The following is a 288,358-nucleotide window of genomic DNA, read 5'->3' on the forward strand; positions in this document are numbered from 1 at the left end:
GTGTGTATATATATTTGTTTTTATATATATATATATATATATATATATATCATTAACAACATTAGATTTTAAATATTTAAATAAAAAATATACTTTTTATATACATTAAATGTAATGTGTGTGTAATGTAAATATTAAGAATTTAAATATATCTTAATAAATATAATAAAATATTTGAATGTAGAAGTAAAATATAAATATTAAATCATTGATAATATTATTGTGGATAATATTGATGTATAAGGTATTTTGTTGAGATGATGAAATTACTCGTATGCAAAATTAAATGACAATAAAGTTATATTAAAAAAACAAAAAAGTGTCATTTACCAGCCTTAATGGCGGAAGGTGTGAAAGTTTATTCAGATATGCCAACCTTAACAAAAGATATCCAAAGCTTTCTTTTTAAAAGTTGACAAGCTAATTTGTTTTTCTATCTGAACTATGCTTTGCTGCTTTTTATTATTAGCGTTTAGCATTGTTTGTTCCCTGCAGTCCCTGTCCTTATTAGATCAGACCCCTAAGAATCCATTTACAAACCCATATCGGTCCAACCCTAAGCATATTGAATTGTAAAAACATGAATTTGATGAAATTTATATAAAATAAGCATTTACATGTAATGGAAAATCGTATTCTGATAGCCTTCTGGAAGCACAGTTTATCGCTGTTCTCTTGGACATAGAGTAAAATTAAAAGTACATTTTTCGAGGATCCCAGAACTCCTCTCGAAAACAAAAAAAGGTGCAGTGAGATGCTGTGGCCGCCTCATTTTATACCAGATTCATCTTCTCACTCTCCACCCTGATGTTTCAATGTGATGATCAGAATGAAATCCTATCTGTGAGTGTGAGAGAGAGAGAGAGAGACAGCAAGAACAGATCAGGCAACACCATCCCCATATGAATGCGGTCATTTATAGTAAGAAAAGACGAGACACTTTTGTGCGGGTTCAATTTTGAGGCTCATTGAAGAAGGAAGAGGAGAGGGCCGGAGGGTCAGGTGCACGAGTGCCTGTGAACTATTGTCACCCATCTTCCTAGAGATGATTGAAATGTTCAGGCTTGTCTGTCAGCAAATTGCCTCTGCTCAACATGTAATCTGTCGACCGGCCGCTCGCAGAGAGCGTTTTACATCTAAGTGTGAGTGCGTGTTTAAATGGAAGGGTAGGGGGTATTCATTTTGAAGCGGATGGAAAAAGGAGACGGGGTCTGACAGAAACATGAACACAGAGGGGAGCAGCGAGATGAAGTACGTTCCCGCTTCCCGTTTAGTCATCTTTGATATCCCTGATCACGACAAATCACAGCATAGTGGAAAAACCTTGTGATGTAGACTCTGATTAAAACAATACAGAATATGTGCATACATATGAGCTCTGCTCCAAAACTCGGTGAACTTTCTACTGCACCCTTAAAAGGGAGCATCCATAACCATCACTGAACTTTATAATTGAGCAATTTGAAATGCTCTACGTAAGAATGCTTCAAGTAAATAGCTCTCTGCATGAGGGATTTAACTCAATTTTACATTTTTATGTGTGTGTGTGTGTGTGTGTGTGTGTATGTATATATATATATATATATATATATATATATATATATATATATATATATATATATATATATATATATACACACACACACAAACATGCATGCATGCATATACACATATTTAATATGTAGATATTTTACAATAATGTTTTAATTAATAAAAATCTTATTCAAATGTATTAAATAATTATTAAAACTCTAATATTACAGTAAATGATATAGATAATCGATAATTTATAATTATATAAATGCTGTATATACTATGTTTTTATTGCTATTTAGGCACATTCAAGTTTCTGTCCTTTTTTATACATAACTAAAGTAACTCTAGCATCATTTATTTGGTTGATATTGGCGAGTATTGATTTTCATCAATATTTTAGCTAATGGAGGAAAATTAATTTCAGTGCTAAACTCATGTATTCATTTCTGTTGAAAAGTTTGGGATCAGTATGATTTTTATTTATTTATTTATTTATTTATTAATACTCCGCAAGGATGCATTAAGTTCATTAAAGTGACAAATGATCAAAGTAAAGGCATTTATTATGTTTTAAGATAAATGATGTCCATTTTAACATTTTATTCACCAAAGAAGTCTGAAAAAATTAGTCACAGTTTCCACATTTGCCATCATAGGAATTAATGCCATTTTAACATATTAAATGTTATTTTAAATTGCAATAATTAAATGCATTAAGCACAATAGACTTAAAAAAAAATCTTTCTAACAGTAATATATATTTTAGTATTGCTCTGGAAACATGTGATTATGACTAATGGGGCCAAATATCAGTGTGCTGTGATTCTTTGTGTGAGTTTGTTGATGACATGCATGTGCTACAAACATCAAGCATTGTTTGTCAGGTCATCTGTGGGCAGGTGGTGTAGTTCACGTGTGTATGAGAGAAACAGATGAAAGTGGAGAGTTCCCGCTGGTGATGTAGTTGTGTCGAATAAAGAGCAGCCGAGTGCATTTTCCACTCCATTACTTTCACTGTACAAAAGCCTGTAGCTGCTGCCGAGAGAACAGCCCCAAACCAGCGTACACACACACACACACACACACACACACACTTACACAGACATGCAGCATCCTTATAACACGTGCACATGCATGCATATAATGAGATGATGTCAAACATATGACAAATGTAAAATAAAAGTACTTTTAAAAGCCACATCAAGGGTCACTCAAAAGTACCTTTTAAAATGCTCACAAAATGCAATGGTAGTCATAATAGTCTTTTCAAAAAGCCACTGAGAGCTGGCCGACATGCTTCATAGTTCACTCTCCCTCTCACCTGGCCTGTGGTCAGTAGTTTACTTAAGAGCGCTCATGGAACGGGTCGAAAAGCAGGAGAGGAAAAGAGTTCACACAAAAGTGAGAGGTCACAGTCACCGAATCCTGCAGAAGCACTGGAGAGATGTGATTAAAAGTGGGCCTTAGCTGTTGTATTGATACAATTCTACAATATTTTAGCTTTTAAAGGAAAATGAAAGTTTGCTGAAAAAATGTTATCACCCTCAGGTCATCCAAGAGTTTTTTCTTCATCGGAACGGATTTGGAGAAATATAGCATTACATCACAAGAGAAAACTGTCTAAAAGATTTCCAATCAAATATGTAGGTTTGTTTTATTTTGAGAGGAGAACGGGGGGTGGACGTTTATGGATTATGGACAACTTTGGCCAGAAGTGATGGGCTAAAGTTAAAACACCTTAATGAAGGATTTGTTTTTCACAAACATCCAGCTTTTCACTTACTTGTGGATTATTGTAATGTCTTTCTCAGCTGTTTGGACATTCTGACATTGGTGAGCAAATACCGAATGTCTTTAAACCTGTTTTGATGAAGAAACAAACAAATCTTGGATTTTCTTTTTATCGTTGAGTAAAATATAAAGTTAATATTCTTGTTAACGAGTTATATAAATAAATAATGGTTTAAAATTACCATGTTAACAACTGGGAGAAAACTTTACTAACAATTCAATTTCAGTAAGACCACAAAGATATATTAATGAAGTGATTTTTGATTTCATGTTGAATTCAAATGGTCAAATCACTTACTGTAAGTAACTACTGTATATATTTGGTTTCAGCAGTTTTATCATTTTCTACATTAACAGTCTTTGCCTTTCAGCGTCTGATTAATGTTATCTATGCATTCACTCAGTTTGGTGGAAAAGCTCCAATAAATTAAGTCGATGTGTGCTGGTGGAGTTGGGAAATTATTTCTAAATCCGCTTTGCATTGGTGAGGTTGCTGGCAGCAGTGTAATCCTCTCTGACAGACCCAGGTGCGGTCGAGCCAAAGCTGCTGAGGCCACAAACCTACAGATATTAACATATATATGTATATGTACTGTATATGAAATTATCTGTGAGCATGTAATGTACACAAAAACAATCCTCATCCTATTGCTAGTCTACACTTTCCCAGACAAACGGACACATTTATTGATTTTGTAACTTAGGCATTAACTAAAATAGCCTTTATGCATTTGGGAAACACTTTTATCCAAAGAAAATGTGATTACATTTTTGACATGATATACATTTTATCAGTATGTATTCTTTGGGAAACTAAACCTATACCCTTGGTGTTGCTAGTGCCATACTTTACAGTTTGAGCTACAGAATGTGTTATATTAGTATATGTTGTATATGTTATCTTGGAGGGCATGGAGATGGGAATAAAATGTATATGGGAGAAAAGATGTATTTTTCAATGCTTTTCTGTTACCCTAAAAAACTTTGCGTTCCCACAAGAATCTCTGTGATCTGTTTGCAAAGAAAATTCTCGTTCACACATAAAATATTTGTGTTCCCTGAGAAACTTTACAATCACTTACAACACTTTTGCATTGCCCCAAAAAACTTAAATCATAAGTGAAAATGAGTAAATTAATACATAGGATTAAAATATACTGTACATTATTGGTAGTAAAATATTGATAAAATTTTTAATAAGTAAAAGAAGCAATATGTACAATCGGCATGCAACAATAAACGTAAAAAAAACAAAAAAAAAACGTAAAAGATCTTCATTGAATTATAGTGCAAGAACAATAATTTTACAGAAAAAGGTTTTACAGAAAAAAAGTGTTATTTTACTGTTTTATCCTTGTTTCAATCTTCAATTAAGACATGTCATTTGTTTTTTCAATTAAGATATTTTACTTTCATTTTATGATTTTTGTTTGGCAGCCGATGCTTCACTTTACTACTAGGATTGCTAGATTTATTCATAAATGCCCTGAGAAATCAATCACCTGTGGATATAAAGTCAAACAATTTGTTGATATGCTATTCTAACTTAACATCCATAAACTGAACCGTTGGTCTGTTGTTCTCATTTCAAGAAGCAGCCATCAAAAACAAAGAAAAGCATCATATTTCTAAAAATGACATGCTACTTGAAGCATGTGCCAGCCCAGTGGATGTCATAGCTCAGTGACTTTGGAGCCTGTTCACAACATCATCTGTAGCGTTTGAATGTTTTATCCTCATGCGTTGAGATTTCCTTTGTTTGCCGGCCAGCAGGGGTGTTACTAGCAGTGGTGGACAGTAAAGGAGTAGCTTTACTTCGTTACTGTACTTAAGTACATTTTTCAAGCCAGGTCATCTGGCGCAGCACCCCATCACTCTCCTTCTTGGTCAAATAGCCCTTGATGCCTTCAGTGCGACTCTACAATTTTCATAGTCATGAACATAAAGAAAACTTTTTGAATGAGAAGCTGTGTCCAAACTTTTGTACTGTGTATATATATATACACACACAGTCTGTTTCTCGAAATTGATTCTGAATAATTCAGATTGCTTTCATTTATTTATTTCAAAATGTTTTGTGTTATGTTGTCCATTGTTGATAGTTTTCATACTTAAGCTGTGAAAGGAAAATTTTTAAGGGCTCAACACAACAGCTTTTATGATGCAGAAGCCACTTTAGTTTTGATTCTGAATATATTATTCAGGTGTTTTGTTATTTATTTCAGAAATTCTTGTGATATACAATATTCAGTTTCAGTCCTGGTCTGACTTAAACAAAATAATGTTTAAAAATTACTTTCTGTTTTACTTTGTGTTTGTATAGACCATAACGCATAAAAGCGCATTAATGGGAACATTAAGGAAAGTTCTATAAAAAAGTTACTTTTAACAGTAATGCATATTTCTTAGTAACTAGCACAACACTGGTGTTGTCATAACGTTCATCTTGGAGATTGAAAATGTTTATTTTTTGAGACCCCAGGAGCCCAAATTCAGACCCAGAACAATAAAACCCACAGAAGAGATGGGTGTTCAAAGAAGGAATCTTTATTTTACCAGACTGCAGGGAGGAAGAGTAGATATAAGTCATGATCTGCAAGATTAACCACAATCTGATGTGATCCGACCACCTCAGAGAAAACCAGTGTTGAGCTGCTGCAAGAGCTTTTGAAGCACAGCAGCTGTGGTCAAAGAGTTCTTTTGAATCAGTTCGGGAGTTCGGAGCGGGTTCGCGAATCATTTGAGTCAGTTTGGGGATCGCGAATCATTTGAATCAGTTCAGGAGTTCGGAGCGGGTTCGCGAATCATTTGAGTCAGTTTTGGAGTTCAAAGCGGGTGTGCGAATCATTTGAGTCAGTTCGGGAGTTCGTAGCGGGTTCGCGAATCATTTCAGTTAGTTTGAAAGTTTGGAGCAGGTTAGCGAATCATTTTAGTCAGTTCGGGAGTTCGTAGCAGGTTCGCGAATCATTTGAGTCAGTTCGGGAGTTCGGAGCGGGTGCGAATCATTTGAGTCAGTTCGGGAGTTCGGAGCGGGTGCGAATCATTTTAGTCAGTTCGGGAGTTTGTAGCGGGTTCGCGATTCATTTGAGTCAGTTCGGGAGTTCGGAGCGGGTGCGAATCATTTGAGTCAGTCCGGGAGTTCGGAGCGGGTGCGAATCATTTGAGTCAGTTCTGGAGTTCAAAGTGGGTTCGCGAATCATTTGAGTCAGTTCGGGAGTTCGGAGTTTGAATCATTTTTATCAGTTCGGGAGCTCGGAGCGGGTTCACGAATCATTTGAATCAGTTTGGGAGTTTAAAGCGGGATCGCGAATCATTTGAGTCAGTTCGGGATTTCGGAGCGGGTTCGCGAATCATTTTAATCAGTTCGGGAGTTCGGTGCGGATTCGCGAATCATTTGAATCAGTTCGGGAGTTTAAAGCGGGTTCGAATCATTTGAGTCAGTTTGGGAGTTCGGAGGGTGAATCATATGAGTCAGTTCGGGAGTTCGTAGCTGGTTCGCGAATCATTTGAGTCAGTTTGGGAGTAACTTACTATTTCTTAGTAACTAGCACAACACTGCTCGTGGGTGACATTTCATACTGAGCTTCTGTTTAAACTTTAACTTCGACTTTACTTTTATTTTAAGGGTTTCATCAAAATTCTCAGTGAAAGTTTCTCTAGAGAAAGCTAATCTAATATTTTAGCTATAAACAGTGCTTTAAAGTAAAAAAGGTGGATTGTGATGTAAGAGCTGTTTGGACTATCATTCTGATGGCACTCATTCACTGTAAAGGATGCATTGATGAGTGAAAAATACAATGCTGAATTTTTCCAAATCTGCTGATGAAGAAACAAATTCATCTACATCTTGGATGGCCTGAGGGTGAGTCGATTTTCAGCTATTTCTTTTTTATTTCCAGTTAACTAGTAGAGAGAAAGCTGTTTTTTCCACATTATAAATAGCCTTGAAAGGGAACCATGGCCGCTTTTTAATAATTTCTGTGATAATGCTAACATTTACTGTCAGTTAGAGGAATATACTAGTTTGGAGCAGATGATGGAGTTCTTGAAATCTACTGGTTTCAGGTTGGGAAATATCTACTGCTTCAGTGGCTCATAAAGATTCACACTTGAGGGCCAAAAAGCCCCAAGAGTGAGAGGTCTGCTGCTGAACCCGAGCCTGTTGTTAAAAAACAGCATTTCTGGACACCAGCATATGCTGTGTTTTGGATGCTGGTGTGCTGGCATTCTTAACCGAATTCAGTCAGGCAACCAGCTCCAACAGAAGCATGGTTGACTAACCTCACCAGCTTTTTTTTTCTGGTTGAACAACATAACAGTCCACATCCCATAACTAAACCAGCTTTGTAATTCCTGATGCAGATCTTCAATAAGGACTTTGGGGTTTTGGGGGTTCATTACTGTGATCTGCTTCATCATTCATGAGTCACCTTGACCCAGAAACACAGCTTGGGTTTTATGCAGTAAAAACATTTCAGCTTTTTTCATCATTATGTTTTTATTATTATGTTTATGTCATTTAGTTACCATTTGTAGTACATTTAAACCTATCTTTCATACAATAATGGGTTCAAGTGTACTACAAATGGTAACTAAATGACAGATACAGTGGTAAGTAAAGATAGTATGTTAAAAGCATATTTTAGTTCATATTCATGGTGTCCCAAAATAGCAAAATAGCACAGTTGAGTACACTTTGGGGTTCTTAGAGAAAATCTTAAGAAGTACTAAACAATATTTTTTTGTATATTGAGTACAAAATTAGTGCGTGAAAATAGAGCACTTTACTGAAGTAGACTTTTTTTATTAATTTTTTTTGCCTGGGTCTGCACCTTTACAATTTACTCTAGTCTTGTGGTATATGATATGTAATACTCTCCATGCGACGTCCCTGCTCAGTAGTCTGCTGCAGTGCAACTCAATACTGTCAGAATTAATGAATACGCCTGGTGTCTTCACCCAGTGCTTCCACTATAACAAACCCAGCAGAACCAATGCCAATATTTCTGAACTGGAAAAATAATACCTAATTCTATTTACAACCCTTTCTCTCTAAAAACCAGTTCATTGCCGGATGAATCTTCTCTCAAGTGTCTATCACTCTCCTCCAGGTGCATTACATTACATGTTTTAATTGGTCTAAAAATACTAGGGTTTGAGTGTTTGGTGGTGCTGAGGTTTGGTAAGGTCTTTCCTGTGAAGGTCTCATGTAGATCAGTGCAGTGCTGACATGCTTGTTGTTCAGAGTAAATTGGCTGAAGCTGAGAGAAATCGACTGATTCACGATAAACTGTCAAGTAAATTAAGCTCAGAGCAAGAGAGCAGGAAAAACATCTCAGGCATGCATGTGTGTTTGCAGGTGAAATAGCACTGGAAGAGGACATTCTGTACAACAGACGGTAACAAATGTATAGATATATAGTTAATATGGAATGCTATTTAAATTTTAGATGTTCCTGTAACTCAATTAGGAACGCCCAAGCTCATTGACTTGGTTCCCAGGGAATGCATGAGCTGCATTTAATAAATACCTTGGATGCATTGCAAGTTGCTATGGATGAATACATAAATGTAAATGTAAAAGATATTAGGAATATCTGTAAAATACTTTTTTATACAGGGGCATATGTTGCCTTCCTGAAACCACAAAATTCTGATACCACAAGATTCAGTAGAAGTGCTGGGAATAAATCTAAGGAAAGCTAGCTATTTATCAAGTTCTTCTTCTTCTTCTTATTATTATTATTATTTTTTTTCAGCTGTAGATTATTAGACAAGTTAATTAACATCCAATAAGCTTTTGAGTATCGTGTTGCACTTTTGATATTTAGCATTTTATGTGGTTTACCCAATCAGACGGCTTTACAAATAAACAAGGAGGATTTTTATGTCTAGTCTGAACCGGAAAAGTCTCTCTACCAAAAATGGCCACCTGTACAGACCCTTCAGATGATCTTCATTATCCCATTGAGAATCCAAGCCGTATTCAGACTTGTTCTCATAGACATGCAGGAAACACTGTTTACTGAATATTCATGACAACCTGCCGCTTACTGGATGTGTGTCCAACATCTGACAGCCAAAACGAAAACGTTTCCCCAGCCTGCGAGGACTCGGGTGTGTCTGGAGGGTTCAGATATTCCTCTGGGTGTTGTTGCATCCAAAAATGTCTCTGGCACATTTGGCTTGTGGAGTGAAGCTTATTTTTGTTCAGACGAGGCAGCTTAATGGCTATTACCTGGATTAGACGGCAATCTGTGACGGGAGAGCTCTATGGAGGAGGGACACTTTAGGACACACACACACACACACACACACACTCACTCACAGACACACACACACACACACACACACACTCACTCACTCACAGACACACACACACACTCACAGACACACACACACACACACACACACACACACAAATGAATAGAGCATCTGAGAATTCACGTTTATTAGCTTAGCGAGGAGAAAATGTAATCTAAAAACTCTAAAGAATAATCTCATCCTAAGTGCATTTTTTTAAGTTTTAAAGAACTGTTATATAATTTAATGTAGTACAAAAAATACATTCTGATTGTTTATTTATTGTAGAACAAAGCCAGAATGCATGACTTACAATAACTATTAGAAGCCAGGGTTTGCATTAAAGGAAGAAAAAAAAAAATGTTTTCAAGCCATTACTGTTTTCAAGGTCACTTGATTCTTCAGAAATCATTCCAATATACTGATTTTGTGCTCAGTTATGATAATTTATTACTGGTGGACAATTGTTATTGGTGGATGTTTCTGATGGAGCTCTGCACTTGACATGCACAAAAAAAGTAAATTGTATTAATTTGTTTCCTCTGTTTACTAAATCGTGCACATAATTTACTTGGCACATCATGTGCAGGGCTTTGTACCTGAACTGCTGAAAATTCAGGTTTGCCATTACAGGAATAAATTACATTTTCAAACATGCTAAGATACTGTAGGTCTAACAATGCTTTTGAACTGTAATAATATTTTGCGATATTATTGTTTTACTGTATATTTCATCAAATAAATCCAGCTTTAAGAGACTTCGTTCAAAAACAGTTTTACATTGCCATGCCTAGTTTTGTGGAGCGTACCCGTCTGCCACACACACATGCTGATGGTGTAATAATGATCGGTAAAACGGGTACCATCTGCCTGCGGGCGCGTGGCACCCAGGCCATTACACCAGATGGCATCAACTGTGCCAGCTGATGTGGTAATGTTAATAAACAGAAGTTTATTAACACTCCTCTTCCTCTCTCAGTCGCTCTCCTGCTCTCTTCTCGTTGTTCTCGCCATCGTATTCCATCGCCGACCCTCTGCTATCTTACTATCTCTCTCTCTTTTACTCCTTCCACTCTTCTTTCTCTATGATGAGCAAAGCATCTGGGAGATGACACCTCGTTAGCTCTCCTCTCCAGTTCGTTGAGACTCCAGTAAATGGCTCAGTGACAGAAACTTGTGACTTGTTGAGTGCAAACCCCTCATCAGCTTTAATTAAAGAGTTTAGGATTCTGCTCCCCAGCCAGTCCTACCTGATGCCTCTCTTCTCTGGTGTGTAAGGGGACCGACTCTTTGTGAGGCCAATCAAGATTCTATGAGGCGAGCAAGTATATTATAAAGCTACATTCAAGCTGCAAATATTTAAAATTATTGAAAGTGAAAGTAACACTAAAACACATTGGCATTAGTTCACAGAGCCATATATATATTAGTGCTGTCAAACGATTAATTGCCAAACTCGATTTAAAATACTGATCCACAACCCACACATCTGATTTGTTCAGAAACAACGATTCATTCAGGAACTAAACACCCTAGGCTACTGTGTGTTTGCTCGGACGTGCAATAATCGACTCTGGGTTGGATTTGTTTGGAAGTGACTTCGTTAGTTGGGCAAAATGAACAAGATAACTGGCAATGTGTTAAAAATATAAGTTGCTCAATTTTGACCTGTTATTTATTTATAAAGGTGCCATCGAATGCAATTCTAATTACTATTTTGCACCTTGTGTTCAAGGTGTAGAACACAGTTTTGTTGCCGCAGTATGTGAAAGCAACCAACCTATAATGGTAAAAAACCAGTTAATCTTTTTTTTTTTTTTATAATTCAAAAAAATCATAAACAGTCTCTCTTCACAAGCAGTTCCAGACTATGATGTCATAGTCAGAGAAAGCCCCTCCCATTTGTGACACTCTCTGCTCTATTAGCATATACACAGCCCTGATTGAGAAGCTGCGGTCCACCATTACTGTTCTCTTGCTGTAGTTGCTGGAGGTTCAATGTCAGCGCCAAAGAGCCATTAAAAGAGTTGTGTGTTGGGAGGCACCAACGAACATTGGAGTCTCCGTAAACCACTGAAGACATGGTGGTTACATTTCATTTTTGAAGGAAACATCCCAGGAATTTTTTTTAAAAGTCTATACTTTGTGCTAACCTTTCTGAAAGAGGGATAGATACCAATGCTTCATGCGCAGACTCCAGACAAATTAAGCATCACACATCATATTTTGTTTTCCAAAAAACCTTCTTGGGTCTCTGTAAATCTGATGTTGCTAAAGCTACCATTATCTCTGTCTGTTTTCACTAATGCTGCATTGGCGTGCTACCAGAATGATTGTGAACAGGAATGTGGTAGTTAAAAACTGCATTTGGAAGCAATGTGTGAGGTCAATAACATGGTCTTAACCAGTTAAACCGTAACACCGGTCTGCCTGCAAACATGAAGCTCAGAAGGGAGCACGGTTGCCAGGTTTTAAAGTAGCGCAATTGGCAACACTGGAAGGAAGGCGGGAGCAGCAGCTCATTTTCATTTAAACGGCACATACACATAAACAGAGCGTTTTGGCTCATACCCTAAAAGTGACAATTTCAAGAAGCTATAAAAAATTATCTGTGTTGTATTTTGAGATAACACTTTGCAAACACTCTGGGGACATCAGAATACAATATTATATTAAATATTATATCAATGCATTCTATGGCACCTTTAATTGTTGTTGTAAAAAAAATCTGTCACGCTCGCAATTGTGCTTTTGGTCTGAATATTACCTCGCTAAGGCCTCATGTCAACAAGAACAGCACTCATCCATATACAGTATTTGGAGATTTATTCCCCACAAAGACCATATAAATAGGCTAGAGGAGAAATAAAAGCTCATTCTTTTCACTGAATAAGACAATTCATTTTTAACTTGGGCAATATTTATTATGATATCATCATCAACGATATGGATTTGTAAAAACAAAATGTTTAATTCTGAAAACAACCCAACCTTAATCAGGATAATAGGTTATTCAATTTTCTAGCCAGCTTAAATAATCCACCAAAGAAGCTGTTGAAGATCCCTGATATATATATATAATTTTATTCTGATCATTTTATTGCAGGTGAGTTTACACTACCATTCAAAGGTTTGGGGTCAGAAAGATGAATTTGTTTGAAATAAATGTATACGATGGTGCTTTGTTGAGCAAGGGTGCATAAAAATCAGTGAATTCATTTCTGATTTCAAATAAATGCTATTCTTTTGAACTTTCTTGTCATCAAATAATCCTGAACAAATTTATTGTTTCAGCATTGTAATAATAACAAGATGTGTTTCTTGAGCATCAGATGATTTCTGAAGGATTTCGTAACACTGAAATCTGATATAATGTTTGCTATGGTATTTTAAATATATATCAAAATAGAACACCGTTATATTAAATTTGCAGTATCACCTTTTTTCCTGTATTTTTTATCAAATAAATGTTGCCTCGGTGAGAATAAGAGACTTCTTTCAAAATCTTGCCAGTCACACTATTGACAAAAAAAGTGAACTACTGATTTGTCACCTGGCAGCCATGCTCTGCATGCATTAGATTTCCCTGGCCATGTAACATCCCATCAAATATTATTCTGTCATACACTAGAGGCAGTTAAACCTGATTTCTTTTTGACTTCATGCATTGGTCAAAAATTGAACACTGTGCCTCTGAGCGGCAAAAGACATATTAAAGGGTACCTGTCTGACTCTGGAGTGCTGTTTCACCTTAATCCAAAATCAAACAGCTTCCATGCATGCTGAACAGACAAAGACCCCCATATCTCAGATGTTTTAAAGTATTTTCTGACAGTTTCAGTGACGTTTGTTACTCTCTGATGACAGATGGGTAATGTTTGCATGCAAATGCACAAGTTCCCATATAAACGAGCTGCAGCTTTTGCATCCCGAGGCCTAGTTTGAGTATGATTACGTGTATGCATGTCCACTTATATACAATCATCTGTATGTAAATTCTGTCTGAACCTGTTCAGATACAGCGATATTTAGCTTTCATGAGCACACAGAGTCAGTCCCTCATTCTCTAATTGCAGTTCGTCGTAGCCATCTGCCACACACTCGTCTGCTTCTCATCCCTCCTTTCTGTTCATTAGCACAATTATTCTCCCTTCGTTTGTGAGCACAACTCCTTCTGGTCATCCAACAGTCATAGAACATTCCTGGCACCCACTAATGGATCTTTGTGTGCTGCGAATAAATGTGTGAAGGCTGTTTCTGGATTAGGCCTCAATGTGTTTTGTTCTTCACTCTTGAGTTTCATTATTACCGAGTGTTAAAATCGGCTCATTAGCTAAACAGCACCATCGGCCAAAGTCCTCGTGTCGAGAAGTTGTTTTCATGGGATTCGGGTGGCAGAAGCTTGAGATGTTTTGCAATCCGAGAGCCATTGATTTTACTGTGTATGTGTGTGAGGTGATTGAAGGGTTGTCTGAATGCATGAAAGCTCCATGTGCCATTGAGGAATAGTCCTGTGCGCTTTGTGCGAGCACGTACAACGACTGAGGAAAGCAAATGTTTATATTCCGAAGTAAACGAACAAACAGATATAGATCTGCGCGACGCTCCTGAATTGATTTACACATCCACATAAACAAGCCGGCGGGTGAATAAGAGGCATGTAAATAACTAAAACAGTGAATTGCAGGCTTGATGGCCCAGTCAGATTGGATGTATTATAAATTACTCTATTTACATCATTCAGTCTCACTTTAAAGAGCTCTGCTAATCAGCACGTGTCACGCTGGAACTGCCAAGGGACAGAAGGTGAATGGGCCGGTCTCCATTGAAATTCATAGGTGTGTACTGAGCATGCTCAGTCGGACTCCTCCCCGCATGCCTCATCACACTGCAAGGTTTTAGCCAGACTGATGAGTGACGCTCGTCCCCACAACGACCAAAACATCGTCTCGCTCTGTGAGTCATGCCTTGCGGGCCATCCCACGGGACGCAATTATATGCAAATGAGGGTAATTAAGTCCTTGCGCACTGTGAGACGAGATCAAAATGAATATTTACACTCCTCCTAATAAATCCGTCTATCTCCTTACCCTCTCTCTCTCTCTCTGTTTCTGCAGGTGGGATGCTTTCTCTGGGGTAATCTACTGGCAAGTGAGATGTTTGCTCGAATCACGCTTCACTGACACTCCCCACTAACAGCAGATTCATGGGAAGTGTGTCATTATTGTTATTATTTCTTGTTTATTATTCGCATTATCATTATTTCAGTGATTGGCACTCGGCTCGGGGGTCTTGTTTGTTGATCGGCTTACTTTTTTGGCAGAATTAGACCTAAAAGCCTAACAGAATGTTTTATTCAGATTGTGACACAGAGGGGAAAAACTCTGAAGTGGAACTGGATGGGATAGTGTTTGCAGGGAAAGTGTATAATAAAAAGTGTATAATAATTCTTATTACTAATAGATTGGTGAAAAGGAAGCAAGATTATTATACTAACCAGGGCATTTGGTTGCTTGCTTGGTTTTACTTTAATGGCATAATGCTGGATAGTCCCAACAACATTGAAATCTCATTGGTTTAAATGAATGACAAGTTTAAGTGCGTTCCATTCATTTTGGTCAGAATAAAATGCACTTGTTAGAAATTTTTTTGTTTTTGACCTTTTCGCTTTACTTAAATATAATGAAGAATAAAATATTCATAATAGGTGCACATTAAATGATATGCACGTGTCTTTTTTCATTCTGCCCCAGAGCAGAGGTTTCCAAACCTTTTGTCATCTAAACCCTGTAGACATGAAATATTAATTCAGGGGGTACTTCAAGTAAACGTTTCAATTATTTAACAACACATTTGTAGTTTAACTTCAGAGTGGATTCAAACCTCTTTTTAGTTGTGATCTCAGTCCACACTACATTCACACTGGTGATTTTAGAATCATAATAATATTAGTTTTAATTCAAATTACAAAAATGGACAAAAACTTATTATTGTCTTACATTGGAATTGTAAAGTAAAATAAATAAAAATGAATATTTGAAAAACATAATGCATTTTATAGTACTAATATTTATGCCTTAAATAATTCACGGTCAAACCCTCAAGCTTTTAACATTTAAAATCATCAAGCTTTATTGTTTATTTATTTAAACTATGTAAATAAAGTGATCCGAGTGCACATGGCTTTCCCAAATGCACAGTAAACTCAGTACATGCAGAGATGGAGTTCGCTGCAGTTACTGTGAACAGAGCCGCTCTGAGACACTGAAAACACTGGATCATGAGCTGCTTGTGTGTGAATAAACACAGTTTGCAAACATATGTTTGGAAATCTCTGCTCCAGAGAATTTGTGGGAATATAGTTTGGTTAATCTGTCTTCTCATAAACCAGCGGAATCATTAGTGTATTCTGGCAAGCTCAATCGCTATTCTTAAATAAAAAAAACAAAACACAGAATGCATGAATTGTAATGTTAAGATTACCAATTACAACTAATTGTGATCAATAACAATTTGCTTTGTTAAATCTTTAACTGACATGACTCATTTCTAGCTTTCTAGTTGGCCTTCTCATCTGCTCAACTCTTAAATACAATCATTGTGTTCCAGAGTTTTTTGTATGCATCATAATGATGTTGGAATCACTAGGCCATGCAGTTTTTTTCTTTGTTTTCAGTGGTGTCTCTGTTGGCTACAAAAAATGGTAAGCTGCCAGACTAGGTGTTCTCATTCCATCTCCCATAAATAGCCCACGTTACAGCATTATGGCACCAGTTTCCATTTTTTTAGAGGCAACATTTCCTCATTTTTCATTTCCCATTGTTGTGACCTCCTCTCAATCTTTCCTGCTTCACTTTAACCTTAGATCTTTTACCTCTGCACTCTACATTAATCCTCCATCCTGTGATTCATGCGTCAAATAGGATGCAATGCATCACGGCCAGACGAGGACTCTCAAAATTTCTGAATGCTTACAAAAGACCTGCAATCTGCTCCAAATTCTAGTGAGTTTAAAAAATCCTCTCTTTGAGTTACAGATAATAGACGCGTGCCAGTTTATCGGTCATGTCCTGCTTCCTTTCTCCACTCTCTGTTTTATCATTATGGATCTCAGAGGAGCCAGTAACAGATTGGTGCTGAATACGGGAAAGGATTTGGCTGCGTTTTCTAGATTCTTTCAGACGAGCGTTCCCTCGTGAGATGCTGGAGTACTCAACATTTCACTGAATACGAGATGCAGTTCAAACAAACGTTCACATCTCTGATCGTGTGCAGATTGATGACTCGTGACACCCGTTTTTCATCTAAATATGCTAGTAAACAAACGATTCCGGACAGGCGCAGCATGGAAATGTGCTTTGGATGTCTAAGAGACCTGGAAGTTATGACTGCACACGCTTTGTGGCTCCGTTCCGGGTAATATACTCCCAACACATTCAGTCATTATAAACGGACCACGGTCAGGGCCAAATTGACATCAAATGAGGGCTTTGAATTAGGCCTTCTCGTCGGCATTGATTTATGCTGAGTGTTAAATTGCATCTCCTGAGGAGACGCGCGTTTAAACAACAGCTTTTCAAGAGCGTAATTGATCTGGTTGTAAGAGATCCTGAAAGGGCTGGAGGCCCTCGGTCAGAAAAACATTCATTTCTCTGCAGAGAAAGAAAAGCATTCGTTTTAAAGACCGATTGCACTTTGTCTGTTTCAAAGGCCAAGATAACGTGTTTTAACCATCATTGCTTACGTGATGGACCACGGCTAATTAGCATAGCACGATCTTATGAGTGTGTTTTGTAATATTCATTTTGATTCCTTCGTTATGTGACACAGGAGAGCCAAAAGTGCTGCACTGCAAACACAATCGGTTTGATGGCCTACATGATGGCATTCATTTGCATCAGTTAATTATTTAATTGTGTGTGGCTTCCCTTCTTAATTGGGATATAGGCTTTGTAATCAGGATGCTGGTGTGGTTTGAGTTTACGATGGCTGGTTTCACTAACTAATGAACGGTGTGAGAGCCTGTGGTGTGTAACACAATGTTGCTGGTCTGTCCGCCCCAGCGATGTGCCTGCTAGCATGCCCTCTGAGCCCTGCAATTCACCCACTGTTAATGAGATTCTAATATATACGGTACGGTTCAACAAGCACGGAGCTGCCTTTCTGCGCAGGGCTCATGTTCGCTGTGTGCATCTGTGACAATAGTGTTTGTGTGTGTGTGTTTATTCTAATGAGGATCATTGCAGTTTCTGCTGATTGCGGTTGTGTCTAAAGCCAGGTGAGCTTCCTCTAGCGACAGCCGCCTTCATTATTTGAGGAATTCGTTGTAGTCATCACAAACGGCTCTTAATAAAAGCAGTTTTTGTTAACTCAGTCATTAAGTGGTCTCCCAAGATAATGAATGGCATCCCAAAAGTGCTTTGAAAGATCAGTTTGTGGTGTGGAGTTTTTTTTATTTTTTTATTCTACACCGAGCAAAGCCCCTCAAATTTGTATATGTTCTCTTGAACTCTGACACTTGGAAATTGATGACAACAATAGATTTGATGGGACAAACTTGCGTATTAACTGCCACAGCTTGCTAGTGATGGGGAAAATTCAAAAATTTTAACATAGTTTAAGAAAATTTGATACTCTTTATCCAAGTGTATTAGGGGTTAAACTTGCTCAGTGAATGGTACAAAAATTATTAGGACCTTCTTCAGGTATTTTCTGAGATTTTTCATTATTATTGACTCATTGATATATATGAATATACAAAATATATAGTATAATTGATATAATTGTATATATTTTCATATGAATTTATATTATATGCATATATTATAATTATGATTTGAGTATTCAAATGGTCAAATAGTTAAATTTCTCGACTTCATGGCTATATCCTTACTGTTTGAAATTAGTTGAATGCTGAATTGTTGTGAATTATTGGTTAAATTTTGCTAAATGCAGCTTTGCAATTTTGCAATGTATCTCCAAACTATACAGAATGCAAATATCATTGCAGGGGTCTCTTAGAGTTGATGATGTCTGTGTGCCTGTGTGCATATAATACAGGAAACGAGGGTAAGACTGCAAGAAAAGGAGACGGGGATACAAGAGAGCCAGTGGTATTTGTTCTAAATGCACAATGCAGTGCATTCAGAAATCTGGGCCAAAAAACATCGATCCCAAATGCTGGGCCTGGCGATTAGATTCGGGAAGAAACAGAATGCATCGGATTCACTTGCTGTATTCATCATTCATGCACTCAATAGCTGGAAATATTTCGTCTGCCAAAGAAAAAAATTAAAGCATGGTTGAAAATACAGCTCCTGTTATCAACAAAAAGATAGATAATGAGTTAATAGGCCTCAGTTTAAAATAATTAGGTTTGCCTTTAAACAAAAAGAGCATGAAAAAAAAAGACCATGTATGCAGATGCATTTGTTTTGGATGATGTCAAAGTTTTACAAGACAACATTAACTAATGTTTTGATATATGATCTTTTCTACATGGTAGATTAACAAGTAAAAACATCAAATGCATGTAAAAGAGGAAGGTGGGTATACGTTTCAGATCTTGCATTGCCTGTGGCATTGGACCACACACAGAGACAGGTTATTCACTAATTCCTCACTAGGGGTCCCTGTTGTTCCTCTATTTGATCAGACACTCACTCTTACTCATGCTAAGGGTTCCCACTCAACAGACTGTTTCTCATACTTAAAATATATCCTGTACTTTATTTGTATGAAGCCAATGTCATAGGTTGGATTCCCAGGGAATGCATTTACTGCTGAGATGTAGAAATAGAAGACAGCTTAAACCAATCTTAAGTAGGTTTACTGGCCTTTACTTTGCTTTGTTTGCTGGTTTGTGAGGATTTTTTTGCATTTTAAAGCTCAAACCAGTTAAGATCAGCAAAACAATTTTGGTCAAATCATGTTTTTTTTTTGTTTGTGTGTCAGTAGGTAAACTATACATTTATTTAAAGTCTGGCAGCATGTTAATTTTGAAACAAACTCATATCTGTATAGCCAAATATCCCACTGTCCAGTCTTGGATGGCTTATGTTGTGCGTTTACCTAACTAAAAAAAAACTAAAAAAACAGTACAACAGTGCGTGTAAATTGCGTTTTGTACAATGAAAATGTTTTAGTTCATCCCCATGCCTCATTTGGTTGCAGGGATGAGGGGTTTTCCTTGCTTGTGATTGGCTGTTTTTTTTAGTGCACCTGTTCTGTGGGCTAACCCCATTGGCTAGCCAAGATGTCACTCTTTTTCGCCTCTTCTTCACGCGCTTCTCGCTCTTAGAGCTGGAGTACCAGCTTGACTGTTGGCCTTTCTGTCTCTGGAGAACTACGCGAGTAAGTTCTTTGGGAAAGCGAATATAAAAATCAGACATGTTAACGCAAAAGCAGCGTGACAGGATCGATGGGAACATTTCAGAGAGAGTCAACGGAGACCACCGGTGGTTTTTCGCTCTCGTGCGCCAAGAGATGGATTCATAGGACGCGCGGAGAACATCACCAACTTCTGCTGCGCGTAACTTCATAACCCCGCTGGTCCGGACCTCGACACTTGCTTTAAACTTTATATACTGAAGGAATAATAGCACCAGAGGAACAATGACAGTGACTTTCCCTGGCTTCTAATAGCGCTGTATCACTTTAGCGAAGCGCGTGGTTCTCGTTTCTCACGGAATTTTGGTGATAGTTAAAGGACGCGGAATTTTGGGGCCAATCTGCCGTCGAGCCAGTTACAATATCACATGACTTTCCAAAGGATTATGTTATTTATTCAACAACTTCTCAAACTAGACTATCCATAATGTCGTGTTTGAACAATACACTAGAAGCCAGAAAGCCAAAGATGATCGCTGCACGGATGGCGTTGCTGCAAGCGCTTCTCGCCGCATCTCTCCACGGAGGTAAAGACACATTTACGCACATCCAAAACTTGTTGAGAGATGGCATATCGTGCAGAATAAATTTAGTGAGCATGCTAAAAACGACAAGCATCATTCATGTATTCAAACAAATGTTTGTTGTGAAGCCCAGTGTAAGTGTGCTTTCACGTCTGTAGCGCAAATGCAAAAAAAAGTTGGTGCAGGCTGCTCGCTATTCCACTTGACCCATTTTAACATCTTAATTTACGTTTGAAATATTTATAGAGGAATGCACACACTTCTGTGATTAGTGGTTCGTGCGGTTTGGTCGTTGGAAGAGACTGGCGCGCGGCGACAGCAGCGGTGTGGTTTTGTTGTGCCAAGCTTATAAATAATAGAAATGTTGGTTTCTCACCTTGTTGTTTTGCAGTCTTATAATGAATTATGCATGCATGTAGTTAGCTGGCAAGACAGAGATGTAGAAACGGGACGTTTGAAGCGTACCGCACGAAATATCGCGTGGAAACGACAGTTTTATGATAGTGGCACGAGCACGTTTATTCTCGGACATTTATGAAGAGAGCGTAATGTGCAATGTTGTAGCAGTGTATAATTGAATTATTTTTAAATTTTTACATAAGAGTATTATCCGTAAGGTCTTCAGTTTCGTTAAAAAAATAAATAAATAAACATCTTGCTGTGCAAATGCAAGTAAGCTTAATTTCTTCACGCAGGAGAATCTTCTCTTTCTGTCATTAATTTATAATAGCTTGTTAAATGAACTGATGTGCTGGGTAACAGATGCATTCAATTTTTTTAGCCTTTATATTTGAGAATTGAATACATAGAAAGATATTTTCTGTGCTGAAGGTGAGCCACCCTATTTTCACTGTCCACAGAAGCAAGAGACAGTGATGAAATGAGCAGACTTGTGTCCCAGCAGCGTGCTGTTTTTATTCATCCTCTCCAGCTGAGGACCCACAGTGGCCTTCACATCTATTTTTACTTACACAATCCCAGCAAGTCTGAAACTGGACATGTCATACAAACAAACAATTACGCTGTGGGTGTGAGATAGAGATGGACAGAAAGTGTGAGGGATTGCAAAATTAGAAAGTATGTGTTGAAGAACGTGAGGGATGACAAGTTTGTCCGAGCGTGTGAGGGCTTGGACGGTATCAGAGATGTTGACTCTTGAGACAGCACTTGCTGATCAAGCATTGAAACTGTCATCATCATCATTACTGTTGTTTCCCCCCAGCCTCCTTCCCTGCAAATGTTGCCTCATACTGCTGTGTGTAATGGACTGCATGCAAAGAGTACATCACTTTCAAGTTCAGACAGCATGTGGTTTGAATGCATGGAATTGTGTCCGGTGAACTGTGCAATATCCACAGGAATAGTTGCAGATTTGTGTTTGTAGAGAACCGCGCAGTGCTTGCAGGTTAGCGTCTGTCAGTAAGATTACGAAAGTGCCAGTTGTTTGATTTATTTATGCTTTTTCTTTTAGACTACAGAACTGCTGACATACAGTAGGATAGACTTTTCGAATTGCGCAGCATATGAGGAATGGAAGCAAGAAGCAGAAAACAGCTTATAATGTGCATGTGTCTGTGTGATGTGCCAGTGTTTGATGACTGAGGAGACAGATCTGTGAGTGAGTTACAGCAAATTTGCAATTTGTCTGCAATTGAAGGGCTGAAAACGCACCTGTTCTCAATGACGACATCGATAAATCAGTGTGATGAAAGGTTTTTGTTGCTTCAGGGAGTTTTAGGAGCTTAATTGACAAAAGCAGATGGATGTTTACCGAAGGACCGTCTTCCAAGTAGGGCTTAGAGCTCATTTTCCTAGCTGTGCGAAAACTGACTGTGAAATATCTCTCATCTTCAGCTTCCCCTGCCTTCGGCGTCTGAGGGCAGATATCTGTGTGTTTCGGGGCTCAACCGCAGGTCTGAACAGTTGTAACAAAACTAGAGGTGTTATTAAAACTGTCAGACTATCAGGCTGTCAAACACCGTTGCCTTGCCATGCCACACACACACACACACACACACACTGGCCGTGTCTGCAAGCCAGGCCGAGCAAGGGGCCCATATGTTTGAGGGTTGGCTGACACCAGGGAGATGATTTGCTCTAGGGAGACTGTGAAGCCTAAATCTCTTTCGCTCGTTTTTCCTCGTTCATACAAACACACACACACAGCCGTGCAGGCATTCAAGCATGCTTATGTGCACAGACACACCCCCTTGGTGGGTTTTCGTGCTGACAAACTATCTAGCAAAGCAATAAATAGTGCATTTTTGCTTTGTTTCTTCAATTCATCAGATTAAATTCAAGATACACAGCTAGAAGTGAGAGCTGCGAGTGTGTGCTTTTAATAATCCATAGCCAAAGAGGGGTAATCAAGAAGATATTTCCCCTCAGATTGGCATCCAGAGAGAAAAGAGGGATAGTGGACGGGAGGGGGGCAGTAATGACTGTGATCATTATCTTCTGTGTTTTTAATTGAGATAATGACCCTGAGGAAGACAGTGAAACTCCCATAGGAAGGATTTCTTTCTTTCTTTCTGCCCCCCTTTTTCTTTCATTTCCCCGTCTATTTTTCTCCTTTCGATTTCCTTGAAGTGACTGCATGAAATTCATCAGTTTTGATAGCCCCGCTTCCAAGATGCCTCCATTTATTTTTATTCATTTATTTGTTTATTCTCAATTTGTTTATGCGCTATAACCTCGAACAAAGAAGGGTTGTTATCCGGGAGTCTAAAGGTAAATGTTTCCTTTGAAATCCTCTGTTGTGTTCCCTTTACGAAATACTTAAATGCGATTCTGTCACTTCTAGCTCCTCAGAGGCGGAGAGAAAGAAGTTTGCTGAGACCGAAATGATTTTCCATTACAACTGCAGAAGGACCAGTTAGCGAGTTCCCATTTTGCAAACGTAATAAAATTGAAAACTTTCATCTCAGCAAATTGATTTCGGTCGGATTCAGAAAGGAAGAATGAAGAGGAGTGGGGGGGGGGGGGGGATCATTAGATCACTGGAGCATGACTGTACCGTGGGACTTTAGGATTTTGCGTATAGCGGTGAGAAAACACACAGAGGCTCCCGCTTCACTTTTATTAATTCATTCACTCATCCTGTGACTTTGTGAAGAAGATTTTTGCATTAGGGAATGGCAAGTGGGTAAATACAAAGTCATAATGAAGAAGAAAGACCGACTCTGATAAAAACTGGCAGCAAAAGCAAGACTGTACTGATAAAGAAGGCATGAATAAATTGATTTATGACTCAAGAATTTATGCACATCTATATTTTATTCTTTTGTTTTCTGGAAAACTTGTTTTCGCCTCCATTTCACTATCTATTTGCAGATTGCCGGAAGGTATTTATCTGTCATTAAGGAATCTCAGCCAGCAGTTCATTTAACACATACATGCCCTTAGAGCTCCTGAGAAATGATTGCCATTATCGCCAGCTAGACTCCACATACTCTCTTTTGGATGTATTGTAGCCATATAGTATTGGCTCTGGAAATTAGAGTTGCACTTTTGTGTTGCTAGTTGGCTATCACTCTCTTTTTCTTTCTCTGTATCGATTGGACTTGGTTCTTTCTCCTCTGATGATGTGAGAAAGGGAGCGCGAAGGAGGGGGTAAAAGAGGATACTGGAGGTGTTAGAGGTGGCTCTTGTTTGTGTAGATGGAATAATTAACGCTCATTAAGAGGGTGATGAGAGGCTTAGGGGTGATGCTACTTGTTAGGATAATTAGAGTCAAATAGGCCTCATTATGCAAATTGGGAGGAAGTGTGATTCTGTCAGTGTTTACCTGAACTCTGTCGTACTGATGACCTCAAATAGAGACGACAGTGTCGAGTGAAGCAGAGCATCTAAAGAAACGCATAATGAGCTGTTATAGGGTGAGAGGAAATAGAAATAAAATAAGCAATGATCTATTTAAGAGATGCGAAGGAGAAAAACGAGTAATGAGGTGACAGAAACGAGGGAGGATGGATGAAATCTGTAATCTGTAATCAGATATAAACTCGCAGGGCAATAAAGAAGCAGCTCCATTTTCAGGGAAATGAAATGTTTCTCAAATTATTTTTCCGTAGAGAGATCGCTGGATAAGCCTTTCAGGCCAACTCTGTCGCAGAAAGAAAAACAAATCTCTGTATAATAGGATTGGTAAAAATAATATAACAAAATACGATGCCCTTCCAAGCAGCAGTGTCAAAGCGAACACCTTGAAGACCGCTCCGTAAGTCGGTGTTTCTTGTTCCTCTAGAGCCCCCTTCCTCAAATCTTACCCTGGAGGTCCAATGCACTGCAGAGTTTAGCTCTAACCCTGATCAAAGTCACCTGCCTGTCATTTTCTAATGATCCCAAAGACATTGATTGGGATTGATTAGCATGCTCAGGTGTGTTTAATTAAGGTTAGATCTAAACTCTGCTGGAAAGTGGATCTCGAGGTCCAGATTTGGAGGATCCCTGCTCTAGAGAGCACTTGCGTGGACGCCTGCAAAGCTTTTTAAAGCATTGGACGCTGAGACTGTGAAATGTTAAGTTGTTTGCCAACCGCCAATTTAAAAAAGAAGAAGAAGAAGAAGAAGACTGTGAAATGTCGCAGGTATGGGATTTTATATATTTATGAGGCTTGTGTGTGTCTATGGTTGTCTGTAAGGCATCGACCTCTACTGTGGCTGTACTAAGGTGTGTGTGTTTGGTGTATGTGTGATGGATCGAGGCTCTCGTTAACCGCAAGCCTCAGTTGGTGATTACTTCTCAACATGTTGCCTGTCCTGCTGAGTTTTGGCACCATGATACACACACACACACACACATGGTTAAGACCTAAATGACTTTGCTCAGAGTTGGGTGGAGCGCTCCCAGCGCTGTGTGTGTGTATATGTGTACAGCTCTTCTTGGCACTAGATCACTCCATCACTTTGCCTGGCATACGTTCTGTCAGATGGTCTGTCTGCTTGGCGTGACCTCACTGCTCTCTGTACGCCTGCGATGCAGTAATAGATAAATAATGCTTCTGTTCACAACATAAAAGCTTCCTTGGTGAACAACTTAAAATAGAAAGAAACAAATTAACATTCTGCATGGTGCAAGAGTATGTTCTGAATGATTTACGCCCTCTCATTGGCAATTTCCGTTTCTCTCTGTTGTTGGCCAGATGATGGACCCACTCTGTGTTGTTCTAAGAAACAGTTTTGATTGAAAACAAACCGTTTCATTTAGCCAATTAGAATACAAGCAGATGAAGTCATGTCAGCTTATTTATGAAAACCATATAGAATGTAATTGCATGTAGTTCAGGTTTAGCATTTTTTTTTTTTGAGCCATGATGTTGCAAAAACTAAGAAAATGATCAATATACCACATGTAAGAGTATATTGTGAGTTCCCCAAAATGACCTTTTGATGTTGTGAACGCTGAAATTAAAACTGAGACCGTGTGTCATGATGATCCTAAATACCATGAAGATTGCAATGCGTGATTTGTGTCATCCATGGAAATTACTGATAAACTCTTGGCATTTCTACTAACTGTACCAGTGTGTGTGTGTGTGTGTGTGTATAATAATGCACCTCTACTAACACCTACGTTCTTGCGTCACATGGAAACACACACAGGCTCACAATGATATTGATGCACATCTGACATTTTGAGGCTCCATTCGTCTTGAGAGGTAGGATTGAGGGGGTGTGGGGTGGGACCGGTGACATTTCATGCAGTCATAATGTTATTCGTTATGGCAGAGGGGCACTGGAGAGGGTACAGCGGGCGCTGCCTGTGTGTGCCACAACCCATCTGTCTCATTGCCCCCCTCTTTCTCTCTCTCTCACTTTCTGTGGGTGAAATGGCAGCAGCATTTTTCCCTTCACCCCGAGGCCTCAGAGATATCCCTGCCTGCTTTCCCCTGATAAGACAAACCTACAGCACTTACCTTTCCCTCGCTCCTCCGCTCTCTCTTCTCCAGCCTCTGCTTTAGGAGACAGAAAGGGGTGTAATCTTTGGGGAACTTTACGTAAGTGCAGTAGAAGAGACCTGTGATATTTGCTTTCACTCAGAGTTCTTCTGTTGGTAGCTCTTTAAAGTACCAGTGCTTTGAGTGGGTCTGCTAACATGTTAGCAGTGATGGTACGATGCCAGGTAGTTACGTAGCCAAGTAAACAGACTGCAACTGTTCAAAAGTACAAAGCAGCAATTAATATACACCTTATGAAATGATTGATGAATGTTTGAGTGGTGTTGTATAATCAGGTTTGTTTAGCTTGGTGTGCATCGGTAAGAGGACTGAATGAAGGCTCAAGTGGTAATTCTGCTGTATTTACCTGCTTTTTCTACAAGTCAGTTACATCACCTTATTAATATTCATGAGGCAAGTTGATAGTCTCACACTTTTTTGAACAAACGTATTATTATTAATATTATTATTATTACTTCTCGTAACTAGCTTGCTTTAGGTAGTATATTAATATATTTTTAAATATTCAATTCAAATGTTTGGGGTCAGTAAGACTTTCATTAAGATAAATTGTTTTTTAGAGTTTTCTGTTTGCAAAGAATCTTAAAGTTGTTTTCACCATTGATAATACTATAATTATTTTGAGCACCAAAACTGCTTACTAAGATCATTTCTAAAAAGATCATGTGACTCTGAAAATGTAATTAATGGCTGATGAAAGTTTTTTTCTTCTACTTTGTCATCACAGGAATAAATTATATTATTTTATGATCTAATTTTGAGATATATGTATATGTATATGTGTGTGTGTGTGTATATGTGTGTGACCCTGGTGTAAATTTGTCAAAATTGGGATTTATACATCATCTGAAAGCTGAATAAATAAGCTTACCAGTAATGTTTTGTTTTTTGTTAGGATCGGACAATATTTGGCTGAGATAAAACTATTTGAAAATCTGGAATCCTAGGGTGCAAAAAAAATCAAAATCCTTTAAAGTTGTCCAAATGAATTCTTAGCAATGCATATTACTAATCGAAGATTATGTTTTTATATATTTACGGTAGGAAATTTACAAAATATTTTCATGGAGCATGGCCTTTACTTAATATCCTAATGATTTAAAAAAAAAAAAATTCATAGTTTTTACAATGTATTTTGTGCCCCAGGGTCACATATAATATATTGGCCTCTACACAGATCAGTCAGTCTGGCTAATTAACTAACTAATTGCCATTTTGTATATAATTACGTTTATATTGTGTAATTTCAGCAATCTGTATGAGTGTCATATTTTCTAGTATTAAATTGCATGCAGTAATTGCATTATTTACTTCAACATTTCCATCCATCTTCCACCATTCTCCTTGGATATAAACAAGGGCTTTGACCATAGCAAAACCTATTTGGCTCCTATTAAAAGCAAGCTTTTTATTGTCATGCTGATGTTTTGTTTTTGGCCATTTGTGTCTCTTTAATGTCACCATACGCTTACGGACTCCTCTGTCCACGTGCTGTTAGATTGCTCCGAGTTCTTCCTGCTCTCCATATCTCTCTCTGTTTCTCCCAGCTGACTGTTTAACTGCTGTTTACTCGTTTGCCATTCCTCTGAGAGGTAATTAAGGATGGTACAAAGAGAGAAAGAGTGAAAAAGCAGGAAAGGAGAGTTGGTTTTATTACCACTGAGTTCCACTTGCAGTCATATGCTATGTGTGTCTTTCCTCTTCTGCTTGCTTCTCATTTTCCGCCTGCCTCCGTTTTTGCATTCCTCCTTCTCCCTCTCTATCTGTCTTTGTGCTGTCATACAGTTCTTCGGCATGCACTCTCTCTAAATTTCGCTCACTGTCTTCTTTCTGTCTCTGATCTTCCCTCTGTTAAACCTGTTCTCTCTTGTTAGAGCAGAAAGGACGTCCAGAACTGTGTGGTAGAGTGAAGTTTAGCCCAGGGCTTAACCTGTAAGTATCACTGCAAGCAGACGGCAAGATTGAAGATCAGCCTGTATGGGCCTCTCTCAAGAGGGAGGGAAAAGAGAGTGAGGGAAATTGAGAAAGAGAGAAAATCATTGTTCAGGACTTGCTCACATCTCTATAGATCAGAGTCAAAATCTTTTAGTTTTGAGCTGCCGATCTCCTCCCTGAAGCCTTCACAAGAAGAGGAGAATCATCCTCTCTGGTTCTCAATCATCTCTCATCATTGGTAAAATAGTTCTCGCATTCTGTGCTTAGCAGGTTTAAAGTAAGCCTTTGGAAGTTTCTTTCCAAACTGTTCTGAAAGAACTCCATGCATGCATACACAACGGTTCTCATACTAGATTGTATCTAACAGTATGGGTTTGTGTTTGTGTTTTTTTAGGTGTGTGGGAAGGTTTGAGGCTGTGTGTAGAAGAAAGAAGGATTTTCTGAAATGTATATTTTGCCATCCACATGGATTTCTGTTTGTAGAGCATTGGAAGATGTCTAAATGATGTGGGCTTTCCCTGTTGAAAGTGACTGTAAGTGTGTGTGTGTATGAAAGTGAGGTTTTCTGTGTTGGTGTGTCTGAGGGAGACAGAGAGCACTTGTACTACTTTAAATATTCAGTGAGTGTGTAATTGTCTAAAGTAGCTTTGCGTCCCCAAACTCTCAACCATATAATCACAGAAGAACAATGCACTGAACATTAAGAGTGTGAGAGAGGTAACTTAAGACAAGTCAGATGACTCTCGTCACCTCATCCATTCCCTATTCTTCTGTCCAATATCCTTCTCCTTGTACCTGAATTCTGTTGTGACGCGTGTGTTTGTGAGTAATTTGCCTTGATGCTAATCTGATACTGGAGAGAGTGCTTCCTCAGCCTCCTAACCTCTCTTTCAACCCAAACCTCATCTAATTTAATCATTCATTGTCTTTTTATCTGTTGACGTCATTAAAAAGTACAAAAGGTCAGTGCTGTGGTTCTCATGTGTGCGACGCAAGTTCAAGTCCAGTTGTCATTTATATCTGTTCTGCACTGTTTCTTGTCCTATCTCTCAGCGCCAAAGGCCTAAAATAGAACTCTCTTTTTTTTTTTTTTTTTTTTTTTTTTTTTTTTTTTTTAGTACAGAATGTTAGTGCTGTCTTCCAGTTCTGAAATTGGCGGCATGATGCTAGTGTGTTCTGGGTGGTTGGCAGAGCATTGCTGTACGGTTGCTAGGTGGTTGCTTGCTGGCACAAGTCAAAAGAGCCCACTTGCAAGTCTCTGATATTCTGGAGATATCCCTAGATATAGCTCGAGTCCCTCCTTCAGTGCAAGTCTAAGGATTTTTTTTTTTATCACACGTTTTATCATCTTCCAGGTTGAAATCATAGGTCTGACTTAGAATAGCACACTTCTCAGTGAGCTGCACTATTTTCGAGGTATCATTCATATCAGCAGCACGAACAGTGTAGTTTAATACAATAGGCGTTTTGAACAGGAAACCTAAATATATGCAATAGTAATAGTGATTCCTGCCTTAGCAGGCAGCCCTAATAAACACATGCCTCATGTTTTTTGCATTGTGTGCAAGTTTTGTTTCCTTCTAGGTCATTGAGCCGAACCCAGTTGCTTAAATTTCAAGATATGCAATATATTCTGGTTCTCTTTCTAAAAACAGCATTGTCTGGAACCCGGCAGGGCTCAGGGACTGAGAGTTTTTCTGTATTTCCTCCCTCATCTGCCTACACATGCATCTCACTTTACAGAACCAGTAGACTGTAAGAGCACAGACTCTCAAAGCAGTTCATGTTTATTTGTATAGCGCTTTTCATTGCAAAGCAGCTTCACAGAGAATTTGGTAGTTTTGTATGTTGGTTTAGGGTCGGCATTGAAGCTTGTGCAATTTTAGTTACCTTGGGCTTCAGTAAGATCAATTCCATGCGATATAATTAAATTACATTTTATATATTTTATATATGTGTAAAAATGTACGAAACAAGTGTGTATTTTAAATTCAGCCTATTTGTGTAATTTATTTGCTGTAATTTATTTATATTATTTGTTTCAGACATCAACCATCCTGCTCTGGAATGTCCATAATGTCATCCGCCATAAAAATAAAAAACACACATTAGTTTGCCACTAGTGCTGATTGGTCCCAGTGTTAAGAAAGTTCCTTGTATCCTGTGAGTGTGTGCATGTGTGTGCAAGAGACAGATACATCAACCTAGCTCGGGCACTCAGGCACAGCTTAGGGAAGGTCCCTGGGATAAAAATGAAATTACATTCGATATCAGAGGTTAGAAATCCTCACCACTCCATTTGGATTAGATCAGATTGGTGTGAGTTTGTGTGTGCATGTGTGTTTGTACATTTGCCAAAGGGTATAACCAGGCCGGACAGGCTAAGTGTTGTCTGTGTGAAAGAGAGAGAGAGAGTACTATGAGTCAGAGAGAGAATCAGTGGGCTAAGATTACGTGTCTGTAGTACTCCTTTAAATTTGAGTTTTTATTAAAACGGTCAATAAACAGACAAAAGCACTTCATTTTTACGAAGACCAACATGGCTCCTCTGAGAGCTGTTACCAGGCAGGGGAATAAATAGCATGAATATCAGCATAATGGCTTTGGAGGCGACAGAGAGAGAGAGTCGAACGCTTCCCCGGAAAAAGAAAACACAAGTCAATCCCAAATTCAATCTCTCCCGCTCTCCCAAAGCCTAGCCATGCTGTGATGAGGAAGCCCAGAGCTAATGTGCCTGTTATTCTGTTCACAGAATTCTTTTCATGTTCTTTCCCCTTTTATATTTTTGTTCTTGCGTAATTTGGTGCCTCAGATATTTGGAGCAGTCAAATTAAAAACACATCAGAGAATTGTGGGAAGTGCAGTTTAGCCTGGGTGAGTAAGCACCTTTTTTTTTTTTTTTTTTTGAGATTTGGAGCTTAACTTGCAAGAGCCCTGATGACCGCTTATATTCCTTTTGCATTTTAACATTCACATTCATATTCATTTTCAGCATCTGTGTGTCTTTTTATGCATATACTACCACAGGAATCAGTGCAGAGAAACGGTTCTTAAAGGAATAGTTTATCTGAAAATGAAAATTCAGTTATCATTAACATAAACTCATGTGACGTCCATAGAACACAAAAGGAGAAATTTTACATGTATTGGGTGATCTTTTGTAAACAGGGACATGAGATTGTTTTTTTTGTTTAGTTTGTTTAACTATTTTTATTTTTTCAGACATTAAGATTTAATAATGCCAAAGTTAACTACTAGCAAACGACACCTTGAAAGGGATAGTTCACCCCAAAATCAATTTTTTGTTATTTACTCACACTCATGTTCAAAACCTATATGACTGACTGACTTCTTCAGTTAAATACATTTTGTAAAATGCTGGCAGTGAAACGGTTTAATTACCATTCACATCCATTATATGAAAAAAAAACAAAAAAACATTAGCAGTTTCTCAAAATATCTTATGTTCAACAGAAGAAAGAAAGTCTGTAGGTTTGTAGCCTCAAGGCCTTTTCACACTCAACGCCAAAATATGGTGTGAATGTTCGGCGCCATGAGGCTTTTGAATTGAAACGGTAGATCCCTATGGGGCTATTCACACTAGGTGCAATCATTTGCAGCACGAAAAAAAGCAATGGTTTTATTTTCTGTCCTATGTGTTGACTCTATTTCTTTTTTTTACCCCATGTTTTTGGCGAAATGGTCCATCCAATTAGATTTTAGCTAAGATCACATGCTCGGAGCAGCTGCTGTTGCACGAAAGCGTGAGAGTGGTGGCGCTGTTTCCACAAACGGTGTCTAAAAAAGCAAATAGACATGATTTATATTTCCAGTGTTTTATGCAGCTCATTATATTTTTATGACAATAAAGAATGTTTATGACAAATAAGAAGCAGCTGGCATACAATCCATTTTAAAACATACATAGAGTGCATGTCTGTCTTAGGGCTGTCAAAATGGCTGAAAAACTACATTCAAAATTTGTACTTGAATATTAACACAATTCAAATTATATTCAAATTAAATTTAAAATGCATAATCTCAGTTAGGGTGAAAAAAAGCTTTTGGCTTCTCTCCTGAGGCCACAGGAGGGATCATCGAGCAAACTATTAATAATGTACGTTTATTCAAAGCATAAGAAAACATGACTGTTTGTGAAAAAAAAGTGATATGTTTAAAATAATGTTCATGAACATTATTATTAAGTTGCTTAAACCGCTATAAACAAAACCGCATCGTGTATGTATGCATAGATTATCACAAAGGGCGGAAAGCCAATCACAAAGAGTAGAGTTGGGTCCGAGTCCACCTTTGTCGAGTACGAGTCAAGTCCAAGTCCAAGTCTGAGTCCAAAAGGAGCCGAGTTGGACTCAAGTCCGAGTTAGATCTATCTATCTATCTATCTATCTATTTTTTTTTTTGCATGTTTCTAATCTGTATATGTATAGGCCAAAGGGGTTTTCAGGGAAGTTGGACAATAATTAAGACTCTAAAGACTCTATGTTTAATAGGAATAAGGGATGATATATGAAATATCTGTACTGTATTTAAAGTTAATGATGACACATTCACAAATTGAGTTTGTAGTAAACAGAAAATTAACACGAGTAGAGCAGCTGATGAAACTGAACTGCAGCACGTGCCGGTTAGAACGATTTCTCGTTCTCGAGTCAAGAACCGGTTGCATCGGTTTTCAGATCATCAGTACACTGAACCGAAAACCGTTTCTTTTGGACGTGTCCGATGCGAGAACCGAGCAGCTGACTATGGGAGCTGATGATACTGCACATGCGTGATTCAGCATGAAGCCGACAGACTCACAGAGCATCTGAATCGAACTGATTGATTCTTTTGGTGATTGATTCTGAACTGATTCTGTGCTGATGTTATAAGCGCGGGTAAACCGAGAGCTTAATGAAGGGCAATCTGGTGAAACGTAAGTTAATTTAATAACAAATACATCGCAATGGATAATGTTTAGTAAGTGGTTCATGGTTTCTGCACTGATGACACCTAATTTGTTTACTTTATATCTTCAAGGCTTAAATCCTCGTATGCACATTATTGCTGTTACTGTATTTGGGTGCGTTGTTGCAAAACTTAATTGTAAACTTTTCATGATTATGATGTTTTTAACTGACTGAAGTCATGATTACTGACTTTATATATTTGAATGTTTGATAGACTTGACGCCATTACGTCATCACCAATGACGAGCGCAAACGAACCGGTGAACCGTTTTTTTTGTTTTTTTTTTCAACCGGTTTATTAAATCGAATCGAATTTCTCATCAATTTTATGCTGGTTTTATTGTTAAACATGACGCGAACTCGACTGTACTCGAAATATTTTCCGAGTCCAAAATGTTCAAGTCCGAGTACAAATTCACCCGAGTGTGTGACAAGTCCAAGTTCATTCAAAATTGGACTCGAGTCCGGACTCAAGTCCGGGTCGAAGTTCGAGTACCCCAACTCCAACAAAGAGTATATTTTTGAAAACATAAGATGCTACGGGATGGGGATAAAACCCACCATAAAGCCTCGAGATATGTTTTTAATAAGTTACATTAATTTTACATGGCTTTCTAAAAATGCATCTCTCTTGTGCGAGATGCGAGTTCAACGGTGATCGATATCCCTCTAGAAAATGTGTGAAATAATATATTCTGTGTAAACGGGTTGGTTTTGATGTAAACAAGATCTTCTTCCCATTGTTCTGTTTTTCTGCAATATTTCGGGAAGGTGCGCTCGCAGTCAGCGTAGGCTCACAAAGTGGAGCCAGGCAAAAGTATAACTCACGCTTTCAGTGAGCACATTAAATCGTTGACACATTTCTTGTCAACATCCTTAATTTATCGCGGTCTCGTTTGTATTTGGCCAGTTTGGAGAAAGCCTCAACAAACCTGACCAGTCATGCGTTTACAATCACGGGAACTTGAAGACACTTGTATAAACGCGGATAGGTGACATGAATGGAGAAGGCTCCAGATCAGCAATGTATTTTTTGGTTTCCCAACATTGCCATCGCCCAACACAAAATCACTTTGCAGAAAGTATTCAATCAGTTGGCGCTTGGTGTGAAAGCACCGCTCGTCAGCAATATATATTAGTCAGATATATGGGTTTGGAGGGACATGAATGTGAGTAAACGACAGATTTTTCATCTTTGAGTAAACTTTTCCTTCACTGCTAAAATCAGGCCATGCTTTACCCAATGGTTTGCTCAGATCAAGACTTGCTGGTGCCACCTTGTTCATGAAAGCAGGTCTAAAAGCAAAATAATGTTTTTTAAAGCAGTCATTTGAAAAACAGCATTCGTCTGGATTTGTGTGCCATTAAAGGCTTTATGAACAATAGTGAAGACCGTCCTCATTTGACATCGGTTTCCAAGTTCAGATGCAGCAAAGCATAAGTAGCAAAGTAGACCTGATCAGACCTCGAACTCGCAGTGTTCAGTGATCCATGCAAACATTATCATCTGCTCATTTACCTGGATATACTTTTACTCATCTACAGGGAGACCAAAGTCTGTCGGCTTATGTGTTCTCACACCTTTTGACCTTTTTCTGTCTGTGGAAGCCATCACAGCTGAGAGGTCACAGCATCACTCTCTCAACTCTTGTGTTTCGGAAGAGTTGAATGCTGAACTTCCCGTATGACAACTCACCGCCTGAGGTATTTCTGTAAAGCTGTGTATCAGGGGTTAAAAGCATTCTCACAAAAAGTCTAAGGAATCTTTCACTGTGAAAATCTGCTCAGTCTTTGGAACCCGCTTTGGTCTGTTACACACAGCCGCGAATCTGGTGCGCCTCAAATCCCTACCTGCGAGTCCTGATGTATTCTCTCACATCCCAGGTGAGAGACGGCGTCCTCATTTGAGTCTTAGCTTTTCTGAGAGGAGATCCAAGAGTTGAATGCAGACGAACGTTAACCTTGATTGAATTTGACTCTGTGAAATCCCAGCAGAGACACAGAGAAGGACAGAAAGGAAAGAAAGAGTTTAACAGGAGGGGACACGCACACACATGAGAATGACAGGAAGAGAAAGACAAACAGGGAGGGAGGGGTAGGCTGTGAACCATGTTCATTTTAATTAATCTCTTCTGTTAGTCGGAGCTGTATTTTTAGTAGTATTGTGAGTGAACTACATCTGGTCTCTAGGCCCCAAGGGGAAGCAGGCCGGTCTACGTACTGAACGTGTGTGTGTGTGTGTGTGTGTGTGTGATGATATTGTTAATGTGCTTCTGTGTATGAGTCTGTGTGTTTTGATTCATTCACTTTTGTAGTATTTTACCCCCCCCACCCCAACATCCATATATAATGTTATAAATATATGTTAAATATAACGAATTTCCCCAAAACGGTGGTGATTTTTGTCTCTAACAGTTAAAATGAATAGGCTTTTTTACTACTAGATATTCAAGCTCTGTACACTCTCAGAAATAAAGGTACAAAAGCTGTCACCGGGGCAGTCCCTTACGAAAGGAAAATATATTTACCAATATATTTCTTAAAATATATTGTGATATATTGTAATATAATATTTTCCCTTTTTATTTCTAATATGTTATATATTTGAATACATTTAATAATATATTGATGACACATATATTATATAATATATTGCAAAATATACAAATGATTGCCGCTTTCAATATATTGCAATATATTGGAAAAAATTAATATATATAAGAATATATGCCTAATATATTACATGATATTTTCCAATATACTGCAATATATTTTTGTTTCATAAGGGGTACTTTTTTAAAAAGTGCATGTTTGTACCTGAAGTGCCAATTTTGGTACCTTAAAGTTACGTATTAGTACTTAAAGCGTATATTATAACCTAACAGGTACAAACGTGTACCTTTTGAAAAGGTACTTCCCCAGTGACAGCTCTTCTACCTATATTTCAGTGTTGGCAAATCTCTTTCAATAGTTTTTATTTTAATATAACAAAGTAATAAACTAAAATCAACCAAACTATAACAAACGCTGATAGTACAGCAGACTTTCAGAAGATGAAGACAATACAGCTATATTCATATGAAAATGTTTGTTTGCATCTTTAACTCACACGACTGACTTTATTATGCTTAAATTTCAGCATGCATTTTAAACAACTCACTTTTGACCACTGACGTGTGAAGTAAACATCCAAAATGTGTTTGTGTGAGTATTTTTGAGCATGCATGTGTGAAAGTGGTAATAATGTAATATTCTTGTCAGCAGTTGTAGGATGTCCTGGTCTCACCTTGCTAGCACACAGCATGAAATCAGAGCAGAGTGAATACACATACATAGGCATAAGCCAGAGGGGGGAAAATCGTTAAACTTTAGTAAAATTTCAGGACTGTACTTTCTGAATTTTTTTTGCTATGAAATTAGAGCTGTGCTGACATATGTAATATGTCTATAGGTGTAGATCAAGATTCATAACATACTATATAACCAGCAGCCAATGTCTTGAAAAGTTCCAGTGCGATAGATTCCTGACAGCTGATTGATTCTTTGAAAGCATTATTACTTAGCTAGGGTCTTTCTGCTCCGAATGAGCAAGGAGCGAGCCTATCATGGTGCGGGGGTGTTAATAAGTAAAGAGAAGCTCTATTGCTGCGCTCCTTGGCAGTAAATAACCTCCTGATCGGTTTATCCTACGCAAAAGTCTGACCCAACGTACATTTAAATTGCTCCATAAGCACTGTTCACAAAGACATTTTCTCCAGCAGGCAATTGTTGTATCATGCCCTGTGAGTAATGCCATCTCTCTCGTCGTCTTGGTACATGTTGTGCAGAATGGACCGTTTGGCAGGCGTGCGCGGTTGGCCGACCAGAGCGGCTCTCAGATGGTGTTTTTTGGACAAGTCTCTTGAGAGCAAAAGGCAGGACGCAAAAAATGGCCATTGTCCAGTGGTGTTTTGGACCCATGAGCCTCTCCTGGGTCTCCGTCAGTCTGTGCAATCACTTGCTGCCTGCTTCATGCCTCCTGAAGTGCTGGCCAATGAGATGTCTTTTGAGGACTGAGCTGGACCCTCGCGCTTCTACTGACACCTGCCGAGTCAACATACAGATAGAGTTTAAATAGTTGTTGGAAGTCGGATTAGATGTGTCCTCATCCTCATCTTTAGCCTCTTTTCACGCTCATCCATTTGTTCTTTTTCAACTTGTTTTCTCTCCTTGATACCTTTTAACCATTGTTCCTTACATTCTCCAACCCATTTGTTTTCTGTTTTCTTCACCCAAGTCGCCCATATTCTTCCTTTTTTAATTCTTTCCTTCTTTCCCCCTCTTCCGTTCGCCTCTTTGCATGTGTAGGCGTATTCTCGGCACAGCCTAGCGAGTGTGTGAGTGCGCTACAAATCTCTCTTCTCGCTGCTCCATCCAGCGGAGAATAAAAGAGTCTTTTCATTTTTCAAAAATAAACTCCTTTGGACCGGAGAGGGAAGACGCACACCAAACAGGCTGTTAGATCGATCTGCCACCCCAGGGATGCTTTGATTTGGGAGGCTTAATCAATCCGTTTGTAAATGCATACATCATAAACCTTGACTTTTGCAAAGTTGCATGTTGTGAAAACTTGGAACACACGTACGCACACGCTTGTGCCTCGCTTTCTCTTGATCTTATGTTTCTGTCAGTTAAACAGGTGCCAAGGGTTGCTGAAAAACTTGTATTTTTGGTCATGAAATATAGATTTGAAAATAATGCAGGGGATGGCATTGGAGAAACTCTCAGAAAAAAAAACTGTACAAAGGTTGTTACTAGTACAGTACTCTTTCAAAAGGTACTAATGTGTACCATTTAAGTTACTAAAATGCACCCTTGAGGTATATAAGGTACAAAGTGTTTTGAAAGGGTACTGCCCTAGTGACAGCCTTTGTACCTTTCTTTTTCTCATGTACACAAATGATGATGATGATGGAATAATAAATGGATACTGTTGTTGAATCTTCACTTTAAATCCGAAACCTAATCTGAAACCATCTATTTGTCTTCAAATAAACCTCTGTTGATTGTGGATGAATGCAGATCCATAATCTATGTCCTTCAAACGTTGTATTTTTGTACCTAACAAAAATGTTGTGTGTGTCATTGCGCTTTGACTTGAATAGGAACATGCTAATGAGTTGTTTTACAAATCTACTCTGTACGTTGCTTTTTGCTTTCTGTTAGCCCTAGTTTTTGTTAAAAGCTTCTCATTATGACCAATCGGAAAAGACCGAATTCAGTGTCCTTTTTAATTTAGTCCGGAAGAGCTGAACAGTATAATATGAGGAGTCCTCCCAACCCTTTATTCTGGGTTATTAAGTTAGTTGTGCAGTAGAGGTGCTAACAGGAAACCAGGGTGTATGCAGTCAGAATTGTTGACTGGCACGGGTTTCAAACCCATTGTGTACACCATGGTGCATGAAAGCTGAGCATCTGTGCATTATTGTGTACTGCTCATCAGTACAATTGTCTGGAGTAGTAACAGTTTGTTAGTGAGTCACATGCATGCTGCTTGTCTAGGCTTTGTGATCTCTTTTTTTTATACAACCACAAGTGTACTTATTTTATCTTATTTTTTGTTAATTATTGGCTATGGGAAAAGAAGATAATAAAATATTGCAGAATGAAATGGTACAGAACCTAAAACAAAGACCACTGGAGAAGTGTTTATCACTCTCAGTGCACCTAGTTAAAATATTCTTCCATTCTGTGTGGTGTAACGAAACGCGTGACAGTAATGCTGAGCTCAGCGAGTCTGTCTTTGAAAAGCGAGAGTTCTCTGTAAGGTTGGGGGACAGAGCGAGGGGGCAGGCGCGTGAACAAAACAGTCAGCAAGGACAAGACGATGTGTGAAAACTTTAGCACACAGACATAGGACACAGAAATTGGACAAGTAGTTGTCAGGAGTTTTTCAAGCTTATTTTTCTGTGCCAATGCTGTAATTTTACAGTGAACCCCCCCTCCCCCCAAATTGCAAACTATTTTTTTTTATTCTGCATTATATTATATTATATTATATTATATTATATTATATTATAAGTGGTCTGCAGGTCCACATACGTTACCAAAAAAAAAAAAAAATGCACTGGCAAAAATAAGTTCTGACAGCGCATTCATGTACCGACATGCTTGACAGCTGTTAATGCACAATTACCATTTTAGATCAACAAACTGTACTGTATTAAATTAAATCGGAATGCATAAATCAAGGCTATTCCATGCCATTTTCGAAGCACAATGTCAAGTCAAGTCACCTTTATTTATATCGCTTTAAACAAAAACAAATTCCTTCAAAGCACTGAACAACATTCATTTGGAAAACAGTGTCTCAATGCAAAATGACAGTTAAAGGCAGCTCATCATTGAATTCAGTGATGTCATCTTTGTTCAGTTTAAATGGTGTCTGTGCATTAATTTGCAATCAAGTCAATGATATCGCAGTAGATGAAGTGAACCCAACTAAGCAAGCCAGAGGCGACAGTGGCAAGGAACAAAAACTCCATCGGTGACAGAATGGAGAAGAAGCAACCAACCAAAATTAAAAGCCTGCTGATTTTAAGTTTGAAAACTCATTTATTTAATCCTCTTTTTTTTCTTTTTTTTTTTTTTTTTTTGACGCTTTTATACAAAGTGACTTACAAATGGGCAATACATAGCGATTCTTCGTAAAGAGGCAAACAAAGAAAGTAGTAGTAGTAGTAAATATTAGCACTTTATTTTTAAGTTTACTATAAAATAATTGTATTTGTATTTAATACAAGGCTTACCTTTTTAATTTTAAATGGTATTACCATGCAATATTTAGTTTATTACTTTATAAAAAAAGAACTAAAAGTGCAATAATATTATAACTTTTTTTTTTTTTTTGTGTTTTAAGACTCATTCCCGTGCATTCTGTATAACATGTCTGGTTTTCAGTTTTACACATTTTTGTCACTACTTTAACATGCCTGTGATCAAATTGTCACTGAGGGAGATTTATGAGTGCAATACTCTCTTCTTACTGACTCCAGATCTCATGCATTAGTGCATGAATCTGATGATTAGTGAGTTAGTTCCCCCAGTTGATCCATCTAATGAAACAGTCATTCAGTCTTAATGGCAGATCACTGTCCAAAGAGACTGCTCTATTCCCTCAATGGGCCCTATTTTTAGCATGAGTGCCCTTTTATGCCAGCGCAAGCTGCTAATGGAACTTCACCTCCATTTAGGGTGAGAAAACCCTTTGGTTGTTCGCTGTGACCTTCTCCAGTTGCCCTTTCAACTTTTCCGGTGCACCTTTAAGAGCTCTTTCACAGTTCTTACAGAGCAGGTGTGAAATATATAAAGGCAGTCAATGAGGAATATAGATAACCGTGTGCAAAGTACGTTATAGCACAGACTACTGCCAAGTTAGTCCCTGAGGAACTTGTGATCATTCTGACACTGTAAAGGCATTTTCCCTAACCAATCACTTGAAATCTATTTATGCGTCTTTCTGCGGCAAATTCACTCCAAAGGTAGGTTCTAGGAGAGAAGTTAATAAATTTTCTTGTGGAACGTGAACTTATGAATAACACATGCATATCTCATTCTGATTTATTGGCTTCTGAGGCTCAGGCTGGTGAAAAGGAGAGGTGTACAAGAACAGATTACATGTATTTGGGTGGTCGTAAATTATGTTAGATTTGCATCTCTTTGAAACTTTAGTAGCTCTTTATTTTGCAGAATTTCTGCTTTGAGATGTTACGGTGTCCAGACTGTGCAATGTGTAATCAATCAAAACTTCATCGGTCATAAGGAATATATTGGACAGTGCGCCAAGGAATCCAGTTGTCTTGAATTGTGTCAGCGGTTGTTTTTGCATGCCGTCTAGAGCTCTGCTCGCAAAAACGCCCAGCATGCTTTTTAGCAGTGAGTCAGACGAGTAAATGAATGGTCCAGTGGATTCCAGTCAAAGTTCTTGGAAGTGAGTGACCTGCACAAAGGAGGAGGTACATGATTGAAAACATATATAATCTCAAAAGGTGTGTGCTCGCTGTCATCATCGAAACTAAAAAACACTGGCTTATGAAGCAGTACATAACAAGAACAAATACAGTATGATTCCAGTTAAAAAAGTTTTTAAAGTTTGTTGTTGTAAGGCAAACCTTTTAAATTCCCAACTCAAATTCATGACCAATGAAACTTGATTTGACTCATTCTTTATATAAGATTTTAGACTTTTGTCTCCCTATTTTATCAATGTATAATGTGATTTGGTGTCCAGATTTTACTTTGTTCTAGATTTATGTTTTTATTTACATCGATGGACCTAGTGATTACTTACAGCATTTAATTTGATGCAATTTTTTTTATTGTGTGTCTCTGTGTGGTGTTGAACCCATTTCATAATCATGCCATACTTTTAAAGAGGATGTTCTTACATACAGTATATAAGCACTTAGTGTTGCTCAGTATGACCAAAAATTTATATCACAGTATTTTTCAAAAATTATACCAGTTTCACTGTATATGACGGTATTTATAAAAAAAAAAATTCCATGCATGACCGGATGTAAACCACATTTTCTACTGATTGAGAGAGGAAATAGATAGATTTGAGTCAATAGATTGACTTACAATGCCCTATTTTATTGTCATGATGAGTGAATATTGTAGAAAAATTCCACTCTAAATATTGACGAAACACCACCCATTAAGACATGTTAACCAGGAGTCACTCTCATTTACAATCTTCACGTCATCTGATAAAATCAAGATGTATGCACACTAGATGCATGTTGAGCAGGATATGCGGTGGTTTTGGCTCTATTGCTTTTCTGTCTCTCATCCAGTGCACTGCCTGCGTCTGAGTAACAAACAAACAAAAAAGTGCATAGTATTACCAGATGAACTATGCTCTTTTATATTTCCAAACAATCAGTAAGCAACAGGTTTTTGGAAACGCTGTTTTGAACTCATTTATTGACTAGTTGGCTATTGTACGGCCATCTGAAAGCAATACTTCTCTGCCGCTCACAGCACAGAACAGACACCGAGAGTTAGTAGTTAATAGTTAGTGCGGTAGTGTTAGGTTTAGGTATTGGTTAAGATTAGGGATGTAGAATAAGGTCAAGTAGAATAAGGCATTAATATGTTCTTAATTAGCACTAATACATGGCTAATATTCTAGTAATATGAATGCTAATAAGCAACTAATAGGTGTTACCTATTCTAAAGTGTTACCGGAATATATAATACAAGCAGCAGGTTTGATTTGTCGGTGTGTAATGAACACATACGTTTAATTGTGTACTAGTTACAATATGCATCTCTTATTCTGGTCATCTCTAATGATTAGATCAAGGTCTCAATGTAAAGTCTTGGTTAGACATAAAAGCTCTGAATGCTACTGTGCGAGCACATGCACAAAGTAATTTGCTCAGAGCGGCGATAGACCGCTTCCCATCAGATTAGGCAGAGATTAGCATCATAGTGCGATTGAATTTGCAGATTAGTGGCATGGCAATGGTAGATGCCGTTTTAATCCGGGCAGAATAGTCTGATAACATTAATACCCTGTCAGAAAGCAGCTTATGTTGTAATAGCTGATATAAACATTACATTTCATTGGTCTGATCCATTAACAAAAGCACAGTGCCGCAGATGAATGCAGAGAACAGAACAGTACAGATTTTTCCACCTTTTGTTTTTTATAATGCTAGTGCGATGCATATTGTCCCTTGGGCAAAACTAAAGTAAATCTATTTATCTGTTGATCTATCAATGATGTACTTGGTGCTTTGGGGGTTTTAATAATTGTTTTATTTTGTTGGCAACTTAGCACATTTTCTTCAGTCTAGATATCTGCTATCTGATCGTCTAATTACCTCCTATGTAGAGTTGCCGCAGAGCCAGACTTATGCACTGTACTCCAAGTCTTCTGAAGCCTTATGATAGCTTTGTGTGATGAAAACACACATTTCAGTTGGTTTTTACTGGAAATCTTGTTCCTTATGAGAGAAGTAGCAACATCCGCTTTGCGAATGTAGTCAGGGCTTTCGAAGAATTTATTAATAAAATTTTACTCAAACAGTTTGGATGATTCATTCATGAATTAGTCCGGTCTGGTACTTTTGTTCAACTCACTGAATCAATGAGCTGGGTGTCACAGAGGTTAACTGCTCACTGAGAGGGAAAAGTTCTTGGTGAATTAGTTCTCTGTTTTGTTCTGCTCCTCATCCAATAGTCTCCATTTGATTTGGTTATTGCTAAATTAAACTTGAGGAGTCCTAGTGCTTCAGTATACAGTGGTTCAAAGTTTCAACCTTTCTATCATTAACCACTCGATTACACCCTTGAGTGTAACACTCAAGCTGTTTTTAATTATGTAATGCTGAGAAAGATATTTTTTTTTGCCTCATCATGGTGATTTGGTGACCCTGCACTTGTATGACATATGGTTGTGACTGTTTCTTTGAGATCTGTGTATTTGCATGAGTGAAGAGGATGAGAAGAGATGAGCTCAAGAGCCCTAACCTCTCGCAGTCTGCCTCGGGGGAACATCAGTCTGTTTCACAGAGTGTACTACAGAGGCAGTTTTCAGTATTTGTGTATAAGTGAGAGATTGAGTTATGTTTTTTTTTTTTATGGCTGGGCAAGTTATTGCATCACGTTAACACTCTTATTGATTAATGGAGACGATTATTTGAACAATACTCAACCAATGAGAGCATCTGGGGTGGGCCTGCAGCAGTGCTCACATGAATATGAAGTTTCTGAAAGCACAGGATGACCGCAGAAAAGCTCTCTCACTAAGCACAGTGTAGTGCATCGTTTTGTAAACTTTGTGGTTTATTATTTTGAGTCATTTGGGACGCAGTAACACACTGCCCTCTCTCAATTTATTGCTTTACAGATCTATCTCTCTTGCCGCTCAGAAATGTTCACGCAATTATGCTCTACGTATCAGAAGTTCTGCGCTCACACTTGCTGATCTATATATAGGAATCTGAAATTTTGATTTAATTTGATTACATTAATGTTATCGTTAACTGCTATGTAAAAGGAATGCTTCTGTAAAAAAAAAAAAAGGACCTTATTTGTTTGTTTGCAAACCAATATTTCTATTTTATTTCTAGTGGTGGGCCGTTATCTGCGTTAACGTACTGCGTTAACGTGAGACTCTTATCGGGCGTTTAAAAAAAAAAATATCGCCGTTAATCTATTCTCAAAGTTGGGTTGGGAGCTGGGTCTATACTAGGCGAGCTATGATGACTTTCATCTTGATATTTTAGCGCGGATGTATACCTAGCCGAATCTGTAGTTGGCGAGTACGAGTCTCTAAAGCTGTGTGTATTCCTACTGTGAAATTACCACATCAAACGTGACGTGCTAACATGAATGCTGCTAAGATGCCGCCGGGTTTGCTTCAGAGAATTTTTATTTTTTTTTAAAGAAGCTTCCCAATGGAAAACTCGACAAGACGCATGCCTGTTTCACACATACTCCGTCTGCAGTGCGTATGCAGTTTCGTATGTGGTGATTAAGCAGCACGGACTCATACGCCTGTTTCACACATACTCCATCTGCAGAGCGTATGCGTTGCGCATTTTTTTACGCACCCATGTTAATGGATTCCAGTGTTCACTCTGCACACGGTTGCGGTCCGTCAGTGCGTTCCAGGAGAGGTGCGTCTGCAGCAGTGCAGCGATCATTTACGTACTGAGTCTATTTTTGCTGTGCTGCACGCGCTGAATTAAAGTGACACATGGATTGACACTGAAATGCAGTCATTTAACAATAAATGTATACTGATTAAAGCCTGCTGTGTTTCACAATCAACACATGGGTTTTTGGCTAGGTTTAAAACAAGAAAAACAGATAAACAAGGCAACATAATATATGCACTTCTATGGAAGCAGAAAAAAGTTCATTAAGACCCGTGGGATTGCTTGTAATTGTAAAAAGATTTAAATGCAAAAGGCATGAGTCGACTGTTTCTGTCAGTGGTGTTTTAATTTTAAATATTAGCAATATCCTAACAAGAAAAGTAGGCTACAATGTTACGTTAAAATGTTTTGCAGCCTGCTTGAGCAGCTTATTATACGAACCAAGAAGTCAAGTGCATGAATAATACGTTGTTTATATTTGGGTTTAAACTGATGTCTATGATTATGAAATATTGTTATGGTTCTGTGATAAAACACTCACAATGCCGAAAAAAAAAATTGTGTGTGTGTGTGTGTATATATATATATATATATATATATATATATATATATATATATATATATATATATATATATATATATATATATATATATATATATATATATATATATATATATATATATATAAAATATATATATATTTTTTTTTTTTAATGATTTGAAATCAAAATAATGAACAAATGTTGTGTTTTTGGACTAAACCGCCACGGATCAGTAGCAGACTGCAAACGCGTCCTGTATGAAAGCACAATGACTCCGTGCTGTTTTTGCACCACATACGTAATGCACACGGACTGCATACGCACTGCAGACGGAGTATGTGTGAAACAGGAGATACTCATTGTGCTTTCACACAGGACGCGTTTGCAGTTGTTTGCATCTTGTGCAATGTGGAATTCGTTTACAGCTTTCTCAAGCAGTTTGTGATACATTTTGGAAACAGGAGATGAGCCCCTGGTCTAATGCACCAACTGTCTTGAGAAACCCGTTCTCAAAGACTTAACAATACTTTTAGTCATTTATTTTATTTGGGTAGCACACAGATTCTGAATGCCTTTGGCAGAACTCAAATGAGCCAGATTAATCTAGATTAATTCCAAGATTACAGTGAGATTAATCTAGATTTGAAAAATGTATCTATGCCCACAACTAGTTGTTTCATTTTTGTTCATATAGCAGTACTTTTAACTGAAAACGTGTACAATCCACTGCTTTTGAATGCAATATTGAATAATCATGATTAATCGCAGAAAAGCATGTTATTAAAATTATTTTATTTTTTTATTCTATCCGTTTTCTTTTTATTTATTATATTAGTTAAAATCCCATGCTACGTGTACTGTGTTAACGTAACTGAGACTTGTTATAGCACTTATATATCATTGCTCTTTTTGTTGTTTTTGATTGCTTCCACTGTCTTCATCTGTAAGTTGCTTTGGATAAAAGCGTCTGCTAAATGCATAAATGTAATGTAAATGTAAAAGTTTTAATGGCTGCCCAGCATGAGTTTTTTTTTTTTTTTTTTATATGCCTTTACAACAAAGGATCTCTTTAGTAAAGCTGCATTCTAAGCAGAAAACGGACGATCTTATGATCTTCAGTTGGCTAAACAGTCTCACAGGCCACGTCAAAACAAGCCAACACATACACAAAACCACTACTGTCTACAATCACATCTCTTTCCCCACACACTTACTAACAAGTTTCACTGGTTTCTTGTGTTTTCACACATTGTAATGATACAACATTATGGTTCTGTAATTTGAGGAAGCTGTTTTTTTTCAGGCCAGTGGTTTTAAAATCTTTTTGGAGTCTACAATTCACACATTTACCTGCAAGTCATGTTGAACATAACTCGATGCAATCTGAAACCGTAAAGTTATATATACAGAGACCCCAGGAAGGCATCTCAGCATGACCAGTGAACAGTTCCTCGGTCTGAGATGTATGTATAACAATACCACTGACCATTGCAAACTCCTATAAAAAAGTCTAATGAGGAACAAACTCGTCTACATCTTGGATGGCTTAAGTTTGAGTAGATTTTCAGCAAATTTTACATTTTGGGTGAACTATTCCCTTAATATGCACAGAATGACATTCCACTGACCATCAGAGTGTCATTTTCAAAAATGCATTTGGTCAAGTTGCAAACCATGTTGGAGTTCCATTTTCAAGTGTCTAGTTCCTTTTTCTAAAAATGTTTACAGCAAACACGTGAATCAAAATCAGATTTCAAACTGGAGCTGTTTCTAAAGTCTGACTAAGTGATTGAAAGCTGTCCAACGATTTCCCAGACACACAGCTACAGCCAGCTGGACATCAGAGGACAGTCAAACAGAGGGATTGTTGATATTCAGATGAGGGGATGACATCATGATAGAGTCAGTCTTCTTCGGCCCATTTATTTGATGATCCAGTAAGTACAGGACCTAAGGTCATGTTATGTATAGGCTATAAAAGCAACATTTAGGAATGGTATTAATGAACCGCAGGTTATCTTTGGCCTCGTTCCATGTATTAAGTGCTTTATAGGTCAGATTAAATAAGGCAGCAGACCGCATATGGTGTCTGACATGAGCATCCTAATTTGTTGGCACATAGTTTTTAAATGATATCGAGAAAGGACAGTCTAAAGTCTTTAAAGGAAATGCTATCTACCCAATAACTGAAGAATGGGTGTTTTTTTTTATTGCATTCTATATTTAGCTTGAGTACAGACACATTTTTGATTATCTTTTTGTTGAAATGGTGAGAGAGAACAGGGTTGGGGTACAAAATTCAAGCCTGATTTAAACCAGTCTCTCCCATGTGAGCACCATAGCATGTGTTATGTGCATACTGTTAAGCAATGACTCCAACAGGGTCATTTTTACCATCAACAGCCTCTTCTTACAGCAGTTTAGTCCAATGTATGTATCCCAGCTGAAATGTACACCTGCCCTTTATAGGTCTCTGTGGATCCACAATGGCACGATTATGTAGAAAATAGGATGTTCATCTTTTTATCAGCTGTCAAATTATCAAAAGATCAGTAACACAGCAGGTCAAGGACAGGTTTGTGTAAGAGGATAAAATAGTGAAGCAGTTTGATAATGTTGCTTGCTAAGTAGCCGGGGGTCAGGTAATGTTGATCCACAACTACTTTTTCTTGATGTCACCTGATGAGTTGGCTCATTTGTGTTGTCTTAAGTGGCAAACACACTAGTTCAGAAACAGCAATGAAGCACAACAGAAAGAAACAGTACTGGGCTCTCTAGGAGCCTTTTTATAGTTTCAGTTGCTGCTGTAAACACTTGATACACCTGTACATCTATCTATCACATTATCTATCGTTCTATCATTCTACTATTGTTCTATCCATTGTTCTATCATTTTATCTACCGTTCATTCGGTCTCTCTTCAAAGATTTGTTTCAAGGCTTTTTTGAGTTTGAGTTTGCCTTGTCTTGTCAAAGTTTGTCTTGGACGTTTTTCAAAGTATTTAAATTTCAGTTCATTTGCATTTTAAATGTTTAAAAATGTTTTTTTTTTTTTTTTTTTTCAATACCAATCTACTAAAACAAAAAGGTATTTACAAGGCATTCGGAGTTCATGTCTGAATAATTCACATTTGTAATGGTGCCATTTATTGCATTTCTTTACGACATTGATTCTCCTTGAAGTCAGACTTCAGTAAGCTGTCAGTCTTGGCTTCAATGTCAGTCAGGAATCTCTTTCCCTCTCTGTCTCCCCCTCTGTCATTCCATTTGCCATGCTGTGGACCTTTGATGTTGGGAATGACCTCCAGTATGCCGCTCCCCAGCGTGTGGGAAGTGCCACTGTTGGAATTGGCATTGAAGTAGCCCAGTGAAGGGCCTCCATAGTGTGTTTCAGACTCCAAATGCATCCACATACACACACATAATGTGACCGTGGTGGTCTGAGGCATCCAGCCCTGCTGTTTGGATTAGCGTAGAGGACGGCCAAGAGGAAAACAGGGGGTAGGGGGCAGGGGTTGATCATCAGAGTATGAGTGGAGTCTGGTTCATTAACACTCATAGACAAGGGCTTGGCTTGGCCGTGGCCGGATGTAGCTCTCATTCTGTTCATTCTCTTAATGTGTTCATAGACTGTGATGTCTTAAGTGGCCTGGGGCGCTCCTTTGTCTTTCTTGTTTTCTTTTCATTGACTTCCTTGTAACTTTGGGTCTGTCTCACCACTGCAGCGAGGATTCTGGAATCCATACAGAGATGGCGGGATTCTTTCACCATGGAAACCCAGCCAGGCGGTTTTTGAGATGCCTGGCTATAGTCCTAGTAGCGCTCTCTCTCTCCTTCTTGCTTTCTTATTCTATTTTTTGTGTGTGTTAATTAAAGCTGAAATGCTCTTGCACTTGGATTGTGCTTCAATGGTTTAGGAGGAGATGTGCTAGAAAAGTCTGGCACGGGCCCAGCATACATCCATGTCCTATCACCAATTTACTGCTCCCCTTTTACCCCTCACAATCACTCTACTGTGTGTGAGGGGCCGCAGAGGGGGCGGAGCGGGATGGAGGAAATGAAAGGAGTACGGGAAGGACAAGCAGGGATGGAAAGTGCATGACAGAGGAGGAGACAGGCCCAGGATTTTGCATGTTATCTTTATAAAGTGTTCCTCAGTGGAGTTTTTTGGTAGTTGAAATAGGATTTTGCTGTTTTATTGTTTACTTGAAATAATTTTGAAAAGTATGTTTCTACTACAAGATAGGGCATCACAAATGTTTTCAACATTGATAACAAGAAATGTTTCTTGACCACAAAATCAGTATATTTGATTGATTACTGAATGGTCATGTGACACTGAAGTCTGGAGTAATGCTGCTGAAAATTTCGCTATATATATGTGTATGTGTATGTGTATGTGTATGTGTATGTGTATGTGTATGTGTATATGTATGTTCTGTGTTATTGAAAAAACACAATGGACTAACACCAGCAGATGACATTGCAACCCAAATCACCACAGACTGTGGAAACTTATCACTGGACTTGAAGCATCTTGGGCTATGAGCTTCTCCACCCTTCCTCCAGACTCTAAGACCTTGGTTTTAAAATGAAATACAAAATTTGCTCTCATCTGAAAAGAGGCCTTTGGACCACTGGGCAACAGTCCAGTTCTTCTTCCCCTTAAGCCCAGGTAAGACGTCTCTGACGTTGTCTGTGGTTCAGTAAATCTCTCGCCTCGTCTGTGTGTAGTGGCTCTTGATGCCTTGACTCCAGCCTCAGTCCATTCCTTGAAGTTCACTCAAATTCTTTAATCTATTTTGCTTGACAATCCTCATAAGGCCATGGTTCTCTGGTGGTTGTGCTTCTTTTTATTCCACACTTTTTTCTTCTACTCAACTTTCTGTTAACTTGCTTGGATACAGCACTCTGTGAACAGCCAGCTTCTTTGGCAATGAATGTTTGTGGCTTACCCTCCTTGTGAAGGGTGTAAGTGATTGTCTTCTGTACAACTGTCAGATCAGCAGTAGGGTTGGGTACTGAAACCCATACCATACCTCTTAAATGCCCGAGCGATCGATTGTCATAAATACAGAAAGCAATTGGTTTCCCATCTACTGTAAAGATTACTATAAAATACTTACTTTATACATACACTACGGTGCAAAAGTCTTAGGCACGTTAGTATTTTCACCCCAAAGAATGGTGTTCGGCCAGTTATTTATATCTTTTGCTGTAGTATCAGTAGAAAATATCGGTTTACATTTCCAAACAATAATTTTGCCATTAATTGTAATGATAATCTAGTGATATTTTGAATGCACCATCAGTCTTAAAACAGCTGATGCTCAACATGAAAACCTGGTCTCACCATCATCGAATCTGTCTGTGATTCTAAGAAATCTTGGACTAAATCCAGAAGAACTGTGGTCGTATCACCAAGACGCTTGAAGAAACCTTCCTGAAAAGCTACCTGAAAAAAATTAACAAGTATAATGACTTTTGCATAGTACTGTACTTAACAAACAACATTATTGCTACTTTGTAAAGAATGAACATACAGTCATTCACAGAACTGTTTAAAGGCAATGACAGACAGCACTCATCTTAACTAAATATCAGAGTGAGTGACAGAGATACAGTAGAAACATTATGTGTGGTTTTGTATCAAACAATGAACCAGATCACATACATTAGCCTTAGAGTAAGGGAAGCACAACTTGGGAAATGAGAGCATCCAAAGAGCATGTGAAAGCAATGGATTTATTGTAAATATTTTTAATGTTCTTTTAATGTTATCCATAGTTTTTTGTGTCTCTTTTTCGGTTCAGGCACTGTTTTAAAGGTAGTGTAAAAAACCTAATGCAGCAGCAGTCTTCCCCATGATTGTGTAACCTAGTGAACCAAACTGAGAGACCATTTTGAAGGCTCAGGAAACCTTTGCAGTTGTTTTGAGTTGATTAGCTGATTGGCATGTCACCATATTCTTAATTTGTCCAGAATTTGTGGGTTTTTGTTAAATGTGAGCCAAAATATTCACAATTAAAAGAACCAAAGACTTAAACTACTTCAGTCCGTATGCACTGAATTTACGTAATACACACGTTTCACAATTTGAGTTGAATAACTGAAATAAGTAAACTTTTTCACAACATTCTAATTTGAGATGCACCTTTACTGTGCTTATGTTATATCGTAGATGACAATTGTGTTCTGTAATGGATAATAGAGTGATAGTTGGAAATCATATTTTGCGTACTTCTGCACAGGCAAGCGTTTCAGGCTAACAGCTACAAATAAACACTTGGAGCTGCCATGTGAACACTTCGGCTGCAAATAAATTCAGGGTTTTATTTTAGAATCCTCGTCCTCTCCTGGACAACATCAGTGGGTGTTTTCTAGGGGTTGGCGATATCTCCATTTAAAATAAATTGAGATTTTTTTTAAACACGGTATGGATATTGACATATCGTGTGTATATATATATCGATATATTGTTTTTATTTAATTCTGATTCCATTTTAGCTTCTGTCGTCTCACTAAATAAAGACGTAAACACATGAGGAACATCTCCAGAACTGTTCTGAGAGTCACTTCATGAGCATTTGACCATTTGATTTGAGTAAAACTAGCGTCATATCGCATCATAGCCTGTAGTATCACATACACAGAAATGTAAAGGTACGGTCCCCCGTCAAAATAAAAGTCCAGTTTAATTTAATGACAAGTATTTGCCAGAAATCTATTACTATTGTTCAGCAGAATGTACATGGCCTATAAGGAAGGGGTGGTCCAGACTAGAGTTTGCAAATTTGTCCATGCTTTGTTTTGCAGCATTTCTTTCTCTATATTTTAACTGTGTGCACTCTTCTACTGCCTGAAGCATTCTGGGATGAGTGTAGGTACATGGAGTGCAAGCCCTCTTCTTGTTCTGATAAAGATTATTTTCCGACCTGTGAAAGATTACTAGCTAGATTAGCAAAAGTAGATGTGATAAAATCAGATTTGTTAGCCAACACCGATAAGATGCATTCTGTCTGAACTGAATTTGCACGTCTCACCGTGACCTGATCTGGCCTGCTGTGCTCAGCTGCAGCTTTGGCATAAATCCTTCCTGTCCTCTTCTGTTTCGCTCTTTTCTTCTGCGTAGCCTGACACTATTGAAACGCCATGCAGGATCGACTGCGGTTATCATAGTCTTGAAATCTACACGTGATCCACTGCATTCAAACCGTTGTGAATCTGGTCCTATGAAACCGGATCTGATCACTGACGGTGTTAATTAACCAGCCCAGAGTTTGTAGATAGCTGGAGCTGAGAAGCTGATTGGAAGGTTTTGTGTCTATAGACTCAGAAAATCCAACACTCAGTGAACTTAATTAAACTGAGGAAAACTTTTTAATTTAACTCTTTTCAGGAAAAATAATTTGTTGTGGTATTAATTCATTTAGATAATTTAGCCAATTAATTTTGGTTTCTACATGCAGTAAAAATGAGAAGGACTGAGTGCCTTGCTTCTGCTCTAATTCACAGTATTAAAATTAGTTTGTTGTAAAATTAGTACTATATATATATATATATATATATATATATATATATATATATATATATATATATATATATATATATATATATATATATATATATATACATATTTTTTATTTTTTATTTACATTTTTAAATTTGTTTTTAAATTTAAAGATCTTTACATTTTTGTATTTTTTAATCTGTCTTTTATCATCTAGGTAATTATCATCCCATTCTGGTAAATGGTTTATCACTCTATATATTTCTTACTGTGTGCCATGTAACTATTCACTTCACCAAGAGGGAAAAAGACGGGGCACAACTACTTCAAAACTACTTTTTTTTTTTTTTTTTTTTATATAAAACTTTTTCATAAATTATTAACTTTAATTAGAGGTTAATTAACTAGTTGCATTCAGTGCATACATGAAAGTAGCCATTTATAGAGATTTATTTGTAAACCTCTTGACTGGTAAATCTTCAGAAATGTTTGTGTGTTTGTGTGAAGTGCGTACACAAGCATTTGAGAACTTTTTCAGTAATTGCTTTATTACTGATGCAATTGACAGTCTTGAGTGTCCTTTCAATTTCTGTCAGGAAAAACCGTGATCTTTGCTAGCTCACACTATCTCCCACGTTCTCATTTTTCTTCTTTATCTGCTTTGCTCTCATACTCTCTGGGTTATATGTAACACTCATTAGAGAGTATATGAGTGGTATGAACTGGTCCCTTTAAAAGAGTCAGTGACTCTAAAGCTCTGAGGAATTTCTTAATGGATGTTTGGCCCACAAAAGTCTTAAAATTCTCATTCAGAAAAGGCCCATTGAAAGATTCATTAATCATACACATACACACACATGTGAAAAGCAATGTAGTCTCCCTTATTAACCAGAATTTTTATGGGATTTAACGCTGACATTCTATTTTAAGTCTTTGACATTTTGGTGTAAAGTGTGTGCAACAAACCTTTTTCTACTGTCTTGTTTCTATGTCAAAGTGATGGGAAAATTAATAAAAGATAAATGTTAATTTAATGTTGTTGTTTTTTTTTGCCTGTTGTTATGACAAGAGGGTCAAACCTGCATCCTTCAGAGATCACTACAGCTCAAGAGCATGTGCATTAATGCTGCACAACATAATTCATGTCAGCAGTCTCCAGTGCACTGAACTCTATGGAGTGATGTCAAGCTACAGCGTTACAGCAGTACCGCACACAGGTTAAGTGTTGTGTTGTGACACTCAGGTTTAGACAATGTCAACTTTGACCCCGTTTTCCATTGACATTTTGAGGCACACACAATTATTATAGGAAAACATATTGAGTTGGTGAAGCTTGCTTAAAAGCTTAATGATGTATAGTTTTGTTTTAGGACTGCTGTGACACTGTGAGGTGGATTTAGTAATAGTTGTGTGACTTTCTAAACCTCTTATTCACTAACCGCCTACAATTCAGTAAATTAGGCTTATTATCGATTGCGCCTTGTTAACAAAGCTCTATTTGCCTTGTTCAATTAATGTTGTGCTGTGCCCACAGAAAGCAGGTGGCAGACAGTGTTTTATTGACGAGAGATGCTTGTGTACATTTTTGAGTGGTCATGACGGCAGTAATTCATCAAAGCAATAGTTCAGCCAAAAATGTACAATTTACTGAGAATTTACTCGCCCTCAGGCCATCCAAGATGTAGATGAGTTGCTTACTAGTGAATCCTCTTCAATCAATGGGTGCCGTCAGAATGAGAGTCCACACAGCTGATGAAAATGTCACAATAATCCACAAGTAATCAGCACTTCAGTTGGTCATCAAAATCCACCAACTTTTTTGTTTAAAACTGTTTTGGACCATTGTACCTTTTAAAAATTGCTTGAATGTGCATTTTTTTTCTGATTTTCCTGATTTTCATTGGAAAAGCAATATTGTGAATGGAGGACTAATATTTAAAGTTATATAATGGATAGAGGACTTTTATGCTTTGAAGTTAAAAATGTCTTGATGGATTTATTTATTACAGAATTGCAGCTTTTCATTTCACAATACTTTTTTGATGAACTGGAGCTGTGTGGATTACTTGTAGATTATTGTGATGCTTTTATCAGCTGTTTGGACTCTCTTTCTGACGGCATCCATTCATTGCATAGAATCCATAAGCTAGCAAGTGATGCTAAACTTCTGCAGATCTGTTCTAATGAAGAAACAAACTCATCTATGTGTTAGATGCCCTGAGATTAAAGTAAATATTCAGCAAATTTTCATTTTGGGTAAACTATTCTTTTAATAAATGGTCAAATGATTTATTTGCACATTGTAGATGAGCATGCTTTATGAACTTTAGGTTCCTGGCATGCTGAAGCAATAATGTGTAGTCCTAGTCAAGTATGCCGGAACGTGATATTCACCTACATCCTTCAAAACGTGTAGCCATCAGTCAGAACCGACCTATGATGGAAATTTGCACTGTGAAAATTGCATTCGCTCTGAGAGAGCGAGGCCGAGAAACAAAGTGGTTGTAGATGTTTGTCAGACATGTACCTGTGATTTGTATATTTCTAGGGTTAAAAGACAGATGGAGGAGAAAGAGGCCGAATATGTGTGCAGTTCTCATATTTCATATTTCACAGTGTTGAAGAATGGACATTAATCACATCCAATGTCATCTATCAGGGAGAGTGAGACAGACATTAAATCAATACACACACTCTCGCTCGCACACATGCCAGATGTCTGTCAGATGGTGCTAGGGCACAGATGCTGAACAGAGGTAGAGTCGTGTCATTTATTCCCCGGCCGCATCGCTTCTTCTCTCCATTTCTGGTCTCCTCCCATCTGTAGCTCAGCCCAGAGATGAGCTTACATGACGAGACGAGTGACCTCAGAATACCCTCCAGCAGCTCAACAAACAGATCCAAAGAAACAGCATGCATATTAAATAGTGATCAACTGATTTTCATGGCCATTTAAAAACTATCGGCCAGTAATTCCAATAATTTTGTCAAAATTTTGTTAATTGATAATATACTTTTGTTTCTATTTTTAGCAAATATGGTCCAAAATAATAGTGTAATTTCCATAGTTTTCTTTTGTGATCTTTACCTGTTATCTTTTTTTAATTTTAAATTTTTCTTATGTATCGACTTTAAATTGGCCACATCATTAATTATATTAAATATGCACTTATAATGGATATATTCAATGTAAATATATAGTTTTTGTTTATATAAAAAGTATATTTATTAATAAATCTATAGATTTAAAATATATAATTTGTGTAATATTAACAAATATATAATGCTCAATTTATATAATATTATACCACTTAAACTAGGCAGTTTAACAAATGCCACCATAGTTACCAGATTTGCATTAAGCCGCAGATTTCCCCTCACAGTCATTTCAGAAAATACAGTGCAGAAGTGCAGATTCTGTTATTATGCATTATAACACATTGTTAAAAACATTTTTTAGCTGAAAATATAACGAATTCGCCGAAATGTGCAAAAGGCAGAGAGCATGTAGAACATAGTGATTGATGGATGGTTAATTTGACAAAGATTTAATCCTATGGCTGTTGACCCCAAACCACATAAAACATGCTGTTTATCTGAGCATATCTGGTTAAACCTCGGTGGGCATCACTTCAGTTTCTGTCGGTGGAAGATGAAGTCTGTCTCCCAAAGTTGCAAGGGGTGTGTGTTTGTGTGTTTCTCTTAGGGCTGTCCCAAACAGACAAACGGGAAGTGACAGCATGGGCCGCAGCAGGTGACAACACTAGCAGGTCGAGGTGCAAGGTGACAAGAGTTAGGAGTGATTCTGTGACTCTCTGAGTTTGTGTTTGCCTGTGCTTGCTTATGACAGAAATGGAGAGAATAAGAAATACAGAAAGCAAGCTGAGTGAGTTCTGATTGGTTTCCCATGACAACAGTTGGAGTACTAGTGCTTAATTATATCATATGATAGGTACGCTATGCTACTGCATTTAGAACTATCACAAGTAGAGCATTTAATTTTTCTTGGCAGTGTAGCCTATCATTACCTCAAATTTAATTCAGAAAACCCACATTTTAGTTGTCCTTTTTGGTTGTGTGGTTGATATCAAGTTATTGAAATTATTATTATTATTGATAAAAAATATCATCAGGAAGTAGGCTTCCATTTGAAAACATGATCTATTTTTTCATTATGAGACTGGGATTATGTCTTTTTAGTGACATACATGGACAAAAGCCAGGATAATAGAAAATATTTATTAAAATTTGTCTCCCCATACCCCGTTTTTCTGTAAATATTCGAACAATGTCAGTCTTATCCTGACTGGTTTTAAAGAGTTTTTCAACTCATCAGACTGGGGAACCAGCTAGCCATCCAGCTAAAACTAGGAGACCTGGTAGACCAGGGCCCGTATTTATCAAACTTCTCAAAGTGCCATTGTAGACTTAAGTGCTGATAATTCAGTAAATTTACTCTTACTTTCAAACTTAAGTATAAACATGTTATCAAATTTCTTAAAGCTAAGAATCATTCTTACACTCCCAGTTATTTAAGACCGCTCAAGAGGTTTATCAAGTGGTTAGGAGTTGCCAGTAGGGGCTTGTGATGGCGCTCTGATAGACGTGTGCGCATCTTTCAGGAGAGGAGTTAATAAAAGTTAAATTTCCTCAGGTATTTAAACAGAAAGAGAGCAAAGAATGTTTACATTACCAAAGAACATCATAACCAACATCAGTCCAGAGCGACTATTATATGCTCTTCCGTTATAATCATTAAAGCTATACTGTATCATGAATAAATCTCTTATTTGGTTTTCATCCAAAATATCTTAAACTGTGTTCCGAGTTTGGAATGACATGGTGGTAAATGATTAATGACAAAATTTTCATTTTAGGGTGGAGTATGCCTTTAACAATTCAATGTGAATTTATCTGAGAATCTTCTTAAGGAAATTTATGCAGTAATTGGTCCATGCATATTTCTTCATCCAAAACCTTTTTGTGGCACAGCAAAGTGTCGTGAATCAACTAGAAGACTAACACTTAAGATTTAATTCTACACTTTGCTTAAATTATGATTGAGATGCTTTTTAACTAACATTTAAGCACAGCTTTGAGCCAATAACTTTTTTACGCTTAAGTAAGATCTGAGCAGCGTTCTTGAGAGTAATCCTCAGAGGTTTGATAAATATGGGCCCAAGTGAACAAGAAGTTGACCAGGCTGAGAGACCAGTTTAAACCAGATAAGTCCAGCAGACCTACATTTTTGTTTTACTTCGTTTTCCATTTGTGTTAACCACTGCTACAAATCTTGAGTACTGTCTTAACCTCAGGCTACCTTGAAGGTATTCAGAACTTAATTAAAACATTCATTGAAGTGTTAGGGTTAGTTCACCCAAAAATGAAAGCACAAAAGAAGAGATTTTGAAGAATGTTGGGAACCAGACATTTTTGGTTACTACTGACTGCCATTATATGGACAAAAAAGAAACATTGAGACCTTTCTCAATGTATTTTGTTTGCATAAAAAAAATTAATGCAGATTTGGATTCTATGAGGGGGAGTGTAAATGTAGCTTTAATGTAGCTGTATGTAACTGTAATGTAACTGTAGCTTTCTCTATTTCTGTTTTATCATGTCATGTGAAAGAAAGTCTAAGGCCTTCTCAAGCTGTATGACTGGCCCAAAATTAATGCCATCAAGTTAGCATTTTTAAACATCTGCTCACTAAAAAATAAATAATTTTTGATCAATGACTTGATCACAAACAACTTGGATTTAATGTTTTTAATTGAAACATGGCTAAAAGACTGCTGCAGTGCAACAGGCCTCAATGAAACAGCCCCTCCTAACTTTACTTTTATAAGTGTCTGCAGGACTGTTAAGAGTAGGATTTGGAACCGACAACCGTTCTGTTTTTAAAAAGGTTTCTAAGTTTCGGTTCCAAAAAGGGTTCTGGTGCAACGCGTGACCAAGCACTGTGAGCAGCCTTGGGGCCGGTGTTCTGACAATTCTCCATTTCCCGTAAAGGATGTCACAAACAGAGTAACAAAAACGCCGCCCTGCCTCTTTATCAAAAGGCGCGTGTGTGCTCCGTAATTAATGTAAATATTTGATAAATCGTCTTTGATAAACCCTGCATGTTCAGACTCTGATTTTCTACTTGATTATTCTCAAAGCTCAAAAGTTAAGAATGTCATTGACAAAAAGCACTCTGGAGAAAATCAACAGCAGTACAGAGTATGAAAAGACAATGCAGAAAATCTGAACGGATGTGGCGGAAGACAAAACATAAAAATTCACCATAATCTATAAATACATCCTTCGTGCATTCAATGTGGAGTTAGGAAATGCTAGACGGATATTCTTCTAAAACCTTATAAATAGTAACATAAACAACACTTGCACTCTTTTTGCTACTATTGAGAGACTAACAACGCCCCCCCGCCCAAGTCAGATACCCAGTGAAATGCTCTCCAACAGCAAATGCAATGAGTTTGCTTCCGTCTGTTCTGAGAAAATCAGTAATATTAGAAAGATGATTAGCACATCCTCCAGCTATGTAGAGGTCAGAAGAATTCAACAACAACTTCAACAAGCAGCTGAAGAACAGACTATCTGTTTTTGAAGCACTTGATAACAGAATTTTGGAAAAAATAGTACAGCAGCTCAAAACGTCAACCTGCGACCTTGAAACACTTCCCACATCTTTTTTCAAAAGTGTGTTAAACTGTTTAGAAGCAGATCTTCTTTAGAAGCAGAATGCCTCACTACTTTCTGTAGGGGCTTAACTGCAGTTGTTAAGCCCCTCCTGAAAAAGCGCAATCTTGATAGCATCATATCGAGTAACTACATACCAATATCAAATCTTACTTTTTTAGGCAAGATTATAAAAACAAATTTTTTTTGGATAATTTTCAGTCTGGTTCCGACCACATCACAGCACAGAGACAATGCTCATTAATATGATATGATTAAAATGTGATTAAAATGATAAAGATGGTACTGGATCTCAGTGCTGCATTTGACACTGTCGGTTATAACATACTTCTAGAGAGACTGGACAACTGGGTTGGGCTTTCTGGGATGGTAATCAATTGGTTAAGGTCATACTTAGAAGGGAGAGGCTATTATGTGAGTATATGAGAGAGCATAAGTCTAAGTGGAAGTCCTTGACATGCGGAGTCCCACAAGGCTCAGTTCTTGCACCGCTCTTGTTTAGCCTGTATATGCTCCCAATTAGTCCTATAATTAGAAAGAACCTAATTGCCTATCACAGCTATGCTGATGATACCCAGATTTACCTAGCCTTATCTCCAAATGACTACAACAGCCCCAGTTGACTCCCACTGCCAATGCACTGATGAAATTAACAGTTGGATGTGCCAGAATTTTTTTCTGTAAAACAATTAGAAACAAATGTTCTCAAGATAAATGCATACCTTGACTTTAGGGGTCAAACACCTAAAAATCATGTCAGGATTCTTGGTGTGATTCTGGAGACAGAACTTCGTTTAAGTAGTCATGTCAAAGCAGTAACTAAATCAGCATATTATAATCTCAAAAACATTGCAAGTATTACATGTTTTGTTTTCAGTCAAAACTTGAAGAAACTTATTCATGCCTCTATCACCAGCGGGGTGTACTATTGTAATGGGCTCCTCACCGGCCTTCCCAAGAAGACCGTTAGACAGCTGCCAGGATTCTGACTAGAACCACAAATTCTGAGCACATTACACCAGTCCTCAGGTCCTTACACTGGCTTCCAGTTACATTTGGGATTGATTTTAAAGTGTTTTTTTACTAATTTACAAATCACTCAATGGCCTAGGACCTACATACATTACAAATATGCTCACTAAATTACATATGATCACTCCGATCATTAGGATCAAGTTAGTTAGAAATACCAAGGGTTCACACAAAACAAGGGGACTCTGCTTTTAGCTATTATGCCGCCCGCAGTTGGAACAAGCTTCCAGAAGAGATCATATGTGCCAAAACATTAGCCACATTTCCAGACTCAAAACTCATCTGTTTAGCTACATCCGAACTGATTGCACTGTATTTTCTGTACAATCTTTTTCTATTCTTAACCATTTTAATTCATTTTAAAGCTGCTGTAGGGGACTTTTGTAAAAATATATTTTGTACATATTTGTTAAACCTGTCATTATGTCCTGACAGTAGAATATGAGACAGATAATCTGTGGAAAAATCAAGCTCCTCTGGCTCCTCCCAGTGTCCTATTGCCATTTGCAGTTACGGACCGCTCCCGGTAAGAAACAACCAATCAGAGCTGCGGTCTGTAACTTTGTTTGTGTTCAAAATGTAGAAAAATGTATATAATAAGCGAGTACACCATGAATCCATTTTCCTAACTGTGTTTTTAGCTTGTCCTGAATCACTAGGGTGCACCTATAATAAGTGTTTATATTCGGACTATTTTAGATTGCTTCGGGGGTACCGCGGCGGAGTAACCCATTACCTTTGTGATTCTTCATAGACATAAACAGAGAGAAGTAGTTCCGGCTACGATGTTCTTCCGCAAGACGCAAGCAGTTCTGTTTATTAACCGCTAGAGCGTCAAAAGTTACCTACCGCAGCTTTAAATCAGTTTTACATTATTTAAAAACCCTTTAATTTTTTTATTTATTATTTTAATTCCTTTTATTTAAAGCACTTCGAATTTTCATTGTGTATGATATGTGCTATATAAATAAACCTGCCTTGCATAATGTTTTTCTGATATGATTGATAAAATAACTCAGGGCATGTCAGGAGGTGTGGAGCCAAGCCTTAATTTGACCATCCGGTTTATTAAAATATGGGAGGTGAGTGTCTAATGAGATAATGGACCAGTATCTTGGCAGCATCTGTAAAATAAGCATTTAATTAAGGATGTGCATTCTATTGTTCATTTCCAGAATAAACCATTTAAGACTGTAGTGTGTTTTCCATGCATATTGTTTATTAAAGGTATCCAAATCAAATATAGTTTAAGTCAGACCATTCTGTAAAATCCTATATCAATCAAACTCTGGTGCTGTTCCAGAGGCCATTAATTTAATGGACCCGGAAATCTCTTCTGCACTGAATTGGACCATTTATCATCACCTGATCATGTTTCCGCAGGTAGATTGTAGATACAGAAATTTTGATCACATTCTGTTACCCACATAGTGAGCAACTAGTTAAAAATAAACTTAAAAGTATTGTTAATTATCATGCTGGGACATAATAACATTTATGACAGCTTAATTTGTGTTATAGTTTATCAGATAAATATGGTTTGTATGTAAATATACAGGCTAGATGTATTGGTTCTATAGGGTTAACTGTAATGGCAGAATAACTTCAGAAAAATTACTGGCAAGGCAAGAAGTTCTTCCCCCCCTCATTTACTTTCTTGCTGAAAGTTCAGTGAGTTTTATTCAGGAAAACCTGGAAATATAAAGTATTTAAAAAAGTGGTTATTTCAAGACTCGGCAGTCATTAAATATGAAAACTTTTTTTTTCTTTTTAAATCATCAACTAAATTTTTATCAAAACCTTGATTAAGTTGCAATTAAATTTAAATGTTTTTTTTTTTACTTATTGGAGACTTCATTCTAATTTTTGTTCTCTAATTTTTGTTCTCAAAAATATTATTTAAATTGAATAATTTTAAGGATTGGTACCAGACACACAAATGTAAATCTGCCACTACAATCACTGTACAAGTATTACTTGTCTAGTGATAACTGGAAAAGACAGCTATGATTCATTGCTCAAAAAAATCAGGACATATTTAATAATAAAAAAAAAAGATTGAAAGAAAGAGGATGTTAGGAAGTTTTTCAGTGTTTTGTTGGCTGAGTGATCAGGAGACAGGTGTTCAAAGGAACAACAAACGTTATATCATAGCCTCATTTCAGTTTAAATTAAATGAAATATGACATACTAACTGAAGTGTGTGTTGATGGACGTTGTCTGCTGTCCTTCTTGTGGGAGGGAAAACTAGATAAGGAAGTTGCTAAACAACTCTCACAACAGTTAAGCAGCTGCCCACTCTTCTCTTTCTGTCACTTCACCAGGACATGTGTGCACAAACACAGATCCAGAGGTGTCTGTGGCATGACAGCCTAACTGGTGTGTTGGTAGACCAAAAGGCCAAAGAGAGGGACCGTTTCAGCTCTGGTTCTGCTCGAAAAGTTCTCCCTTATGAATTACAGCTCCTTAAGATTTTTATTACAGAATTATGATACAATCTGTTTGATTCTTGGTGAATTCTGAACCTTTTTTTTTGTTTACTTTGAGTAACAGAACACTTGTCCCCTATGGGATATATGGAAAGACAAGTTTGGAATCAGTGAGGTTTTTTTTATTTTTTATTATCAAGACTGGATTTATTTGACTAAAATAGAGTAAAAACAGTAATACTGTGGAGTATTATTTCAAATTCAAATTATTATAATAGATTTTAAAATGCAACCTTTCCTTGTCAAGGCAATGCAGAATTTTCAGCATCATTACTCCAGTCTTCAGTGTCACATGATCCTTAAGAAATCATCTTAATATGCTGATTTAAATGGGTCATACGATGTTGCTAAAAAGAACATTTATTTTGTGTATTTGGTATAATGCAATGTGTTTATGGTTTAAGGTTTAAAAAAAAAACATTTTCCACATACTGTACATTATTGTTGCTCCTCTATGCGCCACCTGGAAGGCAAGATGTGTGCTGATTGGCCAGCTATTCAGTGCATTGTGATGGGCCGAATACCTGACGGAAATGTAACACCCCTTACCACACTGTGATGCTGTGTGCCCCGGCGTGGCAAGACGAAACCAATAAAAACCCATTACAAACTAGGCATTTTTCATCCAGTGGGGACATCATTACTGATTGTAATAACTTATATTGTCTTTTTACGTGTTGCGCTGTGTAAACACAAAACCCATGGCTTCATTTGTGTTTGGAGAAACGACAAACGAGCGCTACTCAGAACTCGTGTTTGAATCATCAGTGGCAAATTCTTTTAAAATGAAAACATACAAACAGGCTGTGAGTCAGAAGTGCCAGACTGTTCTTGCAAAGTTGGAACTGCCCCACTTTATAGAAACAGTCTTTGTGTGTAGATGGCATTGCAGGCTGCTTTCTCAGGTTCAGGAAACAGTCCTCCGTAAAATGCGCTTCACATATCTGAATATCTGAAATTATTAAATTAAGCTAAAACGAATTTGGCCAGCAAAAAATGGCAGCATAGTTTAGTAACTTCTGGAGCCGCACCTGGCTTTGATACCCTAAAATGCAGCCTCCTGAGGCAGCACACTAGGTTTTTGGAACAGAACAATTGTCCCCACTGGATTTGCGAAAAGCAAAGGAACCGCTAATTTGAGATGCATTTGAGATGAATCATACCTCTGGAGTGTCTGACCTCGCTTTCACCTGCTTTTTGGCAGTATGTGACTGTATAACTGTGTTTAGTTTTTGAAGCAACAGACCACAGTTATAAAGAGAACCCACTTTTTGTTTGTGTCAGCTGCTTTCATTATCTATAATGAGTCAGGAAAACTGTGGTGAGAACACTAAGAGGTGTCCCTCTAAATCAAGTGTTATAAGGGATTATTAGACATGCTTGTGCATTTTTTGCAGCCTGGCGGACATTAATGGCCTTCATTGGCTCAACAATGACAGCCCAGTGTTGGCAGTCTGCACTGAGCTTATACAGCACTGTACGTTCTAATCATATTCATTATACCAAGATTATACCATTTTGTGTAATTACTGTAAAGATTATAACAACACTACATATACTGGCAGCATATCATTCTCTCTCATTGTCTCTCTCACTTCACTGATCCGCTAAAGGACAAAGAAAGCCCAAAGCTGCTTGATTTAGATGCCTGTTATGATCACTTATGAATCAACTGCCTCAGGCTCTCTGACTGGGACGCCAGCTATCACACTGACACACACCCGGTGCACTTTTGTTTTGATGCAAAGAGAGTAAATTTGATACTTTGCATCACTGTATAGAATTAGAATCGTTTGTCACTTTGGTTCACATGTAACTTCAAAGAGGCAAAGCACTGCTTGTCCATTAGTGGGATCTGTTCTGATGTAGTGTGTAAACAGTATGAAACACAATTATACAGTGCAGCTAACAACACTACTGTTTAAAAGTTTAAATCAGTATTTTTATTTATTTATTTATAATTTTTTTTTAGAAATTAATACTTTAATTTAGCAAGTACGCATTCAAATGATCAAAAGGGACAGTAAAGACAAAACATTGGAAATTTTTATACATCAAAAACGCTGAAATAAAAATATCACAAATATTTGTTTTTCAAAATTGATAACAATAAAAAAATGTTTCTTGTCCACCAATTCACCAGGATAAATTTTGGAGGATCCTGTGACAAAGGATACAGGAGTAATGGCTGCTGAAAATTCAGCTTTGTCATCATCGGGATAATTGCATTTTTAAATCTCTTAAATTAGAAAAAAGTTAATAATATTTCAAAGTTTTAATGTATTTTTGATCAAATAAATGAAGCATTTCTAGATGCTGCTGCTGAAGTCAAAGTAAATTTGTCTAAGAGATAGGAATGCAACGATTCACTCAAGGCACAATTCGATTTGATTCACAATTTGTTTCACGATTTATTTTTTTCTTTATTTTTTTTTAATTGCTTGGGCAAAATGCTATTTTTTTTTTGTTTAATTGAAATGTAACGCTATAATAAGATACAGGTATAGCACATGCATAGTATTGCTCTTTTGTTGGTTTTGATTGCTTTTATTTTCCTCATTTGTAAGTCGCTTTGGATAAAAGTGTCTGCTAAATAGCTAAATTTAAATATAATAATTTTAATAACAAAATAAATTTTTAAAACTAGCCCCAAATCAAATAAGTAACACAAATAAAATAAATCTCTTCATATAAACAAAATAAGGCTTTGTCTGTGCTCTTTCCATTTAAAATCAGGGGCAACCACTGCATTTTAATCACGATCCAAACGGAGATGGTGCATAGATGCAACATGAACAGTTTTTAATCTAAATTAATTATATAATTTCAAAACTTGAAGCAAAAACAAAACTTCAGTTTTGTGAAACTATACATAAAAAAAAAATCTGCATGAAACTGAAACAGCAGACGAGCTGAATGAGATGCAGATTCACTCTCTGCCAGCAGGTGGAGCTTAAAGCGTTTCCTTGGTTTCTGCTGTAAACAAAGCAGCACTGCACTTATGAACTTTAATATGTATTATACGGAGCTAAAATGAAAAGAAAAAAATATCATCTGAACGTTTCTAAAGACTGTAAGTTTCCCTCAGAAATCCATTCATATAAACTCTTACCCCTAATTAAATCGCGATTTTGTTTAGCAGCTCAACCGATTTGAATGGTCACATTTGGATCGATTTTCAACCAGCTCGAAGTTCATCATTACATCCCTAATAAGAGACTTCCTTGACCCCTAACTTTTCAATGGTAGTGTATTTGTCCATTGAAGAGAAGCACTTTCCAGTGCTTTGACGTCAAAGGAAGTGTGTCTAACTCTGGTATTTTGATGTGAATTCCTCTGTCACTTGAAAGGAGCAATACAAATATTACTATTATTAGGGCCCGAGCACTGCAGTGCGAGGACCCTTTTGGAATTGCTCCGTTTTTGTTTTTTAGTTTTGCATTGAAACAAATTTTTTTTGCTTTTTTTTTTTTTTTTTATAATGATGTTTGTTTTAAAATCAGTTCTTTACTTTTGTTAACTGCACCACATACAATATTGATATTCATCCAATGTTTGTCCAGAGGCACACAGGAGTTTTATGTGACGGATAAAGTGATTGTAAGTGTTTTGGTGCAGTTGAGAGAAATGTCTGAAAGGTTTTTCACATGTTAATGTGTTGTTCAGTAGAACTAGGGAATTTTGTTGGCACACAAGGCAGCAGGTGGCATAATGCTCAGTGCTGTCTGGTGGGTTTCTCTCGTCTGCATCACCCCCGGCTGTGTGTTTTGGTTAAGCGCCACCCTGGTGGTACCATCCCATATCAGTGGGCAGCGGCCATTTTAAATTGCTTTTTCACACCTTTGGTGGGAGTGGGGTTTCAGACTTACATGCGCACAGTCTGACAGACCCGAGAGAGAGCAGTGTTATAGATCTTCAAGCAAATTGCTCACACTTTTCTTACACTTTCTCTCGCTTTCGCTGTAGGAGGTCTTCTCAATTCCTGTATCCTGAGAGTTAGGAAAGTTAGATGAGATTTTTAACTGTTAGCCCTGGAATGTATATGTATATTAAACACTAAAAATTTGTATTTTACCATGATAATACAAATATATTTTTGATGTCTGTTGTTTGTTTAGAATATGTGGCACAGGCATGCATTTGTAGCTGAAAGGCTGTAATAGACTTTTTGGGATGCGACACTGTGAAATCTATCATTATTATTATTATTATTATTATTATTATTATTACTAGTAGTATTAATAGTAGTAAATAATAATAATAATAATAATAATAATAATAATAATAAATAATAATAATGATACATTGGTTCTAAAAATTTATAATTCTTTAAATTATAAAATGTAAAGCTTTTTTTATTTTTTTTATAAATTATTACTTTTTTTAGATTAGTTGATATTTGCACATCTGCATTTTGAGTTTAGGGACCAAAAGGTGCTCATTCTAAATATCCCATACTAAAACTATTGCAATGTATAGTCTCTACAATGAATGGGCTTTTAATAAAAACTAATAAAAATGCAAGTTTTAATATCGGTCCACAAATTTTCGAACAAGTGGGCGAAATGTGTGGCCTCCCAGTTCTGACACTGTTGCCTGATGGATGAATCCTACATAAATTTATTTCTTCATCGGGTTGTTTTATTTATGATAGCGAGTCAAATTTGCTCACTCTCGTTCTCTGTCATTCTCTAAAAGCCCTAACAATATGGATGGCAGCGGCGTGCCAGTGTTGGCTCCAGCTCCAGTCACTGAGTGTAAATTTCTGCTTGAGCCAGCTCAGAATCTGATGGATCTCTCCTAGTGTGTTTGCACAGCACATTTTAATCGATTCTTAAAATGTTCAATTAGGGCCAGATCAATTTGCGCAAGGTGGTGACGATCAAAGTCAGCATACGCTTCACACACACCTCTGCCTCTCTTAGCTATGCACACAAAATTCAACATGCCATTCAGTGCGATAATGATATTTTCTTCCCTCTTTGTTTCCTACCTTTTCCTCCCTTTTGTCTTTAATTGGATCTGCGCTCATTGTTCTCATAGGTGTCATTTACATACGGTCGGTTTGGACACCAGAAGGGAGTGTGCCAGTTTGTCATGTCTGACTATAGTGTCCTCTCGTTTTGTGTATTTTATGCTCCCCATGGCTGCATCATTTATATATTTTCTCAATCTATTTTATTTTTTAAATGGTAAAGTATTTTTTTTTTTTGCTCAAATCACAATAGCACATATACACCAGGTCGTGAAAATGGTTGGAATAAGGAAAGGCAGGATGGATAGATAGAAAAATGCTCAGAGACAGGATTGGAGAGAAGCATGGTGATGGATCACTGTGGCATTTTAGCTTTTGTGGCAAAGGTCAAAGGTTATTGGGGCATCCATGTGGCGAATAGTTTTAGGGCTTAGTGGGAGGCCGGAAGCCGATTAACCTGAAGAGCTTCCAGCAGGGTTGTGCATTTCAGTGTGTGTGTGTGTGTGTGTGTGTGTGTGTGTTTGAAGGAGTGTATTCCAAATGATGTCTTGAACTGGGCTATAAATCATTCATTTTTTTGCACTCCTGAGTTACTCTGTGAATGTGGGTGTGACTGAGTTTAATACAGAGTGAGATCGACATGAAGTGTGTGTGTGTGTGTGTGTGTGTGTGTGTGAGTGAGATAGCAAGGGTCAGAAAGTTTGTGAGTGTGCACTTGCTACAAGGTCACGGTTTTTGGAAGCAGAACGAAGCAGCTGCTCTTGCCATGAGGGGCCAGAGGACAAATGCCAAAGGAGAATTCTTTTATCCAGGCGTAAAATACCATATGATCCGTCAACTCCATTACTGCTCGAATAATATCCACTCACACGTACTTGGGTTCTTCAGCCTCTTTATTTGGATGCCTTGAGGCTCCTGAGTGCTTACTGAAGTCCTTGTGCCATCTCTGGTCTCATCCAGGATCTTTGGAATGGTGTTTAGTTTTAGGAGTCATCCTCGGGCCAATGAAGTGGCTAGGAGACAAAAGTGGACAGAGTGATGCCTAACAACTGTCATCTCTTAGAAGGCTTTGTTTGTTTCTGGGTTTGATTTAAATTCATTATTTGATAAAAAAAAAACACAGTCCGTCAAAATCATTCTAATATGCGGATTTAGTGCTCAAACAAGACCTCTTATTATTATCAGTGTGGAAAATAGTTGTGCTGCTGATTTTTTTTTTTTTTTTTTTTTAACAAAACCGTGATAGAATGTTTTTTTTTTTTTTTTAGGATTCTATGGTGAATATAAATTTCTAAAGAAAATAATACTTCTCTTTTCATCAGTTTGTTTCAGCCTTGATTAATGCAAATTTCGGTGACCCTTTAGAATAATGGTCCATTAATGTTAGTTAAGTACTTTAGTAAACATGATCTAAGCAATAATAATCCTTCTACAGCATTTATTAATCTTAGTTGATGTTAATTTCAACATTTACTAATGCATTATTCAAATCAAAAGCTGTGCTTGTTAACATTAGTTAATGCACTGTGAATTAGCATGAACTAACAATGTATAACTGTATTTTCATTAACACAGTTGAATAAATACAGTAATAAATGTGGTGTTCATTGTTTGTTCATGTTAATGAATGCATTAAATAACATTAACTAATGGACCATTATTCTAAAGTGTTACCCAAATTTTTTCAAATAAAAATTCAAATCTTAATCATTGACTTACTGACTTTTAAATACATAAAATTAGCAAGTTTCAGTGTTAGTCAGTTTATCTAGATTTCGGGGGGTTATTTTATTTTACTATGATATAAAGGTTTGGTCGTCATCTTGGATTTTTTTTTTTATAGTATTTGTGATCTGACAAGATACAAGTGATTTAATTTGAGATTGAAATATTAACTTGATTTGTGAAGGTTTTCCATGATTCAAGTTTTGTTGGACAAAATTAACGAGAGACTTAACTTCTATATTCTGTTTTGTTTTAAGCTATACTATGAAAATCAAAATACTTTCCTATCCTATCAAATAAATTATGAACTTTTTGTAAAACATTGTATATTTCTTTCTTTTACACTGGTATATTATTTTGGTTTCAGTTAAACCTGCTCCTAAACGACAAACAAAACAAACTTTGGTTGGAAACTTGAATGTCAGTCGGGTCTCTCCCATTCATTTTGGCGTCACTTTGACAGCGAATAACTTTACATCTGAGGCGTTTAAAGACTCAGTTTTTCCATTAATTATTTCTAAAGAAACACGAAAATTTATAAAAGGCTCCATTACCTTGTATCTTACGTTATGGCCCTGTAGAAGCAGTTTTTGTAAAAATAGGCTAACGATTGCATCATAACCAGCGACTCTGTCGTACAGTAGAGAAACTACCGTATAGACAGGAGGAGAAGCTCGCAGACAATCTTTTACTCTCTATGAGGAAATCGGTGGTTCGATTAAAACTAAATACTATGCAAAATGAGAAAATAATTAATATTAATTTGCTCCTGTTCACGCTAGTTGCTCTCGTGAGATCTACGTCATCAAGTTCAGTTTGAGTCTGCGCAGTACGCTCGACCCCCAGGAAGTGCATGCTTCTAATTGACTTCACTTGACTCCGTTGAATCCAATGGGGTCGCTGTGTCCATTTCTTTTACGGTCTATGGTCTCTTCCTGTCTAAGTAGAATACTCTTGGCCAGAACAAACTCCATAGTCTGACTAAGCAATGTAAAGTATACCACATTTCATGGTTGCTGATGATTGGGATAAAACCTCAAGAGACCGGATTTATTGCATGTTGCTTTATCTGGCCATAATTAAATTGATGGGAGGTTAAATTGGTGCAAATAAATTGGCAGAAATACAATCCCAAGAACCCAGGGGAAAGATTATGAACTCTTCACGCTGTGTATATATATATGAGTTGAAGCTTTGGGTGATGCGGTCTGAGCCACCGCGATGAAATCCTCAGCTTTGTGAGAAGTGGTTGACATTTGAAAAGTGGCCTGAGAAAGAGGGAGTGAAAGTGAAAGGTTAGAAATGTGTGGGGTGTCGTCAGCCTTGGGACCAGCGGCTGAAACAAATCAGAGTGGAGGTGTTTGGGCTCAGAATTATGGTCCTCTATGTAGCCCTGAGAGCGCCATAAAGAACGGACTTGTGACACAGCGAAGTGCTGTTTTCAGGACGATGCTGCTTCCATCTGCTGAAGCTACGTGCTTTATAGCGTGCAACCTCCGTATCGCAGCCTCCCAGGGCCACCACAAAACATTGCACTTTTCAAATTATTTTTTTTTTCTTTTCTTTTCTCCCCAGCCCTATGAGGCATCGTGATTATGGCATGTGAAGTGACAGGACTTTATTCATCTATAATTTACTGATAAGAGAATCATGATTTGTATATAAGCATTTAAGCGTTGTTTTTAATATAATGTTGATTACCACGGAAAATAACTTGGACTTGTCCCTCAGTTTCTTTTAAAAAGCTCAAATTATTGTATGAGTACAGGTATAGATAACATTATTGACTTATTATTTTGTGCATTTTTTCCCTTATTTCTCTTTTTTATGTTATTTTATTAGCACATTTATTTTATTTATAAATGTATTCTCTTCTACATTTAATAATAAATAAATAAATCATGTTTTGAAATTATTGAATGATGCCTGCCTGGCTCTCAATATAGCAGGTACCTTTCTATCTCTGCAGTTTGTTTATTAATGAAGGCATGAGTTGAATTGGTTTTCTTTATTAGCTTTTGAACCAAGAAAATATCCTTTGTTTGTTGTTTCATTCATTCATTCTCTTTCTCTTCACCAGTCTCTCTTCTTCCTCAAGACACGGGGTCCACAAGGCCTCACGTGTGTTTTGTCTCTGTGTTGATTTTGAAATGAATCACTGAAGGTGTATCTCTCTCTGAAGGGATTATTATGTGTTTAAACTCTTGTTGTGAGACGCAGCACCATACCAATTCTTCATTATATTTTCACACCTTTACTATGCTTCACTCCCGCTACCTGAGGAGAGAGAGCGAGAGAGATAAAGCAACACAATAAACCTCTGGTTCTATTCCAGACAGCTGCTTGAGCTTCTGTTGCTCTCCATTCTGTCACTGTTTCAAAACATGCAAATGAGACTCTCTGAATCAGCACGAAATCTGTTGTATCACTATAAGAAAGAAGAGACAAAACAAACGAGAAATACAAAAATATGCAAGATTGGAAAATTGGGATTGAGTGTTGCATTATCTTATATTGGCTTATAATGAGCTGAGGTCGAAACTCTTGCTGTGTAAAATGTGTGATATTGCTCCTGTTCTCTGATTTATCAGATTTTTTTTGGAGCTAAAGAAACAAATGTGGGAAGAAATTTATAAGCCAGCACTCTGTTGATTTTTTCTACCTTTTCTTCATTTTCTCCACAATTGAACTGTGATTCAATTCAAATCACTTAAAACAGACCAGTTTTTAGTTCGGATTTGTAAGAATGTTTCACTGTTAGGGTTGTCGTTGTTGTATTTGCATTGCAATTGGTCTGCTTTTTTTGCATTTATTTGCATACTAAATTGTGCTTGGTCTTCTATTTACTTAATCAGCTTTAGCTGCCTTTGTTGCAAATGCGTCACATGGCATGTGCGTGCTTGTCATAATTTTGCCTCTATCAGTACAGATCTAAAATTATAACAGGAAAGAACTGTAAATTTAGGGTCTGATTCATTGAAGCATTTGGCTCACTCAGTCTGTTTGGCAGACTGTCTTGCGTTTGATTGGCAGAGTGATCTGATAAGCTACATCACAGACTTAACTGAAAATACGAACATGTGCTGAGCGCTTTTACAATGATAGAGGTATCCTTAGAGGAAGGTGACGGATTGACTTTATGCTTCAGTTAACCATGAGTGAGTACAGATGCAGTAGAGCATCCAAATGTAGCATAAATATACTTTTATAAAAATAAAAAAAAGTATTTTGCTTTAATCAGATTAGATGACTGCAATGCAAATTGTGGGATTTATGGCACACAGGTTTCAGTTAGCAACAAAATCGTGTTTAAAAGGATTCAGGTTCATATTGTGAGAACAATATAGTGCTGCCATACAAAGTTTTTTTATGTATTTGAGATGCTAGGCTAATTAATTGTGTACTAGAGTAGTACAAACTTTCTGACCTTTCAGACTTTACACTGCAGATCAGAGGTTTGCCTATTATGACTGCGTCACTTTAGTCAAGCATAGTATAGTGGTAGTGGAGTAAAGTTGTGGTCTTTGCAGCAGAAGTTTAGTGTCTGATCCAGTAGTTTTCCTGGGATGGTATTTTACTGAGGTCACAGTCCCGCTGTAGTGCCATTCTGCCCTTGAACAAGGCATTTAGCCCTGAGTTGCTCCTGTGGGACCTTGTGTATTGGATAAAAATGTCTGCTAAATGATAGATTTCAATTTCAGTGATGACTTGTTGACTTTTTGGGTCATGTTTTGAGAGAGGTTCACTTAAGTCGTCCCTGAGCACAAAAAAAGAGGCCTTTCCACCATCGATATTACACCCTGACACTCACAAAGAAACATGTACTCACAAAGCCACCACAGTGTCATATCCTGTCCAGAGGAAGTGGAAGCAGTTGTGTGAATGTGAGCCTGAGGGCTACAAATGATTCCTGGTAGAGCATGGTGTTAGCAGTGCCAAGGTCATGGGTTCAACATAATGATAAAATGAAGACAGTGGAAGTCACTTTGGATAAAACTGGTGTTGTGATTATACACTCGTGACATACAGCCAAGTATGGTGACCCATAGTCAGAATTCGTGCTCTGCGTGTGTGCACTTTGGATGGGTTAAATGCAGAGCAGTGAACTCACACACACACACACAGTTGGAGGTTCGGTGCATTGCTCAAGGGCACCTCAGTCGTGGTCGAGCGGCAACCTCCCGCTCTCTCTAGTGAAGCCAATAAGGAAGTGACTAAAACTGTAATTCATCGACTAGCCGCTTGAGGCTGGCTGCAAAAGGGAGTCAATCCCATAGACTCCCCATGTTAAAATAACTAACTTTACAGCAGAAAAAAACATGTTTACAGACTGGTGCAAAAATAGATTTTGGTCTTTACAGCTAGTTGTGCCATTCATGACAACTGTGAGGGGGTTGAATTTTTTTATAACTCATCCGTTTAAATTATATTAAGCTTTAAAGTTATGCGTAATTAAGGGCGTGGCCCTTGATTGACAGGTGGATTAGCGCTGCTGTCACCACTGTCGCGCTAGGTGGGTGTGGCTTCAGCAACCAGCTCCCGCCTTTTTGCCCATTTTCAATTGTCCGGAATTGTCTAGATAATGTGTTTTTCAAGTAAGTTTTCTATTCTGAATCCTGAAAAAGTATTAAGATTTATTTTCCACGAAAATATTAGGGAACACCAATTTCCAACATCGATAACAGTAAGCATCACAAATTGGAAAACAGTTCATTTAAATTATATTAATATTTCACAACATTCCTGTTTTTCCTGTATTTTTGATCAAACAAATGCCGCCTTTGTGAGAGAATTCATGGCAAAAACTATTTTCAATTATTTCAATAGTGTACATATAACATTTTCTCTTTAAAACATTTTTTTTTCTTGCTTTATTTTACTCTATTCACTCAGAACATTTGACTTACTCTCTACACATGCTCATACAATTATCTTTCCAAAGACCCTTGGCCTTAATTTAATTTGTTTCTCTGTAAATAAATGCTCTTGTTAAATGAAATAAAACAAAAGCCAGGGGACACTTTAAATAATAACTGAAAGCAATTCTCCTTTTAATAACATCTGTAGTGTCTCTGAAATGAAATAAACATTCAGATAAATCTCTTTCTCTTTGTCTGTCTGCAGTGTGCGAGAGCAGGGGTGGAGGCAGCGATCTCGTTCCCAGGTTCTCCTCATCTTTGCCCACTTACCTCCCTGTGTCCTGCCAACTGCAGGGTGCAGAGTCATCCTTCTTTCTCCGGGAGGCCACACAGGAAGTGATGCGTAACGGGAGCTTGCAGACACGCAGTGAGCCTCTCTTTCTCCACTTGCCCGAATCTGGCCCTGCTCCCCTCTTGTCGGTCAACTGTAGCTATGGAAATCTCACCGCAGAGGCACCAGTACCACCAGAGCTCCTCCAGGGTGCGCTGCCACGTTCTTTCCACACCTCTACACACCTGACGCTGGGCTGGAAGGTGAGAGCACACCTGGTGAGCAGAAGGATAGGAGTCGATCGGCCTCAAATCCAGGTGTTGTTTTATCTGGCAGGCCGCAGGTGGGAGGATGTGGATCCTCCAGCAGAACTGTTGCCTTGTATCCGTGTCGTTGGCATCCGCGATCCGGGGGAAGGTTCTGTATCGAGCGCCTGCCGACTGGAGGGAAACCTGGGGATCTGTGTAGCCCAGCTCGGCATTCCTATAACCTGGTTCAATGCTCCTCCATCACGTAGGCGCATACAGGAGCCCATTCCTGTCAAGGTGGAGTTGCACTACTCCATTCTCTCTCCAGAGGCCCTGGGAAAGGAGTGTGTGGCTGGTAGGGTGCAAGGAAAGACTGCAGGGCAGGAAGGTGATATGCAGAGGATTGGGACGGTGACTCTCACCACTGGGGACAACAAAGTGCCCAGAAACCGACTTAGACTGGATGGAGACGTTGAGATACTGGCGCCCCCCAGCCCAGTTAAACAGGGACAGACGGTGGGATTTCAAGTACTAATGAATTCGGCTGCCGCCACTGAGCAGTTCACACTGAGGTAGGCTGAACAACATGCACACACCTGCATAGAGGTTGAAAATCTTTTTCTCATAAATGCATTAATAAATCGATCAGACAATAATCTGTTTTTAATTTCTGTTGAATCCACCAAATCTACTGTGGTGTATGGCTTGTCCGCTCCTTTTTACTTGTCTTGTACTTGTCTTCCAGAAAAGTAATCAAATAGTAGCCAACCTTATGTAAATGAATAAATATTTAGGCTCATATTTGTGGCCGTTTTTTGAATTTCAGTAAAAAAAACAATTTGTCATTGTAAAGGTACGCAATTTGACCAAAATCTTATTTCACTATGCAAGTCATTTTATTTCATGAGAACACTAGGCAGGGCTTTAGACTAACCTTTTGCACTGGTTGCACTAGTGCGCCTACCTTTTTAACTTAGGTGCAACAGCACAAAAGTTAGGTGCACCCAAATTTTTGACCGCATCGCATTTAACACCACAGTTTTATAGGTTAACTTTTTTTTTTTTATCGCTGTCCATATAGGCAATATTGACAATATTGTATCCTAAATGATTAACAAACAGTCTGGTTAATGTAATGTTATTTATTTGAAGCACAATTCTACTAGAAAGGTAACTTACTGAAAAGTAGTGTTGGTGCTTAAGTGTTTCAAGGGCTTCAAACTGAACATCTCATGGCTCAATGTCTTATAGACTATCCTTGTTTGCAGTCACATGTCCCTCCAATGGCCATCTCCTGTAGTTTGAACTTCTTGATCTCTAGCCTTGGCTAAACCAGCTGGCCACATTCTCTCTAGCGGCAATATCTTCCAGATTTGGCCCCTCTACACTGATTCTTATCATCTTATCAGATCTTCCACTGTGTCTGAATGAAGGGATGCTCTATTATTTGAACAGCTAAACATTCCCTAAACAGCTTATACTACTGTTTCACCTATTAAAAAAGTTCAAGTGATTTTTCGTTTTGTTTTTTTAATAAGTTAATTTAGAGAAAACGTTTGGAGCATTTCTTGTTCGTTAAATATAAGTTTTAGTTTGTTTTTTTGTTAAGTAATGATCAAGCTGCCAGCTGCAGACAGTGAGCCTATGTTTGATCAGTTTAGCCTTTTCAAATCATCAGGACTTGCCTTAATTAAAATCTATAGATATAAAACAGTTCAAGCATATAACAATGTTTAAACGTAAATCAGGCTAAATCCAATGGTTTGTGTGGAGACGCTTCAGGATATGGAGATGCCAGTGTAATCACTTGCATTTTTTTCAGTGGATACGCAGATTTTTGCTCATAAAGGTAAGAGTAATAAATCATTTGTAACTGCAAAGGGTCTACTTTTATTTGTGTGCACTCACAATATCAACCAAATGTTGTGCTTTCTGCCATGAACCGAAACTCAGTGAAAACATGCCTCACAGACATGATAAATGTATCTATAGAAACCTTTAAATGACTACTAAACAAAATAAACAATTGAAAATAAAAACTCTTTCATTATAATTCTAATCTGTAAAGATGCACTACTCTCTAAAGGCGTCTCTAATGAGATGGCGAGCCAGGATCGGCAACTTCATCCTTGCAATACAGCACTCAGTTTATTAGTAAATAATTAAAATATCTCCTTACTATTTCCCCTTGTCACATTTATGGTAATTGCCAGTGTTTTGCGTGTAAGCTTAATCCTATTGTGTGTATTTGTTGCATGTAACTGTTGTTCAGCTGCACTTTTAGTCGCACCATTGAGAAATTAGGTTGCACGTGCGACCAAATTAGTTGCACTCTAGAGCCCTGCTAGGCTATATTTTACAATATAAAGCAAAGAGCAAATATGCACATAACAACCAATAAGACTAATACAATAAAATAAAGTTAAGAATAAAATACAGAAAATGATTAATCAAATGTAAAAAAAAAAAAAAAAAGTTTAAATCTACTGGCCAGTATCAACAATCCAGTAATTATTTTCATGTAATGGCAATATTACAATTATTTAATGTTTTTAGCTCAATTAAAAAATAATCTAATAAAACATTAGAAAATTAAAATCGCACGCACAGAAGAGATCTGAACAGCACACGTTAAAATTTATTGAAACTAAACTCATTTAAGCTTTATCAGTTTAAACATTTAAGAGCCAAAGGATGTGAGCGCGGGTGCGCAGTGAGAAGAATTGTGCATGCGTTCACCTGAAGCGCACAAACCTGTGCCTCAAAACACGCGCAAATATTAAGGTCTCTCTGAAGTAGTGTTTAAATGGACAAAAAATTAATTACACAAAAAATTACACAAAAAAAATGTCAAAATGCCCATCTTGGTAAGTGTCCTACGGCTTTTTGTGAGAATTGTGGCTTTGTATGTCAACACTCTAAATCAGGGGTGTCCATTCCTGCTCCTGTAGGACCAGCTTTCTGCTGAGTTTAGCTCCAACAACCATGCCTGGAAGTTTCTAGTAATTCTGAAGATTTTGATTAGCTGGTTCAGGTGTTTAATTAGAACTGGAGCTGAACGCTGCAGGATGGTGGTCCTTCAGGAACAGGACTGGACTCCTTTGCTCTAAATGAACTCTGACAATTTTAGCGTACTTGCAGCGTGTTAATGAACACAAATGCTGAGTCTGAAAGCTCAGGCAGCTGACTTGTTGTAACTAAATTACAGATGCATGTCTAGAGTACATCTCTGGTTCAAAGAGCGTTAACACCTCTGTTATCTTCACAGACGTTAGCAAGGACAGTTGTCTGCTTTCTCTTTGAGCTTCAAAGATATTTCGGGGGGGGGGACAATTCCTCCATCCCCATGAGGAGCCGCTAACTGTGGCCCAGACATACTCAAAAGCCACAGTTAATGTTTTAAATAGGAAAGGTCATTGGCTCCATTTAAGCACAAACTTACAAAGTGTATATAGTGTATTCCTGTGTTGTATACATGTTACCTGGTAATAATAGCTTAGTTATAACTCTGTAGTACTGTAGTGAAGCTCCAATTACTTGGATCTAGACATATGGATGTATTACTACCTTAATGTTTCCCAATTCCTGGCATGCCAGTTATCAAAATGACAGTTTTCTGATTTCTGGATTAATTATGTACATTTTGTCACCATAACTTAAACCATGCTCTTTTTATCATACTTTGACTTAATATTGGAGAAATCCTCCAGACCATCATAAAGCATGCTAATAAGGTGTAAGGGAAATGGTACAATTTGGTTCAAAGGGAATTATTTGAGATTTTAAAGGGATTTTTTTTTTTTTTTTTTTACAATTGCTGATCACTGAGATGGCCAGCGATTCACTGAACAACCCATAAAATATAAACTCTGCGGTGAATAGTAATATCCAATGTATAGTGAAAACACTATTAATTAGCACAGTAACAATATCGACAGTTTAAAACATTAACTTGTAATCACAAAACAAGATACTACTTCTCAAATATAAATTAGGCTTTATTGGATAAATCTAAGACCTATAAACTAATCTAATACATGAACACATGCATTCATACATTCATACAAGTTGCAGGGAGAAATTGAGGAAAGAATGAGTTTGAGAATGAAAATGTGAAATCCCAAGTTCACAGCAATCTGTGCAATTGCATAGACCTGAACAACTTCATTAACCATCAAATTGAGTTCCTCACTGAGATTAACATTTATATTAAATGCACCAGTTCAGCTAGAATCTGGTTCCTGCGTTGCTTGTTTAGAAGGTTCGCTTTGTTGTCGTCCATTCTTAAAAAGTTTCCAGAGGTTGCTGATTGGCTGGAAGTTCAGTAGTCATTCGTAGTGAAGTCTTGTAAGGCTAGTCGTTGGACATTGGCTGAAGATGTGGAGTTGTGGGCTGGTTGAAGTTTTAGACGGGCACTCGAGGTCAGACTTGGAGACACGGCATTAGGCAAAACATAAAGGTACGATATACTTCAAATTAAATCGAAGAACGAACTGATATGACACCATTTCGAACAAAATCAGGCCAAAACGAAGTTTCTTTTCAGTTGGTTTTGGCAGTTCGAAACAGCTGACCAAAGCGAACTTTCAGTCAATAGCAACATGAATACACTGGAGTGTCGAATAGCTGAGATTCAGAGAAAGCATTAATTCATAGAAACAAATAGAAACAGAGCTCTGTGTTGACGACCCGGAGTTATGCAAAAAGTGACACAGAGAAACATCCGAGACAAGTTTTCCAAAGCAATGAAAAGAATGAAAGAAAAGAGTAAAGATATAAATTTTAGGTAGCAAGTACCAAATACATGTTTCAAGAAAGTGTTACACCATACTGCTGCTGCTGCTGTTCTTTCAATAAGTGAATTTTAAGGGTATATAATAAATGAAATGTCAAACGAACATACAATAATAAACCTTTTTTTTTATCAAAAGTAATTCATGAAACTACAAAATATAAAAAGGTGTAACAATTTTAGTTTAATATAATAATTATAATAATCATAATGAAAACGAATAAATAAAGTAAACTGACTCCAATATTTTTTTTCACATCATGCTAAAGTTTTACAGACTATGAGACATTCACACTTCAAACATGTTTTTGATTGAATCTAAAATTGTCTGATTCGAGGTCTGATACCCTACAAAGGTATTTCATGAGACAAAGGAACCTTCCCTGCTCAATTCACAAATTCACACATCTACATTGGCCAATCTGCCAAAGATGGGTGTGACTGGTAAACCCTTAAATGTCCCTACCCAAACCAATCATTGCTGAAACCCTTTGAGACACTCTCCAAGACTCATTACCCTGGAGTCTGACTTTACTGCAGTTTTTCATCTTCAAGTAACTTTTTTTGATTCGCTGTTGAACCTCCGATCTTCAGAAATCTTGATGAAAGCCTCCAGCTTACTCCTACCAAACTGATTAAGAACCTCCATTGTCTACCACATCTGGACTCCTGATCAGTAACAAAGCCAGTGCAAGTAACTGTTTCCAACTAGTTAGATGCACGTCTAAGTTTGGGCCCCTTTGTCAAGATGATTTAGATTTTCTGATGATTCTCATTAGGTTATGGTTAATTGATGATAAATACAGCCATTTTTTGGTCTCTTTTTTCCTTCACTCTGTATATGTGGTTTGCTTAGTCTAGTTGTATGTTAGCTTCAGTTCCTTTTCAGTTGGTCAAGCTTGACATCACGTTGGTAATGTTAATTGGTAACAAATTGGTATTGGGATCTCGCTTAGAGAGAACAATCCACTTTGAGTGTTAACTATACAAGCCAATACACATTGACATGCAATGATTGCATCCGGCCGCCACTGATCGCAGCGTGAGTGTAACTATGCAGCAGGTGCAACGTATACTCATGCAGAGGCAGTGTTTGTGGACAAGTCATGCTATCTTTGTGGGAAAATCTGGCAGTAGCTGGACTGGTTTTATGTTGACTGTGAGGAATTGCACCTCCAAGGAACAAACCTCCTGAGGGCTCCTGTGGGGTACAACTTGTATCCTTCGGCCCTCCCTCCAATGATCAGAAGTCAATTGCTGAATCGAAGAGTGAGCCAGACCTTTCTGGAGATGATGATCTGGCAGTATATGAAAATGGTGGCTATGTTTGCCTGGGCAGCTGAGAGAGTTGAGCTTGAGTGGAAGCCTCCACAGTGTCCCACAACCTCAAGGCTGGATTATTGGTTTCTCTGGGTGGTTCGTGCTGGTTCTCAGGGCCCCACCCCAGTGTCTTTCTTCCTGGAAATGCATGATGGGATTACAGGGTTGTGAATGGCACCTTTCACTGCCAGAAACCGCCCTGAGGCTCATCCTCCCTCACCACCCTCGACGGTGGGGCAGCACAGAGTATACAGAAGTCCCTCCAGTGGAATTATCAGTTGCAATGCAATTATGTCCAACAACTGCCACCTGGCAGGGCAAGCTGTCGCTTCCCTCCTGGGCCTGTATGTACATGTTGGCATTGACCGGAAGTGCTTATGTGGCCTGCAGAGAAGCTGCCTCCGCCCTACATGTGATGAGTTGTTACAGGTTCATCAGGCCAATGCACTGAAGGACCTGCATGAAGGTGCTTTTAAAGTTCTTATAGAGCTCTGCTCTGCTACTGACCTCGTGCTATGGGTTACGAAGGTCACTGCGCTGTCTCTGGACCATGCAATGTCCATTATGGTGGTCCAGGAATGCCATCTCTTGCTGTGTCTGGCTGACATGAGGGAGACCGCCAAAAAGGGGGCACAGGAGGCTCGCATAGTACACTGGAAGGGGCAGCATGCATGGTGTTTTAGTAGGGATCCAAAATTCAGCTGTCATTAACGACGTGATGTCAGAAGTGACCGACTGCAAGGGAACATATGTAATCCTTGTTCCCTGAAGGAGGGAATGGAGACGTCACATTCTGTCGCCACAGCTGCTGTACCACCGCTGAGTGGCCAGGTCACTGGCTCGTCTCCTCAGCGAAAACCTGAGTATGCATTGCACCTGCTGCCTAGTTATACTCACTGCAGCTGGATGCAATAATCAAATGCCAATGTGGGTTAAAGCAAAATGTTAACAAACATTCTAAAAACAGTTACTAGTTTCTCTCCAAAGCAAATCCTATAAAGTTTAGGCTATAAAAATGTAAATCCAAAAACAAATTAATTAAGGTGAAGCTGATGTCTACCTCTGTCATTTGTTAAATTGCAATACTAATATTAGTGGTTGTTTTTTGCTTTCAAACGTTAAGTGACAGAGCTTTTATTTTGGTGGGAAAATGCAGAGAAATATATATTTTTTTTTGCCTTTGAAATGCTTTTTATTTGTTGTCAACAGATGTGTGACTGATTCTCATTACATGTTTGGGAAGATGTTTTGCGCAAGTTACATTTTCAAATGCATATGCCACTCAAGCTCACAGGACTTGCAGAGATGAAGTTTGTGTGGAGCAGCATTCACTGAAAATGCTACAAAACACTGTTATTATGAGCTGGTTGCATATTTATATAATAACAATATTGTATGCAGTGCAACAATACAATTGTTAGAATTAATAATAAAAAATAAAAAAAACGAAACCGCTTCCGGGCAACTTAAATATACTTGCCAACTACAACTTTATTTTTCCTTACTTCCATTGGGTGCTTGGCAAGTGCTAATGTTATACCGTTTACACCCATAGAAATCCTAAACCCATAATTCAGTGCTAACAATACACATGCATGCAGTTTAGTGATCCTTATAGTTGCAGTTCACACATGAACACACCGCTGCTTGCGTACTCGCTGGCAGCTTTTCAGTCTGGAGGCCTTGGGGCTTTCCCAGACATATGATAGATTAGACTTATTCATCAGTGCACGGATAAAGCAGAGCTCCAGACTAGCGCCACACACGTCCTGCCAGCTCCGCTCTCCTCGATCACTGCTGTTGAGTTTTATAATGGCCAATAATTAGTCTCCGCCATCAGCATGTAAGGATCATTAAAATGGATGAAGGAGCACTACGTTTAGGTTGTTTCAGGGGGTATAACAACTGAGTCTGACAAAATCTTAGGTGGAAATTTGCATCTGGACACAGTCATTATTACTGATTTAGGAAGGCAAAAGGCACTATTTACTACTTAAGCTAAGAGTCATATTTTTGTTTGGTGTGGTGGCCTCGAAGTGTGTTTAGGTCTGCGATCGAGATTGTCTGCAGGAGAGTCACTATGGAAAACGTCTCTCCTATCTCAATTAACTTCCGTCAGCAGAGAGACAGATGCATGCTGGCAGAGGAAGATGCTATTGTTTCTGCTAGTTGAACGATGCTGCGACATCAAAGCCACTCCTGCTGGTGTCGTTTGGGTCTATAAAAGATGTGTGATGTCTTTCATTTCACCACCTGCTATCTGTTTAGATGGAGGAAATCAAAATGTTTTCCTCCTACCGATGATGGGAAAAGTCTGCCAGCCGTTGTTTGTTTGTTTGTATAGAAAATCACAAATTTCTGCCCTCATTGTTGTCAAGGAGGAGATTGAAATAGCTAAGAAAAGCTTCATTTTTTCCCTCCTCTAAAATCAAAACGGAGTTTGTGTAGTTGGTATTTTTCCTTGTTTGTGTGTCATACTAATGGAAAGACATAGGTCTTTGAAAGTGCACATCTACAGATGTTTGAATCGACCTAACAAAGCCAAAACATTTATATATTCTAGGGGTGCTAACCAACCTACATTGGACTCACGGTTTGGTTCGGTTATGATTATGTCATCGATTCAATTCAATATCACGATGCATCACAATGCATTGATGATGCATTGCTTCCACAATTTTCAATTTTACTTCACATATATACAATTTTGTCAATAAATACAAGCAATTACATCTATGAACTCTACCTGACGTGGTTTCTTAAGTTAGTGGTATTACCCCTTGCTAGTGATGTGACATTTGAACCGAGGCATCAGAGCTTGTGTCGAGAATAAATGGGCATGCCAGATGAAGCCTCAATTCAAAGCGTGTGTTGTTAACATAGAAATAACAATGACAAACAAAGCTTCACTTTCTGTCCAGTCACATGCGAGATTCACTCTGCGTGTCAAAATGTTTGATCCCCTAGATCTTACTTTACGAGCAAGTTTTAATTCTGACTTATTCAGTTACATTTTAGACTCCCAGTATTACAAGTAATATGAAGAATACAAATATTTCTGAAAAATTCAATACTTGTCATATGCAATTCATATGTGTACATTATTCTTCTATTATATCATATTGATATTCAACTGGTATTAAATCGCACAGTTTAATGGGTAAATGAATTTATCAGAGACCGAACAACCACAAACACACACACTGTTAGGCTTTTATTTGTGCGCGTACTTTGAATTGAACTGTGGAATATGTGGTAGACATCTCGTTCTACAGAAAGTCTTTCACATGCTTTTGGCTGATTTATTTTTTATTAATCACCGAATGGCACTGTTTCAAGATACTCAAAGCTTTGAATCTTTTCTCAGATAGTCAGAGTATAGCCTCAGTGCTTCATGAGGCTTAATTTGCCCATGCCCCCTACATATTTCATGTGCATGACATGATTTACACACAGCGTGTCTTCTCCAGGTCGTGCTTACCAGGTTGTACATAAAAGCCGAAATGTGTCCAGATGTTGGGCTTTCAAAGTAGTTGAAGCATTTTTAATTACTTGCACTTACATCTCGCCTCCCTCTGCCATTAGGTGTGTTCCATTTGAAGAATTGTGCACAGGATGACTGTATGACATTAACCGCGAAAGCATAGGATCCGCCTGCTCTCTTATGGCTCTTTCGGTACTTGATGTCATACACTGATCATTCTGCATAGCGGCGCTTCAAGAGATTGTGCCTAATGTATGCTACTGCGAAAAAGCACATATGCGACAAATGACGTCAGAAAAGCGTCAGTACGTTATAATCAGTTATGGTCCATTACTGAAACGATACAGAATTGTCCTTGTCTGCATCGCGAGGCATCGAAGAAATTATGAATTGTGACTCCCCTAATATATTATCTGTCTTCTGTCAAAGTCTGGACGCAGTTTAAAGATTTTAGATTGGTGGATTGAAGTTTTTGCTTGTGTATACAGTCAAACCAAAATGTATTCAGACATCTTCAACATTATTCACATGATCAGAGTTTATTCGCTATAGTTTAGAAAATAGTAATAAAATATGACAGGAGCTCGGAGTTCATTTGTGTCAGAACAAATTCATCTTAAAAATGTCAAATTACTTTGATAGAAAGTAATTCTCTGTACTATACATGTGGAAATTGACAAAGCAGACTTGACTTGACTAGATGTAATGGATTGCAATCAGCCAAAAATTATTCAGCTGTTAAATTTAAGTACACAATTAGATAATACAAATGTATCTAGACTGAACGCAGCTGTGGGTACCGTGGGTTACTCGGGAGTCGGTAACTTACTACCGGTACTAAAGAGACGCTGGTATCATCACATTTTTACATTTTCAGCACCGACTTGGTAGTGAAGTGCCAGTACTTGTGGGTGAGGGAGCACCCCTAATTTCGTTGTACCTGTATGTGCAATGACAATAAAAGGCTATTCTATTCTATCCCTAGTCGCCGTTTTACTGTCTGGTTGGTCCAGTCTGAAATACTGCTAACCAATGATCTATAATATAGAAGCAGCTTCACTGTCTGTTGGCAGTTAAGAAAGCGATGAGCGATCTAGTCATATATAGATCAGTGCTGCTAACGCGTTTTCATTTCTTCTTCGCTGCTCTAAACAGGGGTTGCTTGTGGCAACACGGCACAACTTCCTGTGTTTTCAATGCATTCTGAGCAGCGAAGAAGAACCGTGCAGCGGTTAGGCAAAGCTAGCGGTCATAACTAGGTCTTGTTTAAGAAATGTACTCGCCGATGCCAGAATTAGTTGTGGTATCGGTGATATTTCCGATACTAGTATTGGAATCGGAACAACTCTACTCCTTATATTACAACAGCTTTTGACAAACTGCATTTTGTTTTGTGCATCTAGTGTGAAGTTATATCTCATTTGATCACAGTTTTGGAAATAATTCTTCTGTCTGTCCTGGCCCATCATGTGTGTCTCACAGCTATCAAACAGTGTTTCAAGAGGAAACATTTACACTGTGTAATGTGATGCTTGGCGAACAAAACAGCAGATTTCTCAGATGATTTACCACATTTTCCAATTGTATTTGTTCTCAAATAAGCAGAGTGTCTAAACTGTTTTGCATATCTTGCTTTTTAACAGAATTGTACTCTTTTCACTTAATTTGCAAGGCTAGGTACATTTATTTTAAGAACTATAATTGAAGAATAGAAAGATCAAGAAACCAAACAAAAATCTCAAAAAATAGTTTTTGAAAAAGGATGGTTAAATTGATCAAAATTGACAGTTTACGATTTACAATAGTGCTTTATTATTCTCCGTATTGTGGATAAAAATAGGCAGCCGTAGTGGATTTAATCTGCTTATAGACTTTGTCCATGGTTAGCAAATCAAAATTTAATAAGAAAACTAAATTTGAGAAGAATATTCCAGAATTTGTCAAGAGTTTTGTAAATCCGCAATATGCAATTGCATTCAGCTGAAATACATGTTTCTGTGATTGTCCTCAGAAGATTGGTGTGAGGCAAAAGTAAACATACATGTAAACAAACTTAAGTATAATTTCCATCACATTGTTTTTGCGGAGATCTGTGCAATCAGTGTCACTAACTGATGTGCCTGAAGTGAGAGTGTGTCAGCAGTTAAAGGATTAGTTCAGCCCAAAATGTACATTTTATCTTCATTTACTCACTCTGTATTTCCAAACTATATGATTTTCTTCTTCAGTGGAACACAAAACAATATATTTTTATATTGCCAAACCCCCCCCAGCCCCCCAAAAAAGACATAAGAAATAGTTACTCTTTTTTTTGTATCCTGATTGCACTGTGTTATTGAGAGTAACATCTTCAAATTCATCTCTGCTAGGATTCTGTAGGTCAGTACATCAGAAATGCGCATTTCAATGACCGAGGTTGATCAATGACAGACTTTACTTGAGTTTTAGGTGCCAAAGATAATTTTAGTCCTGGTATTGCAAAGATAATTTCACAAATCTTCAAATCATATGCACCCTCACAGAGCTGTGCTTTAGACAAAACAAAAGCCACTATAGCACGCACATGCACTCGCTTTCACACAGACCTCAGAAGCTATGCTAATGAGGTCTAACATAATGATATTTATTATATACAAGCCCTGAACCTCACACAAACCTGATAACATTATTACAATTGTAAAACATGATTTGGTGAATGAGCATGTCAGTTACTCAAATGTCCTCCGGAGTCAATTTTTGACTTTATTATATTTGTTTATTAAAAATTAAGCTTTTAATAACTAAAAACGATTTGTGAAGTAAACTAAAACAATTTAAATTTTTTATTCTTTTTTTTATTAATTTCTAATTTTAAAAACATTTTCATTACTTAGTGTCTTTTTTTCAGTTACAAGAACATTTTACTTTATAAAACAAAGTCTTTCTACTTAAATATTTAATGTTTAGTTTAATGTGAATTTGTGTATTCATTTATATTTTTATTTCATGATGTATTATATATTATTAATTGTGAAATTTAATAGCAATTCCTGAGTGAAATTGTTTCTTTTCTGTGTGTCTTATATATATATATATATATATATATATATATATATATATATATATATATATATATATATATGTATGTATGTATGTATATATATATATATATTTTTTGTAATGTTTAATATGGAGTAAAATATATAAATCTGAAATTAGTATATATTTGTGTGTCTGTGTCAGTATGTATTTAATAGATTTTTTTCAATATATTTATTCAAATTTTAAAATTAAAAATTACATTTAATTCTTTATTTATGAATAATTTTTCCTGAGGTCGTCCACGGTGCGTTTAATCAGATTTAGATAATTTTTGGAAATTCCGTCCCCAGTATATTGTTAAATATGTGCACGCACGTGCACACACACACACACACACGTTTGTTTTTGTGAAAAATGGGGACATCTCATAGGCGTAATGGTTCTTATACTGTACAAACTTTATATTCTATGGCCCTTCACCAACCCTACACCTAACCCTAACCCTCACAGGTAACCTTTTTCTTTTTCTTTCTCAAAAAAAACTCATTCTGTATGATTTATAAGCGTTTTGAAAAATGGGGACATGGGTTATGTCCTCATAAGTCACCCTGTCCTTGTAATACCCGTGTCATACCCATGTCATTATACAGAGTTGTGTCCTGATATGTCACAAAAACCAGAGCACACACACACACACACACTCACTCACATTTAATAAGGGATGAGTGTCGTTCTCGGGGTCTGCATCCAGCCATTGTTAATGTCTGTCGTCTGGTGTCCCACAGTGCATCAGTGCTGCGGCTGCCTACTAGTGTGGCCCTAATGTTCAAGCGCCCACCACTTTACCTCCATAAATCTCTCTTTCTCTATCTCTCTCTCTTTTTCTCTCCAATAGTGCGCTTTTTCTCTCATCCTCATTAGCCAACTCTAAAATATTCATTTGAACAGGCACTGAGCATCATTAGTCCCTGTTAGAAGACATGATGTATAAGAAAAGGAAAAAGACTCAGACCTACAGGATCTCAAGGGAATTGGTCTTAATGAAAATGAAATCCTTCTCAGTTTTTTTCTTCTTCTTTTATTCTGCTCAGCCATACACAGACAATTGTGTGGATGGCTCATCTATATATATGCAGTATATATATATATATATATATATATGTGTGTGTGTGTGCGGTTGGGGTGACCTGTTCATCCGTTTAGTACTACAGAAAGCGCTTGGCTCCCTCTCTGTCTCCGGTAATGTGCGTGACTGTGTAGTTAAGCTGGCCTGTAGACGTGATAAGTACAGGACTGCTGGGTAATTACGTTCAACAGGAGAGGTGATAGGAAGCTAAACGTGTGTGTATGTGCATGATTACATTAAACTGCGAAGTAGATGGAGGGTCATGAGCACTTGTGGCTCCCCACCTGTGCTGGAGCTTGTCTTATTACCCGTCTGGTCTCATTTCGTCTCGTTCTAATCTCAAAAGCACTTAGCGTGGTGCTTTTGAACACAGAGGGCAAGCCCTGTAGAGAGAGAGAGAATGTCTGCAACAGTCTCTCTTGCAACTCTATTCTTTTTTTCCCCCACTCTTACCTGTCAAACACAAACACACACACATCGAACTCCCTGAAGAGACTAGGGGCTTATTTCTTGATCTAGCTGACTTCTTATAGCAGCATTGAGTGGGTTCAGTACAAATGTATGGAAAGGTAAGCGGTCTCTGAGGGCTCGTGTATCATTCATCCAGAGGTAAAACCCCGTTATCTTATTCCCTGAAGTCCTACAGTATCTAAATCTTGCGTGCGCAGGGAATGGGTCATGATTATGTGGATGCCTTTTTCAAAAGCTCTGTAACAGCAATTTAATTCTGATGGCAGTAATGTAAGGATTAGTTCATCCAAAAGCCCTGGTCATTCTGAAGCCCAGGTAAACTGAATCCTGGATTATCTTGATTCACATTGCTTATTCTTTACCCAGGAGCTGCACATTCATGAGCTGCACACTTTACATTACTAAACCCTGGCTTAATGTTCTTTTTGCATGTGTCGTTGTCATTGGTCAAACGCAGCATGTGCATTTAATCTAAATGAATTAATGTATGCATTGAATGCAATATACTTTGCTTCGGATAAACCGAATGCCAAATGCATAAATGTAAATTAATTAAATATTGTCGAAGTTAATTGCTTTTTTGGTAGCAATTTAATTTACTTAATAACCATTGTAATTTAATTCGGTGATTTAATGCTTCACACTTCATCATGAGCTGAGCTTCATGTTGCTATTTAAATATGCGTTTTATTCTTGAGATTTTATTTTCAGATGGACAGGAAAAATAATGCATCTGGAAGAACTGTGCAGAGTGACATAAATAGGATGTCTTCATGAGCAGAATGTGTGCCAGATTGTGCATTTCCACTAGACATTATAATGGAAACAATCTAGTTTTGTGCCTTCCTAGTCCATCTTGCCAGACTGAGTTGCTGTTGTTGAAAACTTTATGTTGAAGACATTGGACACTGACCTTAATAGTTTCTGGTTTAATGGGCTGGTTAACTTTTTGAGTTTTTTTGGCTTTGGCACCAGCTCTCTGTGGGTAGCAAAAAGAGTAATAGGTCCAGATTGTGCAGGTTGAAAACCATCTCTCCAGTCCAGTTAAAATCAAGACAGGACTTGATTTTTGTTGCAATTGTTTTGAGCAAACATAACAGGAGGTTCAATTTGCAGTGAGGGTCTCCTACTCAAATTGATTGAAAAACATACATCATCAAATCAATATAGGCTAAGAACAAGTCTGCAGGTAAAGCTGGCAGGAAACTCACAGATTTCGTCCCTGGAGATGAAAGCAGGTCAGTCGGGAATCCCAAACTTTTCGATATACACATGAATGAAGGAGCACAGGCACACTGGAACAATCTCAAGTTAAAAGTATCCTGTCTGCACATGGTTTCTCCCTTCAGAGGGAGATCTTGACCCCTTGAACAATTTTGGGCAGACATGGGTCCTGGCAGTTAACCTCAAAAAGACAAAAATAATGATGTTCCATAAAGCCTGGTCTCCAAGACCTCAGATGAAACACAGACAGGGCTGGCTGCCAAAAGAAAACGCATAAAAAGAGATAGAAACAACTTGTAGCCAAACCTACACAACACAAATTAGAGAGACCTTTTCCTTCCAGAACAGGAATTTAAGTTGAAATCAGATAACCTTCAGAAAGTACAGTTGCACTGCTATTTTCACAAATAATTAAGCCTAAAAAGAAATGACCTGTAACATACTGAATTCAATTTGAAATGTTGAAATAGACTGAAAGAGTGTTGTCTTGTAAAACATACTCCAGTAATATGTTTGAATGCATTTGTCGGGGGTTTACTTGTTTTAGTTCTAATTAAATGCCTCTTAACGCCTATTCACACTACGAGTTGCAAAATATGTCCAAACGATTTCCCCCACAAAATAATTTGTAAAACAAATTTTTGTTGAGCTGAGCAAAAATGTTGCATAGTTAAAAGAAAAGAAATTGTGCTCCGGTCATTCATGTGCTTTAATGCAATGTTCAGCCAAACCGACAATACAGATGACATATGCTTTAATGCACAATATAACTCATCTGACATATGCTTTAATGCACAATATAACTCATCTGACATGACAGATTTTTTTGCAAAAATTCGTGTTTCATTTGATGTAATGCAAAATGCATGTTAACATGTCACTCTCATGCATGGGTACAATGGATGCAAAATAGAATGATAACATTGTTTTAGAGTATATTATAGGCTATAGACTGATAACCATGTTGCTCTGAGAGGCTCAAGTGTTTGTACCTGTAGGTGTTGAGCTGGTGTGTGTATGTGCGTGTTGTTTAAGGCTGGTGAATGAAGGATTTTAGCAGGACTCTTTGCAGCACACAGACAGTACAGAAGTGTCTCGGTGTGTGTATGTGTATCTGTGTAGTTGGAGGAGGTCAAGATAACGCAGATGTTTTAAGAGCTCTGCAGCCACTATCTGATCCTGACTAAACCCCTGTGATCCCCAGTTTCTCTCTCTCTCTGTCCATCTCTTGCTGTTTTCTTCTGTCACTGACCCACTGTGGTCCTCTCTACTTTTCCTTCTCTCTCGCATGCTAATATACAGAGTCACAAAGAGGATTTTTAGGGTTGTACCCTGCAGTATATATATGCAGTAGGCCTACATATTTTTGCTTTGTAGTGAAATTATTTGTACAAGATCATATTAAATAAGATTTTTTTTATTAAATGCAAATTGTGTTTTTAGCAGTGTCCCTAAACATTCTTATGTAAAGAAAATAAATGCATTAAAAATTTAAATATATATTTAAATAAAATGTAATATATTTTTATGTATACTTGTAAACCTACCTATATCTTGTTACTTTTATGCTTAAATGAGAAATATACTGAGATTAAGATGTATTCTCAGAAAGTAAGTCTTTGTATGTTATAAAGCTATACATTTTTTTTTTTTTTTGTGAGCACTTTTTAACTGTAATATAAGACAAACGCTGATGCACTGCAGCACGGAGGTGTTAAACTCATTTTAAGACATCTTACTTATTTCCTTATGGATGATAATGTTATTTAATATAGTATTTATTTAATTTTATTTGTTAAACATTGAATTTAATTACTGCTATTTTTTAAATAATCAAGCAATAATAAACCATGTGAAACCAAATATGAACAAAGTTAGGACAAAAAAAGACAACATACATCTTATTTCAGTTACAGGCTTGCTTTTCAGTCTACTAAACTGAATCTGTCTGCCCAGATTTCTGTCCGTCTCTGTCTTCCTGTCTATCAATCTGACTGTTTTGCATGTCATACTGGTAAGCAGGTTTAAATCCATTAAATATATTGCACGTGGCAGGACTATTCATAGAAAGAGAGACAGCCATCACATCCATCAGTGTGACGATCAGAGCCTGGAAGAGTAGTCGAGCTCCTGACGGTCCCCTTGTTTATCCGACAGCGTGATGACAGCGGAGATTCTGTGGCTTGACTAAACCTCTTCCTGACAGGAGATCCTAAACTAATCACAACTCAAAAGAAACTCCATTTGGAGGCTGCCAGTACTTTCCTGCTCTGGACTATGTGGGACAGCCTCAGTTCACCTCTCTTTTTAACCTCAGGTTCGCTTCAACTTTAGCAAGTCAAAGTCCAGCCAAGTCTGCTTTAACCTTAAGTGTAATAAAAAAAGAAAAACCTAGCTAACTTGCTCTTCCTGCTCTAACCCCTTGACTGTGTAACCCGTTGTACCATCTCCTGAGCTTTACGAAGGTGTGTGTGTGTGTGGAAAGTGAAAGAATCCGTTCCGGTCATCCCTTTCTTCTCCAGCCACGCTCTGTCACACCCCTCTCCTAAGTAAGAGAGCGCAGCAAGCTGATCCCAGTGTGTGTGAGAATCTGCTTGCTGTGAGGCTCAGGTAAGGTTACGCTGGGCTGCAGTGTTTGAGCCGAGTTACGTGATTTGGCCTGTAGTGAGGAGCCATTTTTGTATTTCTGATAATCTAATATTACTCTGATATTGCTCATTGATCTCAACCATTAGACATGTGAACACATGGGCTTTCAGTTTGGGGTCACCGAGGGGCTGCAACGTTGTGCTGGAAAATCTGAGAAATTATTTTTTGAAAATTTTTGCAAAATGTATTTTTAAAGCATGACATGTTTATATTTATTTAAAAAGTGGAAATACATTTATTGTGAAAAGTGATTGACACAAATCTGGACTGAAATAAAAAATAAATCTTAGTTTGTACATGTAATATTAGTTCTAAAAAAGTAATATGGTTCATATTTTCCAGATTGTTGTATGTGTATAAAAATATATGATGGAAAAGCTGAATTTTCATCAGCCTTGTTCCAGTCTTTAATGCCTCAGCTGTGATTTTTTTTTTTTTTTTTCAGGATTCTTTGATCAATAGAAAAAAATGTAAAAACAAAAATGGATATATATATATATATAATTTTTTTTTTTTTCATTTTATTATTGTCTTTACTGTCACTTTTAATCAATTAAATGCATTGTTGCTGACTAAAAGTATTAAAAGTACCAAATTGACCTCAAACTTTGAACGGTTAAGTGTAAATCTTGATTGAATTTAACATTTCTTTCTTTAAAGTGAAAAAGTAATATGCAGGTAATATTCTCAGATAATTGAATATATTTTTTTAGCTTGGAGTGAAAAATGAAACCCGAAGACCCATGAACACATATGAAACATGTTGTTTTTAAATTTCCCAAGCTGTATAAATGGGTCTGTTGGCAGTTATGCCCTTCCTCTTTCGTCTGACGACTTGCTGGTGACGTCCTCCTCTAAGGACTGTCATCAAACCTGCTCTGCCCTTGAGAAAAGCATAGCAGCTGAAACTGAGGATTTGATAGAGTCTGAGTGTGATACATATTTTTTTCTGTGAAGTCTGCATTTGCATTTGTTTGACAGGGGACAATGTGAGAGGAAGAGGGGGTGATATTTAAACGGTGCTGTTTTGCTGTCAGAGTCTAAGTAAATCTTCCAGCACAAGAGCCCAAATTAACTTCCTCTCAGGTGGATGGAGACAGTGGCGAGAATGAACTAGTTCTTTTTGTAGGCAACTTAAAGTGGCGCATTTAAGGAGTTGAATGGATTCATTTACGGCAACATGTCGGTAGTTATTGTGCAATTTCTTTTAATTGTAAATTGATGGAGTAGAAATGTATAAATGTCCAACTAATAGGACCTGGATTGGATATCATACAGATATTTAAAAAAGTAATAAACGGTGCTTTGATGGGTTAAGGGTGCTAATCGTGAAAGGGAAAACAATCGAAGTGTTATGAGGGGAATTAACCCTGGGTTGCTCCAGCAGAACCGAGCGTGTGGTTGGTGTACTTTAAGTTGCTTTGGATAAATCATCTCTTCTAAACGAGATGTAGCCACAGGTAACGTCCAATAAAAACCTGTATTGATGTAGGAGGCTTCAGAAAAAGACAGAGAGAGTTGCTTGGGGGAGTTTTTTGGCAGATATGAATGAATAAGATCACAAAAAGAACCTCTAGAGGGAAACTTCAATAAGGAGAAACAAACAAAATCAAAGTGCCTGTGTAATTACAGTCAGGAAGCTTTTAGAAGATCCCTGAACATCAATATACATGTCAACTTTTATCACTGCCTCATGCAAGATTAGAGGCAGAGAGATTATTCTCTGCTTCTATGCACTGTTTTCACTGTTTAATACCACAATTCGCATAACACCTCATATCTTTCCCTCCTGGTGTGTGTTTGTCTGTGTATGTTTGGTTGTGCATACATTGTGGGATTAAATAATCCTACAGTGATGGTAAAACTCACAGTTGCCCTAATGTGGGAAATGGCCTAATAAACAAATAAACAAATAATCTTTTAGTTAACATTTTTAATTTCTGAAATATATTGTTTCAGTTTGAAGGTAGGTTTAAAGGATATGTCATTCAAGGAAAAGTTTAATTATTAATAAATTAAATATGAACATTTGTTGAATGTTTGCTAACCCTCAGGACAAAATATAGATTTGTTTTTTACCACATAGGAACAGATTTGGAGAAATGTAGCATAACATCACTTGCTCACCAATGGATGCTCTGCAGTGAATGGGTGCCGTCAGAATGAGAGTCCAAACAGCTGATAAAAACATCACAATAATCCACTAGTAATGTACACAACTCCAGCCCATCAATTAACATCTTGCGTAGTGAAAAAAAAAGCATTTTTGTAATAAAAAATCTACTTTTTTTAAATATTAATTTCTTTTGAACTTCAAACCATTGTTTCCAGCAAAAAATGAATTTGTTGGTTTAGATGAAGAAACAAACTCATCTAAATCATTGATGGTCTAAGGGTGAGCAAATTCTCAGCAAGCCTTTCAGTTTAGTGTGACCTATTCCTTTAAACCAAAAGTCAATTCAGAGTCCTCAACAAAACCCTAAAATCCATGTGAGATTTACAACAGCCCTTCCTTTTTCTTTCCTCAGCGGTGAATCCCAATGATAATATTTACAAACATTAGTCATTCTGAAAGATTTCTCTTGGCTGTTATTAATCAGTCATGTGTGACTACTGCTCTATATGTACGTGTGTGTGTGTGTGTGTGTTTAGCATGCATCCTTTCCAGGAACAGTGAATGTCTGTTAGAATGACTTCTCTAATCAAAATGCAATGCTGATGGTGTCCTTACGGTTGTATGTCTGAACTACAGAAGTTCTAAGTGGAGATCACAAGAAAATTAAGTCATGATAACGAGAAAACAACTCTTATGTTGAGCACAGCCACTTAAAACTTCCGTACTGAACAGCTGTATTGTGTAGTATTTTCCAGAAAAGGAAAGGGGACGTATAATCGTACCACCGTGCCCTTTATTTTAAACGTTGCTTAATTTCAAGAATTGCAGGATTGCTTGATAATTGTCACTTCTCCACTTCCTCTATATTCGGTCTATTAATTAGAGTTTTAAAAGTGAAAACTGGATTAATTTCTGTATTCTTTAGTTCTTTTTAGTGAATCTGACTAAAATAAAACCATGAAATCTGTTTTTCAAGAACCCATATGTGGTTTGAAATCACAATGTACAAACCCACAGGCACAAGGTGAACGTTGAGGCAGAATGAGTAAAGTAGATGGAGGTCTTCTGACTTCTCTGAACTAGAAAATGTCCTTCATCTTAGCACAGAATAGCTTTAGTCAATGACTCCTGTTCCTGTTGTACAGTTCTACTCAGGTGTGACTTTCCCATTTTCGGCTTTATGGACTGGTCTGTAAAGCAGGGTTTTGGCTTTTGTATTATACTTTATGAATATGTTAATATTTTTTGATGGTTTGAAATGAAAGCATTTCCGTGAATAGAATGAAACACACATACATGCACAAGCAAATTGTTTCTAAATTGACTAGTTTAATCAGGTGCACACTGTAATTAATCTTTAATTGAACGTTTTTGATTGTTAAGAAAAGTCTTTCTCATTAAATGGTTCATGCTAGAACAAAAGTTTGAGCACTCCGTTCATCTCAGTAAATTGAAACAGATGTTTTTTTGGAATGCCTTCTCTTTTCATACCTTCAATATTTACTGGTGCTTGATATGTACACTGCTTAAAAGGTTCTTGTTACTCAGGGTCTCTCTCTTTCTCTCTGTCATTCAGATTTTCTTAGTATTTTATATCTCAGGCCCTTTTTCATTCCCCCCCAATCGTGCTTCTCTCTGCGGAACCATCAGATACAGATACGCTTTCATTTCCTGCTTGTTTATTTTTCATGAGAATGGTTCCTTTGTCACTATGGCTGTTTGACCGATGAGTTCACTCTGAACTGAATGAGACCTTAACTGGCCACTGTACGCATTGCTCTATGCTTTCTCTTCAAAGACATTCATCGAAAGATCTCTTAAAGTTCTCTGTTTTATCCCCCTGATGGGTGAACCCAAAGTCAAGCAACTTAGATCCAATTCTCCTCGGATCCACAGTGTCAGCACTTCCAAAACTATGTGTACAGGACACACAGATCTCTGGATATGCAGTTTAAGAGCAAAGACGATGCTGGATTGGTTCCAGTAGAAAACAAACAGCATACACTGTTTTCAGTATTCAGCCAAGACCAAAGCCAATGTTCCCTTGACTCCACTGCAATGCAAAAAACTTTGCTGAATCAGTAACTGCATCTAAACATCTTTAAAACCATTGTGATCTCATGAGAATTTGAATGCATTTTATCTAAAATCTAGTTTTACATAAAAGATACATTTACTTACCTTTGCAGAGACACTGAAACGTAAAATACTGACATATCTAAAGCATCTAAATGTACACCGCTGATGTACTGACAACACCACAAACATAAATTGCTAAATAAATCAATTTTATTTGGGCACTGTAATCTTCAGAATCCTGTGAAGAACAAACCCAAATCCAAGCTCCATCCTCAACAGCGACCGTAAGCTAAAAAGCTTCAAATTTAACGTTTGGTCAACTGTTTTTGTACTGCTTTTGAAATTTTTGCTATAAATATTTCAGTTATTGTCATTGCACTTGTCTGTCTGTTGTTTCTTTATACCGTACCAACTCCCATATCAGGACTCGATTAAGGACTCCCCGAATGCACAAGGAGAGCATAAAAGATACCTTATCGTATCACGAAGAACCATCCGATTTGCACCCCCTACTCAAAATATATTTTTAATGCTGTGTTATTACTAAAATTGCAATTTCTCTGCATATTTCGGTCTATTATGTTTTATATATTTTATATTGTTTATAAAATGGACGTTTACGTAGGGGGTTAGGTTAAATGGTATACAAATCTCAATAGTTTATCGATAGAATTAATATCTTAATGATATAAAAGATTGTTCAATATTTTGTTTTTTAGTAGCAAATATATAGTAATTTTATATTTTAAATATTGGAGTATGTCAGAAATGTGTGCTTTAATTTAAACGTTCAAAAATGTAAGTTTTTTGCTATTACGTACTAATACCTGTGTATAAACCATGAGACCAGGCTGTTAAAACAAGATAAACTTGGGAATCAAAATACTGTCAATAATAAGTGCCAATATGCTAAAAAATTATATATGTAGACTATAATATATAAAAACTAAATCACATACTTAATAAATTAACCAACCAAACAAAATAATCTAAACAAGCAGCCAATCTAAAAAATGACAGCTGCTGTAGTTTTTGTTGTGTGTGCCAGTCATGCTCATCTCTTATAGTTTGGGCGACCTTTTGTTCACTGGAAGGAGTGGAAATAGAGTTCAGCAGTAGGTTTTGAGTCTAATACTCTTACAGTCTTTATGCAGTCCAGTGCCAAAGATCTTACCATCCACTGTGCCACTTCTGGCATTTGGTGTTGTAAGTTTGAATGCTGTGAGTGTGTGTGTGTCATTAAAAGGCATTTACAAGTATTTCCAGGACGAATGAATGAGTGTCACCCAGGCCTGTCTCTCTTTCTCTCTGTCTTTTGCATTGACAGCTCCTTCTGTTCTCTAGTTTTCTTCTTTCCTTTGTCCAGCATCCCAGCATGCCTCTCTGCACTCATGAATATGCATGTAAAAGCATTATTTGCAAACCGGAAGGGAAGAGCACACAAAAGGAAAAGACAGCAGCGTGAGTGTGTGTGCATAAGAATGTGTGGCGTCTTCTAGATTCTTATTTCCCATATTCTATAGCTCAGGGACCCTGGATTATACATGTGTTTTATAATATTAGATAATATTAATGTTTTCTTTTTTAATTATTGGTATTAAATGTTTAATTGATAAAATTACAATACATTTTCTTTTATGGTTACGGAATGAGTGAGAAGAAATTATGTTACAGTAAATGCAAATTATTATGCTGAAATCAGGATATTCATTTGTTAAATATTTGGCTGCAGAAAGCAACGAACAATAAAAAGTCAAGTGGTGGTAACGCAAGAAAATAGAGTCTGCCAAGCTTTTCAGTAGTAATGTTAATAAAATACCATTAATAATAAAGGTGTAAAATATATTTATTTTGATTTCAAATTAGCATATAGCAGTGTGTTCTAAACATCATTACTGGAAGAGGCAAAGATGAGTAAGAGAGAGGAATGAAGATCTGTTGTCTATTCTGCCAGCAGAGAGATGTTTTGTAGAGCTTTTCTGTTGCTATTCTGTTTATGCAGATGAAAAAAGTTCAACAAGTTTATGTTTGTGTGAAAGGCTGAAGATAAAAGAGTGTTTTCCCCACAGACAGAAGATTTAACTTTTTTTTTCTTAAATACTAAATGCTGCCATCACTCAAACCGGCAACAATTAAGATGTGCGAAAATTGTGTAAGTGCGTTGGTGAAGGAGTATTATTGCAGTGCATAAAATTCTTTATTTTGTTGAACTCCAGTCATTTTGTCAGGAACGCACACGCGTACACCCAGTGAAAAGAAATCAGTGGTGTTGCAAGTTAACTAGGTACATCAACTCTCTCTCAGACACACATGACAGTGTGCTTTTACATCAAATCGATGTTAAAGCCTGTGTGTGTGTGTGGGTGGATGTTCAGTGTGTGTTTTGTTGAGAATGGACAGCTGTCAAGTTAAACATGACTCTGCCTGACAGCATCAGTCCTACGTTTTAATTTGATCCCTTGGTCAAGATAAAACAGACAGACTGAGCGAGCAAGCAACCAAGATTGTTAGATCCTATACAAACAAATGTAATTTTCATGATATGACCACTTTAAGTGCGATTATGCTGTGTGTTTGCTACATGGTACCTGTTATCATCTTTGTCTCAGTTGTCTTTAGATCACTGCACATGGATATAGATCTGTCTGTCTCTTTGTCTCTCCATCAAAATCAGGATTCTGTTTAAAACCAGATTTAAAGGGCAGCACCAAACGTATACTAAAAATCCGTTTTTATCTCTGTTGTTTAAAAGAGGTCCAAGCTCCCTGGCTGGATGTAAGGCTTATCTTTTATGTTCTTCCCCCGTATACTCGCACTCTACCTCCCTTCGTGCCTTTCTCTCTCTCTCTCTTCATGTTCTTACCTGCATGTCATGATGTGCCAGCTTTGTTTTAAACACAAAAAGAAAATAAGACTTGAAAAGGTTCACACAGGAAGAGAAAATTGCCTCCGAAAAGAAAAATAAAGAGAGGTATGTGTCACGTTTCCCAAAAAGGCTGTCAGCCAGACAACTATCAAACTCTTTTCAGACCAGACAACAAAGCGGAGGGTTTGAGAGATTACAATGGAAGGTTAGCCTGACAAAAACACACGGACCTACACAGACGCAACATGTGACATGCTGCAATTCAACAGGAAAATGATAGGAAAAGGCAAATGGAGAAATGACAAGACCGGTGACCCAGAACAACTTCCTGAATCACCCAAGTACTGCCTTCAGCCAGCAGGAGAGCTGAGCCAAGCTATTATGCAGAGGACACTATAAATTAATCAGAGATTGAATTATGTTGATGTGAACTAAAAGGCAAACATCTTAAAAGCCAAGTGGTATCTCTTTCACTCCCGTGAAGTCTTGTTTTAGTGTCTAGATTCTCTTTCGGCCTACTGTTTGTGTAATTTTGAGGTCCAATTACTTAGATATGGTCGTGGTGACGTGAAATTCAAAGGGTCCCCTGTAGACTTGCAATCCCATATGGTGAGATCTGTTTCCCGGAGCACACCTGCGGTCGGTGGTGTCGGCACTGATCCGTTTCGGATGTGCCAGCGGGAGGGGACGCAGTAGGATCCTGTTGCTTGGGCATTAATTGTCTTTGAAACCTAAGTATATCAATGTCATTTATAGAGGGGATGTTTGGGTATTGTTAAAAACATTGTTGTGAGGTGTAGACAGGCAAAGTGGAAGTAGTCATTTGGCTGACTTGTTAATTCAAGTTTATTTGTATAGCTTTTTTCACAATACAAAGCAGCTTTACAGAAAATTTTGTTTCTACAATATATTTAGTAGTAGCTTATCAGTGGTGACTGTCAAATATATGTACATATGGCAGAAATGTATGGTAAAATTCAGTTTATGCGGTAATCAAATGTACTATGAACATTCTTAACACCAATAATTATATGTTGCAGTCAAACTAGTTTGTAGTACTTTGTTGTTTCAGGGTTTGCATCATCTGAGGTCCTCTGAGGGGTTGGCATCATCTCTTTAGGTGTTCGGTCATCTTAGCTCTTTGTAAGGGCTGGATCCAGACCCAAGCCAGGTAAATCCGTGTTACTAGGGGATTTCAATCCATTGTCAGAAACAGAAAAACAAACAGAGGCATAATTAGCATAGCTGCTGTTCCAACCAATCAAAAATGACTTGTTCAACCCAAGCTAAGGAATGATAGTGTGCATTTGATCAGATATAACTGCAGTACAAAATTGAGATGCATTATTTGAATACTTGGCCAAAGAGATGTGTATTTAATCTAGATTTAAACAGAGAGAGTGTGTCTGAACCCCACATGTTATCAGGAAGGCTATTCAGAGCCAAATGCGAAAAAGCTCTAGCTCCTTTAGTGGACTTTGCTAGGAACTACCAAAAGGCCAGAGTTTTGTGGCTTTAGGGAACGTGATGGATTGTAGCATGGTGGAAGGCTAGTTAGGTTTGCAGGAACTAAACCATTAATTGCCTTGTATGTAAGTAAGAATATTTTTTAACTGATACAGAACTTAAAAGGTAGCCAGTGCAGAGACTGTAAAGTTGGGGTAATATGATCTTATTTTCTTGACCTGGTAAAGACCCTAAAACCCTAACCCTGTAACCACTGAATATTGGACTGGCTGTAGCTTGTTTATTGAAGATGCAGGACAACCACCTAGAAGTGCATTACAATAGTCCAGTCTAGAGGTTATGAATGGATGAACTAGCTTTTCTGCATCAGAAACCGATAACATGTGTCATAGTTTGGTAATGTTTCTAAGATGGAACAATGCTGTTTTTGTAACATGGGAAATATGATTTTCAAAAGACAAGTTGCTGGCTTATATAACCGATTTTGCACTGTAGATGAAGTAACAGTACATACGTTGAGTATCAAATTGTATTCCAAGAGACACTGTGTACTGTTTTTTGGTCCAATATGTGTTCTCTGTCTTATCCGAATTCAATTGGAGAAAATGATTTGTCATCCAATCTTTTACACTTTTAACACACTCTGTTAGCTTAGATAATTTAGAAGTTCAGTATCATCAGGATAACAATGGAAACTAATTCCGTATTTTCAAAGAATATTACGAAGGGGCAAAATGTATATTGAAAATAACAGAGGACCTAGGACAGATCCTTGTGGCACTCCATACTTTACTGGTGATAATTGAGATGTATTCCCTCTTAAATAAACAAAGTGGTAGCGATCAGACAGGTAGGATCAAAACCACCTTAAAGCCTGCCCTTGAATACTTGTATAGTTTTGTAATCAATCTAGGAGTATGTCATGATCTATGGTGTCGAACGTAGTGTAAGATCAAGTAAAATTAGCAATGAGATGCAGTGATTTGAAATGGGTCTGTAATTTGCTATGTCATTAGGATCTAGTTGTGGTTCCTTAATAAGAGGCTTAATAACTGCCAACTTGAATGGTTTTGGGACGTGACCTAAAGATAACGATGAGTTAATAATATTGAGAAGCGGTTCTTCTACTACAGGTAACAACACTTGCAGTAATTTAGTGGGTACAGAATCTAATAGGCATGTTGGTTTAGATGCAGTGATATGTTTATTTAGCTCCTCCTGTCTAGGGATGGGTACCGAAACCCGGTATTAAACTGGCCCCGGGGCTAAATTATGAAAGACCGTAGTATCAGTAAGATCTGACGGTATCGGTTCTGCTTTCGGTACTGCAGGGGAAAAAATTAGTGTACTATGTATTTTTGCTTAATAATGTTATCGTGCACATTTTATCTCACCAAACATTTCTAATGTGCGATCATATTAAGACGTTTGTCTGTGAGATCTGCGAGATTTGTCATGCGCTCCGCGGAGGCTGTCTGTCAGTCACACACACAACAAGAACGAGCGCGTGAATGTTAAAATCTCAGACAATTAGCGCTTTATCAACATTTACCAATAGGTCTGAGAGGAAATCTACAAATTATTTTAGGAAATCTATATATGGCCCTTGCGGTCTATAGACAGTAGCCAGAGCAAGAGATACGATATAGATTTCTTCAGCATATCTGACAGTGTAACATCAAGCAGAAGTATTTTGAATGAGTTAAAAGGGTTAGCTCACCGAAAATTGAAAATTGTCATGAATGGCTCTGAGAGCTTTCTGTCCCTCCATTGAAAACGTATGTATGGTATACTGTCCATATCCAGAAAGGTAATTAAAACATCTTCAAAGTAGTCCATGTGATGATATCCGGTTTGCGAACAAATCACTTGATGTAACCGGATCTTCTTGAACCATTTCACCAAATCGAACTGAATCGTTTGAAACGGTTTGCGTCTCCAATAAGCATTAATCCACAAATGACTTAAACTTTTTTAATGTGTCTGACACTCCCTCTGAGTTAAAACAAACCAATATCCCGGAGTAATTCATTTACTCAAACAGTACACTGACTGAACTGCTGTGAAGAGAGAACTGAAGATGAACGCCGAGCCAGATAACGAACGAAAGATTGACTCGCTTCAATTTTCATTTATGGGTGAACTATTCCTTTAAACCTGTATCCTGTTTTCTGGGTAACACTGAGAATATTATTAATATACTATTGCCACACTGCCACCATGACCAGATCATTTGGTTTGAGCCAGGTGTCAGGCAAGCAAGGTACATCAAAACTGTTATCTGTGATTATTTCATTTACAATAACTGGGTGGAGCATAGGGTCCTGTAGACGTTGTCCGACTGGAGTTCTGCTCCGACTCTGCTTGGGTGCAGGCCATCAGTATGATAAAGAGCAGTTTCTTTTCTATACACCATGACAAAATCCATTTGTTTAAAGCAAAAGTCTACCGAACCTTTCGTGTCCTCGTTAATACGTGTGAAGCAGTCCTGACACGATGATCGTCTTTGCAGGCGATGTGAAGTGCACTGCCTCAATCAGGCTCCTGAAGTCCCACCTCACTGTTTTTGTCTGCCGCAGCTTGGTGGTGTTAAACACTGCATGCAACACAACCACTCCGATGCTCTTGTCACCTTGAAAACAGTGGGTGTGCACTTCTGTTCTCAAAAGTCTTGTGAAAAAGTGTTCTATGTGTGTTTCATAGCCTTATTTCTGTGATTTAATGTATGTTTTTCACTAACCATGCATTGACGTTGTCATGCTGTTCAAATATTATTGTAGCCTATTTAGTGCTGATTACAGTGTTATCAGACTTTAGCCGTTAATATGTTTTTAAGATGCTGGGAAAAGCACACCCTGTTTCAAAGGCACAGAACCAGACAATTATTAGCTTGGCAGGGGTCTGCTACAGCAATGACTAGATGGTATTCCTTGTTCTATAAAGCTTCAGCCACTTTCCTAGATGTCAAGAAACACTATCAGCAGTTAGTAGGTATAATAAGCACCTCTGTTCTCGAGTCCACACTCTTAGCCACATAAGAGAGAGTGGAGTCTGTATGTCTGCAATGTTGTGCCCACTCATCTTGCCTACGTTCTCATCCACTTAGACGATTGAGGCAAATCCTCCATTACTGAAGTAAGACTGGATATAGAAAAGAGATAAAAACAGACAAGGTCAGAACACTAAACCTGGTAAAACAGGCATCGGATGATGGTTCATCAAGCATAAGCTCTGTCACATTAGTTCAGCTCACACAAGATTTTGAGTCAGGGTTCTGAGAAGTGATGCAACTTCTGTTCCTGTCATTGTCATCCTCTGCAGTGACCTCATGATGCTTTCCAATACCCATCCTTTCATTTTTTACATAAGAGCAAGTGACGTCATATGTAACTTGAATGGTTGATGTCATTCACATCAGTTATTTCACCAGTTTATTGATTTTTGCAAACAGGTATTTGCTATTGTATTTTAATTCATTATAATAATCATAAACACCCAGATTTGTAGTGCAAATAGTTTTGCGGTTTACTGCACTTAGTTATTTACCTATAGCATCGGAAGACAAAGTCTTACACTTTCAAAGAAAATTAGATTATTTCTGCATTAAAAAAGATGGATAGTATGTAAGGTTTTTAAAACATCTGATCGGTCTGTTGGCCAAATGGTGTCATAGTGTTATTCATAATTAAAGTAATCAGTTTTGATCCATTTCAATAAGAGTAAAAAATGTAAATAAAATACATTGTATGGACAAAAATGTTTCTCTTTTATTTTCTCTCAAAAGAACAGAACATCTTACAGGTTTAAAATGAAATTAGGGTGAGTAAATTACACTTTTCATTTTTGGGTGAACCGTTTTTTCAAGTCACTAGATTATCAAAAAATAGACATTGCTACATGGTAATATATAATTGATTTGGGGGTTTAATTTCCACCAATATAATGACCGATCATTATCACAATTTTTATATTACACACTCTGTGATAGTAGATTTTGGCGATACCACCTGCAATACCTGCTTCAGGTCGAAATATCTCAGTTGGTTAGGTCAGTAATAGCATTTGGCCTTTCCAAATGCAAAATTTGTTCTTCAAGCAGTGTGTATTTGGGATGCGGCATGGCCCATATTCTGTTCAGAGGGGACAGGTAAAAGTACAGCAAAAAGATGTTAAATACTACAGCCTTCTAGGGAGCTATTCTAAACTTAGGCGCACACACACTCCTTCCGAAGCTGACAATGGGCTCATGAGGCCTGGCACTATAAATTCTGTCAAAGCCAGAAAATACAGGTATAAGTTTGGAGGGGGGAAGTCTTGTTGAAAAAGATTCTGTAAACTCCAAACTCCCAAGAGCGGGGGTAGAAAGAGGGAGCGAGTGTGTTTCAAAATTCGACAAGATCCAGCTCAGATCCAGCAGGGCTGTCGCAGTGCATGAACACACACACTCGCATGTAGACTTTAAAGGACACACACACACAGGCTCGGCTAGCATCAGCGTTCACATTGCATGGCAGGGGGTGTGTCCTGGAGGGTGTGTGGGCGGGAGCACATCTGTAACTGGCATTTGATGGACATCTGCGGTGTGTGTGCATGTCAGTGGCGTGGATTGATGGTACATGGATGCCAGGACGCAGACTGAGAGAGAGGAATTAGCACGAAGAGGAGACGGGATCCCGCTGTCATCCTCTCGTCAAACACATGCTGGGCGTTGCTGCTAACTCAGAGCGCATGAGAGACAGAGGAAAGGATGTTTTTGGAAAAGCCAGAGTAGCCATTTTCTTAAAAGCAGTCTCATGCTATAATATTGAGGTATTATTATTTTCATAACAATATCATCTTGAGAATAAACCACTTGTTGAGGTTAAAAAAGCATGATCATTTTATAAGTGAGTTCGATCATAACCATTGTGATTCCTTCACGATAGATTTCCCACATTACAAAAAAAAAAAAAAAAACAGCCCTTATATGATTATCTAATATTTGCTATTTGTTCCAGAATACATTATTTGCATACTTTGTTGTGCTGAAAGAATAAACCACTTCCTCTGGGATGTAAAAGACCGCAAGGGGGTGCCAGGGAGTCCGTCAATTTTGAGAATGTTTTTATAAACTTTATATTGATTTTAGATGCTGCCATGTTGAGCTCAATAGAGGAAGGAAGTGAAGGACAGTAGTAAGATTCTCTTGTGCAGTTGGAGTGTGGTTTTATGTTGAATTTTAAATCATTTATATTTTTTTTTTACATTGTCCTTTTTCATGTAGTTAGGAGACATTCCATGCATTCTGTGCATGTAAAAAACACATTTTATATACAAATAAGTAGTTTTCTTTCTATTGCAGTGGTGTTTACTGAGAATCTATAATAATGTTTGCATATGTTTTCTCTTCTTCTGAAAAATATAAACTACTATTCAAAAGTTTTTTTTTTAATTCATTGTATTTCCTATTTATAACTGTTTTCTATTTTCATGTGGTTAAAAATATATACCTGTAATGGCAAAGCTGAATTTTGAGCATCATTATTCCAGTCTTTAGTGTCACATGATCTTATAGAAATCATTCTAATAATGCTGATTTGCTGCTCAAGACATTTTGTTTTTATCAAACAACAGTTGCATGATATTTTTATGGAAACTGGTATCTTTTTCAAGATTCATTATGAATAAAAAGTAAAAAAAAAAAAAAAAATTATCTGCTCAAACATCATTGTTCTTATCGAATATGTATATTAATTTTTCAAATAAAAACAAATCATATTGACCTTCAATTTATGTATAATAGCGTATCTGTGGCCACATTCCTTTCAATGCATTTTTTTCATTTCAGACCAATAACTCAAAGGCCTCAGTTCTGCTGTGATGTTACTGTTATAGTTTCCTCTGAACATGAGCAGCAAAGCAGTGTTGTGAGGTATTTACAGAGGAAGTGAGCGTGCTGTTATCTGTCAAAAGCATATTGGACAGATGTGTGTGTGTGTGTGTGTCAGAGTGAGCGAACCACCTGTCTCCTTAACGAGCCCTGCGTTACAGCTGAGAGAAGCCCTCCTCCGCTCTCATGCAAATTCTCTAGAGTTAGTTTGTTTGTGTGTTATGATATTCAAAAAGGTCAAAGCTTTGGATGACATTCATTCTTCCTCTGCGTGTGGCCACGTCTCTTCACTTCAGCTTTCCTCCTGCTTTTCTCTCTCTTGTCTGTCCAACACCTATTTATTTTTTTTATTTCTTCACTACTTACTTATACTAAAAGTTTGGAAACGCACGTTCCCATTCACAAAATACAACAAAAAGCGTGAATTTTTTTTTTGCAGAGGAAGTGATAAAAAGGAAAATATTGTAAATGTGAGATTAAACCGCATCTAATCACGGTCTACCAGCGACATCAGCAAATAAAGTTCCCTCGGGCTGATTCCTGCACCTCATTTGCAGTTCTCCTTGACCACAGGATTGTGTTTGGTGCAGTACTGAACTCTCCACCAACTTTCTCCTTCTCCCCTCCAGTTTCATCTATCCTCTCTGATTATTTCTTCCCTTCACACTCCAGTTTATCCTCAGATGGGAGTCATCCACTCAGCAACAATGATTCCCTAATTGGTGTTAAAGTCCCCTGTAACTAGTTTTTGCATAATAGAATCCATAATTATGCCTGTGCACTTCCTCTGAGGGCTAATCGTCCTGCTTTGAGCTGAGCTCTCCACCTCTCCTTGTTAGTGGCATCATTAACGCTGCTCTCTTTAAAAGGCCCTCCTCTTTTCTCATCGACTAATCCTGGTCATAAAGTTGCTGGACAAACAGTTTGTTGACCAGGAGAGATGATGTGCAGCCATTTAGCAGTTTAGTACATTTTAAGTGAGGACTTGATTGGTAAAACTAAAGGTTCAGTTTGTTAACATTATGAAATTCATTAAGTCATGAGCAATATTCTTACAATATATAATAATATTAGTGCTGTTAAATTAATTTTGATCTTTTTCCAAAAGAAAAGTTTATGTATTTACTGTCTATATTTATATTCATATAATTTATATTATAAATAAATATATTTTATACATAAAAATAAAATAATTTTCTGAAATATATACATGCATGTGTGTGTTTTTATATATACATAATAAATATACACAGTACACATACATATATTATGTAAACAAAAACGTTTTTTTTTGATGACAGCATTAATAAATATCTAAATGAAGATATTATATATATATATATATATATATATATATATATATATATATATATATATATATATATATATATATATATATATATATATATATATATATATATATATATATATATATATATATATATATATATATATTATCAAGCACTAATTAATATCTAAATTTATGTACTGTGAGCAATATCACAAGAGTGCAGTGCGGTATGAGTCGAAGCAAATTTTCAAATAGACATTATCTTCATTAGCAAACCATATATTTGAAGTCTAAATAAGTATATTCTCACCTAAAAAACAAACAAACAAACAAAAAAACTCTTAAAACTACATTCTGTGACACAAAAGCATTTGGGTGTCCATCATGACATATACTGTATATGTCTGCCATATATTTATGTGTGTGTGTGAAATTATAATTTTTTTATGTATTACAGATTACAGTTATGCAAATAAAATTAAAATAAATAAAAACAACAAAATTATAATTAAAGTTGCAACTTGTAACAGATGTCATGCAATATAAAAATAATTATAATAATAACATAAATGTTTTTTCATCATTCATATTATGTATAAATACATGTGCAGATTTTTTCATTAGTCTGCTTTATTATTAATACCAACCTTTAGATATGTGGTTGAGGCACGTTTCTCTGAACAGAAGGGCTGAGTTTCAGTCACTTCACAGTGAGCTGCCATTAGTTAGGACACAAAGAGTGTTTTAGATAGTCCACAGCATGGAGTTTGCACCATGCCTGAAATTAACGATAAATATATACACAACTAAGCTGGCATATTGTAATATTACTGCTAATGGGAGTTCCCTACAGAGATCTTTGATTGGGCCAGACACACACATGCACACACACTCACACTCACTCGGTTACATACAATTAAAAAGTAGAAGAATCACATGCACAACCAAACACACAGTGAAAGGGCCTTTGGGTCTATCTGAATAGGGATCACCTGGTGGTTTGGAGATGAGAAATGGGAGTGTGGGTGTGAAGTTAATTTGATGGAAATTTATTTCCATTTACTGGAGGAAATGTGTTTCATGTGTACTTTTCCTATTTCATGCTCACAGTGAGTTATTTTTTTTTCCTAACCCTGACTGGCAAAAAGGTTAATATGGTTCATTTTCCTTTCTTCAGCAAACTTTAATTTAGAGTTGAAGTTCACAAATGAAACGGACATATAAGAATTCGCTGTTGGGGGGAAACATTAGATTTCTCAAGCAGAATTAAAAACAAGCCTCAGTCCATGGGTGTCTGTCCACAGGGACCTGACCCTGAATTCAAATTGCAAATGATTTTTTGCATTTTCACAGTATGTACACTACCATACAAAAGTTTTGGGCTCAGTGAAGGATGCATTAAATTTAACCCAAAAAATTAATTATAATAAATTACTGTGATTTATAATAAATGCTGTTATTTTGAGCCTTTTCATTAATTATAGTATCATAATAATTCTGAAGAAAAATATTAACATCAGCACAACTGTGGTCAACATTGATGATAATTTTTTTTATCTTGAGCACTAGTTTAGCACATGAGAATTATTTCCAAAGGATCATGTAACACTGAAACTGAAGTAATGACATCACAGGAATGAAATATATTAAAATATAATTTTTTTTACGATATTTTTACTCAAATTAATCAGAAATAATATATATATATATATAGCCTGTATTTTTGTTTTAATTCCATTTCAGTTGCAAAATAACATTAGTCACGGAGTTATATGAAAACTGTTGTGTTCGACACTGTAATATTTTGCATCAGTTGCTTTAGAGCAGCTTCTCTTAATTCCAAATCCATGAATGTATGTTCAGAAGTGAGGTAAACTTCAACAGATTTCCCCTTCTCAGGGAGTAGGTAGCAGTGAACACTGTCCAGAGACCGTGTCAATTGGAACACAGTCCATGCACGGAGCTCACTTCTAAAGAGCTGATTATCTGAATCAGGTGTGTTAACAAAGAGACATAACAGATGTGCAGAGCAGGGGTCGTTAGAGCCATTAAGTTTTGGTGCTCAGGTGGCATTTGTACATTTGCATCCAATTCCATACCTCTCCAATAATTTCTGATTTCTAATAATAAAATATATATTTTTTTTAACAAAATGCTGCAAGTCTTTATGAAGACAGCTTATATGTACAGCTTTTAATCGCCATCTGTGTGGCAACATCACTGTAATGGGCAGTATGTGAGGTGCATCTTTTTTTGGAAGCTTGGCTCTGATTGGATGGATTAGCCTCTATTCAGGAGAGAGTTATGAATGAGCGTGACACTGAGAGTTTGTCAGAGCATAGAAGACGGCCATGCATAATTTAGGAGTGTAATGAATTCAGGGTGTCTGTGTGCTCTTGTGTCAAAATGATCGTGCTCTTAAGACGATGTAGAGATCTCTAAATACTCCTGCCTTCCCCACTGGGAGGAACAGAGATGGACCAATGACGACAGTCTCTGTGTGTGTATAAAGAGAGAGGAAGAAAGTGAGAAGAAAGATTGGATGGGGTGTAGTTGGGGTATAGTTGTACTGTCATAAAAAATATAAAAGGAGAAAAAAATATATATCTTTGACATCCTCTTTCTCTCTTTCCCTGAAGGATGAGTGATAAAGACCTGGCATCTCAGACTGGCTCCTGTGGCATTTGGAGCTGTCACAGCCAGCCAATAAGAATCCTCTGGAATAGGAGGTTGCCACAGGGACCATGAGTGTTGCCAAGGCGCCTCTCAGAGCTCCTGTCCTGCTCCTGTCACTCAAACACTAGTCCAGACAGGGGTTTGAGGCTCAGGGACACTTTAACGCTGGGCTGCTCCTGTCATGCTCTCTTGGTGCCTGTCCCCATGTTAGCGCTGGGCAGCAGATGGGCCTGGTCATGTAGCTTAGCGCTTTAAATCCATATGTATCAGTAGCATCAGACCAACTGATACATACTCTGTGCCAAAACCTAGTGACCAACTTGCTGCCTACATAGCCAGTGTCTTAGCCATCGAGTGACTGATTTGGAGCGGTCTGTCTTAGAGCTGGGTATCAATGAAGTTCCAGTTTGATTCACACACTTAGGGCTTGATTCTGAATCATTTAGATTTATCTTTCATTTTGATGACGTATAAAAGCAATTCTCTCTGCCAGTGCTGTAAATAATACAGTGCACACTGTTATTCAATCTGTTAACTTTAGAACAGTTGATTAAAAGAAAAAGCTCATAAGAGTCATATAAGTAATTATGTCTGTCTTTGAATCACTGAAAATAACTGGTTCATAAGAGTAATTTGTTTGGGAATGTGAATATGCTGGCTTCACTCTGCTTTATTGCTGCATTTTGTGATAGGAAATAATTACAGACATTTTATACTAGATGACTTAAATATCTCAATTTGGAAAGATTTAATCATTTTAGAACAATTGGGTTGATTTTGTGAGGCCTGCATCTGCGCAGAATAAAAATAATTTGAAAAAGTAGATGTAAACTGTAGTTTAAAAAATGACTTTTTTTTTTTTTTTTTTTTACAATCGCAACTATTTTATTTTATTTTTTTGACCCATTGAATAGGGCTATAAAAATAATAATATAATAAAATAATAATAATAGGAATTAAATTCCTATTAAATTAAGTATTATATTAAGAAATATATTTTAATAATAGAATACTATTGCAAATTGTGTGTGTGTATATATATATACACACACACACACACACACACACACACACACACACACACACACACACACACACACACACACACATATAAATATATAATTAACACATGTGGAATTATATATGGAATTATATACATAACAAAAAAGTGAAACGGCTGAAAATATGTTCATTCTCTTGATGAGCTTCAAGAGGTAGTCACCTGAAATGGTCTTCCAACAGTCTTGAAGGAGTTCCCCGAGAGATGCTTAGCACTTGTTGGCCCTTTTGCCTTCTGTCTGCGGTCCAGCTCACCCCTAAACCATCTCGATTGGGTTCAGGTCCGGTGACTGTGGAGGTCAGGTCATCTGGCGCAGCACCCCATCACTCTCCTTCTTGGTCAAACAGCCCTTGATGCCTTCAGTGTGACTCTACAATTTTCATAGTCATGAAAATAAAGAAAACTCTTTGAATGAGAAGGTGTGTCCAAACTTTTGGTCTGTACTGTGTGTGTGTGTGTATATGTGTGTGTATTATGGCAAATGACAAGCAAATAAATATATATTATATAAATATACTGTATGTGCTTTGGGTTTCAGTGGGGCTCGGTGTTTATTTAAAAACTGTATCATGAGTTGCACACTTACAGTCTAAACAAATGCAATACCATGCATCATTCGCGAATCTGCAGCACATATATTTATTTACGGTACTTCACAGTCTAATCGCACTAAGCCATATGGCTTTATTCTGGTTTTATTTCGAAACATCGTACAGCCCTGCTCTAACCAGCAGAGCACACAAACAGCACTTGACACGGGAGACTCACAGTTGATTTCACTTGATTTTGTTGTTAGCATGTTGCAAAAGCTAATGGTGCACTTATAAGCATCAGCACACAAATACTGTTTTTTTTTTTTTTAAATCAATACCTTTCAGTGTTGGAAGAAATTAAATGCGTCGTAATGGTTTTATTCACCAAGCTTATTGCAGTGCATAATGGGATTGGCATTTTTTGTAAAGTATACAATGCATCATTCAATTTTTGCCTTACAAGGCATCATAATAAGTAGGTTGCCTTTTTGCCTGTTTGTCAGAAATGCCACCTCTGTAGGCAGCTGACTAGCTTTTGGATCAAGCAAATGAAGGTGCAAATGCAGCCACATCAGCTGCTAGACATCAATATCGACGTATATTATCCAGAAAAACTCAGATGCTTAGTATGTGTGATTTTTATGTTTGATTGTGTCCTGCTGTTTGCTATGTTTACATCCTCAGTGTCAGTGCACTATTCTCTATCACACACACACTCACACACATGCAATGACATGGCTGTTTGTTTTTGGCGCAAAGGTTGCGTCGCCCTTTACGCAACGATCTGCAAACTCATCTACAACCGACAAACCCTGCTAATCCACCTGTGTAATCCACCATGTGTGTTTGTTGGTGTGTGAGTGTTTAGTCTCAGGATAGGGGATTGATTTAGAAGGGTAAACTCCCTGATCTGAGTCCCCAGTTAATTAAATGCCAATTGGATTGGCCTGCAGACCTGAATGCTTCCTGTGCGGTGTCCACTCTTACTCACACACAAATACATGACCTTTCTCACTGTTATGCTCACATTGTGGTCTTGAGAACCAAAATATCAATTGGCAGCACCACCATATTTATGCGTGCGTGTGTGTGCTTTCTGGTAATGGTGCAGTGACGGTTTGTTTCTGTTCTTTAGTAATGCAGCTTTACAATGGCTGTGATTATAATGATGAAAGGACTCTGGCAGAACATGCCATGTGACTTTTATATTAGAAGCCATGTGATCACTGGCCTGAGATATATTATATTAACATTTATTCATTTGGCAGACACCCCCTGGAGCATCCTGGTGCATTGTTCAAGGACAAATGTTGGATGATTCACCAGTTTTTAGAGTTTGAACCTAGAACCTTTTAGTTACCAACTCTGATCTTCCCTAACATGATGATAGGAACATTTAGAATCTGATTTTATTACATAACTTTATACATACGCTAATGCTTGTTTAAGCATGCTTGAAAAGATGAAAACAATTCTTTAGTTCTTACACGAGAGCGGAGTAGTTATGTAAGAGCGGAGCAGCAGCTGTGCTGTGAGTTTTACCCAGATGTTCCTGTTCTCAAAAGATCCTCAAACAAGAGACTAATATGTTTCCTTTGAGTAGAGTTCTTTATGGAATGTTTGGACATGACTCTGATTCCAGGTTTTTAGAATTTAAAGAGTTGATTCCAAATACATTTTCTTGATTCCTAAATAAAAATAGGAGACGATGTGAGATGTTTTTAAAGGAAGAGTTCAGACAAACAGAAACATTTTAATGTACTCTTCATAAGGCCATCCAAAATGTAGATAAGTCTGATTATTTTGGGGAAATTTATTATTGCATCACTTGCTCACCAGTGGGAGCTCTGGAGTGAATGGGTGCCGTCCCATTCACTGACTGTAGAGGATCCATTAGTGCACAAGTGATTCAATGCAACATCTCTCCAAATCCGTTCAGATGAAAAAAACTAACTCATCAAGTCTTGGATGGCCTAAACGGGGGAGTACATATTCATCATGTTCTCATTTTTGAGAAAACTATTCCATTTAACAATTTAAAAGTCTTATCTACAGTTTTGTGATTGATATTATGAATCAAAATTGATGATCCTTCGAGTGTATGATTCATTGACTTAAAATACTCCACACTTAGGTGGGCGCCTCCTGCTGATGTAATGATGTAACCTGCTGTAAATCAGTAAATGAGTCTTCTTGTTGAGCAGAATCAAACGGTTTGAGTCCCTGCGATAAATCAGTATCCTCACAGCTAGCTAATAAGTCTCTTCTGGGATGTGTGGTAGGTTGATAATCAAGACAATCTCAAAGTCATTTCACACTGAACATCTCGATCCCCAGTGTCTCGAAGCATGGAATCAACTCTTTGTTGGAATAAAGACCTCATGCAGCTCAATGGCTGATCCATGTATATTTTAGTGAATGAGTAGTTGCATTTATATATATTTCTCAAGGTTATGATACAATAAGATGACACTAAGCCATAAGCTTGTATCTGACATGTAACCGACTGCTTTTTCCCACTCACGTTTTTTTTTTATAGAAAATAGCAGTTGCTTCGATGTTTCTGAATTAACTTATTAGGAATATTTCCACAGTTTTGTATGTGGTAATCTATTTAGATTGTATACAAGCTATTTGTATTTTTTGGAAGAAAGACACTTTATTGTTCTATTCCTCCTCTAATTCATGGATACAGAAGTGTTATTATGCGGGGAACAGAGCAGAGTTATGCGTTTACTTCTAATGACTCTCTGTCTCCGGTCATTAAAGGTCATGTTCTTTTACCACAGCAACCTGTTTACATCACCTGCTTTCTGCTCACAAATATGAGGTGGCTAGGCAACTTAAATATGATTCAGTTACCGAGGATGTCTATGTGTAGGAAAGAGACTGATATACTGTACTTTGTAATGTTCTTTGTTCAGGTGTAAAGTAAAGTCACTTTGTTTTGTTTACTTTTTCTCCACCAATGGCAATAGTACTACAGTACAGTATGTCTCATCATTACCACACCAAGCTGTACATGTATTACACAGGTTCTACATAGGTTGCTTTAGCACAGCTTATAAACTAACGTCTGAGGAATGCAAACTCAGAAAAAGAGAACAGATCTTTTTAGAAATAATCATACAGTAATCACAAATCAAAAATTGTCTTAAATCCTTACAGTATTTAGCCAAAGCACCGACAACTGACTCTGAAAAAATAGTAATGCCAGACCTTGAAAATAAAGTAAATCTCACCTCTGATGTTTCCAAGGCCATTGAAAGGCAGATATAGTGGTGTGTGTGTGTGTGTGTGTGTGTGTGTGTGTGTGTGTGTATGTGTTAATAAAGTCTGCCTTGTCTTGCCAAGGTGAGGAATAGATGAGTCAGCAGACAAGTCCAGAGGACAGAGGTTTATCAATAAAAAATGCACATATTAGTACAGTATACTGTATAGCTAATTGTAGGCTATACTGTATACTCTCTAAAGTTCATAAATGTACACAAGTATTGTTTAATGTGCATTACCTAACTAATGCATGAGCCATTTAATTCCACAGAGCTTTACTAACACTTTAAAACTCTTTGAAAAAGTGTGATATACACCCCCATGTGGTTGCTTTTCTAAATTTGGATGTAGAATTAACACTAAATATTAATGTGAGTTATCTGCTGGGGATTTTATGCCTGGTAGTAGCTGATTATTTATTAAACGGGTAATAAAAAAGCAATATGTTATCATTAAGGGGCTGCATTATCTAAATTAAAAACAAAAATGTGTGTTTGGGCTTAATTTGTATGAAGTTAAGTGAATAAGTTTATGAGTGTGTTGTTTAGGGTGTTCAGATCCTGTGCTCTTGATTTCCTTAGAGTCCAGTATGGGGAAGGCATTCATTTCATGGTGGTGAAGCCCAGTAATCTGGCAGCGTGGGAAATCAAGCAAGAAGTAGTGCCTGGCTCCTCCTCCCTGTCCATGTTCTGCCAAAGGAAGGCCAGCTCAGCCAATGAGAAGTAAGTACCATTATGATGTCACTCACTGCTTACTCCACCAGATCAAATAGTTTTTTTTGTCTGTGTATTACAGTATTGTTTTGTTTACCAATTCAGATGCAATGTACTTTTGGATGAATCTCACATAATGTTAACAACACCATATCATAAACTGAAAAATAAAAATGTAATATGTTTTCATAGAAATTGTTTTCACACCATTATTTGTGCTTCATGCAGAAATCTTTTATTTTTATTTTTATTTTTTATAATTTTCACAACTAAGCACATTTCAACCCAGTTCTCATTACCATATTGCACAATTTTGTTCTCATTACTGTGAAGTGAAACTAAATATTTCAATAAAACATTTAAATCAATAAATTATGTACACTGTTAGCATGCTTAAAATAAACTTTTGTATAATTATATTAAAAATACTGCTATAATAATGAGAATAATTGTTCAGGGAAAACATGCTTAATTGTCATGAAGATGTCACACAAAAAATAAAATGAAAATTGTATATTATATATATATATTTTGAAAATATTTACATGTATAAACATTTATATATTTATATTATATATTATATATACATATATTTAATATATAAACATAATATATTTATCTTATATATATATATATATATATATATATATATATATATATATATATATATATATATATATATATATATATATATATATATATATATATATATATATATATTAGGGGTGTAACGATACGCGTATTCGTATTGAACCGTTCGGTACGACGCTTTCGGTTCGGTACGCGGTACGCATTATGTATACCGAACGGTTCGTTGGAGTAATTAATTATATTTAGAAAAAAAAAAAAAAAAAGAGAGAGATAGAAATATAATGATATGCGTTCAACAAGGTAGCCCAATAACCCAAACAACGTAACAGGCAACGCCCCTGACACTCCCGAAGAAGGAAAAAACACCATCTTATATGTTTATGTTAGGCTACTCAGCAGGCGCTCGCTCACTCAGTACGCGCTGAAGGCTCGTTGCAAAATAGCCAATGCGTTTAACAGACTAGAAATGAGAAGATCCCCCAATAACCAACAGGTCTGGTGTTTGGGTGCACTTTGGATTCCCTTTAAGCTATAATGGTGATGGCAAGAGAGTGGTGGATAAAAAAAACAACGGTATGTCGTTCTCCTCCTTTCCAAAGCGCTCGGGCAGAAGCGCTCATGAGGCGTCTGTCTTTGCTAAGCAACAATGACGTGCTCTCTCCATGAGACGCGGAAATTTCAGCGAAGGATAAATGGATTTGCAGCTCTAAAAATCGCTTGCAGTAGCTCTGCTACTAAATTTATTTCAAAATTGCAATCCATATACAACTACGATCAGCTGTTCCTTCATCTTGGCTGAGCTCTCAACCTTGTTACGGGAAAGGATGAAGCTGATTGGTTGGTTCTTGTCACATGACCCGCGGTGCGCTTGCGGCATTCTGAAAAGTTGAGATGTTTTTACATTTTGCTGTATCTAAAACGTATCGAACCGAACCGAACCGTGACATCAGTGTATCGTATCGAACCGAACCGTGAATTTTGTGAACCGTTACACCCCTAATATATATGTGTATATATGTATGTATGTGTGTGTGTGTGTATATATATATATATATGTATGTATGTATGTATGTATGTATGCATGCATGTGTTTGGGATTTATATATACATAAAAATATACACAGTAAACATATATTATGTAAACAAAACTTTTATTTTGGATTGCCATTAATCCTGATTAATCATTTGACAGCACTAATACACACACACACACACACACACACACACACACACACACACACACATATATATAGATATATAATACTATTATAATTTTTAAATAAAAGGGAGTTTTAAGAGTACAAATACAATTATTTTGTTGTAAACCTCAAAATTAAATGCTATAATTTTCATCATTTTCAAAATTAAAATGGGTAAAGTGGTCTGAAGTTACACAGATCATTTTTTTATTTCGGTCGCACATGCGGACCACTTTTGTGCACCCTTGTATATTGTTATTTTGGGAAGAAATGGACATGTTTCCATGAGAGTTACTATTTTATGCTCGGACACAGAATATGTGATGCATCACTTAAAAATTTCACAGCATTTAGAGGTCTAATTACTTTTTCGTTCTGTGAACTTTTTTCAGTTTGTACAATGAGGTGGAGTGTTGAAGAGCATTGTAGGAGAAATGATTAGCTCCAGGGCTTCTTAATCTGGGCTCCTATTTCAGTTTCTGCCACTCACTGGCTCTTTTTCTTCCTTTGAGGAGAGAAAACTCTTCAGTGTAACAAATTCCACCTGAGTGCTTTTTAATCACTGCACACACTCTTTGATTGATTAGGCCTCGCTAGTCCTCCTCCATGGATTTCCAGCGCGTTCGCGGTGTCTCCGACATCTCCTCTGCTTTCTCGGCCATTCAGCGATTCGTTGGCGTCTCCTCAGCCCCGCTGTCCTCCTCCTGTGCAAATTAGCTCTTTTCAGTCCCTATCGTCTTCCCGTAGCAGTCACCCTGATGACGGCGCCACCGCTAGCACCGCTCTAGGTTAGCTCCCCAGGCAGCACGAGGAGGTGGGTTAGGAGAGAGGAACGCCGGAATGGGAATTCTAATAGACGTTTCTGCGATTTATGGGAGTCTGTCCTGATATCCAAAGCATGTAGAAATCTCCCAACGGCATGCGGAGTGAGAAATTTACGACCCGAGCGTCACCCTAAAGCTGTCATCGTCGCCGGTAATTGCTCGGCTCTCGTACTCATGTGGTTTTTATACGGTGGGGAAAATTGGTTCCTGCACTTAAATGCTTCTCTGATTCAGTTGTTGCAGTGAGTCACACGCTGACAGGAGAGATGGAGGGAGAGAAGATGAATAATAAGAGAAAAAAGAGATGCTTTATTAGTTTATTCTGATCACATGTTCGGCTGTCGCACAAACACAACACCTGGTGAGAAGCAAAGGGAAAAGTTGTGTTTTTGCCATTGAGTAAACAGAGGGGCCACACTCCTTCCCTTTATATCCCACCATTCGGTGGCACATGCCATGAATACAGTACACTTAGGAGTCCCGGGACTCTTTTTTTTAAAGCCTTAGAAGCGTAGATCCCAAGTGTTGGTGTTGTGAGATCTGTTAGATATGTTAGATAAAATATGTGGCCCTCGACCACAAAACCAAGCAAAAGCCAAAAATACATTTTATGGGTCAATGTTATCGATTTTTCTTTTATGCCAAAAAAAATTAGGATATTAAGTAAAGATCATGTTCCATGAAGATATTATGTAAATGTCCTACAATAAATACTGTATATAAAAAAATTATTTTTGATTTGTAATATGCATTGCTAAGACCTTCATTTGGACAACTTTAAAGACTATTTGCAATATTACAATATGTAGATGTAATTTAGTTTTTTTGCACTTTCAAATTCCATATTTTTAAATAGTTTTATATTGGCCAAATATTGTCGTATCCTGAAAAGCTAAATCAAAACCCTTATGGCTGGTTTTGTGGTCCCGGTTCACACATTATGCTGTTTATTATATCAAACGTAGCTTATTTAAAACATGTCAAATGTTGCAGGAAATTAGTGTTTCACAAATTTAATGTTGTAAAAAATATTTTCATAATTAATAATTTTTTATTTGCACTCTTTTTGTGTGTAAACCGGTCATTTCTTTGTGCTTGTTTATTTTTTTAATTTGTTTTGTTTTAGTTTTTGTATTTTTTTTTTATCTGGGTTTTGTATCATATTATAAACTAGATTTAGACATGTCCCATATTTTTGTAATTGTAGTTATTTTTATTTTTTATTTTTTTATAACCATGATGTATCATTTGAACATTTGGCTTAAGAAAGATAAAAAGTTGAAAATTATTAAATTAAGGCTATTTATAATGTTACAAATTATTTATGTTTCAAATAACTTCTGAACTTTATATTCATCAAAGAATCTTGAAATCACAGAATAGAAAAATGAAATGAAAAGATATCACAGTTTCCACATAAATATGAGGTAAAATAATATAAAATATAAAAATACTGTTTCCAAAACTGATAATACTAGGAACCATTTGAATAATTAAGCACCAAATCAGAATGAATTCTGAAGGATCATGTGACACTAAAGTAATAGCTACTGAATATTCAGCTTTGCCATCACAGGAATAAATCTGTTCTCTATTTGTAGAAATGGTCCACTGCATTTAATGCTCTCCTCTGTTCCTCATCTTTTCAGAGCTAGTTAAGCCATTAGATCCTTTGTGTCATCCGTCATGACATACTACTCCCCTCTTGTGTTGTTGACTGCGTTTCTTCAGAATGTTGAAATGGCTTTGGATGTTTACGACAGGTGACCTTTGGGTCATGCATTATCAGTCCAACTGTTAGAACGTGAAGAAATCTGAACAGGGAGAGAGCGAGAGGGAGTGAGGGATGACAATCTTACAGAAAGAGGAGAGGAGACTAACGCTCACCGTATTGATTTACTGCCACACACAAGCAGGCAGAATGAATTTCCTGAGCCACTGCTAATGAAAATACGGGGAAATAAAATTAGAGAAGTCTATGGGTCATTGAGAGCAGGGATCGAGAGAGAGTCGAGCACAGAATAGTAGACACTCACTCGCACGCTGGGTTTTGGCCTAAATATGATAATGTGAGTAAATGTGGTAATAAAAACTCAAATACTTTCTCAATCACTTAAAGCAGTAGTTCACTCATGTATTCCAACGTGATTTTGTGTCTTCCACTAAACACAAAAGAAGTTTAGCAGAATTTCTGAGGTTTTTCAATGAACGTGAATGGCAGACACTTTTAAGCTCTGGATATGACAAAAAAAGCACCATAATAAGATTGTCAAGCTTTGGAAGACTGGGAATTATGCCTGTCAATAAATTAAACATGCATTAAACTAACAGCCCTGCTTGCAAAATAGCACATAAGCCATATGGACTACTTTTAAGATTCTTTTACGGCAGTGATTTTTCTACAACAATGTTCCTCAATATCTCCATGACACCAATTCTTTGTGATTTACTATATTAGGATTAAGGATACGCTTGCTGTGATAGACGGTGATGGCGATGATATACCATTGTTAAGCCGTTGTTTTTTTTTTGTTGTTGATGAAACTCATTTAGTTAAGTTTGAGGACACTGCAATTAAATCATGCATCACAGATCAGATTTCATTTATCACGTGAGGAGAGCGAGTCGAGCTGACTGACAGAAGAGTGAGGTAAAAAAAGACAAGACGATGGTGGAAGAGTTTCAAAAAGGAAATGTAAAAGTGCCTGTTTTAAAAATGATTTGTGATTTGGTGTAATTAAAAATAATAAGTGATTTTGGAAGTTTTTTAAACATTCGTTTGTCATTAAGTTCGTTCCACAGTTATTGCTGATTTTTATTTTATTTAAACTGTATTTTTTTCTTCTTTATTATTTTACATGATTGTTATCCCGTCTGTGCTTCCAAACATTCTTATTCGTTCTACGTTTCATAAATATTTGTTCTTCATTCTTTATTGATTTTTAGTTTTGTACCTGTGCCTATTTAAACTGTGTAAGTTATTTGTTCTTTTATATTAGGTATGTAGCATAGTGTATTTTATTTGTTTTGTTAATAAAACTTCTATGTTCTACGATGTATTTTGTTGTTTCTTGATTTGAATTAAATCAGTTGATGCCGAATTGCTGCTAAAAGTGAAAGTAAAATGTGCAAAGTGCTTTTACAAGCTATTTAAGTAAAGAAAAGTGAGGGAAAGAGGAAAAACTCAAACGAAGATTCATACGACCACCCCACGATGGTGATAACGGTATTACCGGTGTTGTCACATGCTGATTAACCGGTGAAAAAATTTCCTCACCGTTGCAACCCTAATTAATAAGGAATTAAAACATATTTTTTACTTAGTTTTTACCCCATAAAATATTTTAGAACTTGACATAACTAAAAACTTCATTTATTATAATTATTTCCATAGAGTTTTCCGGGTCTAATATTTTTAATGCATTTCCTTCTCATACATACTGTATTTTTCGGACTATAAGTCGCACCTAAGTATAAGTCGCATCAGTCCAAAAATACATCATGACGAGGAAAAAAAACATATGTAAGTCGCACTGGACTATAAGTTGCATTTATTTAGGACCAAGAACCAAGAGAAAACATTACCGTCTACCGTCTGGAGATGGTAATGTGTTCTCTTGGTTCATTTCTCTTTTTGATAAGTCGCACCTGACTATAAGTCCCAGGACCAGCCAAACTATGAAAAAAAGTGTAACTTATAGTCCAGAAAATACGGTATATGTTTTTTTTTTTTCAAGATTGTTGGGGATAACAAGAAGAATAGGGGAGGAAACTGAAACTTGTTTATTTAATTGGTTGTTTCGGCTTATTTTTCTGTACCTTTTTAGGCTCTTTTTGGAGTTTTACAGGTTTATGGGGGTTTTATGCAATTTTTTTGAGCTGTTGCTAATCTTCTGTTTATTCCTTTATTTGCACTGTGTGAGGCAAATGGTGGTTACACACCTGTGCAATAATCATGCTGTCTAATCAGCATCTTGATATGCCACACCTGTGAGGTGGATGGATTATCTTGACAAAGGAGAAGTGCTCATTAACACAGATTTAGACAGATTTGTGAACAATATTTGAGAGAAATAGGCCTTTTGTGTTCATAGAAAAGTCTTAGATCTTTGAGTTCAGCTCATGCAAATTGTGGGCAAAAACAAAAAAAAGTGTTGCATTTATAATTTTGTTCAGTATAGATAGATAGATAGATGGATAGATAGATAGATAGATAGATAGATAGATAGATATATGCTTTGATATCCATTTACAATTTTCTTATTTTCAAATTTTGTTTTTTTAACTTCCTTTCTCTTTCTTCCTTACTAGTTTCTTTTTCGCATGTACATGCTTAAGAAACTGTGTTAAACTGTGGGGCAGTGAGCTGGTCAGTCTAGGACACACACCACATGACTAATGCATCACATTTATAAAAACTCAATGTATTTATACGCTGATGGCTACAGTCTAAGGGGCAGAGCGAGAGAGAGGAACGAGGTTAATAGAACAGGGGCAACAGGACAGGCGAGTGGCTAGTGATTCCTGCCTCCGTCTGTGTGTGAACGTCTGAGAGAGAGAAAGACAGAGTGTAATGGCTTGTATACCAGAGTGCTCCACTGAAGCATAATGCTGCGGAACGGGTAACCCATGACCCCGCAGAAGTTTACAGCTACATCTCAATGCACACTAGCCAAATGCTTTTAGACACAAGTCTTTAGACACAAGTCTTGTGTAGCACGGGGAATTAGTTACAGTCTTTTGAAGTCTAAAATAAAACGCCAGAGAAAAACTTTTCAGCCCCGTAACAGATATTATTAATAACGCTATATATTATATGCTTTATTTTAAATCTAAAATATTTTGTGTAAATGTTTTTACTAAACAATTTTAACAAATAAAAATGCCAAGTGTTGCAAAAAAGGCTTAGTATCTGGAATCTCACTGAAGAATGATGTATGATAATTATCTCTTAATGTAGTTTGAAAACAGTAAACAAAAAGTGTAATGAAATGTTTATGGTTTTCATTTAGGTAATTTGATTATGGTTGACCATCTGCCACTGTGCGAGTGCTTCTGAATCAAGAGCAGCTCTGCTGTGTGTTTAGAAAGTCCATTCATAGTGTTACTTTGGTCATAAATTGCTCTTTGAAACGCTTTACAGCTCTCCAGGGTTAAATCACCAATTGTCCTGGTAGATTTGTGAGCATGAGTAGAAGAGAGATGAAACATTAGTAAAGGCCCTGGGAGAACTAACACTGACGTACAGCTTATACTAGCGGTCTGTGTGTGTGTGTGTGTGTGAGAGCTGTGTACCATTTAATATTATACTACAAAAAAGCTCCACAGAGAACAGTGCACAGTGAGGCTTACAGACACAAAGAAAGAATAAATAATCTTACACACTGTAGTATATGCATTCAAAGGCCCAGAGCTCATTCAGACACACATATTGTAAAATAGTGTGCTTAACGAATGAGGCTGGGTCCTTGCTTTCATACCTGTTTAATTTAATATAGAGTATGCAAAATTTTTAATAGTGTGGCAACGGCCAAAGGTAACGGCAAGGACTGTAGTGCATTCATATTTATCTCAAAAGCAATTTCTTGGCTTATGCAGGAAGTACATTACAATTATTTTCATAAATTGTGCTTTAATTCAGTCGAGACTTATTAAATTGATCAACAATTACAGTATAATATTTTACATTTTATAAAAGATTTCTACAATTTCTTATTTTAAACTTCCTATTGATCAAAGAATTCTGAAAACGTATTTTTCTGTAAAAATATTAAGCAGCACAACAATTTTCAAAACTGATAATACTAATACTAACAATAAATGTTTCTTGAAAACCAAATGAGCACAGAAAAGGACATTTTAATTTGTATTAATATTTCACAATATTACTGTTGTTACATTATTTTTAATCAGGTAAATGCAGCCTTGGTGAGCATAAGTTACTTTGTTACTTTTTTATACAATTAAACATTAATTTTTTTGGAAAATACCTGCATTTCACCTGAGCTTTAAATTCTATAATCAAATCACATTTAAATCTGTAAACGTTGTAGTAGTTATGTATTTAAAGGTAGGGCATTTAGCTAAATGCTGATGCTAGTACACATTTAAAAAGTATGTCCTTTCATATAATCATAAAGTGCATCGTATAGATATGCAGCCTGTTTTCTGGTAATATAATTAGTATTTTTGTCCAGGGGGGTTACATGTTGTTTTATTCTTAGACCTCGGATGTGGAGGAGCGTGAAAAACCACAGATGTGTCTTCAGAACTGAAGCTGCTCAGGGGCCTGTTTGTCTTATTTGTGTATATGCTTATGGGCTACATGTGATCACAGGTGTGTCTTTTCTTTCTTTATTAAGGACAGAGAAAGAAATACCTCTGGGCCTCCCTCCAGTACCACCTCACTTCTTAAAATACACAGCTTCAAAACTTCTGAAACGCATCACCTCACTCCGCTAATTTTCTCCTGAAGTGCTTTTTCTTGGATGAACACTAATAAACAGCGGCTAATTTCTTCACTGCCCCTGAGACTTTGGATTCATACGTGGCTGATTTCAGATGTGAATACCCTGAGGAAAACCTTTAATCGACTACACAAAGAAAATCTTGCCCACATCCTTTAGCCTGACATTGGTTTGGCCAAACTATAGATGAAAGAAACAAACTTATTGAGCTTTTCAAAGTTTTAGGGGACACTGTATGATCTTTAAACATCCTAACTAAATATTCTACCAAATAACTTTGAGCATAAACGTGTTCATTGTGAAAGCTGCATTTATTCAGTTAAAATCTGTGAATGTGGTTCGAAAATATAGGCCTATGCAACTGAAACAAAACTGGATTGTGTATTTAAAACATTAGGTTTATTATTGCTATTAGAGATATCTTATCGGTTTCATTTATTTATTTTCTTACAAATATGCATCATATTAAGCTTATTTCTTTGTTACATCTGTGTAGAAAATGAAATGTTTTTTCATATGGCATCCATTTCCATTCACGTTCATTAAACATCTTTTGTGTTTCATGGGTGAAAGGAAGTATTGCTAAGTTTAGAATTGCATGAAGGTAAGTAAATGATGTCGATTTACATTTTAAATGAACTATTCTTTTAATAATATTAATATCTGACAAGCGGGAACCCACACGGTAAGTACTTTCCAAATGAGAAAGTTAAGTCCCTTTTGTTCTGTTCATGTACAGAAGGGCTTGAACAGGTCTGAGAGTAAGACCTCTCGGCTTAAAACGGGCTAAGCAGGATACATATGTAATTTTAGGACTTATGCTTGAGAGTTTGTTCATGACTCAGGCTTGGGTACACATTTTCTAGCTCTCCAGTAGATTTGTCTCAGGCTTTAGAGCTGGCATAACTGAGCAGGATTTGTCGAAGCAGGAGCCATGGACATGCTGCTTTCAGAAATTGCCCACTGGTCAAATAATTCATATATTACAGGGGTCTTAAATCACCACTCCAGTGGAGACTCCAATGGTGATTTTATCCTAAAATCTAGCCCGCAAACCATGCATCCATAATATCGCACTCCATTTGCATCCGTTTTATACTCGTGTTTACAATAGAGTATGTAAAGTTTAATTTGAACTTATTTAAAATTAAGTAAAAATATATAACTTTTCAAATTAACATGTTTGTATACACTGATTTTTTTTAAAGAAGGCTCACCATGGCTGTATTTATTTGATAAAGATGCAATAAAAACTATAATATTAAACTGTAATATTTTTGCAATTAAGAATAGCTGCATTCTATTTTAATTTACCTTTTATAAGTTATATAAGATACAAACAAGACTTCATAACTGACATAAAAAAACATCCTGCAATGTCTTTTATCTCCTAATGCACACCACTCAGGTGCCATCCAACAGTGTTTAATGCGTGGTGTAAATGGACTAATTGGTGTCTTAGAAACACACTGTATTATGATCCCATCACTCAAGCTATGTTTGGAGGTATATATGTATTCTGATGCATCCTGGACAGCACCTGTGTACCCATCCCTTGATGAAATCCAATCACAAGTAGTCACTGGAGACCTCTCGTTGAGATCAGGTGTAAACAGTAATTTGTCTCGGCTGACCACTTGTGATCGGATCACCGGAGACAGATGTTAACACAAGAAAAAAGCTGTGTGTGTGTGTTTAAACATGGCCTCCCTTTTTCTGTCTTGTATGACGTTCAGTGTTGTTGAATGAGTTTAATGGAGGAGAAATCGGAGCAGGTAAAGGATATTCCTCCTGTGTCCATAATAGAACCAATTAGTGTTATAAATGCCTCCTGTAGTCTCAAAGGGAAAAAAAGAGCCAGTCTCTGTCTGCTTGTGAGTTTTTTTTTCTCTTCTTGTTAGACTGTATGATTACAGAAGAGTGTTGTTTTTCTAAAGCAGAAACCTGGAAGTAACCATTTTAGTAGAAACTTTCTCTTTTCTTTTTTTTTTTCTCTTAGTGTGTATGTGTGATTAAGCTACTGTTCTCGTTCTAAGGTATATATGCATTTCGGGGTTCGACAAAATTTTTAATAATGTGTCACATGAAGTTGAAAGAGAATTGTGACTGGAATGACTTGAAGAGTAATTAACTGAATTGTAGTTCAAAGAAATTGAACACAGTCCACAAATTATACCTTTTTTATTAGTCAGCGCAAAAAGCCCCCCAGCATATTCTGGCTTCATGTTGTCTTGGTATATATACAAGTATGTGTGTGTATGTTTCATAAAATACAGACAGTATATTAAATCAGACGTCAGTGTCACATGACATTTCTTATTTTATAATTGATTTTTTTTAATTGAAAGACATACGTATCTTTTCTTAGATCAGTCAGATTAAAAATACAGCTTTGTGACTAATCATATAAAATCAGCCTGGTGTCGTCAAGGCTAAATTTCTGTTTGCCTGTTATCCTGTGTTTATCCACACGTCTGAAAAGTGGCAGGGCTTTTAATTAGTGTCTTTTTGAAGCCTCATTGTCATGGCAGTCCCTCTGTGCTCTTCTGAGAGAAATGTGGAGGAGAATCAGACTGATTGAACAGGTGCGCTCTCATTTCCGTTGCTCGGTTCCTTCCAAATGATTGTTTTGGACTTTTCATGCCTAATATTCGCTGTCTCGTTAATTAAACGGCTGTTAGCATTGTAGCCTCATTAGCAGTGCTTGCACATGCAACAGTAGGATGGTCCTGGCTTGCTCTAGCATAATTTGGGTTTTACGAACATATCGTAAACTTGAATTTGTGGGACAAATAACAAGTAAATTTCAATGTTAATATGGTTAATATTGAATACATGAAATACAGAAGTAATAACACTCTCTGGTTTATCTCAAAGTAGTACACTCTTAAGATGCCTACCTTTGGATTTAATGGTTCAGACTTCTCTTTGCTTTTCTTTTTCTGCCCTCCTTCTATCCATCAGCACCAGTTCTTTGCCTTCTTATATGATTCATATGATTCACTAGTCTGATTAGCTGAGCTTGTGTCCTATTATCGCTTACATGCAAAGGCCAATTTCTTCATGCTTGTTTCTCGATCACACACTGCTACACAGACACCATAAGGGACTCAGACACCCAGCATCTTATTCACTTTACATCATCCATAATGAATCACACACTACCTTACTTTCTGGATTAATTAATCAGTTCGTAGTACTTCATTTACCTGGGCAGGAAAGGCATCAACATGCAGAAAAAGTCTTATTTACACTTAGAGAGTGATCTAAAGTGATAGAGACAACAGACTCTTTGTATTTTTTTTAAACCCAGTTTCTGGAGTATTTTTAACATCTGGTCTGATGTTTTGTTCTCATTCCTGTAGAGCGTGTGCTGGTGCTTTTTGTGTAAATACTATAAATATAGTTCACAGCTACATGAAAATTCTGTCATTATTAAAAAAATAAATAAATAAAATAAAACATTTAGCAGATGCTTTTATTCAGGCTATCAACTTTTAATTAAGCAATGATTCATTACAGTAAAGTTCATAAAGACTTTGTTCCAAGAAAAAAAAAAAAAAAAAAAAAAAACTAAATGAATTTTGTTTTTTAAAATAAATGCATTTTTTTTCTCAAAATTTAACTCTTCAAACAAATTTGAACTAATAAAAGAATCCTTAAAGAACTGTCATGGTTCTGACAAGTATTATGCAGTTCAGAGATTTTCAACATTGATAATAAGAAGAAATGTTTCTTGGGCACCAAATCAGCATTAGAGTGATTTCTGAAAAATTGTGTAACACTAAAGACTGAAGTAATGGCTATTGAAAATTCAGCTTTATCATCACAGCAGTTAATTTAGATTTGAATAAATGAATGAACTAAATAATTTTAAGCTGTAAAATTATTTCACAATATTATTTTTACTGTCTTTTGCATAAGATAAATTCAGCCTCATAAGAGACTGTGTGTGTGTGTGTGTGTTGTAGCCCAAATATGGTCATGAACTGTCATTGTATGGAAAACAGCTGTAGAAAGATTATTTTGCATTACACATACAAATTGGAAGCATTCAGGTATGAAACAATACCAGGATAAATAAAGGCAGAATTTTCTTTTGAGCTATTGCTTTCATGTATCATGTAATTTGCTGATTACAGATGATGTCATCAGTAAAGCTGTTGGGCCTCTCCTCAAACATCTGCGTCTCATTCAAGAAGACAATTCTGTTTAATTCTTTGGCTTCGAGATCTATTCTTAAAGCCTCCATTAGGCTGCAAATGTTGTTGACTTATAACTCAGACACAAAAGGGTCTTCCTCAAGGGGACGCTTATGGGCTCAGAAAGACAAATCCTCCATTGTGCCACATTCAAATTCTGCACTGTTTTTTATGTTATTGGAGACTGTGCTTAAAAAGTAGTGTGGTTGGGTGCTAATATATTTTAATAAAATCATATAACTGCTGTGGCTCAGTGGTAGAGCGTTGCGTAAGCAGTGTAAAAGGTTCCAGGTTCAATTCCCAGAGAACACATATACTGTTAAAATGTATAGCATGAATGAATTGTAAGTTGCTTTGGATAAAAGCGTCTGCTAAATGCACCAATGTAAATTTAGAAACTACTGATTTTGTTCTCCTAGCCAGTGCTGAGAAGATGTACCACATTAATGGTTTCCTCTAAAAGTAGTCAGGACAATAATTTCTTCCTTTCCTAAGTGCCTAGCTCATAGTCATAGTTCACGTGTAAGCAAACTAACAAACATTCCTTCTTATTTAGCCCATGTCATGTGATTTTGATTTTGTTGGTTAAAATATAGCAGAATAACTCTAGATGATGGCAGGAATCAAGCCGTTTTGGGCTGTAATTAGCATCAGTGTGCCAGTAGAATGGATGAGATGCGGATGGGTCTCCATGCATGAAATTAGCCAGTGTTAGCAGCCCCTGTCATCAGGAGGCATTAAATATTAGCCTCAGTGGTGGCAGCCCTCCCCATCAGGAAGCATACGACATTAGCCTTACCACTAACTGCCCGACTCATTAGAAAATATGAGATGAGTAGCCATTGCCTTAGCAGCTCGTGGTTAAACAATAGTCCCTTGGCCTCTCATGTCACGGCTATTTTAAGTTCGCTGTCTCTACTGATAAGGATGAAAATATTGTAGTACCAGAGGGGCCGGCTAGTCCACTCCAGACTATTTGTACAAATGCAAAAAAACTCAAATCTGTATTTTATTGAAGGACTATTGAAATTCATATTTTCAGCACGGTTATTAAACCAACAACTACACACACACACACACACACTATGCCATCGTCGCCTGCAATCCACCGCATCCCAATACCATGTTCGGAAAGAAAATCAATGTATACGAAACCCCTAAAGGCAATAAATACGAGATGGGAGGAAAATACATATTTTAATAATTTCTCTCACAGTTATATCATTGGGTAATTATACTGTATATAATTGCGGGCATCAGGGAGCCACTATTGAAACTGCTTTTGAATGCACAATTGCTTTTTCGTTTCACTTTCACTTTTTAAGATTCAAGATCGAACATACTCTGTTTATACTATTGAGTGGCAGTACATACCACACATTTTACAAGATTAGATGTTTGTCAGTGGTGCTGAGGATCTGTAAATCATTCGCAATAGTCCTCAGACATCTCTCCTTTCTCTGTTTATGTGGTAAGTTAAATTTTATGTACTGTAATGTAACAGGCAACCGTTAGGATTTGTTTTCTGAGTACGGATTCATGCTTCGGGCAAATCGTCCTTTGCAATGTTTTACTGTAGACATCTTCCAATGTCAATTTTGTAGACATCACCCAACCCTAGTTCAAATAAATTTTCTTGTACCTACAAAATACTGTTCAAAAGTTTAGAGTTTGTAGAGGTTTTCTGTGTTTTTTGTAATTTTTTAAGAGTGCATTTATTTGAACAAAAATACAGTAAAACTGTAATATTGTAAAATATTATTACAATTTAAAATAACTTTTCAATGTATGTATGTGTATAATATACACTTTTTTTCAGAATGTAGTAATTCGGTAGTTATTACTGTACCTTAAGATTTTAATATGCACATACATGGTGACTTAAGGCTACACCAAAGGCACTTTATTCTTTTATCTGTTTTATAGTTTCTTTTTGACAGCTATAGCCATTTAACATGTTGAAACTAAAAAAAAAAACTCAAATGACCGCATAGATGTTTGCTGACTGATTGGTAATCTGTCTGCACCCTGCTGTCAAATGCAGAGAGCATTAGACCCACTTAACTGCATGGACCTAGCAGCTGTTTGCTAATCACTAATGGCAAAATGCAGATCACCAAGCCAATAAGTGTCATTTAATGTACAAGGGAACCAATGGCTACACAGTCAAAACTGCACTATTGATTATTGTTACACTTACACATTTGCACTGCCGTTGGCACACATTAGCCATGGCCTAAATTTATTCCTCTCAGGGTCAGTAGATTTTTGGTTTGTAATGGTGTGGAAAGCAGCAGGTGGAAGTGGCACTGAATGTGAAGAGTTCTGATAGCTAGAGAGCTGTGCTGGAAATAACGCTAATGTGTTTTTATGCATTTAACAAGGTCAGTTGACCCCTTTGGTAGCGAGTCTAACCAATAGACCCACTGTGTGTGTGACACGAGGAGAGATAAGCCGACAATTTGCATACGAGTGGAAGAACCCAGGCCGAAACGGAGAGTGAGGTGAAGTGAATGCACATTCTCAAAATTGACATTTAAAAGAGTTGTAAATGTCTGTATTCTTTGGTACCTAATTTATTTCAGTTCCATTTAATTTTGTTGTGTTTATCTGAGTGGCATATTTCTCACTGGCCTCGGGTTTGGCATTTATGTGGCTGTCAGTTGTGTAATTCAGAATTCTACGAAACAATTGTGTTCTGCAATACTTCTTTATAAAATGCTTTTGTCTGTTGCATCATCCAGCCGTGAACACAAAGGTTATACACCCACTCACACACACGGTTAGATTGCATCCCCTCCCATCGTGGTCTGCAGTGCTCTCACATCTAATATTGCAGCACTTCATTGATTGATGCATGTATGTGTTTATTTGCAGAGCTCTTGTAAGAGGACAGACTACTCATTATTTAGTGTTCAAAGCCATAGCATACACTGCAAAAAATGATCATAATTTTAACTCTAGAAGTCTAAAAAAATCTAAAACGAATAAATGTGTTTATTGGTATATTGCTTTATATATTAGTGTTTATTCCTGCTTGTGGAAAAACTACTTCTACATCTGTGCTACATCTGTCTTTTTAGTATTTTGCTATGATTAGATTTTAGTCATTTGTTAAGCTGAGGTGAAACATACAGTTTCTTAAACTTCTGTGAAATTAATTGCAATCTTCAAAACTTAAAATGTACAATATCTGTTTGCGGTGAAGTTGTGGAAACCGCATGTGCAGAAGCAGAGCGGTGAGACTGACTGCTGCTGCTGGTTTTCTGATGGACTGTGTTGATATATCTCTTCACGTTGATCTGCGGCTTGATGAAAAGTAATTTGTTTGGCCTCAGGGGTGAGTGTATAGCCTGACGTGTTTGTGTAGTTAAAAATGCCTCAGCTGAGCTCGAAGAGGCTGCATATATAATGTGATTGAGTCTGACTTCCCCCTCTCTCTCATTTTTTTCGACAAATTCTCTCCTTTCTTTCTGCCTTTTATTATTGTACACAGTATCTATCTATCATTGTTAACCACATGGAGTTTAATTGCTTTGAAATGCATGTTTAAACAGTTGAAGTCAAACAACAGTGGCTGCCTATTATATATGCCTATATTATCTATACACACAGTGTGCATGCTTTATAGAATTTTTTTTGGAAGGCATTCTTGTTCAGTGTCTGCTTGTGTCTGAACATCTGTTTCCTGTGCTTGTGGGCATGTTGCCTCATTTCCAAATAATTTATTACTTTTCCTTTATCTTCTTGCTTTAAACTAGGTTGTGTCTAATTTAATCTCGGCTTGCGTAACCCAGCTCGTAATATGTTTAGCTTCGAATGAGGTGCTGAAAGGTGCAGGATTATTGATATTGTCGCAAAACACTCAATTGTGGTGAATTCATTCAGCTAAAATTCCAAACTGTTCAGCAAATGGTTATTAGTGCTGTGTGGTCTGTTTGGGAGCAGATGAACAGCGTTGTGGTTTGGAGCAATGTGCTCACTGTGATTGCGGTTTGGCTTGTGCTGCTGATGACAAGCCAGGGATCAAGATATTTTTTTCCATTCTTTTTTTTTTATTTAAAGTGCTGGCCTCAAAGTAACTCCAAGTTAAATCGATACCCATTTACCCACTGCGAGAGCTATGTGTTCCCAGAGAGGAATATGGGTAAATGTTGTCCCTTTAGGGGCATTATAGGGAAATGAGCATTCTGTGTTCCTCTGTTGCTCCATATATATCAGCGTAAATCACTCCTCTAAACACACTCACACACACGTCTGTATGGTAAAATACACAATGCACAAGAACACTAATCTAACACCCTCACTTAAACACATTTCATTTATGCACACTTTGGTGGGTGTTCAACAAAGTCACAAAAAGATCAATTATAATTGCAGAGATAATTAATAATAATACGTTTACGCTTAGTGAACGTTTCCTAATCTGCGAATACAAAAAGTGAATAAATTATGGAGAATAAATGAGCTAAATATTGCAGTAATAACTATATTAAATGCATATAGAAATAGACATGGAGTAAGGCAGATTTCACAGTCTAAAATTAATTCTAATGATTTTTTTGGTTGTTGATTCATTTAAAAAAAATCTGCTTCACAAATGATTCAGAAATTCAAATCCCTTCGCTATATTGTTTTTGACTCGTATGTAAATGTGTATGTTTTGTTGTATTTAGCATAAATCTGCTAGTTAATATTTGATTCTATTGAAATTGTTTGTACAATATAATTTAACTAAGTTCAATGATTAGAGAGTTGTTGTTTTTTTGTGTGTGTAACTGGCTAGGTTTTGTTTTTAGCTTGCAGCATCCTTAAGAGCATCTTAATGGACGTATCCCAGTGGTAACATTTTCTTTTTCGAATCTGTTATTTGTCACTGCCATACCTTTTATCATAATTATCTTAAGCACTATTAAATTACTTTTATCTTTTGGCAACACTTAGGGTTTTTTATTGTGGTGTTAACTTATTTCCCTGTGATTGGTTGTCCCACTGCATTTAGCAGTCCTTTTTTCTGATGTAATTTCCATGTTCTCCTTGTCCTCATGCATTCACACAATCCCATACCCCCCACCACACCACCACACACACCAATAACATCAAATTTGAACATCCAGTCCCCGAACACTTAAAAGATCAGACCCTCCAGTGATTCCCAGAAGCCTCTGCAGGAATGTGTGCTTTTAACCTACGCCAAACTTTTCCATCCTCCCTGTCCCCAATTTAACTGCATCTCTGTTTGCACTTAAACGAGTCGATTCATTTGATTTTAAGAGCCGGATCGGAGACGTACGGCTGTCGGCCTTCCTCAATCTCACTCCATCCATCTATTGTCTCTTTTCTGGACCATTGGGTGTGGTTTGTATACAGGTGAATTCAGTAAATGGCTTCTATGTGGCTGGATAAGAATTTCAAATCCTCATAAGAGATTAAAAATGTGTTTTTATTTGCTACATGTCTGCCCAAACACAGCACTTACACTAAAAGCAACTAATCCAATTCTGCTGGACCGCATGTCCTCAAACAGGCCAGGGTAAGGTCCTCTCACACTTCTTTGGGACTGCCAATTTTTGCTTTCTTGTGTTCTGTATCCCTCTGTCTGTCTTTTTCTCATTTTCTTTCTGTCTCTCACAAACAGACATTGAACCCAGCACTGGCCAGAGACTCAGACTAAAATATGTGAGTTGTCAGATTTGGCAGGTGTGTGTGCTGTGGGTACAGAGTGGTCAAGACGTCTGTGTGTGATGGAGCAGGACAGGAAAGAGATGGGCAGTCATTAGGGGGTTGTTGAGTGTGTGTATCCGGTGTGTGTGTGTGTGTGGGGTAGTCCAGTGACAGGCGACCAGATACCTGGCCTAATTCAGTCACTTTGATCGGAGCACTCGCATGCATTACTCCCTAAATATCCAGGCTGATTTTTCCAGATCCACATCCTTTCTGACCCTGCGCCCGACTTATTTTCAACCCCTGCTGGGCGTCTGCTGGAAAGACCGACCATCTGAACCCCTGTGGCCCTGTAGGACTCAAGGGAAAGACGCCATGATGTTTAAAAGTAATGTAATGCAACAAAATGCACTCAGATTCATCCACAGTACCAAGAAAGTGCACAGTGGTTCCTTATCATTGAACACTTTATTTTTATTTTTATTTTTTTTAAAGTGGTGGTGATGCCCATCATGTTGTTCATTTATAGCCCAATTTATATTTAGGCTTTAAAATTATCTACATTTGCGGAAATTATCTTGATAATCAAAAAAGTGTAAGAATTTAACTTTTGTTGATCAAAAGCCAATGGAAGAATCAATTGGAAGAACAATGGTGTTCCTGTAGCTCAAGTGGTAGAGCATTGCCTTATCAAGGTTGGGGGTTCGATTCCTCGGCAACACATTATAGGTAAAAATTGATAGCCTGAATGCACTGTAAGTCGCTTTGGATAAAAGCGTCTGCTAAATGCATACATTTTAATTTAAGAATCTAATTGGCTTTTTGATGACACATGTCATTTCTGCAACATTCTAAAGTTTACTACGCTATTATTTTGATACTCTGAAACCGTTGTGAAAAGTAAATATACTAAATTATGTTTGAAATACATTTATTTCATGCTAATTATACTACAAATATATTTATATATAATTACATACTTAATAACAATACCCTGCGATTGTACTTTTAGTTTACTAAACTAGTATACTTAAAGTCTGCTAAATTGTAACAACTCATTTTGTGCTTAAGGTTAATGTGTTTTAATAGTGACATTAAAACATTTTATGCTTAATATTAAGAAATATGCATTGTACAGTTTTACTCCAAATTATGTTTAATTGTCATATTTGTTAATAGATTTGAAATATACTTATTGTGAAATACATGTATTTTAAATATATTATTATTATTATTTATATTATTTACTAGGGTAATCATAAAATATACACAACAGGCACTAGGTCAATTTTGGATGAAATATTATGTTTTAAATTATATTTAATAATTTTATTGATACTTTCTGGTAAGTAAATTAAGTATATTTCTCAACAAAAAATTTTTTGGTATTAAATTATCAACATTTCTTTCCTTTCACTATTTTAGATTAATTTTGTCGCTGAACTGGTTGCAATGCATTTTGGGATTGCCATCTCAGCATGCTTTAGAATACTTCAGAAGGTATTTTAGGAGGCAGCATGTTGACCTTTGCTTCGGGAAGCGCTGAGTTATTGTCTTTGTGCAGGTGCTCGAATGTTGATGCTTCTGAACCGAACATTTTTGGATTATTAATACCAATGTGGTGGCTATAAAGTTGAGTTTTAAAGTGTATATATGAATTTACAGATTGTAATTCATAATCAATTGCAGTCAAATGATAAAAGTGTAACATATTGTTTTCTCTAAATGAAAGAATTTATGTATTGCTTAATGATCCCACTCTGTAATGTACAAGCCTGATTCCAAAAAAGTTGGGACACTGTACAAATTGTAAGTTAAAAAGGAATGGAATAATTTACAAATCTCATAAACCTATTTTATTCACAATAGAATATAGATAACATATCAAAAGTTGAAAGTGACACATTTTGAGATGTCATGCCAAATATTGGCTCATTTTGGATTTCATTGGAGCTACACATTCCAAAAAACTTGGGAGAGGTAGCAATAAGAGATCAGAAAAGTTAAATGCTGGAGGACCAATTTGTAACTTATTAGATCAATTGGCAACATGATTGGATATAAAAAGAGCCTCTCAGAGTGGCAGTGTCTCTCAGAAGTCAAGATGGGCAGAGGATCACCAATTCCCCCAATACTGCAGCGAAAAAATAATGGAGCAATATCAGAAAGGAGTTTATCAGAGAAAAACTGCAAAGAGTTTGAAGTTATCATCATCTACAGTGCATAATATCATCCAACGATTCAGAGAATCTGGAAAAATCTCTGTGCGTAAGGGTCAAGACCGGAAAACCATACTGGATGCCCATGATCTTCGGGCCCTTAGGCGGCACTGCATCACATACAGGAATGATACTGTAATGGAAATCACAACATGGTCTCAGGAATACTTCCAGAAAACATTGTCGGTGAACACAATCCATCGTGCCATTCACAGTTGCCGGCTAAAACTGTAAATGTCAAAAAAGAAGCCATATCTAAACATGATCCAGAAGCGCAGGTGTTTTCTCTGGGCCAAGGCTCATTTGAAATGGACTGAGGAAAACTGGAAAACTGTTATGTGGTCAGACGAATCAAAATTTGAAATTCTTTTTGGAAAACTGGGACGCCATGTCATCCTGACTAAAGAGGACAAGGACAACCCAAGTTGTTATCAGCGCTCAGAAGCCTGTATCTCTGATGGTATGGGGTTGCATGAGTGTGTGTGGCATGGACAGCTTACACATCTGGAAAGACACCATCAAAGCTGAAAGTATATCCAAGTTCTAGAACAAAATATGCTCCCATCCAGACGTCGTCTCATTCTTGCATTTTCCAACATCACAATGCCAGACTACATACTGCATCAATTACGACATCATGGCTGTGTAGAAGGAGGATCTGGGTCCTGAAATGGACAGCCTGCAGTCCAGATCTTTCACCCATAGAAAACATTTGGCACATTATAAAGAGGAAGATGCGACAAAGAAGACCTAAGACAGATGAGCAACTTGAAGCCTGTACAAGACAAGAATGGGACAAGATTACTATTACTAAACTTGATCAACTTGTCTCCTCAGTCCCCAGACGTTTGCAGACTGTTATAAAAAGAAGAGAGGATGTCACACAGTGATAAACACGGCCTTGTCCCAACTTTTTTGAGATGTGATGATGCCATGAAATTTAAAATCAACATATTTTCCCCTTAAAATGATAAATTTTCTCAGTTTAAACATTTGATATGTCATCTATATTGTATTCTGAATTAAATATTGAAATTTGAAACTTCCACATCATTGCATTCTGTCTTTATTCACAATTTTTACAGTGTCCCAACTTCTTTGGTATCGGGTTTGTATATAGGCAGTATGCTTCGTAACCCCTTTTTACAATTTTTTATCTTTTATTTTTAGACTTTGTCATATTGGATATCTTTATCATGTTTACTGAAATTAAAACAGTCCATCACAATATCAAAAAACCATATTCATATTGGAATTGTTATAATTTTTCCAGTCAGATGGTGTTTACATCCAGTCAGCTGAATGCAGTCATAGCTTTATATTCTCGACTCTACGTTAGAGGGAAAATCCCTCTTATACTGTGAGGATTTTTTATAGGTTATTGTCTTTACATAGAATCAAAACTAAATCTATGTTAAATGATAACCCCCCCCCCCACCCCCCACCCCAGAAATAATAGTATTTTATCTGTTGCTTCATGAAGTAGGTGGTTAAAGAGATTTTTTGCCTGTTATATAGCAGCACCGTCCCCAGAGAGTCAAAGATAGCTGGTATTTTTACCATCCACACAGAGGAAAACAGATTGAAGTCCCAGTGGTACTGGAAGGTCCAAATCAGGTTTGGACTGGCTTTCTGTCTCTCATTGCCACCCATGACATCCTTTTTGACACCAGCCTCCGACATCTGAGAGCAGAAGGGAGATAATCATATATATGCTTTTTCCAGATGGAAACCTCAGAATGTTCAAAACAGGATGAACCTTTATGGAACCCTCTGATGATATTGCTAAAAAAAAGAGGAAGTATTCCACAAAATCAAGGATTTTTTTAATTGTGTTTTTTTCCATAAGCTACAGTGAGTGTGTATTATGAATGTGTATGTGGTGAGTTATTGCACTAAGGTTGTGTGTGTTTCCATTTATATGCATCTGAGATTTTAAATGCAGTCGGATTTATGCAGTGTGTGTGTGTATGAATTTGATATAAATAAGGGGTATTCTAGGACAGAAACATGTTATGAAACATTTTTTGTGAGGTTACCATGGTACTGTAATGATGTCAGACGGTAATTTCATGGTACATAAATATGTGTACGACCCTTCAGAAGTTTGGGATCGGTACGATTTTTAAATGTTTTTAAAATAAATGTTTTAAAATCTCCTATAATTTGAATTAAATATAGAATGTAAACATAAATATTTTATAAAACAGTATATAATTATTTTCTATTTTAATATATTTTAAAATTGAGCATGATTGCAGAGTTGAAATTTTAGCATCATTTTTTGGAATTTGGAATCAGTTCAATTAAAGCAATTCAAATCTTTAGATTCGATTCCCCCCTTTAAAAAAAAAAAAAGCTAAATTCCTTACATTAGTACATCAGAATGGAGGAGCTAATCAATTATTTTCATTGATAATCTGGCAGAACTCTACGTACCCCAGTCGTAGTCGACGTACAGAAGGGGATTTCAAGAAGAATGAAAGATACAGTAAACTTTCCCTCACACCTAGTCAAGTTCACCTTGTACCAAGAGCTATTCTTCTGTAACCGCTCTCATAAACTACGTGAAGGGAGGGCTATAGCTCCACCTCCCAGAAAATCAATATATTATTATAAAAAAAAGATAGAAAGAGGGAGAGTAAGTGTGTAGGGCCAAAGATGTATTTTCTGGTGTCCTGTTAAAGCGAGGGCCGCTGGAGTGTGGAGAGGATTGCAGATTGGACAGTACATTCACACAGGAGATGAGTTTGCCATTCCTCTTTTATGTCTGCCTTCACAACTCACAGCATGACTCTGTCTTGTGCCAAAAAGGCATTTTCCTTTCTGCTGAAAGCCTATATCTGTTCCTCTTTCTTTCAGCAGAAATATGGATTTAGTGGGGTTAGCAGAGGACATCTCTAAAATAGCTAAAATATCACACTTGCAGCCCATTAGCCGATCAATTGCGGTTTGCGTGTGTTTTCAATTAAAAGCACAGACTAAATATATTGCTTTTCTCTGAATCTGTGCTTCTCTAACAAGCCACAAGTGACTTTGTTTTATATTAGTTACAGGTGCTCGGAGAGACTGAAATTGAATAAGTAATATTCGTTAATTGAGCTGTTTTTGTACAGAAGAGAGTAAGTCCCAGTTTCAGTTTACAAATTATATTTTATTGGGTTAGTTTTAGAGGATTGAAATGTCTTATCATCAATTTGCAGCTTTAACAATAACAAGCTGCAAAGTGCAGAAGAAAAGGAAACTAACAAGAATCTAATTTAATTAAATCGTCTATTTGTTTTGCTTTTTTTTGACAAATCAGAGCAAAATGTATAAATAGAAATAGTGCAAACATAGAAATCAAGTAGTGTTTAAAAAGAGTGAATAATAATACTACTAATAAAATGTTTTATTTTCTTATTGACTATTTTTACATAGTCAAACTTAGATTTTGAGGACTGAACACAAGGATTAATTAATTCATTAATTCATTAATTTATTTGCCTGTATCTGCTATAGGCAAATGTCCATCCCATTATACAAATTGTATATGCAAAGTTTAGTGAGTTTTCATAATCATAATCATAAATAAGATCAATTCAGATAAAATTAAATGCTGAGAAAAATATATCAAAATTGGATAATTGTTTTATTTTGGGGTGAAATAGTCCTTAAATAACCAGCTAATAGCGCTATTTATTGATATAGATAGATTATTAATAATAACACTATTAAATGCATATAATAATGGATATGAAGGTTAAGACAGATCTCTCTCTCTCTCTCTCTGTCTGCACTGTTCGTTATTGATCACTTCTGTCCTTGCACAGACAGACCCATCCTAAATGGCTTATACCTGGCAAACAATGCCAAGAAAAATATTCACACTTTCCTAGTCACTTGTGTGTGTGTGTGTGTGTGTGTGTGTGTTTCATAACCACTGGACAGCCCTTTAGATCTGTTTTGGCATTAACTTTGACTCAGGCACTGATGAGGACAGTCCCAGTGGGGCCTTAACCTTAACCTTCTGGGTCATTCCAGAGTGTGAGAGTTTGAGCTGTGTGTGTGTGTGTGCAGATTCTGTTGATTCTGCTTGTTCTCTCTTTCTGCCTGAAAGAGGACAGGTTGTTAGATCAGAGGCTGGACAAAAAGAACAGTGGCAGAAACACAGACCTTGATAGGTCAGAGAAAGTTAGTAGTTGTTTTGAAGGATTGTAAGAATGTGATTTATTGTCATCAGTTGACTTTCTTTTGTAGAACACAAAAGGAGATGTTTGGTGGAATGTTCGTGCTGCACTTTTTCCTGCATAGAATTATGTCAGTAACCAGCGTGACAAAAAACACAAGGTACCATGAGGGTGACTAAATGATGACAGAATGTTTAACTGTGCCTTTAAATCACTGCCTCAAATACAGAGAGTGTTTGTGACAGACGGTGAGTGGGCTTTGATGCCTGTTGACCCTGCTTGTGCGTTTTGTTTATTCCTCAGACAGTCCTTGTATGTGCCGCATGTGTGTGTGTATTTTTTGCTTTTGTTTTGATCCTCTTGTTGAATGCGGTGGCGTGCAAACAAGTGTGACAGCCACTTGAAATCACAGGATGAGAGAGTACATACATTACTCCGTTTGTGTGTGTGATGAGATGCGGGCGTGTTTCTTGGACAGGAATCCTCTTCTCCTGAAAGGTCAGTGGTCAACCATCAGAGCCCAATAAAGCATGCAGATGAGAAGAGGGGGATGAAAAGAGAGGAGGAAAAACACTAGTCCAGCCCAAAACACAGAAAACAAGTACCAGTGCCGGAGGCCACAGGGGTCAAGAGCAGCACAGAGGGGGCCGAGTGGCTCCCACAGCGCACAAGTGCATTAAATAAGCCAGAACACACACAAACAAACAAACCTGCTGGTAAAACACACACTGATTTATCTCTTTCTTTTGCCTTTGGAAACCTTTACATCGTATCTATGCTAGTTCCCATTCTGCTCACACAGAACAATGGGTTGGATTATTTACATTTATTCATTTAGTGGACTTTTTCGTCCAAGAGGACTTTCAAATGAGGATAATCACAGGCAATTTGTCATCAGAAATTATGAATCCATTTAGTTAATGCATTTTTGTAATTATACAGTATGCTGTAAATTATATAAAAGCAGGTCTAGTAATACTGTATATGTTTTGCTCATATTATATACTACTTTTTAAAATGTTTAAGGGTAAGTGAGATTTTTTTATATTTATTAAAAAAACAATGCCACGGTTTGATCAAAAACAGTAAATATTGTGAAATGTTATTAATTTAAAATACCAGATTTTTTAAATTATTAAAATTATGATAAAATGTTATTTAAAAAAAGTTCATTATTCCAGTGATCCTTCAGAAATTTCAGAAAAATGTTTTGGTTAAAATTCCTCACTGATTGTGTAGAGAAACACCCTTTTTACCTTGTAAAAAACATCTCTGTTCAACGCGACACGTTTTGATGCATGTCTCTTTAAATGATAATGAGCTACTGGTTGCCCCACCCTTTCCAATGCCAGAAACCCAACTAGCCTAAATGCAAAAAAGCTAGTAAAATTTAAATGTAATCCAATGTCCCCATTAAATACAGTGGCCCCCAAACAAGTATTTGGAGCATTGGTATTTTTTGAGCAGTGGCATTTATTCTAAGCTTAAGATAGCACAATCTAACTTCTTTGATTAAACAGTGTTGCTAGGTTTTAAATGATAAATTGAGAATAATATATGACTGTGGTTAATGCAGTAAACTACATCTGTGTGAACGGTCTTTATACCTCCACTAAAAATCCAGTTAAAGGTTAGTTCTAAGAAAATCACTATTAGATTCCTCATTAGTTTGCAGATTTCACTTGGTTTGATATTTCAATATCTTATTGAATTGCTAAAGGTTTAAAAGAACAAAGTTCATGCTTATAGTTAAAAAGCAACCTCAAAAATCAGTCATTTGTAGTGTGAAAGGTCATTTTGTTATCTGTGAAGGTGACTGCTCTGGTTTGACTGTGGTTTCCCGCAGCGCTGGACTGGACAGAACGGAGCTGTTGATCAGTTAGTCACACTCGCTGATTAGAGGCGACGCAGACTACCTGGTTTCCAAGGTGATGATTGACAGGTCATATTGAAGGCAAGCGGAAAGGTAATATGGAGTGAGGAGGAGGATGGGGTGCATCATGGGAAGTTTAGCTGACAAGGCAGGTCAGCATGACAGTGCGCGTGTTAGAGAAGAGAGAAAATGACAGTGGAAGTGTGACAGCTCCGTTTCCTCCTTCATGCTCGGCCGCCTGTGATCCGACCGCGGCCTGTCGCACCGCGCTGCTGATTGTTTGATGGCTGTCGAATGCTTTACCCACCTGAGTGTGTGCATATCTGAAAACTGTGTTCGGCTCAGAGAGAGAGAGAGAGAGAGAGAGAGAGAGAGAGAGTGAACTGTTGTTTACTTCGATACCTTATCCATAAATCCATGTAATGCTCCTCGTGGTTTCTGTCCCTCTCTCTCTCTCTCTCTCTCTGTCTGTCTGTTGTTCCATCTATCATTCCAGGGCTTGATATTAAGCCTTGACATGTGCATGTCTGTCTATCTATCTATCTATCTATCTATGAGTCATCCTATGTAGAATTTGTCTGAAACTATAAATTCGCTACATGCCTATATCGCTTTGTCTATCATTCTATTGTTCTGTCTATCATCTGATGTTCTATCTTTCTTTTTATCATTATTTCTGTCTGTCCGTCTGAAACCATCCATCTACTACATTCCGTAAACTGTCTGTTATTTTAACATTCTGTGTTCTAGCTATCATTTTGTCATTCTATCTATCTTTCTGATCATCTATTGTTTTATCGTTATGTCTGAAGCTATCCAACCCCTACATGACTTAAACTATCTGGCTGTCCATCTGTCTTTTTATTTATCTGTCTCCAACTATCCATCCACTACATGCCATGATCTGTTTGTCTGTCTGTCTGTTTATCATTCTATCTTCAACAGTCCATTCATTGCATGTCATAAGCTGTCAGTCTATCTCTCTTGATCCATCCATCCACTACACGCTGTAAACTAACTTCTGTCGGTCTGTCCATCCATCTATTTGTCTGTCTGGTAAGAGGGCTGGTTTTTGAGGTTTCTCTAGATAAAATTGTTCACATTTTTTCATCTCGTACTCATACATTCTCACACGTTTCATGTGTGCTCTTGGTTCCTGTGTATGTGCATCAGTATTTGTGTTTAGGTGCGTGATTTAACGAAAGACCAGCAAAAAAACTTGGCTGCATTTCAAAGCCATTAGCAGTGAGTGGGCGTTACAAAGGGAGAGTGAGGACATCTGATTTAGGGCTGTTCAAGCTGTCACACACAGACACACTCTTACAGTAGATCTGTCCTTTTTTTGAGCTCATGGCTGACTTACTGGCCTTGGTGAGTTTCCAAACCCTTGAGCACTGAGGCCATAATAAACTTCCTCAGCTGCCTGTGCTGGACCAATAGCCCTCGAAAAGGTTTTAAGGGAGATAAGTGCATCTCGCTTCATGAATCATTTCAAGCGCTCTTCATGTATATGTCAGAGCCGTGGCATAATGTTTAGCGCAGGTGTTACTTATGTGTTGAGTGTCTGTGAATACCATTTTGTAAACTTATTTGTAATATTTGAATCAATGATGAATAAAAGGCATTTAAATGAGTCTGTTGGCCTATTGTGGTGGCACATAAATTGCTTGATTGCTTAAGAAACGGCATTTCTTGACATAATTGGCGTAATTTGGAACTGTTTTGAATTTGTTTGATGTTGCGCAGCTCGCTTACAATACGGACTGTGTGAGACACAGCAAACACTGGAAACAAGACACAACAAAACTAGAATGCTCTCATTAAAATCAACAAAGCGTAGACACAGTGTAAATAAGAGATTTATTGTGCAGTGTAGACCGTGTTTGTTATAATGGGAGCATTCGCAAGAGTCTGTTTGTGGACGGTCAGTGAGCTGGTCCTGAACTTACAGTCATGTGAAACAGCGTAAACTTGCAGTGACAGCTTTAGCGATTATAATGGGATGGTAGCATTCTAGTATTTGTCACATTGCTCGCTTTCTCTGTATAATTTATTCAAAATCAGCTTGTTATGGATGTGTGTATGGCATGCAGTTGCCTAACGCAAAATGAGTAGTGTATGATTTAAATGCAACTAGCGGTCGCCGTTGAGCACTGATTCTTAAATGGATGACAAGGTTTGAATCTGGTCTGCGTTTTGTTTTTATCTCTCTTTATCAAATGTTAAACATTGTTATCACTAAAAAAAAACTCTACAGTGAAAAGCTTTGAATAAGCTATTTACACTATTGTGTTCTAGTAAGTATCTGATTTTGCTGGAGTTTGTCAGTATTTCTGACAGCGGATTATTTGTGAGGCCAGATTTAAAAAGCATTTGTCTTGTTCCCATCTCTCTGTTGGGATGGATTATAGCATGAACAAACAGTAGAGAGGTGGAATCCAGCCTCTACAGAAGTAAAGCTGATATAGACAGTGCTTGAATATGTGTGAATATAACTTTTGTCCCAACGTACCTTACAGAGCACTGTAAAAGAAAATTCAGTCAAATTTACAGTAAAAAAAACTGGCAGCTGTGGTTGTCAGAATTTTACTGTAAAAAATATGGTAGAAACTTTTAGGTTTTAGGTTTTATGGATTTAACTTAAATTTAAATGCAAAATCTTTTTTTAATTAACTGAGATAATGCTGATTTTATCTTGTTCATTCATTCCTGTTTCCAGTAAGATATTTGAACATCTTTAATGCAATATGAATTTACTTGAAACAATTTGCATAAGTCAGTTCTCATAACTGCAGTTTTTGCACGCTTTACTTGTCATAATACACTGAGGTTTTTATGGTTGGTATTTTTTTGGGAGTGAAAGAAGCTTCTCATGCTCACCTAGGCTACCTTTATTTCATCTAAAATTTAATGAAAAGGCCTAATTCTGAGAAAAACAAAACAAAAAAACTTCTTGAGAAGCCTCCAATCTTCAGAGTCACATGATCCTACTGAATTCATTCTTATGTGCTATTCTGGTGTTCAAGAAACAGTTTTCATTATTATTAATGCTGAATATGATAGTGCTGTTTAAGATTTTTCTGCTACATTTCTGTTACATAGAAATCTTGTGTTGCATTATGGATATCTTTACTTAAAAAGTTAAATAAATTGTAATAATTTCTCATTATTTACTGTAGACATTACATCTTATAACTGCGATTTTAGGGGTCTCAAAGGATGCTGCGCATAACCAAATAATCCATCTTTGTCGTTTATTGCTGGTCTCACTTTTTTTTTTTTTTTTTTAAAGTCTGTGATTGGTGGAGATGGAGCGGTCCGCTGCAAAAACACCAAACTTGAACAAATCATTCAGCGATCCACCTTGCCTCAGCTAATATACAGCCTTTGCCTCTAGAAATAGATTTCATCTGTCATCACATCCATCTGAATATACTTGCACTCTCACAGTTAATGGGCTTGATTGTAATTTAATGGAACTTCTGATGTTTTCCAGTACAGCCTGTGAACCCTCTTGAGCAGTCAGGGTGGTTATTGCGGAGTGAATACGCTTTACGAGGCAGTATTCGCATTCACTATGACCTAAACACAGCAGAGGATCCCAGTGGTGAAATGACAGCGTCGGAAGAGGCATTGTGTTCTAGACAGAGCAGAGAGGTGAAGAGAGGGAGAATGAAGGTGAGAGAGGAAAGAGAAAGATCACTAGCATGACATTTCTGTCTCTTTTGGGCTCTATAGCGTGTGAAGACTCTGTTGGCAGGCCGCACACACTCACACACACACAGGTGTACTCACACACACACACTTGTATGCTATTGTGTGGTGTGTACGATAAGGCATTGTAGCCGAACAGACCTCCGCGTGGTTTAGCGTCAGACCGCTGTGCTCCACTCGTCTGTCACCTCAGTTACTGTCTGCTACATACTAGAACACCACAGCAACCGAGAAGCTCAGACACATTCTGCTGCCTTCCTCTCTTTCTCTCTCTCTTTCATGCTCGTTGCTTTTTATCCTCTCGTTCTTTGTCCCATGACAGATTTAGTTCTGGATGGTAGCCAGCGGTCAGTAACGAGGATATGACATTGTTCTTCTTTCAGTCACTCTATCACACACACACACACACAAACACACACTCTCTTTCTTTTTGAATGCTGACTCTCTAACCTGCCTCACTTGCATGGTAAAATAGCAATTAGGTCAGTGTCTGGCACTATATTTAGCTCAACAAACTTCCATGAAGTGATTGTTCCTCCGTGCTGGGCTGAACTTGAGCCTGAGCCAAGACAAAGATGGCTCTGAACAACCTGTCTCACTGCTGCATGGGAACAAGACCACATAGGCATACATTCAGACACTTGTGTATGAGACCGCTATTGTAAATGCTTCTATTATGCTTCTATGAATGCTTCCTTTTTGTGGTTTAGTTTTTTCTTATTTGCTGCAGATGCTTACTTTACAGATTATTTTATGTTCATAAAATGTTTAATGGAAAGATGAAGTAATTTTTTTTTTTTAATTTACAGTATTCAGTATTTTGTCCCTTTTGCTTGATTGGCAGAAGCAATTAGTAACCAAAAATATTTTAGTATACCAAAAAAATTTAGTATAGTAAAAGTTTACAAGTTGAAATGAAATTTTGAATCAAAATATTTTTTAATGTGGTCTCATTCCAGTGTCTGGAATGGCCTTTAATCACAGCATACAAATATCTAAACTAGTGCTGTCAAACGATTAATCGCGATTAATCACATCCAAAATAAAAGTTTTTGTTTACATAATATGTGTTCTGTGTTTATTATGTGTATATATAAAAACTCACACATATAGTATATATTTTGAAAATATTTACATGTATACATTTATATATTTATATTCTTATATTTTATATTACATATAAATATATTTAATATATAAACAACATATTTTTCCTAAATATATACATTCATGTGTTTGTATTTATACATACATTATAAATATGCAGTATACACACATATATTGTGTAAACAGAAACTTTTTGATTTAGGATGCGATTAATCGCAATTAATCGTTTGACAGCATGAATCTAAACATGTTTAAATCAAGATGCATTTACTTGAAATGCAAACTGAAGATGAAATCTTGAGACAAATCTTGTGTTTGTTCTTAAAACAAGAAAGAATGAAAACTTGTTTAAACTTTGAATTAAGGGGGCCTCTTTTTTTGTAAAATGAACTAAAAAGTAAAAAGTAAAATTTTTATTGTTCTTAAGAAAAATCTTAAATTGACATTTTATAACTAAATTAAATTTTTCAAATTTTCAGTTTAATTTCAAAGCAAATGTAGTGCATACTAAACGGTATGTGATTTCAGATGCAATTTGTCTGTATAGGATAACTACTTCATGGCAGCTACTTTTGCACAGTCAGGCACTGCTCATTTATAACAGACTTTCTTAACAAAATGTCAAATCTGTTTAACTGTATTGTTGTTCAATACATAGAGTAACTGATCATGATAATCTATCAATTTAAAGTCAGCATTAAATAAATCTAATTTGTTGTAAATCCATTCATGCTTGATATTTTCAAATCTTTTTTACTTTAACTCAAATGTCAAGCTTAATCTTCCAGTGAAACAAGTCTTCACACTTCACACCAAGTGCACATCCAAATATGTTTCACAATATTTTTTCACGGACAAAAAGATCTGCCACAACTTTCTCTTCGAGTGGAATGTCATGTAAATCTGAACCTTGTTTTCCAATTGTGTCCTAACTCCGGAAAATACTTCAGAATAGTGGCAGATTAATTAGAGGTGACGTGAAACTGAAAGCCCTTGGCTCACTGTTCCCGGACACCTGCGGAGGAACTCTCTCAACCAATGTCCTGAAGTACACGTTTACCTGAGTGAACCCGTCAAGGGTGACAAACGGCTGACTGCACTTCTCCGTTCCCTCTGCTTCTGTCCAGAACTCTGAAACACGACTTTCTCAACAAAGGTTAAACAACAGGCGAGTGATGAATGGGTGTGAGTCGGCCTCTCAGCTGCTCTCGGTTTCTGACCCACGATAAGATAAACACTCCTGCCTTTTCGGCATCTGTGGCGGCCACAAACCCTGAACCAATCGATGATGGTTAATTAATACAGCTGGGGACAATGAGACTCCTCTTTTGCCTCTGCTTAAATGAATTATGGCTGAGAGAGAAAGTGAAAAATCCTGCCTGAAGGTTTGTGTTTTGACTCCGATGCCCTGGTGCCTGTGCTTATCCCCCGTTTGCCTCCAAATTTACTTTAAGTAAAGATAATTGCTTAATTGTATTAGGGTTTCTGAGGGGGTGAGAGTATACACGTGATCACATGTGCTTAAAAACACTAAGATGCATTGCTAATTAAATTTGCAAGGGGTTATGTTATTGGTCAATGGTTTCGGAAGAGTTTTCACTGTTTGCTCTTTGGGCAGTTGTTTATGGGAATACATTTCACTATACTCTTCTTAAAGGAAATTTCACGCAAAATATGCAAAATATGCATACGCATATGTTTGCTTTGTGTGAGAAATATACCAAATTTAAGTTGTTCTTCTTTTACAAATATGACATTGACTTTGAGGTACACTGTAAAAAATATTTTTTTCAGTCTTTTTACTTAAAAATTTCTCTCTTAATTCAAAGCTGTTTCTTTATTTATTTATTTCTGTTAGTTTATTTATTTGTGCTTTGTTCATTTTCATTTTGGATTTGTTATAGTTTTTATAATTTTATATATAATGTATATTTATTTATTTGTTTTTAGTTACCTTTTTAGTTATTTTAGTATGTTGAGTTAACATTTATTTGATTTCTAGTAACGAAAATGTTTATTTGTAATGGTTTTAGATAACTATAATAACCGTTTCTGAGTTGAAATATCCGTGACAGTCCTGATGTCTGATTTGTTAATGAATCATTCAGATTTTTTCATTGAATCGATTGAAAAAGAAAATTAACATTTTCTGAACCCTGTTGTCAGTAATTGCACGTCTTGTAACAGATTATGACTTTTAATATGAAGAAGCACAAATTATATTTGAGAGGTACAAAAAATTCAACACAACTCAAGTTTGAGACTTTTAATTTTGAGTGAACTCTGCCTTTAATAGAAATACAGAATTCCCACAATGCATCGCTCCTTTGTCATATGCTCTTTCGTCCCACTTATTATCCAGCCGTTTGTAATGCTTAACAGCTTTCCTCAAATACAGAATAACTTTGCTGTCCTCTCTACTTCTCATCTGCTTCTACATAACTAATCCTCTTAACGCTTCTGAAAGTCCTGTTTGGCGCATTTGTGTTTTAGCGTATAATTGCGCGAGACCGTGTGTGGTTTTCTTGTTTGCGGCTCGTTGTTGGGTGCAGATCGCTGTCTGACTCAAACCCTGAAGTAAATAATGACAAAACGCTCCTACTATTCAGAGAAATGACATTGTGCTTCTAGAAGAGACAGAGAGGGACTGTGACTGATTCTTTTCTCCTCACTCTCGTTCTTCATAACATTATTTATCTCTCGTTTTCTGACTGGCCGCCCCCTCCCTCTCTCCTCGCTCCCCGTAGACGTATGCCATCTCTGCAATAAAGTATTGTCTGTTGGTTTATTGATTCATTTACTGCTTCCAGAGCATTCTTTTTGAAGGAGGAAGGGGTCAGACAGCAGCACATCCATCAAGCGGCCGATTGGGCGAGTGTAATTGAACCCATTTCGGGTGTGTCATAACAAGGATGGAGGGGGGAGGCGGTTATTTGGCCCCTGATGATCTGATGTCAAAGGTCAACTTGGAGCATTTAGAGAGGTCGTGCTCTAACTGTGCACATTCATTCAGAAGAAAGAGATGAGGAAGTAATCAGAGAAGGGTTTTACTTAGTTTTTTTGCTGCATCCCATGAGTCTTGAAGCTGCGTGCATATGTATTGTATCACAGAGCAAGACTTTTCACTAGCTGCATAAAGTTTGCTCTACTTTGTAGTGTTCAGCCAAGAGCTGGCCACTGTCTGATCGTCACGTAACGTGATTAAAAGCATTGTTTTATGTGTTGTTTAGGGGTTTGTTGTTGTTGATCAGAAGTTATGATTACAGATTATTCAGCAGGCATAAAGTAAATAGTTGGGAATATCTTTATACTTGCTACTAAGTGCCATAAATAAAACTTGTGAACATACAGTATCTTGTAAACCTGTGCATGCTGACCTGCAGAACAACAGTCTGATGCATATTTCACAAAATAAAAAAAACAAGAGTTGGCTGAAATCAACTGTTCCATGTGTTATGGATTGCAGGTTTTGTGAATACATTCCCCATAACGGTCTGTGCTTACCATTTGAGACAGAAACTGAATGGTTACACGATTCTACAGTGCTTTAAGTGCTTTCTATCCCTCGTTCTCCATTTGTGACACTAATGCACAGACCCCAAGTTGTTCATTAATTGTATTAAGATGCATTGTCTTCTGGCTGTTACTGTTTCACACAATAAACCTTCTTTAATGGGTTTTTTTTGCCCTAATTTCCTCAGCAGATCAGTCCCTTGAGTTCATTCAGTGGATGTGATTACAGAGAGTAAACCCTTCGAATTGTTAATATCTTTTTGAAATATTTTACGTGCATTAAGTACAAGCTGTTTCAGTGAAACTCACACAGTAATGAAGAGTCTATATGTGCTGAAGATACTAATTATTCATCACCTGAATTGATTTGTTAAAGTGTATTCCGTAATGTGACTGAAGTTTTTTTAAATACTGAGCATGGCATGTTACTCTTATCCTATGAATGAATTTAGTATAATTTATTTATATTTAATAAATATTTTCAACATAAGTAAGCAAATCCTAAATTATTATTACGTTATGCAATCACACAAATTTTAAAACATTTTAATATCTTCATGATTTCCTTTTACTTGATCATCACCGCTCACCTGTAAAGCAGAGCATATCTTGAAAGGCTCCTTTGTTCTAAGGGCTTTTTCAAATCATCACATAATAACTGCATTTTTTATTCTAACTTCTGTATGAAGCCAAAAGCAGTACTTCCCCCTGCTGTCCTGGAGGATGTGTCAATAGACATCAAAACAGACGTCTGGCTCTCGGCTGCAGTTGTACTAAATCCCTTGATCTAAGAGTGTCTCCCTCTCTCTCCCCCTCATCTAACATCTGTCTTTCTCTTTTTCTCAACAGACTTGATGGTTCCTTCTATGAGATCATGTGGGTGGACTTTGAGATTGACAATTTCATCAACCTGCGGTCATCTCAGTCCATCCGCTGGCAGATAGAGTATCCCTCGACCGGAGCGTCTGCCGAAGTCATCTCCACCATCCACATCAGCCAGAGAGACCTACAGGGTATCGTACCCATCGCCGAGGTGAGAGCGCACCGCTCACACAACCTCAGCACCAGGGTTTTCTAGCATCTAACCTTGTGTGTTCATTCCTGCCCAAAATAGTGCTCCCCGTTTATTTTATTTTATGTATTTTTTGTTTATAGATTATAATCTCGGAAGTTTCAGTGATACATCGAGATAATATTCAGATTTCATGACTGTAGTCCCTTTTAAAGTGGGATAGTGGAAAATATATTAATATCAAAACAAATGCACATATTACCTTTAATCTAAAAGCACTCAGACAGGTTCATCTGATGAAAGCATGTCAGAAATTGCTTTGTCGTGTTTTGTCTTGCCAGTTGAACAAACCTAATTTGTATTATATATTTTCATTATTATTATTATTTTTTTATCATTTCACATTAAGTACCCAGAGTTCCCACAGTATTTTATGAGAGTACATTACTTTTTAAAGTTACTTTTTTATTATTTCTACACATTTCTTTGCATTATTATTTCTAGCTGGAGTTTCCATGTAATAAAACTGAAGCACCTATTAGTCACAGGACCAGACTTTGGACTTTATGTGTACAGTCCAGTCCACTTTTGGACAATAATTGCACATTTACAGTGACTGACGTACAGCAAACAGCAACAATATGTTGTTGTTTTATATGTCGTTTAGGGGCAGATAGGTTTGCATTTGATGAAACTGTATGAAGATCATCCACCTGAACTGTGTGTTAGACAGGTAGGGATTCAACTCTATAGGGAGTTAAGTCTTTAAGTCTTTCAGACATGCAGCCTCCTGTGATTGAGAATGATATGAATAACAATACTCTGTCATGTCAGAAACATAGGATGAAAAGAACCATATATCATAAAGACTGCAGAAACTATCTCTCTGCTTTGTAAAACACAGCATGTGCAGTCAATAGTGAAGATGAAGAGCAATAGAGATGCTTGGTATGAGGAATTTATTTAGTAAAATGCTCGCTTTTTTTGACCACATTATTTACATATTAGGAAGAAGATCTGTTTTGTTTTTAATTTGGTTTTACTTTTTGGTAATTGTTATTGACAAGATATTATTTAGTTGTAATGTGGAAATGAGAGAAGAAGAGGATCAGGTTGTGATGTGTGTCTTCCAGATCAACGCTTGTGCTAACCATACACACCTTTTTATTTATTTTATTTTATTATTATTATTATTATTATTATTAAATCACCTTCATATTTGAGCTGCTGATAGGTCAGGTCATGTGTTCTTCTCCCGCAGTTTGTAGCTCCATGAGACATGTGCCTCCAGCAGGGGGGAGAGGTGACTCTCACAGCCCCGATCCGGGCTCTCCTGCTGAGGTACATGATTCCAGCACACAGCCATCAGCTCACTCTCTCCATGGAGCATCTCACAGTAATGAATGGCTGTTTCATCTGTGGGGGGCAAAGTCATAGAGAATGAAGCGGAAGGATAGAGAGTATTTTTATAATGCATATATATATTTCTTTCCTACATTTTTTTCTTTACACACACCATATTTGTTTGGAAATAAATTAATACTTTTATTATGCAAGCATGCATTAAATAGATTAAAAGTGATGGTGAAGTTTATATATTTTTACAAAAAATAATTTCAAATAAATGCTGATCATCAATGATTTCAGAAGAAAAATATTATTCATCACATTCATCTGTTTTCATCATTAATAATTGAAGATTAAAATTAAAGTTTCTTGAGCGCCAATTAGCTTCTTGGAATGATTCCTGAAATATCACGTGAAATAATATTGACAATATTGATGTTTTTACTATATTTTTGAAAATGTTTTATAAATGCATCATTGATGTACATAAGAGCACAAGAGACTTTTGTTTCCAAAACATTAAAATCTTACCTGGATATAATTGAAAAGATAAAAAAATATACAGTACATTTACAGATAATTATATACCGGTATATATATCTCATATAAAATACATTTATTACTAAGTGTTATTGTTTTATAAAGCTTTCTTTTTTCTCTTCATCTTTCCCTCTATACTACATGTCCGTAGTGACATCCAGTCCAAACCTTTTAAAGTTAGAGCTTGTTAGAGTCAGTGAGAACCTGTCAGCAAAGAAAGACAGAGACGCCTGACACCAGAGACTTCCCGGCAGAAAAGGTCAGAAGATGAAAGAAGGCCCAAGCTTGAGTCCTGGACTTCCTGCGGATGTGGCCCAACACTGTACATTAACGAAACACACACACAGACACACACACACACACACACACACACACAAAAAGCCACACGCAAAAGTGTGAAAAAAAAACGATAAGTAAAAGGAGGAGAAAAGATGTGGTACGTGGTGTGATAACGATTAGTAATGTTTTTGTGTAAGATTGAGTTTATACATCAGTGGCGTAAGTAATAAACTGTACCAAATGTAATTTAATTTCTACATCCAAAACTCCCTTTCAAACCCATCCTGTGTGTATTTACCCCATAAATAAACTCTTAACAGGACATATTTGTGCTCAGAGTAGCTTTTAGAACTCGGCGAGTTCCAGTAGAGATACGACCTATTAGCTGTAATTTGCCTCGCTGTGTAGACACTATTTTACCCACAATGAGTATGTACTGAAAGAGGCTATTTCACCCCTCTCCTCTCTTTGGTGTTGAAAGCCAGTTATAAATTGGATCAGTGTGGCTCTTTCCTTACATCTGAGGTGCTGTGTAATTCTGCTTTGGGCTTGTTAGAGTGTTTTAAGCCCCAGACGGGCGATACCTCCAAGCCATTTTCTTAGCTTTTTTCCATCTATCTCTCTCTCATACCTTCTGCCTTCAAACTCACCTCTTCCTCTATATGTGTTCTGTATGTGACCCCTCTATCTTATCGTTCTTGCACTGTGTATGTGTGTTTCCTCATCGTTTGAGTTGTTCCCAGCGGAGTGAGCAGAAGCAGTTGAGTGTCTGAGCAGTAATTAATTCTTAATTGGAACACTTGTTTATCTTTGTTGTTTGAAGATTCCAATGAGTTGCTGAAATACCCAGCGGGGCGTGTAGCTACGAGAGGGGCGGGGCTTTCAGCTGCAGCGCTTAATACCAGTCTGCATGGGTTTGTTTACATTAGGGAAAGATAGCAAGAGTGAGTGAGAGAGAGAGAGAGAGTGCCATGCTTAATAGCGACTGTATTTGAAATTACAAATTTGCACGGTGTTGAGCCGATGCTATGGAGAGATGGGCAAAGAGGAGACTTTAAATGAATTGTTTATGCAGTACTGTGGTTTATTTCGATTACTGTTTCTTGTTGTGTAAATGATTAATGAGTTATAGAACTGGAGATGGTATGGAAGGATATGAGGACAATGAGCGACTGAGGGGGGATCGCAGTGTTCATAAGGAATAAGGGCAGTGGAGAAAACATCTTTCTGTGTGTTTGGGCTTTTCAGAATGTAAATTTGTGGTTTATTTTCATTTTATATTTACACAGTTTTCATATGGCACATGGGACAAACTTTTAACATATTAACAATATGGACTATATCATAACATTTATTACCCAGCAATTCTGCAACATATATTAGCTTTCAGAAGCAATGCCGGCAGCATTAATAGAAAATAAAGTATTTAAATTAAGGAATGTTGTTTTAAAGACTTATGGCTTTTGATTTTCAAGACTCCTAAATATTTTCTTCTACATGACTCTTAATGTATACTAGTATGCATAAATAATATGATTTTTTAATATATATATTTTTTTGTTTTAGACAAAAATAGCAGTGTTTTATGGAAAGGTCACGAAGTGTAAAGTTAGCTGTTTTTAAGGGATTTTGAAAAAAATTCAGATTATTATTTTTTGCTCTTGCCTTTATGAGCAATATTGAAGAACCTGTGCTAATTATTCATTAAGTAGCTTGTATGGGAGTTCCAGGTGTATTTATTCATCATATAATTCTAGAAATAATGATTATAAAAACGTTTTTCAGATCATTTTCTGTTAGGGCTCTGAGTTGTTATATTCCCTGTTTTATAATTATTGTTATTATTAATATTTGTATTTATTATTATTTTATCATTTCTATTTCTAACATTTATTTAACGTTTTATTTATTTATTGTTATTACAAATATTTACTGTTAGAACATAATATATACAATGCATGGACATCATATTCCAGTATATTACGTTATTTGTTGATAAGTCCTCTCCTGCATTTTTCTTTTTATATTGCAAAATAATTACAACAATATAGTAGCATGCATGCTTTATGCACCTGTGATATGTTACTACTAATTCAGCTTTTCATTGTAATATCTTTTTTTGGGGGGCGGGGCATTAATGAACAAATCCTTGGTAAGCTCTGCTGGTGCCATAAAGTGTGGAGAGATGGAAGTGCATCCTAAATTAATGAGAGCTAACACCTAAATGGAATTGCTCACAGATCATTTAATGCATTTTAGGTTTAGTTAGATTGGGATGAATGGAGAGTTGTTTACTTGGTACTCAGTCCATCTGTTTCCTTCAATTTGACCCAATCAGGAAGAGGAGTAGAAAACCTGAAGTTAATCAGCCAATCACAAACGATATATAGGCATTCGTCATTACCCCAAATTACATTTAGATCTCTGAAACATTATCCACCGGTGTCTTTCTTGGTGATGAGAGAATGAGTGGTTCATGCACTATTTAATATTTGTAGTTTTATTTTTGTAATGTTGATTATTTTCCTTGCCTCCTTGGATGAAACCGCAGAAAGAGGGGCTTGAAGCTGCAGCCGCACCAACTGGGACTGGTGCTTTTAGTCTAATTAGAGACAGGAAATTTAAACATCGTCCCGCCTGAAGCAGTTCATTTGAGCCATTACCTTTCATTTCCCAACCATACCTTCATGAGCCATCTTCAGGTTTTTTCAAACACTCAGGCCATATTTGTCTCTCTATATTTCTGTTCGTCTTCCTCATTAGCTTACTTTGAGCAAGCTGAGGAAGGTGGAGGAGAGAGGAAGAAACCAAAAGAGAGAGAGAGAGAGAGAGAGAGAGAGAGAGCAGTCTTGTCTATATTTATCACAGGCGGTACATGGAGCTGCCATGCCTAGTTTTAATAATACGGTATGATGAATGGATGTTTCCCACAGGTCAAAGAAAGAGTGGAGGGAACAGTGGCATCGGAAAAAGAAAGTCCTAAAACGAGAGCCTAAATGGTGATGTTTTGCATTTTTTCCGGTGTGTTTAATAGTCCGACTCTCCCTTTGTGTTTCTGAATAAGACAGAGCGTTGCATTCCGAGGGCCAGGAAGACAGCGACTCCAGGGACCGGAGTCCCTAACAGGCCTAACGGAGGCACACAGTCCACCGAGGGCTTTGATCACTGTTCTATTCATTGTTGCCTTGCCAACTTAGATTTATCACTTCCTCTTCAGAGGCCGTTTTATGCTGTGAGTATGATCAGCAATGTAAAAACTAAATAAAATATAGCCCATCAGGAACTAATGCATTCAGTAGCTAAGGTACGAGCAAAACAAAGTAATCAAATGAAGAAAAAGGTAGTTTGATTTTTGGAAAATGAATATTCTTCAGCATGTCAAAAATACTGCAGAGAAAATCTATAGGAAGGCATTTATAGGGAAAGCCGTTGTGATCATTCTTGACTGGTAGATAGTTTATTGGAGAATAAAAATTATAACTTTCAGTCCATTTTTTTTTTTTTTTTTTGCAATTTTTCACTTTTAATTTCTTAATTCCTGTTTTTTCACCCACTCCTGGGAGTACAAGGTGCTTTCCATGAAATAGATAACTTGGGGGTCATTCACACAGAATGTAATTTTCTATTCCATTGCACTACCTTTACATTATTTTTCTATGTAAACATGATAGTCATATGTGTTTGAGCATTGTAATTGTTTCTTGTGTGAAATGCAGCACTCATGTTAATGCGTTCAACTTTCAAAAAACATGTCTTGAGACCTTATTAAATATTGTTATTATACACTTTATTATTATAAATTAAATCTAAATTAATCTATTAATTAATCTTGATGAATGCAGTTAATACTGAAGCTTGAGTAAAATAATCTTATCATATATGAAGTTGAATATTGCCAATTCCTTTGTGGTTTATTGAGTTTTTTCAATTACTTTTTAAATTTACTGAAATTTCAGTTGTTTTAAAGTTATTGTTCATGTAGACCTCAGATACTTCCAGGAAGTTTATAGTGGGGCAACGTTAATACATTGAATTAGAGAGACAGACATAAAATAAATTATTTACATTATTTATAAATGATACCATGGTTGGTCTGAATACTGAATTCTGATTGGCTGGCAGGTTTGGCATAAAACTACTTAATGTACTTGTAGTTCCAAGTCAGTTTAATCACCGTTCTATATTAATGCGCTGCTTTAATTGATGCACAGAAACCCACACACATAGACAGAGATAGTGAGAGAGAGAGTTGAATTAATTGTTTGTAGAGAGAGACACGCAGACGTAGCACACAGGTAACGCACACACCTGTCATCTCTCTCTCTCTCTCTCTCTGTTTCTCTCCATCGATCGATAATTAATTAAAATAAATGCTATAATTCATTCAAATAAATGTGATCTTAATACACTATTTCATCTCTGATTGTCTGATTTAAAGTGGGCAGAATGCTAGAGCTAACGTGCCATTTTTACGTTACGTCAAATTTTTTTACCCATTCGGTCAAATATTGCACTGCAAAGAGCAATACTAGTTTTAACTTCTCCATAATATATATATATATATATATATATATATATATATATATATATATGGTTGCATCAGTGTTGTTTTTAAAAGATAAAATCCCCAATATTTGAGGATGAATGTGGTCAGCTATCCTTTCCTGCCTTGTAAACATATTTTAGGTTGATGTTACCACAGTAAAGGTCTGCGATAGCTATATAAACAAAATTGTGGTCTTTTACCAAGGTAACTTGAGCCTCTCTATATAAATATAATTATGTGTGTGTGTGTGTGTGTGTGTTTTCTTACAGCTTGTATGTTAATGAAGTGCAATCACATATTAATGTTCATTTTCCCTTTCTAATCTCATGGTAAATTTTAAGTTTGTTGTCTTAGAAAATTAATCCCAAATAAGTGAAGATATTTTAATAAATCCAAGTCTATTAAATAACTCCCCACCTGCTAAAATCATGTTTAAAACCCTAAATTACACAACGATGGATGAAGCTACAAATAACCGTCATTTTTTCCGCTAACAAATGACTTGTCAAAATGGATATTTTGTCTTTACTGTAATTCCTGACAAAGTAGTGTTTGTGAGTCCAGTCTTTATTTGATTACAGCTGTTACCAGGGAAACCGCTATATCTCCTGCTCCAACAGCACCTCCTGCTGGCAGAGGATGAATTTGCATTTGCAAGTCCGTGGGAAATACTAATGTCTATCAGCAAACATAAACAAAAAGCATGCTTCAGAACTCTTTTGAGAAGGTCCTTAAGTTTTGAGCCATGTTTTGTAACTCTTAATTAGACTACTGTTGCTCTCTTGTACCCTGCAAACATTTACTCAAACTCACTTTTATGAGATGAAGAAAAAACAAAGGCAATCTGCCAAACATATCGACCAAAAAAATCAGCATCATATATCGCCCATCAGCTGCCCTGATTTCTAAACATCAGCATCAGCCAGTGAAACACCCATATCGGTCAACCTCTAACCTCTAAGTATTACTCCAAATAAAGTATGTTATTTTATAATTGTATATTTTATAAAGTTATTTATATATATTTGTATAAATAACCCAATAAATAGGTTAATAGATTTAAACTATACTTAGTAAGAAATTAATGTATTTTTAAAATATTAATTATATTTACTAGCCTTTACAGGTCTTCGTTACTATACCAAAAAGTCACAGAATCTAGGTAAAATGCACACCATTATTTGTGCAGCGCATTGTTCAGATACGTCTAGGTAAGATACTGATTTCTTTACTAAGGATTCCTCTAAAGGTCCAGTGAGCATGTTAGGATGAGATGAATAAATGTAGGTCACAGATACACACACACTTGCAAATGTAAGCTTTTAGTTGCAAATTCTTCAAAAGGCAAAGAAATGGAGCCAAGAGTCACACTGTAAAGAAAAGAGCACACGCTTATTCTGTGTGTCAGAGAAAGGAGTTAAAGCTGAGAGCAAACACACACACACATTTGTTTTTGTGAAAAGTGGGGACATCCAAAAGGCTTAATGGTTTTTATAATGTAGAAACTGTATATTCTATCGACCATACACCTACACCTAACCCTAACCCTCACAGGAAACTTTGTTCATTTTTACTTTCTCAAAAAACTCATTCTATATGATTTATAAGCGTTTTGAAAAATGGGGACATGGGTCTCCTTGTAATACCTGTGTCATACCCATGTCATTATACAGAGTTGTGTCCTGATATGTCACAAAAACACACACACACACACACACACACACACACACACACACACACACACACACACACACACACACAATACTGATTCACCTGGATTTTACAGCATGGTTAGTGGAATCATTACACACCAGAGGGTCATGAGGCTCTCACACACACACACACACACACATAGACGCACAAAAACGCTTTGGAGAAATGTTTCCCGTGTTTCTGGCCCTATTAGAGGGCCTGTAATTCAGAGTGTCGTGAAGCTAATTGTCAATTACATCTGATCTATCAGTCTCAGTGCCAGAGCTGCCAAGACCTGCCAAGACGCTCTCTACTTCTACTTCCCTCTCATTCTCCTTTTACTTTCCTCTCGCACCTCTGAGCTCTTCACCTCTAGAGCTTTCCGAGCGCCCTCCTTCAAAGCAGGGCCATTGCACAGCAATTTGGCTGGGTGAAATGGAATTGTGTGCGTGTCCATGAGACAGAAACTCAGACGGCGAGAATGATTCGCTAGATATCGCTGCCTGTTTGTATTCGTATTCCGCACATAAATCCAAAAAGCGAGGGCAGAGTTCTTTAATGTTTTGCTTGATAAGGCTTGTTGGGAGAACAAAAGTAGGTTTTAGCGATTCATCTGGAAAAAAAAAGAATGCTTGACTATCTCTCCGTATCCCGCTGATGCTAATAGTACACTGTTTTTGTACCCTGTGAACTCCTGTTTTGTTGTTTACCTCACTTCCTTATGTCTGAGAAATGAGAGGTAAAGCATTTAAAGTTGAATTTGCGTGAGGTGTCTTGCTCGGCGGGGACCCGAGCGTCCGTTCTCCCTTCATGTGTTTAATGGGTTTGCATTAAATCATCGCTAAGTGCCTTCACCAATTTACCTCTCACTGCTTATCAATGGGAAACTAGAAAGAGCAGAAAAAAGCACAGAGGATGTCTTTTAGAGGGGTTTTAATGTTAATTATATTTAAAATGTTTGTATATACATATTTCAGTTTGATCAGCGATAATACGCATTTAGAAGAAGAGTGAGATGATGGCAGGTGTTTCTGATGGCATTGTGTGTGTTTGTGGTTGTTAGATGAAAAGTGAACGTTAGACAGTGTGAAATATTGATGCTCAGTGTCTCCCTGCTGTGCCCCCTGTTAAAGTTTCAAATGATTTTTAGTTTGGCAGAATCAGCCGTTCCACCCCCCTGAAATACCTCTAGTCTTACCTAATCGCATTCAATTTTTAAAAATGAACTTTTTGGAAAGTAATGGCTCGTTTCCACTGAGCGGTTCAGTACAGTACAGTATGGTACACAATTATTTCCGTCTCCACTGTCAGAAGTTGTGAATGGTACCAAACTAGCGAACTGTACCGTACCACTTTTTTGGTACCCTTCCATTGTGTTATAACTAAAGTGTACTAAAAGGGTGGAGCTAAACTCAACTCAGAACGATGATTGGTTGACTAGAATCGCCACTTTTGTATGATACAAGGGGATAAAGCTTCTCCAGTGTCGGGCTTATTTACATCAGAGTGTGCAAACACAAAAAAAGACAGCCGTGTATTTTATAATTGTATATTTTCACACAGACAGTAGTCATTTCTCAGTATGCGTTCTTTTCTGTTCTTGTGGAAAAAACGCCATTGCCCAAAAACCCGCATAATTTTCAACATTTTTGTGTTATTATATAATGAAATGTAGTTTTAAGAGTTTTCCAGGCGAAAATGTAATTGTTTAAAACTCAAATCTGCCGTTTATTTATGAAGTTAGCGGCTATTTGAAAACTTGCTAAGCTGATTTCGGAGCTCCAGGTAATCGCCGGGTGCTCAGTGCTTTTGTATCCACCATGAGCAGCCTTAGCTCGACCAGTCCTTCTGACATTTGCTGCTGGCTCTGATGTCTCTGTAGTGATTAAACATGAGAAAACAATTAGTCTTGGGTCGGCTGTACTTAACAGGCATTCGTGGTCTCATGAATCTATTATTTGTTCCTGATCATATCGCTTGGGCTGAGCACAAAGCTATGTTTTTATGCTGAAAAAATGTTGGTTATTTGTAGCTTTATCCATCGTTGCATCATTGAGGGTTTTAAACATGATTTTAGCTGGTGGGGAGTTATTTGATAGACTTGGTATTTATTCCAAGGATGCTGAGGGTTGCATTACACCAATCATCAGTATCACATGATCTTAACATTTTTAACAGATTTTTATATTTCTTTTTAATTTTAAGGATTCTTTGAATATAAAAATAAAATCAGCGTCTGTTTAAAGTAGAAATAATTAGAAACATTATGAATATGTTTATTTACTGTAACTTACAATTTAATGCTTCCTTGCTAAATAAAGAAAATTCTTTATGGGAAAAAAAAACAATGCCGTATGGGGTTGTTGAAATGTTTCTTTATTTCTAAAAAGTTATAAGAGATATAGTTATTGTGTGCACACTAAGTCAACACCAACCATTAGTGTTCAGAAAAGAGAAAGCCTCAGGCAGCGCAGAAGTCACATTTCTTTCTGTATACATAATTAGTTACTTTTTATGTAACAGTAGCTAACGTTTGCCCAACACTGATTAGCACATACAGGAAATCAACTGAACCGCAGAAATGTGGGACACAGGACTTAGCAGCTCCGCTTGTCAACAATATGCCTTTGAAATTGTGAGACGGGAACGCAGACACATACAATGGTTATGAAAGACATCTCCTAATTGGATGCTGACATGCTCAAGTGAGCTGTGTGATACAGGAGGAGAAATGTAATGAATCTGCTAATTAGAGGTTAACTTGAAGTGTGCACACAGCTGTCAGAAGAGTGTTTAGTTTTATGCTGATGACCACATGCAGCTCCTCCCACTTGTTTCCCACAACCATTATGCGTCATTTTTCATGTTTATTGTTAGTTTTATTTGATGCCTCATGCCAAAGTGTTGACAGCCGACCATATTAGTCTGATTTTTGGCTCAGGTTCTGCTTACTTGCTAGTGTGTGTAGATTGTTGTTGTTGTAATTATTCAGTTTCTTTAAGGGTGAGCACAGTATGGGAGTTAATTGTTTTCTGCTGTGACCTGCACATTTCACCAGCACGGTCGCGTTTACAAGCTTGTATTTCAAAGCTTAATTATGGTCAGTTACGAGCTGCCGTTGAGGCCTTGGAGGTGAACCGCGCAGCTAGATGTTTTTGACCTCCCTGATTTTATGGCTGTTTAGCTTTGTATTTAATACAAGATGAAAGCCGTTGCATTTATAGCAGGTGCACGGCACTGATAATGACAGCCAGTGGTGATGTACTTAGACACAGTGCATTGTGGGGGATCAGGTGACACTCCCCTCGAGAGACTGTTTATTTCCATTCGAGTTTCGGCTTCCAAGTTTGAAGTTGCGAATAATTGGATAGTTTCTCTTAGAAAGCAACAAAATGACCTGTCATTGTAATTACACTGACATTTACTGTGACCTCTTTCTGTACCAACCTGCCTTACCGGAGTGGCATTCACACCCTCCTGTTCAGGTTCTCTGAAGCTCGATAACCCCCACAACCCAAATTTCACCGGATCGAATCGCCTGCCAGTGGAATCACCCAGACATTGTGACACAAAATAATTAGAGGCACGTATCGATAGTTCCTAAAGTGTTAATGTGCCTTAATTGAGTTCTGTTTTTAGCACACATGATCTCCATCCACTGTTTAAACGGGAGGAGAGTTTCCTGTTAAATCCATATTGACATAGCCATATGCAGACCATTATCCTCAGAACTTAATTAGTGTTAAGCATTGCTACTTTTTAAAACCCATAAAATTAAACTACATGTGCTTCAGGCATTAATCAATACCCAGTGTTTGGAATAATTCCGTTTAAAAGAACGGCATTAGGTAACGACGTTATTTTTTCAGTAACGGGGTAATATAACTAATTACTTTTCCCGTCGTTACAACGCCGTTAACATTACTGGACGTTAAATGCGGTGCGTTACTATGCATTGATTAAATAAACTATGTAATCCGCACGCACCCCTGGCTCACACAGCGTGAGCAGGTGGGTTAATGACGAGATAAGCGATTATGATTGGCTAATCCAGAGTCATGTGTTTCATGATCCAATCAGAGCCAGTCTTTTTACGCCAGCGGCGCCAAACACACACTTCGCAGCAGCAGCAGAGATGGCAAGTCAGGAGCAATCCGATGAAAAGTTGGCATTTTCAAGGTGGAGATATAAGCACTACTTTAAATTCATTGTGGTCAAAGGCAAGAACGTGCATGTAATGTGTACATGTAATGTGATACACACGCATCTACAAAGCTAGTGGCCAAAACCACTTTTCTTACAAAGATAATACTTGAAATGCAGGATAAAACTCTTGCTGTCTGTTGACGTGCAATAAATATCGAAAGTTATGTACGAACACCTGTCTGTTCCTCTCATTAACTGACTTGTGAAAACTGCTAAATATATATATATATATATATATATATATATATATATATATAAAACACACATAGTTACTTCATAGGTAATGAGTTAATTTTATTATAGAGTAATTCAGTTACTAACTCAGTTACTTTTTGGAACAAGTAGTGAGTAACTATAACTAATGACATTTTTAAAGTAACGTTCCCAACAGTGATCATACCTCAAATTATGCAGTTTGTTGCAAACTTGATGTATGTGTGCTTTTTTTTAAAGCAATTGTGCTTAAAATCTTAGTGACTCAGTATTGTTCAGTTATAAATACACACACATTTATAGTGTTACAAGCAATTTCTTTTTCAAATAAATCCTGTTATTTTGAACAACATAAAAGAAACCTTAAAAAAAAAAAAGATCCGACATTATTAATAAGAAGAAATTTACCTTGAGCACTAACTCAGGATATTAGAATGATTTCTGAAGGATTTCTGGAGTAAAGATGATGAAAATTCAGCTTTACCGTCTCAGGAATGAATTGCATTTTAAAATATATCGAAATAGAAAAATTTCACAATATTACAATTTTACTGCGTTTTCGATCAAATAAATGCGGCTTGGTAAGCATTAGAGACTTCTTTCAAAAACATGAAATCTTAGATGAAAAACTATTAAACAGTAGTAGAAAAATCTATTTCATATCACTCTACACATTGAATTACATTGACGCAAACTCAGAGTCAGTTCAGAGATTGATAGAATCTCTTGTTCAATTCTTCTTTGACTGTGTGTCCTGCCTTGTGCTTCTCGTTCGGTCCCGATGTGCTACAGCTTCAGCGCTGCGGTGGGGAATCTCCTTGGATTAGTTGAATGATGCAGGCTTAGGTCTTTCTGATGCTTTATTGATTGGGCTTTGGTCAGGCTGCTCTCTGGACCGCAGTGACAGATCCTGTTGTTGGAGGGTTTCGGTTCAGTGCGTCCTAAACCGCAGTCTGTGTGGTGAGGTCATTTGTGGTTGTCAGAGTAATTGGGCAGAGCACAGAGGTTTGAAGAAACACCACGTCTGCAATCAAATCTGCTGGATCGTCATCGCAATGATATTTTTAATCAGGCCATTTTTATATGCCTCTTCCTGGCAATTAAAATCACGATTTGGCCCAAAATCATTCGCATTTCACAGCTCGGAGGTTCATTAATAAAACACAGATCACAACCCTTTCGTTCACTGCAACCAATTATAACAAATTCGCTATCCCCATCCAATATCACGTCTCCATGCTAAAGGCATCTGATTGATGGTTTGTTATTTACTGAGGAGAAACTTCAGCCTCTGTACACAAGACGTTCTCAGTTTTATAGCTTTCGCATTCGCCGCCCATTGCCCATCTGAGCCGATCCTCCATCCAGCCTCTATTTAGGGGAGGAAACGCGACCCATAAATCACCACGGTGCCCACGGACACCTCTCTTCTCTTAACGTTTTGTGATATATAGGGCTCTGTGCGCTATAGCTGGCGTTATGGCAGGAGGAGCTTACGGAAAATTGGATATCGAGGCAAAAGGGGAAAACAGGAAATGAGCTTAAGAATCGCAATGTGATTGGGCCAGGGGGCAAGAGAGCAGAAATTAGCATAAGACGCAGAGTAGCAAACTGAGATTGGCCCAGAACATGACAACTGCATAGTAATTATCCCCCCTACTCTTTCTCATAAATTCTCAATGGGCAGTTGCATGAACACTGGCCCTTTTAATGGCACAATTTCCACAGCAGTCTGGGAGGTGGAAGACTGTGGGCTGAAATGCAGAAAGTTCAGCTTCGCATTTACTTTCTATGGACCGAAACGCACAGGTAATGAAACTTGACATATCAGTTTATTTTCAGAGTGTACATAAGTGTTTCTAATTAAATACATTGGTGCCGAGTGGACCTAGACTGAAGTTCGAGTTTATCTCACGCCATCTGTTTGTCTTTAGGTGAGGACTCGGTTAATAAACAACATGAAAAACTGAAGCAATTCCTCATTTGCAAGATAGCGATGATGTGGAGGAGTGCAGCCAAACACATTGTCATTCTTTTAATAGCTTTGTGTGAGAAACAGATAAAAATTTAAGTCAATTCAATACATTTCTCGGCTAGTTAAACCGGGAAAGTTGAATGAGTTCAGTGAAGTTTGACTTAACAGATGCCTACAAGCTTAAGACAACGGTTTTGTCCTGAATTGACATTTGCAAAGAGCTTGATTGACAGCAGATCTGACCAATCATAAAGCTGAATCCACCATCTTGCCAGACAGCTACGGCAGAAAACTAGCAATAAATTAAAATTTCTACCTATTAGATTGTGTTTTTATTAATAGCTACCCAAACCCTAAAAAATAATGCAAAAGCAGTTTATTATTGTACTCCAGACCTGGATAGGCTAATCGGGAGCACTGGGAAGATTCCCAGTGGAACGGTCTGCTTTTTTGTGTTGAAATGTGGCGGCTGTCCCAAGACTTCCTGCACTCATAGCAGACTCACTCTTTTTGTTTATTATCTTCTACCTGCCCATATTACTATTTTCACTAGACCACATCAATAACAAATTCTCTATTGATAATTAATTGTTCTTTTTGCGCAAATATTTGTTTTATTCGTGAAGTAGCTGTATAAGCTGTATAAAACCAAGGGGAATCCAATGCTGGCTGCTCCCCATAACGACAACTTATTGATCATGAGCCCAACATCCAGCAAGGCAGAAAAACATTCAATCTACCTGAGGGAAGATGTCTTTTATTGTAAGTTTATATTGTTAAATAGAGAGAAAGAAAAAATGCATAAAATTCTTAAACTTGGACCTCATTATTGAAGTACATTCACTTTACTTCAATTACTACACAGTAAACATTCTCATCTTGGCAAGAAAAATATGAAATGACCAACTCAATTAGCATACTGTATTTTCTCGTGTAGATTTTCAAAAATATGAAAGGAAAAGTTAAGTAATGTTTCGGTTTCCAAGTCGTTTTTGATGTCTGTGTTAATTATTTTTTAGAACAGTCTGCCAAATTACTAGAGGAATCTGCAAATTGAGTTTAGATTAATTACATGTTATCTCCATGCCTGGTTTGGTGTGTCTTGTTTTGAAGTATGCTTCAGCCAGTTATGACGACTTTGCATCTTTCAGCAAGTTGACATGTAGTTGTAAAATAGGTCAATTGTTGGTAAATTGTCAGCACAGAGGTGTAAACATGGTACGGAATATGCCGCAGTTATTTAGCTTCAGATTTGCTGGCCCACAGGATTTGGCAAATCTGGAAATAAAATCCCCCAGTTTCAGTTGCTACAGCCCCTCTGTTACAACCCACTCACACACACACACCAAGCCAACCTGACAAAACAAGTATCATCGCATATGCCAGGTTATGCAATAGAGAGAGAAAAATACATGCTCTCACAGATGTCTGCACATTTAGACATTATCCTGCATTACTGCTGGCTTGCATTTATTCAAATGTATTTTTCTTTCTACAAAGAGACAGTTTTTAGATGTATTGATTTTTAAAGATTTGAAATGCTGCTTTTTCCCCTTGAAGATTTCCAATGTGGCTTTCTGTGTGTGTGTGTGTGTGTGTGAATGCAATCTAATGAACTCTGAAATGGACCCTCTTTCAATATGTGAGGTAAATAAGAAAAAAAAAACCATTTGTGTATTGATTGTGGGAACAAGGAATCTGAAATGTTTAATTAGATCCAATAACCCAGTCAGTGGCGAAGGGACATAAATAGATGGATTTTTTCTTACTGGTCCAGTCAATATCGCCATTACTCTTTCACTGTACTAAAACTGAAGTGACTGACTCCTAGAGGATATTAGAAGTGCATCTATTCTTCTTCTTTTTTTTATTCAAACTTTAACAGTACATTATGCACCATGCTCCTTATTTTTATATTAACATTTGAAGGTATAGTTTCTTGTTAGAGAGTGCTGTCAAAACTTTACTGTTTGTTAGGCTGTAACACTTGTTAGCTTCTGGCTCAACCAATTGCATGAGTGCAGGGGCGGCACCACTTTTTGTCTGACCAATAGAGCGCAACAATGCCCTCCCACGTTTTCAAGAGCCTTGGCTTATGTTTTAGCCATAGGGATTTTTTTTTAAAGTCCTTGTTGAGGAGTTATAAGCCATGAACCAAACAAACCATCTATTGTGTTAAAAACTTAGTTTTGAAGCAAAAATTTATTTAAATAGAAAGATGAAAGTGCGATGCTGTGCATCAACCTATTTAATGAAGAAAATAACTACAATTCCATGAATCACTGCGAATTACATAATTGCATAAAAATGGATAAATATAAAATTTGATTCAAAGCTATCTATTGTTTGGAGAACATAGAAAAAGCAGTGCTTTATGGGAATTATGGGCACTAAGGTATTCTTTATACACAGTTTGTATTCCGTTATTATTTTATTGGTAAAGATTGGTGCAGAATCATGGGTAATTTCGTTTTTTCACCCAGAATAAAACATGTTTATCTATTAAAACTATGTTGAAATAATATGAACTGACAATGTGTATCCTTGTCATGAGTTAATGGTCCATATTCATACTGTGAATTGAGTACAGTGACACCCACCCCCTTAAAAACACAAAAATACGATATATGTACATTCATTCAGTTGATTTTTTTTTAAAGAAGTCTTTCCAATAGGATATCACTTTGTATCGTTATGTCATTCTGTTATAAGAGGGATTATTTTTTACGCAGATCCAGTTAGTTATCCCTGTCCAGGCATGTCCAAAATGCATTGGGCCCAAACAGGTTACCAGAAAAAGATTGTTATCTATCCCTTTGTCTGACCCAGCTCACGCACCGCTGCCGCTCTTCCCATTTGACGGAGACGATTTATAATGTCACGCAGACACCCGTGAAGTACGAGCCACCTCGCGCTGTTACGGCGTCATTCTGTTCTCCTCCACTTGAGGAGTGTGAAATTCATTAGCTTGAATGCTTATAAAGAGATTAGGTATGTGACGTAATGGATATCAATTATGATTTATTCAGTCTGGTTGCATGAGAGACCTGAGGCTGGATCTCTTGAATATGAAGAGGCGAGCAGGAGTGTGTGTTTGTATACAGTGTTTGTGTTTGTGTGTGTGTGTGTTTATGTGGAAGCAGCTCATTCATGCCAAGATTTAGAGAGCAGCACTACTTCCTGTCTTTTAGCGGCTTATTACTGATGTCATCATACAAAATTGGTTTCATATTTCACTAGACAAGTCTTTTCTGTTGAGCTGTGTGGTTGTCTGGCTAGTAGGTAGGTCTGTATTTTTTTACATTTATTTATTTTTGCATATGTTTTGCATATGTGTCATAGCAGATATTTTTAGGCTTACAGCACCGTGGTCTTATATATTGCACATTTGTTAAGTACTGTGTATGAGAAACCCAAAACATATGCTGTTATGGGTTAAACACTGTAATTTACCAAAACATCATATGTAACAGAACTATAAACAGAACAATCACAGTATTATGATCATAGTACTATTCATAGTATTTACCAACAACAATTCATTGTAGTCTTTATTAGTTAAAACTAGTTTAATATTTACATAGATTTTATGTGTGTAAAATAAACAGTTAAACCAAATTTACTTAGGAGCACTCATTTTAATGCAGTTTTTGTGTTTGTGTCTCTAACATCTCAAGACTCTCAGAAAACAGCACTTCCTGTTTTTTCTTTTTTTTTAGAAGATTATTATTACTGATGTCATCATATAAAATTGGTTTAACATTTAAGTATTTGTTGTTGTTGTTGTTGAGTTGTGTTTTTGTCTGGCTAGTGGGTAGATTTGCAGTGTTTTTATATTTACTGTTGTGTCATAGCACATCTTTTAAGATGTTTTTTATTTTTTTTTACTTCATATGTAGCTAAGTGGAATAAAGTAGATATGAACCTACACCTCATCCATTCATCATGTTTATCTGTCAGGACCTGAGATGAAAAACTGCTCATGTTGCAGCCAGGTGGATTTTTCTTCCTCTATTGTATTGCGTCTCCTTTATTCTTCTCTCATTCCCACATGAACACACTGCTGTTTTCTCATTCTCTCATTCTGTAAGTAGCTGTGTTCCTGATAGACTCTGAGATCTGTGAAGTTTCTGCCTTTCTGCCTGATTTAATGGACATTTAATGCCTAAACCATATAGGGCTCAAGATCTGACAGTTTCTTAAAATCACAAGTAGTATTCATTTAGGAGTCAGTGGAGTGAATTCACTAAGCAGTTTCATATTCATAAGTTTCTTATTCACTAGTCTTGTGTAGTCAGACCTTCGGACTGAAGGTCTGGAATTCAAGGCAGCTTTCATTGGCCAAGGCCTGCCCATGAGAAGTTTGACTGACATGTCAAACAGCCAATCACAGTTGGTTTCGTTCATCGTCACGTTTTGAGGCGTGGAAATGTCGCCACAATAACAAACTAGTGTCTAAAAGTCTCTGACATATTTATAAGATTCTATGCTGCAAACTTTAAATATTTCACATCAGCACTTGCAATCACAGTTGTAAACACGATGGGTTTCTTCTTTCGTGGGGGGGTTTGGCGCCACGGTATTTTTGTTTCCAGGTGTGACGTTAAAGAACATCTTGTGGAAATCCTGTAGAATTTAACCAATCCGATGAGATACGACTTTGATACTCCTGAAGTGTTTCCACTTTTGTGTCCCATATGTATCAGATGTTTAGCCAATGGCCCGTGTGTGGCATGTAAATGATGGTTGGTAAAATTATATTATGTTTTTGATAGTGTTTTGATAGTGATAAGTTGTGTTTCTATTCAAATGTTATTTATTTCTGTGATGGCAGAGCTGAATTTTCAGCTCTATAACTACAGTCTTCAGTCGCACATGATCCTTCCAAAATCATTCTAATATGATCATTTTATTATTATTTTTTTTTTTTTTAAGAAACATCTTTCAATATTATCAGTGAAAAAACAGGTGTGCTGCTTAATATATTTTTTACATATAATTTTTTTTATGATTCTTGGAATCAAAGGTCTGAAATGCATCAAACGTTGCAGTTGACTACATTCAATATATGCTGTTTTTGAACATCATAAATTCTCATTCTTGGAGAGCTTGCAAATGTGATCTTTTTTTATGCACATTTGTTTAGTACTGTACAGCATATGAGAAACACAAAACATATGTTTGGGGTCGAAGACCACAAATTAACAAAAAGGTGCATGCATCTATATTAATTACTAACACTTTATTTGATCCCTCAAACCATGCATTTTTTTGTAAAAACTAGTTTTGTAGAGAAAAAAAAAATACAAATAAAAATATATATATATATATATATATATATATATATATATATATATATATATATATATATTTGTGATGTCTCCTGGTCTCTCTGTACGGTGGAGGTTTTGAGCGTCTTTCTCTCGATGGCTTTGTAATGACTCATTATCACTATGGATACTGCGATAACTGACCTCTCTTCTCGTCGTAATTACCAGCCTTTTCATAAAGCTAAAATGTCAATTATGGCCACGACCAAGCCTCCTCAGAGCCCTCGCTCTCATTTTCTGTCTCTCATTCTTTCTTTTCCTTTCAATAAAGGAGTGTTTTCTCCCGAGAGGAATGTGCTCTTGTGCTAAATATTTATGCGGTAAATACTTAAGGAGATGAATTTCAAGAGACCCAAGCCCACATGAAGACCCATTAACCCTCTCTGAATGTGATGAAATGATTGTATAATTGAGAATATGATAATTAATCTCTGTCAAAGCCGAGCAATCGTGAGATATGAAACATCACAGAGCCAGCCGGCATCAGCTTTACATTAGAGAGGCTTGCCTTCCCTGCACCTCAATTTATTGCAGATTGTTATTTTTCAAATCAATTTATCTGTGTTTGCGGTGGATTTCAGCTGTTCAAGTATTGCATGCAACATTTTAATAATGTGAAAGGAAAGGGGTGGAAAGTTTCCAAAAATTGATTTGGGAAAGTTTTAGATGCATTTAAAACTCCATATACATTAGGGCTGTTGAGTACTTCCAATTTTTTATTTTTTGCTTTACCTGGTGTGTTGTTTAATTAATGACAAATTAATCACACCTCAATTTTTGCCTGAGGAATTACCCCTGAAAGATTATTTGAAGTCATTATTGTCTTCCAATTAGAAAATAAGTGTACAGACATTGCAATAGTATATAAATAAATTTTTGATACAGTATTGCATAAATTATATTAAGAAATTGTTATAATTTTTTATTTTGTGAATGTTCAAATGTTACAATGAAATGACACTAATCAACATGAAACTAAATCTGCCAATTGGTCACTCATTCGTTCATTCAGCCAATTATATTCACATGAAGCAAGTGACTGTCATGAATGGGTCACAGAATCACTGGCTTCGTTAACATCTGCGGATTCATTCAGCAAAAAAAAAAAAAAGGAAAAAAAAGAAAAAATCAATATTTTTCCATAGTTAGTTGTGCCAAACTAACACATTAAATCGACAGTCCTAATATAAATATATTATAATTAGAGATGTTGATTTAACGTGTTATTCAATGTACTTTTATAAAAAAAAAATAAAAAAAATACTTATGATATAGTTAAGCGATATCACCAACAACGAGTGCTGTTTTCATTATGAACAGCATGGGTGAAAACGTGAAATTGATGTTATACCACAGTCCAATAACTAAGAACTCAGTGTGTTGTTCTCAGAACGCATATATTATTCCTATTAAAGCAATAGCAGAACTGTTGTCTCCAAGCAACACACAATTTCTGAATGAATCTGAATTTTGAATGAATTGTGAGAATGAATCGGAATCACTGGCTTATACATTATGACATTTACTGCCAATTACTGGCAGTTTTAGTTTCTTATTTAGAGATTAATTTTATATATAAAAAAAAAATCCTATTTACAATTACGATAAAAACTAAAAAATCTAAAAATAAAAATAAAACATCTATATTAAAATAAAAGCCTTTTCAAAGTGTTAGTTGATATGGGATTATACTATTAAACAGATTATTTAATTTCCACATTGCGTAATTATTTAGATAAAAAACTGTAATCGATTGACAGCCCTAATTATAATATTTAAATGTAAATAATTTTAATGTTGTGGTATATGGTTCTATGAATAAATATATATATAAATGTATATATAAATTAAATGGCAAATGTCTGTCTCACATAGGACACTGAGATCCTGAACACAGCGATTCTGACCGGACGGCGCGTTGCCATCCCGGTCAAGGTTGTGACCGTGGAGCAGGACGGAACGGTCAGAGAGGTTGATGACCCCGTGACCTGCATCTCCACAGATGAGGATGTCCTCAAGGTGAGAGCTCACCTGCTTTATATCTCAGGGTACCACCTTCATCCTCTGCCCCCCACTCTCCATCAAAAGTTAAGACAGGAGTGGGGGCTTCATCTTGCAAAAAGTAGAAGCGACAGGTTCCAGGGTGACTCTGGGAAGCCCAGAGTGGAGGCAGATGAACAGATGAGAAAAACATCATGTGCCTGCGAAAGCTGTTACCCCCCCCACCTCCCCCACCACTACACCTATTCTTTTTTTTTTTTTTTAGTTGCTTTGAGTTGCAAAGACATTTGGGAAGTATTCACGCTCAGAAATGCAAACATACACAAAAAAGACATTTACAGAACTGAATAATGGTCGGGAAGACAAACGTGAGATGAGTCACATGAAACGACTGAGCTGATGCAAATTAAGACATGAAAGGTAGCAGAACCGACGAAAGAATGATGGAACTATAAGGATGAAAAATTCTGATGTAACAGGAAGAAACACCTTCAAATTCAAACAAACCAACCACGCCATACCCGTCTGATTATTTATTAAAGTATTGTTCAACTTCTGCAGTATTTATGCACAAAAATGTTCACATGCAAACTGGTCGTTTTACTCAACCTGTGACGTATTTGATCTTCCCGTTTTGGTGTTCACTGGACTAGAGATGATCTTCTAAGGTGACATTTAGGTGACATTTAGGCGTTCAAAACCGCTAGATGGACTGTTTTTTTTTTTTTTTTTAAATACTACTTTTTTGAGAGGAGTTTTCTGTTCAGACTGTCTGACAGCTCAAACTAATCACTTAGTGCATGTGTATGCATATATTGTACATGCATATAAAATGATTGTAGAATATACTCTTTGAATATAACTCTTTGTGATACTCTTTGTGTGATATAAATTAAATTATCTAGGCATACATTAAATGATATAAATATAAAAAGCATACAGAAGCATTTTAGCCATCTACAATTTAGAATGCCTGGAATTTTTATTTTTAATAGACTAATAAATCAATGTGCGTCCACTCTGTGTGTGATTTGGTGATATAGTCTACTTGATAACGTCAGATTGCACATCATTACAACAACACTTACCATATTATTCCAGAGGATACACTGTATATAACACAACCTAGCCTCGACTTCAGAATCAGAAAGAGCTTTATTGCCAAGTATGCTTGCGCATACAAGGAATTTGTTTTATTGACATAAGCTTCCAGTACACAGAGACAACAACGCAGACAAAAAAAAAGTTAATATAAAGACAAATATTGCAAAATAAATTGAAAAATAATTTGAAAGAACAGTTGTGCTATAGATGATAATGGAATAGAATAGAATGAGATGCAGGGATGTACTGGGATGGATGTGGTAACAAAAATAAAAAAAGGATATTGCACATATTTATTGCATAAGTGGGGAACATTTAACTGTTAATGAATTAGATTGCCTGGGGGAAGAAATTGTTCTTGTGCCTGGCTTTCCTGGTATTTGCTGCTCTGAAGCGCTGGCCAGATGGCAAAAGTTCAAAAAGGGGAACTTGGATGTGAGGGATCCAGAGTGATTTTCTGAGCCCTTTACCTCATTCTGAATGTATACAGTTTTTGAAGGGTGGGCAGGGGAGCACCAATAATCCTTTCAGCAGTCCAAACCGGTCTCCGTAGTCCTCTCCCAATTCTGATTATGTAGCTGAACCAAACCACACAGTTATTGAAGTGCACAGGACAGACTCAATGAAAGCTGAAGAAAACTGTTTCAACAGCTCCTGTGGCAGGTTAAACTTCCTCCGCTGTCAAAGAAATTACAAACTTTTTTTGGTTCTTTTTAACAGTGGAGTCAATGTGATCATCCCACTTCAGGTCCTGAGAGATTGTGGTTCCCAGGAATTATAATCCGGGGGGGTTTCTCCTGAAGTCCACTGTTTTGAGCGTGTTCAGCTCCAGGTTGTTAAGACTGCACAAGACAGCATGCTGCTCAATATCTTGTCTGTAAGCAGACTCATCACCATCCTGGATGAGACCGATGACTGTAGTGTCGTCTGCAAACTTTAGGAGCTTGACGGAGTGGTCTTTAGAGGTGCAGTCGTTGGTGTACAGGGAGAAGAGCAGTGGGGAGAGAACACACCCCTGAGGTGCACCAGTGTTGGTGGAATGGCTGTTTGACATGAATTTCCCCAGTCTCACTAGCTGTTGCCTATCTGTCAGAAAGCTGGTGATCCACCGACAGATAGAGCTAGGAACATGAGTGGAACTTGAGTGGAAAATAAAATCATTTGAGGTTGTGCGTGGCATGCACTTGTTTGCACTTGAGCAAAGGTGTTTTTAGGAGTCAAACTTGCAAATGCCAGACCATTGATTCATTTAACATGCTTTCCTGTAGTCTGTGTTCTTCTGACTATTTTGTAGTAAGTAACGAATACACTTAGTGGAAATGTATTGTAGTAAAGTATACATATTAATTAGGAAATGTAGTTTTAAGTAAAAGTTGGCTGAAATATAAAAACTCAAGCACAGATACAAGTACTGTAACAAAGTATTTTTACCTCATTACATTACACCACTATATATATATATATATAGCTCTTTAGCTGGTGAAATTAATGTTCAATCGGATTTAAATCTGGAGATTGATTTGGGCAATCTAAGACTTTACATTTCGTTGCCCTGATAAAGTCCTTGACTGAACTGGCAGGGTGTTTTGGGTCATTGTCCTGATCCAATATGAAGTGCTTTCTAATGAGTCTGGTAGCATTTTCTTGAATATTGGTAGCCAAGATGATTTTGTACCCTTCCAAATTCATTCTGCTACTTCCATCATACATTAAGTCATCATTAAAATGAAGAGGTCCTTTTCTAGAGCCCATGCCATGACACCACCTCCACCCAGCTTCACAGATGTGCTTGTATGCTTAAGATCACTTGCAGTTCCCTTGTTTCTCCACACGTTTGCTTTCATATTACTTAGATAAAGGTTCATCTTTGTCTCATCGGTCCATCAACTCAGTTCCAAAACTCTACTGGCTCGCATTTGTGAAGAATCTTGCCTTTCTATTTTTGGTGTTGATCAGATGTTTGCATCTTGATGTGTAGAATCTGTAATTCTGTGTCAAATTCTGCTGCGGTCGGTAGATTGACAGAGCATCACCCCAGCTTTCTGGAGGTTGTTGTTGATTTTACAGACATGTATTTTAGGGTTAAGTTATGTATGTGTGTGTGTGTGTGTATACACTGCAATATAAATATACATATATATTTGTGTGTGTGTGCATACAAAACTAAGATTTGTAAGGTCCGTTACAAAACTGTAGGATTTGTTGCATTAAATTAAATTAAACAAGAAGTTTGTTACTTCAAAAAAAAAAATTAATTGTAAAATGTAATACGGTTTCTTCTGTACTTTTGAAATTAAATATCAAATAATATATAAAATAAATACAGCCTACATGAGCATAAGAAATATCTTTTTTTTTTTTTTACTTTTGAATGATACTTTCTTACCAGTTTTGCTTTAATTAGCATGCTTACATGGTGCTTTAACTGTTATAATGAAGGGAAGTAGTGTCATTGTTGTACTCTACATTTCCTACTCTTTCTTTTGTAAAAGATAAAAAACCCTTTATTTTTGGGGGCCGATGGTCAATTGTTCCCTCGGGGGTTGAGTGGAAGTAGCATCAGAGTCTGTGTTGTCATGCTCTCCTGAGCTCTGAGCTAATAACTGAACTTTCCGCGATGCTGAGGCAATTTCCATTTACAAGCAGCAATATGTAGTTTAAATATAATCAATACCCGGTAACAATGAAAAACCCATTCCAGAGCTTTAATGCAAGGTTGAACAACAGAGTGTGTTATTAAGGAAATTACAGGACGCTTATTTTCTTTTGGTGTAGTGATGGGGAAAAAAGAGCATCAGGATAGAAGAGAATCTGCTTCATGACAGAAACATGTGGTTGGGAAATTGCGGCAGGTGTACCTGTCTACTTGCAGTTGTCATAAAAATGTGTGTCTGACCTCCGGCTGACATGCGTGACAGGTGTAAACAGGAAACATGTTGGTGCTGCAACTGTGGACGACATCAAGAAGTGCACCGTCAGGATAAACTCAACTACAGGAAATGTTCACAAGGCTAACACACCCCAGCTTTATTTTTTCCAGGGGTTCTCAAACTTTTTGGGGTCAGGGACCCCTTGAAGAGTAGAATTTTTTTTCCAAGTACCCTCTCTAAAATGTAACAGTAATCAAGCATACGATTGCTAGAGTTTGTACTGATGGCATTTTTCCGTTTTAACTTTTCTGGACTCTGTTTGATTAGTTGAATTGAATTGTAGCACTCAAAAAGTATGACCGATTAATTGAAATAATACAGTTTATAGCATTTAACAACAATTTCAACTTCCATTTCTTTGTTCCCAAATTCAGACATTTGCTTTTTAATTATTCTGGGTTCTAATTTAATGGTTTAATTCACTTTTAATCAAAACAAAGCACGCCTAATCATATAAATTCATAAAACTTTAACAACTTAATTTTTTTTTAAGTTTTAGAAATTCTGTTTTGTCTGTTTTAATTGTTCTGGTTTTATAATTTAATACAAATATTGTCAAAAGCAATGTGAAGGCATCGATCATTACCAGTTTAGTCTTTTAAAATTAAATCAAATGGAACAATTCCTTTTTGTTTTTTTGGCAAAGAGTGCTGCAAAACAGGTTTACTGTTAAAACTAAAACACAGTTTTTTACAATTTAATTATTACTACTACTGTGAATAAGTTCATCCTGCTGTAAAATATTTCTGTCACAATTTCTTCAAGTTAATCCGAACCTTTATTTTGACGGGCTGTCATTAAAGCCTTGGAAATTCTGTGTACATGATGTGACGATAGTTTTTCTCAAATGAAATGGTAAAATGTTGTAGTGACTCTCAGAGCAGCTCTGAAGATGAAGTTCTCATACAGTGAGACGGCAGATGTTGAAAACACCACGAGAGTCACAGATGCTTGAATATGTGTTAAGTACACAAAACCTGTCCCATTCCTTCACACAGGCACACGCAGAACATGCAGAATTCATATTTAAATAGCAGTGTTTTTGTGATTTAGTTTTCATACAGTAGTCCATATCACAATTTGATGACCATAATCCACTTTATACGCAAACTTTGTGTTACTGCCTTCTTCGATTCCATTGCATTTTCTGCTGAAATCATAGGACCCTAAAATTATTCTGCAGATCTCCAGCTATATGTGGTGGACACAATATAAAAGTTAATTATGGCAGGAAATACAGCTCATGTGTTCCTTCTCAATGGCAAACGAATGAATGAATTCAGGGTTGAAGTAACGGATAATGTCGCCCTTTATAAAAGATGTCACCCTGCAGGTTGAGGTGTGAATGCGATCTTATCTTTATCGTCACACACTGTGGTTAATCAGTTCCACGTTTGTGTGGGTTGAAGGGCTCTCGTAATGATGGCTGATCAAATAAATAAAGGAGCAGGCTAAAGAGATCCTATAGGCTTTAGCGCTCAAATCCCACTGTTTAACCAGCGTCTGTGAGAGCGAGGCCACGGCCTTAATTGGTTCCTGTGAAGACTCCCTCAGTAATGTCTGCGGTAATTGAATTTGACAAAGAACAAGAAGGACAGAAGCATGGAGAGGCAGAGGTTTTGAGGACACACAAAACAAAGAGGATTATAAATCTTTCACATCCTCACCCCTTTTTTTCCTCTGCCTTTCACATTTTTCCCCTTCTATCTGTTGTAACGTATTCATTTATTGTGTAAAATGATTGGATTTTACTGTATCTGTGCTAGTGGAGACATTGCAGGTGTCCTCTATGTAAGAGAGAGTGCGGTGCAGAGAGCTGTACGGTGCTAATCTGTTTAATAACTCATTCACTTTACAGTGACAGGCGGGCAGATATCCGGCGAGCCCGTAATCGGGTAAAACTCTGATCAGGTTACGTGCATCAGGCCGCTCCTATTGTCAGTTTCAGCTGAGCTGCACAGAAACAACATATGTTTGTTAAGAGAGAGAGGGAAAGAGGGCTGCAGTGTGTGCGTGCGTTTTTAATTATTTCTCATCCAAAATCGTTACTTAGCTATGATCAATCTTTCATTAAGATTACATTAGTCATTTTTATAAATCGTGGCCATGAATCCAGTGATGCTGATTAATTTTTTATTACTGGAAACCCTCCAGATCTTAATATGAGGGATCTTTATGTGGGTACATTTTTTTAGCATTTTTATAAAAAATATTTTTTGCAAGCAACTTTAAACTGGAAGCCCTGCTAATTCAACTTAACAATGGCCTGCTATTTTAGTATCACCGAGATACTATTATAGTTTTGATTACTATTTTACATTACATTTTTATTTATCATTTCATATTTTAATTGTATTTAAAATGTTAGTAATTGTGTTATGTCATGTAATTCTAAATCTAATGTAATAACATATTATTTAAAAAAAAAATAACCATGGTCAACTGTACTGTTTTGACAGTTCTTTAGCAATTGTCCTCATGCTTTTCTCTTTTCTTTCAAATTTAAGTATCTATTTTGTTACTAGTGTTGAATACTTAGAAAAGAGTGGGCTGTTATAGTGCATAATCAGAAGAATTTCAATAATATGGACATAAACTGCTCATGACCCCCATAAACATCACAGCCGCTAATCAATCACCTGGACGCCCTTTTAAAACTATATAGATATAGCTTCTTTCTGAGCTCGTGATGTACAATGGATATGGCTAAGCTCCCATAATACTGCCGTCTCTGCCCAGTGGACCCGTAACTCACAACTAATGGACCTTGTGAGACCCTCCCAGGGGCTTTTTCCAGCTCTGGTAATAGCCTTTGACCTAACCTTCCTCCTCCTGTGAGCCCACGTGAGAGAGTAGGAAGGAATCAGTTAACCTTCCTCCCCAAACCCTCCCCTTCCCAACGGGAGCTATTAAACGCCTTTTTAAAAGCATTCTCAGGCTCACGTGATGGCCAATGGAAAAACACATGACCGAGTGTCAGTCGGAAACTTTGCCCACACAATCCATGATAAAACGGCTAAGCATGCATATGCCCTGCTTATGTTCTTGTGTGTTTATGTATATTATTTCTCAGGCAAAATGCTGACAGATGCTGTGAGTTATCTGACATGCAGCACTCTGACAGACATATGGAAACTTTCTGTTAGGTTAAAAGGTCTTTTCTCCTGAATTATTCAACAATATGCTGTTTTCTTCACCATAAACACCTTAGAACAAAGCTTCCATCTGTGTGTGTGTGTGTGTGTGTGTACAGATAAACTACTCAAACAGACGCTGTGGAAAATGAAACTGACATAGCTGCTGGTGCTGTGCTGTGATGGCAGTATTTCTAATCAGATTCACTTCACATGATATGATAGCAAACTGTGTTAAGTAACCAAATACACACACTCACACAGATGGATGCGACGCTTTAAGGTGTTTATGAGAAATAATGGCAGATTGTAGCTGAGATGCAAATTTTAAACCGGCAAGCTGACATTCAGTGTTTACTGATAACTTTTAAACATGCGTTTAATTTTCGCCCGGTCATTGCAGCGAACCTGTCCGAGTTGGTTTTGAGGTCTTTTTGGCTTCATCATACTGCTCTGTTTTGTAAGGACACTATTTGTGGGAATATGTGTATCTTTTGACTCGTCTCTAAGAAGGGCTTTGTTTTTAGTTCATCTTCCAAAGAGGATATGTTTGATGAAGGTTTAGACCACTAATAATAATATCAGACATATTGGGGACACCTATGACTTATATACCTATGCAAATATTATGTAAATATGCCGCATATCAATTTCAGAAGTTTGAAAAAGACCTGGCTTCCCTTTCTAGGACAAACTGACTCGCAGAAATCAACCCGCCTGCCCCAAGTGTTTCAGAGAGTCGCAGAAGACTGATTTTTTTTTTTTTTTTTTTTTTTTTTTTTAAGGTGGCAGGATTGAATGTTCACAAGCAAAAATGAAATTTAAGAGCTATATGGTGGAGAGGAAGATTTTTATCAAAATAACATTCAGTACATTTTCAAAATTATCCTACATTTTTATTTATTTATTAATTTTTTTGCAGTTTAGCTTTTTACTAAATGTTCCTTTGAGAAGAAACAGATGCTTACCATGCAACAAAATATGGAAGACTGGGTCTAGTTATGCTATTTTTGGTCAGTGAATATTTAATAGTTTATATTTTCTCCACACCTTAGTTTTTGTAAATAAATAAAGATAAAAAATAAATAAATAAATAAAGTTTTTAAATTGAATATTTTTGTTGAACACACATTGACACATATGGGGTAAGTTGTCATAATGGAATGTGCCATTTAGAAGATATACTGAATAGCAAAACTATTATGTAACAATCAATTTATAAAAAAAGCATACATTTTTCATTTATTTGTTTGTTTTATGAATACATCAAAATAAAAAAAATAAAAAATAAAAAATGTAAAAGATAACACACATTGTATATTATGATATGATATTGTAAAGAAGTATTGTAATACCTTTGTTAACAGTGGTTTCAGAATATGGTACACATGGCAAACTGTAGTTTATTTTTATTGTGCCTTTTTCTTATTTTTTGGAGCTTGACAGCCCTTACTTTCCATTCACCTTTGTTGCATGGAAACATGCTAGTTTGATTTCAACAGAATAAAAAAAAACAAAAAAAAACATGCAAGTTTGAAATGAGCATGAGTAAATAATGACCCTTTATTTTGTTAAATATCTAACTTGAGTGAATGTCTGTTTGTAAGTATCCGAGTTAGTGAAAAAATTAGTGCAGATCTGATGACGCCATGAACTAAAGAGTTTGTGACTCACTAATGACTGCTGATTGCATGCTCTGGTAAAAATAATTTTCATGGTGAATAAGCATTTAAGTGTATTTGGAATAAGCTGAAACTACATCAACAAGAATCTTGCATGCAGATGAAAAACACTCTTGATTGATTAAAGATGTAAGACGTAAGGTTAGCATCACACTTTTGAACTCTGCGTCGCCTCTCTCTCACTCTGCCTATTAATCTTCCTTCATCTCTGTGTTCCTCGGTGATGCTCTGATCATTTGCAGAGCTTTTAAGTCCCACGTCATGAATGCGAGGCGACAGGCAACCATGAGCTCTATGATCAATCAGAAAAAAAATCAAATTATGCTAAGCTAAGTACTCTGAGAGTCAACATATGGAGAGAGAGAAAGGTTTATACTATGTGGGTCTAATATCAGAAATCTTACTCTGAAGATGTGCATTTTGAGAAATCACCTGAAGGGGAAGATTGACAGATGAAGTTTTAAACTCATCATGTATGTTTAACAGTGCCAGATTCCCACACGCGGCACCATGGGAGTCTCTAACAGCAGGCAGTGTCACATTTAGAACCTGGAATCTGAATGCATCGCCTTCTGCAGTGGAAATGCTCTAAATTCAAATTCAATCACAGTGTAAACTCTTTGGAAGAAAGGCCAGCTTGGATGAGCGGGTAACTGTAACTCTATATCACTGTTGATGTGAGTGCAAACTACAAACTAGTTCAGAGACCAAGTGGTTCTCAGCATTAATGTAGTTTGTGGCTGTGGGATTGGTTTATTGGCAAGGACGTCTCAAAATCAGTCAGACTATACCAATGTACAGGCACGCAGATGTAAAAAATTTGGCAGTGTTTATGGATTCAAAGTTTTTCTTGACATATGGCATATATTAATTTTATCCTTCAAGATTTATTTTTTATTTAGAAAAAGTTTATTTCAGTTATTCAAAGCTTATTATAAATGTTAAAAAAGTGCTGCTTAATATTGTAATATGAATATTTTTTTAGGAGTCGTGATACATATATCTGTTATATATATATATATATATATATATATATATATATATATATATATGTGTATATATATATATATATATATATATATATATATATATATATAGTTCTTTGATAAAAAGGTACAAATAATTGCATTTATTTGAAACAGAAATATTTTGTAACAATTTAAATGTCTACACTTTTACTTTTGATCTGTGTTATGCATCCTTTGTAAATAAAAGCATTTATAAAAAAAAAATACTGACCATCATTTTTTCCAATTATTTACAATATATAAATAAGCTAGGCTATCTGATAAATGCTTAAACTTATTTGTTATATTTTGTGCATTAATAAAATATTCCACATAATAATCTTAATATTTGCATTATTGAATACATTCATACGTGCTTAAACACAACCTGCAAGTTAACGTCTTTAGGATTCCATAGATGAATTAATTAAATTTCTAAAAGTAAATAAAAATACTTTAATTTTACAGATGGAAATGACACACGCTTGTAATACATTCGATGAAAGTGTTCAGTATCTTAACTTTGTTCCCAATCTAAATCTACACTCGTGATGTAGTAGCAGGTTCGTCAGAGCATAAGGAAGTTTAGATGCATGTGTGCATTCTCCAGCATCATGCTGTAAAAGCAGTAAAAGTGAAGATGATCCCTGTGTGGGATCATCTATCTGTTTTAAAAACCTCTCTTTGTACCCGAGCATTCCTCTGCAAGCAGTGAACCAGAGATGCTCTTGCCTGTCTAGGAAATTGATTCCACCCCTTCCAGCTGATGCCCACCATCTTTGTCTTCCCCTTTATTTCTGTTCCTCTCTCCCTCTCTTGCCTCCTCTTTGCCCCCTACCAATCTCCGTCTCTCTCTTCTCGTCCTTCACCGCGGCAGAGAAGCAAGTGCCAATTCTTCCGAGTAATTTGCGAGCTGGGCGGATGATGGGATTGGTGGATTGTGGCACCTGGCGCTGTTTTGCATTGTCAGCCAAATAATCTGTGATTTATCACTCCAGAGATGAGCAAAGAGTGGAGGAAGACACAGAACAGAAAGAGTGGAATGAATTAAAATTGAGCAAAAAAAAACTAACAGGAAAAGCAACATTCTGCTGGTAGAAAAGTAAAACTGAGAGCAGATCAACACAATAGTTGTGGCTTTTTTTAATTCAAAATAAGTGATTCTGTAATCTGATGAGGTTCATAAAAAATGATACTTTTGTTGCAATTTGTGAACAAGAACATAATTTGCTTTAAAACATAATTTTGTGGAAATAATTAGTCATTTTTATCCTATTGTTTACTATGTTTATTTGCTTGGTCTGTGTTGTTGTGGGTTCTGGTTCTTTAGCTGTTGTAGGCTTTTAAGATTACAGAAATCATGTGGCGAAGTGATATGGACATGTAATGTGGTCAAGACCTGCCTGGAACTACTTTACCTGTGCTTTCCCTGAAAATAATTGCACATCTTAGAATGTTCATCAGCCAATCAGATTTGAGCTTCATTGGCCCTGTAGTATAAAAAAAATGTGTATATCCTTTTTTTGTGTATGCGTGTAGGAGTTTTGTTGGGGCTCAAAGTCGTCCATGTGTATGTTATTCTCAATCAAAAGGGGTTTCTCTCTAAATTCTCTCTAAATATCAGGACCTAATGGTTCAAATGGAGGAAAACCTGATTCATTTTATAAAGGGTATTAGAAACCCTCCAATTGTTTTTGGGTTGTTTGCCCTTTCTTGTTGAGACATAATTTTCTCTTTATAGTGGTCCTCTCTGCAAAGAAACACTGGCCTTCATCTCTCTCTCTCTCTCTCTCTCTGTCTCTCTCATTGCCCAGTCTCCTCTCCCCCTCTCTTTAAAATAGAGACAGAGATTAAATCGATTTTTCAGTGTCATCAAATCCATGGCTCAGCTCTTTGGCTTTGACGAAGGGAAGTGTTTATACAGGTCCGTTCTGAAGTCATGAAATAATACGGCATCAGCTGCAGGACGGGAGGAAAACTGAGAAACCAGGTGTAGAAGAATGAACAAAAGACCAGTGTCAAGGAATACCTGTTAATATTTAGCTTCGTTTTACAGTGTTGCGATATACAGTACATAGATTCAGCCTGACAGAAAAACATGATTCGTATAGTGTTATAACTGAATTTTTCAATACAATGCAAAACTAGTCTAATATGCTGCTTATTTGGATAAACTTGGTTTGTTTATACACTTATCAGCCTCAGAGGAGAAGTGGGATGCTGTGTCCCAGCTTCCAGAATGTTTTTATCATGTCATGTTTTTGATGTTCTGATATGGCCACATGCCACTTTAGCTGCTATTTTCCTGTGCCATTAGCCTTGCGGTCCTCAGACCTGACAGTCATTTCTCCTGCAGAGAACAACACTGGAGATGATCAGAAAGATGGGTGGATTGAAAAAGGTGCAAATTGCAAGAACAGAGATGGAAGCAAAGGTAGAGAAATTGAGCGTAGCGTCCTTGCACGGAATTCTGGGTAATTGCTCTTTCGAGAGTCACACTCGTAAAAACACAAAGAGTCACACTCACAAAAACTTGAGCACTTCTGGAGGGTGCCTTTTATCAACTATCATTGTGTTGTGGAACATTACATCCTATAGAAAAGACATGCACAGCACGGGGTCTGTTATACATCCTCTCAGGGTGTGTGTGTGTGTGTGTGTGTGTGTGTGTGTGAGTGCATTTAATTTGATGGAATGACATTTTATTACATATTTTACTCTAATTGCCTGTGTGGAATGAATCACGGTTCATTTTAGTTGTACTTGCTTTTAAAAGGTTCTTTGTCTGTGTAGAATGGCAATTCTATCCATCTCTTTCTCTCTCTCTCTCTCTTGCACTCCCAGATCAAGTATTCCTAGACCTCTTGATATTTTTTTTCTCCAAAATAATTTGCCTCATTATTTGTTTTTAATATAAAATGGTAAATCAGAGTATTACAAACATGGTGTAGGATTAGGAATACATTTCCAGTGATGTGACGAAGTATGGTAACCCATTCTTGAAATTGTGTGATCTATGATAAAATTGCTTAAACATGTTTATTCTGAAAAAAAACTTGTGTAATTGTCAATTTGTAATATTTGATTGTCATTCACAAGGAACAAGGGATTCATTACCTTAAAAAACAAAGAACACACTTTATATCAGATTTTCAAGTATGCTTTTGATTAAAATCAAACTCTATAATATTATGATTTATTGCAAAGCCGATTACTTAGTTCGTGGCTTACAACTCTTTATTGAATAGTTCTTTGAAAGGCCTATAAAGGAACAACTTCTGGAATCTGAATGTAAATATAAAATGAAGTTACACTGTAGCAATGCCATGCAGCCTTCAGGTATTTCTCAATGAAGAAATCATTGCTTCATGTTGTTAACAGTAAATGGTTAGCAATTATGTACATACAGATCAAAGCAATAAAGCAATAGTTTTTTTATGTACAAAATTACAGTGTATGGTAAGTAAAATGATTAAACATGTAGTGTAAACAAACATTATGAAATGAGCAATGCTGCTTAAATTAATTAAAAAAAAAGTGTTGTTACCTGGTCTGGTTTGCTCTGAATATCTGTCTTCAGCGCTCTTATTTCTTCTCCAGCTCTTGTTCTCTCTTGCTTTCACTGTTAGGTGATTAATATTAGCAGGAAGTACACTATGGAACATGTTTATGAAATAAAAGCACCTGACGAAGCACAAAAGCTTGAGCGATTTGAGCACTGCATGATCTGTGGACACACACATGCAATCTTTTCAAATTTTGGTCTGTCCCCACCGTGACCCTGAGCTGTAATAGTGAGATGTGACTGCTTCACGCTGCTTGAGCTTGTGTGTGTGTGTGTGTGTGTGTGGTGCTTTGTTCACTATGACAACGTCACAAAAACACAGCCCATCAAAGTGTCATAAATGTCCAGCGGATACAGAGCACCATTAATCACGACAGAGAGTTAAGAGGGCAAAATATAGAGAAAAGATGGAAGGAAATAAAGTCCAGCTAATAAAAAAGGAAGATCAGGCAAAAGACAGGTAGACTGGCAAGGGAAACACTCACTTCTCAGTTTTTCTTGTTTTCACGTAATTCTGTGAAAAAAGTGCTCTCTCTTCAGATGAGTGTAATTGTGGCTTGTGCAAGGGGGAGGATCATAGCAAATGCCACAGCCATTACAAAACCCAGAAAACAATCACAACTGTTCGATCCACCTCCACTTCACCCTTCTGTTTCTTGCACTGCAGGTGTCTCTTGGTTGTGACGAGGTGCTGGTGAACGGGAAAGAGAAGAATGGGCATGTCTCTCTTCAAGTGAACTTTACCTACCTCTATTTGACCAGCCAATTAGAGCTCACCGTCTGGGTGCCACGGTTACCGCTGCAGATTGACGTCTCTGATGCCGAACTCAGCCAAGTTAAAGGATGGAGGGTACCCATCATCACCAACAAGAGGTGTGTGTGTGTGTGTGTGTGTTTGAGCTGGCAGGGCACAATGTTTGTTCAGCCACAAAGATCTATAACAATCCCTTTCATTTTCATGGTATACACTGTGTGCGTGGTGTGTGTTTTTGTCTGTGTTTTTTCATTTATATATATCCGTTTTTTTCACAGCTTAATTCTGCTCGTTGGCCTTCAGTCTGTCTGCCCATTTTTCAATTTAGCCAATTTCTGCCTCTCTGCTTGCAACAACAAAACCTCTGTTACCACCAGGAACCACACACACACACACCACTCTCTCTCTCTCTCTCTCTCTCTCTCTCTCTTTCTCTTACACCCCATGCAATGCTTCCCTCTAGGTGAACAGGAAATTTGAAGTAATCACAGTTTCAGAGAGAGAGAAATAAAATGGAGGGAGAAAAGACAAGGCAAGAAAATCAAAACAAAAACAAACCGGAAATAGCAGACAACATAACAAATGAAATAAAATAAAAAATCAAAGGGAGAAGAAAAGAGCAAATTGGATAATGGCTGGAGATCAGACTCTTTTCCTCGATTCTAATCAGTCAGATAGCCAGCTGCACTGAAATATACGAGCTTAGTTTTGCCAAAGATGTTTATAATTGCTTTCTTCTTGGCCCTCAGTGTAACATTTGGAGAATTAAGTCATGTGCTGAAACGTGCTTTCTGTCAGCATTTGCTCAGTCTCATTTGGTTCCAAACCTGTATAACTTTCTCCTTGGAGAGGTTCACAGTGCTCTTTTCCACACAGTGAAAGCCATTGAAGTGTATGCTCCAAAGAAGATTTCATAAAAATAGCGATTCATTATGCAAGAGTGAAAATGAGAAGTGTGAGCGACATCAGATTTTCATTGAATAATTATTTAAATTCGCCGTCTAGCATACAGGCCATTTGGACAACTATTCTGGTACTTTTATGTTGTTTTTCTCCACATTTTTGGAGCTCGACAACTACTGTACCAGTCCACTTTTATAGATCAGTTTATTTCTTAGTTTTATATTAGAAAGAAAGCCATACCAGTTTGGAACGACATGAGGGTGAGTAAATTATTTTTGACTGAACTATACCTTTAAGGAAACCATAAAGCAGAAGAATGTATTGTTATTCTGACTTTGCATTTCATTATTCTTAGAATCATTATTATAATTTATTTCATTATTTTTTCTTAGAATCTCATTAGCAGTATCTCATTATTTCAACTTAGAAAACAACCTCAAATCAACCCATTTGTGTTGCATTATTTAATACTGTGATAATGGCATTTCAGTATTTTTTTTAAATAGTTATGCCCAAGCTCTTAATGTCACCAGCTAAAATAATGTCACCACTTCATTATCATACAGCAGCTACTAAACATGTAGATTTCTTATCTAATCTGTGTTCTGTGTTTCCCAGGCCGACACGGGACAGCGAGGATGATGAGGAGGATGAGAGGAAGGGCAGAGGCTGTGCCTTGCAGTATCAGTACGCTCTGGTGCGTGTCCTCACACACTTCGTGGCCGAGCCAGTTAGCCCTGGTGGGGAGCTTGTGCACATGCTAGGTTCTGATTGGTCAGCTGACATCACAGAGATGGTCCTGGACTTCCTGAAAGTGGAAGATACAAGCATTGCCCGACTAATTGACGGAAGGGTGCTGGTGGGAAGAGACCCGGGGATCACCAATATACAGGTAAATATCTATCTATCTATCTATCTATCTATCTATCTATCTATCTATCTATCTATCTATCTATCTATCTATCTATCTATCTATCTATCTATCTATCTATCTATCTATCTATCTATCTATCTATCTATCTATCTATCTATCAGATAGACTTTTTCTCCTGATCAGACTGCTGTTATGTTTTCAGGGATTAAATGATTTACACAATGTCAGGAAATCATTAATAATTTATTGATTCTCCTTCATTATTTTTTCTATTTTACATTTCTAATTCTAAAAATCCTACCGTGTATCATAACATTTAGCTTCATCTATAATAACAAATGGCACATAAATAAATGTGCAATTAGACAATGTATGGAGCAAATAATTACTAAAACATTTGCGAGGCATGGCTGTGAAACACCTTTAGTAATCGTTGATTCTGGAAGTCTGGACAAAAATATGTAAAACCTGAAATACTTTGGGCATGTTATGTCATTTGCTATTTTAATATCTATCAATCCATCCATCCATTCAGTTTTGCTTTTATACATGTTGTAGAAACATTTTTCCTAAGCATCTTACATTGCTTTCAATATGTACATGTCAAATGTACAATATATGCATTCCCTGGGAATCAAACTCATTCCTAATTTATTCATAGCCAGTTTCTTTTAGGGGTGTTGAAATTTATCGTTGCATCGATGCATCGCAATGCGGATGTAGCCGATTCTGCATCAATGCAGTAATAGACCTTAATCGATTATAGCCTATGACGTCATTTGCAAATACGCGTTTCAGTCACATGAGTTTAAAATTGCGGAAGGAGGCAAACCACATACGCGAATATAAAAAAAATGCACCTACAAATTTCTGAGATCTGGGCACATTTTGGTTTTTATAAACGAATTGGTAGGCACAACGAGCTGGACAGGACACACGTGGTGTGTAAAACCTGTCAAGATTAAATAAAAACATTAGGAATACGACTAACTTAAGAAATCATGTTATACGTTTTCACTTTTATTTTTATACTTTTCTTAACATTTAAATACTTTTTGAAGTAGTACACCGCACTTTAAATGCATTCAGTACTTGACCGTTTCACGTGCCTTTAGTATTTGTTTACTAGTGTTCACTTAATACTAGTTTTCATTCACTAGTGTATTTACTCTGTTCAGACTTAAGTTTTATTTGAAGCAGATAAAGTAAAAAGGGAGTTCAAATATCTTACTGCTTGTAGACTATTTACTGATGAAAATGTAGCCATGTGCAGGATTATTGAAAACCGAGGTTGCAAAGAATGCATGGTGAAATCGAATTGCATCGAATCGTTGACATGATAATTGCAATCGAATTGAATCGTGAAACCACTGCCAATTCACACCCCTAGTTTCTTTGACTGCATCTGTTTGTTGAGCAGCTCAGTTTTAAATGAAGCCGGCACACAATTAAAGACCGGTGACAAACAAAGAAAGAACCTGAGCAATAGTAACACCTCCCTTGTCAAACACACCGGAAATATTCACCCCTCATTGCGAAGATGTGATAACAAGCTTGTTTGTCTACAGGTGTTAAAATCTCAGCGGTGTTGAATGCTCATCCAAGAGTCATGCGTTCTGTTAGAAACCCGTCGACTAAGAGGCCCTTGTGTTTTTATGTTCATTTCCTCCGCATGTGTGCTTTTTCGTGTCTGTCTGTCACCATTTACATTTCACATGTTGGTCCAAATTTGTGATGGTTATATAAGATCTCGCATGTGGTTTTGAGTTTGTTTTTATTCTGTGTGGAATTGTCTTCAGTTATTTTTTCATGTTGTTTCTCTCCCTGTCGTTTAGGCTTCCTCCACCCCTTTGATTTTCTGCCATTTTAGTCTCCCCCCCCCCCTCTTCCTTTCCTCCCCTCAGTTCGGGAATCCTCATGGTGTCACTCAACAGTTTGTGTCCACGGTAACAGAATATGGTGCTCGACGATGACATGTTGATTCTGAGAGCTCTTTGTGCACCTGTCATACTGCCTGTCTGCCATTATAAAGCAATTGCAAAGCGTCAGTTTGTATCTCCTCGCCTTTTATAAGGATGGGAGATATTATATAATGGAAAAGGGGACAGGAAACAGTTTTCAGATATTTATTGCAATTGTTTAAAATTAGTACATTTCATACATAGATAGATAGCATGACACGTTCATTTATCTGAACAATATGATGATTGGCTTTCGTATTTCCCAGGTGATATCCCCCTTTTCTGACTCTATTCTGGCTGAGAAGACCATCACAGTGGTGGATGATAAAGTGACCATCAGTGATCTGGGAGTTCAGCTTGTGGGCTCTTTGAGTCTCTCACTGCAGGCCAGTTCCACCAACAACAGAGCCTTCTACATCACAACCACTGCTCAGGACCTGTTGCACACACCCAAGCAGGTGAGAGCCTTGAGAAATGGACAACATAATACTTATGTTATTACTATATATCATAGAAAAAAAATAATATAGGCTGTTACATTTTAAAACTAGATGTTGAGGCTGCTGTAGACATTGGGGCTACTGTAAATTTGCTGGAACTAGAGGTTTAGGCTGTAGTGAATTGCAATCTTGATGATTTCAGAAATAAAAGTTAATGCCACTGTGAGTTGACAGCATAGCTCTAAAACATTAACACCAGGACCCCTGCGCACTTTCAAGTTACAAATGGCCGTACCCAATTATTTGTTGAAGAAATAAGGTGAATACAACCAAAAATTGAGACTACCATGAATTTGTCAAAACATTGAAGAAAACTTTTAAAGCCACTGATGAACAGAAGCGTTCACATGCAAAGCTCCAATCAGAAATAGTTACTAATAGTGCGGCACTTTAGAATACATTTTCATTTTTATTTACAACCTGGTTGAAATACTTTTTTTTTTTCAGAGTATGTGGCTAAAGAGAGAGTGAGAGATATTGTTGACTAAATATAGAGACTAAAATATTTGAAAAAGGAACAATCTTTCACATACTTTCCTGACCGTGCAACATTTTAAACCAGGCATCGTAAAGCACGCCTATCAACCATCCACAGTCTGCCCTGCCAACAGTACAGATACCACTGCGGAAATAATCCAGTATGCAAACACGCTCTGCAAAATGTTCTAGCCTCTGTTTGCTCTATTAACCAATGGCCCCTCACTAGAGGCACCGGCGCTCATTTTGGCAGTGTGATTATAACTGAGCTGCGAGTAGCTCTAATATTCTCCTTCCCCCTACAGTGCTGTTTGGAATCATCTGATTAAAGTATCTAAAATAGCGGCTCTGCTAAAAATCGGAATGCTTTCCCTGGCTTCTGCCAGCATTTTCCCACGCACAGGGCCCAAGGTTAACTATGAGTGAATGAGAGTGGGTGGGAAAACACTGCAAGAGTCTCATTTGGAGTTATTGGCAATTACGGATATTAAGAAAAACGCTTTTTGTCTCAATTGAAGAAGCTGCCAAAATCAAGGTGGCCACATATCTGGAGGCTGTTCTTGTACACTATTTTCGATACGGTGTGTGATCTGCAGTTTGTGTTTTCAGTCTCTTGAGCATTTGTGATTAACTCCAGAAATTCTACATCCTATATAATTATAATCCATACCCTATAATTACCTCTCTCTTTCGTAGCATAGTATTTAGTATTTCTTAAATTACATACGACTGCATGTTTAGATAAGCTAAAATTAATTTGCGCAGTCTGCAAGTGCTGCTACAGATATTTTTGTGAGCTTCTTGAAAACTTGACACTTTAGTCTTAAAGGAACAGTTCACTCAAACATGAAAATGATGCCATCGTTTTGCCATCAATTTTTTAAGTGTCATTCCAAACTGTATAACTTTTTCTGGAAATTTTGAAAAATATACATGCTTTTCTTTCCCATACATTGAAAGCATACCGGGTTTGAGTATTCTGCAAGCACGCTTTACAGGTTTAGAAAAACATGCATGAGCAAACCATGACAGAATTACATTTCTGAGTGAACTATGCCTTTAAAGGCACTATTTTCAGCCCATTAATACTACTGAGTTGTGCTTCCCTGTAGTTAATGATGACTGGAATGGAGGAATTGCTTGTTTTAGCAGTAAAGGTTTTATGAATTTGAGGCTGTACTAAAAAGCACAAGGACTTCTGGTTGGGCATTCACTCTCTCCGTGCAGTCACTTGAAAAGAAAGTTTATTGCTTTAAGCATGTCAACTTATTTGCCTCTTCCTTTATTTTTAAAGTATAAATTACTAAGTCTTTTAAAAGTAAATCTTAATCTGTAATGCTCCTGCGTATATCACGGGAAATTGTGAATTTATAAAAAGAAATAACCTTGACAGCCTTGTCATTAGACGTCATTTCAGTTCCAATCACAAGCAGCTTGTGATTTAATTCACATATTCGGGGACTTCAAATGTTTTCAGAGAAGAAATTCTCATTCTGACAATACAGTACATAGTCCTTCATTCTCCAAGGACGATGGTGCAGTAGCTATAAAAATGTTAATGTTTCAAACTAATTTGTGTTTGTTGTTAAAAGGGAGACCAAAATTAAAAATGTGGTCACCATTTGCTCAACAATATGTTGTTCCAAAATTATAACACAAAAGGAGAAATATGTAAAATATGTATTGTACCATTTTTTCCTAAGCGAATCATGAGACCTATCTTCTAAATGTTTTGGTTTCAGTAAAAAAAAAAAAAGGATGCAAAACTCTGAATCACTGAAGCAGCTCATATGACTCATGCACTATATATATATGTTTGCTGAAGTCACTGATTATCTTCTCACCCCCTGTTAACCTGTGACTGGATCGTTGAGCCAAGAACCAGATTTTTAAACAAGTCATTCAAAGTGAGTGATATTCTGAATTGGATCAACCGAATCAATAGAAACGTGACTCAAAAGAATGATTCATTTAATGAAAAGCAAGTGGTCACACATCTATTCTTAACCTTCTATTTGTTATATTACAGGAAGCCATTATCAGTGCATGGATTCAGTACAGCGATGGCTCTGTGACTCCTCTTGACATCTATGACCCTAAAGATTTCACTGTAACCATCACCTCACTGGATGAGAACGTGGTCTCCACCTATCAGGATCAGTCCCAACGCTGGCCTGTGGTAGTGGCAGAAGGCGAGGGACAGGGAGCGCTACTGCGCGTGGAGATGATGATCTCAGAAACCTGCCAGAAATCCAAGAGAAAGAGCATTTTGGCGATGGGGATAGGAAACGTACAGGTGAAGTTCGGACAGAACGACCTGGAGCAGAGGAGTGGAACTCAGGAGAACAGTCTGGACAACAGCACAAACGAACAGAAACATAAGCTTCTAGAAGCGGATAAAACAAGTGGAGGGGATGGCTGGAAATACACCAACACCGGGGTGGAACGAGAAGAGTCGGTTCTAAAGAAGATCAGCACAACCGCAAAGACTCCACTAACCGGTCGTTCCGGGGGCAGCAAGCAGGGTGGGGGGCAAAACAACAACCCTGTGGACTACACCAGTTTCCCAGCACAGGTGGACCTACCTGGCGGTGCGAACAGCGACTTGACTCAGGCTCCGAGAGGTCTGTCAGATCTGGAAATTGGCATGTATGCTCTGCTTGGAGTCTTCTGCCTTGCTATCCTCGTCTTCCTCATCAACTGTGTCAGCTTTGCCTTCCGCTACCGCCACAAAGAGCTTCCTGTGTTGGAGCAGGGAAACATGAACCATGCCCATGACTGGGTGTGGCTAGGTAACGAAGCAGACCTGATGGATCATCACGGAGATCACGGGCCACTGGCACACAACGATGAGTGCACTACCGCGATAGATCGCAACGAAGGTTGCGAGGAGAGCAAGTACCTTCTCAACGGGAGCGGCGTTCAGAAAAGTGGACGTGGCATCCCCCAAGTGCACTCTGATCCACGGTCTTGTTTGGGAAACGACCCCAGTGGAAAAATCGAGCCCCTTAACAACTCTCCCAGCGCTACCAAGCGCAAAAGGGTGAAGTTTACTTCCTTTGCCACCGTACTACCAGACGAAGGCGGGCCGTACACCAACTCCATCCTTATTGGGAATGAAGATGACATCAAGTGGGTCTGTCAAGACATGGACCTGGGGCAGTCAGCTGAGCTCAGGAGCTACATGGAGAGACTGCAAGACAATCTGTAGGAGCCGGGAAGAGAACGAAAGAAAGGGAAAGGTAGAGGGCGGACACACAAAAACTCACCAGAAATGCCTTTGCACTGTGGGGGGAATGCAGGGAGACAGGGAGGGAGGAATTATTAAAGAATCGAAAGTGGACGCAAGCAGGGAGCAGGAAGAAATAAAATCCTTTGGGAGTCTCGAGTTAAGTAGGAAATTCACGAAAAGGGGAAATGGGTGAAAAGAGACTGGCACGTTCGTACTGGCTCCGCCGAACGGTCCAGGTGGCGCAGAGGGAGCAGCTGCCAATTGGCTAGCACAGGGACAGAACGCCAGTTACCGACATCCCGAATAAACAAGCCCAAACAAGACCAGCGAGAGAAAGAAAGAAAGGAAACAAGCTTGACAGCTGTACAGAAAATCACAGTCCATGGAAGTTGATAAAAAGCAGTTGTTATCGCTAATGTAATTTAGTGTTTTGATTTTTCTCATTTCAAATCATTGGGACGTTTACAACAGATCTTATTTTTTTAGATAATCCCAGTTTTTTTGTTTGTTTTTAGATTAGTATGTAACTAGACCAAAACAGCCCCTCAATGCACCCGGCCCGGCCCAGATCCAGGTGTTTGTTTTTTGTTTTCCGCTCTTTTTGTACTGTCTGTCCCTCCTGCCTGAATCCAAGAGAGCTGGGGTACAAGGATGTGTGGGATTCCCCCTGGCTGGAGTCTGTACCAGCTGTATCTGCACACACACTGTTTAAGGAGTCCTCCCTCTCCATCTCTCCTCTGGGAGAAAAACACAAGACATCTATGATGAAAAGCAACATGTGAATAAAAAGACTCCCCATGCACTGTTCATTTGATCAAGTGAATGTGGGATAAAAAAGACTGAGGACTTCTTTTGAGTCCCATCGGGGGGTTGTTCATTTGCACAATAAGAATAATACAGAAAGTGCATAGAGCGACCCTCAGCTGATCTGCTGACTGTCCTTACAGCAACTGATCCAGACCTTCAACCTGACAGATGCGATGTTGAACATGGGACGGACAGTGTAGAAATACAAGCCCACAAATTTGAGTTGTGTTTGTTATAAAACCATATGATTGCTGTGATAGGAAAATATACAAGAGTAGATATGGTCTATTACTCTCCACTATGGTAAATGTATGAATGTTTCTCTTTTTATTGAGGTGAAATGTACATCGTTTACCCCCTTTTTACATGGCTGGAGCACCTGCCCATGGTTTTTACATGTCCTATAGGTTTTAAAGCAACTTTCTATTTCTGCCTCACTAACCCCAGCGTTTACCCGGCTCCTTGAATTCTTGTTGTTTATATTACTGAAGAGTTGTAGGGAAGGACCGATGTGGAAACCTTCTCTTTGAAAGCTCAGGTGAAAATACGCTCACAGATGAACAGTGGTAATATTCAAATGTAGGTTGTAAGAATGCAATATTTATTTGTAAGTGTAATATGAGATAGGATGTAAATAAAATGATTGAAACTTTCTTGTGGACACTGCAAAAAGGCTGTTGCCTACATTTTCACAATCGACACAGAGAGTCATGAGGCCGTTTGAGTGTATCATATTTTATGTTCAAATCTGATTTCCCCCGAAGGAATAAAAAAGATAGGCTTTAATATGTTAAGACATGTCATTGGTTTTGTCAGAATATCAGATTCCACATTTCCACAGGGTTCGGTCTTTTCCTTTGATAGATTATTTCTGTTTGTTTCAAAGGTGTTTGATTTAGTTAAATCTGTGAAGTAGGGTAGAGCAGATTTAATTCTAATTGGAAAGTATTTATATAAATGTATAATTTTTTTTTTTTTTTTGGACCATTTTCCAATCAAATATTTTTGGAACACAATTATTCCATGTGTGTTCCAAAAATATGTATTCATTTTTAAATAAAAAAAAAATAATAATAATAAAAAAAGTATTAAATTAATATTAATAATATTAATATTTAATTTATTAAAAACCAATTCATTCTTTTTTAAATGTAGTTTTTTATATATTTTTTTTTTTGTTATCAGTTATATGAAATGCGAGACTTTAAACTGTTTTAACTGTATTTTACCTTTTAACTTTATGCGTGTCTGTTGATAAAACTGTCCATTATTATTATTATTATTCCATTTAAACCTGCTCTCTCCTATTGAAATTATGATTTGTCATAAGCAGCATTTGAATGCATTAATATGACATAAATGCTTAAAGATACACTGAAACTGAAATGTTTAAAGATTTTGTCAGTCGTTTTAAAGGACAACGGCAGTTTGAAACAAAAACACAACTTCATTCCAGTAGCCACAAGTAAAGGGAGGTGATTTTGAACTCTTTTTATTTTCTTTTATAAACATACATACCTCATTTAGTCTGAGGTGGAGTGACAGGATATCTTGTTTTCTAGATGTCCTCATTCTGGATTGACTTTTACTGTTTGAAGTTTCATTTCATTCTGGCCTTGACTCTTGGTACAGCAGAACGACTGTTTTCTTATTAAGTTTCTTGGTTTAAGCACTATCCAGTTTATTGTCCGTTGTGACTGTAAATTATGGAGAAACCATATAATAGAATGTGAGAGAGAGATATTGAGCTCATGTGTTTGCCAAGGCCATCGCTGACACCTCTTCAACCAGAATAATATACTGGATTGTAACAATAACGCTCTTCGTTCACCATCCACATGAGGCCTTAGATGCAGTGTCACAATGTCTGATGACTTAAGATGGAGAACATGAACTCATCTTTATTCCACAGTCATTCGCTTATTGATATTCTGATGTGTTTTCAGATAATCTGTTCCTAAATGCTCATACTGTGCATCTTCTCATAAACCATGTTGTATCCTGCTATATGATTCCATGTTTTCATATAAACCTATTTCGTCCAATAAAACTGCTTCGTGTCCATGTACACAAATCTATATTTTCATATAAATACATTTTAGCACCCGAAGACGCCATGATTTTGTACAAATTTACAGATCGAAAAGCAGAAAGAATATTGGAACACCTGCAATGCTCTACGTTTTCATTTTACGGGAGTACAGACATCCGTTAACGTCCCTTTGCTGGTATTTGTTCAGTATGACCCTCATTGTGTACATGCTTTCTCATTAAAGATGTTGCCTACTGACATGGATTTTGTTTTTGTTTCCTGTTGGTTTCAACTTTTCTGTCGTTAGCTAGCTATTTTTATCATATCATTTGTAAACATTTTAGAATTGTCCACCTACGAAATACTCAAAAATTATCAACAAACTAAATTTAGCTCCTGGTCAGTGATAAAGCAGCTGAATGAAGTTTGGTGTATTTTTGCTATTTGGAGCCCCTTACAGTTAATTGGGCGGAATTTACTGGCATAAATACAGCACTGTCCCAATTACTGACTGTGCACGTGCAGTTGTTGCTGCCATAAACCAATCCGCCTTTTTGGTGGAATTCCATCAAACTAACACACTCCCAGAGCAACCGTTTGGAGTAACGAGGGAAAGAAACCAAAGCCTTATGCCACGTTAGAAGTTGGTGTACCATCATAATGATTTTGAAAGATATTTCAAGGTATTAAAAAAAAACCCTGGTTGCTTTAAGTAAAACCAACACGATCTCACGGCAATTCGTACATTTTTCACAAGGTGGCTTATTTGTACAAATTCGTACGACCACACTCTTACAAATTCATACGATTGTTGCTAAATCGTACGTATTTTACGAGTTGCACAATTCGTATGACCTACACCTAACCCCTTCCCTAAACCTAACCGTCAGTGGGGTTTAGACAAATCGTATAAAATCGTACGAGTGAGGTCGTACAAATTCGTACGAATAAGCCACCTCGTAAAATACGTATGAATTGGTCGTGAGATAGCGTTGGTAAAACACGTGATTAATCTCTCCTTTGATCACTAAATATTTTAAATTTCTGTAGCTGTATATCAGCTACAATTACAAATATTGTTTCCAGGATTCAGTCAATTTGTCATATATTTGCATATATATAGTCTGGAGTACGATTTCTTTTTTATATTTCAGTCTGAGGAGAGCAGCTTTGACGTACACCAATGACTAAAGTTTTGGACGGTGCACACCAGACATACCATTAGCAAAAAGGTAACGTTTGTGTGCACCAAAATTGGGTGCGATGTACACTGTACACATTTTATTTGGACTGTTTCAACAAAAGATGGCACAAAAATACTCTATAATGAACCCCACTATCTTCCACTTGGACTTCAAAGTCATTTTTTGAAATATGGACCCATTTTCTCAGAAAAGATGGAACTGTCATTATGCTGCTGTTTTAGCACAGACAAAACGTAAAGGGCTGTATTATGATTGTTTTACCAAATAGATGTCTGTCATTTAGTCAAGGGGGCTTTCACAGAATATTACATTATTTTGGGTACATAAAACAAAATGCCGTGCACTGACATTCCAAGTATGCTGCAGAACATACATGAAGTAGAATTTATTACATATAAAAACAAATTCAATTAAATGAAGTTCAACAATAAATTAACAATAATGTATATTTTAATATCTGATAGGCTTATATATTTGTATGAGTGTGTGTGTATATATGTATATATGTGTGTGTGTGTGTGTGGTTGAGAGTCAGGCTTGGAATCATGGCTCTGTAAAGATTGAAAACCTCCATTTTAATCAGTTGGACCATCCTGTTCTTTCAAAGAGCTTTTTAAGTGATTCAAAATGGAAAATTAGCTTCCCCTCACACATCTCTTTTTCCTTTTAAATCGTCTCATTTTCCAGTGACATAAAACAGATGGCTTAGTTTTTCTCGCTGTCTCTTGCTCTCTCTCTCACTTTTTTTCCCCCTAAACAAATTCTATTCCAATTTAGTGGCTTCCATTAACATGTGTTTCTGCACAGGGCATTGATTTACTGCTGGTATCAAATACATATTGCCAACCAAGTGAGACATGCAACCTTTCATTTTCACGCCGTCGCGTTACAAATTCGACATGCTACATTAACAAGAAAAATGGCTGTGTTTGGCAAAGCCAATGGGAAGTGGCCTGTGTCTTTAGATGACATTTCGTTTTCATTCCGCATTCATTACTGCTTGCTGTCACTGCTGTGCTTTAAGTTGTAAGTGTGAGTGTTTTGCTTTATCGCTGTGAGTCATCACAAATGTGTGTGTGTATGTGTTTGTCATAAACGTGGCACTGCTAAAGTGGAACAGACCAATCTGCCCTGAGTTAAACAAGCACCTTAACTGTGAATGACCACACTAGATCCTTTGCCTGTAAATGATGCTTCACAGAATATTAAAGCAATACATCTCCATGAGAGTGCCCAGAGCCAGAACTTCACTTTTTTTTTTCTCTAAAATAAATGCACTTTATTTAAGGCTCCAGCTTAGTTTTATATTGGACATCAAATGGTGACCCGGTAGAGTACTAGAATTAATTATCATACTACAGTAAACAAAAACAGATCGATTTGTGCTATCCAAACTATGCATGATTACACGCTTAGATTTTATTATTAACATTTTGCATTGTTTTTCCCTGCTGTCTTCAAACCCAGTTAGAACAGACCCACGACCCATTTTTTGAGTTGCAACCTCAGCAGTTAAGAACCACTCTTGTAGAGTATGTTTTTGTGTTGCACTTTGAACAGTGTCGTTTCTCAGAACATCAGCTTGATCATTTGCAGTGCTGCAATTTCAAGCACCCTTGACATTCCAATGTAAAAATGGAGTAAAATGCTTTCTGCTTTCTTGAGTTTTATACTGAACCATAAAATGTGTTTGGAGGAACATTGACCTTTTTTCATAATTATGAATTTTCCCTATGTCCATAAACTGGATCAACAGAAGCATGCTGTTTCACGTGTGGCCAGGATTCTTTTTGGGTGGCCAAGTGTTTTCTGATGCTATTTGAGTGTAGTAAATCCCACATATAGAAATCATCTCAATCATGTTTTCATCTTCCTCCGTCACTGGCTATAAACCTTGAAATCAGGATCAGACAATAATATCTCGGGAATCATTCATGAATGTAAACAAAACAAAAACAAATGCCCGAGACTTAACCTGGTTCAAAGGAAGACAGGAATCACATATCTATAGCAGTTTTTCTGGTGATTAAGGGATAATAAAAGACTTATTCACCTTACAAATGGTTTAAAAAGCAAAACTGCAGAAAAAGTTGTGGAAAAAGTGTAAAGTACTAGAGCAAAACAGGCAATAGGTTTGGAAACAGCATCCCAATTTAGTAAGAAACAAGTATTGGATTTCATTCAGCAAAAATTATATTATGTTATATATTTGTAATAAACAAAAAGCCAAATATATATTTTTTTACTAGTCTTAAATAGTTTGATACCACTATTTGTAGTAAGAAATCTCAGAGTTACACATTTTTCCCTGCCTAATGACCCTTTCCAAATCCATAACTCACCCGAGACGTGGGTCATATTTCGCTTATGATGTTTAACCGAATGAAGAGCATATTATAAAAACTGAGACTCAGGTCACTTCCTCTGCTAGCAGAGTGCCGTTAGCAGACATCATAAAGTGCAGTGTTTCATGCTCTCTCATTCTCTGTCTGTCCCCTGTATCTCATGCTCCATTACCTCTCCTGTGAGCTGAACGCACAGAGCCCCGCTTATTCACTCTCTAGTGTGTGTGTGTGTGTGTGTGTGTGTGTGTGTGGGGAGATCTAATGTGACATTAAATGGAGACCAGCCTTGCTAATTCAATCCTTGCTACAATAGAGTAAGACCTGAGAGAGTTTGCCTCCGATGGTGTACAATATCTTAGAAAAGAGCTGTATTGAAATCTAATTTTGTTCTTCACAGACCTTGTGTATTTTGAGAGTCACCAATCCTAGGAAGTGTGTTAAGCATACCTTTGCTTATTTCACAGAATAAACTGTGATTTAATTTCTACTAGCTCTAAAGAAGATGCAGCTTGCCCGGACAGAATTTGGCTTTATGATGCTGGGATGTTTTGAGTGATTAATATTGAGAGAAGATACATCATTTGTACATCATCGACGCCGTCATGAGAATGTGCACAGCCTCAAACCCTTCACTAGCAACTATGATTACATCAAAATTAGCAGATGGAAAAATATATGTTAAAACATCCAATATAGTACTATATACATATTTATATGCTGCTTTCTGAAAAATATTTCATCAGACCACAGCAAATTTTAAATTGCTGTCAGTAAAGAAAGGCTTTTCCATCCAGATGATGCATTTATGTGATCCACCAGCAGGAGGCTAACCAGGCCTAACCTTGACCCAGAACATGGTTCGGATTGTTTTAGCACTTTATGAGGTTTCTAGGTTATTTCATTGTCGTTGTTTGGACCAAGTCAAAAGAGCCTTTAAAAAAAAATATTCTGGTTCCCTGAATATATATATATATAACTTTAAATACTACTCACTTGCAGCCTGAATGTTTCTGGATACTTCCAATAAAAAGGCTAAAAGAAAATGAAGAATTTCTAAAGTGGCAGTGTGACTAAAAATTGGTTTCGTATTGTTTTTGTATGAAGCTTAATTCACAGTTCTATGTTTTTTTACTGCTAAAAACATTTGAATGCATCTTTATTGAAATGCACTTTAAGCTCAGTTCCATGAAAAAGCAGATTAACTATTTATATTTAAAATGTTGAAATAAAATTTCTAATCATATTGAAATTACAGTTATTAATAATTGCTTAAGAAGTATTTTTCATTGTTAGTTGAGTTCAGGAATGGAACATTCTTAAAGTGTTTTAGGAAGAAATAGTTTATACCATGTGCGAGATGTTTATCATCTTCCCTCTTCACTCCTGAACTTCATCACGCTCTTCCAGTTTTCATGCTGGTTTGGATCTTAAAATGCAGGATTAATGTAAATATAATGTTTGGTCTGTTTCATTTTTGACACTTTTCACCCTTTTATCACTACTCTTTACTTCTGCTAACGAACACTGTGCATTTATAGACCCACAGCTTGAAGAGAGATGAGTGAAAGACTGAGTAATATTTTTTTCTGTGAATTTCATCAGTCCAGTAACAGTTCCTCTCTCTTCCCTCTTTACTTCTATTCAGAACACATTGTGATTGAGCCATTAGCATGCTAATACATCCACACACCTCTTGATTAGTGTGCTAATAATGCAGCCTTGATATGGTTATTACCTGCTTGCTGCTCTTGATAGAAGAGGCAGACTTGTCAGACTACTTTAGATGCTTCCTAATGATATGTGCATTAATAGAAACTAGTGACAATTGCTTTTAAGGAAATCAAATTGTTGTTTTGGGGCCTGGTAGCTTTGAGAGTATCTAAACTGACAAAAAATACAAAAATTTATAATAAATAAAAAAATAATAATTATATATATATATATATATATATATATATATATATATATATATATATATATATATATATATATATATATATATATAATTATTATTATTATTTTTAATCAAATAAATGCAGTCTTGGTTAGTATAAGATAAATTTCAATCATTATGCATCCTACTACAGCTGTATATTTAACTTCAAATATGAACTGATTGACAGGTATAATGTTTACAAATTTCCTGAGACTGGAAACATAACGCCTGATTAAGACAAATATATTTTGCATTTGATATCTAACATCAGCACTTCCCACATTTTGAAAAGCAGGAGCTGATATCACACAGGAACTCAGTCTGTCATACTGATAGAAACCGGTAGACCGTGTTATCTTGAATGTCTGTTAAAGTTCTACCTCCTACTAATTCACATTTCACTAAACTAGACCACCATTCCTTAGTTTCTTAACATCCTATCTTCTCCGTATTCACAGGAGAGCTTCAGCAAAGTGTTGTCGCACATACAGTACAAGGCTTTTGAAATGCAGGACACTGAATTCTGTCTCCACGTTCAGGCAATAAAATCCACCGTGAACTTCGTTCCACTGCGCACAGTTTATTTAAAAATCGGTCACCACTAGATTCTCGACAGCAGTGTGGGGTTATGACACAGAATGTCACATTGCTGTGATTAATCACACAAATATTGTAATCACACATACGTGGAGATTTGGAGCAGCTGAGCTGGGTGCTTTGTGTAAAGATAGATGGTGTCCTACACAAGGGGCAGAACACCACATAACCACCCACACGCTTCCCCCTCATTATAACGGGCCAATAAAATAAGACAAATTATGTCTTAAGAAGCACAAGGCCAGGGTAGTTGTTCAACAGAAATAGAGCAAATGCTTTGGTATCCCATGGCAAAGAGATGAGAGGATGCTAACGGTTACTTCACCATCTCACCACCCATGCCACAGTTTTTTCTCTCTCCTCTCCCCTGCTGTCCCATCTGCGTGATGTATAGCTTGTTTCAAACGCGGATTACTCAGATGTAGTGTTTTCCCTCGCTCGCTCCTGCTCTCTAAGATGCGCTTCTGTAAAGGATCTGAACAGATTAACAGGCCCGATCCTCCCCGGCTGCGCAGCCAGTGTGGAAATGACTTTTCCACGGCTTGCTGAATGCTCATGCAAGTGAGGCGCTTTTATTTTTATTTTTTTGTTTTCGAGAGTTTGGGAAACAGCCACGCTATTAGATGGATTCTAATGCAAGGCCACGCAGCCGGTCTGATCCACTTCAGCCTTGCAACGCTGGCTTGTCAGCACAAGTGTAATGATTTTAATGTCTGCCATATCCTGAAAGACGAGTGGATGTTTAGTAGCTCTGAACTCAAGTAACTATGAATGAAGTGCAGCCAACAGCTCACCTCAGCAAAAAAAAACTATTGTTAGACTCTCACGTTGGCTTCCCTATTGTTTCACATTTCTGCTTTTCTTTTTCACTTCAATGGGGAAATCTAAACGTTTCTTATTGATAAACTCATAAATTGCTTCTTTATTGCTCCATAATAGCTTGCAGCAGGAGGCTTTTTTACTTAAACTAATTAAGGCAGGATAGATAAAGCCATATAAAAGTGAGGAATAAAACCTGTGTGGTGAGTTTTATCCTAGTGAAAGCTTTCTGCGAAAAACACAGTCAGAGATTGGATTTAAAAAGGCGATGGTGTCTGTAAGTGTAGCCATGTGCTCTTGGCACGCTTTAGAGATAAGATGAAATAGAACGAGGGACACGACTGAAAGTAGGGCTTGTTTTTGTCGTTCTGCCTCATTACGGTGTTCATGTGGGTGTTTGTGTTTGTTTTTCCAATTCCTGTGCATTAAAGTTTCAAACTATCGGCCCGCAACATTATTTCATGCAGCTCTCCAAGTGCTCACAGTTAAATTTAGCCTGTTAATCAATTTTTTTTTGTTTTGTCTTAAATATTGTCATGTAGTTTTCTTTATAGGGTTGTTAAACAATTGCTATATCCACAAACATTTCAAGGTTTGGGCTTGGTTAGATTTTTTCAATCAAAATACAGTAAAACAGTATTACCGTAAAAAAAATTATTACAATATAAAATAACCGCTTTCTATTGTAATATATTAATTTCCTGTAATGGTAAAGTTTAATCTTTTGAGTCAGTCATTCTAATATGATGATTTGATGTTCAAATTAACAGTGCTAAAAACATTTGTGCTGCTTCATATTTTTTGTCATATTTCTTTGAAAAAAGTCATTGCTGAAACAAAGTAAATTCTTTTAGAGTTGTATAGTTAATATGGTTTTAATATAACAATTAAGTGTTTGTTAAAGCTGTTTTTATAAAACCATGCATTATATTAAAACTAAATATACAATAAATAACAACTGAAAATATTGCGCGGGAAAAGGCTGCACTGAAGCTCTCAGTATTTACAAATATCATATGTGAGAATTGATTGATGTATTTTTTTTAGACTTTATATGTTTAGATAACTTCTGATTGTTCCAAAGCTAGCTTGGTGTTTCTTCTTGTCACGAGAAGATTTAAGTTGCCTTTGAATACAATCTCAGGTCTAATTTGCACACTAAACATACCGACAGTATGGTAGATATAAGGACAAATGATTCACTTGGATTTTCAGTTCATAAATCAATAACTGCACCAAAGTCATGGCTGTTAAACCCCTTGTATTTGTTGTAACAGTCTCATTGTCTGGACACTGATTTTGAGATTAATGTATGTGTGTTTAAGCCTAACTTTAGGGTTAGATTGTTCAGCCATGCATTCATTAGTTCACACAGTGAGGGATAAAAAGTCAATTTTACGGATACCAAATTCACTTTATATTTTGTTGTTACTATTTTCTAGAGCTTGAAAGTATGTAGACTGTAGCTACATTTAAAAACACCAATGATAGAATTGCACCAATGTATTTCTTTCACACAGAATTGACCATAGTAAATATTATTAGTCTACAATAAGCCCTCGGGGTGGTTTCACTGCGGCAGTAAAAATTTGCTTCACCACTAAAACTTTTCATCCGTCAAACTCAACATAGTGTCCCGGTATCTCTCTCTATCTATGATCTATCTACCTGTCCATCTATCTTCCTGTATTATTAGTATTATTATTATTTTTTGGTAGCTGTGAGAATGGGTTGTTGTGACCTTTGTGGGTTTATTTTCTCTTCTACTTGTCCACCAAGTACAAACCCTGAACAATGGCACAAGTATTATTGAGCTTCAGATCTTTCTCTTAGTCCCCTGTGTGTACTCGTTCAGCTTTTCCCACCCTGAATACTGAGTAGAAAAGTGAAAGAGAGAGAACCTAAAATACAATAGAGCGCCGAGAACATGGCGAGCGAGGGATATAGTAGGAAAATGTGAATAATGAGTCCAGGATTTAACACTTTAATCAATGTTTGATTAATATTTAGCAATTTTCCTGCAGCAGGAAGGCCATTCTAATGGGATCTCTGCTGTTTCCTCCTTTGCTGCTTAAGCCCCAGGCTGGACAAATTACACTGCTGTGCATGAAGCTCGGAAGACAGGAAGTGCACCCCGACATCCTCCCAACACAGTCTGCAATAGAACTAAATCCTTCATGAAAATCCACCCACAATACCACCCTGTACAATCCATCCCTAAAGTGCGCCCCTTCGTTAAAGCTCATTAGAAGTAATTCGGCTCTCTTTACACCCACTCTCACCCAGAACAAACCCTGCTGACAAGCCTGTCCAGGTTTACTACAGGACAGCATGCCAGGAACTTTCACAGAGGATTAATTTCTCTTTTAAAGCTCAAGAGACTTAATGGAGTTCTCCATTAGTGTTTTATTTAATGTTTATTTAAAGTTTGCTTGTAGGAGAAATTCTGAAGAGACAAAGTTGTACATATATCTCAAGATCAAGATTCTTATTTCTACCATCTTATTTCTACTTAAGTTTTTCATCATTTTTCGTCACCTTTTTGCCATGACCTGTTCATGTTCCTTTAGTGTAGAAAATTATTTTTTCAAACTGCAAATGTACCATGCATTAAATGAATATGAGCAATGGTTATTATTTATAAAATAAACATGCAATGCAATGTACGGTGTAAATAACTTTTCTTGTTTTCATTAGTTCAACTTGATACTTCATAAAATGCTAAGACTGAAATGGTAAAAGATTGGTAAAAGATTGAAAGAACAAGTACAACCTTTAATTAAAATGTAAATAAAAATTAATATAAAATCTGATTCAAAATAACAGTAAAAACTAGTAGTATCTCAGTGATACTGAAACAACATGAGTTCTTAAAAATGGAATACATAAATATAAAATAACTAAATCCTGCCCTAGTGAAAAGGCAATATTTGATTTAATTTGATATATATATAAAATTTTTATTTTTTTCTACTAAGTATAGTTCAAATCTATTAACATATTTACTGACGGATAACTTGAGACTTGCTGATATATCAATTATAATTAAACTTAATTTGGCATACTACTTGTGCACAATGCGCATTTCTTAATATGAACTCTAAAACGTGTTTTAATGTCACTATTGATGAGGATTGTATGATCTTCGAATAATATCGGTCTTTAAATGCAAAATATGTAAAGTGTACCTAAAGTATGCTTGCAATAGTTCCACTTTAGCACAACCACGTATACTAAGTTTAGCTTTTATTGGACTTCAGCACTACTTCCGTACAATAAAATTGCAACAAGTACAAAATTAGGTGCTCCAGTTTAGCACACTTTAAGTATACCAGTTTAGTATAGTAAAAGTACAATTGCAGGACATTTTATTTAGTACATACATGTGAAACTGTATTAATATACAAATACATTTAAATATATTTATTTGTCACCATTGTGGTTTAAATAGTTTAGATGAAAGAGATCTCATTTGTATTTTTTATCTTTCTTTTAGGTTCTTTCAGTCTCTTCTGTTGATTTAAGGTTGAAGGAAGGTTACTTGAAAATCTTGTTGAAAGCTCAATGCTGAATGTTACACGTGTGAATGTGTGTTAGGGTCAAGTTTCATGCTTTTCCCACACTCTCTAGCATGATTTCTCCTCTCCGTCTCCGTGTTTGCTCATTAATAAACTGACCTTGGAGAGTCAGTGCTAGACAGGCTGCTGGAGGATTTAAAGATTAGCTTGACTCTCGCTTCAGTCCATCTTTTGTGCTCCACCTTTATAGAAGTATGATATGTTTATTGGCCTGACAGACACACAAGAGAGTCATATAAACCCCCACCAATATCCTTACCTACCTCCCCATCTTTCTATCTCTTTTTGTCTTTCATCCATTATCTACCTCATTTCTTCCAACCCTTCATGCACTCTCTTTTATCCTAGTGTCTTTTCCTTATTAATTCTCTCTGGCTTGTGCTTTTCTTTCTTTTCAGTCATATATATATGAACTGCAGATTTACAGCAAATAATTAAAATGACCATCTTGCCCGTTCATCTCTATTTCTGTTTCACCTTTTCTCTCTGTAACGCACACACTTAGAATCTGTTAAAAACTAGATGTAACAGACAAGAAAAATCAAAGGGGAAAACAAAGTACTGGGATTTCAAGGAATAAATCTATTATTGGAATTTTAAATGTATAAATTACTGCAAAAATCTTTTGCATACATGAATGCTCAGAGTGACCGTGAGATGTCAATCTCAAGAAGAAGAAAAAAGACTTATTAGAAATCATTTGAAGCAATATGATATTGTCTGTGAGGAACAGACTGAAATCTACCTTTAAATGGGAAAAACCTGATTACTACACTGTACAAAGTGGTAACCTGCAAATGTTACCTTAAAGAGTAATTTTTACCTGATTTAACCCATAAAAACATTTCCTTTTTATTACACCTTGTTGTATGGAAAACATCTATGTAAAGATTTATTTTTTTTGTGGGGTCAAAGGAACAGAAAATGCTGAGTTTATGAATTTATTTCTTCATCGGAACAGATTTGGAGAAGTTTAGCATTGCATCACTTGCTTACCAATGGATCCTCTGGAGTGAATGGGTGCCGTCAGAAGTAGAGTCCAACTGATAAAAACATCATAATAATTAAACCACACTAAAGTCCATTAATTCCCTCGCTATCAATTCGTACGTATTTTACGAGGTGGCTTATTCGTACGGATTTGTACGACCTCACTCGTACGATTTTATACGATTTGTCTAAACCCCAGTGACGGTGAGGTTTAGGGGCGGGTTTAGGTAATTCGTACAAATTCATATGAATTGTGCAACTCGTAAAATACGTACAATTTGGCAACAACCGTATGAATTTGTACAAGTGTGGTCGTACGAATTAGTACGAATAAGCCACCTTGTGAAAAATGTACGAATTGCCGTGAGATCGGCTTGATTAATTAATGTCCTGTAAAGTAAAAAAAAAAAAATAATTTTTTAAAGAAACAAATCCATCAAGGTATTCCATAATCCATAATAATCAGATTCTCAACATTTTGCAAATCTACCAGTCAAGCAGGTTTTCCAAGGAAGTAAACTGATAAATCTTCTACCAAGGCCAAAAAATAAAATAAAATGCTCTACACACTTATTAAAGAGGGTAAAACAGGTGAACGAGGTGAAAAGCATGTGATGCATCTCAAAAGCACTTTAGCATAATATTCGACAATAAATCAGCTCATAATAGATGAAAAAAGCCTTGCTGTGATACTGTAGCTCCGGTGGCATATGGCATGATGTCTTCAGTGTTTTTTAGTACAGATCCCTGATTCTGGCCAGGTAAGTCATGCTTTGATAAACAGCACAGCTCCATTCTCAACCTCCATCTATCTTAATGTTTTAGAAATCATCCAGCAGAGAAGCAGAACCACTTAATCTTAACAGGCTTTTAGGTGAAAGAGAGCCGAGCCAATGGTGTGTAAGCAATCTGAGCTGGAAGGTCACAGGATAGACGTGAAGATAGGCTCGCTAAGACTATTACGTCAACATTATTGAATGGTGTCATAAAATGGACATCAATTATCTGAAATTTACTGGCTAAGTTGGCACAGGTACGTGGAATCGGGATGGGTTTGTGTGATGGGAGCTGCATGGGAGAAGAGAGGCAGAAGAACAGTGAAAACAGCTAAAAGGTGAGAACAGCTTTGCTAATTCGTTAAGACATTCATTATCACCTGTGGCTATGCTGAAAGTGTCTGCTTTGACATCTGAGTCTCTCTCTTGCCATCACATACACTTTAAGAACTCTAAAAATAGACATAGTGACAAACTGGAAGGAACACCTAATTATAAAACAGATTTGATTGTGGATGAAGCAAGACTGACCAGAACAGCACTTGGAACTACACATGGACTGTGTCCCAAAACTGAAGGTGGCTGCTTTTCTGGCCAACCAGTTCATGACTTCGACAGTGAAAATAATGTCATTATGACTTTGATTACAAACAACCTACTGTTTATTTAATTGTACCATCACTTTTGATAATTTTTATTCATCTTTGAATAAAACTATTAAATTTCCAATTATTCAAAGACCCACTATGGGGTAAAAATGTCTTATTTTACATATTTTATAAATCACTTTTGATATCCTTATTAATATTTCTATAGTTTTTTTAGGGTGCCATTAATTTAAAATACTATTCTATTCTATTCTATTCTATTCTATTCTATTCTATTCTATTCTATTCATCTTACAATCTAATGTTGTCATTTCACCTGAAAATAAAATAAAAACACTTTTACCCTCACTCTAAGAAATAAACAAAAATACCTTTGATGCTCAACATAATACCATGTCAGATCGCTATTTTCCAGAGACCCAAACTTAGATCATTATCATGGAAGTTTTATCAAGGATATCAAGGATTTGATATCTTCAATTTTGATATTTAAAAATTTGCTGCAATTGTTTTATTTGGTTATTTATGTAATCACCCTGACAAATTCCCTCACGGATCGACTGTATTCCTGAGGTAACATTAACTTTGGATGCACCATGGATAAAAGTGTGCCAAAATAATTTTCCTTGTTTAAATTTAACAAAAAGTTGAAGACTTAGAATTTGTTTTGTTAAATAAAGCATAAAACCATTTATGCATGTGTATGTTACTTCAACACAAAGTAAACCAAAAACTGTTTGTTGCTTACTATCACGTTTTAGCTCAGTTTAGTTGGATTGTGTGCGCCAACCATTAGGCCACAACTTAGCACCAGTGTCAGAAGGACTAGGGTGAAATGGCCCCAAAATTTCACATTAAATTGTTGTTGTTTTCCAATACAATACACCTATTTTACAACTATCTTGCATTGGTGATTTTGTATAAATTCTAATGATTTAATGCATATGAAAATGTAAGAATTGTGGTAAAAAAAAGGTGCACCCCTAAACATAAACCTTGCAGGGGATTGTATGAAAATGTACAAACGCAATTGTATGAATTCATATGAATTTGCCACCAAATGACCAAAATTTCAAATGGTTCAGAACTGCCATGAGTGTGTTGATATATCCGTGCCCGTATTCACAAAACATTTCATCTTACTACTAAGAGTTTGCCTAAATAGGAGTAAAAGTTTTTAGCTAAGATTTTACTCTTAAAACCTATTGACCAAGCTGCTTAGAGAAACTTTTACTAAGGAATAAGTCTTAAGCTAAGAGTAAAGGTGGGGTTGACCTCGTTGCTTTGGATGATGTCAGCATGCTTACTAATTATGCACACAGTGTAGAAATTTATTCATAGAAATATTGTAGAGAGCGATATTATGTTGCAACATTCAAATGTCACTAATGTAACAAGTATATGTTCAGCTTGCAGCAACATACACGTGCTTCACAAACAATTAGCGAATACGCATATAAACAGCCTTTTAATTATCGGAGTAGAATAATCATGGCTGATAGTAAGACATGCAGACGTTAAGGAAAACCAAACTGGACGCAAGAACAGGTGTTACTTCTTGCCCAACTTGTAAATGAAAACAAGGATATAATCAAAGGAAAATCTGGAGATGGGATAACCTTTAAAACCAAAAAAAAAAAAAAAAAAAAAAGATGTGTGGGAAACATGTGAAAAGAAATCCAGCGTGTTTCTAAAATGTTTATTTTCTGAGGCAGATTGCTGTCATTTTATCAGCCATTTTAGCCCTGCTAAAAAACAACAACAATATAAACCAACATAGTAATTTGTAATGGTTTTACTAGTTATAATGAGAATTGTACTGGTTTTAATGGAAACTCTAATGGACCCTGTGGGTTTCTACTGGTAATTGGTCGCCTTCTAATATTGGCTTGTTAGATCCAGTCTCCAAACACACTACAGGAAACCTTTATTTAATGGTTTTAATGAATAAATCTTGATAGTTTGTATTGTTTGTAATGCTATTTGTAGTGGAAACCATTAGAATTGCTGTGATGGTTTGTATTTTTTTCTTCTTCAGTGGGTAGGATAGTTTGTGATTTGGTCTTAGTGACTTAAGAGTCCTCTTCACTACTCCTAATGCTTCACAGATTTAGGAGCTAGTTTAAGCGATAAAACGCTTTGTGAAATACTCATAGAGCAAAATTCAGGAGTCCTAAATTTAGGACTGACACGGCCATTATTTTAAATATTTTCTCCTAAATCGGCAACTTATGAGATACTGTTTTGTGAATACGGGCCCAGATATAAATTAATATTCAATCTTAGGCCTAACTTTAATTATTGTTGCATAAAACTTGATTTTTTGATTCAGATATATAATTGATGCCAATAAATGGCCACCCTGAAGTTGACATTAAAATGTTGCACAGAAAATTATATGATTAGAAAAAGCAAAAATGGCCTCTCAGTGGGATGTTATTTTCTGCCACTGGTTTGCACTAACCCTTATTCCGTTTACATGGGACAACAATACTCCGGTTAAGAGTATATTCTGATTAAGAATCTACCATGTAAACAGAGATTACCTTAATCTCGCTAAAGTTATAAACAAAGTAAACATTAATCGAATTAAGATGTGGAGTATTCCTATTTTGGTGACATTACTGAAGTGCAAAATATACATGTAAACACCTTAAAATCACATTATTACCATCGTGTAGGACTATACTATAACATGTAAAACGAGAGCATGAAAGGAATATTTTAAAAGCAATTTGCTCATAACTGGCTTATTTAGAATAAGGTAAAATAATTAGATTACTGATGTCCATCTAAACATAGTCATTGATGCACATCAGCTGAAGTGTGCTTGGTCCAGACTTGACTACCATTTGCATGGATGTGTGATTACTTATCGTGGTCTCTTCCACACAAGTGCCCCCCTTAAAAAGCCTGCATGCTCTGCTGTTTACAGCAGTGCCTTAAGTATCCCTCACAGAGCCATTAGCAGAATCTGCAAGCAGAGCATAATGAGAGACTTTGTGGCATTTCTTATTATTACTTTATGATTGTTAATCTCTGCGTATCTTTGTTACTCTGCAGCAGGCGTCTGTAATGTCCTCTCTTAGGACCGAGGTATTTCTGCTGGGCTGGTAGTAAATAATCTCCCTGTGATTGTGCTGCGTGTTTATGGGCTATCAGAGACAGCTGGGCCAACTAAACTTAATCAGTTTATTAGTAGAGTGCTGAGGAAATGTGATATACGATGTCTAGGGTAATCAGAAGTCATCATGCTTCACTGCCCGGCTTCAAAATTCATAACGGTGCCAATTATTCCTCAGTTATTAATTATAAAACATATTTTCCTTTATTAGCGTTTCTATCGCCCATGTTGTAGATTTAGGAGAGAATGCGTGCGGGAACAAAGCCAGTTGCCGGTACCTCTGGTAGTATATGCGAAGAGATAATTAGCTTCCCCCATCCTGCAAAGGGTTTTACACCTCTGTGGGGGTGCTTGAGCGAATTGGAAACTTGGATTGTGAATTCGAGAATCCTGGATTTGAATCCAAATATGCTGTTTTGAGTAAAAGGAAAACTTATGTGGTGTTATACAAATTTTCTTTCCGCAAGTCACGACATAGCATGATGTCATCCTTTCAGATGTGCCACAATAGCTTTTCCTCATGCTTATTTTTGCTTTGTGATAAGACTTGAGTGAGTCTGACTATATGTGCTTGAGGTCTTCTTCTGAGCCCATTTTCCTTTTGATCGTGTTTTCATTCTGGGTGAATTGCTGCAATTTCCCGGCTGATCTGACGGTGTGTTGGTGGCCCATGATCAGAAAGAGCAAAGGAGTTTCAGAATCTGGGCTTGCCAGAGGAGAAGGAGAAATCCTCTTTGAAATTCCAAAACGTAAGCGCTTTCATTAGGAAGAGTGTCAAAACATTGTCCAACAGCCAGACTGAGTGCAACTCTACGTTTAGAATCATCTTCATCGTCACTGGGATTGCTTGAGATCACTTGCTTTGCATGCATTGCTATATGCCTTGATGATTTGGTTTGGTTTGTGTGAAAGTTTGTACAGCCTTTAAGACACTGTAATGTGTTATTCTCTCAGACAGAAAGGTGAGTCATTTCTGGTACAGTTAAAGCTGCGGTAGGGAACTTTTGACGCTCTAGCGGTTAATAAACAGAACTGCTTGCGTCTTGAAGAAGAACATCATAGCCGGAACTACTTCTCTCTGTTTATGTCTATGAAGAATCACAAAGGTACTCCGCCGCGGTACCCCCGAAGCAATCTAAAATAGTCCCAATATAAACACTTATTATAGGTGCACCCTAGTGATTCAGGACAAGCCAAAAACATGGTTTGGAAAATGGATTCATGGTGTACTCGCTGCTTATATACATTTTTCTACATTTTGAACACAAACAAAGTTACGGACCGCAGCTCTGATTGGTTGTTTTTTACCGGGAGCGCATGACTTTCTGCAAATGGCAATAGGACACTGGGAGGAGCCAGAGGAGCTTGATTTTTTTTTCACAGATTATCTGTCTCATATTCTACTGTCAGGACATAATGACAGGTTTAACAAATATGTAAAAAATATATATTTACAAAAGTTCCCTACTGCAGCTTTAAGTTTTTGGGGATTTTAAGAACATGGAGCTATTTTGTTATTCCTAAGGAGATTAACAGAATTTTTCCTACAGCTTCTTTACTATACATGTAGCTCCAAAAACTCTCAATTAGCATATCCAAAATGCGATTTTAACTTGTTCGTTCAGAAACGTTGTTTTATAATATCATATTTAATATTTCACAATTGTTTAAAGCTGCAAGCTGGAAGTTTTGCCTCTGTCGTCATCTGTTTGAACCCTGCGATTATTGTGTAAACATTATATGGAATATTGATCAAACTTTTTATATCGTTTTAACATGGAAAGTTATATTGTGATAATTATCGTTTACCTTTTTATCGCCCAGCCTTATTTCGAAAGAAATTTGTCTTTAATCTAAAAGGGCAATTTAATATTTGTTATGAGAACATTATTATAGAAACTGGGAGTATTGACATATTAAATTAACCCATGACTTAATGTGTGATTCCAGAAAGTGGGTTTTTTTGAGGTTTGTTTATTTATTTACTTACTGAACCCACCCCGATCCCCTGGTAGTGGAACAATGCTCTAAACGATCGATTGACACATTTAATCTTTCTGTAGATTAGATGGTAGTTTAGCTAGTTAAACGTTTGAGTGGCTTTCCCAGCACTGCTCATTAATTCATCACATTAATCAATTTGTCTTAGTATCTTATCTGACTATAGCGAGGAAGGGAAGGGTACAGGACCCCTGAGTGATCTGGATCTAATACGTCAAGGGGTCTTGTATTATCCAGAGGGGTTTATTTGATAATGACCATCTGACTGTGCATTATCCTTCTTATTAATTATTATATAATGTGACTAAAGAGACTGTGTGTGTGTGTCCAAGAGCACTTCATCTCCACAGAGTCTGCTATGTTTATTCTGCCGTAATGACTCTGGCTACTTGCTAAATATATGGATGGATATGAAATATTGATTTGAGTTGACATTATTTTCTTAGCATACATAGATAGAGAGACAGAATATGAGCACAGCTATACAGGAAACTGGTTTTCCAGTTGAAAGGTCAGTTATGTCATTATTCCGAAATATTTACAGAATGCCACAATTGACCAATCACAAGTATTTCGTGCAAGGAAAATATTTGAATTTGTCTTTTTTTCCCTGTAAATTCATCAGTGTTGAGTTGACATCTGTGCTTTGAGTTTCTATGAGAATAGCATTGTTTGGCTTTGAAACCGAGCCGTATGAGCTGTATTTTAACCAGGTAGGCCTGCGGTTCATTAGAGGCGTGTGTTTCTGCGTTCTGACAGTGTGTCAGCCGAGACGACAGCAGCTGGTGCACAACATCACCTGTGATGATGTGTCTCTAATCAAAGGCTTCCTCTTTGGAGGTGAGCCGTCTTAGATCTCACACCCTTAAAATAAGGACAGAGATCTTTATGAATATATAGCACAGGCACTTGTGCAAACACCGAAATTATGCTCAAAGATATTGTGCCCATGCAAAACTCTCCATCCTTTCTGTAAAATCCAGTTTAATTTCCATGGTGGTTTTAGCTGGTTTGTTGCTCTATTTTAATTATATTAAAATATAATTGTTATTGTATTTTATTATTATTATTCGTACATAAATGTCTGCTTTTGTTTTCTGTCATTGTGTAACTCTATCTCTCTATTTTGAGAGACATTAGCTTTACTTGGGTAAATAAGTGAACAGCTGTAGTGTCAACTTGACTTACATGCTCTTTCTGTTTCTGTCTCTTTCTCTGTCCTTCTGTTTCACAGTGGTACTGTAAGCAGTTCTCTTTTCCGCTGAGTGACACACACCTGAGATTTCAGCTGTGATTGTGTGAACGTTTGTACGTTGTTACCGAATTGACTATCCAGATGACAAAATCTGATGGCAGTGGCAGAAGTGTGTTCGTGTGTGCTTTGTGACGTTTCCTAGAGGTTTGAATCTCATTAAATCGTGTGCATGTGCACTCACACACGTCGAGCTCTAAGGGTTTGTCACCTGCGCTGTAGCCAATTAAACTTAAAAATACACAGTCTATTAAAATCTCTTTCACTAGCAGACAAGCCTTACCTGTTTGGTCAATTTCAGTTGAGGGTCTTGGGTTTGACTTCATGATTGATTGTTTCGTTTGGTGATGATAAGGAGGATGCTTAGTTTAAGATCTGAGGAAATATCAAACTTTACAAGATTTATGTAGACTCAATTGTAAAATTTAAATAAATGGTTTAATTTAAAATAGGTCAGCATGTGTCGCACGTCTCCTTCACATTAGTATAAGTTTTTAATACAAAATAAACATGACTAAACATCCAAAGGTAAGTTAAAAGAAAGAGTATAACTTTACAATGAATATCCTCTCTCATGTAATCACTCAGTGTTTCAGGCGCACAAAGATCTTAATATATAATGGCTTGTAAACAATATGTGTCACATAACATCATATTTACTTCAGAAAAAAACATATTCGGTGACCAATTTGTGAAAAAAACAGCTCTAATATGTTTAGATTACTCAATTCATTCTGAAAGATTTTGTCATTCAATTGAAATGTGTATATCTTTTGTTTAATAGCTGTTTTTTTTTAAGTACAAGAGATTTTAAAGCATTATGTATCAGTTATTTAAGATCTCTATTTCAGTCTATTGTAAACCAGATTATTACTAAAAACTGATACTAAGAAAAAAAATACTAAGAACTGTGTGTCTCTGTGTGTGTGTGTGTGTGTGTTTCTAGGAAAAAAAGTGGTTTAAGCATTACAGCAGAAAAAGAAAGTGGATTTTTGAGCATGCTATTTTATATTTGGATTCTCAAAATAACCTAACATGGATATGCAACTTGTAATATAATAATGCATCTCACAAAATAATGCTCTGCATCAGATACAGATTTAGCCATATCCTCTTCAGAAAATTAGCAAAAGGACTTGAAAGCCTTTTTGCTTCTCATAGTTGAGTAAATTGACATTAAAGATCATGGACCACAACAGAAAATCTTTCAGAGGTACTTACAGAGGAGAGATTTTGAAAAATGGTTCTTAGCTTGTTTGATCTGGTGTCTGTTTTTTGCTCAGCACTTATATTGGCTCATGACTGTTGCTCGAGATTTGCTCTCGGTGTAAATATTTGCAGAAAAAAGTGCACTCAACTCTCGCTCGGTCTCGCTCACACACACACACACACACACACACATGCATGCACACACACTCATTCTGAGCCTGCAAACAGTGAGAGGTGAGGTCAGAATGACACACGCACCTGACAAAACTCCAACGTCTGTCATCACACCTCAACAGCATCTCTTCTTAATGTTGACACGCTTACTGCTCTATTTCACTCTTGTGTGTGAGCAAAACACCACACAACTGAACATATAAATGCTTTAAAAACACAAACACACTGGAAAACATTATCAGTAAAAGTGGCATATTACGCGACAAGAAAATGTCAGATCATTGCAGATCTCATTTATTGTACGTGGTTGAAGCCACTTTAATATGGACACTGTAGTGTAACGCATTATGCTGAATTAACATTATAACAAGTTACAGAAACAGATCACTTATGTATAGTGTATTACAGTATGTAATGCATTCCAGCATCTTATGTTACAAAATACTGTATATTTGATGATAGTAGGCATCCACATACAGTAGCTTTGACAAATGCTGCAATACGACCATTCTGTACAGCAAGACCCATCTTAAAATGGATGTACAGAACGTGTGTAAATCCGGCATTTCAGCTTTGACTGTGCGAATATATTCAGGGAGCGCTAGGCTAAGGTGGCCTGCTGTTTTTCATGAAAATAAATGAGGCATGAGGAGCTGCGCTAAGGATTGCTGTGGTGTATGATCATGCAAGGCCTATCAGCCAGTCAGATTCAAGAATTTCTCCAAAGCTAGTTATAATGCTTGATAATTCACCGGCCATATATTTGAACAGACCCTTAATCTGCTCTCTTAAAGTAAATGAAACAGTGCTGTGATCAACTGAGCTGCTCTTTAACAGGCAGAAAATGGGACTCCCACTTTGTCCCCCACCCCAGTTCTCTTGGCTATTGTGCAGCTGTCAGCGCTAAGCTCCGCTGCCAAGGAAGACACGCCATTGGAACAGCACACAACCATACAAGCACCTCTTCTGTGGCTACAGAAATAGATAAAGAAGGGAGAAGCCAAAGGGGAGACGGGAAGGCTTGTGCATGCAAGCTGTTTGTGTGTGTGTGTTGAGAAACTTAAAGCCGGAGAAAGAGAAGGAGCAGTGTGCAGCTTTGAAACTACTTTGAAACTACCTCGCCAAGCTACAAGTTAATTATAATTTAAAGTCTGCGGTTAAGAAAATCTTTTAAGGGGAAAAACGTAACTAACTACTTTGCTTTAATGTAATATCCTCCTAAAAACAGTCTACAGGGAATCTAATTGGAGAATCACATTTTGAAACTTTTCATTCCTCAATTACCAGTAATTGGCAATTATTTGTAAAGTGTGAATCTAGCATTATATGGAAGGTGAAATTTACATTATAACACAGACTGCAACAAAAATGTAAGTTAGTTAAATTTTGCATAATGTTTGAGTATTTTAGTTTCACAGAATATTTGATTTGTGTAATATGTAGACTTAGTTTGAACTTCTTGTATTCAGTCAGTGGCATATGTTCAGTATCATCAGATGTATTTAACACATACAGTGCTGTGTAAAGGTTTTTGCCCTTTCATGTGTTTTTTTAGTTTTTTATAAGAATATAGGAATTTATTTGGTAAATGTGTTTCCATCATAGTTTATGCATTTTTTTTCTTATCGGATAAAACGTTTTTCCTACTTAAATGTGTGAATTTTTTTCAATGCATATTTTTTGGAATTTATGCACATCTTGGCGTTTCCATCCAGCGTTTTTTTTTTTTTTTTTTTTTTTTTTTTTACGTGATATTCCAAAATGCGCATAAAAATAGGTAGATGGATATGCAGCCATTGATAATAATTAGAACCATTATTAATAACTGAGCAACTGTAATAATTAAGCAGCAAATAAGAATATTAGTATGATTTCAGAAGGCTCATGTGATAAAGAAAATTCAGCTTTGTCATCACATTAATAAAAAACAGCTATTTTAAATTGTAATAATATTTTACAGTATTACTGTTTTACTGCATTTCTTTTTAATCAAATAAATGCAGTCTTGTTGAGCATAAAATGCTTTGAAAACATTAATAAATATGGTAACTAAAATATAAAAGATTCAAATATTATGTGCCGATTTTATATGCTTTATTTGTGTATTATTGTATGTTTCTGCATTTATTCAAAGAAAAAAAACATATTGGGGTAAACATTATGAATGCTTATAGATCAGTGTTCATTTAAATAATGAAATGAAAAGATTTACTGGAAATGAATTAGGTGTTCCAAAGGACCATTCAGAAGAGTGTTTGATTATTCTCCCAGCTCAGTCAGATTGCTGATATTTTAAAAAACAGCAATGTAGTGTTCGGTCACGCAACACTGCAATTCTCCAGAAAAAATAAAATAAAATACTATTTTAAAGATAGTCAAGACTACCATTTTACTTTCTGACATCCGTGTTTAATTTAAGTTAGTAGTGTTGCTACTTTTAGTTAGTTAGCAGCACTGTGTGGGAGGCATTCTTTCTTCATCCATTAAATTCAGTTTGCTAATGTGGGGATTTGAAACTAAGAAACTGTGAGTCAAGAGACGGCACTCTCCGCTCTGCCTGTCCCACTAACAGTGACATAATTCAGAAACCCACTGAAAATCCTCACATGAAAGCAGATTATGAGTCTCATTTAGTTCCACATCAGCACAGAATATCTTCATTAGAGTTTCTGGTCTTTATAGTATTAACAAAGTCAGAGTTTTCCAAAAGAAATGCCACATTTGACAAAGACAAAGACATAAACCATATATGTTGTTCCTTCATGTTACCTTCATAGTCTTAATTATACTGCGCTTGCTGCCGTCCCCGTGGCTGATCTTTGACGTGGGAGAGCTCGAAGTTAGCAGTAACATTCATCATTTTTGCTTTTCATGCCAGTCGAACGGTTGACTAAACTGAAACATATATTTGGCTTCCTCTCTCAAGTTCGTATACTCAGACCTCCAGTGCTGCTCTGCACTGCTTCTGTGTGTCAGTTTCTTCAGATTTGCTTATACCTCACAGAATCGTCTTCAAGCTCTCCGTGCTTCTGCTGTGGGGATTTGGAGGTCTGTGCGTGGGATCCTCCTAAAACAAAGTCACACACACACACACACACACACACACACACACACACACACACACACACACACACACACACACACACAAACATACACACAAATATAGACAGAGTATCAGGTGTATCGCTAAAAATGAGAGCTATTTATCTTCCATTAGTGGATCGCTTGTTTTTACATTGATGTTCTCTGCAAATTAAAATTTGGCATCTTGTATTACTTTTTATAGAAGATAATGAGGATTTGAAATAATTTGGAAACATTAATCATCAGGATTTTAAGGAAGTCCATTTCTGACAGATATGCTGTAAAGAAAAGGAATGATTTTTTCAAAGTTGAAAATAAGTATAAGTGATAAGTGAAGTGACATTCAGCCAAGTATGGTGACCCATACTCAGAATTTGTGCTCTGCATTTAACCCATCTGAAATGCACACACACAGAGCAGTGAACACACACACACACACTGTGAGCACACACCCAGAGCAGTGGGCAGCCATTTATGCTGCGGCGCCCGGGGAGCTGTTGGGGGTTCGATGCCTTGCTCAAGGGCACCTAAGTCGTGGTATTGAAGGTGGAGAGAGAACTGTTCATGCACTACCCCCACCCACAATTCCGTCCGGCCCGAGACTAGAACTCACAACCCTTCGATTGGGAGTCCAACCCTCTAACCATTAGGCCACGACTTCCCCACCAAACAAAAATTAATTGATTGTTTTTCAAGAAAATTCTATTTCAGTCCTTTCTTCAAAATTAAAAAAATAATGCCCCCCCAAACAAAAATTAATTGATTGTTTTTCAAGAAAATTCTATTTCAGTCCTTTCTTCAAAATTAAAAAAATAATGCTTTTATTAATAATGTATTACATTTCTTTCAGTTATGACAGATTTTTTTTTTTAATTCTGTTAATTTTAACTTTTTAGTTCTTGAATATGATTTATCAAATTATTATTATTATTTTTTTTGTGTCAGAAAGAGCCTATCGTAGGATTTTTCCAACTACATACAAAAGTAAACAAAAATAAATTATAATGATATAAAAATAAAAGGGTTTTATGCCTGTTTAATATATTCTCTAGCCAGTAGCCAACCGACCGGCTAGTTTAGGTTTAAGTTAAAGTATGTAGGTTTGGCACTTTTTCACATTAAGGCATTTTAAAATTCATGCTCCGCAAATGTTTTTTGCCATGACAGAAAAACTAGCTGTACAATGTGAGTTTTTATTAATGTCTGCAACACTGAGAGTGCAATGTGTACTTGCATTGTGCTTCAAAACACAATAACACATGAATTCAAACTTGCATATCTAGAAGCATTTGCATTCATACTTGCATAATGTATCTTTTCGGTTATAGTGTTGATATTACTGCAGAATTTATTTTAGTGTAAAAACCACGGTCGTGATTCTCCCTCACAAAGAAGCTGTTGCAAAAGATGGAATGGTTTCATATAAATAACCATTTATCCTTGAAATATTTATCACCAAAAGAGCTAAACTAATGCGGCTGAAATGTAAAAAATGTATTAATTAAATACATCTAAAAATGTTACTCAACAAAGAGACATTAAAGTGAAACATAGTACAAAATGGAGACATTTAGATTAATTCTGCACCCTATGCATCCATAAACATCAAACTTGAGGATAAATGACAGGCTTTTGAGTGACAGGTAAAAATTAGCAATCAAAATGTGTCAGGTATTGGCGTTGATTGCGTGTTAACTCCTCCCCTCTCTGAGGTGTTTCCCCTCCGAGTGACCCCGCTGAAGCTCCATCTGTTGTAGCTCTTTGTGTTGTTCCCTGTAGAACAGAGTGGAGAAGAAGTTTATCGCTTCAGATTCTGCCAGCAGGAGGCTTTGTTTGGAAATGGCTTTGATTCTTCATCTTGCTCTCTGAATAAAAGCTCCAACACACACAAATGACTCGGGGAGAAAACTTTGGGCTGGCACGCGCCCTTCGCGTTTTGTCTAGAAAGTGAATGTGTGTCTTTAGAGAGTGTGAAAGGTTTGTACGGGTCACCTATATAAACATATTACGAAATTACTCATTTTCTTGCAGTCTCTCTGTTTCCTTTTGAGACTGGGTTACTGAGAAAACTGAAATGATGTCAGTCACAAGTGGTGGATATTTCTGCAGTTTTCTGGGTTATTTAATTCTGTGGTTCCTGCCAAAACGGTGGTAAACTTCTACGCAATTAAATCAAAGCGTCTAGGGAAGATATTTAGCTAAAACTGTTTTTTAAAACCGTATTGTTGATATCAGTAGTAACCAAAACAGTTTGGTTAACATTCTTCCAAATATCTTTTTGTGTTCCACAGAAGACAAAAATTCATACAAAATTATGACAGAGCTTTAATTTTTGGGTGAACTGTCCCTATTAAATTGCATTTAAGGAGCCAAATTGTGCATTTATGTCTATAGAGAATTAAGGTTTTGTATAGTTTTAAATGTCTACTCTAGAGCATGTTACATATTTTAAGAAACTTGTGAGCTATGATTTGTATTTTTTGTTATACATTTTTAATTGCAAAATATTGACCGCAGCAGTTTGAATTTGCACAATTGCACAATATTTCATAAATTGGATGTCGTGACATTTCTCATTTTTTAATTCAGATCCCAAAAGATTGTTTATTTTAGGGTTTAATGAAGATTTTCAATCCCAGATCTTCATTGTGGTCTCAAGCATTTGGACCCCTCTGTAGGATTTGTAGATTTCTACTGTTCTTACAAGTGGATGGTTTTGTTTCTCTGACAGATGTCAAGGTATACAGTATGTGATCCAAGCTAATGCAAAATAAGAATTCATATTAAAGCTTGTGACAACTGGTGAACAAAACATATTTCTGGATGAGACGTGACAGCCATAGAAAAATAACTTTATAAAAATGTTATATTTTCTAGGTACCTTGACATATTTTACGTTAGAAATTTAACCAGACATGACCTTGAAAATATCCAGCTAGTTTAGATACTACTTTGAATATTGTGTTCAGTGTGAACAAATGCTGATATTTATAGATGCTGGACTTAATTATACCATTGTACACAATTGTACCATTTGTATTCCTAAATGTGACCCTGGACCACAAAAAATAAGTAGCACAAGTATATTTGTAGCAATAGCTTCACCTGATAAACTACACATTGTATGGGGCAAAATATGCCCAAAATTATTAGCTAATATTAAGTAAAGTTCATGTTCCATGAAGATATTTTGTACATTTTCTTCTATAGGGCTAAATATCTAAACTTTATTTTTTTGTAATATACATTGCTAAGGACTTCCTTTGGACCACTTTAAAGGCAATTTTTTCAATATTAAGAATTTTTTTAAATATTGCCCTATCCTAACAAATCATACTTTAAGCTTATTTGTTCATTTTCAGGTGATGTTTAATCAAAAAAAAAAAAAAAAAAAAAAAAAATATATATATATATATATATATATATATATATATATATATATATATATATATATATATATATATATATATATATATGTATATATATATATATATATATATATATGTATATATATATATATATATATATATATATATATATATATATATATATATATGTATATATAATAATAATTTGTGGTCCAGGGTCACAAATGTATTTTTATATTTATCATGTTAAGTTCAGATGATCTCTCTTTAGTTGGTAAAAATGGATACTGCTTAATAGCAGTCTTTGGAAAATGTTGCTTTTAACACATTTGTATAATAAAATGGCTGCTTTACCCTTTTAGCCACAGGAGTTGTAATTTCCTTTCTAATATTTCTCTCTATTTTCTTTTTGCAAAGCTTTCTGTTGCTTTACAACTGCCTATTTTCTTAGTTCTCTTATCCTCTTATCCTTAGTTCTCAATTTTTTCTCCTCTGTTGTTCAGGTAACGATAGAAAATCACTTTTTTTTCCAGCCTGAAAATTTCCCTTCTTTGTAATTAAAAATTATTATTATTATATATATATATATATATATATATATATATATATATATATATATTTTTTTTGCATTATATGTATTGGCATTAGTTTTAAAGGTAAACATATGGCATGTTTTGATCATTGTACAGTAAACTGTCACATGATCCTTCTAATATGCTGATTTGATGCTCAGGAAAGATTTCAGATTATTTTCGATCTTGAAAACAGCTGTGCTGCTTAATATTTTTGTGGAAAAAATGATATAGAACATCACTATTTTTATTATTATTATCTTTACTTTTTATCAGTTTAATGTGTCATTGCTTGAATAAAAGTTAAGTTAATCATCAAACGAAAAAAAAAATAATAATAATAATTTTCGTGATTGTCCTCTAGCATTGTGGAGAGAGCCAGATGCATGCTGGGAAGGAGATGAAATCATCTGGAGATGTCAGGCTTGGCTTCCTGCATGGAGGAAGCGTGTATGTCTTCGCCAGACTGGAGAATGAAGTCTTTGATCACTGCGTTGGGCAAAGCTTTAGTGCCCCCCTCTGCCAATTAGCAGGGCAGTGCCCCAACTGCCTCTGCCAGTTTGGATGATTACGACCCAGGTCAGAGAGGACACAGGGACGTCACAGACTATGGTTCTGTGAAAAAGATAAGAAGTGCGTCTCCTTCCTAAACTCCTGTTTTATTTTTAGGGTACTTTAGCACCACAGCAGCTTTCATCAGCTCTCGTTCAGGGGCCAACTGGATAAACATAGCCACTATGTTAAGATTGTAGTTCATCAGTCTTAATTTTCAAATTCAAATAGACCATTGTACCTTTTTATGTGCACTATACCAGACAAAATTGGAATATTTAAGATTTTTTTTTTTTTGAAAGAAGTATTTTATGTTCACCCAGGATGCATTTATATGATGGAAAATACCGTAAAAACTGTACTATTGTGAAATATTTTACGTGATTAATATTATTAAAGAACTGTCTTCTATTCAAATATATTTTAAAATGTCATTTATTTCTGTCAAAGCAAAGTTAAGTATTGAAAACTTAAGTAATGTTAAAAAATCCAGCTTTTTTTTAACAATATGTTCACTTCTGATACAATTTCAGACTGTAATAATATTTTTATTTATTTATAATAGTTTTTTACTGTATTTATGATCAAAGAAATGCAGCCTTGGTGAGCATGAGACTTTTTTTTTATTATTATTCCAAACTTTTGACCGTAGTGTAACTGACTATATGTTAGTTATGAGCAGTCTTTAGGCAGTCGCACAATAGACAAGAAGCAGCGCCACAGACAGACACTGAATACACTCTGCGTACACTCATAGAAAATAATGTGTTATCCGGTGTGCAATTAGATGACTAACTTCTAAGACTAGTCTAAGTAGGTTTTGCACTGGCAACAGACTTCCTTTGTTGAGTTTGAACATGGCCGTGCGGTCCAGCACTGGCAGAGTTCAGGTCTAGGGAGGCTGTGTTTATCTTTCACGATTGATGCTTTCGCTGCCTATTATGTTTCAGCGCGGCATGTTGACATTTCTGGAGCATTTTAGAGATGTTGTGTTTAAACGTTACCCATGGGTGTATTCCTGGTAAGAGACAGGCATTAGGAACGGTTTGGGAATGTAAATCTGTCATAATAGCTTGGCATGCATATTTAAAAGCCTGTTGTGTTTTGAGGGGTATAAAACAGCTGTGGAGAGACATTCTGTATGTGTGTGCCCGCATGTGCTGGCAGATTCTCAGGTTTTTATACAGGAAAAAAAAAAATAATAATAAAAATGGTGGCCTGTCACTGGCAATGAAAGATTTTAGCATTGATGGAAGCCGACAAACTTGGGTATGTGTTGAATTACACACACACACACAACGCTTTATATTTAGAAGGAATTACACAGACTCAATCTGTTTTCTATGGCGCAACCTAAACATCTGTCATTTAAAAACAACTCTTAGGCAAATGTTTAGATTGTTTAGTGGGACATTTTATGTAGTCAGAGTATGACAACTATTCCCATTAGAGACTATAAAAATTATGACACCAGACTCTTGCAGAGTAATTCAAAACAGTGATTCACAGTTGGCAGTGACAACCTACCCATCACTTCCTTCCTTCCTTCCATCCATCCATCCTTCTTTCATGTATAAGGTACATGGTTTATGTCAAGTATGTTGCATATGATAAATGATGCAGCGAGTTTGTACTGGTATTTCCCTTTTTTCATGTCTAAAACTGATGCTTTTAGACACAACATGGCAAGTTGGCTGTCAACCCAATGTGACAACATCATCAGTGACAGCTGTGTCACAAGACCAGTAGTGATGCAGCATGTTTTTTTTTTGTTTTTTTTGCACAGCTGTATTGATTATAATATGATTTTGTTTAGTTTTTTTCTAAAACATCTGCATATTAGGATGATTGCTGAAGGATCATGTGACATTGAAGACCGGAGAAATCAACTCTTCCTCAAATGAAGAAATTATACTTGAAAATAAAGTAGAAAACAGTTACTTAGAAATGTACAAATATTTTACAATATTATAGTTAATGCAGCCTTGGCAAGCATAAGAGACAGTGTTTTTAAAACAAATGACAGACCTATATATTTTGTCATGTGGGGTTGGAATGACATGAGAGTGACAGATCATGACCGGATTGTTATTTTTATGTGAACTATTGTAACGAAGATTGACTCGGTTGTGGGTTGGAATCCATGTGCAGAGCTTTATTAAGCACAACAGCACAAACAGAGGCAAATGGAGAGCAGATATCGTGGTCAGTAAGCAAGCCAAGGGTCGTATATAATAGCGTCAATCCAAATAGCAAACAAATCCAAATCAGCAACCCAAAAGACAAGGTCAAGGGCAGGCAAAAGACATATATAAGCAAACAATCCGTGAGTATGAGAAACGCTTGGTAGAGACAGGATAAACTGGCAATACTTCGCAACATATTGCACAAACAACATGGCTTATAACAGGTGTAGACAGGAAGTGATGAGAGAAGAAGCGGCAGTGTTCAGTATTCAGGAGACGGCTCCCTCTGGCGGTTGGATGAATGAATAGTGGATGCAGATGTTACAACTATCAGCTGAAGATCCTATTTCTATGGTGCTTCCCCTTGATCTTTACTCTGGTATTCCACTTTGATTTGTATCCTTCTCTCAGCACAGGTATTTCCCAGCCCCTCCACTATCTCAGTACAATTTCTAGCAAGCTAATGAAAACTCAGACTGGAAAACCTCTAAGTGAGTTTAAAACTAACATATACAAGCTTGCCACAGCACTAATAAAAATGAAAGCTTTGGCCATTCTGTTTTTAAACTGTTCTGACAGGAACATAGCGTTCATTAAATAGTTAGTTAGACATTCAGATCTTTTCCTTTAACTGCGGTGAGCTGCTGCTCCGCTGCGTTTGTCAATATCACTCCTTTCATCCAGGTTATCAAAACTCTCACTTTTCACACTGCAGAAACAAGCTCTTTTATGTAAATGCTGGGTAGATTGATCAAAACCACTTTGACGCTCTTAAATCTGTGATTAGGCTTGTCGGAAAGTTCCCTGCTATATTAATTTATCACGGTAGACTTGAATTGTTTCCTCTAAATTGTTGTTTTCTCAGTCAAATAGCCTACTCTTCTAACCACAGAGTCCACTGGGGAAACGAATGGGAACAAACAGTCTTCTGCTGAGACTATGAACGATTACTATACTATAGATCTAACACACATGGAGAAGTCAGGGGTGAGTACCAGAAACTGAAAAAAAACATATATATATATATATATATATATATATATATATATATATATATATATATATATATATATATATTATAATATTTAACAATCCCCTATTGGTTTGATAGTGTAGATATTGATAAATATATGTTTATGCTGACAAATGTGACTCTGGTCCACAAAACTAGTCATAAGGGTGAATTTGATTTATACATCATCTGACAGCTGAATGAATATGTTTTCCATTGATGTATTGTTTGTTAGGATATGACAATATTTGGCTGAGATACAACTATTTGAAAATCTGGAATCTGAGGGTGCAAAAAATTCTAAATGCTGAGAAAATCGCCTTTGAATTTGTTAAAATGAAGTTTTTAGCAATGCATATTACTAATCAAAAATTAAGTTTTAATATATTTACAGTATGAAACTTACCAAATATCTTCATGGAATATGATTTTTACTTAATATCCTAATGATTTTTAGCATAAAAATAAAATCTATAATTTTGACCCATACAAAATATTTTTTTTTGGGCTATTGCAGCAAATATACCCCAGAGACTTAATACTGGTTTTGTGCTCCAGGGTCACATATGATTTTGAAATATATAACGTCGTACAGAAATGTATCCCCCACTACATCTCCCATTACAATTATGACAAAAGGGTTAGGACCTTATCATGATTGTTTTTGTACAACCTAACTTCTCATGGTTTCATCAACTTGTAATAGCATGATATATAAAGTTACAAGGTACTGGACCTCTACAAAACCTCTTCATAAGAAATTATCCAACCCAGAAGTAATAAGATAGGACTATATATATTTGGTGATATAAAAATCTTACCAACCCCAATCTTTTGAACAGCAGTGTCTCATGATATTGTATTTTCTATCACATTTATGTAGCATGCATTCAGAACATATACTATTGTAACATGTAGCAGCTATGAGTTCTTAAAGGGATAGTACACCTTAAAAAAAAGAAAAAAGTTGTCATATTTTACTCGGCCTCAAGTTTTTTTTTTTTTTTTTTTTTGCGGCTTAATATTCACAGATGCTAGTCCATATTTCATTTTGATATAAGTGTTCTGACCTACTTTTGATTTATTCCCTCAAAATCAAATTCCGTGATATTCCATGTTATTCAGTAAATTCTATTTTTATGACTGGAGAGTGGGGATCAATAAATGTTTGGTTATACTTATATTCTTAAAAAAATATTTTGTGTTCATCAGAAAAAGTACATTTTTGAGAAGGAACAATTTGATGGTGAGTGATGACATGACGACCATTTATTTTTGAGTAAACTGTCTCTTTAAAGTAACTGCATTTTCTTTCCTGACTGTCTAAACTAGTTACAGACTCAATATACAAAAAGTGCAAGAGCGTTTCTTTCAGTGGTCATTGTATTTGGAGCATGTGAAATGGTACTCGTAGCACTAATCTCTTTTCCTGAATGTGTAATCTTCTCACTTTTGTCCTTATCAGCAAGTATCCGAAATGCCCTCATCTACCCACAAACACACGTACAGTAGACACATCCAGGTCTGTTTTTAAGAACGGCCTGAGGGAGGCAACGTCTTTAATTTGAGCTGTGGAGGCAGGTGGTGGAGATAATGTCTGTAGGAGGAGAGAAATTCCAGCCACCGTTACTTCTCCAAATAGCTGCCAGGGGAAGGAACGTAATCTTTGACGTAATGGATAAACTAATCAGCCTGCCAGAGGACACTACGTTATATCCTCATGAAGACTGGGTTATTCACATCTCTGCGCTAGTTACTGATTAGCACTGATGCTACGTGCCACTTAGCATTAGCTGTAGCGTTTCTCTTCTGGTGAGGGGAAAGGCCCAGCAGGAGATCAACATAGTGCTGTAGCACTAAGTACATTTTACGTGTCACAGTAAGCACTGCTGTAAGTCACTTTTGTAAATGTCACACTGTTTGTGTTATAAGAAAAGGTCATACTTCTCATGTCGAACCAAGAAGATCTATAATACTTGAAGAAAGCTAGTCTTTCCATGTTTTTAAGAGCCCTCCAAAGCATAAAGCATCTACTCTGCTAGAATAAAATTTACATCTAGAATAATACTATACAATAATAAATTGAATAAAATAGACTTTTACTGCCCTGAACTGATAAAAGATCAGATGTGAACCCCTCAATTGGCCTTACCTTCCATAACCTAATAGATTAACATTAAGCAAAGGCAAGAAGACAAAAAAACATCCCCCATCGCTTTTAGAGAGAGACTCAGACCCAGATCTAAGTGTTTTCTCCAGGATAAGGGGCTTATAGTGAGAGGGCATCTCTCAGCATTTAGTCAGATGAGAAGTGCTTTGCTAACCCATAGCTTTTGTTTGAGAGATATGGAGAACATAACAACATTGACCTTTGTCAATAATGAAATATTGCTATTATTTACTGTTTAAGAAGGCTATTCATGCTTCCTGGAACTTTCTTTTGACGTGTGTCTACATTTATATATACAATAAAATCTGTATATACATGTATGAAAGTTACCCCCTCATATTATGATCAGCTGCAGGAGTCATTTCCAGCATCAAAGTGAGACGCCAAAGACTATATTTAAAATCAAGTTCAGAATGGCTTCATGCTGATCAACAGTACTAGAACTCCTCTACTTCTGATTAATATAAATAACCAGTTTCTTTCTTGCATATATTCAGGTCTAATTGTCAATTAAATTCTTTCAGCCAATTGTTTGTTCATTTCCCATGTAACAGCTGAGTTTTTAAAAGGTGTCAAAGTAAGAGCGTTAATGTATATTTAAAGGATATCTCAAACAGATCCTCATTATCTCTTGGTTAGTTATGTACCCGTGAATGCATTAGAAACACCTTCAAATGGTCTTTTCCCCTCATTCCAATTGATTTTATTGTGTACTTGCATATATTTTGACTTGTAAAACAACAGGAACATAGGATGCATATCTTAACCCGTCCGTTTAAATGAACTTTATTACTACATGAGGTAGTGGAGGACAGGGCGGTAGTAAAACCAACATTATGCTCTCATTGTCAAGTCTCTCAGCTTTGCGCAGGGAAGGTGACTTGCCAATACCACTCAGGGTTGTTTCTGAAATACCTGGACCTTGGGCAAAAACTAAAAATAGGCACTGTAATCCAATATAGCGTGTAAAAAAAAAAAATCTTGATATATTTTCCAGTGAGAAGACATATGAGACTGGTCCACCCAGGGATATGAGACAGAGGGGATACTCATGGTGGAGCAACACAATAAAAGATAAAGATTTTTTTGTGTGTATATGAGATTCATGTGGTGATTTAAGAAGCAATTTTCAATATTAATATCAAATATTGAGTATATCAGCACCACACTGTATATGCATGTGCTTACATTTCCTTTTTGTGTGTGTGTAATATAATATTTATATGCGTGTATGAATGTGTGTGTATATATTTATATATATGCGCTATAATACGCTGCAAAAATTGCAGTTGCATTGCATTACTAATTATTTGGATCAGTATTCTAACGTGATAATTTTCTAGTAATGACTGAAATCATTGTAAGCTTTTGAGGGTTTTGTAAAATAATGGATAATAATTATTCAGATGTTACTACATCGTTCTAGAGGAAGTACACATTTTTTGGATCAGTATTCTAAAGTGACGTTCAAAAAAATTTTCACTGGAGAAAATAATTTTATGGATAGAGGACTGTGTGAATAGAGGACAGCAATCAATGTTAAAAACATTTAATGATGGATTTCAGTGTTTCCCATACATTGATTTATTTGTGGCGGCCCCGCACAATATCAAACTGACCACCACAAATAGGTTTTCCAAAAGGCTTTGACTTCATTGAATAAACATAAACACTGCATGTTTCAAAATCAAAACCTGGCGTGTGTTTTTTTATGTCACTGTATCTCTGAAGGAATATGACTGTCTTCAGAAAACTTTCTATTTTATTTTCATTGCATCTTGCATGTACAGTAATTACCTGATAAAGCAGCGTTTGTGAGCAGAGCGCTGCTATTTGTGCAGACGTTACTGCCCTTATGAAACAAAAATATATTGCAGTATATTGGAAAATATCATGTAATATATAAGGCATATATTCTTATATATATTTATTTTTTCCAATATATTGCAATATATTGAAAGCGGCAATCATTTGTATATTTTGCAATATATTATATAATATATGTATCATCAATATATTATAAAATGTATTCAAACATATAAAATATTAGAAAATAAGAAGGGAATATAATAATATATATTTTAAGAAATATATTGGTAAATATATTTTCCTTTCGTAAGGGTGGGGAAACCTCTATTTCTCCTGCTCCAAAAGCGCAGACTGGATTTCTTATAAACATGCTGCTTTTTGCTTTACAAGACAATAATTGATGGACTGGAGGTGTGTGGATTGTTGGTGAATTGTTGTGATGTTTTTTCATTCAGCCGGCACCCATTCACCGCAGAGGATTGGTGAGCAAGTGATTCCATGCTAAACTTCTCTTGACGACAAAACAAACTCTTCTACTAGTCTCAGATGACCAATGGATTCCTTTCTTATTCCTTTGATTATTATTTCTTTCATTTTTTTTACTTTGAGTAGTTTGGAGCCACTTTATAGGTCCCTATCTGATGAAAAAGTTATTTAAGTACTAGTAAACCAAGCGACTTTGAAAGATGCCAAGGAAACAGTTTATCTCTGGTTTATCGCCTCATCTACACTTTCTCTTTTAGTTGGGTCCGGTCATAGAGTAAGTCATAAATTGATTTAGTAACTGGACCCTTGTCATCACTGTAAGTGCTGTTCAACGAGAGGCAAATGTTTTCTGTGCAGTTAGTGCCTCGGCGCTCCGGGGCCGGTGTATCTTTGGATTTGTTCATGCGGTGCATGTTCAACCGCCGCGCTGCAGTGCACTCCCATAATAGCCTGGAACAAATAGATACACACTGTTTGTGTTTGTTTTTCCGGAGTCAGGGAAGCGCTTTGTCATAAACCCCCACCTGCCAACATCATTAGAATAACACAAAGTGACAAACTGAATACTTCCTTTCCGTTCTTCTCTCATTTCTCTCTCAGGCCGCCTCGCTCTCTATAGCAGGTCGCTTAAATTTAAATCCCTTGTTTTCCAAACAGCCGTGTTATTGCTTATCCCCAACTTCTTGTCGCTGATTGCCCTCAAGATTCACAAAAATCCAATTTAAGGCTTGTCTGTACCCGTGCTCCCAGCCTCCCTGTTGTGAGACTCAAGACAGTGGTGTCACTGCTGTAATTAAACGCTGAATCGCTGATCCGTTGATGTTAGCATGAGACAGCGGGTGGAGTGGTCGCTTCGGTAATGGCCCCATTAGAATTTCAGAAATCCCCTTATCGCCACTGAGATGCCGGGAGCTCTGTCACTTCCCCTCTGCCGCTACGCTCCAGCTGTAAGCATTTTAACGGCACATTCGTCAAGAACCGTAATGAATTCTTGTAGTTATGCGCGCTGTCAGAGGAATCAGTGAAGCTGAAAAGGGGGGAAAAGTGTGTTTGTGTGTGCGAGAGTACTCCAGATAGATGCCGGCAGTGCTCATATTTTGACATTAGATGTGCCAGGAAATGTTACACGGCCTTTACAAACCAGAAAAATCCTAACAGGTTTCCTTGGTTACAATATAGGTTAGAATATAGTGTCATAGAATTCATATAAATGAAGAATAAAAAAATAAGATGAAGCAACACAAATCTTTAACATTTTGTCACGACTTTCATTACATTCACAAATACTCGTACAATGACTTGTACAACTAAAATCTAGTTCCAAAACAAAAGTATTATGCTGACCACTGGACTTTCTATTTCTGGTCACACGTTAGTTTAGGGACCAGTTCTCACAATTAACTAGTTATTAACTAGAATTTTACTTCAAACTAGTTTTTAGTCAGGTGCATTAATTTTTTTTAATACCATAAAGTCACTGAAGCAAGAAGGAATATGAATAAAAAAAACTGCTAAAAATTTAAAGCATCACTATCTGACTTCATTCTAAAAAAAACAAACAAAAAAGTAAATTGCTTCTCTTTACTTCACTTAATCCCCAGTCTAGCTTGTACTTATTTGAACAATGCCTGAAACTTGGTGTTACGAGCACTTCTTGTGTATATTTGCCTCGTTAAGATGAATCATAATTGTATTGTAGGTTGCTTTGGTTGAAAGCATCAGCTAAATAAATAAACATAAATGTAATGTCCTCGACTAATATTTGCTTGTTTTTGTGCATTATCAGATTGTCTGTTTATAGTTGCATGAGGCCTAACATAAGTCCTGACAAGAAATATTGTAGTTTTGTGTGAATTTCCTAATAATATAGTTGGATGAGTGGCAAAACCATAAGATATGAGTTATATAAGATGTTAGACTTTTTCCCACATGGCAACTAACCAATCCAATCAGTACATCTGTATTGTATTGATTTGAGATATTATTGGTATATGTCGAGATATTGTCTCAATTGCAGTAAAATTCATGCAGTCTCCCAGCATTAATGTGATTCATTCAAATAAATTATAGGTTTATTGTGAGATTATGATGGAATATTTCTATCAAAAAAGAATGCTTTGCATTAAATCAGTGCAGTAAACCATGCCGCTTTCCAAACTTACTTGTTATTATTCCTGTAAGTTCACTGAAATGCATTAAGGGTGCTTAACTCTGCTGTGTAAAAGATCACATCGAGAGTCTTTATTTTAAAAGAAAGTCAGTGTCCTGCTGAGTCTGATTGCCTCTATAATGAAAATCAATTTGAGAGAGAAAGAAATGGAGAAATGGGTTTAGTGACAGTATGAGAGCAACTGCTTTACCCATATACAGGCTAACTGCTTCAGTGTAATGGGTTGGTGTTACATTACGTTCAGTTAAAGCTGTGCAGAATTAATCAAGCACTTGAGCAGAATAAATGGGTCCATTTTGTCACATTTCTGAGCTTTTAAAACAATATTTTGCGAGAAGGACGTGACTGAATAACATTGTGTCTTAGCCTATACCGATAAATTGAGCACTGTACTCCATACCGTTGACACCCAATGAATTATGAATTGGTAGACTAAATGTTCTTTATAGCTTTCTGAGTTCAGTATCTTTTTTACTTTTAATATTTTATCCTACGGTATATAAATAATTTCACTTTATAGGCATATTAGTCAGTCACAGAGCTGAGACAACAAGAAAAACCACTGAGACAAGAAGAAATATGTTGTGTTAATAATGGAAGTCATTATTAATAATGGATTCCTCTACGTTAAAGGTAACTGATACTAGATTCTGTATTTTACTTAAGAGAAGTATAATAATGGGTGAAAATAGCACTTGGTAACATAGTTGCTTTAATCAATGAAAGCAAATTTGCTTCAACACATCTGATTGAAGTTGTAAATGGAACAGTTAAGAATGAATAGCACTGTTGGAGATGCTATTGGAGTTCATTGAAATTGCAATCAGTAGCTGATCTTAGAAGCTTTCATGTGCAGTAATGCAGAAAATAAAATAAAAAGTGTGGGTTCAAGTGAAGCGGCTTGCATTTCCAGTGCATCATCTTTAGCTGGAATACTGAAAAAAATCTTGGCAGATCTTACTTATTAAAAGAAAGAATTAACACGAACAAAAATTGCATCACATTCCTCCCTATTCTGGCTTTATAAGGTTAGGGAAAACATCTGGAAACTCCTCAATGTTTATTTTATTGAAATGACATACTGTAATATAACACCCAGAGCTTTAGTAGGATACCAGTCGCTTGGAACCGTGTGCAACCCAATGGGCTGCAGCTTTTGGCCTGTAATATAGCTGCCACAGCTGTAGCAGGCTAATTATCTGTTGGTGGCAGCTGTTACCTCTCCAGTCCAGCCTTTGAAAGGTCAACGTTCCTCTCTCGTGAACGGAAGAACAATGGCACTGGGTAACTAATAATGATTTTGGTGGTCGGGGATGCAGTTCAATGAGACTCACACTTGACTGTGGCAGCCTATTGTTTTTAGACTCTAGGATCTATAGGATTTTTATATATAATATCTATAGGCAAATTGATAGATATAAATATTTTATGTATAATATTTCTTTCTTTTTTTGTATATCAGTTTGCTGCTTCCTTTCAATTGGGAACCAAACACCTTATTTACAGCTGTTTTATTTGACTATAAGGACGTGTCTAACATTTAGATTTTTTTTATTATTATTTTTTTTTACAATGTCTTTAATTGAATAATCTACACTATACAGCATCTATAGATTGTTGTGGTCCTAATAATGTTAGGGTTTGATCACACAAGCATCCTTGAAGGGCAATGGCTTTTGAGTGATCACTCTCTTTCGCATCAAAAGGACCACCCCCGCATCTCCCTTTCCTCTCTTCACATTTCCTTTCCTCTGGTTTCTTCCTTTCATCACAGTTATACTGATCCACCTCTGTGGATGGATTTTGCTCGCCCTACATAATAATGAAAGTTGAATAAAAAAGTAAATATCTTATAGAAAAAAAAAAAACTGTTCAACTTTGAAACATACAGTTTGGGGCCAAAAGTCTGAATCCTCATTGATATTATGTGAACGCTTATAAAGAAGGTCAGATTTGATATTGATGTCGAATCAGACTGTTGGAGTTGAACATGAAAAATATAAAAAACTTTAATTTAATTTAACTTAATTTCTTTATATATGTGTTGTATGATTTGTTTTTTTATGTCCCCAGAGTATGACGTTTTATCTCAAAATACCCCACAGATAGATTCTTTTTATAGCTTTTTGAAATTGCCACTTTTAGGGTATGAGCCAAAACATACTTTTTATGTGTATGTTGCCTTTAAATGAAAATGAGCTGCTCCCGCCTCCCTTTTTTGAGATGACTGCGGAGCTTCAGGCAGACCGCTGTCACGATTTAATTGGTGGTGACCATGTTACTGATCCTCACATTCCTATTCACTATCATTCTGGTAGCATGTGAAGGCAGCATTAGTGAAAACAGGCAGAGAAAATGGTAGTTTTAGCAACATTAGACTTAATTGGAAAACTAAATATGATACGTGATAGTTACTTCGTAGTCTGGACGTTTGCGCATGAAGCATTGGTATCGATCCCTCTTTCAGAAGCAGTCTTTGCACAACTCCCACTGAACTAACCCTCGTTTGTGAGGCAGTCCTAAAATGATTAGCACAAAGTAAAGGACTTTTCAGTTGTTGTTTTTTTTGGGATATTTCCTTCAAAAATGAAAGTTAACCACCGTTTCCTCCGCTATGGAGACTCCAATGTTCGTTGGTGCCTCCCAACACACAACTCTTTTAATGGCTCTTTGGCGCTGACTTTGAACCTTCAGCAGCTACAGCAAGAGAACAGTAATGGTGGACCGCAGCTTCTCAATCAGGGCTGTGTATATGCTAATAGAGCAGAGAGTGTCACAAATGGGCGGGACTTACCCTGACTATAACATCATAGTCTGGAACCGCTCGCGTGGAGAGACCATTTATTCATTTTTGGGATTATAAAACAATGAGTGAGTGGATCTGGTTGTTTTCACACATTGCAGCCACAAAACTTTGTTTAACACTTTATAAAAGTGATTTTTGCATTCCATGACACCTTTAATGAAGTTTTTTTCATCAAGTATTGGTAGACTGTGCGTGTATTGACTCATTTTGCAGTTTCTTGAGATTCCCGGACCACATGCTGCTGAGCTGTATATCTGAAGTGCAGCATCTATATTGGCTGCGATGCACCTCCTGAGCAGGAGGCCAAGCCAGAACACCCGCACAACCTCAATACAATCACAGTGCATAAATCCAAACACTTGTTCATTCCCCGCATCGAGCGGAGGCCGGCCAGGCTGTACAAGTGAGGAGAGGGCATCTGAATCCCTCTCGTCATCTTTATACAAGAGTCTCTCACTCTTTTTTTTATGGATTCAGTGAGTCATGCAGAGAAAGAAACAGTTTATTGATTTTAGATTTGGCAGAAGGGAAAGGGAGGTGGAGGGAGCTCAGCCTTGCCTTTCCTCCCTGTTTCCTGCTGTCTGAAAAAGGGATTTTAGTCCAATCTGGCTGCCGGGGTGGTAGAGGGAGGTGGCGAGGTTGCTCGTCAGAACAACTATGCTTCAGCAGGATGAGATAGGCCTCCTGCCAGAGAAGGAGAGACAGGAAGTGATGTAATTTGTATTAGGCTCACTATGCATTAATTGGGATCCATTTACAGTACAGAAAGGATAACAGTATTGGAGACTATACAGATGTCTTTGGCAATGACCTGACCTATTTTTTCTTTCCTGATGCACAGAGAAGTACATCTTTGAAAAGTATTGATTATGTGTGAGATGAATTTGATAAAGACTGCTTGTAAGCATTTGGATTATATGGCCTAAAACAAAACTTCTTAAAGTGTGGATGATATGTGTTCACTTTTCTAACACACTAACAACACGTGCAAGAACCATAGTTTAGCATGCAATTTCTTATTCTCTGCTGCCCTTTTATATGATATTTTTCCATTAAGATACTATGTTGAATCAGTTTTTTGTCACATTGTCCATGAAAATGGCTATTATTATATTGCATTTAAACATGATCAACACAATGGTGATCATTTCTGTAGGTCATTTGTGTCCTAAAGTTTGAAGAGTCAGAAATATTTTTTAGAAAGTGGTTTTAAAGAAATTGCATTTTTTTCCACCAACTTTGGGTGACTTCCTGTCTTAGAGAACTACAATATGTGCATTTTTGCTCCTACTATTAAGCACAGGAGCAGACATTCAGCATTTCCTACGCTCAAACTGCCAAAATAATAGATCTTTTGGACCTGAAGTGGAAGTAGATGGGACTCCTGTGGATTTGCTTGCTGTCTCTTTGATCGCTTGTGTGCTTTGCTCAGTTTTGGTTCTTCGTGTCTTTTTACTGAGTGGGTGAACATTCTTCGCCCAGTGTAGACCTCAACATACTGTATAGAAACTGTGAATGGGGTTTTAATAATAGAGCTTGTTAAATGAGAGTATCCCTATGCTGATTTGTATTCAGTATTTTTGTCTACAGTTTGTAAAAGTGACTTGCAAAAAAACTTAACTATATATGTAAATGAGAAACCTTCTTCTCTGAAAAATATCCCTTTTTTTCTAGGCTTCATGCTTAATCAACACTAGTAATGTCAGATCTATGTACATTATGTGGGTCTCCTGCTCTAATCCTAATGTAATCTAATTTAGTGATGTATAATAGTTCATCTGTTGTTTTTGTAGATCACATGAAGTGGATGTGGGAAGTGTGCATTTTTTTATACTAAGTGTAAATCTCTCTTTGTTGCATGTTAAGATCCCCTTTTTTTTTTTTTAAGTATGTATCTCTAAAAAGCCCCTATTTAAATGTACATGATGGACCAGGAAAAAAAAGAAAGAAAAAGACTAGCTTGAGATATGAAGCAGAAGAGCTGACATATCCTGAAGTGTTTCCTTTGAGCAGAACATTTTCTGTACCTCCTCAAGTTCCTGGAATTTGGTTTGTTCTGCACATTGTTCGCTGACACCATATCTTTGAAACGGGCTTGTTCTCGACAAGATAGACTTTGCTGAACAAAGAGAATCAAGCGTGTCAATAAAAGCCAGAGCTTTATGGAGCTCAGCCCAGAATATTAAACACGGCCAATTCCAGTCTGCATGAAGCCTGACTGTTTCATATCTGAACGCTCAGTTTTTCCACTTAATTAGTCGTGCTTTTGGTCAGAGATTATTAAGGACTGCTGATATCTGCTCAACCCCAGGTCATAAACCCATGTCAAACATCTGGCTGCAGGCGATGTTTGCCGACCAGAGTGTATTGGTTAATAAAGGCTGGGATAATCTAAGTATAATCAATAAGGTTAAAATATTTCGACCTCATCAAGTGTTTAACCCAGATGCCAGATAATGACTTTGAAACAGATTGTCATTACAGATGACGACAGATGTGCCATGTGCATAAACATATGAGCATTTGAATGGGTGTGCGCTCGTTATCACCTCCAAAGAATGTAGTGTGTGCAAAGAAATTCTGTAAAGATTCTGCTAATTAACACAATTACATTAATTGTGTGAAATATGTTATTGCACCCATACGGTGCATATTTTAGGAATCTCTCACTTCACACATCACATATTCAATAAACACTCAACTCATTTGAACACACTGCAACGTTCTCTTTTGGAGTTGAGAGAGAATGCGGTAGAAAAGATTCCTCCGGAATGCTATTATGATGATTTCAGCATTTACATTTAGATGGAAGAAGTTTTTGAAAGAGAAGAAATTTTCCCTCTTCTGAGAATTCTTGGAAAATGGTTTGTCAGTTGAAAACTTTTTCAGGTCTATGGCGACCAAAGGGAATGTAAAAAAAAAAAAAACTTATTCAAGCCTGCAGCCTATTTATGAGGTCCCGAACTATTTTATGTCTGACATTAGATTAGATTCAGCAGCAAAATAAGGTCTTTGTAATAGTCATCAGTCAATCTGGACTTGATTGGTGAATAGAATTTAATAAAAACAATATGCTAATGTGAAAAAATAAGAAATAAATTTACATTTTAAACATTTTTGTTCACAATTTTTTTAATTTACATACATTTTGTACATAATATTTGCTTAATGTTTTCTATTAATTTCATTTTAAGCAAATATTGTGTACATAATTTTTTATATTTAGTTTTTATTATGTATATTTACTTAATATAAATTTCATAATACACATTCATATTTTTACGTGTGGATTTATATAATTTATACATTATATAAACTGTTTTATGTCTTTTTAGATTCTCTCTCTTACTCTTTAGCTTTATTCTCATTCACTCTTAAGAATACATAATCTTTGTAGGTATGATAAGCAAGAGTTTACATTGATAAACGATTAATAAAAATTATGCATACACCCACACAATTATGAATTTCATGTTTTTTTTGTTTTATATATATATAAAAAAAAATAATCTTTTTTTTTTTTTTTTTTTTTAAGTATTTATATGCAAAGTGATCAGGCTGCTTTCATGGCAAGACAGGCGTTGTTTATCATCCAATCAGATTTAACTTCAGCTGTTGGAGTTTTTTACTATGTTTGATTTCAGTCAAAAATATTATTTGTGGTGTCTTAGAAAATGCTGATAATTTGCTTGTGACTGGTCCGGTAATGGTTACTTTCAGAAATAGGCTGACATACAGTCATGGCCAAAATTATTGGCACCCCTGAAATGTTTACAGAAAATGATGTATTTCTCACAGAAAAGTAATGCAATTACACGTTTTGCTGTGTATTGTAACAAATAAAAAAATAAAAACTGGGAAAAAAATAAGGAAATTTCACATAATTTCACACAAAACTCCAAAAATGGGCCGGACAAAATTATTGCCACCCTTAACTTAATATTTGGTTGCACACCCTTTGGAAAAAAATAACTGAAATCAATCGCTTCCTATAACCATCAATAAGCTTCTTACACATCCTACCCAGATTTTTGGACCATTCTTCCTTTGCAAACTGCTCCAGGTCCCTCATATTGGAAGTTCACCTTTTCCCAACAGCAATTTTAAGATCTCTCCACAAGTGTTCAGTGGGATTTAAATCTGGACTTATTGCTGGCCACTTTGTTGCCATCCATTTCTGGGTGCTTTTTGAAGTATGTTTGGGGTCATTGTCCTGCTGGAAGACCCACGATCTCGGATGCAAACCCAGCTTTCTGACACTGGGCCCTACATTGCGACCCAAAATCCTTTGGTAATCCTCAGATTTCATGATGCCTTGCACACAGTCAAGGCACCCAGTGCCAGAGGCAGCAAAACAACCCCAAAACATCTTTGAACCTCCACCATATTTGACTGTAAGGTGGTCTTTTCTTTGTAGGCCTCATTCCGTTTTCAGTAAACTGTAGAATTATGTGCTTTACCAAAAAGCTTTATCTTGGTCTCATCTGTCCACAAGACATTTTCCCAGAAGGATTTTGGCTTACTCAAGTACATTTTGACAAACTGTATTCTTGCTTTTTTATGTCTCTGTGTCAGCAGTGGGGTCCTCCTGGGTCTCCTGCCATAGTGTTTCATTTCATTCAAATGTCGACGGATAGTTTGCACTGACACTTATGCACCCCTAGTCTGCAGGACTGCTTGAATTTCATTCGAACTTGTTTGCAGCTGCTTATCCAATATCCAGACTATCCTGCGTTGCAACCTTTCATCAATTTTCCTCTTCGGTCCACGTTCAGGGAGTTTAGCTACAGTGCCAGGGGTGGCAAACTTCCTGATATGTTGTGCACCATGGACAAAGAAACATCTAGATCTCTGGAGATGGATTTGTTACATTGAGATTGTTGATATTTTTCCACAATTTTGGTTCTCAAGTCCTCAGTTAAAGGAGCATCACATGCTTGAAACAAACTTATTTATCCACAATTTTGAAAGGGTGCAAATAATTTTGTCCGGCCCATTTTTTGAGTTTTTTGTGAATTTATGTCAAATGTAATTTTTTTTTCTCCTCTGTTTTTTTATTTGTATTTGTAATATTTTATTAGTTCCAATACACACAAAGGGAATACATGTGTATAGCAAAACATGTTTAATTGCAATACTTTTCTGTGAGACATAAGTCATTTTCTGGTTAAATTTCAGGGGTGCCAACAATTTTGGCATTTTATGCAGGGTTCTTGTCCACACAGCCGTATTTAGCCGTAGAGAGAATAGGTTTTCCTTTTGTGGCGGGTTTCCGTGTCAAAGCAATGTTAACTGAGTTTTATAGCGGGCCTTTCTTAGAACAGGGCACGCCTGCTTAGTATTTAAGGCAGAAAGCATTGATATGCTTTGCTGTAATTGCTGTCCAATGTCTTAAGTGTTGGTCTTTTTAGTTTTTTAATAATTCGATTTAGTGTAATTGAGTTTTCATTCTGGGACTACGCCAAAAATGTTTTGCTGAACACACACCCCACCCCCATTCTCTCTCTCTCTCTCTCTCTTTCCCTTGATTCACGTTCCAGTCAACATGAATTGCTGTTTGTAACCCATTTTGCTTCTGTAATGTGACATTTATCTTTGAAACAAGTTATTTAACAAGAAAAAAATTGCAGGGAAGGACTTTATTTTAACCTTTGGTAATTATTTGAATGCTGAAAAGTGGGTGTTAAATACCATAATGGAGCCTATTTGGCTCAGGATGGGTGAGCTTATATTTTTATTGAAAAAGTACTAAAGCAAACTTTGTATTTTTGTTATTTTGTTTAACATGCACCGATGAGTCTTTCACAGTAACTGTTTTAAGAATTTAAATTTGACTTTAAACATACATTTAAAGTCAATATTGGGGGTCAAAAAAAAAAAAAAAAGAGACATTTTGTAATTATTTTTGCATTGACAGCCTATAATTTATTTTTAATACAGCACTTCGTTCCTTTCTATAGTTCCTCTTGGATGTAGCGCCATTGTTATCGCACAGATGAAGATATAGGAATGCAATCTGTGCATAATTTCATCAGTTCTGAAACAGAAGTTATTAATAATATATCAGTATGAATTCCTTAAAAACGTAACTGATGGAGTCCTGATTTTCACACAGGTTTCTGCTCCGTTTCTTTGTTCCAAAAGCAGGCTCAAAGATTTATACATCATGTGATAATAATCTTGCACTAAAAGGCTTTTCTATTCCTCCAAATCACCCGAGGTGAGTATAGCAGGTACATCTGTGTGAATACTGATGATTCTGTCAAATTTCGTTATCTAATACACATACACACACGATTCCATCATGTTCCCACTCCATCAGATTTGCTATCAAGAGCTGTGTGTGTGTGTGTGTGTGTGTGTGGTGGAGGTAGGCAGCCATTACTCGGTTCTTCGGAAGCACCTGTCTCCATGACGATAGCAACCCTGCCCTCCTTTGTCTACATTAAGGTGAGAGCCGCATCCTCAGAAGCACATGAGCGGAGGACAGGAAAAAAGAAAGATAAGACTGTTTTTCTCTGTATGCCCCCGCTCCTCGTTCCCATGTGCTTTTTCTCCCCCCTATTGTGTCTTTTTCGCTCTTTTTATCAGCTTCAGAAGAAAAATGTGGCTGTGCCAAGTCAGAATTAAGTTTTACAGCACTCGTATCTGTCTTTTATGGAGGGAGCGGAACTCAAATGTGAGGTACAAATTCCTTGCAAATTGGTTCAGAAGGCATTTATCTTTAAGGAGAGAGAAGACGTGCGTGGAGAGGAGGAGAGTTAGAATAAGACGCTTTGGAAAAGTTGCCTTCTCTTGCTGATAGATGAGCCTTCTTCACCTCTATTGAAACGCAGTGTGATGAATGGGCAGGTCATTGATTCTGGCATCGGAAACACCCTTATGCATATTCTCCATAGGATACAAGCGATCGCACAGGTCCGGCGCATCCATCACTCCCAGCTGATCATTGTCAAATCTCAGTGACTCATACAATAATATGATGGACAGGAAGAGAGTTGTGTGTCGTGTTAGTCTGGATGCCGTTTCAGTTTGTGATGTGTGTTTCTCTTCAGGCGGGGTAATGTTGTATTTGAAGTCATATACATGAACATCCCTTGTGAGTGTTTTTCTTTTTTAATTTGATCATACTTTCTGCTTCAAAAATAAATCCTCCTGAAAATATTTCACCTCAAAATGTAAAAAATATGGGGAAAAAACGGGTTGAATAAAGAGTTACTCACTGTGTCACATACAGTTTTCCAAATTATAATGACTGAAACCTTTTATTTTTATGTTAGTTTATTTACGTAATTCACATTGTTTTCAAAGGTGATTTTCATTAAAACGTATTAAAGTTTTTCTGTTGTAATGCTGTCCGAAAAATGCACTGTATAAAGAAAAAGAAAAATATCGGAATCTGATGCACAGAACCATGTGGTAATAATGTTCCAGTGAAAGAAAACAATAATAAATAAATTTATTATTATAATTTTTTTTAAGATTAACTTTTGTAACATATTGTATTATATTTAATTCTGACACAATCAAACCAGAAATGGAAAAAATATTCATTGTACTGGTTACAATGTGTGTGTGTGTGTGTGTGTGTGTGTGTGTGTGTGTGTGTGTGCTGTAGCAGATGTGGATGTGTATACATAGGGGGTGCTTGTGTAGGCACACATAGCAGTATATACACCTGTTTGTGTCTGTTTGCTGTGTGTGTGTGTGTGTGTGTACATGTTTGCACTTCTTGTATCTGTGATGAGGTGACAGCACCTAACGTTAATTGGACCGTCTTCCTGTTTCTGTCTTTGTAACAGCTTGTCTCCTTCCTTTTGCCCCCTCTATCTTCTCTGCTTTTGTAAAAGAAAAGCATACATTTTTCAAAATCCACCTTCCTTTGATCAAAATAGCGCGCATACATACTGCACTAACTAAACAAAGATCTGTTAATTTTCTTCTTATAGTCTAGGCAAAGAAAGAATGGGAATCAATTTAAATGGAAATAAATATCATTATTTAAAATGAATATTTAGTTTTGCATTAAAATACATTATTAATGTACACAATATTTACTTACATAAATAATATAAAATAAATAAATACAATTTTTACATTTGTATTTATTTAACTAGTATTGTGTAAAATGTAAATCATGTACATTTATAGTAAATCCAGTATGTGTATGAATATGGGTTTGTGACTGTATATTTGTTACATTGTCCAGACTTTGATCACAGATGGCTGTTTATAATTTCCAAAGTATAATCGATGTGACCACATGTGATGATTTAACGGGATGATTCAAATGCTTTTATTTGCATATATATTTGTTTTACATGCAACAGTAACAGTCTTTTATCAATAGTAACTTTTAATAACTTTCTTTATAGAGCATTTTAGCGTTGCTCCAAGCCACCACAAAAACCAGCTTTTCTTAAAAAAAAACACGAAACGTTGTTGCTTATTGCGTGGCATCACTGTGATTTCATATTTTGTATACTGAAATGGAGTATTTGGCCTCCATGCTTCTCCGTGTTGTCTGCCAGTCTGTGAGCTTCCTCAGCTCTGCTCCTCTCTCTTCTTGCCCAGTTTTATTCACCCATCCTAAGTGGGCAGGGTCATCATCTCCCCCAATCTCTCTCTCTTCCTCTCTTTTTAACCTCTCCTCATATTAATCAAGACTCTAGACAGTTCCACAGGCTCCAATTCCACTTCAAAGCCAAACCATTTCCTGCAGTCTGAAAGGCCTGTCATCACCGTGTACGAGAGAGAGGGAGAGAGATGTGAGATGAGTGGGAGGAAGGCAGGCAAACAGATAAAGCATATCCTAGAGATGCATGTGCAGAAGGTCTGCACCACCCGGGAAGCTGAAGTATGTCGGGATATGTGTGCGCTTCAGAGGGTCGGGCAGAAAAAATAAATAAAATTCATGCACTTGCTCCCGTTCTGTTTCCTCTCGCTCTCTTTGAATTCCCCAGCAGTGTAAGTGGTGGTATCTTCATGTTCGCTGGCTCTGCATGAATTACATTGCATCCCTGTGCCATTGTTGTGATAATGGGTAAAGTTATCTTCAAAGCGGAATGGGGAGCGCCGCAGGGTCGGAGAGAGGCAGCCTTCATACCGCGCCTAATCCGTGAAATTACACCTGCCACCCGCCTCCAAACCAGCCACATTCCTAAAACTATTAAAATTAACAAAAGTTTCAGATAGGGACTTAATTAACATCCTGGCCTCTCTAGAAGCACCTTGCAAGCTCAGGTACTCTTTCATGTTTGTGAGAGAAAGGGAAGAAAGAAAAAAATAATAACAGCGCTAAATTAGATTTGGTTGAGAAATTGCCGAGGGCTTGAGGGTTCATGCGCACCTGCTCGACGCTTTGAGGAGATGAAACGAAACGGACGTCTTTTTGAACATGTTCTCTCTTTTACGTCATTAATGCCGCTTCTGTGAGTGCCATTCCACTGGTTATGTGCAGTCAAAATGGAAGTGTAATAACTATATTGAGTGTTACATGTTATTAATTTCTAGATTGAAGTTGCATATACTCAAACTAGCTGACAAGTTGCTATTATAATTTGTTAAACTACATTAACTAGTATTTTAAGGCCTCAGATGCAGTATGACTTTCCCAGATGCTCTGCTCAGACAAATTAAATTGATCAAGATTGACAGTAAAAGACTGTTTAAATTTTTTTTTTATTAAAATAAATGCTGTTCATCTGAACTTTCTATTCATCAAAGAATCTTAAAAATAAATGAATTACGGTTGCCACACTGTCAGAAAAAAATACCACGGATGTACATTTTTGTTCCTAGTGGAACAAAACATACAATGGTACCTTTACACAATAGTTCCTTAGGGTTCAATTATATAAATTAAAAACATTTCCAGTTTTCTACCCTTTTTTTCTGAGAGTGCACAAACTATTAAGCAGAATAAATACTTCCAGCACTGATAATAATTAGAAATGTTTCTTGAGCAGCAAAGTAACGATGCTGAAAATTCAGCTTTGCCATCACGGGAATAAATTACAATTTAAAATATACTACGTTATGATTGCTTTTAGTGTATAAGATAAACATTTTATAAAAAATACAGCCTCGTTGAGCATTATAGAATTTTTTCAAAAACATTTTAAGTCTTACCAACCCCAGTTTTTTTTATTTTAGATTTTAGCCACTTCATTATCTCTGTCCCTTTGCGAACAACATGCTCTGAATCAACCTTCCTCCTAACTAGCAGATTTCACTGTCAGGCTAATGGTGTTCACACTCTATGAAGCAAATGAATATTACTGATGGACCTGTCACCGCTAATTAATCAGAAACTGATATATGTAATGATAATGATTGACAAAATGGCCATTCATTTTACAGAGTATGGCATTAGATGTGTGGAATATGGCCAATCCACTTTCACAGCAGATTAAGAAGCAGATTTAAATGCCATCACATGGACCTTCTTGAGTTTTCATGTATATGTGAACACAATGGATAAATAAGTGAGAGTGAATTATGTGTAACTTGTGGGTGTGTACAATTAAAGATTCAATAAGTGTAACACCACCGTGGTTTGATGGGAAAATCAATTTTTATCCATATATAGTTATAAAGACTGTGGTCTGCTGAACATTTCATAATCTGTGTGTGTCTGTCAGTCAGACTCTTCTAACTGTAAATCCTTGATCTGTGCATATTAGTAAACCATCATCCAAATGAGAGATGCATTTTTGGATTGCACTGCTGCCTCACATTACTACACATCCCACATCCCTTGTGTTCATTTATTAAACATTTTGGCTAAATACATTATATTTTCAGCTAGCATTGAAAGCGACACATTTACCGTGCTTAAATCCATCCAAAGCATCTACATTTAAATTTTTACATTTATGCATTTACCAGAAGCTTTTATCCGAAGCGACATACAGTGTATTCAGGCTATACATTTTTTTTTCATCAGTATCTATAGATTTTTCTCCCAAATCAACATGAATGATTTTTTTTTCTTCTGTGGAACACAAAGGAAGATTTTATGAAGAATGTTGGTAACTGAAAAAGGTTTGGTTCCCATTGACTTCCATTGTATGTTTGTCTATACAGTGGGTTGCCAATGGAACAACCTTTATCAAAATATCTGTTCCTCTAATATAAGAAAGTCATACAGGTTGGGAACAGCATTAGATTGAGTAAGCGATTACAGAATTTTCATTTTTGAGTGTACAAGCGACAGATCTTCTCTAAAAATGCTGTAATGTACAATATATAATATGAAACGCTGCTTCTTGATATAGAAAAAAAAATTATTACATGTTTGACATTAGATTAAAATATTACAAGGTAAAACTATTTACTATTTACACATACATGGATGAATCGATCACAATAATATGCATTTAGAACATGCATACAGTGTAAAAGAAGAAAAATCAAAGTTGTAAATAAAAACATTATTAAAGTACAGAAAACACTACTGAACTTAGTTTAATATTAACACATAAAATTTAATAGACTCCGGCTTTTATAATATGAAAAAAAAAAAAAAAAAACTTTCTTCAAAATATCTACTTTCTAAACTACGTTTCATGCCATGAGAGTTAATTGTGAGGGTGAGTAAACAATGACTTTCAGTTGAAGCATCCCTTTAATGCTCTCACTCTCAAAGCCAGGCCTTACATGCTGAAATATATCAGAGATTGACTCGTTATAAATTAAAATGACATTCTTTGAGCAGGGAGTCCAGAGGCAAGTCCTAACATATTTCCACTCTGTTTGGTCCACTCCGTGCCGATCTCAAGCCCCTCTCTTTATGGAAACAGCCTGTTGCCGATGTGTCCCTGCGCCGGATCAGCAGGTGGTCAAGCTAACGATGCTATCACATGTGCTCTTACGGCACTAAGCTGACAGCTCAGTGTCTGGGCTCTCACCGCACTCTCCCGCTGCCAGATCCGAGACCGACCTTGATAATGTCCTCATTAATCAGTAAGAGCTTGGGAAATTCCTGTAATTTCAGTATGAGCTGAAAGCTAAGAGGTTGCATTGCATTACTTTACCATTAACCTCTTGATCAAGCAGTTTGGATGCATTTGGAGGCTATAAGTGTTAAACAGTCTATGTGGGATTGTTTATTTGATGGACAATGCACAGTGTATTTTATCCAACGCTATATTCGATGTCAGATGTGATGGTCCTGATGTGAGATTGTATGTGCTTTTTATGTTTTGACTTTAAGGTTTGGACCTAGAGGAGCAACTTTTCATCAATTATGAATCTCGGCTTGAGCTCAGAGCAATAAATAATTAGAGCCATCTGCTGGGAGTTAGAGTCATTCTGCAGCGGTAAATGCTGATCGCTGGATCCAGATGCCTTTGAAAGCGCATTTCCTTTCAACTGTCACAGCGCACGACTCAAAAGGGCTCCGATACCGCTGGTACAAATTCAAAGCGATGGTTGGATTCATCAGGTAAATACAACATGAATTTATTAATGAAGACTCTTTGGCTCAGTTTTCCATGTCAGAGTCTCAGTGAGTTATAACACAGGAATAGCAGGTCATCTGGCAGTACAGAGTATAACACATCTTCATCATCACAATATTTTAGATATTGAGAATCTTGCCATACGGCGTGCCATCTTTAAATAAAATAATGCATAGTTATTTTAATATTGTGTCAAGTTTTCTATTTACAATTTATCTCTCCAAGTAATTCATGAGTCGTCACTGACTGTGAATGTGATGGATGGACTGGTTATGATCCCTTTTTCATAGTTGTTTCTTTGGAAATAGGTTGTTTTATGGCTGTGCTACACTGGCTTTATTGGACCATGTTGAAGGATGAAACCTCCCTTTTTACAGAGAGGGGACACAGTTGTGTACACACAGTAAATTGGTATTTACAGCATCATTATCCAGTAGATTTATGTGGGGGGTGGGGGGCAAACTAAAGATCTATTGAAAAGTTGGTGATCTGGTCAAAGCTCAGTAAGACAGAACAACAAAAGAACTAAAACAGAAGTTTAAATCCATCCATCCACCCATCCAACAGTTCTATGAATTTCTTGATATTATACTTCATTTAAATTCTGCAACATCCAAATTGCAATCGTTCATCTTGTTTGTTATGTCAATTTAGTTCAAATCTAAGAATTGAAATGGAATTCTCTGTTCAATTCTGAATGTCTTGATCCAAAATGAGGTACATATGTTTAGAAGCCTATACTAAGCTATACAGTGTATAATATAAATAATTGTATCGCATATGCTTTGTGTTGACCTTTTTAGGTAAACTAACTGCTGGATACAGCGCCGGACATGACTAGATTTTCTGGTACGCAAACAAGTACTTTTAAGGAATACCTTAGCTTATTGCCATTACAGTGGCAGCCATCAACAGCACAGCTTAACCCTACGGATATATTTATATTTAGTTTACCCCGTTTTAAATATGGATTTCTATAGAGACCGGTCATAGTTGTTGGGCAAGATGTCTAATAGCAGTGGCGGCACATAATATTCATGTCATGATTGGTCAGATCACCTGTCAATCAAGTTATTTGCGAATGCTCATATCCATCTTTCCATTTCCTCTAAATTTTTAGACCATTTTAGAGCACCAATCACATACAGTTATTTGTGTTAAACGGTTATCTAACTGCTATCTGAACAAAATGAATGGCCTGTAAACAAACTTGTCATTAGCCGCTCAGCACAGTCCGATTCTATTCATGCAGTATTTGGCCAGAACGAAATGGAGAGAATTCTTACATAATTGGGATCTTGAGAAAGACCACTACACAGACCAACTACCATGGGAGTGTTACAGCTAAAAATGAATATCACATTGGTGTGCAAAAAATAATGCAGAGGCCAAATCTGTTCAAAACTGTGGCATTGTTTATTGGAGAAGTTTTTCCCTTTAAAGGCGAGTTTTATTGTGCACAGAATATCACTGTATTCTATCAATAATACACATCCTAATGATTGCATATGTAATTTATTTAAGTGTGTTTTGCACACATAATACTCTTTTACTGAATTTAAGTCACTAGAAGATCTGTGAATCACTTCTTGTTTCACCTATCTTTAAAGCTGTATGCCTAGCTTTTTTTTTTCAGCAATGCTAACAAATATAGGCATAATTGGGTAAAATGCATAATTTTGATGTGCAAATGCACATAAAGTAGCACCTATATAGTGGCCATTTTGTGATAAAATGATGGATTCCTGGAAAGAAATAGCCTGGAGTACAGTTTTGTTTTTATGGAAACACAATTTATTGATCGCTTTAACAGGCCATTTAAAGATTTGTTGTTGCTTTGCTTGATATTATTTACGTGGCTTGTTAATGGAAGCATTGGAAGACTTTGCTACTAACTCTAAAGCCAAATACACACCCTGTGCTCATTCATTCAACAACACACTTTAATACGTACTGTAATGTTATGAAACAGAATCGCACAGAGAATTCAGATTTAAACATTGTTGTGTTAATGTCAGTGTGGTCAAACCCACACAAGGATGCAGAGATATATTCTGCTATCCTGAATTTGTATATTGTGATACTGAAATTAATGACACAAACCATCAAATGTAATTACAATCTGCATTAGGCTTACCATTTATATATCATACAGCCCATAATATGTAAATACCATAATTATTTATACTTCCCTGTAGTGCATAACTCACTGACTCATGAGTTGACTCTGATTATCGCAGTTAAGAGATTCTCTTCAAATGTTTCTTCGAAACCATTCCCAGATGAAATGCACAAGTCCTCATTTCATTTGAATCTAACACTGGTTCATTAAGTTCATGATTTATGTAACAAGTCTTTCTTTTTTTAAACCCAAATCTCATAATTTAGTAGGAAATGTATGAGACTATTACTTTTGGCCAGAGTTTTGTAACAACATCATTAATAAAGATGACTTTTCCCACAGCAATTTGTTAATCTGCAGAGCTTTTGTTTTCATAAATAAAAATAAGCATTTGAATTAATATGAAAAAAGCACAGAAATAATAAATATATATTTTCTATTTCTACCTTTCCTTATTTCTTCAAAATTAATAAAGTTATTAATATTCAGTTATTTATTTTTATTTAGTCTTGTTTGTTGTTTTTTGATAATGAGCTGACCAACAGCACAATTGTGAGCGTGATATTGCTTTTATACAGCAGTTCAATAAACAAGTGAGAAACTTTTTAGTATTAGACATAATATTACTGTTCCAAACGAAGAATAGAGGCTAACTACTGTAGTACAGCAGAACTGAATTCATAGCATACTACATACATTTGTACTATATATAAAATACTTTTTAAACGGTTGCGAAGTAGTTCGTTATTTGAAAGAAGTACATACAGAGTATGCAATTTTGGACAGTCATTATCAGTGTTTTTGAACAAATCTATTGAGTGACTGAACTGCAAACTCATAAAGACCAAGTTACCCGTCGCCACCTACTGGCCTAATCATGTAAGTGCAGAAAGAGTCTCTTAAAAAAAAAATGTCACCACTTATGCACAGACTAACCTGTCCTGTACTTGCAAACACAGAGAACCGGATACAAACCAATCAAATTCACAGAGCTGAACCAACTGTTATATATTAGCATTTATATGTGACACATTATTTAAGGCTAATAGATACCTGTCACACTGAAGGGCCCAATGTGTTCAGATGAATGTCATTTTTTTGGGAATAAGCCATAACCTGTACCTTGAACTGAAAAATGAGTTTTGACCCGCAGATGCTACATTACAATAAATTTATTTTTCGTGCATAACTGAAAGACACCCCTGTTTAATCTGACCCAGTGTCTCACTGTGAATGATTTGACAGTCTGTGGGCGAGAAAGAGAGAGTGATAAAGAGAGCTTCGGGGTTCAGAGTGGATATGTCATTTCCCTCCTCTGTCTTTATATTTCCAGAGAACGATGGAAAGAGAGAGAAATAAAGGTTAAGTGACAGGGCCGGTCTGCACAGACGTTGACTGCAAAAAATAATCAGAGAAAGAGATGGTGGGGAAAAAAACAGAAGTCATTTGGAATTCTTTGACCAGGACACAAGGCCGTATCTGCGCTGCTACGTGTGTGTGTTGAGGCTGGATAAGCATGAGATAGATGACATGGTGAAGTGTGTGTGACAGGCTGGGAGGTGCGCGTCTGTCCGCGCATGTGTGTGCAGGAGAGTGAGACTTTTGTTTGAGCCGGTGCCGATCCCATCCATCTCACTTAGCGAGCTCGCATCCACATGTCAGCATCAGCGGCATGGCAGCCTGCCCCAGAGGCCTTTGTGAGAATCTGATAAACACATCCGGTAGGGACCCGCGCGCTCACGTGCGTGCATCTGTCTGGCCTGCCAAAGTCATCAGGGCCACCAGGAAATGGCATTCAAATGGCATCAGATGAAATGTCTGTTCATGGGACTCTGGAATATTCATGTATTAGTCAGGGTTAAAATGATAAAAGGGCTTTGGCTCGATCACAATATCTGCGCTCTGCTGTGACATCTTAAAGGTGCTGTATGTATTATTGACACTGAGTGGTTGAACTAGGTATTGCAGTCCAAATTCAAAATATTGGTGACTGTTTTTTTTTTTTCACTTGGCCCCCCTGCTCAGACTTGAAGCACACACAGGTTGCCAGATTGATGACACCAACAGGAACGAGTGCACTTGACAATGAATGAAATGAAATACGCTGTGTTTTCCGCCAACTGGCAACCTGAGGTGCCGAAATACATTTGGATAAACTGACAGTTTCACAAACCAAAACCGAGATCGATATTCTGGCCCGGAACGCACATTTTCAAAGGAGAATAACTTACTGTAGCATTGTGTTTCAGATAAACAAGTATGCTAACTTAGCATGTTTCTTAAATATCTGCATGATATTTTTATGCTTCAGTAGAGTCAAAAACTTACAAACAGCACCTTTAAGTGGTTAAATATACAGATTTGACTTTTGGCTCAGTAAAACTACCTGATTTTTATTTTAGCCACAATCGCACAAAATTTGGATGGCATGGTTATTTAATATAAAATCAAAAGGCAGAATCTCAGAGTGACTTGGTATTCAGTAAATGCTGCTCCATGCAAACTCCATCTTTGCATCAGAGTTTGGGTCACTTTAACGTGCATTTGTGAACATGAAATGCTCCATTTTTCCATACTTGTAGTGAGAGGCACTAGTTTGTGGTTTTCTGTCAAAATAAAAGTTCTAATTTTTAACGTCCTAAATATTAGTTTGTAAATAATAGTATTAGAATTTTGCAGTTGGAATGTTAAAAATAGTTGTAGTTTTTGATGTTGTTGTTGTTGTTAAAATAATAAATATATAATCACACAATATTGGCCAAACTGTGCAGTGCTACAAACAACCACAGCAAACCGTTTTTTTTTTTTTTTTTTTAAGTCGTATTAGTCACACAGTTTATCAGAAAAAATCACAATTAAATTGTTCCTTTTCCCCTTGATCATGCAGCCCTTCAGACAACTGCAGCATTGCAGTATGGGTTTGCCTGCAATCTTGTTGTGTGTTGGTGTCACTCTTTCCTGGTGGGCAGACTGGTGTGTAATTGCATGTCAAAATCTCAACTGTCTTTGATAGAAAACTGTGGCACTGTAGCACAGACAGGACATGTACAAGCAATAAACCTTCGATATTTGCATTACATTTAATGCAATAAATTAATGAGCATTAAACTAAATAAATCCCAGCAATCTACATGCATTTAAAGTTTGTGTAAGACTATGCTCTAAATCTGTTCAGTTGATGATATCATTATAATAGACCTGGGTGCAACAAAGCATGTAGAACACTGTAAAAACTGTGGACAATATAGCTGAATATATACAGTACAGAAGTGGTTGAGAATATTCTGTTAACTTGCTACAGTACCACTCTTTTTGCCACAAACTTCCAGCCAGCCAATTAGAATAGAACTTGATATTCTGAAAAACACCATTTTAGTGTTGGATGTGCATCAGACGGTCAGTTAACGAACTGTAGGCGGTCCATGATTGTGCTTTGGGAGACTTGGAGCTACTCTGGTCTCTAAAATGTGTCTAAAAGTACAGTGACTGTGGTCTGATTCTCCAAATGTTGATATTCTGCCATATTTGTTCTTCTAGTTTGGGTTTCAGCTTTGAGATATAGCAGTTTTCTTTGTATTTCCCTTATTTCAGAGGGAAAACTTTCTTTCTCCCCCGCTTTCTCTCTCTCTCTCTGCAGTGTGGGGGTTTGGGGAAGTGTTCACGGTCTCAGGCGGTCTAGAGGTGTTTCATTTTCTCTGGATAATGGTCTTGGAGCAGTAAAGCTCCAGCTGTAACACGTGTGTGTGAACACACATATACTCAAGCACAAATGAGCGGGAAAACAATTTGCTTAAATGGAACCAGTGTAAAAATTATGCAACAGTGTAACAAAACATCGAGAGGGAGGAAGCTGGTGAAACGATTTCCCTGTATTATATCAAAAACACAGTGTTTACTGCAAACAGACCAAGCACACTACACACACTACGTGTACTGCAGTATGTTTCTCTTTCACATGTTTTGGTTTTAAAATGCTTTTCCAAACCAACCAGGAGCCTCAAGAAAAGTCTGCAAGGCATGTCTGAATGAATACGCTGTCTGAAATTATCAAATTAGTTTGCGATGATTGCATTTCTCAGATGTGTTACAAATCATGTTTATGCAACAAACAAAGGGATTTATTTATTTCAGGGTTTTTAGATTTAATATTGAATAATAAAATGATATTATATAGATAATGACAATTTAATGTTGTGTTTCAGTCTTTTTGATCCAGAAAGAATTTTCTTTTCCCAGAAAATCCTAGTTAATGTTTATCACATTGTACTAAACTGGACTTCGCAAAAAAAACATTTCAAATTTTTGTTCTTGTTTATTCCTTTCTTTTTCTTTTTCAATATTTTTCCCCATTCGCTTTTAATTGTTCTGAACTTATGCACCTCTGGTTTTGGGTGAACATTGCCAAAATGATCCACAAATAATGCTTTTTTACTAAAAAACTGAGGTACATAAACTCAGTTCATTGAGGCCTATGACCAGTCAGTTCCAAAGAGGAATACAAAACCTGTGCTAAGTGAAAGAAAAGTCAGCAGAAAGATTGAATCCCAGATTTGGTCAAAAAATATAACGTAAAGAGAGATTGACAAGCCATTTTTTAAAAAGCTTTAAAATAGGTGTTTTCAGCACAGTACAAGGGTTAAATGGAAAGAATGGAAATAAAAATGCATGTAATTTCCATAAATTTCACTGTACATTCAGGTTATGTGTGGTTTCCATTCATATCAGTTTTTTTGCAGTGTACAAGAAGTGAATATTCTGAATGTATCCTGTTCTATTCGCCAATTTCTTTTTCATCCTGATTTGAAACACTTCTCTAAGATGCTTTCATGGATCTCACCATATTTCTTTTTCTCTTGCTACAGTGACTCCAGATGTGCCAAATGTCCTCTTCTGAATCAGTAATTCCACTCCTCCCTCCGCTAATCATAAGGTGAGAGTACGTCAGACCGATTTGGCTTTAATTGGTCCGATGGTATATTTCTGATCTGTCACGCCCAATTATTCCTTATTAATTTCCATATCCGATTAAGTCTACGGTACGCAGCCCTCCCAGCAGCTGGTGTCAGAGTGAAATTTGGACGAATTTTGAGATTTTCAGTCTTGTTATTCATCCCCTTATCAATATGTCATCTGGAGATTGGACACATCAGAATGACTTGAGGGGGAGAAATAATCTACTGCCATGTTTGCTTCCCATCAAACTGTGAGACTGTCACAAATAGAGGTCTGTACAGACTGTTCAGGGCACAAGGAGCCATTGTTGAGTTCTGCAGAGGTTTTAATGAAGACTAGCCCCTTTGTGATTATTTATGCCAATGCAGTTGAGATCAGCACAAAGATTCTGATGTGATGGAGGATAATATTGATTTTGTATATAACTGTGAGCACTGAATGCGTTTAGATGGAATTAGTTTTAATACTGTACAGTAAAAATCAATAGCAGCTCTGTTGCTAAATGGGAAAAATGTGAGCTCGTGGTTTGTGGGAAAATATATGAGAAAAGTGAACAGATGTGCTAGGGAAAATCTAGTTTACTTTCTGTTAAATACATTAAAAATCATAATCATTCTAATTATTAAATCTCAAACTTCACAAACTTTTACAAATCCAGTGAATAGTTCTTTAAAAGTAGAACTGGATATTGATACGCATTTACTGATTCATAGCATGATTCCAATTCATTTTGTTTAATTTACAGTGTCTATTTTGTTTACATATAAAGGTGATTTCTCTCTGCTATGACTATAAATTATATAAAGAACCTTCTAATTTTGTGCATTATAAAATTAACAACAGAGCCTAAACTCTGCAGTTCATATTCTGTTTATTTAACCACTTGTAATGCTCACCTCGGTTATGAGCTTCCATGCAACATTATAGAAAGGCTCTGAATAAACGAATGAACAAAGAATCATTTGGTTACACTGGATGGGCTGTATGTTTTTTGATTCACTGAGAAGAGAAATATGTTAATGAATTAGACTAGATAGTGGCTGGCTATCTGAAACCCAGTAATTAAAACTTAAATCAATTACACAAGTATGCGAGTTCACACAGAGTACATGAACTGCCAACTTGATACCACCAATTTGTCTCTTGTGTTCATGTGTCTACATTCCCAGATTTGCAGGGTTGATGTACACATTGTGCAATATTCTTAATCACGCACGCCAACTGTAAGCATGCGAGTCTGTGTTTACAGTCAGTACGTGTGTTCGCATGGCACAACTCATTAAAAGAGCATTAGCGCTTATATTTGTCCAGCGCTGTCATATGGGTTCGGCAGGCCTGCGTTCAGGGGAAGCAGATGGCAGGAGGGTTAGTGAGATCCATACACTCCAAATCTCATTAAATCTCGTTTCATCCCTCTGCAGTTTACTCTTGTGAACACTCAACCGGAAGCTTCGGCAATGCCAGAGTGCATTTATATCAAACGTTAGACTGAGATTTGTGTCCGTTGTAGGAGAGAGTGACACAGGAAAAAGCACTTAATGTGCCAGCCTCCCATCCAGACCTGTCCAATAAACTGTTTATCATGCAAATGCTAAACTATAATTTTCTGTGTTTATGCAGGACTACCTGCTTTTGATTACAGACTATACCTCTGCCTGTTCTCATGGCAGATGTCAGAGTAGGAAAGGCCTTTTAATTTTGTCTTTGAGGTGGTGATGTTGAAACTGCTAGGGACGTAACGTTACTTTGATATGATTGCACTGCAGAGCCATCCACCCCTGGTGGGAAATTACCAACACCTCGCTGGTAACGAGTGAGAAAACGATTGACTGATACCTTAAGTGTTTGCTGCTGTAGATCAAAACAAAAGGCCAAATAAGGTGAAGGAGCTACTCTCTGGTGTATGACTTACTAAATAAAAAAATAGCATTTTTCATTAATATTTTGTCAGAGAAATAATGTTATAATTGCTGATTTTTTGTTTAAAGTGTTTCACATTAATTTGAACATTCATTTTAACACATACATGACTTAGAGTGAGATGTGATTTAGTCGATTATGAAGAACACAAAGTGAGATTTTATCCACAGTTTAACTGGATGTTGTACTTTTCTCCCTTCAGCTTTCTGCAGAGCTGTAGGTTCCAGGTTCTTTATTGACTACAGAGAAAAAATAGTTTATATATTCTTGGGTCTCTTTAGTAAAAGTAACGCTTATTGCAGCACTATTTTTTCCTCTGGCCTGTGGATACACAGGTGTGACAGACAGAGATGTAAAGCGAAACGAGAAAAACAGCAAGAACAAGGAAGGTGATTCCTTTGATGTTCTCATATCGCCAGCCCCTGTAAGTCACCGCATTTTTTTTTTCATTCTTTTGCCCTTATCTAATTTCTTTTTTGTTCATACGCAGGCAGAATGACAAAATTCCAGAACAACTTCCAAAAAAAAAAAAGTTCACTTAAACTTTTCAGACATACTTCTTCCTACTCACCTCTATCACTAGACTCATTTCAGATAACATAATTACTAAATTAAAGCAATCTTTGGCAAATTGAAAGCCATGATGCAAACAATAGAAATAACGTCCCTGTTACGTATGGTAACCCTCATTCCCTGAAGTAGGAACGCACGTCACTTCAGTGACTGACGAATTGGAATATCCCTTTGATAGATCAATCTACTTGGTGTAAACCAACCGAGCCATTGCATACTGGCATGCAATTATTGTATTATTATATTATATTATTATAATAAGGCACCAGGTACAATGCATACCAGGTTTTTGCTGAGGAGCCGAGCAGGTGGCAGGAGCACTAGTTTGGGAACCAGGTCCGATTGGGCCAATACGTCGCAACTAAGACTTGCTCCTCGTCCTCTTGGACTTTGCACAGTGTCTGTGCGAGAAGGTTCACTGGGGGAAACTCATATTTGAGTAGGCCCCGCGGCCAGCTGTGTGCCCAGTGCGTTCGTGCCGATTGTGTTGTCCCTCGGTCAGGGAGAAGGGCAAGGCAAGTTTATTTACATAGCACATTTTGTACATAATGGTAATTCAAAGTGCTTAACATAAAAGAAAGTAAAATAATCATGAAGAAAAAATAACAAAAATAAAAACAAGCAATTTAAAAAAAAGAAAAAAAAAACTTTGGAAATGATTTAAAAATTTACTTTTTAAAAATGAATTTTAAACAGTTAAAATAGAAAATTATTTTAAAATGCAATGAATAAGTAAAATACAGTGCAATCTGTTCGGACATCGCACGGTGCTTATTCAATAAATGCACAGCTATGTCACGTTCTGTGACGCTTGAAAGACGGCGAGAGAACCAAGTGCTGGTAAGTGTGATTTATTCAAGGGATAATCCAGAGGGGTAAACAGTCCAGGCAGGGGTCGAAACCAAAACATCAATCCACATACAACAAGACACGAAGACAAGGCAAGACAAGGCAAGAATGACGGACATGAATAATCTACTGACATTAAACAAGGACTCCGTAACATAGACTAAGAGAGACTGGTTATTTATACACAGAAGGATAATGGGGAAACAGGAGACAGGTGGGGGGAACAATCAATTACGCAACAAGGAGGAAGGTGACCATATAAGGGAACAGGAAGTGATCTGGGACAGACACCGTGAGAAGGAGGACATCTAGTGGAACCCCGGGGAACAACAACCCAGACACTGTGACAGTACCCCCCCTCTACGGAGCGGCTCCCAGACGCTCCAAGACTAAACACAACACAGAGACCAGGAGGGAGGCGGACAGGTGGAGGCTCAGGGGGAGGGACGGAGGGCCGGGAAAGGAACACATGGGGGACAAACACCAGAAATGTAATCATAAAACAGGGATACCAGGAGGGAGGAGGACCGGAGGAGGTTCAGGGGGAGGGAAGGAGGGCCAGACAAACTAAAGGGAACAGACAGAAACGTAACAGAACTCAAAAAACACAAAACAGAAGTCCATGAAGGACATGTTGAGGCGTCCACCAGGGCGGAGCAGATGACCACCACAGCCGTGTGGTCAAGGCCAGAGCCCTCCAGGGCGGAGCGGAAGACCACCACGACCTTGTGGTCAAAGTCAGAGTCCCCCAGGGCGGAGCGGACGACCACCACAGCTGTGTGGTCACCGCCAGAGGCGCAACGTGGTCACCGCCTCAGCCTCCAGAACGGCATTGATCACCACATCGGGAACGACCTCGGGCACCGCCTCGGGAACGGCATCGGGCACCACCTCGGGAACGGCATCGGGCACCGCCTCGGGAACTGCATCGGGCACCGCCTCGGGCACCGCCTCGGGGACTGCATCGGGCACCGCCTCGGGGACTGCATCGGGCACCGCCTCGGGAATTGCATCGGGCACCGCCTCGGGAATTGCATCGGGCACCGCCTCGGCCTCTCGAACAGCAGCGAGCACCTCCCCGGGAACAGCCTCGGCCTTGGGAACAGCATCGGGCACCGCCTCGGGAACTGCATCGGGCACCGCCTCGGGAACTGCATCGGGCACCGGCGGGCACCGCATCGGGCACCGGCGGGCACCGCATCGGGCACCGGCGGGCACCGCATCGGGCACCGCCTCGGGAATTGCATCGGGCACCGCCTCGGGAATTGCATCGGGCACCGCCTCGGGAACCGCATCGGGCACCGCCTCGGGAACCGCATCGGGCACCGCCTCGGGGACTGCATCGGGCACCGCCTCGGGAACAGCATCAGGCATCGCCTCGGGAACTGCATCGGGCACCGCCTCGGGAACCGCATCGGGCACCGCCTCGGCCTCCAGAACGGCAACGGACTGTGCCTCGGCATCGGGAACAGCATCGGGCCTCGCCTCGCCCTCTGGAACAGCGTCGGGCACCGCCCCGACCTCCAGAACAGCGTCGGGTTTCGCTTCGACCTCTGGAACAGCATCGGCCCTCGCCTCAGCCTCTGGAACAGCATTGGGCACCGCCTCGGCCTCGGGCCCCACTTCGACCTCCAGAACAGCATCGGGCACCGCCTCGGCATCTGGAACAGCATCGGGCACCGTCTCGGGAACGGAAACGGTCCGCTCGGGAACGTTCTTCAGGCCTTGAGGGACGGTCGAAGCCTGTCTCCTCGTCCTCCGCCCTCTATGACTAGACTAATGTTTTAGCACATCTGATCTCTTTTGGAAGCTTATTCCAACTGCTAGCAACTCTAGGCAATTGATGTGCCAATGCACATTTTATTGATGAACACTTGCAACACGACAGGGTAGTGCAGCCTGAAGTGTGCAACCCTCTCGACTCTGGAATGACCATCGCTGAAGCGCCATCTCACCAACACGTGAAGATACCAAAAGAGCGTGCTGAACTCGTAGTTCACAACTGGACTGAGTTGAGCAGAATGATACTGTTGCTCAGCTCCTAAGCGAAAAGCTGTTATGCATTGCACCTGCTGCCTTTTTATGCTCACGTTGTGATTAGGGATGCACTGAATCCAGAATTCAGATTCAGATTCGGCCGAATACTGGGCTTTTTGATATGGTTCGGTTTCGGCCGAAACCTTGGATTTTTTTTCCACCGAACCGAACCCTAGGCTTGAGCTACGCTGGTCGACGTCACACGGCCGTTAATTACGTGATGGTGTTTACATGAGGACCGTTCTGTAGCAATATAGAGCCAGTCACATTGGGCGCTGATGTGGAGATAAGCGTTTTTCTCGGTGAGCCTTTGATGCCTTTTCAGTGGGGGAAGACAAACCGGCAGCGATTTCCACTGTGTGCCACCAACATCTGTGCCAAGTGAAAGACTTTTCGGTACTGCTGGGGACATTCGTTCCCACACTTGCAACCGGCTTACACCTGTTAATGCAGAGGGTCTTGTTTTTTTTAAAGGAAATTTCATGTGAAAGGTTAGAGGGTTTTACATTAATTTATGTAAATTATGGGAGACATATGTGATCTTCCGTAATATTTTTCGTAATATTTGGCTACTGTTCTAATCGTAGCCTATCCTACTGTTATAAACGAAAACTGCCTACTATGTAAGCAACACAAGTATACCCAAACAAAGGGAACAATGATGTTTGTTTATTAGAATTTTATATAGCCCACGTTTTTATAATATTTTTTTTTTATAATTTTTTTTTTTTACAGCTTTGTTTTTACGTTGTCTATGACCAAAAATGTTTTTAGATATGTTTTCAGTGGACTTTTAAATTAAGCTTTCTTGAGAAAATAAAAATATACAGTTAAAGTGTTTTGTTGTTGTTGTTTTTTTTTTTAAGTTGGTTTTGCATCAAACACAATGTGATTTTCGCAAATCGAGATCTGACAGGAACAGCGCATTATTACGCTTGGGCGAGCGCTTCGCGGACAGCTTGCCTTGGCTTGCGCATTAAATCATCCGCAGACAAGCAAATCACTGAGAACGTACTCCAATCCTGATGAGTCATAGCAATAGAGTTGTGGCGAGAAAGCTGCGGAGAATCCGCTCACCCGGAAGCAACAGCAACTGCTAGATTAAAAGAAAATTACTGCCGTTTGGCAAATAAATCATTTTACGTACTTATTCCTAACTCTATAAGCATAAAGTTACATTTCGAATGAAAAGGGATCAACTTATACAAATGTTTATATGAATTATAACATGGGCTTATTCTCTCAAATGGCCTTGGTATGCGGAGCATTAACAGCTTATATGGACGGAACGCCACATATATGCGCACACACAAACAAACACTTGTGTAAACCTGCTCTCATTGGTCAATAGAACAGGGCATCAATGGTGGACATGCAAATCGTGGTGTTCTCTAGCAAATACCAATGGAGCTGCAGAGTTGTGAGCACAGGTCCCACTACATGACATGGGGCCCTCATGCCACCCTCATGGAGCCGGATAGCTCTGGCAGTGCTCCTCCAGATACCAGTCCTGCTAGCTCACCCCATCCAGCTCTCCTCCTGGTATCTCCTCTCAAAAAAAGTCTTTTTGATTTAGGATTTTAGCTAAATGTGTGTGCATGTGTTTAAGGCTCATTGTTCTGTTATGAAATTAATTCCGAAAGTGCTCCGGGTTGCATTCGTTGTTTTGTCAAATACTTTCCTCCCACGTTTAACAGTCATGCATGCGTACACGCATATACTTTATATTCCCCCATGAAGGCAGCTCATTGTTTTGTAATCCCGGCACTCCTTAACGGGACATTAAAAAGCTGGGATTACACAGTGTCACGTTGTTCTGTTCTGTCTGCAGTAATTATGGCATTTTATGCACTTTTACAGAAGGATTAGCTTTCCTAGCATCAGTTTTTAAAGAGTTTCACAGAAAATTACAGCCTGCTTTATTAAGAAGTAGATCACCGGAGCCTAAACACATGCCTCTGAGGAAGAATGAAAGGAAAACTAGACATTTGATAACACACGTAATGGTTAATTCATCTGTGTTTATCAATTGTAGGTTTTAGGTTGATTTTATTTGGCATCATTGCTCATTTACCTAAAAAATTTGATTCTATAAAAAACCCCAAAATTTTAGCAGTGCATTCAGTTTGTATGTGAAAGAAATGCAAATGAACCGGCAATTCATGAAGATTGAAAGCTCTAAGTAGAGGGCCTTTAGATGCTTTGACAGCTTGAAGAAAAATGTTTAATTTCTTACACGTGTTAACAATTACTGCCTTTCAACTGCAGCCTCGCGCAGAAGCCTCCTGATGGTCGTTGCTGTGTCTAATGACGTCTAGAGGGTCTCTGAAAACAGATACTTTGAGAGACGTTTTGGAAACCCACCCCACTCAGTGCTGGTTATGAATATCTTATGGGCAGGCGTATGATAGACTAGATGATGTGTTTCCTTCATGAATATATATCCACCAGCAGGTGAGGTTTGCTTTAGAAAGATTTATGGCAGTCGTCTCCATTTTAGTGTGGTCAAAACGTTAAAGAATAAATAATCTCAGAAAGTGGTTTCTGAAGTCCTCTGGGTCACATCCAGAATGTAATGTTATCTTTCCTCATAAACAGTTAAAGAATAACAAAATGACTTTACTCTTTCTGGGAAACATGCCCATAGCAATTTATTAATATTTATATTTCAAATATATAAATGTTCACACATTTCTTTATTTTGTTTTGATTTAACAAGATCCACAGACACATCTCTAAAAATATTATAATATAAGCTTGGCTGCTGTAGCTGCATTTATAAATACAATTTCACTAGCTCTGCTATCCAAGAGTAAGAGTCACCCCCACCACCTGCTCTCTGTTATATACCAGGTTTTGGTTTAAACCTGCTTGTCTTTGAAACTGTCTCAGGGGAGTAATTAAAATATTGTCTCATCCCGTGGAATGTTTTTAGAAGTTTCTATGGCTGACAGATGGTCCGTAGGTACCACAACAAGAGTTTCCTTTTGTCTTGGACGATTGAACATTTGAAACAAATGGCACCAAGCAATTGCCAAGAATTTACCAGTAATGAGATTGGAAGATTGGGGTGTGGATTTCAGATCACCAGGAAGCCATTATTATTAAGGGTTGAGACTAGGTAGTAATTAAAGAAGGATTTGCACAAAGAATCCTCTAAAACCAAAATCTTCAAAAGCATCAGCTGTAATTGGAACTGCAACACGTTTGACAGACATCATGACATCACCTAAAAGTGTTCAACTAAGACTTTTCCTGTCTAAGATGCAGCCATTTGATGTCTGTGAGGTTTTACACATTGAATGAAAATTTGTATTTAGAAGATGTCCTGATGCATTATAAAGCAGTTTTGGTGCATTATATTTGTGTGTGTGTGTGTGTGTGTGTGTGTGTTTATTCTTCATCAGTTTACCTAAAAAAACATGTTCATTTGGTAACACCTCAATTAATTGGATTAATGTAGGCAAAAAATATCAGTTTATTTAAATTAATCTGACAAATTAGGTTATGCCAAACTAAATTATACGTTAAAGCAAGCTGAGTGTCGATTGCAGTTTGTCCAGTGTGGTCATGGTTTCGTCCTTTTTTCATTGAAGAAGTGTATACTGACAGTTGTTGCCCCAAGGAGGTTATCATTTGCATTTAAAACCAAGTGGCTCTCAAAGTGTGGAGAGCGCCTCCTGGTTTAGGCTTGGAGGTAATGCAGAGATATTGACATGGAGTTGGTGAAATTCAATATTTGTTACTTGAACCAGTTATTTCAGATAATTATATATAAAACACATTATTTGTATTTTATTTTTATATTAAATAATATTTTTTTTTTTTAATTTAATCTAAATTTAATTTAATTTAATTTATGCATTTAGCAGACGCAGTGCATTCAGGCTAACATTTTTTACCTAACGTGTTCCCTGGGAATCCAAACCACAACCTTGTGCTGCTAATGCAATGCTCTACCACTTGAGCCACAGGAACACTTTATATTTGAAAAGCATGAAATTATGCATTAAAAATTGCAAAGTGCCAGCAAAGGAAGTGATTGTTGAAATGGGAGTAAAAGAAATGAGAAAAAATCTACCTTGTTTGTCAAGTATTGCTGATCGTTATGTTACAATAAGAGCTGGAGTAAGAGTATGACACGTGTATTGAGGTGACTAGATAACTAGTTGACTAAATGAGTGGCAGTTGGCTGTTTCAGGACCATGGACAGAGACACATGTGCGATACATCACAAATACTGAATAACTAACACAAATAACAGATTTTTGTTGTTGTTGTTTATGAAACTGATGTTTGGAATGTATTGCACTGCAAAATGCAATGATTTAATTGCAAAGTTATGGTACTTCTTTTTTTATTTTTAACAAATACTTATCTAGTATTCTTTGCATATTATTTTGTATTCCTTTGTATTCTTCCTTTAGCACACTTTCACTTATAGTTTACTGTAGTTTATAACTTGCCCTCATGTTATACCTCTGAGAGTTTTTAGTGTGTGTATGTGTGTGTCCATACAATAAAAATATATATACATAGATGCAACCTCCTCCACTTTCTGTGAATATTCACTTTTCTGAGATCAAAATAGGTCACCTATGAGATTCGTGTATATCCTGTGAGAAAGTATTTTGAGAGGAGGTGTTAAACTGGTTGTCTCAAATAAGTACATTCTTTTTCTACATATTTGTATTGTAAAAAACTGTTTGTAAAGAGTATGTATTTGAGGTCTGAGAAGCCAAACAATTTGCAGTTTACAAAAGCAGTTTAGCAAAAAGCCTGTGCATAGCACTTAATCTTTTATTATAAGAGGTGAATTGAAAGAATAGACATGCTAGCTTTTCACAATGCTCAAATTTTGAAAAGAACATTCAGAATATTGAATTGAGGGTGGGGGTTTATATAAATGTGTCTTTGAGGGGAAGGTTTTATGTCTTCATAAAAGTTTCTATGACATTCTTTTACAGCGGTAATCAAGGAAGCACTATAATGTGGCTATTCCATAAGTGCCACCTGCTGTCAAAGAGTGAATTTTCATTTTAGCATCATTTCGCAACGCTAAAATCAGCCTTAAATCTTAAAATTATGCAGTTTATTTACATTTTTAAAAATGCTAATGTTTGCATGCAAATCAACATCTTATTCATGTAGTCATGTTGTCAGAATTGGCCCATTTGCTTGTAAACAACAACAACAACAAAAAAAAGTCAGAATTTGTTATGAATAATAATCGGTGCATGCCTAGTTTTTGTAAATAGCCTATACTGGTTTCCTCAAACAATCATAACTTTGACTGATTCAAATGATTTGCGATCCCCAAACTTACTCAAATGATTCGCGAACCCACTTTGAACTCCAGAACTGACTCAAATGATTCGCGAACCCGCTACGAACTTCCGAACTGATTCAAATGATTCACGAACCCGCTACGAACTCCCAAATTGACTCAAATGATTCGCGATCCCCATAACTGACTCAAATGATTCGCGATCCCGCTACGAACTCCCGAACTGATTCAAATGATTCGCGATCCCCAAACTGAATCAAATGATTCGCTATCCCGCTCCGAAATCCCGAACTGACTTAAATGATTCGCTATCCCGCTCCGAAATCCCGAACTGACTTAAATGATTCGCGATCCCGCTCCGAACTCCCAAACTGACTCAAATGATTCGCGATCCCCATAACTGACTCAAATGATTCGCGATCCCGTTACGAACTCCCGAACTGATTCAAGTGATTCGCGATCCCGCTCCGAACTGCCGAACTGACTCAAATTATTTGCGAACCCGAATATATATTTTTTTCAGGTTCCCTTACGAAAATTACCCATGGTTTTAAAAATAACACCAAAAATCATTGTTCTTGTAACAATGGTAAATGCAAATTAACCATGGTTTTGTTACTTCAAATAATAATTTACAAAGTATTAATATACTGTAATATTTTTTGTTGTTGTTGTTGCTATAAAAACAGACCTAAGCCATCAATAGCCTTTAAAATTACTTAAAATGCATTATATAAAAAAATAATGAGGCAATAATGATTGGTTAATAATAACACTATTAAAATACATAATGTAGGCAAATACAAAATAAACAATTTATATAAATGTTATTACAAATGCCATGTGATTGCTGCTGTTACTCTTACAGGACAATCAAATCCTTGTTTAGGCTACTGACCAAACATTTCATTCAAATATTCACTTTCTTTTTTGGCCATCATTTTGCTATAGATGACACACCCTTTATAATTTCTTCAACAAAAAAAGTGCATATCACAACCCTTACAAAAAGAAACCATGGTTTTATCATAGTAAAACTGCTTAATTTCCTTTGGCATGATTTCTTTATGCTTGAGACTATAAAATAAATTAGAGTCATAATAAAGTTATAGCCACAGTTAAATGTCGAGAGCTACAATTGTAATTTGTAAATAATACAATTTATTCATTTAGTTTTTTATTTGATTAAAGTTCTTTTTTCACCCCTATAGTAGTTTTTTTTCCACCATCATATTTGAGGAAGGGGGGCACAACAATACAATCGTGCTCAGGACACCCATTTGGCCAGCAGCGGCCCTGAAGGTGTTGTTATACACGTCTCTGGGAATGTGTGCTCTACTACACACACACACACACTGAAGCACGCGTGGTGTTTTCAGCTCTTCACTATATTAACAAATGATGTGGCCTACACGTGCACGTCAGTGCACTATGAGAGGATTTCACCATTTCATTTGATAAAACTATCGTCATTTATTCGTATTGTAGACACAGACTGACAGAAACGGCAATGTCTTTACGACAACCTGTCAGAATAAAATCTCTGTATAACTTGAAGAAATTCAAACAGAACTATAGTACTATTGCACAGTAGAGTATGCTATACGTCAAGTAGGCTTAATAGCTAATAATAATAGTTAATTAAAAAACAAAGAAACTCTGTCTACAACTCACCAAAATAAAAGTTTGGTCTAACTCAAAGAAATTAAAGAAATTGCTTTGTAAAATATACTTAAAAAAAGATATACAAAAAAAATTAAGTTGTCTTCTTCCCACTCCCTTTCAGGCAGAATTCGATCGTCATATTTGAACACTGTATATATATATATATATATATATTTTTTTTTTTTTTTTTTTTTTTCTTGCACTATATGATTTAACTATATTTGTCTACCTTGTACTTTTTGTGCCATTGCCTGGAATAAATGAATTAAAATAAAAAAAAATAAATAAAAAAAAAAAAAATATATATATATTTTAAAGGAATATCACACAAGTTTTAATTTAAACTTGGCAAAACAATATTTTTCAAAAACTATTTCTAAAAGTACATTTGTATTTGTGCCTATAATGTTTATTTATTTATTATTATTGTCAGCTAATAAAACCTATGCTTCAGGGACCATATTCATATAACATCTAAATAAGGCTAAATGTAGCTCTTGATGGTTGAGTTAGATGGTGATTAACACTAAACAGCAGAAGTTTGAGTCTCCCCAGCTGGAAATGTCGTTGGCTGTTAAAATCTTGTGTTTCTTATAATAAATTGACATATTTATAACACAGAACCTTTTATAATGCTCTTAATTACATGTCGATGCATACTGTATGCATTAGTGAGTGTGGTGGTGCTTATGGGGTATGGTCACTTATTCCTTATATGAACTGTTTCAAATGCAAGACATTGATTGCATGAGATTAAGTTTGTAAATTATAGCCTGTGTCCTTTTGTAGGGTGTAAATATATTTATCATCAAACTGTGATAACCATGACTAAACTCAGTATATATATGTCTGCCATATGTTGCCACCCCATCGATATTTTTCTAGATCCGCCCCTGAAGAGCAAATCATTTATTTAGCAAGGATGCATTCAGTTGAACAGAAGTGACCGTAAATACATTTATATTTTAAATAAATTTGTATTCATCAAATATACCTGGAAAAATATACATCAAAGTTTTTACAAATATTAAGTAATACAAATGTTTTTGAACATTAATAAAAATAGTTTTTTTAGCACCAAATGAGCATATTAGAATAAATGGCCTGTATTCTATATCTGTTGTAGACTAGAAGGATTGCCAGCTCAGAAGAAACACCATGAACTAAGAGGTTCAGGTTTAATTACATGTTTCACTCTTGACGTTTTGGCCTCAGGTTAGTCATTTAGCCCTCATTTGCCCCAGAGGTGCTCCATGACCGCTTAAGTCTCTTGCCTTTGGGAACAACCAGCAAATTTCTGACAGACCATAGCGAAGACTTGAATTGCTGTGGAATTACATTAAATATAGCAACAGATTACCTGATTATGAAACTAACAGTAACCTAGTTAGTACAATCAAGGCTTTGCTTTCAATCTCACAGCACAGGACGCCCCGGAGGCCTTACTTTGCATGTTTAACTGCTCCACACAATGCTTCTGATGACTGCAGCACAGCTGGAGTTTGATTTAGAAAGAGAGGTGCTATGCATCATATCGTAACATAATGCCACAGTGACTCATACTGCTAGTCTGTTTGAGGAGATACAGAGAGCAATTGTAAATGATATCCTTACAAATAGGCCAGAGTTGCAGTAAACATTTGGTATCCTGTCCATTAAAGCTACCAGTTTCTATTTGGCTCAAGTATCTTAGATAATGGGTCTAGATTGGGCCTTAGAGCAAGTAAAGTGGCTGTATCTGTATCTCCGGAGGCTGTGCGAGGGATACGGCAGATATCTGCAGGAGGTCTGTGATGAATCAGAGCCGCTCTATGTGTGTAGTATTGCCGACATTCATTCTGCGTGCGACAAGAACCGGCAGAGTCTAGCTGCTGGAACATGCCCACTTCACAATCCATTAAATCACCCCGGCCTCTGTGAGGAAACAGCAAATGAGAAAACTACAAAAAAGGAGGAGAAATATGATTACTGTGGCTGGTGACAGACAACTCTGACTGACAAATGGCCTCTCGAAGTGAAGGTGAATTGGTTACTTATTGATTGGCGTTTACAGTGCAATGCAGGAAACTGTGGTAAGAATAATAGATGAAAACGAGAAAGAAGACAAATGATAACAGATGAGTTTTTGAATGAGAAAGAAGGATAGTGTGGTGCAGCAGCCGTCCCACTTTGTTAAAAGATCACCTTGTTTGTTATTCCAAAAGTAGTATTTATGTATTTCATTCAGGCCTCAACAATTCTGTCTTAATAAAACATATATTCAAATATATATTTTTATTTTAGTTGTTGTATTTACAATTAGAGATCAGCTTGTTATTCCAGACGTAAAATGTATTATGTATTTCATTCAGGCCTATCTCTGAATCAGCAGATTTTATTATTTTTCTGGTAAGTGTATACTTCATACTTCAGTTCTGTGAAACAAGACTTTCCACTTTTAACTTGCTCTATAACTTTTTTTGACTGAATATAAAAAACTATCAATTTTAAATAAATGTTTACTATTTTGTTAAAAATGTGTAGTTAGTGTATTGTGGGTGGTTACCACATTTATGACCATTCCAGAAATATTGCCGCACAATAAAAATCATTAAGTTTTGTCAATCAGTCAGATGCCAAAACATTGCGTAGACTCTTGCTGTAAAAACACTGAATTTGAAATTCTTTTTAAATTTCTTAAATTCTGTTTTAATAAAGTTGCTGCTTGCTAGCCTCCCAACCATCTAAGGCAGTAACATGAAAAATCATGAGCAATAGTGATACACTATAATGCTGCACTAATGGTTTAATATTATTATTATATATATTTTGTATATATTGACTCATAAATTAATCATAAAAGCTAAGATGTCAGATTCTAAAATAACTTTTTCTACAAGATTTGAAAAGAAATTCAGAGTGATTAACTTTGTTTTAAGCAACAGGAAGAGGATCTTGAAATCTTGATGTGTCAATTCCAAATGCTTGCTTTGCTTAAACACACAATGTACTGTCCTTGACACCATCGGCTTCGTCACTCTGTGCGAGTTCTGCTTATTCAGACTTTCAGTAATGTTTTTTAAAAGCTTTGAAAGCCCATATTGAAGTTCAAAGTATCTAGCATGCAGCGTCTGCCATGATGTATTTGTGCAAATGTCTGTCCCAGACACAGGAAATAGTGATCAGTTATTATGTCTATTGTAAGCTATGCAGCCAGAGATAGAAGCATGCTCTTACATATTATTTTCTGAGCCATTATCTAAAGGCACTGCCTGCCATTTGCTGAGTAGCAGAAAAAAAACATGAGCATGTTGAGCTATTCATTACCAAAATTGATTTATTTACGTCCCAAGAGGAATCCTGTGGCCTGCTCTTCTCCATATAGATCTGATCTGCGGGACTGAGATAGCAGCTACATAAATATTGAACAGAATATTAATGCGTTCATTACCGGACTGCTCAGTATTGGGGTTTCATGAGTTTGGATGCAAGGCTAGCCCGCTCAGAGCCATCAGCCGACCCTCAAAGGCATTCGGGTCATAAAAGCATGAGGGACACAGCGCCAGACAAAGAAAAACGCCATCTATCTATTGTTCATTCATTCTTTACAAAAAAAAAAAGATGCCACAAAGAGTAGTATTCTTATATTCAAGATACTTTCTCTGAAAACACTCTTGTGGTAGATTTTCCTATTAGGTAAATTTGACTTGTGTTGTCTAGCTAGCTTAATAAAAACAGTTTGAAATGATAAAATAACTCAGAATATTATCACAGAGTAATCTATGGCCTTAGGAGATTAAGTTCATATTTCACTTTCAAACAACGAAGGCCTTCCCACATTCACAACTGAAAACTCCAGTTTGCGTTTGAAAATATATTTTCCCAATTCAAAAGTAGCATCAAACATCAAAAGAAATCATTCCAGCATTTGAATTTTTCGGCTTTGGCAGTGAGTCTGTACCTGACACCTGAAAAGACTGCTGTCATATTAGATAAAGACTAAAGCATTGTAGCTGCATAACACTGAACCGATACTGACAGGCTAAAGTAAGTTTTTGTTCTGGAAAAACTCCAGTGAGTATCAGGAAAAGAGGACAGCAGATTCAGACAGAGAGGGAGAGAGATAAAGGCCTTGGCAATTATCCTGGATTCAAATCTGTAATTAATGTTAGTTTATCTTCCTTTCAGTTTAGTGGGAAGGTAGCGAAAGACAGATTGTAGATCTCCTGCATTAATTGTAATCTCAGCTGAATTGTGCCTTGTAAAAAACACTAAGGCACAAGGAAAATCAATGGCGTCTGATTACTCTCTATGATTCAAGAGCCCTTTATGTAAGCGACTTTATGCCTTGTGTTTCTGCTTGTCCCTTGGGATGGGCCAGTTTTAGGCCAAACCTGGCAATTCGTCAAGTTCGTCAAAAAGAGAGGTTGTTGTTGTTGATTGAACCCTTGATTCAAAATGACAGAGAAAATAATGTCATTCAACTTGATCAATGATTTAGATGAAATATTGTTTTTTGCTAGTTGGGTGCTATTGGAAACCACCACATAAACTCGAAACCAAATGGTCCATATTTCTCCACAAGGGTTTTTGTGGGTCTTTATTGTTTAAGAACTTTATACATGTACAGTATTTTATTCCTACATTTTTAAGTTGACTAGTAGCTGAGTACAAAATAAAGTGTTTCTCTCATGTGTGAATCAGTTAAAAGTGATTATGTTCTAAAAAGGAAGTATGTACCTTTGATGTTTCTGAAAATTTTGCTTAGCTTAGGGTCGCTAGGATTTTAAAATGTTTTTAAAAGAAGTCACACCAAGGTTGCATTTATGTTATTAAGAATACTGTAAAAAACAGTAACATTGTGAAATATTATTACAATAAAAAATGTTTTTTTTTTCTGTTTTAATAAAATTTCAAGTTTTATTTATTCCTGTGATGGCAAAGTTGAATTTTCAGGAATCATGTTGATTTAGTGACTTTTCTATGTTAGCCGTGCCACAAGGATGCACTGTTTCTATTTGTATATGTGTGTTGATTTGAAAGAAAACAGTGCATCCTTGTGTCACGGCTGATACGGAAGAGCAAATGCAGCATACGATGATATGGAGAGACACAGAGGAGTCTGTTGATGAAGGAATTGTTGAATAAAGTCATTATTTTTGTTTTCTTTTCTTACAAACAGTATTCTCGTCACTCCAGAACATTACAATTGAACTACTGATGGCAGATGGACTATTCTGATGACGTCTTCCATACTTTTTCGGGCTTTGACAGTACAACTTGGCGGTCTGGAACAGTCACAAGCCTCCTGGTTTTCATCCAAAATATCTTAAATTGCGTTCTGAAGATGAATGAAGCTTTTATGGGTTTAGAATGACATTGAGGTAAGTGATTAATGACAAAAATTTCATTTTGGGGTGGAGTATCCCTTTAGTATTATATACAAATTTTGTAATTTAGCATACACTTTTATCGAAAGTGACTTACAAATGAGGACAATAGAAGCCATGAAAACCAACAAAAGATATGCAAGTGGTATATATTATTACAGTGTTATATTTCAATTTCACAAAGAAACTTTGATCATTTTGTCCAAACAATAATAAAATGACACATTTAATCTATAATTTGTATTAAATCTCATAAAAAAAATTAAAAAAAATAATGAATTGAGTCAAATCATGAAATTAAAATCATGAACGAATCAAATTGTGACTTGAGTGAATCGTTACATCCCTAGACACCACATCACCAGTGTTGTCTCTCAGATTTTTTTTTTCTCCTGAGCCATGGCTTTTAGTGCACAACTTCACAAAATACACAGTATGTTTGCATGTGAAAGAAATATACAATGTTGCTGGTTGAGCATGAGTTTTTAACAGGTAGAATCTGCAGGTATCTTTGTTATGAATACATTATGGGTGGGGGTGGGTGGGGGGGCAGACTGGTAATTTTCTCTCTTTCCTTGTTTTCCTCTCTCTCTCTCTCTCTCTCTCTCTCTCTTTCTCTCTGTCTCCCTGCTGTTGAGAGAAAATTCTGCTGACTCCAAACCTTTACCTCAGAGAAAAATGGGGATCCAAAAACAATAGCACAAAATACAATTTGCATCTGCGCCCCTGAGCCGGTGGGATTTAGTGTTCGCTCACGAAACTCCAGCAATCCAACCTTATTTAACTACAGCCATAGTCTCTCAATATTGCACGTCACCCCAATCTCTTTCTTTGAGTCTGGAGGATCTATTTTGGTTTTGTGGCACATTAATATCATAATAGTGTTGTTGTGATTGTGATGCAATTATTCACTATTACTATACAGGGTCGCCAGCAGGATTTCAGGAAAACGGCAAAAAGCAATGGAATGGTCAAAGACATCTATCACATGTTCACGTGGGAAGCGTGGGTAGACAGAAAAACTGTTAAATTAATCTCATACTTCTTACGTACATCTGCATTTTGTTGAGCAGAATACAACAAAACACCAGCGTTTCATTGATGACTCGTCTGAACGCTTCTGATTGGCCATTGTATTCATAAACTAAACAGAATCGTGTGTGATTGGTTATAATGTGCAACGCTGTAAAAATGAATAAAATAAAATATGATACGATATAAACAGATCTTAATGTAATGCCACAATCAACACTTTCCATTACAGTTTCACTTTATTTTCGACAGACGTAATATATTTAGTTTACCTAAGCAGAAGAATTTTTTGTCCAGTTTGGTGGCATTTTTGCCTCTTGCCCCTGTTCATTTCAGACCGGTGGCCAGGGGAAAGCAATATAAAAGAGCGGTCCGAATGCATTCAGCCAGTTCATCATAAAGTGAGAACTGACTCAAAAGAATGATTAAATCATGAATGATTGTCATCGCTGGTTCATTCGACAGAAATACAGGACACAAAAAGGTAAATATTGCACAGGGAAAATGTTTCTCGGGTCAGAGCGCTCATGGTATGCACAGTGTGTACCGCTGCAGGCGCCACTGATACTATTATGATGCAAGAGGCCTGGCTTAGTATAGCTTTACTTCCTATAGATTCCAATAGTCGAGTTCCAGAAAAATAAAAACGACATTCATTTTCTACATAGGGGAATCATTTTTGTTAAAAGTAACCTATAAACCTCTAAAAGACAGACCTAATGTGAGCTCAGAGGTGGTTAATCAATGGTATGTGCTATGTAGTATTCAGATAATGTCTGAAATAATTGTTGTTACAGCAAAATTCCTGGTGAAAAACTTCATTACACATGATGCTGTAAATAAATAAATAAATCCAATCTCCAATCAGAGAGTCGCAGTGACCAAATCACACCGAGCAAGCTGTTAGCTCAGCAGCACAAATGCCATAATCAATTAAGTCTCCCTATTTTCTCAAAAATGTACACACACACACACACACACATATAAATGGGTCATGACATGTGCAGTTGGTGCACCAAGCCAAATTTCGGAAAAATGTATGTGCACCCCTGGTCATTCAGCCAGAACATGGATTTATTTAAATGAAATGAATCACCGCTGGGCTTTACTCATAGACACAGCAATAATTACCAGTTATCAATACAGATAGTAAAATATCAGATTTCTGCCATTTGGAGCAATAATGAAAAAAGTAGGTGGAAAGTGCATATTTATAATCAAAATATATGTTGAAATGAATGGACTCTAAAAAATGGTCTTAACTTTAACTTTACATTTAATTAACTTTTATTTTACATTTTCTTTTGGAGTGACATTTGACCTGGACATGTTTTTTGTGAGATACATGTACATCTTCCATTGACGTAAGAGCGAGTTGGACATCCCATCTTGTTCCTGCTGTGCGCGAAGACAGAGTTAATCGGTAATGTGGACTCTATATTAAGTCAAAAGTGTCTTTTCTGAACATGAAATGTGAAGGCTATGAAATGAAAGGCAGCATATATCACTCCATTTGCCATGCTGCAATGACAGATATGGGAAATTTTATGTCATTGTCTAATGAATTCTTTACCGTAATGAAACAGCCCCGCCGTCAGGTGTGTCCTGCTGTGAGACGTCTCTCAAGGGGACAGATGGTGCGAGTCTCCAGGCCTTACACTGGATCTGTGGGTCTAACGAGGACATGAGGATTCTTTAAAACAATGGAGCACCATCTGGGAGCGGTAAGGGGGACATGTTAGCTGGCTAAGGACCCTGTACTGTGTCATCCTGCCTCCCGTCAATGAAGTTAATGACCACACACAGCGTGTCTGAGAAACACCATCATGTTTTTTATTAGATTTTGCTAAGGTAGCCACAGGGACTCCGACTGAAGCTGTTCTGTGTCCTCTAAAGCACAGACGGATTGAAGGTTTGATTGTCTATCAAAAGAGATCTTTGATGTGAAAAATAATCACACTGCAGCAGCATTAGACGATCTCCTTCCTCGCTGATCTATTCATAGAAAGTTTGTGTGGTGTGATCATAAAAAGCAGATGATCATCATTAGATAAGGACCACAGATTTATTTATTTATTATTAGTATGTTGGTTTATAAATTGTGGATCAATGCAGAGCCAAGCAGCTCTCTGAGTTACACAGTAGTTTATTGGAAATTAAATGAGGAAAATGGCAAATAAATGGATGACCTACTTCTTTTGGCAATTCAGGATGTGCTGAATGGCTCCAGTTATCAGTTTAGAAAAGAGAAGAGGCAAAAGAAGTGGGGAAATCTTAATTGAAATGATGTTGTGTGTCATTCATTTGTATGGGGGAGTATGAATAGCTGTCACAGACGAAGATAATTGAGGCAATATATATATATAAAGACATGTATATTATAGATATGTACCAGTTAAAAATTGATACAAATTTGATGATTCAAGTCAGTCGAGATGTTAAACGAATCACAATATGTGGGGTTGAGGGTTTCTATAAGAGTATCTCTGAGGTCAACTGACTGTCCTAAGAAAAAAATTTAATGGTATTTAATTTCTTCTTGCCTTCATATAATGCATATTAAAGCGGTGTTTATACGTACAGCTTATAATTACTGCTGTTCCATACACGCCACCTGCTGTCAGAGAGTGAATTTTCAGCTGTTTTATTTGTTTTAAAATTTCAGTTTAGTTTTGTAAAAATTTCATTTCAAGTTTGCTGTTAGTTTTGACATATTGAATTTAACAAAGAAATGTGCAGCACTTTGTATGAGAAATAATAAAAGGACACCTTTTAATTTATAATTTGTATAAAAAAATAAAATAAAAAATTAATTGTGAGAAAATTGTATCGAGTTAGCAGCATCGCATTGTCAGCTGAGTGAAACATTGCATCCCTAATTAATTTTTGTCAGTGCTCCATCTGTCACCGGTGCTTCTTCAGTGAAATCTGTCAAGTTTAACAGTGTCTTGTTTGCTGTCAGGACGAACACTTATGCAAAATAAAAGCTGTTTTCAAGTTTATACTTATGGCTTGATTTGAAGTGGTTTATACAAAGCAACATGTCATGTTTAGGACAGCTTGGATTGTGTACTTTTCTTGCAGGAGCTCACTCCGTGTTTTCTCATTTTGTGAGTCCTGTCATTTTTTTTTTTTTTTTGATGTGTTCACACCATTAAAATATATTGATATAAACAGCATTGTACCATCCTACATCAACGTTTCAGATAAAGTCACTTAAGTGCAGTAGTGGAAACAATGCTGCGTTTGTTTGTTACATATGCAGTCCAAACCGATAGACCCAAAAACGTATATTGTTACACCTCTATAGACCAGTATTTGTTGCAGTTTGATTAAGAAGGACTGTGTGTTAAGCTGATGAAAAGGGGGACCTACGAAGCATTGAAACATGAGACTCTGTGTTAAAATGAAAGAAAAGCGCAATCATACATTTTCTGTTTGCCAGACAAACGCCATCTGTGATCGTTGTTTTCAGACACTTTGTAATTTTACTGCATTTCAGCATATCGTGTGGAAAACGCTCTCATAAGGTCATTTCAAGGTCAGCGATTGATGACTGTTCCACAGAAGCTATTTGAGTGCACACAGGAAGTGGTTTATGGCTGATCTTCTGCTTTTGTGAGTTTATGAGAACTGAGTTTATGAGAACTGAGAATGACTTATGACAAATAAGTCAACAATCAACATGCTGTTGCATGTACAAAATTATGATATTATGATATATATATATATATAATGATAATAGATTCTGGGGACTCTGAGGTGTCTCTGTAATCACAAATGTATATCCGTATACCAGTGTTGTTTTAGTATTATTCATATATTATTGTAATATTAATATTTAGAATTTGCTTAGAAGTTAGTATTATTATTTTTTTCTATTGAACATCAATGTATGTTTATATCAGGATTTTGTTTTTTGTTTTTTGCAATTTTAGTACTTTAACTTATTTTATTCTTTTACATACTTCTAACAAAAACATGTATTAATTTTTTTTTAAAGTTGCTTTGACAACTAACTGAAATAAAATAATTTTAAAGGGATACTTTACCCCAAAATCTAAATTTTAATTTACTCACCCTCAAAACCTGTCTGGATTTTTTTTTTTTTTTTTTTGAACAAAAAAGAACCAAACAATCAAACAGTTGATGGAAGCCACTGACGTTCTTTATTCCACAAGAACACAACTCATACAAGTTTGGAATAACTTAAGAGTGAATGATGACAGAATTTTAATTTCATATTATATACAAGGTTCTATATCTAAAAGACATTTTCAAAATCTATATTTCTATTACAAAAAAAATGATTTTATGATTTCCATAGTGTACACTGTGAAATTCCCGCTACTTCTATGCACAGCTATGAATATTTACATCTACTGAAAAGCTCCTGAAAAAAAAAAGAAGCCTGCAGTGTCAAACAGGCCAAAAACAATATTATAAATGCTGTTTAAAAGCTCAATAAACTACAGAACTGCTTCTTATCTTTCCTCTCCTATAGGAGTTTCAGACTCAACAATATAGATTTCTTCTGTAGCACCTAATATATCCAAACGCCAATACACAACCCACCCCTTCACACGGCCCACCTGAAAGAAATGCTCAGACAATCTTCTTCAATCTTATGCGATAAAAGACCAGACACACTGATAAACAGCAGCATACTCGAAAGATCTGCAGTGACTTTGCAGGGGGAAATTGTGAAGAACTGAGATTGTCCGTCACACAACAGTCTGAGCTGGCGATAATAGAGAAAATGTGTTTGACATTGTTCAACACGACAGAGCAATCACTTCAGACGGCACTTGATTCCGCTATTCTTCTCTGCACCCACAACTTAAAGACTGGACACTTTTATGCAAACACTCTGGGGCATTATTTGTCTGTGTGCATAGATTGTGACATAAGGACAGAGTTCAACACAAATGAGTTAATAAGCAAGCATAGGCTGAAAACAGCTCTGCTCATTTCCTCAAAGTTTAGATATGAAAATAATGATGACTGTGCGGTATTTGTTTGCATTTGTTCTGATTTATTTGCAGTGGGTTTCAAAAGTCTGTATCAAAAATCATTCAGAATTTAAATGTTTAAAGTTTTTAAAATTAATTTAACATTCCATACAAAAAAAGTTGTGAAACGATTAAGGAATATTTCAGAATATGTGCTATTTCTAGGTCATTAAGCAAATTTGTTGCATTGGCACTGATCTTTGGATTATTTTTAGATCATGCTGGAGAACACGGTCATTAGGTTTTACACTCTAATGATTTTGAGTGCTGCTGTCATTAAAGCAAGAGAGGAAATATTAAGAAGTTCTAAAAACGTATATATTTCTTCAATCAAATTGTTATGCTCATAATATAATTGGTAATGAAAAGCAGTAATAAATAATAAATAAAATATGCATTTTAAGCCCCACTGTACTGTATGTGTGCACCAATTCAGCGTATATATATATGTGTGTGTGTGTGTTTGGGTAGACAAACTCGTTTATCAAAGCCAAAGTTTTCGTCACTGTCAAATAAAAGTATGAAATGTTTTTTCTCTCTCGCTTCATCTGGATGTGCTCTGCCCTCTCGCTGAGGGAACGGCACAGCTCTGTTAGTTCTAGGGCTCCCCTGCTGTGTCTGATGCCTCCCAAGGTTTTTTTTCCTCCGTATCTTTGTTTTTCACATCAAGGTTCTTCCAGACTTCTGAAAGAAAAAAATTCAACTGTAAAATGTTGCTCAATGTGCATGCCCATCAATTTGTATGACACACTTTGTGTCAAATTTGAATAAGAATTAGCAGTTTTTCACACTATTTTTATGCAGTACAAAACGTTTTTAAATAAATTTGTCTTTGCTATTTTGTTCTAATGCAACAGAGGGGTATAGAATATTTATAGGAGTTATCTTTAAATTAATAGCTTAGAAATTGCATGTTGCATGGTAATCTTTAATACTATTTTAATCTAGATTAAAGTTCAGTCCTGTTTATTCATAATACATTAAATAATGCTAATTTCATGTCAACTTGAAATGTGATCAAATTTGTTAGTATATGGAGAAATTAACATTAAAGTACATTTAATCCCAAAAATTACTCACTCTTAGGCTATCTAAGATGTAGCTGAGTTTGTTTCTCTACTGAAAAATTCTGCATTACAATGCATGCTCAGCAGTGAATGGGTACCGTCAGAATGGGAGTCCAAACAGCTGATAAAAACATCACAATAATCCAAAAGTAATTCAAATGAATCCAGTCCATCAATAACATCTTGTGAGGAGAAAAGTTGCATGTTTGTTAGAAACAAATCCATTTTGAGTCCTCTATCTATAATATTGCTATCTCGAGTGAAAACGCTATCTCATCTGAATCAGAAGAGTAATATGCACCGATCAAGCACTGTTTACTAGCAGAAGCTGTCCAAACAGTTCAAAACAAATATGTATGTGCAATATGATATGAGAGGAAAACAGGAGATTGAATTATTTTTTTTTTTTTTCACTGGATGAAGCATTTTTATATATTTATGGACTCTTATTTTGGCCAGATGTTCAAAGATAAAAAGATAGATTTGTTTCTTACAAACACACAGCTTTTGGCTTCAAAAGATATAAATTGATGGGCTGGATAATTGTGGTGTTTTATCAGCTGTTTGGACTCTCATTCTGACGGCACCCATTCACTGCAGAGGATCCACTGCTGAGCAAGCTAAATTTCTACACATCTGTACCAGAGACTGAACAAGGGTGGGTAATTTTAAGCAAATTTTCTTTCGGGATGAACAGATTTGTTATTTTTTAAGCTGTATAATAATGATTAATATATTTAATGCTGTATAGTATTGTCCATTGTTAATTAATACCTACAGTAGTGCCTTAATGTTTCCTAATCGAACTGATTAAACTGTCCTTAAATACAAAAATGAACTCTTTTTTTTCAGAATGAATTGTTTCTTTGCTTGTGTATGGTGGAGTCTAATGTATAGCATTCACAATAATATCAAGGAAAATAATTTTAAAGTCACGCATTTCCCACAGATATGTTATTAATAGCAGTCTGTGAGCCTCGCTGTTGCAGGGGGTTCTGGGTAATGAACGACAACTCTGCTGGGGGTTTACTGGAACAGATCCAGTAAAAGAATCTCAGACCAGACACCTGCTCAAACATCTGTGAGCAATGACCTCTGTAGCTCACCTTTACTCTATCAGAACAGACCAACCCAAGCCAACTCGCACGCAAAACTGCTCATCTGCATGACTGCGCACAGAGACGCCAACACAAACAGACCTGATCACGTTTGCACAAGCATGCACATGCAAAGTATAAAACGCTGTATGTTTGGTATAAAAACATAGGACTGCACAGACCTTTCAGAGCATTGCTGTTGTAAAGGAAATATCCAGTTCTTCCACTATAGCTCTGTCTGTGTTGCAGACTTGAGTCAGGCGTTTTTAAATGCTGTGTCGCCGCTTACGCCACACTGCACTTCACATTTGGTTTTTCCTCAATCTGTGAAAGAGAGTGGATGATTTCTGTGTTCATAGTGGATGGAGAAGTGAATGGATTGTGTGCACTGAATACAGATGAGAAGGGGTTTCATCTGTAGAGCGGAAGAGAGAGCCACTGTGGCCCTTCATCTTCATTGCTCAGATGTGGACTTTACGTGCAGCAACCCAACAGCATCAGGGACATGTTTTACAGAAAGCAAATTTTTTTTTTTTTTTTCTAAAGTGGAGAGATGTTAACTACACAAATACTCTCTAGTTCAGTTTTACCATACTGGACATACAGTATTAGAGCCGTTTTGGTCCAGTTTCCTTCCTGTCGAATAATTTTATTTTAGAACAGAGCTCCATTAGAGATTCGCAGAATAACGTCCATCTCATTTATTTCAGGGTTTTATAACTGAGCAGTTGAAAAAACTAATTTGCCCAAGGTAAACCAGCTCACACTTTATCTAATGCATGATGTAACACACAGTATTGAGCTTTAATTACATTTTTGACTTGGTTTCCAGTAAAAAAAAAAGTTTACATGGCCATAACTTTAGATGAATTCATGCAATTATACGACTTGCTCTGGCAGGTTTTTGTTCACAGTATAAACAAACCAAAAGCAA

At 36.8% G+C, this 288,358-nt stretch overlaps 1 protein-coding gene across 2 annotated transcripts; it reads left to right on the plus strand.

Annotated features, from left to right (window-relative positions):
* Positions 1–19,928: 19,928 nt before the first annotated feature.
* LOC127957028 (transmembrane protein 132C-like) lies at positions 19,929–201,406 on the plus strand. 2 transcript variants are annotated; one of them, XM_052555360.1, is made up of 9 exons: positions 19,929–20,546; positions 75,160–76,045; positions 117,372–117,512; positions 153,895–154,078; positions 176,061–176,204; positions 190,276–190,481; positions 191,884–192,157; positions 194,367–194,558; positions 197,107–201,406. In XM_052555360.1, exons 1-9 carry the CDS (start codon positions 20,447–20,449, stop codon positions 198,286–198,288), a joined length of 3,309 nt encoding a protein of 1,102 aa, XP_052411320.1. In that variant the 5' UTR covers positions 19,929–20,446; the 3' UTR covers positions 198,289–201,406. The 2 variants fall into 2 exon arrangements, with proteins under 2 accessions (XP_052411320.1, XP_052411321.1); XM_052555361.1 differs by lacking the exons at positions 19,929–20,546; positions 75,160–76,045; positions 117,372–117,512 and adding an exon at positions 129,045–129,169.
* The last annotated feature ends 86,952 nt before the right edge of the window (positions 201,407–288,358 follow it).

This window comes from Carassius gibelio, chromosome B5 (assembly GCF_023724105.1).
Source record: "Carassius gibelio isolate Cgi1373 ecotype wild population from Czech Republic chromosome B5, carGib1.2-hapl.c, whole genome shotgun sequence".
NCBI lineage: Eukaryota > Metazoa > Chordata > Actinopteri > Cypriniformes > Cyprinidae > Carassius > Carassius gibelio.

What these genes read in the sequence shown, in the direction of transcription:
- LOC127957028 (XM_052555360.1), top strand. Translation starts at nt 20,447, where the DNA reads ATGTCGTGTTTGAACAATACACTAGAAGCCAGAAAGCCAAAGATGATC. An exon ending in CCCATCATCACCAACAAGAG is followed by an intron (nt 190,482 to 191,883) that starts GTGTGTGTGTGT and finishes TGTGTTTCCCAG; the next exon opens with GCCGACACGGGACAGCGAGG. An exon ending in CGGGGATCACCAATATACAG is followed by an intron (nt 192,158 to 194,366) that starts GTAAATATCTAT and finishes CGTATTTCCCAG; the next exon opens with GTGATATCCCCCTTTTCTGA.